Source organism: Sitophilus oryzae, unplaced genomic scaffold, assembly GCF_002938485.1.
Source record: "Sitophilus oryzae breed Bouriz unplaced genomic scaffold, Soryzae_2.0 scaffold_684_pilon_pilon, whole genome shotgun sequence".
NCBI lineage: Eukaryota > Metazoa > Arthropoda > Insecta > Coleoptera > Curculionidae > Sitophilus > Sitophilus oryzae.
The window spans coordinates 3288955-3577312 of NW_022147289.1; the positions used below are offsets into that span (position 1 = coordinate 3288955).

Here is a 288358-nt window from a genome sequence, read left to right on the forward strand (position 1 = left end):
GCATCCAAAACAATGAGCCTGACAACATCAAAAATACCTATCAGATGCAAGATTGTCGTGGATTACAATATTGCAGCAAGAAATGAAATTTAAATATCTCGGTATAGAGTTATCCGGTTATGGCTATATCGAAACAGAGGTAAGACAACAAACAACAAAAGCAATGAGAGTGGCTGGATGTTTCAACGACACCATTTGGAAAAATAAATACATACCTAGGTGTCGATTTCAAATCAACAATATACAAGGCTGACGTCAGACCCATAATGATCTACACAGCAGAAACCAGACCAGATACAGCAAAAACAAAAAGATTCTTCGAAACAGGCGAGATGAAAATCCCCCGCAAAATCACAGGTAAAAGTAGATATGCTAGATAGAGAACGATGCGACAATATAAGGCAAACATGCAAGGTGGATAGCATTAATGAATGGGTTGTGAGCAGAAGATGCGAGTGGAATAAACATGGACCTACACAGCAGAAATCAGACCGGATACAGCAAAAACAAAAAGACTCTTGGAAACAGGCGAGATGAAAATCCTCCGCAAAACCGCAGGTAAAACGCTGCTAGATAGAGAACGAAGCAAAAATATAAGGCAAACATGCAAGGTAGAAAGCATTAATGAATGGGTATTAAGCAGAAGATGCGAATGGAACGAACATATAAGCTGAATGGACGAGGGAAGAATAGTAAAGTCAGCTCGTGACAAATTACCACTGGGAAGAAGAAGTTCGGGAAGGCCAAGAAAAAGATGGTGTAATAACCTTACCATCGATTGAAAAACCGCAGGCATGAGGTGATGAATGAACAGGCAAACTGCCTATTATAGAGTAGGAAGAAGAAGGAGAATATATTTCATAGCCAATTTTACTGTCCTAGCTACAGAAAAAAATGGTATTTAAGATAATTATTACAAAAGACTTATTTTTTAATAGTTTTAACATCCTGTAACTTTAAAACTATGCAATTCCTCACACATGTTTAGAGGAATTTTGTTCATATTTTTTGATGAGATATCAGTGAGTACTTATTCAACACTTTCGCAAGTTAATAATATTAAAAAATTTTAATGTTGCTGTTTGACTTGGATTAAGGCAAATTGATAAAATTGCGTCGCAAAAAAAACTCACGAAGGAGCTAGAAATCGACAAAATATCAAAAGACAACTTTTAATCGGCATTAAACGGTCTACACAATGCTGCTAACAGGAAAAAAAAAACAATGGTGCGCATGTTTTTTAGAAAGAATATTCCAATGATATCCCAGTGATAGTTGCAAAAACGTTATAGCAATTACAAGAAATGTTGAACATATATACCTGGGCATACGAGGTTTTGTGTCTTAAGCTAAACAGTGAAAAAACTAAAATCATGTACACTCCCCCAGAAAATCACAACAATGCTATAAAAATCGGAGAAGAACTATTGGAATATGTAGCGGAATTCAATTACCTCGGCAGTTTGATTTCGGAAAAGGCCAATATCAACTATGAAATTCAGCACAGGATTAGCTGCGCCTCAGGAGCATTCTGGAAATTAAAAGACAGGGTTTTCTACAACCATGACTTGAGCACAAAAACTAAACTTGCAGTGTACCGAACAATAATAATCCCACCATGTTGTATGGGAGCGAAACCTGGATGCCGTACCGCCGACACATGAACGCATTAAACAAGTTGAACAGAGACACCTTAGACAACTCTTAAAAATCAAATGATTCCATCATGTCTCAAAGGTATAGATCCTTGAATGAGCTAACTGCGAGAGTATTGGAGTCATGGTTACAAAATATTGCTTAAGATGGGCTGGTCACGTATGCAGAATGCAAGAAAACGGCATACTAAAATCTCTGTTTTATGGTGAGCTTGTAGACGGTAAGAGGAGGCCGGGTGGACAACTTAAAAGGACATTTTCCTCGAAAAATTAAAGGGGATTAACATGCAGAATGAGTGGAAAGAAGCAGCTCATAATAGAACTCAATGGAGAAGAATTATAAACTCAGTTAACAGCGACAACCAAAAAGTAAAGAGGCAATAAAGCAATGAGATTTTTGAATGTCCGGAGTGCGGTAGACAGATAACATCATGTATCGGACTTTTCAGTCACAGAAAAACTCATGAAAGAAAACGCCTTGCGTGACCATCTTCTTATGCGTGTCAAATACTCGTCAGCGGGTAATGGCAGTATGTAGTATGTGTGTATATACAGGGTGTTTCAAAACAAATGCGAAAAACTTCAGGGGGTGATTCCTTGTTCAAAATAAAGGGGAGTTTGCTTTATAAAGGTTGGGTCAAAAGTCAACCATTAGGGAGATATCGCGGTACAAAGATGGCGGAAAAATAAAGTTTTTATTTTTTATCTTGAAAACGAAAAGAGATAGACTAATGAAATTTTATGGAAGCATTACTGTTATGAAAACAGACTTTCTGGTAATTTTTTCACTTTTTTAAAAAGAGTGGAAGGGGTTGAAATAAACTACCCTTATCATTCTTGTTAACGAAATTTAAAGAAAAATCTTATCAAACACATGCGAAAAAATTAATTTGGATAGTTTAGTTTGTTTAGAAACTTTTTTTATCTCTTGTGTTTTTTGATAAAACTCACCGATTTGAAATTAAAAATAAAATGTAAATTTTTACATGTCAGGACAAAACACATTTTTAGATTAAGAATCTTAGAAAGAAAATAACGATAATAATAATCATCTAGATAATAACGTATTGCGGTAGAGTAATGTCAAATAAAATAATATTAGAAACATCCTAAAAAGTAACAGCGGCCGACTAGATTTTTTCCTAAAAAAATTACAGCAGCCCACCTTCTTTATCAGAAAATGTTTTTTGTCCTGACATGTAATGCTTTACATTTTATTTTTTAATTTCAAATCAGTGAACTTTATCAAAAAATACAAGAGATAAAAAGTTTCTAAAACAAACTAAACTATCAAATTAATTTTTTTGCATGTGTTTGATAAGATTTTTCTTTAAATTTTCGTTAACAAAGAATGATAGGGGTAGTTTATTTCAACCCCTTCCACTCATTTAAAAAAGTGAAAAAATTACCAGAAAGTGTGTTTTTCATAACAGTAATGCTTCCAGAAAAGCTTCATTAGTCTATCTCTTTTCGTTTTCAAGATAAAAAACAAAAACATTATTTTTCCGCCATCTTTGTACCGCGATATCTCCCTAGTGGTTGACTTTTGACCCAACGTTTATGAAGCAAACTACCCTTTATTTTGAACAAGGAACCACCCCCTGAAGTTTTTCGCATTTGTTTTGAAACACCCTGTATAGCATTAAAATATGTAGTACATGTAGTACCTACCTTTTTCCTTAAAAATTTCATTCGAATTACTAAAGACACTTGGAAGAAAATTATAATAATTCGAAAATAAAATTCAGTGTTGAACGCCCTGTAGCAGCAACGCCTGGATACGAAGCAGAATCGGACCTATGTTGATATAAAAAATAAATCACATTTTTAAGTGAGTTTAATCTCTCCATGAGAAATGGTACATGTTTTTTGAAACGCTAAAACGCCCTGTAGAATAAATTTGTAGTTAAAATTGAAGGCTTCCCTCGAATAAGGGGCTATGTTAGAAAAGTAAGTTTTAAGTAAATGAAGAAAAACGATTTTCTACGGTTTGCGTATTGATATTCAAGTGGTACTAACATGAACTTTATTAATCCCCAGATATAAAAAGTTGCACAACACAAATAATAATAAACCAGTATTAGAGATATATTATGTAATAAACTCTTGAGTCCCGGGAATAAGGGTTTATGTGAAATGTAACATAAACCCTTATTGCAGGCAACCAATTTTGATTGCAATCTATTTTTTTTTTTGTGTACAAGTTGTACATTTCTTAACCGTTTGTTTTTAATAGACCTCCATTCCGTTACATTTATTTTTCGTTTTCGAACTTTATTTGATGTTTTGCAAAGCGACGGCGTGACTTGAACGTTCGACATATTTACGATATTGAATAAAATGTGACAACATATACTCTTATTCCATGCTAGAAAAGATGGTGCCGCATGTTGTTCATAGATGACGGGACATTATCGGGTATTTATTACTGTAAAAAGATGAACTTGTCTACATAGACCCTTTTTGTGCAAAAATCCCAATATCTGAAAAATGCAACATAAACCCTTATTCGAGGGAATGCTTCAATTATTTCTGAAAATTACCTGAAAACGAAAGATTCCTTAAGCTCAGTCTTCTTTGGTGCCTTCTGGGCGGTTTGACCGGAGGACATTCTTCTCTGTTGTTGTTGTGCTCGCAAAAATTGTTGTCCAGATCCAGGTTACGGAAATTGTATATCTGCGTGAAACTAGGATATTTCGTGGGCTTGATCACCGAAGTTGAAAGAGAGTTGTCCAATACAGGTTCGTACATGACTGTGTTCAGAACACAACTGGAAAAGAATGGAATGATTTTTTTTATTTAAATAGTTAACCCACAATACGGGTTGTTCACCACATACGAAACGGAGTATTGTAGCTAAACGATTAGATTTTTACAAATTGTAAGATTTGGGTTCGTTGAAGAACTATTAGAGCTGCAATTTAAAAATATTTTACAAGATACAGAGTGTCCCAAATAAGTAAAAAATATTATAGTTTTATTTTTTAAATGGAATACCCTGTATATTATTCTATTTTAGATTCTATGATTGGAATAAGGGCAAATTTGATTAAGGCGTATCACACTTAAATCCGCTTTTGAAATATTTTCAATTTTATGAAATTGCAGTAAAAATTTTAAGGTTCCATTTCTCCAAGGGTATCAAAGTTTTTAATACTAAATATTTACTGAAGTTTATTTATTGATCAGACATTGTAATACAATAATAAACAAAATACTACCGTATACAGAGTGTCTAAATTTGTTTTACTAAATAATTACTAGCTTTAAACGGCAATAATTTGTTTAATTTAAATGGAATACCCTGTATATTTTACGAGAATCAGATGCACAATTTAATTGTCTATCAAATTGTATTATACCTATCTCTTCAAGTTTTCGTAGAAAATGCATTTTCTTATAATTTAGACCTCATTTATTATACCCATGGAATATTGACATTTTAAATAATTACTAGCTTTTACCGACAAAAAAAATACAAAGAATAAAGAAAAAAACTATTTAAAATATTTAAATTCAACTATTCGAGAACACTTTACTTTTTTAAAACAGATACGCTACAAGAAACCGTTGATGTTCTGTTGTCAGTTTTTTTCTTTATTCTTTGTATTTTTTTGCTTCCGACGACGGAAAGAGATAAACTTTCCGAAACGTTAAGCATTTTTTTCTTTATTAGGCAAATTTGTATAACTGTAAACATAACTTTTGACAAGCAGTGTCCGTTTAGGTTTAACGCCAGAAGTGTTTACAAAAAATAACTATTTTATTTTGTAGATTTTCTTGCAGTGCAATGTGCAGTGGCGAAATACCCATAAAGGATTTTTTTGAGAGATGAATCCGCCACATAGGTATAGACATTTTTTATAATACTTTTATTTATAAAACATTCTTTATATTTTAATAATAAATATATAATAACAGAATAAAAATGAAAACATATTCATATGACATCAAAAATACATTAAATAATATTTTTCTACTCTGCCATTAAACCCAAAATCGATTTTTGCTGTTGGGGAATAACATGTTTGTCTTTCTAAAAATACAAGTGGATATAATATAATATTGATACGATATATGAGGACAGAAAAAACTATATATGTTCCTAAATATACCCTCAAAATACGTCTAGGAAGTGTGTATTTTTGGGGGTTCATTGAACAATATTTTTTAGATATAGAATAAAAATAGGCTGAGATATATTTAAGGGTGTTATAACAGTCTGTTTCTATTTTAGTTTTGGTGAAAAAAAAATGAAGTTGTGCTTATACATTATTAAGTTGAACTGGATGTTATTTTAGCTCATATACAAAAGCGTATCTACACTATTTTTGAATTGGAACTTCTTTATGCGCGATGGGCGTATGCAGATTGCAGGCCGTGACACAACCATGACACACGAGATGCGAGAGGAAAAGTTGTAACGAATTTGGAGCGTCGTAACTGGTGCCCTATGTGAGCTAGAGGGCTGAAATACGGAATGTAGAAGGGGCTCGAAGATCCCCATCTTTTCATGATATTTAATTTACGTTTCCTGCACAACGAAACCCCATCATCAATGAATAAAATCAAAAAAATGGTCCGATTTAAATGAAATTTGGTATGTCGATAGATTGGACCAAGGCCAACTTGACCGTGTGCGACACGTGTCACTGAGACAGTTAATTTTGACGTAAGAAACGTCAAAAGTTGATGTCGTCTGATCGCGTCCAAATTTGGTGGGTAGGCTAATCAAAAGATTGTCCGATTTAATTGAAATTTGGTATGTCGATAGTTTGGACCAAGGCCAACTTGACCGTGTGCGACACGTGTCACTGTGACAATTAGTTTTGATGTAAGAAACGTCAAAAGTTGATGTCGCCTGGTCGCAATCAAATTTGGTGGGTAGGGTATGTGTGCTGGATACGACGCGCCACGTTTCGTTTATATCTTCATCAGGGTAGGACTTGGTAGGACTAATGATTTGATATTGAAGAAAAATGTGGGTAGATTTTGAAATAATTGGGGACGGGCTACAGGATGACGCCCTCGACATTTCGAACAGATGCCTCTAAATGGACGAAATCATTAAGATTTTTCTTAATTATGGGTCGATTGGAACCAAACTCGGCACGTGGATAGAGGTACCCGAATGGAGTCCTCGGATGGACATGCGGATATTTTTTCTACAGAAGTAAGAAGAAATTTTTTTTTCATTGCATGGCCTAAATGAAATCGAGTTTTTACATAGAATTCTAATTTGAGCATGGTTAGTACCGAGTGTTCAAATAGCTATGACTAATCTTAAAATAAAAAAAATAAAATTTATTGTCTATCAGTCAATTAAGAAACACTTTTGTCTCTACAAGTTTTTTTTCTCTACCGGGTGAGTCTCAAAACTGGCTTACTCCTATAACTATTTTATTTTATCAGATAAAAAAACGAGATTTAGTATGTTAGTATATGACATAAATTATAATTTATTGATGTATTTAATTCTTTTCGGTCACTTCCTGTTTCACCGGAAATTACTACAACTTTTGATTTCTAAATGGTAACCTCGGTATTTTTTTACTTTATTCGATAGAAAATGACACTCTAAATACAGCAAACTCATATCATATGTCAACTTTTAACATTTTCGGTTAAAACAAAATTGTATTTTAAATTTCAATCTAGAGTGGCATGGCTTTGCTAAAAACACTAATGTTTAATCAAGGAGCCTTGGAAACATATATTTAATTGTCTAATGTTTTTAGTGTCTTGTCCTGGCCAGTTAAAAGATGCCCACATCGTATTTTTAATCATATCTAATTTTTTTCAAATGGAAGGAGGGTAGCTCATTAGCATATTTGAAAAAAGCAATTTTTACGAATAATTTGGTACCACACACTTGGTATTTGGGGTCAAATTGTTATGAATCGCATGTTGCTATTTTAAACCATTTTCGAAAATGTCAAAAGTTGATGATATGTCATTCAGAATTCAGCAACAAAATACCGAGGGTGTCATTTAAAAAAAGAAAGTTGTAGTAATTTCCTTTGAAACAGGAAGTGACTGAAAATAATTGAATACGTCAATCAATCCTAACTTATATCATATACTAACATACCAAATCTCGATTTTTTTATGTAAAAAAATAAAAAAAGTTATAGGAGTGAGCCACTTTTTAGACGCACCCGGTATAGAGCAATCAGAAAGAAAACAAATACAATTTACTTAATACTATTAATAGGCTCACACAAGATAGTTGATTTGGTATGTTAATGACATTACAAGTTTTAAAGTTTTTACTTTATTGAGGATGTGTCATATACAGAGAGTTCAAAGAACTACTTCACTTGCAATACTTTGGTATATATTTTTTTATTCTTCCCTTAATTCTGAAATAAAATATTTCTAGGTCAATTTAGAAACTTTTTTTGTGTAAAACTTGGAAAATAAGTTCGTCATAATAATGCTTTTATTTATTCACTATTCTAATAAACAATATGCATTCCTTCGGAAACTCTCTAATTATTTATCTAGTAATGCTAAAACACTCTATTTTAAAGTCGATTCGAGAAAATAGTATGATTCATTGGCAAGCGATGTAAATATTTGTGATCAGGTAAAATTGTGATGTAAGAGGAGGCTTAGCTTGCCTGCGGCAGGTCAGTAGTAGACTGGCCAGCCGGCTGTTGTGTTGTGTTTTGTCATAGAGCTGATATTTGGGGGTTGAGAGTCTTATGACTATAAACGTTGCAAGTACTGTAAGGCAACGGGTCGTTTGACCAGAAGAAAACCTCTTGTGACGTCTTGCCTTCGAGGTTGGTCTTGAGAGTTTGAGGTTTCCCTTGTATTCTCAATTAGCTTATTCGATTGGGATGCGAATCTGTTTAGCGGCAGAATTGCGTCCGGGGGAAGCCCCTATACTATTTCAGGTGACACTAGCTAGTTGTTTGATTTGATTGATTAACCAATAAACACGAAATTTTGATGCTTTTATTTGGTCGACTGTGCGGCTAGTGCGACACCGTTGCTGACGACCTTGAAAAAAAACTCGAAATTTGGCCCCCATATACGAACATAAACATTTCCAATGTTAAAAATAAATAAATTCCAGTCAGTGTGGGGCCTTATCGCAAAAACTTTTAAAACCAAAGCACGGCTAGAAACGCAAGTAAGACTATATAATACATTAGCGGTACCGATAGTATTATACGGAAGTGAAGCCTGGACTACCACAAAAGTTAAAGAACAAAGACTCAAAACAACGGAGATGACGTTCTTACGAAAAATAAAAGGAATAAGTAGAGAAGATAGAATAAGAAATGTCACAATAAGAAATGAACTAAAAATACAACCATTAGAAGAAAAAGTGAGAGTATATAAAAACAAATGGAAGGAACATGTAGAAAGAATGACAGATGATAGAATTCCACAAAAAATGCTACGATATCAACCTCCAGGAAGGAGAAGTATTGGACGACCAATACAGAGATGGTGAAGCAGAACAGGTTTTTAAATCTAAACCGAAAAATGATACGACGACGACGACTTCTACACCACTACTTACACTATACTGTATCTCCGAAACGAACCATTTATATGAACATTTATATTATTTTTTTATCTGCTGCCGAAGTTTTAAGAATTCAATTCGAACCATCCAGTAGGTATAATAAATTTTTAGCCATTATTAGGAACCAGTCGTTAATGGTGAAGTTTTAAATTACCTATTTAAAGTTATTCTTGCCTTATTCCTATAAAATATCGATTAGCACAAACTCCTTTTAACTTCAGTTTGTAAAGAGTGACAAAGTTTGTTGACCGAGGCCATACCTTCTCTAATGATTTATTCATCGATTTTTTCCTGAATTTATGTCGGGAGCAACGAAATAATTAAGGGACCATTTTTTAATCGATACTCTCTAATCAGCACGGCAAAATACAAATGAAAATGACCAGTCAAAGAGGGCTATTGAATTTTTATTTTGTCGCTCATATTTTATTAACGAGAACAGACATGATTGAACTGATACGACTGACATACCGGGTGTTGCATCGTCGAGCGGGACATAGGAAATCCCATGTAAATTTTAATGGGGTCAATTATTGGCTTCCCTAATTATTTTAGAGAATAATTCTATTTAGGTTTATTGAAGAGCACTAAAACCCACATTCAAAAGAATAACTTTAGATATTTTTGATTAGCCCGTTTACGAGTTATCGCCGATTTCTTTTTAAATATTTCTCCTTTCTTATAGCCCTGTATTTACTTATGAGCACCAGTCAAGGTAAAAGATAACTGTCAAATGAAGTTGCCATTTCAGAAATTTATCTATTTAGTGCTTTATTATTATTATTATTAAAAACTCATACCTACATCGAAAATATTAGCCATGAATTACACTACCGAAGTAAAAGTATTGATGATTAAATGGTATTATCAAGGAAATAGTTATCAAAAGGTGTCGGACATGTTTGCTGCTCTGTATCCGAATAGACCGATACCTGGAAAATCTACAATCGTAAGGAATATCCAGAGATTTGAGACCAAAGGTACCCTAATAAATAACTGCAGATGTGAAGCAAGGCAGGAACAAAGAGAAGATGCAAGAAATGATACCGACTTGGCTTTACTGTGCGTGGAAGAGAACGATGGAAAGATCAGCACAAGGAAACTTGAGGATGAAATAGGAATAGATCTCACTACAGCGTTTCGAATTTAGAAACGACATAAATACTATTCCTTCAAATATGAAAAGCACCAAGAGCTACGAGATGGGGACGAAATACGGCGGCAGGCGTTTTGTTTTGACATGATGGAAAGAGCAAACACAGATAGGGAATTTTTAAAAAACATATGTTTCACCGACGAATGCACGTTTACCTTAAATAATGAACCCAATGTTCAAAATTATCGATATTGGAACAAAGAAAACCAACACAGGTTTGTCGAAACAAGGACGCAATATCCACAGAAAGTAAATGTTTGGGCAGGGATATTCGGACACAATATTATCGGGTCATTATTTCTTACGCGAAATTTAAATGCAGATTATTATTTGGAATTACTCGAAAATCACATTTTACCTGCTTTACATGATGCCGCTAGGGAAAATCAGGAAGTTTGGTACCAAATGGATGGCTGCCCGGCACATAGTACCCTGCATGTACCCTGGCTGTTCGGGAATATTTAGACAATATTTTTAACGGAAACGTTATTGGCCTAAATCATACAGTAAATTGGCGAGCAAGGTCTCCTGATATTTCGCCAAATGATTTCTTTTTATGGGGCCATTTAAAAAACAGGATATACAAGGATAAAAAATACCCAAATCTAGACGAGTTAAAAAATGCTATTTCAGCCGAATGCAATAGACTTTCAGTTTACCAACTAGCGAATGTAAGAAGAGAATTTTATGATCGCCTGGGTTATTGTCTAACAGTCGATGTAGGAATATATGAACATCTTCTTAAATCCTAAAGTTTTAACAATTTAATAGTACTTAAATTAATAAGTTATTGAATATTGTAATAATACTATAATTAACCTTGTAATTGATTACTTTATTTTACTTTAATTCATATTAATTTGTATTTATAAATACATCTTTAAGATTTCCGATGTAGGAATGAGTTTTCAATAATAATAAAGCATTAAATAGGTAAATTTCTGAAATGACAACTTCATTTGACAGTTATTTTTTACCTTGACTGTTGCTCATAAGTAAATACAGGGCCATAAGAAAGGAGAAATATTTGAAAATAAATCGCCGATAACTCGTAAACGAGCTAATCAAAAATATCTAAAGTTATTCTTTTTAATGTGGGTTTTAGTGCTCTTCAATAAACCTAAATAGAATTATTCTCTAAAATAATTAGGTAAGCCAATAATTGAATTAAAATTTACATGGGATTTCCTATGTCCCGTCCGACGATGCAACACCCGGTATAACCCATATATGTGAATAACGCCAGTTAATTAAAGTTTAAAAATTTCTTCTTGAGCTTAAAAATTGCTCTTATGAGTTATTTTGGTTCAATTTTGAAACACCACATGACTTGGCAATTGCACAGTAACATATAATAATAATAGCTCCCGTATATAGCGTTTAACGCCTTGGGAGTAGCAAGGTACAGCTTGCCATACTAGAGCCGTTCGGTATACAAGGAAGGTAATGTGGCTAGCACTACGCTTCAACCGCCTATTCTTACCTCAGGATTGTGAATCCCAAGTACTCATTTAAGGCTGAGTCGACCTAGGTACCCAAACTATTTTTATTTTAATAAAAATAGTCGGCTGATGAAATGCCGGGTGTGGGAATCGAACCCACACCTTGAGATTGGTAGACGAGAGCCTGTACCTCTACGCCACCGGGCACCTATGCACACCTATGTATATTTTTTATACAAGACGATAAAATTGTATTTTATAGATTATGGTATAATCGCGAGTGAATTAATTTCGGGAGACGATAATGCAATTTTATCGTCGTGTATAAAACAATATTGTGTATAATACAATAATTGAATATCGGTATACCTCAAGGCAGTATCATTGGGCCACTACTTTTTATCATCTACTTAAACGATATTAGTCAAACAACAAGAAATGCAAATTTTAGCGTTACATGCTATGCAGATGACACTAATATACTTACTCATGGAACAACACAAGATATTCTGAAGGAGAATGGCAGTAAGGCTTTCATGAGAGTAGAGGAATGGTTTGAGACAAATAGACTAATGCTAAATAAAGAAAAAACTAATACACTAATTTTTCGAACACAACAGAAGAAAATTGAATTAGCGAGCAATTTGAAAATTGGAGAAATGGATGTCAGCCTTGGTGGTGAATGCAAATTTCTTGGTATTTACATAGACGAGCACTTAAAGTGGACCCAACATATTTATAAGCTATGCTTGAGACTTGGCACAATTTCCTACGGTCTGAGAATTGTGTCAAGTTATGTGAAACCCGAGGGGTAAACCGCAGAGGAATTATGGTGTACACTATGAAGGAATTCGACAGGAATTCCAAGAAATTACGAGGAATTCCAAGGAATTACTAGGAATTCCAATGATTTGCGTAAGAATTCCGATGAATTCCAAGGAATTCCTTAGAAATTTAGAGGAATTCCACAGGAATTAAGAGGAATTACAAGCAACTTTATAAAAAATAAACGAACATTAGTAGACCATGAATACTATAATAGGTAGTACTGAATTTAAAGAAAAACGTTTTGCAGGCGATTTTTTACAATCCGTTTTTCGTTTTCGAATCGCTTCCAAAATTTCCCAATATCAAATATCTACAGGTTAGATATTCTTTTAATTTAATATTGTACCCTTCGATTATATATCTAAAATATATTCCAATAGTATGGCCGAACCACCCCCGAGAGATCTACTTATAACGTTCCCTGATTTCGCCATTTTAAAGAAACCCTCATAAGATTTTTTTATTCGGTACTCAGAAAGTGTAAAGTTGTTTTTTTCACTTCCTCGGAATAATACCTAGGTATATACTATAGGGGAATTAATACAACTTTAGGTGCACTTCATCAATGACACCATGCGTAATCTTATGGAATTTATGATGATCGTATTATGACCTGCAACTGAAGTTTTATTAATTTCCTTTCCTATAGATATAACTAGGTACCTATCATTTTCAAAAAATCCCGAGAAAAATTAATTTTAATAAGTAAGTGCCAACATATTTCCATGATCCCCTATTAGTCCTAAAATTTAACTAAAAAACGTAAATCTCGTAATAGTACTTTTTATTGTTAGATCTAGTACTTATAGAGACATTAGACATTTATAAAAATCACGAGAAAATTCATTGCAGAACTGCGAAACCGAGGTGGCAACGCTGGTTCAGACTGAAAGAGTTACCGAGTTCGTACCAAGGAAGACCTTGAATGATTGACCTTGACCTTGAAGACCAAGGAATTCCAAGGAATTCCGAAGGAATTACGAGGAATTCTGAGGAATTATTTGAGTAAAAGGAATTACGGTGTACACTTTTTCCTCTGCGGTTTACCCCTCGGTGAAACCAGACTCAATGAAAACACTATACTGTGGAAATTTTGAGGCACTGCTGAGATATGGAATTATTCTCTAGGGATCAAATTCAGAAACTGCAAAAATTTTTGTGATTCAGAAAAGAATTATAAGACTTATAAAGAAACTTCAGTACAGAGAAAGCTGTCGAGGACACTTTAAATCCTTCGGAATTATGACGCTTCCAGCTCTTTATATATATGAGTGTTTAATATTCATCTTCAAACATAAGTCCCTATTTGAAATGGAAAAATCTCATGAATACCAAACAAGGTCCAGTGATGCCAAGTTCCCCTCACATCGTCTCACCCTGACTGAAAAAAATCCAGTATACATGTGTGTAAAATTTTACAATAGCCTCCCTGAAGACATAAGAGCAATCGAAAGTCAAGAAACCTATAAGAAATCGCTGAAAAAAACTCTTAATTGAATTGGAACCCTACTCAATCAATGAATTCTTAATATAAAAGTCTCTTCACCGCTGACAATATTTCAATATGTCTATATATTTGTAATTTTATTGTACATATTTAGATCATTTTTGAAATAAATATTTTTATTATTATTATTATAATAACTTTTTCCATAGCGAGTTACGTTTTAAAAAATATTCAGAAATTATTATTTGAAGGAATTTATTACGAGTAGAAAAATATTGTGCTGGGTTCGCGTTGGTTTCTATGTAATTTGACAAATAAATAAAGCTGTCTCTTTAGTTGTCAGTTTTGAGTCAATATTTTTTAATTCTCTTTCGTGTCGATTGCTGATTGAATTGGAGCCAGAAACGACTCAAAACGAAATAAATAAATTACCAACAGAGGCAAACGCCATATCCAAACTACTTTCATTTAAATCCCGAATATCTTATGAAAAGGAATACAAACATTTTCAAAAATGGAAGCAATTAAAAAACGTGCGAGAAGAAATAAAGTTTTTAACCTATCCTCGCTGTTAAAGTATCATTTAATCTACCCTTGCGGTTAAAGTACTATTTTATCTACTATTTTTTATATATACAGGGTGTCCCCCTTAAGATGGATACAAGCCAATATCTTGGTTGTTTGTTGAGCAATCTTTTTCATTTTTGACAGGAGGCTATATGGCTATAAGACGTACATTTTGCCCAGGGTAAGAAATGCGATAACTCATAGACGTACGTTTTAATGGGGTTTGATATTTTTCGAGTCAAGAGTAAACTACCCTTAGGACAGTATTTATTTCAAATCTGATAAATTATATTGAATCCTCCTTACCTAAGATACTTAATTTCTAATTTTGATAAATATTGATACAGGGTGTGTCATTAAAATAAGACATTTTTATTTTTATTGTTATTTTTTTAAGTACTTACGACGCCACTGGATAAACAACTGGTTTATTATCAATAACCAATTATAACCAATTATCAATTAATAATCTTTTTTTATGGTGGTTTGGTCGAAGATGTTGACTTTTAGTTCGTTATAGTTTTATAAATCTTTATTTAGAGCATATTTTTCAAAGTTAATAGTGATTGTTTTAAATATCTAACTATTTGAATTTTTTAAAATATTCCTCAATAAAACGAATAAAACTCATATTTCAGATTCCATTGAAAACTGGGTTTTTAAACTCATTTTATTCATTTGTATTAGCAAACTTAAAAAACAATTTTTTAAAGTAAACAAACTAAATAGAAAATACTTAGTTTTTTTTTGTATCGTATATTAATTATTATGGAAGCTATCTGAAAACTTAAATCGATTATTAATTGATAATTGGTTATAATTGGTTATTGATAATAAACCTGTTGTTGATCCAGTGGCGTCGTAAGTACTTAAAAAAATAATAATAAAAACAAAAATGTCTTACTTTAATGATGCAGTCTGTATCAATATCAGAACTTCAAAATTAGAACTTAAGTATCCTAGGTAAGGAGGATTCAATATAATTTATCAGATTTGAAATAATTCCTAAAGGTAGTTTACTCTTTACTCGTAAAATATCAAACCCCATTAAAACGTACGTCTATGAGGTATCGCATTTCTTACTCTGGGCAAAATGTACGTCTTATAGCCATACAGCCTCCTGCCAAAAATGAAAAAGATCGCTCAACAAACAACCAAGATATATTGGCTTGTATCCATCTTAAGTGGGACACCCTGTATATAAAGCAATTTTAACAGTTGCTATGGAAAAAAATAAAGTTTTTTAATTAGAATAGAATATCATATCGTGCAATATACCATCAATATACACATTTTTTACATAAATTCACAAAAAATATTGGTGAATATAAAGATATACAGGGTGGCCCATCGAAAACGTTCCGCAAGGCATAATGGCCAGGGTAATTTTTTTTTTCAGAAAATCCAAAAAAACGTCAATTTTGTTTGTGAAGGGGACAACTTTAGCCCCAAAAATGATTGCAAAATCTTCAACCCTCTAAGCGGGGGTGTCATCCCCCAACTTTTTTCAAATGGGAAGGGGGGTCAAGTGGCACCGCAATGAAAAGAGTTTTCTATTCTCTATATTTCCCCGCTTCGTTTTTGAAAATCGGTCGAGTCATTGAGAAAATATGAAGGATTGAAATTTGAAAAGTTTATTTAAACATTTATCAGACTAAATGATATGGATAAATTCCTTCGACCAATTTGCTGTTTTTTCTTATTATTTCTAGATGTTTACGCATTTTTTCACTTGTCACAAGGTTGGACGATCAGGTGCGGTAGTTGCTAGATAGCTGTTCTGTGACTTGTGCGTTGAAGTTCTTCTCAATATCGTTAAACTTTTTAACAATTATGATGTACTCACTTGCAGAAAAAGTGGATATAATCGAACTTTATTTTAAAAATAATGAATGTGGCAGTCGGTTTGCGCAGATATTCAATGAACGCCATCCTGACAAACACCTTTATGGCAAAATTGTTCGCGATTTAGTAGCAAAATTTCACGAAACTGATTCCGTTATGAATAAAAAGAGGCAGAGGGAAAATTCTGTAGTAAATGAAGCTATGGAGGTATTCGTATTGGGCCAAGTTGCCATGGGTAGTACGCTGAGTACAAGAAAATTAGCCAATGAGACCGCGACCGGCGTGAATCATACAAGTGTCCAAACGATATTAAAAAAACATAAGTTCCACCCGTACAAAATTCAGTTGGTACAAGAACTCAACGAAGACGATTTTGATCGTCGCGGGCTGGTATTTTTGGAAATTCTATTGTAGGTCAGTTTAACGATATTGAGACCGCACCTGATCGTTCAACATTGTGGCAAGTGAAAAAATGCAAAAACAGCAAATTGGTCGAAGGAATTTATCCTTATCATTTAGTCTGATAAATGTTTAAATAAACTTTTCAAATTTCAATCCTTCATATTTTCTCAATGACTCGACCGATTTTCAAAAACGAGGCGGGGAAATATAGAGAATAGAAAGCTCTTTTCATTGCGGCGCCACTTGACCCCCCTTCCTATTTAAAAAAAGTTGGGGGATAACACCCCCGCTTAGAGGGTTGATGATTTTGCAATCATTTTTGGGGCAAAAGTTGTCCCCCTCACAAACAAAATTGACGTGTTTTTGGATTTTTTGAAAAAGAAAATATCTTGGCCGTTATGCCTTGTGGAACGTTTTCGATGGGCCACCCTGTATTATAACATATTTATATACATTCCACAAAATAACCAGACGATTTTATTAACGAGTTGTAAAGCTAAAGAACGAACGGTAAATTTACTACAAAAATCTTTGGCAAGAAATAACCATCAATATTGCTATTAAATTCACAAATTATTTCTTTCAGTGTAATTTGCAGCAAATAAATATGTAAAACAAGTCTAAAACAAATAATAGTGTTTTAAACACTTTTAAAAGTGTTTAAAACGCCACTTTAAACAATATTGTTTAAAACATGCCCTTTACAGACCTACTGTAAACATTCAACTTCGTACAACCACGATTCTTATTTAAGATATTCTGTCATCCACTTACTTATTCAAATCAATGTCTCGTCAATTCCATAATGGCATCAAAAGAAAAATATACACAAGATTGGAGTTTCCCGTTTGTCGGTGAATTGGAAAACCCAGCGACGGGATAAGTGACGTCAGAAAACCGCGAAGCGACCAGACGTTTCGGCGCCAACTTTCTGACTGATTGAACGTGGAAAAACAGCGTGGAAAATAAATCGTGGAAGTTTCCATTTGGAGGTGCGGTGGAGTCCCGCGTAGACTGTCGTGGTAGCAGTGGAGTTTTTGGAATGCCGACCGAAGTTATTAGTTTACAAAAAAAATTCACCACTAGAAAATTAAATGTCAAATTATTATGATTGACGTTTATTAGCCGACCATACCAATAGGTATGGTAGGCTATTAAGATCGGCAAAAAGATAGTTTTTTTAATTTCACTCAAAATGAGTTATTTGTGTCATAAATGACCTAAAATACAAAATATTTTCATGGCGTCTGTCTGTCTGTCCGTCTGTCTGTAACACGATGTCTGTAACACAACTCAAAAACCGCCAAACCGATTTTAACCAAATTTGACACAAAAATACTGTGGCACCCGAGAATCTGGCCATTAGTTTTTGGTGGGGGTGGGGGATTGGTGAGGGGGTATGGGAGGGGGTTAAAATTTTTAAAAAATCGTAACTCGAAAATTACAGTAGCTAGCGAAACGCGGTTTTCAATTTAAGATTAGGAATAATATTTGCAACAAAATTTGTAATAACATCAAAATCAGTCAAAGTCGCAGTTTTTGAGACAAAAAAAATTGGAAAAATTCCTTTACTTTGAAATTAAAGAACGGCCTACCAACTTTTTATTAACATATTTTAGTATAGGCGGCTATACGTGCCTCCCGGCGCCATTTTTTTTTTTTATTAAGTTGTACTGAAGCTGTGGTTGGTTCCTTGTGAAACATCGTTGAAATATTAGTATTTTAATAAAACACGCTTTTAGATGTATCAAAAAACTTTTAATAAGAGTAACTTTAACTCTACGTTACTTACTATGTTTCGGCTTGTTAGGCCTTTTTCAAGTTTTTAGTTATATATATATATATATATATATTTGCTATGGGGGTGGGTTCAGAGAGTTTACAATATTTAAAGAGAAAGATGGGTTACCGATGGGTTCCCCAATTTCACCGTTATTCGCAGAAATATTTATGGCAGATTTTGAAAAGAAGCTATTTAAAAACAAGAGTAGTTTAATATCAAAAATAAATTATTGGGCAAGATATGTAGATGACATTTTTTGTATTTGGTCAGGCACCGAGAGAAATTTAAACAGTTTTTTAACTTTAACATTATTAAATTCAATTAACCCGAGAATACAATTTACTATTGAAAAAGGTATTAATACAATCAATTTTCTTGATGTTACAATTATAAAACAGTCTAATAGATTACAATTTGATATTTACAGAAAATCCACTACCACAGACACTGTAATACATAGTCAATCACACCAATCCTGGCAAATCAAAATGTCACCCTTTCATAGTTTAATTCATAGATTAGTAATGTTTCCACTAGCCCAGAGAATTTTAAAAAAGAGTTAAATATTATTAAACAAATCGCCATCAACAATGGATATAAGTGTTCCCTTATTGATAATATGCTAAAGAAAAAACAAAAGAAAATATTAATGAAAAATTTTTATTCCGCTAATTCTAAAGACAATAACAATTAACGACTTTTAAACTACATTCCTGATTTAACTAACAAAATATCAAATAATCTCAATAAAATAGGATGTAAAACTATTAACGTAAATAAAAGAAATTTAGGTCAAATTTTATTAAATAATAAAGACAAAACTAATGTCAAAAATAAGTCGGGTGTATATAGGGTGGATTGCAATGATTGTGATGCCGTTACATAGGCCAAACAGGTAGAAATTTAGATATAAGGATTAAAGAACATGTAAAGTCTATTAATAATCTCCAGCATAGTTCTGGTCTTGCAACTCATTGTATAGTAAATAATCACAAAATTAATGAAAACTCAATTAAGTTACTACACAGAGAAACAAAAGGTAGACGCTTAAATTACATTGAACAGTTAGAAATACTAAAATCTGTTAAAAACGAAAATAAAAAACGACCAACAAGGATTTCTAAACACATTTTTTATTACCCCTATTGTAAACTCTCTGAACCCACCTCCATAGCAAATATATATATATATATATAGTTACAGTGTAGTTAGATGATTAGTTCTTAAAAAACTCTTGAAAATGGCCTAACAAGCCGAAACATATATGTAGAGTTAAAGTTACTCTTATTAAAAGTTTTTTGATACAGCTAAAAGCGTGTTTTATTAAAATACCAATTTTTCTATTTAATTTATTACACACAGGAAACCGCTAAAATGGATACTTAGCTACTTTCCAAACTAACCAACAATTTTGCAAACTAACTAAAAGAGCTGTTATTTTGAATGTGTGGTAATAGGCACCCATAAGTGAGACCTCCCTTAATTTATTCCACAATAATTTTGAAGTGCTGAATCAAGCTTTAGAACAAACAAAAATTCATTATTTTTACCCGACACGTAACCATTATTAAATTATTATTAATTCTCAAACACCTATTGTAGTAAGAGTTATGCTAAAACTATCAAGTTTTTAAAGAATGACCTACCCTATGTTCGTGGAACTCTAGGGGTGGAGTTTCTTTATTTAGCTGGACTTAACCCTGCCTTATCTGCCTTTTAATTTACCGATTGTCCTGAAAATTCCTACTGAATGAAACTAAGCTTACATTTCGTGTTTTTTTTGGGCCAATAATCAGCTCTATACCACTATTTGGAACAAGACTTATTGCTTGTGATAGATCATTAAAAAGAAAATTTTAAGTTATTTGTAAATATAGTCCATTCATAAAATTGTATTAACAAGCGATTCTTATTTCAACAGTTAAAAAATGTAAGCTTCATCATAAGACTTTTTTGATCCCACTGTTATTTTTAAAGTTTAAAAAATGGCATAAACCATTTGTCAAAAATTAATACTGGGTTTAGAAAAAAGGAAAGAAAGATTTTCAGACAAAAATTACTTTTCCAAAACTAATTTTTACTGATTTAATCTGAAAACCTTTTACTTTTTCTTTATTTAAATGGAACCACAAAAACTAGATATCATCGATTGTCATTTCAAAGGCCACTTTGAAGCATTAGTGCTCTAGTTGCAAGTGCTGCAGAAGTGCTCTAGTTGCGAGAGCACTAGAGCACAGTCATCAACGTATTGAACTGCTCTAGTTGCAAATACGTTACAGCAATTGCAAGAAATGTTGAACACATATACATGGACATACGAGGCCTTGGGACTTAAGCTGAACATCGATAAAACTAAAATTATGTGCCCTCCCCCGGAAGATCACAACAATGCTATAAAAATCGGAGATGAGCTGTTGGAATATGTAGCGGAATTCAATTACCTCGGCAGTTTGATTTCGGAAAAGGCCAATATCGACTCTGAAATTCAGCAAAGGATTAGCAGCGCCTCAAGAGCATTCTGGGAATTAAAAGACAGGGTTTTCTATAATCATGACTTGAGCACAAAAACGAAACTTGCGGTGTACCGAGCGATAATAATTCCCACCATGTTACATGGAAGCGAAACCTAGGTGCCGTACCGCCTACACATGAACGCATTAAACAAGTTGCAACAGAGACATCTTAGACAACTCTTAAGAATAAAATGGTTCCATCATGTCTCAAACGTATCGGTCCTTGAAAAAGCTAACTGTGAGAGTATTGAAGTCATGATTACAAAGTCCCGCTTAAGATGGGCTGGTCACGTATGCAGAATGCAAGAAAACCGCATACCAAAATCTCTGCTGTACGGTGAGCTTGTAGACGGTAAGAGGAGGCCGGGTGGACAACTCAAAAGGTACAAGGACATTTTCCACGAAAACTTAAAGGGGATTAACAAGCAGAATGAGTCGGAAGAGGCAGCTTACAATAGAACGGAATGGAGAAGTATTGTAAAGTCAGTTAAGAGCGACAACCAAAAAGTAAAGAGACAACAAAGCAATGAGATTTTTGAATGTCTGGAGTGCGGTAGACATATAACATCACGTATCGGGCTTTTCAGTCACAGAAAAGCTCATGAAAGAAAACGCCTTGCGTGACCATCTTCTGATGAGTGTCAAATACTCGTCAGCGAGTAATGGCGGTATGTATGTATGTATGTATGTATGTTGAAGCATTTTTCTCGAAGGTATAGTATACAAGGTATGGTAAACAAGGTATGGTACAGATTAACTTTACTCTGTTTTTTTTCTCAGGTAAGATTTCGACAGACGATGACAGAAGAAAAGCAGATGACGTCCCATACCAATCTATTTATTTTACTAAAAAAAGTTTCTAATAATTTTTAAGTTAACTACGGATGGGTTTAAATATAAATTCGTCATGCGCCGTCACTTGTGGTTTTTAACCAGTTTTATTGGTTTATTTCAAAAATGACAGATCGTATTTCAATTTTATTGGTTTGACGGAACGATAAACGACAAACGGACGCCGATGCGTATGAACTCGCCTTTAGATTTTTGACGTTTGTCAAAGTCTTGCTAAATTATAGGTTATAATTTTGTGACAACTTTTGTCAAATACCCTGCGTTTTGGAAGATGATGCATTTTGATTCGTGTTATTACGTGTGTTTTGTGTCTTTTGAAGTGGAGGAAAAATCGAGTGAAAATTAACTGTAGAATCCAGAGCACAGTTTATGGTTAATACTCGCTGCCCAGGCAGAACGTCTTATACAGGTACACCAATAAAGTTACTATCAATAAAGTTTGTATACCATCTCGTCGTAGATAAGTGCATCTCGAATATGGTAGAAGGACCATACTAAACACATACTAAAAACTGGAGTAGCTGTAAAATATCGACATCACACGATAGGTAAATAATGGATTTTAGTACTGCAGAAAAATAATGTCAAAAGGTACTGGTTTAAAAAAATTAAGATTAAAGTTAATTAATAACTTGTGAGGTATAAAATTTGGTAAGTGTTATTATTAATAAAATAGTTTGTTTTATTTATGTTGTTTTATTTATTCCTGCGGAATATTACAAATTTGTATTTGTATATAAGTTATATTGATAAATATAATCATAAATGCGGGAAGTTTCATAAAGCTTGAAAGTAAGAAATAGTTCTTTTTTATATCTTTTGGTATGTGGTGTCTTGTTTTTGTTTGTTTTGTATTAACACATACCGTTTTTTATTAAATAAATTAACTCGATTACATTTTTCAGTTTTATACAGTTTTTTTCACAATATTTTGAAGTTACTTGTCAGTCAAATTTTAAATACATATATTAATTTCCTGCTATGCGTTCCAGTTGTACCAATTTATTTCTTTGTAAAATAAAATAAACTGCTTTGAAATTCAAATGACAGACACATCTATCACTGTCAAGGATCTTCTCGTTGGACAGACTATACTGAACTGAAAACAAGGCGTCTTAAATCACATTATTAAGACTCAAACCTCATTTTAAAGAGAGCAAATACAAAACCGCATCTTACAAAAATTTCAATATTTGCTTACAATTTTAAAAGTCTGGTATCTCGACTCCTGCTGACAAGAATTTCAAGACTTGTATAGTAAAAAGGACTAAAAGATTACGTTTTATTACTTTAATACCACTATAAAAAGATTAAATTTAAAAAGATAACATCAGACACATGTAAAAGTACTTTTTATTATTTTTCATGTGCGATTTTGAAATGTATTTTTATAAATCGTATTCTTTTAGAGCTTGATCTTCCTCATAATCCTCCTAAATCTAAAAAAAAACATATTACGTATATCATGTGAGAAACAAAGCACAAGTAAGATATTAGTCTTCTTTTATTCTTTAATTTAACTATATAGGGTGTCAAAAATGGTGATGGTGTAAATTTCGGTAACAGCCCTGAAAGTGTACTTTTCATTAGGGTAGGGGGTACTACTGGTAGTACAATAATTTCATCCTTATAGAGACAGTAATTTCAACAATGACATAAAAAGCTAGGATTTTTCTACGTAAAATGGTACTCTTTGTTACACTGAACGATTTTCAAGATATTTGTGTTTAAAGGTTACGATGGAAAGGCTCGATTGTAATACGTATAATTAACAAATAATAATTAACGTATAATTTTTTTTTCTTAGAAAACGCTTAATTAATTATACAAAATTGTGACTATTTCTTTTTATATATTCAGGAGATTTACCTCACTCAGACCATCTTATCTATGTAATAATTGTTAAAAGATTAAAGCAAAGGCTCGATTGTAATATTAGCGAAATCATGATATTAATTTTTATTCTAATTTCTTTACATGTCGTCATTTCACCGAAGTTTGATTGACACTATATAAAGATAACATCAGACACATGTAAAAGTACTTTTTTATTATTTTTCATGTGCGATTTTGAAATGTATTTTTATAAATCGTATTCTTTTAGAGCTTGATCTTCATAATCCTCCTAAATCTAAAAAAAAAACATATTACGTATATCATGTGAGAAACAAAGCACAAGTAAGATATTAGTCTTTTATTCTTTAATTTAACTATACAGGGTGTCAAAAATGGTGATGGTGTAAATTTCCGTAACAGCCCTGAAAGTGTACTTTTCATTAGGGTACTACTGGTAGTACAATAATTTTGTCCTTATAGAGACAGTAATTTCAACAATGACATAAAAAGCTAGGATTTTTCTACGTAAAATGGTACTCTTTGTTACACTGAACGATTTTCAAGATATTTGTGTTTAAAGGTTACGATGCAAAGGCTCGATTGTAATACGTATAATTAACAAATAATAATTAACGTATAATTTTTTTTTCTTAGAAAACGCTTAATTAATTATACAAAATTGTGACTATTTCTTTTTATATATTCAGGAGATTTACCTCACTCAGACCATCTTATCTATGTAATAATTGTTAAAAGATTAAAGCAAAGGCTCGATTGTAATATTAGCGAAATCATGATATTAATTTTTATTCTAATTTTTTTACATGTCGTCATTTTGTTACCGTTACAGAAACGAATAAAAAATTTGAAAATATGAATTTTAAAATACGTATTTCTATTCGACTATTGATGATGACTAAAATATTCTGTAATAAGCAGTAACTATGTGAGTAGGTATAATAAATCAAATCATAATCAATAATCATATTGTAAGTAATAATAAACAAAAACACCATAAACTTACCAGATTCATCCTATTTACATCAACAGTCTCCAAAAACTTTTAGTAAGAGAGCCCAAGATGGTAAAATTACTCGATCGTCACTGGGACCGATCGTATTGGGAAAATTAAATGCTCAAAAGAAAAAAAGGTATATCGTGTATGCTTTTTTACTAGCAGAGGGAGCGTGTATCAAAAGTGTAAAAAAAGTTACAAAGAAATACTTGGGCATTTCTGATATTAATAAAGCTTTTTTATTTGTGGTCAGTTGTGAGGTTATCTATTTATTATTATGTTATTATCTTGTCACATGCCTTGTCACTTAAAAAATGAATTAAAAAAAACTCTGCTGTTAAAAATTAAATGTATATGTTACGGCTAAAATGGATACTTGGCTAATTTTAAAACGAGCCAGCTATTTTGCAAACTAACTAAAAGTGCTGTTATTTTGAAAGAATCCGCCTGTTCTTGCAAAATAGCAGACAACCGCAGCTAGTTTATATTTTAACTGGTTAGTATGCAAACTATTTACAAAATCTGGTTAAGATTGGGATTTTACCTCAGTTTACTAAAATAGCTGCTAGTTTACATACTTACCAGATAGTTTACAAAATTTTTTTTAATTGTTTTTTTTGTTAATGTACAGGGTGGGTCAAATTCGACGCTTTTAAATGGAAACACCCTTTTCTATAGGAGATAGACAAAAACTAATATCGGTGTCTGGAGCTCAATTTTCATCAAAAACATGATGGTGAAAACCGCACATCAATATGTGTTACCGTTTCGGAGTTACGGGGTGTTTTTCAAAAATGTGCATTTTTAACAAATCGTTGTAACTTTTTTTCTATGGAAAATTTTGTATTTCTATGAAAACATTTCCAAAGCACCTTTTTACGTAGAATGTAATGGTTTAAGTATAATTTTTTAAAATTAATAATTTAAGAGTTACTTCCCCTAGGAGATGCAAGACCTTGTCGTTGGTGGGGAAGCTCCTGGTCAGGTGCTGGGGGGAATCCCCTCTAGCACTTGGCTTGGTCTAAGAAGCATCTCACTCATCGTCTTGTCCCTGACTGTAGTGTTGTGGCCAGGGAATTGCACCAAGACATATAACGATACCGGGCGGGGCTACGGACAGCCTCAACATTGGGGCACCGGGGGGCACCCCATTGTATTTTACCCCTTACTTCTACATGCGGGGCTCTGTAGAAGTGGACCGACTGTCCCTAGCGACTCATAGGAACACTATGAGATCTGATAATAATAGTAATAAAAACATCATCGGTGAAGCTGTGGAGAAACCCTCTAGCGACACTGGGAACAGTAACAATGAAAGTTCCAAGGGGCCAAACCCAAAGAGAACTACAGGAGAGGTGGCTGACACTTGGGTGAGACCATCCTCCGCAAGTGGCATACAAGCTACCACCTCCTCCAAGGGTCGGGAGCCTACCTTCTACCTCTAAACCCAACAGGCGACACAAGCTACCGTTTCGTCTACCCGGCTTGGGTCGTAGCTCCTCGACTGTGAGGGACACGGGTCTCCGTAGGAAGTCCTGGGACTGTATGATGAGTTATAACTCAAGAAAGAGGGACACAATAGATCTCTAAGGTCGCAGAGATTAACCCCCCTCCCACTTATTCTAATTCTAATTCTAAATTTAAGAGTTATCAACAGAAAAATTGATATTTTATTTGGGACACCCTCTATATTTTTATAATTAACTGAAAAGAATTTAAAATTACCTTTCCAAAAATATAGCACACTTGATATTTTGTTATAATCCCCTTCGAAATACAGAATTTTTAAAAGTTCGCCACTTTTAACTAGTAGGCTTTGGACCCCTTATTGATGATATGCCCTTAATGGAACTCGAAAACATATTTTTCCAGCAAGACGACGCACCGCCTCTGAACGCTGAAGTTATCAGCAAATTTTTGCAGCCAATTTCAAGAATAATTGAATAGCTAACCAAGATCTCAGCCGTTGGCCGTCGAAGCCGCCGGACTTAGTGCCCATGGATCTAATTCTATGGATATATTTGCAAAAGAATAAAGGCTCCTGATTCTTCCGTATAATCTAGACAAGAATTAGAAATACTTAGCAGTTATGAGAGGGTAACTTTCACCCCTACTGAGTTAATGAATTCCGCGAGAAATGTTCAAAAACTGCCCCGTCTGCCCCATAACAGAAGACGGTCGATATAACACCTGTCTAACCTAACATAACTTGTCTACGGACATTTTAAAGCGGTAAACAGCACCTAACTCTATAATAACCTATAATTTTTTTTCTTAGAAAACGCTTAATTAATTATACAAAATTGTGACTATTTCTTTTTATATATTCAGGAGATTTACCTCACTCAGACCATTTTATCTATGTAATAATTGTTAAAGGATTAAATTGTAGATAAAAAGTTTGAAATATTTTTCGGTGCGGTTCAAATTTTGATACGATCAGTCGTATTTCAATGTTTCGCTAAAATGATGATTAACTGGTTTTGTGTAGTTTTCATATTGTGAACGCAGTGTAACAAAGAAACAAAGAAATAATAATTAAAGAAATTATAAGTGAGTGGATTTATATTATTAATTTTTGGCTATTAATATTTTTAAAAGAATATCGGCGGGTTGTATCAATCTTACTTAATCAGTGTCACTGATTCAGTTTTAAGCTTCATTCAGAAACTCGTAATTACTTGAATGAATTAGTGGTTTCAATTAGCACAGAAGTTTGTTCCTCTAATTTCAATGTAAGCAGTCAGAACGTCAGAATTAGTTGTAAAATTTTTCAGTTAGTAAATAAAATTAACAAACTTTTAAGTTTTTACACTAATTATACTTCTAAATTTGGTAGTAATGTCAATTTGGCTTTTGATTATCATTAGTCAAGAGAAATTGTGGTAAAAATTAAAGCTTCATTCCAATAATTCATAATTAAATAAATATAGTTCTGTCATAGATTGGAGTTGTTGGTATAGTAGAATTGTTCGTATAGACTGGTAGCAGAGTTGTTTGTATAGTGTAGAAATTCTAAAAAATACTAATCTTTTAATTAGTCACATATTTTTTGCATCGAAATTTGAGTTAAAGAATTTAAAGAAGCATTACATAGATATACGGGGTGTTCCAGGCTGAGCGTGCATCGGAGATTTTTTGCACATCATTGTTTCACAATGAGATCTATCAATTAAAAGTATTTTCAATATGACGGCACTTCCGAAAATACTGGGTGTTGATAACAACTTTCTTATTTTAAAGGGGTGCCCCCATTTTTTATTACATACTTAAATTCTTTGTAAAATTTTATGAATTTTGATATTAAAGACTCTGTACTTAACATTAACCGTTTTTGAGAAAAAACATATTTAAAATTTTTGGACGAAAAAAACTGTCTGCAAAAATATGTGTACCACAGCCACTGTATTATATTATATATAATATAATATAGCATATTATTTTTGAATGTAGTAGTAAAACACGAGTAGTAGTTCATTCTCTAGTAAAAAGTTGTTTCAAAATTAGTTATTGAACTTTTACTGACGTGGTTTTAGCAAAAAAGTTAATCTGAGAGCTTACTAGTAATTGTTATTGTTACATTTACTAATTCTCTGTCTGGTTTTTACTGTAACATTTACGTAATATATTTTATTTTAAAAACATAATAACATACTTTATATTGTATTTATTGCAATATCTTATAATCATATAATAAGACTAGGTCAATAAAATTTTTATTGTTTTATATCAATATTAAGTGCTTCTCGAATTGATATGAAATATAACATAATAAGTCTACTGTGATACTGTTTGCAAGATGTTTTAAAAATAATTTAGTAATATCAGCAATTATACATTAAATTTCCCTTACCTCATATAGAATATTTACTAATTTATAGATACACATTTGAAGAGTATAAAACCAATTATGTGCGATGCACCTAGGACAGTCGCAAAGATACTTCAAACTACTGGCAGTAGTAGTAGTTTTTACCTTAGTTTTTCTAATTTTTACAAGAAAAAATTTACCTGAAACGTCCCAAAATATTGTTTATAGAGACACCAGAGAAAATTTCATAAATTTGGTGAGTAATTATTTTTTTGTTTTTAATAGTTTTAACAATTTTATTATTACTTACTTACTTACTTCGTTTACACGGAATCCGAACTGCGGTCCTCGGCCATGCATGTCGTTGTCAGTGGTCACGAGATATCACGATCTTATCGGGTCTCGAACCGGCGCTGCGTTAATGAGCAGCGTGTGTCAATAGATTTACACTCTTGCCATGGAACAACAGCACGACAGAGTTTCCAGACGTACCTGTGCAAAGTACAGAGACTGGCATGTATCTGCATCACACGTGCCATGAGAACATGTTCAACAGCAGCAATGGAGGTCATTCTAGAACTAACACCACTGCATATTGTCGTTGGTAGTTATGCCAATGCAACAATGATTAGAACGGCCATTGACGGAAACAGTACTGGGAGAATTTTCAGGTCAGAGGCTTGGAACACCCTCAAAAAGAAAATTTCTCTTCTCCAACTTCCAGTGGATGACACACCAAGAATTTACAACTTTGAGAAACACCTCACTGTAGTATTGAGTAATAAAAAGGATTGGAAGGAAGAAACGCTTACTCAGCATACAAAAGACCATACCATAACGTGGTATACTGATGTTTCCAAAACCAAAGCAAGGACAGAGATATAGGAGTGTTTGGGCCGAAAACTAAATACTCCGAACCAATGGGCACCTACCCCAGTATCCTTCAGGCAGAGAGGTACGCTATCGAAAGATGCGTACAATTTATCTTAAATAGGAACTATCGAAAACAGGAAATTGCCATCCTATCCGATAGTCAAGCAGCACTAAACGCGATCAACTCAGTAACCATCAATTCGAAGTTGGTCAAATAATGCCTAGAGAAGCTCAACAAATTAGGCAAAGAAAATAAAATCCTCCTACACTGGGTGTCTGCTCACCAAGGGATAGAAGGCAATGAAAAGGCAAATGATCTAGCTAGGAAAGGAGCGAACACTCCACTAACTGGACCAGAACCGTTCTGTTTTCCAAACAGGAACCAGCTGAAACCGGAACTAAAGAATCTGGAAAACTCCATCCGTAACTTGTAAACATGTCAATGTAGTATTGAGCAATAAGAATGATTGGAAGAGCGAAACGCTTGCCCAGCAGTTAAAAGACCATACCATAACTTGGTATACTGATGCTTCCAAAACCAATACGGGAACAGGGATCGGAGTGTTTGGGCCGAGAGCTAATTACTCCGAACCAATGGGCACTTACCCTAGTATCCTACAGGCAGAAATCTACGCTATCGAGAGATGCGTACAACTTATCTTAGATAGGAACTATCGGAAACAAGAAATAGCCATCTTATCTGATAGTCAAGCAGCGTTAAAGGCGATCAACTCAGTATCAATCAATTCGAAATTGGTCAAAGAATGCATAGAGAAGCTGAATAAATTAGGCAAAGAAAACAAAGTCCTCCTACACTGGGTGCCTGCTCACCAAGGGATAGAAGGCAATGAAAAAGCAAATAATCTAGCTAGGAAAGGCGCGAACACTCCACTAACTGGACCAGAACCGTTCTGCTTTCCAAGTGGTAACCAACTCAAGGCGGAACTCAAGAACTTGGAAGATTCCATCCGCAACCTGGAATGGAAATCTTGCAATGGTCTAAGACACTCGAAGAAGTTTCTGAGGGCTTATGATCAAGAAAAATCACAGATCTTCCTGGGTCTGAGTAAGAACAATCTTCGGATTGTCACGGGGTTTTTAACAGGACACTGTCTCCTCAATGAACACCTCAGTAGATTGAAACTAAGAAGAAACGGCGAATGCAGATTCTGTGGGGAAGATTGTGAAACACCAGTACACCTCATCACTGAGTGCGCCGAGACGATAACCATTCGTGCCATGAATTTTGGTATGACTGATATTGGAGATGGAGAACTACCCTCTATAAAACCGTCCCAGATACTGGCTTTTGTCAAAGCCCTGGGACTGTATGATGAGTTATGATTCAAGAAAGGGGGACACAATGGATCTGTAAGGTCGAAGTGATTAACCCCCCTCCCACTCATTCTAAATTCTAAAATTCTAAATTCCAGACGTTCGTTCACCCGTCCATCCACTCGCATTGTCTAACGTCGCTTAACTTCGGTGATATATAGGAAACCGGTGTTTCGACGATTCGACGTAACTTGCCAACTTATCAATAAAGTATTGTTATCCAGAAATAGTATCTCTAAATACAGGGTGCTAAAAATTCCAGGTACGAGCATTGGTAACTCGGTAACCGTAATAGATACGAACATGGTTAAATTGGGGCAAAGTTGCGCTTTGGGATGTTCACCAAGATGCCATCAAAAAAGTTTTAAAGATTTTAAGGATTGCTGAGTTTTTTGAAAAAAAAAACGGATATTTTTGAAAATCAATTTTATTTTTTCCTGTCGTTACTTTTTAGAAAATCAAAAAACTAATTGCACATTCTCATAGCTACTTTATTAGGGCTATCTGACAGTATTTTTAGATTTTCAAATCAGCTGATAATTTGTGAGATACAGAGGCCAACTTAATTTTTTAAAATACGGACCTGCATTTTTTATTTCAGATTTTGAAAGAACTCGCTCTCCTGAGTACAATGATATGCCATACTTAATATTTTCTTTTGTTTTGAAAATTTGGACACAATTTATTTAAACTAATTTAAAGTCCGGCTCTGTTTTTTTAATGTTTAATATATTCATCTCGTTACAGTATTGATAAGCTTTCAAACTTAACAGTGACGTGGGTTGAATACGGAAAAAAAAATTCTCCGGATGATGGATTGGAAATGGTAGTGTGACAAAACTTTCAAGACTTTGTCCGTTATCATGGTAGTGTGGCCTTTTTATAATAATTATTATAATTATAATAATTTATTGAGCGGTAGGCAGAACTTGGATTAATGAGAGCACCGTCTTTTCAGAGCGTAAATATGGTTTATCCTTTATATATAAAAAAACAAAATATAACCAGCCAGCTAAAAATAGAAATTAAGGCATCGCACTTTTATGGTAAGGGCTCTTTCTAAATTCAGTTACTATAAACTCTATTGCCACTTACCTTATTTCGTCAACATCCATCAGCAATACATCAACAACAAGAACCTGTCGAAGATATCATTGATCCCCTTGTAGATCTACCTCTTCGGTCTTGGACTCATACTTTGGATTGAACCATTCGACCGGTTATCACAGTGTTCTTTTAAATAACTTAATATTTTAGTGATTAGGTGAAATAAAGAAATAAAATACCGATTTTTCACAACACCTAACTATATTTAATATAAATAAATAAATAAATAAAAAAATAAAGAAAAAGATTTAACAACAAAACATTTATAATTAATGAAAAAGAAAGAAATTGAATCAAAAATAATTAATGACAATTAGAGAATTGAAATTAAAACTCAGAGATAATAAAGTTAAAAAAAAATACAAAATATCCTTCTTATTAGTCCAATTTAAATTATCAACAATTAGCACACACTTTCAAATCACTCTTAGAATTATCGTTGGCAGAAAATTAATATAAAAAAAAATATTCACTGAACAATTAAATTTAAATTAGAATTTAATAAAAAGAATAATTGCAAAATAATCACTTATGCAATGACATCTAAAATTTACTAAAGCCTTTAGAACAAACAGAAAGTCTTAAATCATTAATCAAGAAAAATATTACAGAAAATCCAAAAACAACAATTAAAATACTTAAGCATGAATAGTTTAGAATTTCCTAACTTGAGAATTTATTTGAGAAAATCTTTAGATAGAGAACTTACTAAAACAGTTAAAAAGACCACTGGATAATATAAGATCTACATGGAGTAAATTCGACCGTCTAATTTAAAAGTCAGTACCGAACTAATTTTGAAGATGAAAATACTGATGCTGGTACTATCTCGGAAAGGCGTTACTACATCTTCGGCGCGCCCCTGTTTGAGGAACCTGCGAATACCCATCCAAATGCATATTTTGCACCTTTTTAATTGACCGAAGGGCTCCTTCCCCGAAAGATCCCTAGACTGCTTTCACCCTTGTTTCTGGTCCTTGTTCCGAGAGGGCATCAGCATGTCCTATTTATTATTTATTGTAATTTCCAAACCCTTCCGTGTAAATCTTACTCTTTTACCCATTTGCTGAATAACATTCATAATCTACCTTAACTAATACAAATGATACCGAATCATAGGATTACCTTAAAAAAAACCGCCTAGAAATGAAATCTTTATTTCTTCATTCATTTGTCTATTTCTATTTAACTCTAGGAACGGAAAAAAAGATAATCCTATTTCTATCATTTTCAGACATTCATCTCGTGAACATTTGGATTCTGATTTTAAAACATATATTTAATACTTTTAATTTTCAATTTAAAACCTCCAGCGAGGGGATGATTTAATTTTACTTATTTCGTTAAGCATGCATACGTGCTTTTTCTGCGTTGTTTATTTTGAGATATCCCTAGGGTACACACACAACTGGTACCACTCTGTCAAATAGAGTTTTGATAATAAGGGATGAATGTTTGTTCTACTTTACCCTCGTTTATGTGACTTTAAATTATTTAGAAGATTGTATTATTTGCTTAGTTAGTTTCTCAGGATATATGCGTACTTTTAGAGAGTTTATGTGTCTTGAATATCATTAGATTATTTGCTTAGGCCTTTTAAAATTCGTTTGCCTATGTCAACTGATAACTTCGTAAACTGAAATGGTCCCATCTTAGAATAACAAACCAAAAGATAAAATTTTACCAAGCTTGATATTATTCTATTACAGTAGAGCAGTATAATGGCCAGCGAAAAATAAATTTGTGCAATAGGGAGGGTGGTAAAATAAATAAACCCTTTCGAACATGTAGACTATGTAGAGCATTAGAAACTAGTTTGTAGAAGTTAATTTATTCATAACAACTAAGATTAATATTATGCAAATTATTAGATCGTACACTGAGAATTTCAAATTCACAATAAGAAAAGTTAAAAAAAATATCTTTAAATTGCTGATCTGGATATTATTTATTTGAATTTTTTAATTGGCTCAATTTTCTTTATTCAATGTTAATTAGCACTGATCAATATTGTTGTTCTGAAGAAATTAAAACTAGAATAGGACAGGCGAGAACATTTGTGAAAATGAAAAGAGTGCTCTGTGGCAGCGATCTCAGCTTGGATTTAAAAATCAGAATGGTGCGATGCTATGTTTTGTCGCTCCTGTATTATAGTGTAGAGGCTTGGACTCTGAAGAAACTTGACATAAGGAAACTAGAGGCATTCGAAATATGGTTGTACAGTAGAATACTTAGGGTAAAATGGACCGATAAAGTGACCAACATGGAAATCCTGAAAAGAATAAAAAAGGAAAAAGAAATTATCATAGCGGTAAAAAATCGTAAACTTTAGTACCTTGGAGACGTCATGAGAGGAGAAAAGTACCACGTACTCCAACTGATATTACAAGGAAAAATTCAAGGAAAGAGAAGTGTAGGAAGAAGGCGCCACTCATGGATGAGAAACTTACGTGACTGGTTCGGGTGCACCACAAACCAACTATTTCCGTCGGCTGCAGGGCCATGTAAGTGAAATATTAAAAATGGTTCCAGCAAAAGTTTCCCAATTATGACGGGTAATGGCGCTGATCGTCAAAATTTTTGTACAGGGATTTTGCTTACCGACAATACGACGTTAGCTACGACCGGACCAGGACCAATCAGAATGATCAGTCATTCTTGGACATTTGCCGCGAAAGTGTGTGTTAATTTCTGTTGTGATAAGTGTGGTTGTGTTTGCAGTTTGATTTTTCGGTTTTGATATTATGTTAAAATTAATTTTGAAGTATTGTATCACCTGTTTTTATGTAATAGTACTTTTTTTAGTTCTATGATCTGATATGTAATGATTTGTTAATGTTTGTTTAACAATGTTATACCAAAGAGGTTATACTTAATATATCAATTTGCATAGCCTAACTTTTTTATCAATAAACTTTGTAGATTTTCAGACTATTTAATTCCTTTTGTTTCCGTTTGTAATTTTATTTTTAAGACATATTATGTGATTGTTTCACATAATATGTTTTAAAAATAAAATTGCAAATAGCGAATAAAAATAATTAAAATAAAAGTGTATTTTACAATTCCCCCCGGCCCCGCACCCCTTTGGCTAACCTGTAAATGTCAGCTATGTCGAGAGATGGCGTTACGAAAATGGAATCGATTTATTACAAGGAACTTGGGCTTCTTTTTCGTTAGTATATTCTGTGGTCGGCTGTGTCACGAATACGTATAGCACTGATGATTGTTAACCTTCGCAACGAAGAAGGCATTTGAAGAAGAAGAATATTGTTGGGATGAATATAATCAGATTAAATAATTTCGACGAAATTATTCGAAAAAATTCGTCGAAATTCAATCGACAGAGTCGGACTTGAATCTTTTTTAGATAATAATTAAATAGTTTTGTTGCTGTTAAGGTACCTAAAACAAAGAAAAGTGTAAAGTGTGGCATATCATTATACTCACGAGACTGAGTTCTTTCAAAATCTGAAATAAAAAATGCAGGTCCGTATTTAAAAAAATTAAGTTGGATTCTGTATCTTACAAATTATCAGCTAATTTGAAAATCTAAAAATACTATCAGATAGCCCTAATAAAGTGGCTATGAGAATGTTTAATTAGTTCTTTGATTTTCTAAAAAGTAACGACAGGAAAAAATAAAATTAGTTTTCGAAAAAATACGTTTTATTTCAAAAAACTCAACAATCTTTGAAATTTTTAAAACATTTTTGATGGCATCTTTGTGAACAGCCCAAGGCGCAACTTTGCCCCAATTTAACCATCTCCGTATCTATTACGGTTTCCGAGATACCAATGCTCGTATCTCGAATTTGTAGCACCCTGTATACTAAGGATAGTACTAACGAATTCAAATAAAAAGCAAATCAAATATTTTATCATACCGAGTTCTATGAATGCCATTCATTTTTTTTTCTGAGTAGTGAAATAATATTTACTGTTTATTCATTATCTGATAAGATACGATTCAATCAACTTTCTACAGAAAATTTGTATAATTAAGCATTTTTTGGTACGTATACCGGGTACGTCTAAAAAATGGCTCACCCCTATAACTTTTTTATTTTCTTTTCAGATAAAAAAGCGAGATTTGGAATGTTAGTATATAACATAAATTAGGATTGATGGACGTGTGAAATTGTTTTCGGTCAATTCCTGCTTCACCGGAAATTATGATTTCCACCACAACTTTTGATTTTTAAATGGCACCCTCGCTATTTCGCTACTTTATTTGATAGAAAATGACATTCTGAATAGAATGAGATATCATATGTCAACTTTCGACATTTTCAAATATGGTTTATTTGAAATTGCAATATGCAGTTCATTTTGCGAAAATTTAACTCGAAATACCAAGTGTGTGGTACCAAATTCTTCGTAAAAAAATGCTTTTTCCAAATATGTTTATGAGCAAAGTTTCGAAACTATAGGCGAAAATCTGAAAAAAGTCTAAGAATTTTACCATCCTTTGGTCCTCCTGAGTCGAGCGGCGGTTGAGCAACCGTGCAAAACTAGAATACGACGTATCTTTCATGTCAACTGAACAAATCAAGACCATAATTAGCTTTCCAACACTTTTTTCCAAGTGAACACTCTAATTTGATTGGCCTATTATAAGGGTTGATGTCTATTTACATCATTTGTTTAAATTTATTACTAAAATTAAATTAATTTTGATTAGGTAAACGAACGGCTAGCTAGTCTTAATAGAACTAAGACTAAGGATAAAAATGGATTGGCAATTGATTTAGGAATTGAAGATGTGGATGTACTACAGGAAGATGAATCTCAGTTGAATATAGATGATAGAATGCCCTCAGGTATGCAATAACGATGTATAAATAAGTATATTATATAACGAAAAAAAAAACGAATCTGATACCACCCAAGCACCCATGCGTGAGGCAATTTCTAGCCATATGTAGCCAATATCCAAAATTCGTGAATATAATTTTATTTATATCGATTAATATAGAATGTTTAAAATTTTTAGCTTATCTACGGTTTCACGAACCAGAGACCAACATAAACAAATCATATTGTAAATTTAATTATGACCTTCCTCACGATTTTCAATACAGAAGGTACGACTTTCCACCAAGTGAAAGAAGGAAATCTCCCTACAGGGTACTGTATAATGTTACTGAAGCTTACAACATTGAGGATGTGCCTAAAGTGACATATGCCACTCATGTCACTGCAAATTTTGCGTATTATATCCCAGAGCTCTTAAGGTAAGAACAAATAGTACATTTATTGCGATTTGGTAAAAATATATTGATTTTATGATATAAAAACTAGACCACCATATTATGGAAAATCGGTCGTCATTTCCAAACCCATTTGACGCCATTTTTTAGATCATAGGGTATTTATCTCTTTATGTATATACGTAAAGGTACTGGAATGGATTGATATCTGTGGCAGCCTTTGTTCCCGATTTGGATGCAGCTCTATTCTTGGAACAAATTAATCAGTACTGCTATTGCGAACCAGAAATGTACAGGGTGTCCATACATATCGTCGTTCCTCAGTCCCTGCCAATATCAAAAAAGGATATTTATTTTGACCCACCTGACAGTTGCACTCCAATAGTAAGATTAATAAATCCATTATTTGATTACTATATATCAGTATAATCTACCTATTGAGACCTTTGAATAAGAAGACTAAGGAAGGAGCATAATGCTATCCATGTATTCATGCATGGTGGGCGGAAAAAGTACTCTAGGGTGGGGATCCTTGACAGTTCTGTTTGACGATTCATTTGACACATTTGAATTTGATTTGAAATTTTGTGGATTTGTCAGTCTTTACGGAGCTTATTTTATGTTATTTATTATTTATTCTACTACTGATAGTTGTATAAAGGTAGTAAATCTAGATGGAAATTGTGGCAGAACTTAAATTAACAGTGACACTATCGCGATTTATCGAAAAAGACTCTAAAATAGTTGGTTGTGTAGCGTGCGGTAGATCTCGGCATAAATTGAGTGAAATAAAGGAACAACTTTTCGCTAGTAAGTGACTATATAATATACATACGTGTAGTAAACCGATCATTTATGAAATTCACTTAAATTAACTAAATTATATATTTTTCTTGTATTTTAGCTTTTATTTATTACTTGTCAAAGATTAGATGCCAAAGAACGTTAATTTGACTTACCTGCTTCAGTAGCGTATCGGATGTTTGTATTAATAAATACTTATTATAACTTATCTATTTTTATTAGAATTATATATTTTTATAACAATTTTTATTGTTATACGTCTACCCTACATCATAGTTTTACATTTTTTAAATAAAATTAGAACGACACTGATAAACCGGAATTTAAGTCGGCTATATTTGAGGCCCATCGCGGTGTACCTAAGATTTTTGATATGCTCCTTCCTTAGTCTTCTTATTCAAAGATTGAGACAGTATATGATAGAGACAGTAGTTATTGTCTTTCATTTTATTTAAAAATAAATTGTTCTTTCTGTCAAAATTGTCCCGTCTCTCGATGACTGTAGATGCTTTAGTACCAATATTTGAAGATAATAGTATATTTGACTTTAAGATTATATTAAAAATGAAATAAGATATTTCAAAATTAAAATATGTATATATTTTTTTATAAAATTTCATTTTGTTGAATTGAATAAGAAAGATAATTTTAATAAAAGAATTTAAATGTTTCTTTATTATGAACCCTTCACATTACAATCAAATTATATGTATTTTTAAAATACCTCAAACCTGAAACGCTCTCTAGATTGAGAATAAATCTATTGTATTTGCAAAAAAAAATATTTAAATTCCTAAAAATTATTTTTCTTGAAATATATATGGTTAATTGTATTTAGACCTGTTTATTTTACTAGGATTCTTCAAAGATACAAGTTTATTCGAATTTTGATGACACAACAATCTATCCGATAAATGTATGTCGGAATGTAGCAAGAACATCGTCATTGACAAAATACGTTCTACTTTCTGATGTCCAGCTAATGCCTAGTAAAGGTAAATTATTAAATATTCCTTATTTAATAAATTTTAGCTTTATACAGAAAAATAAAAAGGAGCTTCTTTGGAACAAATATTAATACTCAATATTGAGATATTGCATTATCTCAAAGTATACCTTTGACATTTGAATAAAACAACAGCTCTTAAAAAAATTTGTGTATCATGTGTCATTAAATTATGCATTTAAAATTAATTTGTATTTTAACTCTTTGTCGTTTAATTGAACAGAAACCATGGTTCATTTCTTAATCATAGTTGCTCCATATTTTATATAAACCCTCTGAAATATATTTCATATAAATTTATGTTGCTTCAAAAACAGTTTGTATGTAATATACCATTAGATTATGCATTTAAACACTTTATATTTTAACTATTCATGCAGTACACTGTTTCTAGGAACAAAATGGGCTGATCTTTTAGCCAGCCTGACTAGATTCAATGCGTATAAAGTAAAATAACATATTGCTTTATCTTATAATAAAAATTATTGCATAGATAAATAAAATTTGAATTTAAACCTTTATTGTTATAAAGCAAATTTACCACAATACCCCAAAACATTTTATTTTGTTCTTTGTACATACGTTTTACCAACAATAAATCTTAAAGCATCATCAGCAGACAAGGTTACAAGGGCAATAAAAAGACAGATGAAATGTCTAAACAAAACTTAATAACGCAAAAAAACTTTGAACAAGACACTGGGTAATTAAAAAATCTCTATAAGGGCTAAACAATTTACAAGGGCGCAGACATACGGCACAGTTTACAATAGAACACTCACCATAACCAACAGCATACCATGTAAGCAAAGACAGGAAACTGTCAAAACTATAGTGGGTCTACTAACACGCCATTGCAAGTTCAATACACATATAAAGCTGTTGTGATTGACTGGCAAAATAATATGCAGAGTCCGTAATTTATAAGAATAAATGACAGGACACATTCTAAATCTATATGGTAGGTTTGGCCTCTAAGTTATTAGATTTTTTGAGCAAGATAAGAGTAAAGAATATGATTTAGAGATAGGAGGAGAACGACATACCAAATAAAAAGACGATTGGATAATCCTCAGTTTTAATCATCTGATGATGATGCTAACATAGTAAGACATGCGTCCATGCTTAGTAGGAGTGTTCTGTGGTATGGTGGAAAATTAGTTATAATAATTATACCACATGATAATTTTTCAGATAATATATTTTATTGTTTGTATATTTTTACGATTTCTTTGTATTCAATATCGTCATAAAATTGCCTCTGATTTCATTAATATAGTGTTTGAAAAAGCGTTTTGTTATATTGTCGTTGATATAAATATTATTTTTAGATATGGCAAGTGGTTTTCTTAAGATGATAGAAACATACGACAAAACCGACCCTAAAGAAGTGTTCGTGTTGCCTATCTTCGAAGTGGCCGAAACAGAATTCATACCCGAAACCAAGGAAGATTTGAGAACCCTCATAGCAAATTCTAAAGCTGTCTATTTCCATGGCATGATTTGCAAGCATTGTCAGAAATTTCCTGGTATCGAAGAATGGGTAGATACCATCAATTCTACAGAAATTGAGGTAATTCATACAGGGTTGTTCACCACATACGACACGGAGTATTGTAGCTAAACGATTAGATTTTTACAAATTGTAAGTTTTGGGTTCGTTGAAGGACTATCAGAGCTACAATTTAAAAATATTTTTACAAGATACAGAGTGTCTCAAATAAATAAAAAATATCAAAGTTGTATTTTTTTAAATGGAACACCCTGTATATTATTGCATTTTTAGTTTCTACGATTAAAATAAAGGTAAATTTGATTAAGGTTTGTTACACTTAAACCTTATCGTTTTTAAAATATTTTCAATTTTGCGAAATTGCAGTATAAATTTTAAGGCTTCATTTCTCCGAGGATATCAAAGTTTTTAATACTAAATATTTACTGAAGTTTATATATTGATCAGTTATTGTGTTGCAATAATAAAAATTATACTACCTTATACAGAGTGTCTAAAAATTTATTTTAAATAATTACTAGCGGCAATAACTTATTTACTTCAAATAGAATACCCTGTATATTTTATGAGAATCAGATGTACAATTTAATTGTCTATCAAATTATATATATATTATACCACTTCTTACCTATTCCTTCAAGTTTTCGTAGAAAATGCATTTTCTTATAATTTAGACCTCATTTATCAATATACCCATGGAATATTGACATTTTAGATTGTTTTTAAAACAACAAATGTACAAAATGTACAGGCTAGTAATATTATCGTTTTTAGTAAAACGATAATATTACTAGCTCATTTGTATGCAAAAAGAAAACTATTTAAATCGTTATAAAAGAGTATACCATTAATTAAATATACCACCAGTATTTCCGCCCAAATACTAATTAACTACATACTTAATTGTGTTCGTTAATAAATTATTCTAAATAAATGTGGAAGAAATCAATATAGTAATCAGAAATCAATATAATAAAGTGATGAAAATGAACATCTCTGTTATAAATAAGCATTTGTCAAAAAATTAAATATCATTTTAAAGGTGTTACTTTTTGCCACACTGTCTAATACACATACATAATTCAGTTTTTTAGTATTTGGAGCAATTATTATTAATCAACGCAAACAGTCAATTAATGTAGTTTGAATACTGGAATCATATTAATTGGTCCTCTTTAACAAATATTTAAACAGTTTATTTATTTTTTAATGAAATAAACGAACTATATCGACAATATTAGTATTTGTACTCTTTAAAAATTTGGTACATCTTTAAAAATAATCTATAATGTATTCCATAGGTATATTGATAAATGAGTTCTAAATCAAGTAGTCTTGGAAAAACAGTTTTGATCATCTAATGTTTTTTGTTGTCTTATCCTGGCCGGTTAAAAGATGTCCAAATCGTATTTTTAATTATATAATAATTATATATTCTTTTTAAATGGAACAAGAGTGGCTCATAAGCATATTACTTGGAAAAAGCATTTTTTCCGAATAATTTGGTACTAAACACTGGGTATTTCGAGTCAAATTGTCGTTACGAACTACATGTTACAATTTTAAGTAAACCATTTGCAAAAATGATATGACATTCTATTCAGATTGTCATTTTCTATCGAATAAACTAGAAATATACCGAGGGTGTCATTTAAAAAAGTTGTAGTCATTTCCGGTGGAAGAGGAAGTGATCAAAAACAATTAACATCAGTCAATCCTAATTTACGTAATATACTAACATAGTTTATCTGAAGAAAATGAAAAAATTATAGGGGTGAACGCACTTTCGAGACGCACCCTTTTTTAGAGTACGTGTATATCATATATTACTAGGTTATGTATTTAATATTTTGAAATTATATTTCAGCCTTTTATTACGTTGAAAAGACACTATCCGTACCACAGATGGGAACCTATATTTATTGGTACCAATGCAGAACCTTTGTTTAACGAGCAGTTGTCTTGGGAAGGCCTTCAGGACAAAATGCTTAATGTAAGTAGTGTAATATTACTTTTTATATATTTTGGCTAAAAATAATGTTGGAAATGTGTGGGTTTCGTGCAGTATGTGATAATTTTTAATTAATTAAAAGGTGAGACATACTATACAAGACTGTATTATGTAACATGCTATCACTCGCTTTATAGTCTTTAGATTTTAATTCGTGAGCTGTCGGTGGATAACATTAATTAATGATAAATACCAGTAATAAGAAAAAGTAAAATAGAAAGAGATCTTTGATTTTTTAAGTTTTTAGCATATCATTATAAGGATTATTATTAATTATTATAAACGGTTAATGTTAGATATATCTAACATAAACCGTTTTTGAGAAAAAAAGTATTTTAAAATTTTTGGACGAAAAAAACTGCCTGTCAAAAATATGTGTATAGCATAAACGTCAAATTTAGTGACTACCACAGACACATAACACACAGTGTCATAAAAAAAGGCATGTGGCTATCTCTTTGAATAAGAAGACTAAGGAAGGAACATAATGCTATCCATGTATTCATGCATGGTGGGCGGAAAAAGCACTCTAGGGTGGGGATCCTTGTCAGTTCTGTTTGACGATTCATTTGACACATTTGAATTTGATTTGAAATTTTGTGGATTTGTCAGTCTTTACGGAGCTTATTTTATGTTATTTATTCTTTATTCTACTACTGATAGTTGTATAAAGGTAGTAATTCTAGATGGAAATTGTGGCAGAACTTAAATTAACAGTGACACTATCGCGATTTATCGAAAACGACTAAAACAGTTGGTCGTGTAGCGTGCGGTAGATCTCGGCAAAAATCGAGTTAAATAATGGAACAGCTTTTCGCTAGTAAGTGACTATATAATATACATACGTGTAGTAAACCGATCATTTATGAAATTCACTTAAATTAACTAAATTATATATTTTTCTTGCATTTTAGCTTTTATTTATTACTTGTCAAAGATTAGATGTCAAAGAATTTAGATACGTTAATTTGACTTACCTGCTTCACTAGCGTATCGGATGTTTGTGTTAATAAATACTTATTATAACTTATCTATTTTTATTAGAATTATATATTTTTATAACAATTTTAATAACTACCAACATTTATTCACAACGTAAAATAAAACAACAAATTATTGAGTCTACCCCACGTCTACCCTACATCATAGTTTTACATTTTTTAAATAAAATTAGAACGACACTGATAAACCGGAATTTAAGTCGGCCATATTTGAGGCCCATCGCGGTGTACCTAAGATTTTTGATATGCTCCTTCCTTAGTCTTCTTATTCAAAGGGATATCTATTTCAAAAATTATATTGTTCGAATGTCATATAATAATGGCCGCAGCTGTCATGGAATTGAGCGATTAAAAATTATCATAAATATTTTTTTTCAAATGGAAACCCACTTATTTTATTTCACTAGTGAAAAGGCTTTACAATTCGTTATTTTTTCACTACACATGTTCCTATACTTAAAATAAATCGTTTTTAAGTTATTTAAGATTTAGTTTTAAAGCGTATTTTTGAAATAAATAAACATAAGTTTAATGTGAAGTTAAGGAATAAACTATAAACTTATAGTATTCAATAAACTAAAAATGTTGAATGTACATAACTTTTTCAAATATAGTTCATGCTAATATAGGATCTGCATTTGCCGCACATGAATCGTGCACATTTGATTCATGAGATTTTTGTTTTTTGTCATTTCTTCATTGGCATATGGTTGCCGTACACCACATCTCTTTCTTTTCTGGTATAGATTATTCAATTTTCTCTATTCTATAAGTAAGAGATTCAGAATCGGAGTTATGGTTACTCTTCAGAGAAAAATCAATGTCTCGATGATCTTCATCTCACTTAAGCCTATTTAAGTTCATCCAACCACTCAATTAATGCTTCCTCAAAATTAGCGTCCCAATGAGCCACACTTTTAATGACTACCCACCATCCTAATAATGAAGCATTCCTGGCGTGGTGGTGCCACACAGGCCCTAATGAAACTTTAGCCCCCGCTAGTAGGAACATCACTTGATAAAATCAAGTGCGCCTTTATACGCCAGGGCAATTAGCAAAAATAGGGGAAGTTTTTGCAATCAAGCTGATTTTTTCACAGATGATAGTACTTATTAACAGTACTCTGTAAAAAAAAGTTACACCTCCTAGAGCGCTTGCTTCCTCCGCCATTTTGAATTAAAGATGGCGTCTGATCCTATTCCTTAAAAAATCGTAACTTTCTTATTTATTAACCGATTTTTGTCAAGTAAAAATCATTACCTTTGTTTTGGACTAAAGAATGAAATAAAAATATAAAACTATTTTGACAGGTTGTTTTTCTGTCAAAAATAAAAAAGGGAAAATAATAAAAGAAATCGACTTACTTTTCTTCAATTTTTTTTGAACCATACTCCGTAGCAAAAAAGGTTAAAGAATATGCGCTCTTTTGTTCTGATTTTGAAACAGTCTTTGAGTTTATGATAGGTTGAGTAGTGCGGGAGATATAGTGTATAGTGTATCCTTAAGGATACAAACAAAAATAAAACTTTTGCGAGATATAAAAATACTTTATTTTTTGCTCGATTGACATAAAATAAAAATTATTATTCTTAATAATAGATAATAATAAACACTGAAATTCTTTTTATTCTAACAGAATAGTATATTATATTCAACTTTTAATAGCTTTTAACTACAAATACATAATTATAACTTTTTCACATTTGTATTTACACGTCACCATCATCTATTTCCACTTCTTCATAATCGACTCTGGGTGCATTTAGACAGGCTTGATTGCATTTTTTACACAAAATGCTGCATTTCCGATTATAAGAAGCAAACTGTGTTTTTTGCTGTGCAAAGATCTTTGTATTTGCAAAAAAAAGTTGCCATTAGGTGTTCGGGTCCTGGAGGTTTGGTGTAAGTCACTGAGAAAAGCTCATTGCCACTGGCAAAACACCCCCACTGAAGTGGATCTAACTCGTTTCCTCTCCAGCTTTGTACCTGTAAATATACTCTAAAAACGTGTTGATTATTAGAGTCTTCTATGGGAGGAAGATTTGCAAAATCAAAATTAGATCCCAAACCTTGTGTTCTGAAACTTCAATTTTGGCCTCAAATTTTTCTGGAAAATTTCCTTTTTTGCCCTTTTTTTAGAATATCTCCCATATCTTTCATTTGTCTGTAATTAGTTATACATTGTTGGATAGAGCATAGGTGGTGCTCATTAACGAGATTTTTTTTTACTTTTTAATATTGTACAGAGTGTTGTAGAAATCGATCAAAGTCAAAAATTTGCAAAATCTAAAAATTCTAAATATCTCGAAAGTGATAAATTGTAAAATGATGGTTGATCCCTGTATGGATATAGCTTGTGGAGCCCTACAATTACCCTATTTAAACTGTGTTTCTAAAACGAATAGTTTTTGAGATATTTCGAATAAAAGTTTTCAATTGCCGATTTCCTAAGCCCTTGAAAAAAATGGATTTTTGAATTTTTCAATTTTTTGTACTTTTTTCACCTGAAACGTGTAAAGTGCGTTAAAATATAAATATTAATAGCATTTCTATCTTTTTTGCATTATCATGTATTTTAAAAAATTCCCGAAAATTAAAAAATCGTTTTTTATTTTTTTTTCTCGCCCTGTATACAACTTTTTGACAAACTTTGTTTGTTAATATTGAGTTTGTTTGAGGTAAATTGGTTAAAAAATAAGAAAGTTACAGTATTTAAAAAAATATTGTGTCGGCCATCTTTAATTCAACATGGCGGAAAAAGCAAGCCTCCAAAAGTTGTAACTGTTTTTTACAGAGATTGATGGGTACTATCATCTGTGAAAAAATTAGCTTGATTGTAAAAACTTCTCCTAAAGGCCATTATTTCACCTAATTGCCGTGGCCTATTAACAGTTGCATATTGGTATCCTAACTTAAAGGTACAGTCTGACAAACGGATCTGAAACAACGGGGCAACGGCAAAGGGATCGCAATTTTCTAAATTCATGACCGATTTCATTCATAAAATATCCACGAGCGTGCGGGGTTTCATAAAAATATATCAGGAACTTTTTAATATTTTCCAGTAAAGTTTATAATATTATTTTACTTTAAATGTACCTACATTTTGTTTAGTCATTTGCCAAATATAGTAATATTTGTTAAAACGCGTGTACTAATTAACCCAATACAATAACACCGCCACTGGATTTTTCAATAGTAGTGACTGTTTCTACTATTCCTAGAGAGGGGCATAAAGTTGGGGGTAATGGCAACAAGACGTGCGAGAATCTCGACCAATCAGATTGGTTGAATCCGGGAGGCCATAATGGATTCTGTCAGCGTTGCCAGCTTATCCTAAGCGGACGTTATCTTAAGGAAATACTTTACCTTTTATAATAGGCAGAATAAACGAAATCAGTTAATTAGATAAATATACATTATTACAATAAGAACTACGTCAACATATTAGCATATATATATATATATATATATATATATATATATATATATATATATATATATATATATATATATATATAATTATATATGCTGAAATGAACTAAAATATATTCAATTTATAGGTACAGTCTGTCCAACGAGAAGATCCTTGACAGTGATAGATGTGTCTGTCATTTTAATTTCAAAGTAGTTTATTTTATTTTACAAAGAAATAAGTTGGTACAACTGGAACGCATAGCAGGAAATTAATATATGTATTTAAAATTTGACTGACAAGTAACTTCAAAATATTGTGAAAAAAACTGTAAAAAACTGAAAAAATGTAATCGAGTTATTTTATTTAATAAAAAACGGTATGTGTTAATACAACAACAAAACAAACAAAAACAAGCATTTATGATTATATTTATCAATATAACTTATGTACAAATACAAATTTGTAATATTTCGCAGAAATAAATAATACAATATAAATAAAACAAACTATATTATTAATAATAACACTTACCAAATTTTATACCTCACAGGTTGATTAATTAACTTTAATCTTAATTTTTTTAAACCAGTACCTTTTGACATTATTTTTCTGCAGTACTAAAATCCATTATTTACCTATCGTGTGATGTCGATATTTTACAGCTACTCCAGTTTTTAGTATGTGTTTAGTATGGTCCTTCTACCATATTCGAGATGCAATTATCTACGACGAGATGGTATACGAACTTTATTGATAGTAACTTTACTGGTGTATCTGTATAAGACTTTCTGCCTGGGCAGCGAGTATTAACCATAAACTGTGCTCTGGGTTCTACAGTTAATTTTCACTCGATTTTTCCTCCACCTGACTTCAAAAGACACAAAACACTCGTAATAACACGAATCAAAATGCATCATCTTTCAAAACGCAGGGTATTTGACAAAAGTTGTCACAAAATTATAACCTATAATTTGGCAAGACTTTGACTAACGTCAAAAATCTAAAGGCGAGTTCATACGCATCGGCGTACGTTTGTCGTTCATCGTTCCGTTAAAACAATAAAATTGAAATACGATCTGTCATTTTTGAAATAAACCAATAAAACTTGTTAAAAACAACAAGTGACGACGCATGACGAATTTATATTTAAACCGATCCATAGTTAATTTAAAAATTATTAGAAACTTTTTTTAGTAAAATAAAAAGATTGGTATGGGACGTCATCTGCTTTTCTCCTGTCATCGTCTGTCGAAATCTTACCTGAGAAAAAAAAAAATATATAATAATAATATAGTTGCTAATATCGAGCAACTTTGCTTTTCTATAATTAAACGTGACAACATCGACTTTTTTTGCCCGAATTCCTTCCGCTGTTTTAGATTCGTTTGTCAGATAATAAATGGCGCGGCGAGGCCTAATTATTAAACGTAAACATTTTACAGAGGTTTAAATAGTGCTTGGGGTCCGCTAGACCCCACCACGCCAGTTGAGGTTTTTTTTTAAATATGTGACAACTTGTCTGAAACTTGAAATCTTCTATTTCAGAGTCTGGAAATGTGCGTTCAAGATTACGACTTCACAATTTTGGACAACGCCTTCCTGACACATTGGCCAGGTATAAGAACTGAAAAACTTAAAACAGAGGATTGGAGAACACCGTACATCAACCAGAATATGGCAGTATACAACGTTTCTATTGAAGTTTTAAAAAAGAAATACACTTACATAGAGGGATGCTCGCTAAATTCAACTATGAACTTGCACTACATCAGCAAGAAACATAAAAAAGTGAACAGTGAAAAAGAAATGTGAGACACTTCATCAATTGGGCTTTGGAAGACAATTGGAAATGTTTGTGAAGTTCTGTATAAAAAAACAACGAAAAAACAATTATTATACAAGGTGGTGCCTCTCATACGCCGCGGAGGCTCCAAGGAGAACGACACTTTATATTGAAATGAAATTTTGTGAGCATATGTAGGTTAATTCGGAGCACTTTTTAAAAATATAGAGAGTTCTACAGGGTGTCCCCAAAAAAAGTTAAATATCAAAGTTGTATTTTTTGTGATGGAACATCCTATATAGTAATTGATTTTTGGATTCTGGGAGAAAAATAAAGGTGAGTTTTATAAGAGAAGTATATGACTAAAATGTAAAGTTTTCAACATATTTAACATTTTCTAGAAATAAAAAACAATTTTTAAATTACAATTAAAGCTACCTAAATTGGAATTTACCTGGTATAGCCTAATATGTAGTTAAATTAACTATTGTACTTTAAATCAAATTAAAACTTGATCCAAAAAGTTATACAGGGTGAGACAAAATTAATATTGAACATTGGTCATCTTTAAAAGCATGTTACTCTCTTATTTTAAATGGAACACCCAGTATATTATTCCGATATTCAATGGAGAATTCATGTCTCTTCAAAATACTATTAAAAGTTGCTTACCCTTATTAAAGTTGCCTACCCCTCAAAGATTTTCCTAGATATTTTCATTTACATGATTTGATCTGAGTAGATTTTTATTATTTGATAAAATCTAGGTGGCTGTGATATGTCTGACGTTACTTTAACATAGCTGTCTAATTAACTTTAATAACTAGTTATCATTTTGTGTCAGTTAAAACAAAAAAAATTCTCAGAAATTTGCCGAAAATGCAAACTTATCCTGCATCAGAGAATTGATATGATTCTATTAGTTGGTGAATGCAGTGTGCATTCACGAATTAATAGAATACTTAAACGCTCTTGATTTTATATAGTCTGGGTTGCTTTTATTGAGATATGTTAAAGATAGTGTTTACTAAACTGGACCTACTAGTGTCATTTTTTACAACATGAGAGAAATTATTGTGGCTGCTTTTCGAGGTAGAACTCCACATAAATGCCTTTTAAAATGAAAAGATCATTTTGAAAAGACAATCATTTTATGCAGTTAACAGGAAAGGAAGCATTTTGAGCATTTGATTTTATCTAGCTAATTTTTGACGCATAATTATAGGTTTATATCTAGTTTTAATTCTGTAATAATTAAAATATGTTTTAAACGTGTATCTTTTTAGTACCCTTGAGTATTTTACTCTACAATCTTTATTTTTTGTTAAATTAACAAAAGGTATATCACACAGCCACCTACATTTTTTCAAATAATAAAGATTTACTGACGCAAAATCATAAACATTAAAATATCTGGGAAAATCTTTGTCTCAGGGGTAGGCAACCTTAATAATATTTTGAACATCCCCATTGAACACCGGAAAAATATACTGGGTGTTCCATTTAAAATAAAGGAATAACTTGCTTTTAAAAGTGACTAATGTTCCATAATAATTTTGTCTCACCCTCATGGGCGCCGGAAGAATGAAATGTAGGGGGGGGGGCAAGGTAAAAATGAATAAAAAATTGACATTTTTGGTAATTATTGGTAAAACTGGAAATCGTCCGATTTTCACCAAAATTGGTATACACCCTATTTTGAAGTCGTAGATTACGAATCTGAACTTTTTTCTTGGCGGTCTCTTACCGTTTTTCAGAAAAACGGAAAATAATTTCAATATCGAATTTTTCTTAATTTCTCATATGTTTAAGGTTTTCTAGCACATATTTTGTTAGGTATTCAATAATCAATAATGTTTTTGCTCTTTTCTGTTACTTTTTTAACCAATTCTATGCATAATAGAGGAAAATTTGTTAAAATAAATTTGTAAACAATCTGAAAATGTTAGATTATGGCTTTGTTCGGGTTCTTGTTATTACCGATTCTGAACCGTCCAAGAACTCTGCAGCGCATGCGCAAATGAAGTAATGTCTTCATATTTCCTTCTGCGCATACACATCACAGTTCTAGGACGGTTCAGAATCGGTAATAAGAGAAACCCGAAGTAAGTTTATGTCTTTCTGGCATTTAAAGCAACGTTGCCAATGTTAAACCTAAATTTAGCGTGTTTTTTTCGCTCATTCTGGAATTACGAAAGGCGGTCGCCAGAAGAACGGCTCCTTCCCATAACTGCTATTTTACCAACGAGATCTGACTATTTATACCCACGAAGTTGCACGAAAAAGTTTTGATTGCATTGGTTACAACTTCCATGCAGAGGGTGTTAATCTTTTGTTGTTATATTATTAGATTAACTAAGAAAAGATTAACCTCCTCCGCAAAGAAGTTAAAACCAATGCAATCAAAACTTTTCCGCGTAATTTTGTGGATATTGGTGTATATTTAATTATTGTTGATCTCATAATAGGTAATTTATTTAAATTCCGTAATCACCCGAAAAAATAGAAGATATGGCAACGTTGTAAATTTTCAAATTTCTAGATTAGGTCTAGAATAAATTTGTCTCTCTTATTACATAGGAGAGAGAAAGAAGGATATATCAAATGTCAAACTTCCATCTGGTCTCAATTTTCTTTGCTATTTTGTTAAGAAAAGTGTTTTTCAGTAAAATGTTGGACACTTTTCAATCATCCCCAATCAAGTGTGGCTTTTAGATAAACTATAATATAATGAAAATATAGTGAAATTATTACTTTATAGGGCCGAAATAAAGAAAAATTCAATGTTGAAATAATTTTCCGTTTTTCTGAAAACGGTAAGAGACCGCCAAGAAAAAAGTAGATTCGTAATCTACGACCTCAAAATAGTGTGTATACCAATTTTGGTGAATCGGACGATTTCCAGTTTTCCCAATAATTACCACATTTTTTATTATTTTACAGGTAACACCTAACAATTTCATAATAATGATTATTTTTTTACAGATGGATGTAAGAAGATATAGCTTTTATTTTTATTGTTTCGGTGATCCAGGGGGGGGGGGGCAAATGCCCCCTCTTGCCCCCCCAGTCCGGCGCCCATGCTCACCCTGTATAACTTTTCGGCTCAAATTTCAGTTTGATTTAACATACAATGGTTACTTTAGTTCAATATCAGGCTATACAAGGTCAACTGAAATTTAGATAGCTGTTATCGAAATTTAAAATTTACTCTTTATTTTCACAAAATGTGAAATATGTCAAAATCCTTAGATTTTAGGTATATGTTTCTTTAATAAAACTCACCTTTATTTTTTTCTTAGAATTCGAAAATCAATTAATATATAGGGTATTCCGTTAGAATAAACACAACTTTGATGTGTAACTTTTTTTGGGGACACCCTGTATAATTCTATATAATTTTATAAAATGCTTTCAGTTAACCTACATATGCTGCCAAAATTTAATTTCAATATAAACTACCGTTCTGCTTGGAGCTTCCGCGGCGTATGAGAGGCGCCACCCTGTATACAGTGCGTTTCATCATACAGATTAAGATCAGCGAAGTAAGAAAAAAATAATTTATATTGAATTAAAATAAGATACAACTGAGATTATTTGTCTAAGTATTTAGGTATTTGTAATTTTATTTATAAATAATTGTTTTTAGGAGTTTGTTTATTAGTAGTTAAAAAATAAGTTTAAAATCTTGATTTTTCATGTTGAATTCATTTTCTCATTTTGACAATTTATAATTAATTTATTTTTGTTTCCTAAAATATTTTGATTAAAAGAAAATATGTAAAAGTCGGCAACGCTGTGCCGGTCAAGCTTAATCATGTGACTAAAAGTTTATTTGATATGAACTATACAGGGTGCTACAAATTCGAGGTACGAGCATTGGTATCTCGGAAACCGTAAAAGATGGTTAAATTGGAGCAAAGTTGCGCCTTGAGATGTTCACCAAAATGCCATCTAAAAGTTTTAAAAATTTCAAGGATTGCTGAGTTGATTGATTAGAGCTAATTAATATTGAATAAGGAAAATCGGGCCAATTGACAGATTCAAATAAATATTTTCCAAGTCAGCAATTTAAAGATATTATTTTCAACTTTTTTTTATTGTGAATTTGAAATCTCAGTGTACGATCTAATAATATTCATAATATTATTCGTAGTTATTATAAATAAATCAACTTCTACAAACTAGTTTCTAATGCTCTACAGGTTCGAAAGCCTCCACTATGTGTGGCCTCCAAACTAGTATCTAATGCTCTACAGGTTACCACCCTCCCTAATGCACAAATTTATTTTTTGGTCAATCTTATTTATAGCTCTTTGAACATAACTTCTTGTTATAGTTCCGAAAAATCTAAAGATACTATCAAATACCCCTAATAAAGTGGCAATGAGAATGTGCAATTAGTTTTTTAATTTCCTAACAAGTAACGCCAGGAAAAAAATCGCGCTAGGAAAATTGATTTTCAAAAAAATCTGTTTTTTCTAAAAACTCAGCAATCCTTGAAATTTTTAAAACTTTTTTGATGGCATCTTGGTGAACATCCTAAAGGCGTAACTTTTTCCCAATTTAACCATGTTCGTATCTATTACCGTTACCGAGATACCAATGCTCGTAGCCCCCTGTATATGAAATGGGATTAAAAAAATCACTAGAAAGAAATTCTTTTTTATACACACTATGTATTTTTTTATTATTCTAAGACGTAAAGTGTAATATAAAATATTATATTTTATATCTTTACTTAAAGATAAATAACTATGACTAATAATTTTATTAAGTCTACTTTGGTATTCATATAAACTTTGTATTCTAGTATTCAATTTATACAAATTTTAAATGTCATACTATTTTATTGTTACCTACCTCAATAATAATTATGTTTATGATTGTATACGTTTTTATATATTATGATGTGGCAAGCAATTATTGTATTTTAAATGTAATTTAGTAAGTGAATGTTTATATCAAATAAACATAATTTATATAAAACGTAAGTATAGATTTTATATAGATTTAAATCAATCTAATTGATTAAAAATTGCAAGAGAAAAAATTGTCAGTTAAGTTATTTTATAAGCTGTTTGATTTTTTGTTGCCTAAAATTTATGAAGTGTATTTAATATTTGTATTTATATTAATATAGTGTTTATTAAACAAAAATATTGGAGTATATGGGGGGAGTGTATTCTAGGTAAAGTATTTTTCTATGTTATATGAATTTTTGAATAAAACTTGATTTAATATTTGTTTATTTTTGTGTTCAGGCAGTTTCTTAAAATTTTAATAATTTGTATAGCGATGAAGTAAGTGAAATTTATTATGATTTAGGTAAAGTCTTTTTAATGCTATTTATTTATTTATTGTTAGGTAATTTTTTTTTAATGCTATTAATTTTTTTATTATAATCACATAATTTTAACTACATCTCCACAGTTTCTTGCCAAAATTTTTGTTTCAATAACATCAACATTAACTGATAATCATTTAACATATTTTTTCCTTTTTTCTACTATGAAATACTTTAACGATAAGGGAAAATGTACCCTTTGAAAATGATGTACACATTACAATGATATTTAACAAAAAAAAAATAGATTTAAATTAAATAGGAATATATTGTTAAAAAATATCGTTTATAATGTAGATTTGTAAAAAAATAATTCTTATATTCAGTAATTAATTTTTTATTGCATTTGAAATAATTTTTATATTCTTATTAATTCTTATCCTTAATAAAATTTAATTTATTACAATTGGGATATCGCTGACAATGTGGTAATTGCACTACTTGCAAGATGAATTATTTTTGTTCATCATTTTTTGTTAACGTTCAATTGTATTTCTCTATTGCAATAGCTCGTTCAGCAATATCATAAGAAATGGAATTTATTATGCAACGTCTCCAAGAAACTAGTACAGAATTTGGGCTAAAACTTAATCCTAACAAAACTACTGTCATGATTGTGGACCGACAAAACAACAACCAACCTCACGTGGGAAACATAGCTGGATTTAAGGTGGTTAATAAATACTTATATCTGGGATCGCTAATCGACAACAGCGGCTCATGCGAAGGCGAAATAAGACGTAGAATTGCGCTGGCTAGAACAGCCGTAACTAAATTAACTAAGATATGGAAAGATACAGCCATCACTAAGAACACCAAACTAAGACTGCTGAACTCGCTTGTTTTCCCGATTGCTACGTATGGGGCGGAAACATGGACGCTTAAGAAAAGCGATACCAGGCGAATAGATGCTTTTGAAATATGGGCATATAGACGTCTGCTACGTATACCTTGGACAGCCCATCGTACGAATGAGTCAGTTCTCCAAGAACTAAACTCACAACTCAGCCTCTCAAAAAAAAATAAACCGATGTTTTCTGACATATCCCATACAGCACATCAAATCACATTTACGATGTGTTTACATTATTAGATGTAGACACAGGGTGACACAATTCCCCCGATGTAAATATGATACGTTTACACATTGTAGTTCAACACGTATGCACAAAGGTTAAATGTCCGCCTCACAATGTAGCCACAGTATAGCATTTACGTATACACAAAGTAAGGGATACACAGTGTGCCGTAGGATAGACAGTGCTTGTGTATTACGTTTAAACTCTGTTTACACATTGCAGTTGTGACTACTGCGTGTATACGTATGCATTTTACTTCGTACATACATTTTGTGCTAGATAAAACTACTTCTTATGAACGAATTTAGGAAATAATACAAGTTTTGATGCCTAACTTTTCGTTCTTTTTAAGAAATATTTATTCAATAATACCAATTATATCTTTTTAGAACGAAAATTAGGAAGGCAAAACTTTGTATTTTCCAAAAGTATCTCGATCGTAAGTTCAAAAGAAGTAGCTTACAAATGTTCCATTTTTGTTTTGTATTAAATGTACCATTTTTTTTCCATAAAATGGATTAAGTGGTTAAAAATAAAATTCTTATATTTCTTTATATCATGGAACGCAATAGCGCAAATAACACAATAATAATAATTATTTACACTGCAGAAACCAGAAGTAAGAAAACACTGTAAAAGAACAGAATTTGTATCAAAATGTATTAAAAATCTAAGTACCCAGTATAACAACATACTAAAATGGTAAACACTGGTATATCGCCACGATTTGGTGATTCGTTTAGTCATTTTTTTTCTCTTCTTTTCCCTCCAACCAGATGGTTTGTTAGCAACCATTAGCAACCATCAGCATACTCATTCATCGAGATTAACAATCTCAGATTGACAATCTCACCCTTAAATTTTATATGAAACTGATTATTGAATATTAAACATACCTGTATATTGATCCATCAATAACTTACCGAATATCAGTGTAAGAAGTGTTTAAATCTTTCTTTCTCTGATCCATTTAAATTTTTATTATTTCCAAATTAAAAAAAAATATATTGCAGAGCTAACCTCTTTATCATTATACGAGAATATTTGGAGTTTTCATTCAATGGAGTCAAAGTTTGGTAAATTGGGTAACGATAAGGGAAGAGTCGCTGCTACAATATTAATAATACTCTTAGAAAGGTGTAAGAAGGTAATTAAAAACTTGTGCTTACCTTAAAATCTGTTTTAAACTACACACAAACAGAACATTTATATAGAGCTTCCGAATGATAAAACAATAATGGCTGCTAACACATACCACTCCTAGAAAGGAGAAAGGAGAGAGAACACATAAGATACACTTAGTCGGTGTATCTACGCCAAGGCTGTCCGCGCGTGCGCACACCTTCATTTCATGCTAGAATGTAGACACAACAGTACACTATTACAAAGTGTCTATATAGAAATTTATATTATGTGTATACGTCACATTTTTACAAGGTGTGTACTATAGGCACAACTATGATACGAAGTATCACACATACATATGACATATACATTGTATGTCTCATATACCGACGTCAGATTTCATCATTTTAATAATTATTTGTTACGTTACAAAAAACTCTTTAGAATCTTGAGTGCATACGGTATACAACGAGTAAACACTGTATCACACTATTCTATCAATATAAACCTGCGTGTATCTCATATGTATATGTTAGAACTAGATGAACACTTAGGTTCATTTTAACATATTTGGTTTCTCATGTGTCTCCCTTGTAGAAACGTAATTTTATTTGGACGTGCTGTATGGGATATTGGTCACATTGCTAGAAGAACGGACTCACTGCAGCTGCTAATAGTCGAGGGAAAGGTAGAGGGAAAGCGACCACGAGGAAGATCACCCAAGAGATGGGTTGATCAAACTAAAGACCTAATCGGCCAAGGCCTTCATGAAACCGTCAGCATGGCTCAAAACAGAGCGGACTGGCACAATACGATAAAAACCGCTACAGGAACATCATAGTCACTAATCCCTGTTCAGGGAAACGGACCAAAGAGAGAGATTGCAATAGCTCGTTCAGCAATATCATAAGTACATTTGATGATTTTAACGATTTCGGAACACGATCTATTTATGAATCATGTTCTGCCAAGTGTTCTGGCTCTATATTCAAAATGTCAGTCATATCATCACAGTCCATAAGCATTTTATTTAACTAAACTTTACATATTTAAAATGTGTTAATAATTGTGAAAAAAAAATTGAAAATAAAGCAGACATGAAGTTTTTTAATACAAAAAATATTTTGTTAATTATTATACATTTAAAAATTAATAAATATAATAAAATCAATGTTTTTTGATAAATCTAAATTATAAGCAATACTTTTTAACATTAATCTATTTTTTTAAATCTAGATTTTTTTTGCTAAATATGAAAATTTTTAATCAATCAACACTAAAATTGTATATTTTAATTTCTTTCACTTTTCAAATAGTTTTCAGATAGATTTTTTAGGAAATTTTATGCTCTACAAGAATCCGTGATGTAAATTTTTTTATCGTAAACCGTTTCAAAGTTATGGTACTTTTAATGGAAATTTTTTTTTACGTGTTATTTAAATGGCAAAACTTTGAATGTTCACCGACACCTTTTAAAATTGGGCTAAAAATCCTGCCGTCCGGGGATATTTTTTCTCGGTTATTAGGTTTATTTTAACCCATAAATTCGATAGATTAGTTTTTTGGCTCACCCTACCTCACCCCTTGATCTCCTCAAATAATTAATTAATGGCCACCACCTAAATGGTTTTCGATTCAAAACTTTATCAAAATCTAAATTATATTTTTAAAAGAATCCCTAATAAAAGATGTTGAAATATACAAAAGGGAAGGGTGCTCATTAATGACTAATTACATTTAATCTATATATTAAATTATCTTTATAAATATTAATCTTTATACCTATCTTAATATATTAACAAATAAACTGACGAGTAGCGTATGACTATTTTCGGGTTAAATAATATTTATTCTAGATATTGCGTCATAACTTTTACGATAATGAGTAAAATAAAGATTACTGTTATCGTGTATGTAAATCATAAAAAAAGATCTTATGATTTGTTTTATATGTTATGTTAATTACGGGAAACTATAAGGCCAGCGTCTACACTATGCGGGAAACTCTTCGAAACATGTCAAGTTCGCATTTCGTCGCCGAACATTGACGCATTCCGATTTATTTCCACTCGTCTTGACCCACTTTTGTTTGCTTTGACCTACTTTCGATTCTTAAAAGCGCCTGAAAACTACTCGTGAGGAGGGCGAGGGTGGATTTTTTTGGCGTTTTTTGTTGCCTCGTTCAATTTTGTTTTGTTTTGAGCTGTTTCCAAAACGTGGCGGTATCTGTAGCCGAGGCAAAGGATTTTTTATAGAAATAAGTAAACCTAGACGTTTTTAAAATAGATGTTGTTACGATGGTATTTCGTTAATTACATCTCGTCTTATGTTACATTGATATATATTCCACAGAATTAATATTTGAACAGGCGTTTATTATAAATACGTATAGTAAACATTTAGGAACAAAATTTTTCACTTAAACTGCAGGAATATAATTACAATATTTTTGATTTAAGTTTATTATAATGAATTACGTGAGATATTAGTGCACTCCCGTCAAGAAATGGTAAACCGACACTTTACGACATCGTCTATTGATATTGAAAAAGTTTTGCTTGCCGTATCGGTGAGAACCAGCCCCTGGACAGCCCGCCTGATGAAGAGTAGGTCCAGAAACCGGTTGTGGGAATGGAGCTTGGTTCCCCCCTTTACGACAAGCAAAACAATTTTCTTTTTACTTTTTGTTTTTTTCTCTACTTTCGATTTTTCGAAATTAGAAAAAATACACAGCTAAAAGCAAGAAAATATTATTTATTGGTATATCTATTTACAGTTTGTCCAACGACGTTAAACTGAAAGTGATATTGCAGTGTTTTAAACAGAAAACTGTGTGCTAAAATATATATGTGCAACAATTCTGTTGACAACTGGTATACAGGATGGTTCGAACGGTATTCCGGAAACTTTGGCAGCATATTCTGCAGATAAAAATATTTTTTTTTTCGAAATAATTTTTCAACTAACGTCGATATTTGGATGAAAATTGGTGTCTGGGAGTTTTTTGACCTGAGAAATTTGATTGTGATGTTAATATGATTCCTACTTGTCAGTGGCGCCACCTACATATTTTTTAACTGGTTTAAGGAATAATAACTTTTTGCCCGTACCTGTATAAAACTACGGAGTAAAAAATATACATTTACGACGTTTTCTACGTAAAAAAGGTATCTTGGTAAAAATCGCTACGAGTAACGGTTCTCGAGATATTTAGAATCTAAATTATCTATACCTGTCATCATTAATATAAAATTAAACATGTTGACTAAATAGTTATTAGAACAAAATCATAAATTTAAAATATTTTTGTGCCAAAAGTTCAAAAGAAAAAATTTTATTCAAAGATTATTGAAATTTCGAAGAAAATATATGATTAATTTTAAAAAATATAAAGCTCTCAAATTTATCATTTCAGTCAAATAACTATCTACTCAACATATTTATTTTTTGTCAAAAATGACATGTATTGACTATTTCCATTCTAAATATCTTGAGAACGGTTGAACTTTTACACCCTGTATCTCGGAAACTAAGCATTTTAGGATATATGTACCTTTATACGAACTTTTTTACTTATTTTTAGCTGCAGAACATACTGCCAAAGTTTTCGGAATCCAGTTCAGACCACCCTGTATATTTCGCTTTTCAAAAAGCCATCTCATTTTTCCCAAACACGACAGATCATTAAAAGAAAAAAAATAGTTACTTAATATTCTCCTTCTATATTTGCCAATAATTTTCCTTTAAATCGCCCACTACATTAACGATATAGGTGGGAGTTATTGATTGGCACAAAACTTCTGCATTTAGGACAGATATAGTGTCAATTTTATACACCAGAGAGCGCCAGCTTATGGAGCTTACCGAATCAGAGCTTTCAGTACACTGTCTGAAATGATTTTTTCTTTGTTGTTGAAATAATGTTTTGATAAAGAGAATAATTTTTAGTTTTTTTGTTAAATGTAAAATAATTTGTGATTTACTAGTGCTATATTATACAGGTGATTCAATGTAGTTTTGAAACAGTAAGTAAATCTATTTTTTGTTTAAATAGAGTTGTCCCGAAACCGGTATATTGTTTACTGTTATAATAATTATGTTTTTCAGTTACATTTATCATTTAGAAATCTTGGCCAAAAATAACATCAGCTATTTTTTTTTAATTTGAAGATATTACACGTTTTTAGAAACCAGATAAGTATTTTTTCACTTAAAGAAAGAAATAGGAAATAAAAACATTTATTTTTGTAAACACAAAATATGTATATATTTTAATTTTTCTCTTTTATATTTCTTCTACAAGCAATTAATTGTCTACAAAATTATAGAATGAATAAATATCCAAAAATGAATTTTCAATACATTTTTAAGTATTTTTTTTAATATTTCGTGTTTCTAGATATAGTATACTTTCATATTTATGTTTAGTAATTATATTAACTTACGGTGCTCGGTGGCGTAGAGGTACAGGCTCTCGTCTACCAATCTCAAGGTAGTGGGTTCGAATCCCGACCCGGCATTTCATCAGCCGACTATTTTTATTAAAATAAAAATACTTTGGGTACCTAGGTCGACTCAGCCTTAAATGAGTACTTGGGATTCACAATCCTGAGGTAATAATAGGCGGTTGAAGGGTAGCGCTAGCCACATTACCTTCCTTGTATACCGAACGGCTCTAGTATGGCAAGCTGTACCTTGCTACTCCCAAGGCGTCAAACTCGATATACGGGAGCTATTATTACATTAATTATATTAACTTAAACGTATCATAAAGTGCAATCAAGTATTGATTGAGAAAAGAATGAGTGTATTGTACCTATAATGTGTGTTTAATTATGTTTATTAGCATTATTTTTTTTCTTATACATAAGAAATTTTATTCTAAATATATATTAGCTATAGTATTAACCAGTAATAATAAAGAAAAAGAAAAAAAAATGTTAATAATCTGTGTATCATATTAAGAACTATTATGAATATGTTATTTGATTTTGTTAATATTGTCTTCATACTCGAAAATAAGTGCACATATTTTTACGAGTTGTATATTTCGATCAAAGCAACACGTCTATGAGTTTTCTCACGAAAAAAATGAACATGCAATTTTTGAATTTTTCTTTGAAAATTTATAGTTCAAAACATATTATTTATAATATTTAATCTAGTAAAAATACACCCAATAAAAAATAATTTCATCTTAGTAACAATAAAGATGATTGTTGTATTCTTTTACGATTGAATTGTATTTTAAAGATGTTCGTTAGGATTATTTCTGTTGTAGGTATGGCAAGCTGAAGACTAGCTATGCAAAGAGCAAATAATCGTGTATGTAGTTATGGTTGTCACGCCATTTTACTTTAGGCAGAGACGTGTACAACTACTCTTTACTGTATTAGTAATATTAGCCTTCTTTCTTTTGCTCAATAGTTTCCAAAACCTAAGTTTTACACGACTTTCTGTTAAAGTTCCAGAGGAATATAACGAAAAAGAACCAGGATGTAAGTATATACAGGGTTGTTCACCACATACGACACGGAGTATTGTAGTTAAACAATTAAATTTTTGCAAATTGTAAGTTTTGGATTCGTTGTAAGCTACAATTTAAAAATATTTTTACAAGATATAGAGTCTCCCAAATAAGTAAAAAATATTGTTGTTGTATTTTTTTTAAATGGAATGGTATTAATGGTATATTATTCTATTTTTAGATTCTGGTAAAGGTAAATTTGATTAAGGTTTAACACACATAAACCTTACTAGTGCGTAACCTTATAACGTGCGTACTTAAACCTTAACACAGCGTAAAAAAGCATTTTACCATCTTTTTTTTATTGCAAGAAATTTGCTTTTATACTGCAACAAATTTGTTTTCTATAGTATAAAATATTTTAATTAGTTGAATATGATGACGTGCATTTCTTGATTCTTCTTGTTTAAACATTTCTATTTAAGCACAGTGCTTATTTTTATCCATTATATTTACATTATATTAGTAATTATATAAAAATATAATCAGGTATTTACTTATTCTAGCTTTCGTCAAATATGTCTACCCATTCCCTTCAAATGACAGTTACTGCAGATTCAATTACGCTTTGCCTAAACAGTTCACCTTTGATAAGTGGGACTTAACCGGAACTCCGGAATTTGACATTGACAGCTCATTTGTCGTTCTCTACAATGTTATTCAAAGCACATTTACTGATACGCAGCCCTTTGTTACTTACGCCACACAACTTACAAGAGATTTTGCTGTTTATGTTACAGAGGTAGTCAGGTATGTATATGTTAACGGTGGTAGTTAATAAAATATTATCTGACAAACGAATCTGAAGCAGCAAAAGGAATGCCGACAAAAAGATCGAAAAATAAATATTTAAAATAGACCAGGAATTTTTGATACCCCTGTATACATTTAAGAAAGCAATATTTTTTTAGTAAAGTTTATTTCACTGGCTTCAAAGTCAGCATAAGAATTAACTATGAAAAGTAATTTACAGGGTGTTGACCGAGGTGCTGACAAACTTTTTTACTATAGCATGCATATTTAAATATCTTTAAATATCTCAAAAACCAAAACATTTAAACATATTAAAGCCTTATAATAAATGCCTTATTTTTTGCCCAAGAATCCAAAAATCAAATAAAATACAGGGTGTTCTATAAGAAAAAATATAACTTTGGTATGGATCTTAATTCTGACATACCCTGTATATTTCAAAATAATTTTAAATTATGCATATTGCCTTCCTACATATACTACTTCCTACATAAAATATTTTGTTTCTACATCTTTCCGTTTTCGTATAATCAACCGAGGCGAATGAGGTGCGCCACCCTGTATAATAACCACAATATTTTAGATATTGGGAAGGCCCTATTAGTATAGCAGCGTACATTCCCGATGGAAACCCACAAGCAATCCTTCAGCAATTCCTTCAGTTTTGCTACTGTATACCGGAGATGTCGAAAGTATCCCTGCATCTCGTCTTCAAGAAAGAAATAGAAGACGTGATTAATTCCTTTAATTTTGAGTTGTACGTTCCTCCAGCGAACTGTGATATCCAGAGTTTTGTTAAACTTGTTTCTGGTCAAACTTTAAGCAATAATAATAGTGTTAAGACAAAAAGCTCAGGTAAATATAAAGCTTTTTTTGGTAAAATTTTATTTAGATTATTTTAAAACTGTTTCAGATAATGACAGTTGGTATCCTATAAATGTAGGCCGAAATGTAGCTAGACAGGCAGCTTTTACTGATTATGTTATGGTTTGTGATGTTGAACTGATGCCTAGCCACGGTAGGTATATATCTCTGCAGGGTTGCCAGATGGTATTTTTCAAATTTTTTAGATCGTTGTTCCGAAATTCCCTAAATTTTCCTAATGTACAGTATGTCCCCGGATGCATTTTTCCGTTTCCTATACGGCTAGCGCAACCGGTTGCGTTAATCGCATAGGAAACGGACTCGAGACCTGAAACTCCGTTTACTAAGTGGTTAACGCAACCAATGCAAATTATATTATTATAATGAGTCATAATATTATTATTATGACAGGTGGACCTGCATATAGGTTGTAATGTTTTTAGTTCGTTACATGTCTTTTTTATATATAATATATGATGTCTGGCATATCATATATGATGTCACCCGATTCCGTATCGTTCGGGCCTGATGATTTATTTGACGAATTTTTACGTTCTCTAGTCCACAACCCTGTTTTCGTTTGACACAACCCTGTTATCGCTCTGTGGAGGCGCGCGCTGTCAACGTCGCTTCTGTCAACTCTCTGTGATTTAACTTCACTTTTGGTTAGACTGTTTAGCCCCGTTCTCAGAACTGCGTCCTGTCGACAGCGACACTGATTGACACTTCAAACGACCAATGAGATTTGTACAAAATTCTAACAGCTGTCAATTTTAAATTTAGTACAGCTCCCATTGGTTGTTCGAAGTGCCAATCAGTGTCGCTGGCGACACGACGTCATTCTGAGAACGGGGCTTTAGGCCTGTCAGACGCCATTACTCCCAGTTTTTGAGAAATGGTGATTATTTAAATCTTGCTGTGTAATCTGAATCAGCTGCTATTTCGAAGCTACAGGTAATGATGAGATATTATCCTTTTAGATTCGTTACTATTACTGCGTATTTTTAGGGTAGAGTTGCGGATGCCCCAACCTAACTTGTAATAATTGTATTTTGCTGGCACGTTGGCGTCCCTTTTTTTTGTCCTCCAGAATGTCACATGGAAGAAGGGACATGTTGTTTATTATTTATTGAGCCCTCGGAAGTATTTCGAGGTAGGTTTATTTTGTTTATTAGACCTTGTTTTGGTTTTAAACAAGAGTTTCATATTTTTAGGGTCCTAGGTACGGACTGTGTCCAAGGTACGGACTGTGTCCAAGGTACGGACTGTGTCCAAGGTACGGACTATTTCCAAGGTACGGGTAGTGCCTTATGTACAGACATTATCTTATGTACAGATGTCCTGTGGACGAGTGTCCCCAGTAAGAACGATTTTTTCTTACATCTAAGTGCCACAGCGTGGATGTAGCTTGAGTCCCATGCTGCTTCACTCCCATTTCTAAGCCTAGTCAGTAGCTACGGCTGTAAGGATTCATGGTGTCCTCAATCTGGCCCCTTTTGTTGTTTTTACCAACAGGATCGCCGACAGACAGTACAGAGATGCTAGACCACCTCACGCTGCTACTGTTTGAAGCAAGGTTACATAAAAGAACAGCTAAGTGTATATTTAAGTTCTAAAACATTTTCAGTCTTAAACAATAACGTACATCTTAAGTAATATCGTACAGACTATGTTCAGTGGTTAGATTGTTAAGAACATTCATGTCGATATAATCTTTAAAATATAATTTAGATCTTAGGTTTCATTGCATTACGTCTTGTAATGGTATTACTTTTATAGATATTATTGCACTATTTTAATAGATGGATAATCAAACATAGATTCTAGAATCTACAGGTTGTAACATCTTCGATTTAGCATCATATGGAATATATTAAATTAATTAAAGTAATGCTACATTTCATATTTTCTCTTAAACTTTACATGTCCTGTATTTTATCGTAGTTGTTTTCATTGATATTTAGTACGACTCTTACCACCACTTTCTTTGACATATAACCACCATATATTTACTAGAACTCTACAATGTCATGTATCAGCAAAGAACGTCATGAATAAATATAGTCATTAGTTTTAAGTATTACACAACTGTGTTTTCTTTCTCTGTACATGCCTGGCGCCCAATATCTATATATCTTTTGTTAATTATTACTGATTAATTTTCTCTCTAGTGAAATACCTTATCCACGACTGCTCTCCGATGAAAAGCTGCCGTTCGCAGTGGTAGTGGTTTAAAAAACGCTACAAGGTGTTAAATTTAATAAATTTAAATTAATATCTATATTTTATAATTATATTTAACCATTATTAAGAGTTCTTTAAAAACTAACCGTCTGACTACATTTTAAGAATATATAATATATTTGCTATGGTGGTGGATTTAAGGAGTTTACAATAGAGGTAATAAAAAATGTATTTAGAAGTCCTTGTTGGTGTAAACGATTATTGTCGTTTTTAGCTGATGATTTTAATATTTCTAACTATTCTAGGTGATTTAAGCGTCTACCTTTTGTTTCTCTATCTAATAACTTAATTGAGTTTTCATTAACTGTGTGACTATATAATATCATGAGTTACTAGACCGGAAATTTGCTGGAGATTATTAATATATCTTATATGTTCTTTAATCCTTATATCTAAATTTCTACCTGTTTGACCTATATACATGGCTTTACAACTATCGCAATTCACCCTATATAAATCAATGAATGGAATTATTATGATTTTCATTTTTGGAATAATATTTTTGTAATTTTATTTATTTGATTAATTGTCAAATTAAATTGTTTAAATCTTAATTCTTAGAGTTTTGTTATATAATGTAGTGGTTACAAGTAATATTGAGTGTCCCATTTTGTGCGTCCTAAGTGACTACAAATAGAGCATACCTAGAAAGTTCATTGCAAGCGCTTCTTCGCATGGGTTGCGATGACCACTTAGTAAACGGAGTTACAAACAGGTCTCGAGTCCGTTTCGTTCCTATGCGATTAACGCAATCGGTTGCGCTAGCCGTATAGGAAACGGAAAAATGCTCCCGGGATTGTCTTTACAAGAGGAAAAACTTTTTTATTATTGACATTTTGAGGAAAATAGCTGCTAGAAATAATCAAAAAGCAAAGCGAATTTAAATGCTATAAAATATAGGTAGTTTTTTTTTGTATATTTTAGATTTAGCAAGTCGTTTTATGCAAATGCTTGATGTTGAAAAATGCACATCTACTGAATGTGAAAAACAAGTATATGTAGTGCCAGTTTTCGAAGTGGAAGCATCAGAAACAGTGCCTCGTACTAAAAATCAATTGATTTCCTTACTAAATCAAGAGAAAGCTGTATATTTCCATAGGAAGATTTGTACGCATTGCCAGAAGTTTCCAGGGCTGGAACGTTGGATGGACAGTGATTCTGGAGATGTTATCAGGGTTTGTAAACTAATATATAACTACCGGGTGCGTCTGAAAAGTGGCTCACCTCTATAACTTTTTAATATTTTCAGATAAAAAAACCAGATTTGGTATGTTAGTATCGTATGACATAAATTAGGATTGATTGACTATTCAATTGTTTTCTGTCACTTCCGGTGTAGCCGGAAATGAATAAAACTTTTGATTTTTAAATGGTACTCTCGGTATTTCTTTTTACTTCATTCGATAGAAAATGAAATTCTGAATAAAATGACATATCATATGTCAACTTTTGACATTTTTGCTTAAAACAAAATTGAATTTAAAATTTCAGTCTAGAGTGCCATGGCTGTGTTAGAAACACTAATTTTTATTCGTGTCTTGTCCTGACTGGTTAAAAGATGCCCAAATCGCGTATTTTTAATCATATCTCAATTTTTTTAAATAGAACGAGTGTAGCTCATTAGCATAGTTGGAAAAAACATTTTTTTACGAATAATTTGGTACCACACACTTGTTATTTCGAGTCAAATTGTCGTTATGAATCGCATGATGCAATTTCTAATAAACCATATTCGAAAATGTCAAAGTTGACATATGATATGTCATTCTATTAAGAGTATCCGTTTCTATCGAATAAAACAACAAAAAACCGAGCGTACCATTTAAAAATGAAAAGTTGTAGTCATTTTCGGCGAAACAGGAAGTGACAGAAAACAACTGAATACGTTAATCAATCCTAATTTATGTCATATATTAACATACCAAATCTCAATTTTTTATCTGAAAAAATAAAAAAGTTATAGGGGTGAGCCACTTTTGAGACTCACCCGGTATATCCCGGATTGTCTTTAGAAGAGGAAAAACTTTTTTATTAATAATTTTTTTCAGAAAAATACATTCTTTATAAAAAAAAAATCTTGTTCTAAAATGGTTAATTCCTTTTATACCTCAGATGCAAAAAAAAAAACGCAACGGATTTGTTTTCGTTAAAGTGTTATATTTTTTATTTTTAGGCCTATTTTCATGAAGTTACGCAAACTGTATACTATATCAACTTTAATTCATAAACTCAGTTTTTTTATAAACTTTAATATTTGGCTTATTACACAGGGCTAATTGAACGGTTGTTTTTGTTTTGCCTTAACTTTAAAACACACTGTACAATAATTCCTTGAGCAACTTTTCCTAAAACATTATTTTTTGATCAGGACTATGTCTCCTGAGCATTTTCTTTTTTCTTGACTCATTGAATATGTCTTGGTTAATTTGTAAGAGCGAAATAAACTTGCCACCAACAATTTGCAATTTTTTCAACCGCCGTTACTTTATGAGGTTATTTTTTTATATCACGAGGTGGGCTTTGGATGACTATTGTCATAGTGTCATATCGACACTGATTAGAACTGTATATTAAAATTTAAAAAAGGTTAAAAAGTGAAGATACAAGCTTGGTTTTAATAAATATTAGTAACATTAACTAAGGATATTAAAAAAAATTGTAATAATTAAAGATAAAAACAAACAAAAAACTTATAAAAAGACTCTATTACTTTGTATTGCGTCCTCCGGCTGCTATAACTGTCTGTAGACATCTGTTCATACTCTTAACGAGGCTGCAAATTTATTGTGTCATGTTTTCCCTTTCTTCTTCAAGGACCAAGCGAATATTCATAATTTCGGCCATCTTCAACAAGATCAATGACTTTTGCACAATCTTCGATACTAAGAACCATATTCAATCGTACACAATAATAGTCACCAAAGCCAACTTGTTATTATAAGAATAACATCAAAAAGTAACGATAACTGAAGAAATTCCAAATGTTTGTGGCAAGTTCATTTTGATCTTAAAAATTAACCAAGGCATGTGTTGACATGAATCAAAAAACAAAATATTCAGGAGACATGGTTCTTATCGAAAAATAACGTTTTAGAAAAATTTGTTCACTAATTTATTGCACGGAGTGTTTTAAAGATAAGGTAGAAAACAACTCTTCGATAAACACTGTATAATACTAAAGTCTAGACATTTCGTTTTCATTGAATAAGTGAAAATAGATTCAAAAAAAATAAAAATTCATAATTTTAAAAGGTTTGCATTAATTTAATAACAATATTTCAGCCTTTGTTAGTTACAAAAAGGGAAGCTCCATATCATCGTTGGGAACCCATATATATTGGTACAAAAAACGAACCGTTGTATCACGAAAAACTTTCTTGGGAAGGATTTCAAGATAAAATGTTACAGGTATAAAAAAATAAAAAATACTTATTTATATATGTTTGTCCAACAAAAAACTATATGCGAGAAACAAGTCTTGTCTGTCATCATTCAAAAATAAATTATTGTTATCAATTATTTCTGTCAATTGGTACATGTAGATTATTAGATGTAAATTAGATTTGTAGATCTAACTCGTCCAATTCCTTTGATTGACAGACCATAGCTCACTTTATTAGAGAGAAGTTGGCATTATAGTACCGTACGATCGAAAAAAACGGCGTCAAAAACGGCTAATTAATGACAATCGATGATAATTTTAGGGAGATCAAGCCCTATATGTTATTTATCTGGCCCGTACTCTTCTTTATTTTTTAATTAACTAAAAATGATTTTTAAATTGTGTAATTTAAAATTGCGGAAAACATTTTTTTTTTGGTAATAGATTTGTGTTTCTGGAAATGTTCATCAATGTTCAAATGTTTAAAATCATTTTTTAACTATCTTTTTATAATAAATGTTAATTTACGATAAGTTTTATGTTATTTTTTCAATAGCAACTGTTAAAATTGCCTTATATCTATCAAAAATAGTAGATAAAATAGTACTTTAACCGCAAGGGTACATTAAATGATACTTTAACGGCGAGGATAGGTTAAAATCTTTATTTCTTCTCGCACGTTTTTTAATTGCTTCCATTTTTGAAAATTTTTGTATTCCTTTTCATAAATTATTCGGGATTTAAATGGAAGTAGTTTGGATATGGCGTTTGTCGCCTCAGCCTGAATATCTGTTGGTAATTTACTTATTTCGTTTTGTGCCATTTCTGGCTCCAATTCAAACAGCAATCGACACGAAAGAGAATTAAAAAATATTGACTCAAAACTGAGAACTAAAGAGACAGCTTTATTTATTTGTCAAATTACATAGAAACCAACGCCAACCCAGCACAATATTTTTTCTACTCGTAATAAATTCCTTGAAATAATAATTTCTGAATATTTTTTATAACGTAACTCGCTATGGAAAAGGTATTGTTTTATACACGACGATAAAATTGCATTATCGTCCCCCGAAATTAATTCACTCGCGATTTCATCAATATTTTCGGTGGACCATAAAATACCATTTTATCGTCTTGTATAAAAAATGACTATTTTTAGTATATGATATCTAGAAATTGATTCGATGGTCATTCCCTAGCCGTCTTTGATCTCGCTTTTTCGATCATAGTGTGCGAACACAGTGCAAGCAGGTTTGCCGCTTACTGGTAGTCAGCGTCAATCTGGGCACCTATTCTTGACATCGTTCGCAACTTTGCTTATACGCATCACGTGTATTGTTATAAACAGGGTATCCCAGAAATAAGTGCAAGTATTTTAGGGGGTGGTAGATCTCGATTAGAGGTGGGAATTCTAGTTCCTTGGGAGGAACTAGTTCCTTAGTTCTAGTTCCTCCAGAAAAATAGTTCCTTGAACTAGGTCCTTAGTTCGCAATAGTTCCCGACTAACATTGACATCCCCGTTGCTTGCTAATGGATTTCGTTTTCAGTCAGAACTATTCACCCCCCAGTTTACTATTCAAAATTATACAGATCATTATAATTTTTATAATGTACGAAATATAAGAAGACGTGTAATTGCATATGTTAAAAACATATAGGTAAGTTTTATAGCAGATAAAAAAATTAAAGAAACTCAAATAAGAGTTTAAAAACTATATCACAAATCAATTGGAGGAAATAATACGAAAAATGTACGAAAAAATGTATTTTTCCCCACTTCAAGCTTTTTATTTTCGTCTAAAAATTCAGAATATCTACTTCATTTTATAAGATATTTCTTAATTTTAGGGACCTAAAGTGAAACATTCCCATAAAATATTTAAAAAAATGTGGTAATTACGCCGCGCCGGCTGTGGCAATAGACAAGGCCGAATCCATCGTCGTCGCCTTGTATTATATCGCGGATCTGCCGACTGAATAGATTCCCGTGAACTAGTCTTTTAATAGTTCCTCTAGTCCGGATCCGATAACATACGGCTGGCACTCCCCACGCCTGCCTAGCATCAATCGCGCTGGCTGATCCATACGTAAACTAGTCTTTTATTTAGTTCCTCTAGTTCCTTTAGGTCCGGATCCGATAACATACGGCATACGGCTGGCACTCCCCACTCCTGCCTAGCATCGATCGCGCTGGCCCGATCCGTACGTACGTAAATTAGTCTTTGATTTAGTTTAGTTGCTATTGGTCCGGATCCGATAACGTACGGCTGGCACTCCCCACTCCTGCCTACCATCGGGCTACCCGCGCGAGCTGATCCGGAACAGGTTCTGAGGAACCAGTTCTTTGAGAAACCAGGAACTAGTTCCTTTCATTCCGGGGTCGGAATAGTTCATTGGAACTAGTTCGTTCACGAACAACACACCTCTAATCTCGATAAAAGAAACATATTTTCTCATTATCGTTTTTCAAATAAGTCCAAAATAACGGAGTTATTTTACTTTGAAAATTTCCAAAAAAAATGATTTTTTGCTAAAATTTTGAGAACCACTGGATTTTTTCTGGATTTTCTTTCTTGTAACTTTAATCTTTAAATAAAAACTAAAAAAAAATCCAAAAAAAATTTCAAAAAATTCCGAATTTTCAAAAAAAAATATTTAGAAAAAACTCATTGGCGTGTTTCTGGGGTTGAACTATACTACCAGTTAAGTTAAAACACTTGCACTTATTTCTGGGACACCCTGTATATGGGTACATCGCCTCGAAAATAACGCCTCGCTTATAACCTTGAAAAATTAAAGCGTGTTATCAAATCGGCTAGTTCACAGTGGAAGCAGGCAGGCACCGTCAACCAGCGTTCATCGGCGTTCTCGCTTTTACCGGAACGAAAATTTATTTATTTCTGCTTTTGCACGCGCCGACGGTGCACAGAGGGTATTAAGAACTAGAAGTTGGCCAAAATTATGTTTTATGATTTTTTTGCTAGTAATATTAATTATTAATTAGAGGAGAGGTTGCTAATATGAAACCCCATTTTGTTTTTCCTACACAATATTTTTTCCTCTACTCTGAAACCCTTTCCACCGATCAAATAGGGCCATTCTGTGCAAAACCAAGCAATTGGATGAGGATGCTAGAACATGGCTAGAACAAGAAAGTAATTTGTATATTATAGACGATATTTGAGCGAGGATGGGTGTTATAGGGTAAATACCTTTAAGAATCTACTTAAATCAATGTTTTTTTTGGCAGTGGCAAATATTGGCAAGATTTTTGTACATATTTCAAAGCTGGAGACTTTAAGCATTGAACGGATACTAATTTCCATGCGGAATATTGCCGAATAGTCTTACACCTTATAAAAATGCCTCTGATTTTTTAAATATAAAACATTATAAAGAAATAGAATAGAAGGAAACGTTTCAAAATAAAAATATGGCATAAAACAGGACTTGCCAGCTGGCTCTGTACCCATGATGACAGTTATTATAAACAATTTGCAAAAAAGCACTACAAACAATTCCACTATTTTATAATCTTAGAAATATTCAGAATACACTCAAGATAATTCATACTTATAATTGAAATATATTATTTATTTGATAGTCAACTAACAACTTAAAAAAACTAATAAACGCGCTTACATTTAGTATTTATAGATTTGTATTCAGTTAAGATAAAAAATGAAAATAAAAATATTTCACTTTTGGCCAGGTTTATAGACCAAATACCTCTATGTGCGGCGACGGCGCGGCGGGAGCGGCGTTTGGATATGGTTAGGTTAGTTAATCAGGTAAATTTCCTCTTAATTAACTACTTCCGAACCCTGCTCGCATCTCCGCCATATAACAATACACGGCATATACGCAAAGTTACGCATCAAGTGTATTGTTATATGGCTTTTTCGAAGATGCGAGATGTGAGCGATATGTGGTCAAGAATAGGTCCCCAGAGGCGGCGCTGGTTGCCGGAAAGCAGAAACCTGCCTCCACTATGTTCGTACCCATACGGTATATTATTAGTCAAATGTATTTTATAATTTCAACTTATTTGATTTTATCCTTATTTTCGATTGCTATTATTCTTAAAAATGATAAAATATCTTATACCTACCGTTTCAAGTCCTGTAACTACCTTAGGACGAATCTTAGTGTCAATGTTGGAGTCCATTAAAACTTTTTCAATAATTTTATGTAGTTTTACCACAAATAATAGTGGTTCTACCTACTCAAGTCCTATAAACTATTCTTTTATATCGTATAATCTAAAATTATTTTTAATTTTATATATTCTTTTATTTCCAACGTTATAGATGTTAGAAATGTGTTTGATGAACTACAAACTCGTGGTCCTCGATGGTGCTTTTCTGGTCCACTGGCCCGGAATGAAGAAAGTCAAGGTGAAACACGATAGTTCCAGACAGCGGTTCAAGGACATGAATCAGAGACAATATAATTTGCTGTTGAAGAATATGACAGCAAGATATCCTCCCAATCCGCAATGTAGAATAAAATAAGTTTTTTTTTATTAATAATGTTTGATCTGCAGGTTATTCTTTTTGGAATACCACCCTAAAACAAATTAGGTTTTAAAAACAAAAAGCTCTAGTTGTAATTAGAGATGAGCAAAACTGCGATTGAACTTGAGATATTTTCCAAATATCATTTAAATCAAAATATCGGATCTTAAAGTGTCTTAATTTTTTTTTAATTTGATGCCTTCTAACGGAATAACGAAGCACGTTTGAATAGAGATAAATTGTCAGCAAATATTAAGACATGCTTAACATTTTATTTTACTAATTTGTTAAATATAGTTAGGTTCATTTAAATTTTTCTTTTGGTTTTTATTTTAACAAAAATGTGCTCAAAGAATGATAAAGTTCAATAGGAAAACGAACAAAACTCATGTTTCTGTTGTGATAGAAAATATTTTAAGGGTGATATATGAAAAAGAGCAACTTGTGTGAACTCTGTCAGGATTATACAAACAGTATTTTCGATTTTCCTTAGTTTTAATAGGTCTAATAAAATTTATTCTTTATTTTCATGTAACCTATAGTAAAGTTTAATTTTTTCAAACTTCTCTAACAATTTTATAAAACTTAATTGTTGTTATTAATGTTAATCAATAACTGAAAACGCCTTCATAGTAATAAACTACGTAATAAACAATGCCAAAGATAATCAAAATACCTGTAGAATTGTCATGTTTTTAAAATGTTACTGAGAGAAAGTTCTTGTATAACAATAAAAAAAAAAGTTTTATATGATTTGCGTTTTATTTAATTTTTATAGTGACAAATTTGAAGAAAAATCATATTAGAATTTCTTGACTACTTGTGTTACTTGTGGATGTACTTCAGATTTATTTTCAGCCTACAGATTTAAAAATAACTTATAATTTTCTCTCACACATCTACTGAAAATTATTCAAGAAAATGTCTAGTGAAAAAATTTAAAAAAAAAGTGAATTACGATGGTCTAGTATACCGTATGATCGAAAAAAAATGGCGTCCAGTTGGCTTGGAAATGACGATCGATGACATTTCCCATATGATTTTACATATAAAATGACAGCGATCTTCATTTCATAGCCATCGTTGACGCCGTTTTTATTCGATCATACGGTATTTGATATACAAGTAATTTGAATTTTTTTAAAGTAATACTTACGCTTTTAATTAGAATATTCAAGGCTTGAATAAGGGGGGCTTCAAATAAGATAGTGAAAATATATCCCATTATGACCATAAGAAATAAATCAGAAAATCCAGCATAAATCTGAAATACATATTGTATGTAATCGCAAAACGTTTTCCGATGCACATCAACAATCATATCGACATTGACACTAAAGTCTATAAACCTGACTAAATGAAATTTTTTGGCAAAAATGTTTAAATTTGTTGAATAATTTAAGATACCGAGCAGATCTCCATTTAACTTTATAGAGCAAATTATTGTAACGTGTATTTTATTTAGATTAAAGCTGAAAAAATTAGTTTAAACCGAATTTTATTATCGCTATGTTGGTCACATTGCGCCGTTTTCAGCAACGTTGTTGTTTATTATTTGACAATTATCTTAATGTCAGTCATTATTTTGTATAATATCGTGTTGTTCTTGAATCTTTGTGAGTAATTCTCCTTTTTTTTGTCTATTTTCGTAGTATTTTTTAAAAAAAATTTAAAAACTAAATTTTCGAGTTTTTGTATTGCATTTGGAATTGACAATTACAGTTTCAATTTCACAATATTGAAATTGAGTGTTGAAAATATGCCGAGGCATTTGAACAGTCGAAACGAAGAGCTTGTAGCTTCCCTGATAAACTATTTTGAACGAGAACGTGACAATAAAGGTCTTTTATTACTCTTGACTGCAGTCAGAGAAGTAAGTTTGATTGATAAGCACATTACACCACTTTCAAAGTTATTTCTACGTTAGTTTTTATTAAATTCTGCGATTATTAGATTGTGCATTAATAGCAGCCTCTTACTTGTTATATATATATGGCGTTGTAAGATGTACATCAATAAATAAATAAATAACCCATAATAACGCTTAGAAAAATCTTCATAATGGACTAGTTTTTGCCAATATGTAATAAGTAAAATAAACTATAAAACATATAAATCAATTAATTACTAAAATATTAGTTAATAAATTAAAAATAAAACGCAAAAATCTTTAAAAAATTATATAATAAATATATTGTTTGTCACTTTTAAATTAAGATTCATCTCATAAATCCATCACAATCTGGCAGCGCTGTCGCCATCGCTTGTCACTCAAAGTTGATCACGTGTATCGGAAAATGTTTTGCGATTACCATATTACTGATAATTTTTTAAATATTGTTTTAAGTTAAAACTTATAACTAAACATGCTTTCAATGAATTTAGTTTATCAGTTTTCATAATTTTGCTGATATAAAGAGGACTTACTGATGCAAAGTCAGAAAAATATCCAGGCATCTTAGCTGCTCCACTCATCATGTATTGGACACCCATATGCAACAGGTACATGCCATAACTTATTCTACCGAGCACTTTAAATATGTGTAGGGACAAGACATAGTTAATAGGACCTAAAAAAGATATAAAAGGTTTTTAAAGAATAACAAATAAAACATTTTTACAAGAATTCTGGTCGTCAATTTAAGAATAGGATAAGTAAATTATATATATCATATTATCAGAATCTTCAATCATAATTGGCTTTTTCTACAATCATAATTGTGGCTTATTTTGTTTTCCTCTCTTTTTTGATGATTTGTTTTTAAGGATACTTTTAAGTTAGGTTATGTTGCGGGGGGTTGAGGTACTATTTGAAGTCGGTATCTACACAGGGAGTGTCCACTGTGGCGTTTTGGGTCTGAGAAAATGGCAATTCGACGTCTGGTCCAACGACGTTACTCTAGCCAATTACATGGAGAGTGGTGGAATTCCAGGGTAAGAAATTTGTAATTGTAGTATCAAAACACTCGGAAGCCTTCAGTCCATTGCGATACCCCTGTATTATTGTATAGCAGACCTTTCTCTCACTCTTTATTTGCGTTAAAGTACTTCCATCTCTTTGCAAAGATGTCGCTGATGTTCGCTTCTGCTGATTCCTCTAGTCCCTCCAAAAAACCTTGCTCTAAAGTTTTGTATTGCCGGATTTCCAGTGCCGTACAGCAGGTGCCCCATGGTTTCCTTTTCTGCGCATTCTCTGCAGTAGTCGTCGTTGGAAATCTTCCATCTCACGAGGTTTACCCCGGTGGAACAGTTTCCAGTGACGATACTTACTATTATGCGTATTAGGTTCTTTTTGTCTTCTAGTAGTTGTTTTGTCTTTTTGTTATCTACCATTGGCCACAGTCTTTGAGCTGTAGCGCAGTCCTCACGGTGTTGCCACGTCTCTTGCTGCTTGGCCTTGAAGTTGTTTCTATAACTTCCTTCAGTGTGTTGATCATCATCCGCTGACACATGAACGCACTAAACAAGTTGCACCAGAGACACCTTAGACAACTCAAAAAAATCAAATGGTTCCATCATGTCTCAAACGTATCGGTCCTTGAAGAAGCTAGCTCTAAGAGCGTTGAAGTCATGATTATTAAATCCCGCTGAAAATGAGCTGGTCACGTATGCAGGATGCAAGAAAACCGCCTACCAAAATCTCTTCTTTACGGTGAGCTTGTAGACGGTAAGAGAAAACAGGGTGGACAACTCAAAAGGTACAAGAACATTTTCAACGAAAAAAGGGATAAGCTTGCAGAATCAGTGGGAAGAAGCAACACACAATAGAACGCAATGAAGAAGAATTGTAAACTCAGTTAACAACGACAACCAAAAAGTAAAAAGGCAACAAAGTAATGAGATTTTTGAATGTCCGGAGTGCGGAAGAGAGATAACACCATATATATTTGGCTTTTCAGTCACAGAAAAGCTCATGAAAGAAAACTCCTTGCGTGACCATCTTCTGATGCGTGTCAAATACTCGTCAGCAAGTAATGGCAGTAGTAGTAGTAGTGATCGTCACAGGCGGTGGGTCATCTGCAACGGCTTATTTTGACGGATGGATGGTTAAAAAAGAAACTGTTAACGCATGGTTAAATGTTTATTAGCCATAACGACATTCGTTTTTTATACATATTGCGCGAAAATTATGCAAAAATATCGACAGAACAGATAACAGAGATTATTTTAATATATATTATTAATACTATTTAACTGTTTTATCGATTGATGATAATAAATTGTTATAATTAGAATTAATTATTATTAATAGATAGAATGTGTTTAGGAGGGGAGTTAGTCACCGCGACCTTACAGATCTATTGTGTTATTATTAATAGATAATTAATTTATAATAAAATATTTTCGCACTCGAGATTAGGTGTGAGTTTACATGCCTCCGTCATGCTTTGTTCATCGTTGATTTTATGCAATTTTATTGGTTTATTTCGAAAATTACAAATAATACTTAATTATGATTGGAGTGTCGAATTAATGGCTATACCCGGTAAATTCCAATTTAGGTTGCATTTATTGAAATTTAAAAGCTGTTCTTTACTTTTAGAAAATGTTAAATATGTCAAAAATCTTTCATTTTAGTCATATATTTCTCTAATAAAACTCACCTTTATTTTTCTCCTAGTATCCGAAAATCAATTAATATATAGGGTGTTCCATTACAAAAAACATAACTTTGATGTGTAACTTTTTTTGGGGACACCCTGTAGAACTCTATATATTTTTATAAAATGCTTTCAATTAACCTACATACAGGGTGACAATTTGAAAACGAACAGTATTTAATGTTGCCTCTACCGATGATACTATAAAAATTTGGTGAAACACGTCAATTTACATATCAAGGGGGACAATTTTTGAGGCACCCTCAGGACACCTACCCCTAAAATTTTAAACAGCAACCCCTATTTGTTTTACCATTTTTGTGTTTCTTCTAGAATTCTACATAAACTGCATTATTTTTTGAGAATTTTATAAGGGACACAAAAATGGTAAAGGAAATAAGGGTTGCTATTTAACATTTTAGAGGTAGGTACCCTGGGGGTCAAAGGGTTGAAAGTAACACGACAACAAATGCCTCAAAAATTGTCCCTCTTGATATGTAAATTGGCGTATTTCGCCAAATTTTCAACTATCATCGGTAGAGGTAATATTAAATACTGTTCGTTTTCAAATTGTCACCCTGTATACTCCCAAAACTTCATTTCGATATAAACTACCGTTCTCCTTGGAGCCTACGTGTCGTATGAGAGACTCCACCCTGTATAATAAACACAGTAACAATTGATAAACTAAGATAACAGCTAACAATCAAATACAAAAGAATACAGTCACGCATAATGGAAAATAGAAAAGTTAAGGAACAACCTAAAAGAATATAAAGAATAACCTAAGAATAGATAATAAAGTAATAGAAAATAAAGTTAAAAAACTGAGACAAATTTATACAAAAAGAAAAGTATTAAGTACCGGGTGGCCAATTAATATTTATTCTAAACATTTTTGACGTATTTTTTTTAAGAAAACGCCCGAAATTCGAATGCAAGAAAACTAAACTTAAACGTTTTGATATTTTGACGTAACCAATTTACCTCTTTTTGTTTCCTAGCTTACTACTATAATTTTTAAACCATATAATCCAAAGCGGCAGCCTAACATGATTTGTTCTCTTAATATCTCCGGTTATAGAGAATATAGAATGTTGCGGTTTGCGCCGATATTTTGCTAATTTTGTGCTCTATTTAACTGTGCAAAAAGAAACATAACCTGCTATTTATTTTTTTTATGCAAAAGCGCAATATCTGTTATGATGTCAAACCAGCGCCCTCTAGCTACCACGAAAAATCTATGGAAACAAAATTTATACTGGACATTTAGGAAGAAAAACTCTTTTAAACAGGTCCTAGTTTGTTTAAATCGGCTAACCTAAACCAGAGTTATCCTTATTTTAATAAAAGCAAGTTTAACCTTTCCCCACCACTTTATTTTATGAGATAATATATCAAAAAAATAATACATATACAAATGTCTCTTATGATTGACTTTGGCACTTGATATTGATGATATGCCCTTAATGGAACTCGAAAATATTTTTTTTTCAGCAAGACGACGCACCGCCTCTGAACGCTGAAGCTATCAGCAAATTTTTGCAGCCAATTTTAAGAATAATTGAATAGCTAACCAAGATTCCAGCCGTTGGCCGTCGAGGCCGCCTGACTTAGTGCCCATGGATCTAATCCTATGGATATATTTGCGGAAAAATAAAGGTTCCTTATTCTTCCGTATAATCTAGACAAGAATTAGAAATACTTAGCAATTATGAGAGGGTCTTCAGGAGAGAAATGTTCAAAAACTGCCCCGTCTGTCCATAACATAAGACGGTCGATATGTCGAACACCTGTAGCAAAATCTCATGTCTTGGTTTGCTATTTATTTTTTTTTGTTATTAGATATAGTTTAAATGTGTTGATGTTGGTTAAATGTATTTTAAATTGTTATAAAATTCTGCATCTCTCATAGCAAATATTATTTTCGTTTTAATTGATGCTCACAGCTAGAATTTTTTTGCATTACAGCCCGTGCCGTTCAAAGCCTACTTATTTAAAGCGGGCGAATTTTTATATACTCTATATCTCGAAGAGGAATCGAGCAAAATATCAAGTGTGTGATATTTTTGGAAAGGTAATTTTAAATTCTTTTCGATAAATTAAAAATATACAGGGTGTCCCATATAAAAAAATCAAATTTTCTGTTGATAATTCTTAAATTATTAATTTTAAAAAAAATATACTTAAACCATTAAATTCTACGTAAAAAGGTACTTTGGAAATATTTTCATAAAAAACAAAATTTTCCGTAGCAAAAAAGTTACAGCGATTTATTAAAAATACATATTTTTGAAAAACACCCCGGAACTCCGAAACGGTAACAGATATCGATATGCGGTTTTCACCATCATGTTTTTGACAAAAATTGAGCTCCAGACACCGATATTAGTTTTTGTCTATCTCTTATAGAAAAGGTGTTTCCATTTAAAAGCGTCGAATTTGACCCACCCTGTACAAGTGCTCAACTTAAAGTCTTAACCGAAAGTTAAAATGATTTAAAATCAAAAATAACCTTTCACTATGCCACCAAGAACTTTTCAAATATTCTGTAATATATCCAGTAAATTTACGATATTATTATTCAGAAGTTGATCGACTTGTCAGTTGCAATCCATCCATGGAAAAACTTGAAGTCTCATTTTTGACGAATATTTTTCACTTTATTTCTGTTTGAAATATCCCAAGTCAACTTTTCCATGTCGAACACGTCATACGTCAAGATTTAAATCAATCCTGAACGTTGAGAAATCCCGTGTAGGAGGGAGTTGTTGTTGCTCTAAACCACAGCACTGCATCCTGCCATTCCCCGCTAAAACTAAATTAATATTCACTCTAGCTATGCGTTGTTGAAGAGTGTGGTTCGAGGAAAATTTTATAAAGCTTAAATTTGATAAACGTCAGAACTATCTTAAAATTAGTATAATATATCATACTAAGGGCTGGCAAAGGTTAGTCTTGGGTCAAGATTTCCTTATGTAAGAAGAGTACAATGCGTTTATAATGTACGGAACAAAGAGAGAACAGTAAACACGTTGCCAAACGTACGAAATAAACCGAGAAACTGCGCACATTGCTACGAGACGTGGAAGGGGATATAGCAGATTTGTCGCAGTCCACCGGTCGATTCAATCAGTACCTCTGTCAGTACTTAAAGCTCTAGGGAAAGATGTACATCATGCGTTAAGCTTCACGATTTAATTACGTCTCGTCATACTTTATTTGTTTATTTATTAACGAGTCGTTGTAATTTTTCTCCTAGCTTGAAAATTTTAACGTGCAAGTTAGAAACACTTGCATTTTTGGTAAAAATAAGTGGGATTGAGTTGGTGTTTGACTGTGGTTGCGCTATTAGAACTCTGAATTCGAAATGAATCGATATCTCAAAATCTATTATAAATAATTGATTGTAGTTTTTTCAAAAACTTTCTTAATATTCCTGCTATATTTTCTTCGCAGACAGTATGTGAAATTCTTTATAAATAAAAAAGGTACACGATTGCTGAAAATTGCTACATGCACTAATGCTATGCAATTAATTGCTATGCGAGTTAGTGGATGGGTTGTTTAAAATTTTTTTTTTGAATTTTTGTTTAGAATTTTTTTTATTTAAACATATTGTAAAAGATTTCCGATCTTCAAAATAAAAAAGTTCCAATATCTAAAGTGGTTCTTAAGTTATGGCGTGTTATGTGTTAAAAAGTTGAGTCTAAGTATATGCTTATAATTCCATTTCAGATTACGAAATAATCTATGATTTTATGCAGTTATTGTTTCTAAAAAAGTATTTTTAAAAATAAGCGGTTTGCGATCGTGATTTTACTTACTGAAAGGTGTACCGGCAACGCCGCAACGGAACACCGTCGCATTTCTCTCACTCCGACTTAATTAGATCCCTATGCGTTTTACTTCCCACACATGTAAGTACCGACCCAAAAGTAACAGTTGCCAGCATGGTATATCATAAAATTGAGTCTATTTTTACACGAAAGTAAATAATATATTAAGTGTTCTAATTAACCCACTTTATTATTACCGACTATACTTCCCTGTTGTTGTTTTTACATTGTTGTGCCAGAAACTCTTAATTAAACCCCTATTTATCAACAAATAGTTCGATTTGTTCCGATTAAACTCAATTTCCTAGTTATTCCCCCAGCATGTGTCTAGACGGAAAAATTATCCTCGAGGTGACGTGTCATTTCGCAATAATTAACTCTATTCAGTTTTATTTCTTTTAGAAGTGTCTGTATATTTAGAAAGAGCTGAGATTTATGATTTTTAAAGGTATATACGAATATTTTCTTGCACTGTTGCGATCTCATGGCACCCTCATCAAATATAAAATCGTTCAGCGATCGTTCAACGTTACGTCATCATTATTTGTTAAATACCTAGATCCCTAGATCATATATTATGTACTTACGTGGATAAATCAACGCCATAAGTTTAGCATTAAAAAATATGTCTCCAACATCACGACATGCCATTTTCAAACATTCTTTATTGCACTTATGAAACGTTCAATAGGTTCGTCTTTCTCGAGAACCTTACTTTGCGCATGCGCATTAAAAGTTGCACGTATTTCCAAAATAATCACAATTTTATACGGTTTAGAAAGTACAAATTATACATTGTTATGAAAACCAACTTTTCATTGTCATCATATTATCATAATTTGCCTAGACACTTATATGGTTAAATTTTGATAAAATAATTTAGTATACATACTAAAAACACGGTATGTCGCTAGTGGTAGGAAAAATAATTTTTAGAGGTTACTAGTTTATTTGGTTGCCTGTGATATGCATATACAGGGTGTTTCCTAACTAATCTAAAAAATAAAATATCGTTAGAAAACGGATTAAAGCTTGATTTTCATGCATCCGTTATCCGACGATACGATGATACGATATTAGTTTTATTGGTTGACTGTAAAGACTTCGATTGGTTAGAAACAGTAAACCAATCGAAACTTTTAAATTCAACCAATAAAATCAATATCGTATCGTCGGACAATGGATGCATGAAAATCATGCTTAAGGCGGACTCTTAATAAGTATATTTATTTTTTTCTCGACAACCGTTTGATGAACAAGAAAAACTCAAAAGATCAATTTTGTTGAAAAAGGATGGCCAGTCAAGAAAAAAATATATTTTCTTTAAAAAAGCAATGGTGTACCATTTATGTTAAGCAAAAAAATCAATTTTTAAAATTTTTAACACCCTGTAGATCAGAAAGGAAGTACTTTAGACCCAATGCAACGGTTATATAAAAATTGTTTTAAGAACACATGAGGAATCATACCACAATTTTTTTTAGACTAATTCGAAAACACCCTGTATATTGTCAACTTGACAATGATTGCTGAAAAATCAAATAATACCTTTTCAGTGAAAAAAGCCTGATTTTCGCAGGAAAAATTTTGATTTTTATTGAATTTGGGCCTGCGTCTGCAAATACTGGTTTGTTTTAATTTTCTATCTATCTAAATTTTAAATATCATAGTCAGAAAAAGTTTTATTATTTATTAACTGTAAAAATGGTGTTTTCTTGTTGTGTTGCATCTCGCAAAGAAACTAACAAAACTGCAAAAATGCACGTGTTTCCAAAAGACGATAAGGTATGTATCTTAGATAAAAGAAAAATATATGGTATGTATTCGTTGTTTAATTTTTTTTTCGTTCGCTTTAAAATCTATAAATCTCGGTCTATTCATTAGACAGCCAGTCGACTTACGATCATTTACATGAAACTCTGTAAAATAAATAAAAAATAAACTGTAAAATATATATACTCTTATGTTTTATTAAACTTACTCTAATATACTAATATATCAGTGTAACTTTAAAAATAAATCCTTATTCAAATTCAAATATAAACATAAAAAACATTTATAGTAGAAAAGGCGAAGGCGTTGGGTTAAACTAGTCTCTACTAAAAACACGGAGGGGCGCTTTAACCCAAAATAATTTTACTATTAAGTTTCATATCTATCTTAATAGTAGATTATTTTCTTTTATGTATGGTCATAATCTTGTCATAATCTTATTTCCATTGTGTAAAGACGCTTGTTTCTTAGGTTTATTATTTTAAAAATTGTATTAATTACTCTTTTATCGACTGCTTTTATATAGCCAAGGATGCAAGTGTGTTCAGTGAGAAGTTAATTTTAAGTTTGTGCAACTATATTTCTATTTTTTTTTTCGTTGGACTTTCTAAATACTCGTATAAATGACTAGAAAGTATTTAGTGTGTGAAAGTTCTAATATAAAGGTCCCCGAATTATCTTTTCATAGGCAAGTAAAGTATTCAGTTGTTCTTTTATTTATATTAAGCCACGCATGCATACTTTCTGGTTAGATTTCCTAAGAATATTGATGATCGTACGGAGTGGCTAAATGTATTTTTTATATAATTTAATTTTTGTGGCAGTAAAAATTCAATGTATTGTTCAAATATTAGCATTTTACAAATTAAATTTTTAAAATTAATGTTCAAATTTGGCGCGTGGACGATAGGTCGGATTAGCCAATGACATAATTTACTTGTTCTATTACTTGTATGGAGATCTCAATCTTGTTATTGTCACAAATTATACTAGGAAGTAGTTTATAATGTATTAAAAATTATTATACCTCCATAACCATTAACACATGCCCATATCATCCACACTATTCCCATGGTCCATGACGATCTAGATAAAGTTAGGAATATTGTCGATTCCATCCTGTTATAATCGTGATCTTCTTGAAAAAATATCAAACAACCTGAAAGAATAAAGATATAAACAACAATGCGAATATGTCATACGTAAGAAAAAAAACGGCCTCAGAGTTCATCCTTTACATACCGTACTGGCAACTATTAATTTTGGGTCGGTATTTAGATGTGTGGGAGTAAATCGCATAGGGATCTTATTAAGTCGGAGTGAGAGAAATGCCACGGCGGGCGTGCTGTTGCAGCGTTGCCGGTACGTATTTCCTTATCAAGTACAGTAAAATCACGATCGCAAACCGCTTATTTTTAAACGACTTTTTTTTTCGAAAAGATAACTAGATAAAATCATTAGATATGTTTCTGAGCATTTGAAATGGAATTATAAGGATATCGTTAGGGTATCATTTTTTTTATAACGAGGAAACGTCAGTAATTGCAATAATTTAAAAACTCAACTTTTTAAAACATAACACGCCATAACTGAAAAACCACTTTAGATATTGAAATGTTTTTTTCATTTTGAAGATCGGATCTTTAACAATATGTTTAAATAAGAAAAATTCGATAAGGTTGTTTTTTCCATTCAAAAATTTTAAACAACCCATACATTTACTTTTAGTGCATAGCAATTTTTAGCAATCGTGGGACTTTTTTATTTATAAAGATTTTCACATATTGTCTGCGAGGAAAATATAGCAGAAATATTCAGAAAGTTTTTTAAAAAAAAGCACAATCAATTATTTCTAATGAATTTCGAGATATCGATTTTTGAATTCAGAGTTCTAATAGCGCGACCACTGTCGAACACAAGCTCAATTCTACTTATTTTTACCAAAAGTGCAAGTGTTTCTAATTTGTACTTAAAAATTTACAAGCTATAGGAAAAATTACGGCTCGTTAATAAATAAACAAATAAAGTATCCCGAGACGTAATGAAATCGTGAAGCTGAACGCATAATGTACTAGAATTTTAAGTACTGATATGGTACTAGGTCTGTGACAGGTCGACAGCGACGAATATGCTATATTCCCTTCTACATCTCTTAGCAATGTGCAAAGTTTCTCGGTTTATTTCATACGTTTGGCAACGTTTTTACAGTTCTCTCTTTGTTCAGTACATTATAAACGCATTGTTGTACTCTTCTTACACACGGAAATCTTGACCCAAGACTAATCTTTGTCAGCCCTTAGTATAAATGCATGTTTGAGTTTAAATTGAGAAATTTAGACTCAAACTTAATTTAGTTAATAAGGTTAAAAAGTAAATTGTTTCCGTTATTTCGTAATTCAAAATTAATAATTTCAAGTTTACATCTGACATACCCATTAAAGAAGTCAGCATTGTCAAAATACAAATAATCCAACCAATAAATGCCACACCATTACTTATTTTGAACGTTCTACCTCTCGTTTTATATAGAAAATGACCGAAACCCAAACCAATTATGTACGTGGATGACCTTACGTGGGGGGCTATATAAAAATGTTGGAAATATTTGGTAGAAAAAAGTTGATTTCTACAACCAAAATAAAATAATCAATGTCTTTCCTAACTTTATTGTGTATTTTTATCTGAACTTGTAGCACTGCAACCATTATTAATACAGGTAGGAAACTATATTTTTTGAAATAACAGTTGCTCACCAACTCTGTGTTCCACCAACAATGTCTATTATTTATAAATAAGTGTTCTAACTATTAAGCTTTATTCAGAACCTCGCAATTAGTGGAATAAATTACTGGTTTCGATTACACTATATACTTTTTAGTTTACGATCATTCACAATGTTTAAAAAACACAATTAAAATTAATATCTAGAATATTCCAGCAACAAAATTGAATACTCCGAACCAATGGGCACCTACCCCAGTATCCTTCAGGCAGAAATTTGCGCTATCGAAAGATGCGTACAATTTATCTTAGATAGGAACTATCGAAAACAGGAAATTGCCATCGTATCCGATAGTCAACTCAGTAACCATCAATTCGAAGTTGGTCAAAGAATGCCTGGAGAAGCTCAACAAATTACGCAAAGAAAATAAAGTCCTCCTACTCTGGGTGCCTGCTCACCAAGTGATAGAAGGCAATGAAAAAGCAAATGATCTAGCTAGAAAAGGAGCGAACACTCCACTAACTGGACCAGAACCGTTCTGTTTTTCAAACGGGAACCAACTGAAAGCGGAACTGAAGAATCTGGAAGACTCCATCCGTAACTTGGAATGGGTGTCCTCCAACGGTCTAAGACACTCGAAAAAGTTCCTTAGAACTTATGACCGAGAAAAATCAAAGGTTTTCCTTGATTTAAGTAAAAACAATCTTCGGATTGTCACGGGGTTTCTAACACGACACTGTCTCCTCAACGAACACCTCAGTAGGCTGAAACTGAGAAACAACGGTGAATGCAGATTTTGTGGGGAAAATGGGGAAACACCAGAACACCATTCGTGCCATGAACTGCCATGAACCTTGGTACGTCTGATGTCGAGGATGGAGAGCTGGCTTTTCTTAAAGCCCTGAGACTGTATGATGAGTTATAACTCGTTATAACTCAAGAAAGGGGAACACACAATAGATCTATAAGGTCGCGGTGATTAACTCCCCTCCTAAACATTCTACATTCTACATTCCAGCAACAGCTTGCAGTAGTCAGTTGTATCCACAGAGAAAGCCTAATATTTCTCTAGACGGAAGATAATCAAATGCCAAAATATCATTTCTCGCAAATTTTGAAGCATAATTAGTAGAAAAGTTAAAAGTTTGATAAAGTTTTCTACTAATTGAAAAAGTATACCACTAATTTTGACGTTCTGAATGCTTACATTGAAATTAAAGGAACAAACTTCTACGCTAATTGAAACCACTAATTTATTCCACTAATTTCGAGGTTCTGAATGAAGCTTAAAGGTACATTCAGGCTGAGAGCGTCGAGCGTCGAGCGTCGCGTCGCGTTTGCGTCGCGTCCGCCCCCTTGAACTCGAACCCCGACGCTCAGCGGACGCTAGCGCAACGCCAAACGCGACGCTGTCTGCCTGAACGGTCTAATTTAAATTAAGTGAATTGATTCCATTTCGACACGCGGACGCGACGCTCGACGCTCTCAGCCTGAATGTACCTTAAAGTTTAATAACTTAATATGTAGCTTAAGAATTATAACTTAAACTAACAGAGACTGTTAAATAGTTAAATGCTACAGAAAACTGAAACTTAAGAGTAATACATACGTAACAGGTACTCCACCATTATACTTGTTGATATAAGCAAAATAAAAAGTTACGCCCATAGATACTAAATAAACGGCTATGTAATTTATGTATCCATAAACACTGTCCCCAGTTAGTGGAATCAGTACAATAGGTGAGAAATAATAGTACTGCATGTCACAGGTTAAATACCAAGCTTGAGTCAGGCACTGAAATAGAAAAAAGTACTTTATTTTATTAGAAACATCAGTGAGCAAGGAGAGAAGTGATAACCTAATTTGAATTGAGTAGATTTACAGCTACAATAAACAAATTTCAAATGAACTGGATCAAGTTCTAGAAGATAATTATAAAAAAAATGGGAGTTAAAGTTTTTTAATGTTACTTATAATACGGGATGAAGATCTATTCGTCTAAAACTAAAGTCATGGTATTTGGAAAGAACCAAAATGTACTAATTCCTATTAAAATAGAGGGCAATACCTTAGAACAGGTCTACAGGTTCAAATATCTGGGGTCCTGGATAGTTAACATCTCGAACAACGACGTGGAAATAAAAACCAGAATAGAACAAGCGAGAAATGCATTTTTAAAAATGAAGAACATCTTGCAGAACCCCAGATTGGACCTTGAGTTGAGAACTAGGCTCGTTAAGTGTTATGTTTGTCAATCCTATTATACGGAGCAGAAACATGGATACTGAAAGTTCAAGAGATGAATCGCCTGGAATCGTTCGAAACATGGATATATCGAAGAATGAACCATGGACAGTCCATATCACAAATATCGAAGTATACAACAGAATAGGCAGAGAAAGAGAATTGCTCAATATAATAAAAATAAGAAAAACATCATATTGAGAAATGAAAAATACCACGTCTTACAATTAATAGTTAAAGGTAAAATTGAAGGAAAAAGAGGTCTCGGCAGGAAGAAACTATCTTGGTTGAGAAACATCAGAAACTGGACTCACCTAACTTTTGAAGAACTTATAAGGAAAGCCAAGAATCGTGAAGATTTTGCCAATGTGATCGCCAACCTCCACGAAAGAGACAGCACGTAAAGAAGAAGAAGAATGTTACTTAATTAAAATAAAACAATGTGGAGAAGAAAACTTGACACAATGCTTTATTATTATTTTAAATTGTATAATTGCAAACTAAAGTAAATCAAAATACAACTGTATATTCTGGAACTTCTATATGGAACCATTTTATTTCTGAAAATATTTGGAATTTTAGATATAAATTGGTCCATCGGTACATTCTTCTTCGTCATTAAGGGATTTGTTGACTTCACATTGTTTATTATATAATAGCGTTTTCTCCGATTTTTATTAAAATTATGGTATATAGGCGGGATAAAGGGAAGATCTTTCATGTGTTGCCTTTGCCTTTTAGAGTGTGTTACGTTACGTCTATTTGAAATGATATTAAAATTAAATATTTTTCTTCCTCGTGCAACTTTATTCAGATCAACAAGATGTCAGATATCTAAGTATTTGTAAGAAAAACAGCCTAACTTATTTATTGATGTAGTTATAGTGAAAATAATGAGAAATCAAACTATACTTTCAGAATCGATAGGATCAGAACTTTCAGAAGAGTGATAATCTGATTCGCTTGGTGCAAATGGTTCAGACTTTGTTTCATTGTCATCCATTTTATCAAAAAAATATTTTTTAGCTCTAAACCTAAGCATGTGTGTTAAAATCGCGAATAGCGTTAAATTTTATGGACTTGATCCTGTTGGACTTCTAAAATAAATGAACAAAATATTCAGAAACCAAACGGAAACATGCTACAGCTGCTCAATGCGTGAAGTATGACCTGATTCGTTTCTCTACTGGAAAAAACAATATTTTATAAATGTATAAAGACGATTATCTTAAAATAGTAGAAAATTGGACTTGATCCATTTTAATTCTAACCCCTCCATATATAGAAAATACTTCGAAAAAGTAAACAAAAATAAAGAGAACAACTCAATCATTTCACATCATTCGGACAATCCCTACTACAAGTTTAACAAAAAAGCTGGAAATAATATTAATGTTGCGGACACGTGTGGACTCGGCATAACCTAACTAACTGATATGTCCCGCCCCCATATGACCTTAAATATCGCCTTAAAGAATAGACACCGTAATGATTCATTCGAACGTTCGAGATCAATCGAGTTCCACTGGAATGGATTAGTACATACGAGAACATTCGAAACCTTCTCTATGCACCTAATGATCAATGGATTATTCGAGAACTCTTTAGCTGTGGGTATATAAGCCGACGCGGCTGGGGCCTGAAGAGGACAGACATAAATAGACGAGAGACGTAGTTCTTACTAGATAAATAGTTATAAATCGATTGTAAATAGTTCCTTTAAGTCTTTTAGCGTTATTGTTTTTGTTACTTAGTGTAGAATAAATTGTGTTTAAATAAATTGTGATTTTCTATCCACACGGAACCGACGAAAAACGTAACATTAATATAATATTGTTTCGATTTTTCATAAAATTAAAATAAATCCATCATATAATATAAAACAAACATAACTAACCCTCCATTAGTAAATAATAAGTTACTCTTTATTAAATATAATTACTATAAATTCAAATGTCCAGTCAATTTATTCATGAAAGTATTAATTTTGCTCTTCTATTTTGTCCGATAATAAACGTTTGAATATTTAAAATTATTTTCATACCAAACAGGGTATTAATTTATAATACTTGTTTAAATCACATTATTAATGATGCAGTTAGCTCTTTGACATCAATTATTCTGGCATTAACGTTAATAATATAAAATTATAAAGCATTGATACATTGAAAATAAGCCTATTTTAATTTATAGAGTCTTTTAATCAGTATTTTATATTTCATCGGGGTTATTTTAAATCATATCGTTAATTGGAAAAAATGTAAGCATATTAAATCGAAAATTTATTGTAGATTTTGTTCAGAACAGTAAATAAGAGCGACCAATATAATGGTTGAAATAGTGGAAAGAAAATACATTCTAATACATAACACAGCACTGGAAATAGTAGAAGAATACATATATTTGACAACTAATACACATCTCGGGATCTCTACTACAAGAAATCAACAGAAGAATTAAGTTGGCATGGAGTACTTATGGAAGAAACTCAGTCATATTTAAATCTAAAATGCCACTCTATCTAAAGAAGAAAACATTCGACCAATGTGTACTACCAGTCGTATATGCATGCGAAACCTTAATCATACGGAAACCGAAGGTCGCACAATGCTCAATGGAACGAAATATGCTGGGAATAACCAAGAAAGACCGTAAAAGATAGAGTGGATACGACAAAAAACCCAGGTAATAGATATCATCCACAAAATCAAATCCCCCAAGTGGCAATAGACCTCAAAAATGACTGCATGGTACCCATGCGGAATTAAGAGACCTAGAGGAAGGCCAAACCTGAGATAGGTCCATGAAAATAGGAAATTAGCAGGGATAACTTGGGCCCGCAGAGTCAACAATAGACAACAATATGCTCAACTATAAAGAGGGTATCTGAACATGTGAGGGAGGCTACACCATAATTGGAAATGGTTGAATAAGCTGAGAATGATGATGAGAATGTGTTTGAATATTGAGATTAGTTATTGGTGCTAATGCTAAAGAAAATAATCGATAGAAAATTGAAGTACTTGAAGCCTGGCGCATCCGCCACGACATCAAAAAAAAAATACTTTTTATATTTTTTTAATTAAATGAAAAACGAAAATTCCGGCGACGAGAGTTTTTAGAAGAGCCAATTAGCTTCTTTTAGTAAAAAAAATAGAACTAGAACTAGAACTTTAGAAGAAAACTAAAACTTACTTTCTAGAGCAAGTCGTTACTTCAGTAGACACGACACAGATAAACATTAGCATTTTATATATGTAGATAAAATGGCCCGTATGAATAAAAAGAAAGCAAATGCTCGTGAGTATGAGCAAACGCTCCAAGCAAGAGCTTAGAGTAACAGGTCGGAGTATAAGCATCTACTCGAGTTGATATGAATAATGATTGGCTTATACTCAAGAGTATTTGCTTCAATAAAATGAGCATTTGCGCCTGGTCATTCCTGTCGAAACTATTAAGTTGGCCAAAACACCTTTCAATTATAACCCTTTCTTTCTTAAACAGTCTATTGTAGGCTCTTTCCAATGGATTATTGGGGTTTCTAAATGGAGTCATTAGCCACGGCTTTAGGCCATAACCATCAGCAAGTAGTATTGCACCAGGAAACTGTTGCATAGTTACACGTATATCGCAGTTCCTCCAAATTCTTGCGTCGTGTACAGAACACGGCCAACTAACATCAGCACTAGTAAACATTTCCACTGAGTTACGTGTTGCATGCACATTTAAAGTCGCCAATCCCTTTCTGTTGATGTATTCATCACCGTGTTGATTCGGTTTCAAAATCTGAACGGTGCGTGCAATGAATCACTCCAATAGCACTTGGTAACTGAAATTTTTCTTGACACGCTTGCTGTGCTTCGTTTATTTTGGGTTGGGTTGACGGAAATTTGATCCATAAATGGGACTTTTCAACTATTTTGTTCATTACAAATGAAATTATTTTTGAAACAGTCGACTGAGTGATTCTCAATTCTTCTGCTACAGCTGCTACACCCATCTGAAATCCAGGATTGGCCATATATCGCAAGAAAACCTTCATTTTATGATTTGAAGAGAGAGCTACTCTTCTTTCAAGATTTTCTCCCAAAAAGTACGTTGCCATCCAATTTACATTTTCCTCTTGAAATCTGTAAAGAGATTTAAAATATCGCCAATATATTGCTTCTGTGCACGTAAATTCACGAATTCTGCCATTTTATGACCAGCTTATTGCAAGGTGCATCTCCTACTAACGAGATGCAAAAATTTTGGAGCATATGCTCAACTAAGTAAGCAAAGCATACATTTTATTCATAACAAGTTGAGCAAATACTTAAACGTGAGTAGATGCTCATGCTTCATCTAATACAAGTTTGAGCAAAACCTTTTACTTACATTTTTGTTCATAAACTATATAGCACATGCTTCAAGTTTTGCAAGTAGAAGGTTTATTCAAGAGCGATGAAATCGCGAGTGAATTTTATCGTCGTGTATAAAACAATACCTTTTCCATAGCGAGTTACGTTTTAAAAAATATTCAGAAATTATTATTTCAAGGAATTTATTACGAGTAGAAAAAATATTGTGCTGGGTTGGCGTTGGTTTCTATGTAATTTGACAAATAAATAAAGCTGCCGCTTTAGTTGTCAGTTTTGAGTCAATATTTTTTAATTCTCTTTCGTGTCGATTGCTGATTGAATTGGAGCCAGAAATGGCTCAAAACGAAATAAGTAAATTATCAAGAGATATTCAGGCTGAGGCGACAAACGCCATATCCAAACTACTTCCATTTAAATCCCGAGGAATACAAAAATCTTCAAAAAAGGAAGCAACTAATAAACGTGCGAGAAGAAATAAAGTTTTTAACCTAACCTCACTGTTAAAGTATCATTTAATCTACCCTTGCGGTTAAAGTACTATTTTATCTACTATTTTTGATAGATATAAGGCAATTTTAACAGTTGCTATGGAAAAAAAACTTATTTGTTACCAAAGGATAAGGATGTACATAATTTTGGACATGCATTATAGTTGCAAGCCAGTACTCTTGACATGGTTTTTGTATCACTTCCAACATGTCGTTCCACAGCGGACCAGAACCAAAGTATTGCATAAGCGTTGAATACCTAGAAAAGAAAAATGTTCAACTTTTTAAAGAATAGATCTTTCTGAATTTTTTCAAATTTATTTATTTACTATTAAATTCTTCCTTACCATAGTACTACTATTGCTAATGGTGGTGTAATTCGCATGTACCTGTAGAAATAAAACATGAACCAGTTTATGGGTCCTTTAGATGCTTGTTTGGAGTATCCAATGCTTACTAGTATAGCGCTAACGACAAAGAAAGTGTCGACGCATAGTGTTCCGCCGGTTATAGCAGTACTTCTGTAGTACAAAATCCACTAAAAATAATATTAATATAGTGTACATATTATACAGGGTGATTCAGGGTAAGTTAGACGTTTATAGAGAACCAGTCAAAAGAAATTTTTTGAAAATTTGAATTTTATGACAAAGGCATCTGCTTCAAATTATTTTCAGTGTTACTGTGTTGCCGCTTTATATTAAAAGTAGTAGCATTTTTGTTTTTTTTTTATTATTTTTTATGGTGTTACATCTTTAGAAACAATTTTTATAACTTATAATTTTTCTATTATACTATCTTATACCTATCTCTCATAGATTTTGAAAAAAATGTCATGTGTAAAATTTACAAAAACATGGTCTTGAATAATCTAACTATATCATTGATTAAATCATTACTTCAGCATATTGATAGCTAATGTTTCGTTTTTTAAGTGAAGGAAAGTCGATATCTTCTAAACAACTATCTAAATCAACCGATTGGATATCACAGGGGAGATCCAAAAATATATTTATTTCCGTTTTGTTATAAAATTTGTGACTATTTTTATTTTTTTTTATTTTAAATTTAACCCTGTATATATTATTTAAAGCAGTACGAGGTATAGACTCTCGTCTACCAATCTCAAGGTAGTGGGTTCGAATCCCACACCCGGCATTTCATCAGCCGACTATTTTTAATAAAATAAAAATAGTTTGGGTACCTAGGTCGACTCAGCCTTAAATGAATACTTGGGATTCACAATCCTGAGGTAATAATAGGCGGTTGAAGCGTAGTGTTAGCCACATTACCTTCCTTGTATACCGAACGGCTCTAGTATAGCAAGCTGTACCTTGCTACTCCCAAGGCGTTAAACGCTATACTAAGGGTCGGCATTTCTGGTCTTGGGTGCCGGTTTTCATGTGTACGGTCAACACGGTTAGTAAAATAAGATGTACTGAATAAAGACAGAGGGCGAGTATTTTCCCAAGCGCATGGACTCTAGCGTCAGATTAATCAGTTATGTAATAAATACTTCGTATTTTTGCTCACTCTGGCTTACTAGATTGCCATAACGACTCACTCCTATACATGTAAACGCCGACCTAAAGGTTTGCTTGCCAGCAGGGTATACGGGAGCTATTATTTTATATATATTATTTAAATATTCAAAAGATTAGTAAAACTGCTTTTCGACTATATATCATGTGAGTGAGTTAACAGCATCATTAAAATACGCGTGTGAAAGTTGTGAACTCGCGTGTATTGTACAATATTTTATCTACGTCTAGCTATAAAAATACACAATAAATTTTAAAAATTATTGTACTATTATACCTATCCTAAAAATCAATTACCTTAATACTTTTGTTCAAATAACACTATGCATGTCAATGCATAGTGTTATGACAATTTACACAAGTTAATGACAATGTCAATATGACAGTAAATAATATTGATGTCACTAATTTAAAAAATAAGCGATTCGGAAAGTATTTCCTCTGACATTGAAGAAGAGGCATTCAGAGCCATTTCTGGATTGCTCCCAGCAAGATCGAAATAGAAGTATGAATACATACTCTAAGTATGAAAAATTGTGCACCGAAAAAAAAGTACACAACTATGGAAATGAAAAGTTACTCATAACATATTTTTCCAATTTAGTGCAAAATAAAAAATGTTTTACAAAATATTTTTTTCTCTTTGATAGTCATCTAAACAAGGAGTGCGGTAATAAAAATGCGTGAGTTAAGAGGCTCTTAACTCACTCAAAATGCGTGAGTTAAGTGTTTCTTACCTCACTGACGTAGATAAAGTATATTTTTTAACAGCTAAAAACGCTATATTTTAGTATATATTTTGCTCAAACCATTACAAAGCATAACTTCGATATCTTTTAATAACTTCTGTATCTGTTTGTTTGTCTCTTTAAAGCTCTTTTCATAATTCATTTGGTTATGGTTTCAAACATGTAATAAATCTTAAAAACGAGTTAAGTTGTCACCCCAAAAACTTATTTCCGTCTTTACGAATACTGTAATGTTTCTTATTACAAGAAAGGCGGTAATAGAGAAACGCAAACTGCTTGGAAGGGAATTTTATGTTATGAAATACAACAATCGGGGAATGTTCAGCGTGTGTCTCCAATTATTCCAATTATACGCGGTCTTCGAAATGCTACAGTTCTTGAACTGAACCATTCGGTTAATTTAATAACGGATTTGAAAATTACAAAGGGAATGCGTCTTTGATAAATCCACGACATGGCTAGAATTTACTAGATTCGTAGTTAAATTTATATTTGTAAGAAGTAATAAAAGCGTATACTAATTGTGATATCAGTCCACGTGTTTATCAAAAATAATGATATTTTATACAAATTTTGTGAAATTGATTCCAATTATTACGTGTAAAAAACTATTTGTTACACGAAAAAAACCACTTTTTACGCGTAAGAAAATTATATTTAATTTATTAATTTTTCAACATTTCAAACTCTACACTTTTTCAAACCTGTCATGCTTACTTGAGAATGTTTATTCTATGTTTATAATAAATGTTTATTTTATGGTTTCCGATGTTTCCGACATGTTTCGGTTAATTTCCCCTGAATATTAAAATTAAATTACTTTTGACAATGACAAAATCATAGTTTGTAAACCTAAGGTTTGTCGGTTTTTGACTGGTGTTTGATTGTTACCTGTTTGGTTTTAATATAAAAATAGATGCAACCTTTCTTAAATTACTCAAAATCGGCTGGTCCGAAATTGTTAAAATTTGGCATGTGTATTTACCATACGCAAACCTTAAAAACTCTATTTACGACAGAATACGTAAAATTAATAGGGAGCCAATATTTGAACAGTTTAAAATTTGCATGGGATTTCCTATGTTTCCAACGACGATGCACCAGCCAGTATATTCATTTCACTCACCTCCATAATGTGTAGGCTGTTGATTACAGGAAAGAACATCATCATGAGATATCTGTGGCCAATAATAACGTAGCAAGTGCTCAAGAAGCGTATGCCGTGCACGCAATCTAGGTCTGATGGGCCTGAAAATAGAACGTAATTGAAAGACGTGAAAGAAGCGCTCTAGATAAAAGACGAGCAGAGAAATATTACAGTATGCGGCAAAAAAAGATTGCCCACACATAAAATTTAAGGTTTTCAGAAAATTTTAATTTAAAGAAAACTGATAAATGATTCAAAATTTAGACTTTCTTTTTTATTTTTTATTATAACCCTCGAGCGGCGCGTCCGGAATTTTGTATCGCAATTTTACTAATTTCGTTAGGTTAGGTTAGGTTAGGAATTAGGTATGATTTAGTTTTTGTGAGTTCGCAAAGTTATATTTTTTTTTAATTTGAATATTAAAAATGTTTCGTTTGGTTCTTTTTTTTCTAATACGTTTAAGTTTTTATGTGTTAATAAAGTAAATATATGTATTAATCTATGACAATGTCATCATGACACATTTAACATTGTCATTTGGATGTCATTATGAATTCATAATAACACGCAAATTTTGTAACACGCAGACAGGTGAGTTGAATTTTTAGAAAGTATATTTATTTCCTGAGTGCTTGAACTTGTTGAAGATCCATCATTGCCAGAAATGTTACCCAAAATATTACATGACACTTTTTTCTTATTTTCTTTAGAATTTTATATATAGCTCTCTGCCACTGTGTTAGAGCGCCAACCACCATGTCTTTTAACAGTTAATAAATCCACTCCTGAATCTGCAAGCAACGACGCAGCCGATCTACGGAAACAATGTCCAGTGCATTGTTGTGGATTTGAAAGACTTAGGAACAATGCTATTTTATACGGCATTTTCCCTAAAGTATTAATGCCAACGGGTTGCTTAATACATTTTCCATTTCTGTACCCCACAAAAAATCTAGTATGCTGAGCTATATATCTTCAAACCATTTCCACCATATTTATTCCTTCAACATTTCCTTACGTTATAAAAAAATCTCGTGATATCTTTGTTTTCGTAAATGGAATAATGACATGAATGCATTGTCCTTCATCTTTAACATTTTGCAGCTGCAGAGTTGTCAACTCGATACGCCGGCAGGCTCCCGTAAGTACCACTATCAATGAAACTTTTGTCAGGAAATAAGTTTTATCATCAGCTTCCAACAAAAAACGAGTTATGTCTTCTTTTCTTAAAATTCTCGATTTTTTTGACCGAAATCCTTCCGATTTTTTTTTAAGAAATGCAATTAAATGGACGTACTTACTAATATCTGTATTTTTCTTCACTGATATAACTGAACGTAGCATGGAATAATATACCCAAAGTGATGAAGCCTTCCTATGTTTTGAAAGATGTTCAAAATATGCCAGGAGAACATTTTCGTTACTACTATTTTTGATTCCTTTCCCTTTACACCAATCTTCAAGTTTTACACAGGCTTGCTCGTACGTTTGTCTTGATTTTTCGGGAAGTAGGGAATCGACAACGTTTTGCGCAATGCCTTCAATATCCGAAGGGACACTTTCAGAATCAGAATCACCCATATTAATATTATTCTTTGCTTTTTGCTAAAACTGAACGTTTAACACAAAATTGAACATCAATAATTGAGTTGCCAAAGTCAAAATGGAAACAATCAACAAGCACGATTACCTCGGCGTCGACTAATATGGGCACCTGATAATTTTGAATTTTAATTTTTATGAGGATATCTCTGATATTCGAAATTAAATCAAATCTCTTTGGATCGTCCCTCGTGTCGCGTTGTAGATTAAATTTTGAATGATACACGTTCGATACGAACTTTTTAATGAAACTTGTGTAACTAAGCCACTAACACACGTTTCATTATGATGCTCGTATCGAACTTTTATCATTAATAACTATAAAAATGTTGCTTATTACTGTTTATTATACTAAATTTGACAATAAAATATTTTAAATTACAGAATACTTAAAAAACATAAATGCGGTACGGAGTAGTAGTGGGAACTATCGAATGAATACTATCGAAACATTCGATAGTTGCAATTCATTCGAATAATTCGATAGCTAGTAAGAAAACATTCGTTGAAAACTATTCGAATAAAAATTATCGAATAGATGCGTCATCTGCCTTGAAATATTGTATTCTAGTAATTCGGCAGCAAAAACCATTCATTTATAAGATTCATTCATTTATAAAATTCATTTATTCGTCAGGATCGATTATAATAAAACATTAACTGGATTTTAGTTGTCGCTCGGCATAGGTTTCTTTCCGAGAAACCCGGCAGCGGTCGGTGGCAATGCTATGAAAGAAGCCGGCATCTTTCATTTTTTGCGGAGTCAGATAAAGATAAGGACACATTATTTTTTTTATTGAGGTGTTCGTATTTACACAGAAAATACATTATGAAGGGCGCTGTTGCCATATATTGGTATTAGTTGATATTAGCAAAGAATATTATTGTTTGGCTTTAGTTAGTTAGGGATAGTATGTCTATATATTTTGCATTTTTATTATTAATATTCTGTTGTTACACTTCAATAATACTTGCTATTTTGGATGTAGGAAAATTATTTTTAATGTTTTTAAGCAAAGACTGGTTTAATAAATAATAATAACAGTAATAATTTTTTATACCTATTAACAACAAAATTTAAAATAATTTAATATAAACATTTTTTTAAGTAGTAGCAAAATATAAACAACAAATTAGATGTCAAAATTATTTATATTAGATCCTATTTAAATATAATATAGTCTCTAAATTTTTTGTGTGGCAACGTTGGTTTATTAAATAATACTAATTACAGAACTAATTTGTTATATTAACAACAAATTTTAAAATCATGAAATATAAACATTTATTAATTTTCTAAGCATGCAGTGTAATGGAAGGAAAATATTAATAAAAAATTAGAAATCAAAACTATTTATATTAGGTACTTTATATTATTATTTAAAAATAATATTTACTTTTACTGGCATTTACTTTAAAAATATAAGAGAATTGGCATAAACAAAATACAAACATCGTTATCTTTTTTTTTAAATTGGCACGTGTAAAACTTTCAATTTAATTATCTCACCCCATAGTTTGAGTTCGATAACCCCCCATTTACTTAACCACATTACTTAAATATGATTATTAAGTTCAACTAAGTCATATTATTATAACATCCAAAATACAAATATGTATTTTTAAAATTAATTGTAAGTTCATCTCATCTCTCTTAAAAATTGCTACTTCTCAAAATTTCCCATTAAAAAATAGACCATATATCATATAAAATTAAATAATTGAAAGATTGGGCTACGGAAAATCACACAAATTTTCGGAAAAATTTTGACCACCTGCACACGGCACACAATCGCCAATTTAAAAAAACTACTATTTTAGTATTTTAAATATTTTAATAAACGCAAAAATAGCACAGTATTTATAAGGCGAAGTTATAAGAATTTGGAAGAACTAATAATGCACTGACGCACACAAAAATCAAACGAATACTAAATTTCATTTATCAAAAGCATTCGATAGTCGTGGCTCAACGATAACCATTTAGTCGCACGGCGAGGTTGTCACATATATGCTTTAGTATACAAATGAATGAATGGTTTTATTCGAATAAAACCATTCGATAGTTAAAATCATTCATTCAGTAACCATTCGATAGTCTAATTCATTCGATAGTTCCCATCGCTAGTACGGAGTACCACTACGCGCCCGGTCGTGTAATTCTAGTACGCGCCTGCCAGAGGGTTAAAAAATACACCAAACTAATGCAATATACCGAGTGATCCATCGTTCCGAAACAGCTCTTTATGTGGCTTCTAGTTCATGAATATTTTGAGAATTGGATGATTTTCTAAAAATATTCATGAGCGAGATAAAAATTCCAGAATAAATTTAACCTCATTTTAGTATTCGATGAGAAAATCTTAGACCAAGTTGTGTGTAAAACCATATTAAAATTAAATTTTCTGATTCTTGACCTTGGCAACGTCGGGAAAGTATTTTAAGAAATCTGGCTATTTGATATATCTTTTACTATGCTCTCTAGAACAGCGTGCGGGCCGTCTGACTGCCGAAAAACGTTGCGTTCACTACTGCGCATTGGAAGAAGATCCTATATTTTTTATTAGTCTTTTAAATTCTAGTATTGAATATAAACCGAGCGACTCTCCATAGCCAAGTATTAAATAATTCTGGCGATTTAAAAAAAAAACAAATATTTAATACTTTACTATCAGAATATAAATGAAAATAAAATAAAAAATTCTATACCCCGAGCCGGTCTCGAACTCGGACTCCTCGCTTCATAGGCGGAACCTCTGCGCGCCGCGCTATGCAGACTTGCTCGATTTATATTCAATACTAGAATTTAACGGACTAAATATAAAAAAAAATATATAGGATGTTCTTTCGATGCGCAGTAGTAAACGCAACGTGTATCGGCACGCAGACGGTCCGCATGCTGTTCCAGAGAGCATAGTAAAGCATATATCAAAGGGCCAGCTTTCTTAAAATACTTTCTCGAGAACGTTGCTGGCTTGTAAACTATATGAACAAAGCGTAGAAAGTTTAGTTGACTTGATAATTCAGTTTCCGTGGTAACTAATTAAACATTTAAAAGCTGTCAACTTTGTAGTAAAAATGTTATTAGTTTTGTACATATATAAAGGAAATAAATTTAGATTGGAATGCCTGTCAAAATATAAAATTGTTTTGGCTCGCGACCGTTGTACGCGATCTGGCGCTGCTATAGCGGTTGCTAAGAACAACCGCAAACAAAAACAAGAAATAATTTTCTCTTTTCAAAGTCAGAATGTTCAAAAATTATAAGATTTTTCAAAATTTAAACCGCTCTCATTGAAAAAATACTGAAAAGGGTTTAAAGCGTCCATTTTCAAAGTAATTATTGCTATCTTGAGAATTTAATTTAAATTTTATTCACTCAAAACCGTGGCAATTGTGAAAAAGTGGTATTAAAAACTTAAAAAGCTGTGCTGTGAACTCTAAGCTGCAAAAACCATCCACGATGTTTTCCAAACGTTGGTTTCCAATGTTTCATAAGTATATCATACAAGTTTCATAAGTATATCATACAAGTTTCATAAGTATATCATACAAGTTTCATAAGTATATCATACAAGTTTCATAAGTATATCATACAAGTTTCATAAGTATATCATACAAGTTTCATAAGTATATCATACAAGTTTCATAAGTATATCATACAAGTTTCATAAGTATATCATACAAGTTTCATAAGTATATCATACAAGTTTCATAAGTATATCATACAAGTTCTTATATAAAATAAAGTTTCTTTTATACAATACACTGTATTTTATTTATAAAATTTAAAAAAAATGATAATAAATTTGAATAAATAATATTTGGCGACATAATTCCGGCAAAAGGCGAACCGCTCCAAAATTATCAAAAGCTTTGGGTCGCGACCGTTGCAAGAATAGCACCAAATAGTGTTTACATTGTCCTTATGGACACTTTCCAATTTAAACTTGTTTCATTTATCTATGGTTTCGTAGTTTTTTTTTATATTTTCAAAGCACTAAATCGTTTGGAAAATCATGTAATTTAAATGAAAAATTCTCCGACATAACGACTAATTACCGTACCACGTCATATCTGAACTGGAAGTTCTTTAAAAAGTCTCAAATACATTTTTCTGGTAAATAAAATGAGGAAACTTATTCACACATTTTAAAATTTACATGGGATTTCTATGTTAAATAAATAGAATACAAACCTTTACTGCTTTTAGCGAATATATTTATGGTGTTTCTTCTTGCCGAAAATATCTTAAACAGTTTATTTTCTTCACCTGAAAATCAAAAAATAACATGGAATAAATAAAATGGCTCGTCTGCCAAAATAGGAATATAAATTGGTCGATTTAAAATAAAGCCCCAAAGAGGATTTAGCGCGTAATTGGATATATAGGTGGCTGTGTATTAAAAAGTAGAGTTGGGCGTCGACTTATTCTAGACCTCGACATGCCAGACAGGTCATGCCAAAATAATACCAAGATTGTTACAGGCGCATATTTGAGGTTAGATTTGTCATTAGAAGGGTAATTGTTTATTTCCCCCTGAATGATTAATGATTAGTCATTTCTATGTATATATTTTATATACCGGGTGCCTCTCAAAAGTGGCTCACTCCTATAACATTTATTTGTTCAGGTAAAAAACGGGATTTGGTATGTTAGTATATGACATAAATTAGGATGGACCAGAGAATAGGTACATTAAAGAAATGCTAACTTCATGTTAAAAAATGGAAACAGACGTCACTTGGTGTAGCCTGGCAGCACTAGCTAAATTGAGGGGAATTGGAGAGGCGGGGCTTAAAAGAGAGGAATTTTTTAAAAAATATTTTTATAAGTATCACTGATTTACTGTTTAAAGTTAATAAACATATTTTTTATTACTTTAATATAATTTAAAGTATTAAAAAATAGGTATATTAACTTTACACAGCAAATCAATGATATTATTTAAGACTTATTATTTTCAGAGAAAATTCATAGTAAATAAATTACACATTTAGTAAACAATATCATTTATTTTATAGAGCTGCGATTTATATTACAATAATATTGAAATATATATATTTTTTTAACAATGAAAAAGAATATCCCGGAACCTGAAAAAGAAAGATGATCAATTAATGACTTAAATTAGTTCAAAATACATTTTGCAAATAACTAGTGAATTGGAAAGATAAACATACTATTAAAAATACATTTTAGTAGTATGTTATCATCTATTTACTGATAATACATAAGTATATAATAGGTAAATAACATGCATAAGGCACTATCATACAACTACCTAGTAGTTGTATCATAATAACACACTAATATCACAAAAAATATGTGCTAATTTAAATTCCTTTAATGAACTAATGAAACACTATCTAGCGTCAATGCATGCCATTCCAAAGGCAAAAAAAACTATTATACCAAATAAATATAAGCTGAATAAAACATACACTAAGCCAACGTGCATAAACAACCAAAAAATCCATCAAAAAAATACTTTTATCAGATCATACCCTTGGATATATTATGTATTTTATATATGGCACATCCAGTTCAAAAGTTCACTAACTCAAAATAGAGAATATAGAGAACATTGTCAAGAGAAGTAAAAGAAAATGTAAGTTAAGGAATACGCTCCTTTTTGCATATTAATGGCCAAATAATATAATGTTAATTTAATAAAATTTTGCTGGCATCCTTCTGAGGTATAAATCAGATTAAAAGGACATTGTTGTTGTATTAATTGTTTGTTTTGTAAATATTTTTTGAAGACAATACAGTTTTGAACGGGCTGTGCGATATAAACAAGGATCTTACTATTATATGAGATTAGAAAGTATTTAAATAACATAAAACATAATCAAAATCATTTTTCATCATAAATTATAGAGGTACTTACGTGTTTTGATATTATGATCAGGAAATGATACGTTTAGTTAAACAGGTACGCTACCAGGCAAGTTCTATCGGCGGGTCTTTGCAAAAGTTGAAATCTAAAAATACAAAAATACGTTTATATCTTAGTTGTATTTACGAATAAAGTATTTGTGTGTAATTTCTGACTTACCAGTTAACTGAATAATCGCATTAAATACATCCAAATGGTAATTTAATATTGTAAAAAAGCAAAATTGTTTTAAATCACTTGCCAGGACAGCAGGCCAGCTTCTTTGTTGGCAAAATGGCCGCGGTATCATGATTTAAGCAATGTGAGCGACAAAGAAAGCCAATCCCTGGCAGATGTTGCTTTCTTTGTCGTTTATCCTGGCACGTTTAAATTTGACTGTTGCCTGTTTTCCCATACAAGTGACACCCCCGTGGGATTGACTGACTGTATTCAATTGTTTTCGGTCACTTCCTGCTTCACCGGAAATGACTACAACTTTTGATTTTTAAATGGCACCCTCGGTATTTTTTTACTTTATTCCATAGTAAATGACACTGAATAGAATGACATATCTGTCCGAGATACCAATGCTCGTACCTCGAATTTGTACCACCCTGTATCTATAGTGATTTCTTGCCCATCTCTAATGGAAAGTGTAGAATAATATTTTGGTTGGAGCTGAAGCTCATTAAAAGGGCCATTCCAAACACAGGGGGTTATTAGCGAATTAACCTTTTAGAAGTTTACATTTGCTAAATACAAATTTTTGGGGCGTTGAAATTCAGTGCTAATTGCTAATTTAAGTATACGAGGGAATACTTAATTAGCAATGAAATGTACTGGACGAGCAAGTTTATATTTGTATAAAGTATATTAAAATTTTGAAATTCGAATTAATTTTTGTTTTTAAATATTTACCTTTTTCATCAGCTGAACGAAAATCCAATATGGTCAGTACACTGATTAGTAGAGTGTAGATTAGGAAGCTCCCTCTAAAACGTTAAAAAAATATAGTTCGTATAGAGTTCTAAATAAATGCCTTTATTGTCAAAATTTTTTACAATTTGTAGACAAAGGGAAAGTAAACAAACAAAAGAGAATACAAAACAAGTATACAAATTACATTGTCAGTCTTATTGTTTAAAATAAACATTTATATATGTTTACAATGTCAAAGAATAAAAAAATAAAAATAATATTCAAAAATATTTAGTAAGTTTATAGTAAATAAAGTAATATTAGACCAGTGTTTACAAGATCAAATTCAATTATCAAAATATAAGTCATTTCCGGCGTAGAAAGCCTTGTCTAGTAAATAAGATTTCAATGCTTTGCGGAATGAAGAAAATGATGTTATGGATTTGATTTCAAATGGGCAGGTGATTGTGCATTTTTTTCGAGTTGTATAATATTGAACTTTTAACTAACTCTGAGCGTGGGGTAGGTAGATAAAGATCTCGCTCCGTGTTCCTGAGTGGATAAGTGTGAGATAGCCTTTCTTGAGAAGCCAATACATGCTTACGTATTAGGCAAACGGATTCAAATATAAATAAGGAAGGTAGAGTTAATAATAATTTGTTGTTGTATAATAATAATTGTTAATAATAATTGTTACTTTATTTTATTTAAATATCTGCTGATCAAGATATTTAAATACATATATAGGGTGAGTCTTATAAATATATAAACAGTTATTATTTACATCAACAAAACTCACTTTCTTAACAGCACTTAATAGTCAGAAAGGGCCATTACTACCGCTTTCCAGTTCAAAATGTTGTAATAAAGTTCCTATGAGTTTTTTATGGTATTTACTATATTGTACATTTCGCACTAAAAAAAGGTTCTAAAAAGAACAATGTTCGACTGCAAGGTCTGCTAGTAAACATTTTTAAGCTTAAAGTATCACAACACTATTTATTTAAACCAAAAAGTCGTAATACAAAACTAAAGTATCAAAACGAATGACAATGTCAGAAAATAAATAAAATGCGGTAACTTTGACGTTTTTACAGCAGAGCTACCACCTGAATTCCCAGCGCGAAATTTATATTTCAGTTAGTCAGCCCGTCGCCGAATATATCCATGGTTGGCAACAATGAATTTAAAAATCGTGCCCTCGATTACGTAACTAAAACCTGATTGATATCAAGTATAGATTAAATTTAGACCAAAGACTCGGAAAAAATAGCACTCAAAATTTAAGTATTTTTTCTTAATTTTAAAAGTAAAATAACTGGGCTATTTTTGACTTATTGGAAAAATGATAAAGAAAAATTATGTTTTGTTTAAAAGAATATTATGAAAACATAAATCCGCTACAGAGGTATAGTATAGATATAGATAGTTTTAACTGGTAAAAATAGTAATATGTTCAGGTAGTGATTTCTACATAGTTGTCATCTGGTAGTGACATCTACCAGCCCTGTGAAAATATTTGCACTCACCTATATACACTCAGATGCAAAAAAAGCGCAACGCAGAAATTTTGGGTTAAATTTAAAGTGTTATATTTTTATTATTTTTAGATCTATTTTTATGAATTTTTTAGAAATCTGTACATAATTATATCAACTTCAATTCGTTAACTCAGTTTTTTATAAACTTTAGTATTTGGCATATTATACAGGGTTAATCGAGGGTTTGTTTTCTTACTCTAACTTTAAAACACCCTGTGCAATAATTTCGTGTGTAAATTTTTCTGCAATATAATTTTCGGTCAGAACCATAGCATTTTGTTTTTTGGATTATATCAATACATGCCTTGGTTAATTTTTAAGATCGAGATGAACTTGCCACCAACAATTTGCAGTTTTTTCAATTATCATTTCTTTTTGAAGTTATTTTTCAATATGACAAAGTGGCTTTGGTGATTATTGTGAACTATATACTACTATGAACTGCCCATCATGTTCGACGTTTGGGAAATAGTTGGCAGGAGGTTAGAGGTCGCGAAGCAGTACCAGCTTCATTAATTGACCTTCGCTTGGTCCTTAAAGAAGAATGGGAAAACATAACGCAATGTGATATATGTAGCCTCAATGACAGTATGAACCAATATATACAGGCAGTTATAGCAGCCAAGGGAGGCAATACAAAGTTTTAGGGTATTTTTTACAATTTTTTTCTGTTTGTATACTTCAGTGTTACAGATGTTTTCTTTAATATCGTTAGTTCTGTTATCGTTATTAATGTTTATTAAAACCAGGACTGTATCGTTCTTTAACGTTTTTTATAGCAGCGTAATATGACGTTACGACAATAATCACCAAAACTATCTCGTCATACTAAAAAATTACATAAAAATGTAATGATAATTGAAAAATGCTCAGGAGTAATGGGTGTGACCGTAAAATTAGATTTTAGGAAAATTTACACACGAAATTATTGCATAGGGTGTTTTAAAGTTATGTTCAAAAAACAATCTCTCGATTAACCCTGTACAATATGCCAAATACTAAAGTTTTTGATATATGAAATTTGATATAATTATATACAGATTGCTAAAGCATTCTTGAAAATCGGGCTAAAAATAACAAAAATTTAACACTTCAAATTTGACCAAAAATTTCTCCGTTGCGTTTTGTTTGCTTCTGAGTGTATTTTACGGACAAAGATTGAAAATTAGACTAAGAATTACTTAAATCACTGAAAATTACTTAAATTACACATCGAAACTAAACAGAATAACTTACATAACAGCCACTTCCGTGCCGCTGAAACTAGCGCCAGCCTGATCCACAGCAGTAAGACAGTTAATTTGGCGCAATGCCACCGTTAGGTTGAGGCCTTCCGTCAAAGTTCTAATTAACTTTCGAAAGTGCGGCAGCACGTCGTCTACGTCACAGGAGTCGGGCACGCAAATCGACCAGGCCATGGAGGCGTCCTCCACGAACACCTTCACTTTGTCCCATCGCTGGAACGTACGAACGAAGAGTTTAGTTAGTAGGTAAGTATTCAGTATTAATTGATTTCTAGTTATTATTTACAACTATATTCTGATATTCTGTTTCTGAACCTAGTTTTATCGGGTGTCCCAGAAATAAGTGCAAGTATTTTAACTGGTAGTTAGAGGTCGGCAAAGATTGAACGAGTCACGAGTTAATTGGAATGAGTATTAAAATTGAATAGTGTGATTCGATTCACTGCTTAGAATACGGTTCATTCAATTGAATCGTGACCAGCACGGATCCATAAAATTTGAACGATGACCCGTAAAAAGGATCGTGAGAATTGAATCGGATCACATGCGATCTTTCGGTTCTACGCATACATTCTATGCATACGAAGCGTTTTGGAAAAACTGAGAAGGATAGGAAAACTGTATAACATACGAACATCTTTCAAAACACAAAATACACTTAGATCCATTTTATCACACACTAAACCAATGAATACTGAACAACAAACAAAAAATGTTCCTATAAATTCTAGTATTGAATATAAATCGAACTCGAACTCTGAATCCTTGGTTCGTAGTCGGAAACCCTACGCGCTGCGCTATCGAGACTTGTTCGACTTATATTCAATACTAGAATTTAAAGAACTAAATAAAAAAAATAGGATCTTCTTCCGATGCGCAGTAGTGAATGCAATGGGTATCAGCAGCCAGATGGGGAGCATGCTGTTCCAGAGACCATAGTAAAAGATATATCAAAGAGCCAGCTTTCTTAAAATACTTTCTCGAAAACGTTGCTAGCCGAGGGGCAAACCGCTGCCAAAAATGGTGTACAATAAATACCAATTTTGGGAAAAAAGTACCAAAAATACCAAATTATTTCCAAAAAATACCAAATTAGAACCAAAAATACCAAATTAGTATTATTCTTTGTAGTATCTAAATAATTTAAGGTATTTGGAGCTTTACTTGGCCTATTCATGTCAAACTACGATAATTAGGTCAGAAAAACATTTAAGCTTAATTCGAGTTCCAAAAAAGTACGGTTCTAGAACGGTTTAAAACAATCGCACAGTCTAATTACGACAATCATTCATGTTAAAAGTAGCAAAAAATCATATTGTGCCAGTGTTTTGAACCATTCTAGAACCGTACTTTTTGGGAACTCGAATAAAGCTACTGTCATGACACGTTTAAAAAGTCATTTTAACGGTTCCATTAACATCGATACTTCAAAAATTTATAAAATAAAAACTAGACATAAAAAGTAATTGATTTTTTTGTTATTTGCGCTATTTGTTACTTATAAGCTCAAAAATATAATTATACGCACAAGAAAAATAAGAAATTCTAACGAGATCCATATTATGTTTCCATGATGCGAGTTCTTTAATTTCTTGACAGTATTAAGTAATTGTTATCAGGTAGTAATTGTTAATTTGAAGTTTAACTTGATATAATGCCATTTTAACAGAAAGTCAACTGTTTTTTGTAGACGTATCTGTTTAAAAAAAAAGTGTTCTCGAATAGTTGCATTTAAATATTTTAAATAGCTTTTTCTTTATTCTTTGATTTTTTTTTGCTTCCGACGACGGAAAGAGATAAGTTTCGAAACGTTAAGCATTTTTTTTTGTTTGTGAAGGGGCGTCCAGAACGGATGAGCGAGCAGGAGCGAGCAAGAATTCGGGTATGTTCTATGGGAACGCTTAACTGGTGTGGACGGCTCTGCGAGCGAGCGAATAATTGCTTGCTCGCGCAGCGTCGATGTTCCACGCCGTGTCGGTACATCAAAGAAAATTCGCGCTATTGCACGTTCGGTTTGGACGGGATTTTGTTTACCTCGTTTGCAATCGAATATCAAAAATGGAATGGCCGAATGAAGTTGTTTTAGAACTAATAGAGGAGTACAAAAATCGCCAAGACCCGTAAGATTAAAGCTAGCCTTTCTCTAGGTGAAATTGCTTTTCGGTAATCGGTATCACTTTTCATTATTTTTATGTCAATTAAATCTAATAAGGTACTAAAATCTGTAAGTGACATCCGACAAAAGTTCTTAAATTTTCCAGAATCACCATGAGAAACTTGATTTTTAAAAAGAGTTATGTTCCGCCATCTCCTCTGCAGTCGTTTTCTCTTTTGACGTTTCCACAATTTATAAAATACAATGAATGTCGCACAAGCAATAATTTTTTCCGACATTATGAACATGAAGTGCCACACACCGATCAATGCCGAACATACAAATAATCGCTAGGTCTGGACGGAAGCTGATCATGTGCTCGAGAGCATCAGAAATCACAAGCGAATTTGAATAAATGTTTGCTCGCGCTTGTTACTGCTCGCTCATCTGGTCTGGACGCCCCTTTAGGCAAATTTGTTTATCTGTAAACCTAACTGCTGACAAGTAGTTTCCATTGGATTAACGCAGCAGTGATTACGAAAAATAATGATTTTATTTTGTAAATTTTCTTGCAGTGGCGAAATGCCCATATAGGATTTATTTTTGATGTGATGAATCCGCCACATAGGTATAGACATTTTTTAAAATTATATTCGGGCAATTATTGTCAGAAAATTTGCCCTCGGTAATTAAGATCCTTATAATAGCCTTGATACATAGATAATTATTTTGTTAATGATATAAAAGCCAAGATAGGAAACGGAAAACAGCCTTAATCAAAGGAATACAAACAATATTTTAACTCAACTTAAAAGGAAATATTATCGATTTTCTGTAAGACCTACCTTTTCAGACACATTCCTAAACGTCAATATCTTTTTCAACAGACGCGTGTCAGGGAAAACTTTCAGCGTACAATGTTTTCCTCTCAGCGGTCCATTTTCCACGTCGTCCGTGTAAATGGAGATGCATTGTTTGTAGTTACCGAATTCGAACAAGTTGCTTAACAGCAGGCCCGACTGCAACTTAGACGAGGCGTCAAACACTGTAACATCGTTTATTTATAGCATATATAACTCGTTTGTACTGGTTTGGTTGTCTATTTTTAGGCGGTGCAAGTTTGATTTTGACATACAGTGAACGGGCACGAAAAATGGGTCACTTTAAAATTTTCATGTATTTTAAAGTTCGATATACACACAGATGCAAAAAAAACGCAATTTCTTCAATTTCATCAGCTTTATTTTCATGATTTTTTTAGCAAGCTGTATACAGGGTTGAACCACATACGACGTGGAGTATTGTAGCTAAACGATTAGATTTTTACAAATTGTAAGTTTTGAGTTCGTTGGAGGACTATTAGAGCTACAATTTAAAAATAATTTTACAAGAAACAGAGTGTCCCAAATAAGTAAAAAATATTATAGTTGTATTTTTTTAAATAGAACACCCTGTATATTATTCTATTTTTAGATTCTACGATTGAAATAAAGGTAAATTTGATTAAGGTTTATCATACTTAAACCTTACCGTTTTTGAAATATTTTCAATTTTGTGAAATTACAGTAAAAAATTTAAGGCTTCATTTCTCCAAGGGTATCAACGTTTTTAATAGTAAATACTGAAGATTATTTATTGATCAGATATTGTGTTGCAATAATAAAAATTATACTACCTTTGTAATGAAGTTCATAAATTTTGGGGCTCATTTCTGGGACACCCCGTATACTGTACTTAAATAATAGGGACCTTTTCTGTAAACAAGGTTAGGCAATGTATTTTATTGTTAACTCATTATGGTAATGAACTTCATTAATGTTCTTACTGTTGAATTAAATGCGTTAGATATTTAATGACCATATTGTAATAGAGTTTTGATCGGCGTTACTCGCTATAGTTCGGTACGGCAGCCGAAAAGCTGGCCCTACCAGTACCGGTCGAGTGGAGGGAGGGTCGTTTGAGTATACCCTGGCAGCGAGAGCGCCAGGTAGTCAGTGGTGTGATCGCACTGAACAGTGAAGTTCGAGCCCGGAGTGCCCTGCCAAGTACCCTGCTGCCAGCCGCCGTTGCCGCTCTGAAGAAGGTAAGTCCAGCCGCCAAAGTGATCGAGAGTAGGTCGTTTTCTTTTTATTGTTAATACGGTTTGTTTTACTGCCTAAACGCGTTATAGAATAAGGGAGATAGAGATAGTTAAATTCGCTCCAGGTGTCTCGTGTCCTACTGTAGAAGTAAAAATACGTGCAAGGTAGAGGCATCTTGTTCCGAAACGCGCGTACGTAAAATTTAACCAGACTTGTATCCGCTCAAGGTGTCAACTGTCCTACTATAGAAGTAAAAATACATGCAAGGTTGAGGCATTTTGTCCGGATCCCGTGGACGCGAAGACCGATTTCTTTTGGTTAAAAGGGAGACAGATAGCGGTTAAGGTAGTACAACAAATATACGGGCGCGAATATCCTTGGAGCTAAGGCAGGATCTCGTCCATCCCGAGACTGGTTCTGTAGTTCCCGTATTCTCATCAGGAGCGCCGTGGGATCTCGCCGACATCCCGAGGTGGTCCTGACCGGGCGGTGTGGACTGTGCTTATCCAGACGACTAACCGAGACGCCGTTTCGTTCTACTGGGAACGATCCAGGGCTCGCGTGCGTATCTATCCCACAGGACGCCGTTCCGTTCTACTGCGAACGATTCAGGGCTCGGGTGCGTAATTATCCCACAGGACGCCGTTTCGTTCTACTGCGAACGATCCAGGGCTCGCGTGCGTACCTATCCCACAGGACTCCGTTTCGTTCTACTGCGAACGATCCAGGGCTCGCGTTTGTTTATCCCGGGACGTCTGTAACGACGTCGCCGACGTTTAGAAAGTCGGTTTATAAAAGAGTATGTCGCTCCGGTACGTACATGTCCATATTTACTAGGACGCCGTTAAGTTAGACGCCGGTTAGAACCTCGCGTCGTTTTATTTACTAGAACGTCATGTCAAAAACGCGCTTTGAATTCGCGTGATTAAATCGGACAGTGAGTTGCATATCGAGATTATACGGTCAAAACTCTAGAGGTGCTCGATTGTTGTTGTAAATTTTATTTTACGAGTCTTTAATTATAAATTTTCTTTCACTTTCATTACAATTTAAAGTCGTGAAACTTCCTGGGGTATTTAACATATAGTTAATTAATTAAATAAAGCCTTAATGTTATGTTATAGTTGACTGTGTGTTTTATTTCTTTTCATTTCAACACTCCCTGGTATCTCCACTGTATAAAAGCTACCCGTATTGGCGAAACGTGGTCCTCTTCCACTATAAATAACAGAGGTGGCGCCCGAGAGATTTAAATTTCCTACTGTACGCCAGTAAGGCTATTTATTTTTCACTGAACCAAAGAAAAATAAATTGAGACTCTTACACCTTATACAGATTGTGCAAAAATTTAAATTAAATAATTACTAGCTTTAAACGGCAATAACTTGTATAATTTAAATAGAACATCCTGTACATTTCACGAGAATCAGATGCACAATTTAATTGTCTATCAAATTGTATTATACCACTACTTACCTATCTCTTCAAGTTTTCGTAGAAAATGCATTTTCTTATAGTTTAGACCTCATTTATCACTATACCCATGGAATACTGATATCTATCAGTGCCGTTCTAATTTTTTTCAAACAGTGTAAAAATATAATGTAGGGTAGACGTGGGGTAGACTCAATAATTTGTTGTTTTATTTTACGTTGTGAATAAATTTTGGTAGTTAATAAAATTGTTATAAAAATAGATAAGTTATATTACATCCGATACGCTACTGAAGCACGTCGTAAGTGACGTAAGTCAAATTATTAATTCTTGTATCTAAGTTCTTTGGCATCTAATCTTTGACAAGTAGTAAATAAAAGTAAAAATATATAATAAGTTAATTTTAAGTAAATTTGATAAATATGGGGAAAGAATTGTAGTTTTGTGGGGTCATAAATATGCGCCTTTCGGTTTTTTGAAAAAGTTCCTGGCTTACTAGATATTCCTAAAAAACAAATTTTGGTTATTTTAAAACTTGTCCCTAATTCCATTATAATCTATTTTAGACAAAAAGTTTTCAGATAAAAGTTGTAGATACTCACATACCTAACAAGTTTGTGTTTTCTGATTTTTTCTAAAGGCTGTCAATTTTGACATATGACACAAACATACTTTATACTTACAAATATAATATTATCACCTGTAAACAAACAATCTACTGTTATAGAGATCGATTGTTATATACCTCTAACAGATCGGCCAACCTGACACTCGATCGCCCCGATCGATAACAAATAACAATAGATTTATAGTAAAATTAGAAACATAATAAACATAATAATGACATAAGAAACACAACAATGACATAAAGAACATAAGAAATTCATAATAATACAATAAGCTAGCAATAGGATCATAATACATAGTTAACATAATGATGATACATAATTAACATAACGATGATACATAATATGTTTTTTTTAGCGGAAACCACAGTTGGCCATGACTTCATAAAAATTGCCATTTTTTAAGCTTTTCAGCGATATAAGGTATAATATTTTTTTTTTCGAAATATCACTGAGTTATAGCCAATTCTTATCTTTCTTGACTATTTTCACTTAGTTGGTACGGTATTCTTATTCTATTATGACTTATAACTTATGAAAAGACAGAATATTTATTTAAACGGTTCTTTACAATCACTTACATTACGCAAACTAAAACTTAAAAAAATAATATCACTTTAATTTATTTTAGAAAATGTTCTCCTCTTAATTCATCGAGGAGGCCCATACAATTGGTCCACCTCTTCCGATCCCTGAGTTTACATAATTATGATATAAATAAATTTCTTTTATTATGGGGAGGGCGGTGTCATAATAAAAGTCATGTTGGAATCACTCTATTTAATGCGTGAGTATCTAAATTTAACTTTTCTAACATGTCTTGAAAATCGTTCTCTAAAGAACGTAAGTAACGTTCACCGGTCAACGTATTCTCGAAAATATATGGCCAAGAAAAGTTGAACCAATAATCCTACACGCTTTTCTCCATTAAAAAAAAATCATATTTACAATTTTTATTTATTTTAAATTACAAAGTTTGGATGTGACAGTTTTGCATTTATGAAGGCAAAGACGATTGAACTTGTTTCCATGGCTAACTAAGTAAAATTGTTTTAAAATGATAAGAATTGGCTATAACTCAGTAATTTTTAACAAAAAACACATCATAGCTTATATCGTTGAAAAGCTTAAAAAATTGCGCTTTTTATGATGTCATGGTTAGGTTAAGTTAGGTTAGTCTCACTCGGTTAGTCATATGTCAAGACAGGCTTTAAAAAAAACGCGATCTTATTAAAGATGTGATTATCTACAACTTTTATCTGAAAACTTTTTGTCTAAAATAAAATATAATTGAATTAGGGACAATTTTTAAAATAGCCAAAATTTGTTTTTTTTTCGAAATATCTAGTAAGCCATGAACTTTTTCAAAAATCTGAAAGGCGCATATTTATGACCCCCCAAAAAAAACAATTGCAAAAAACTGCAATTCCTTCTCCATTTAACTGACTCTCTATCTCCAGTAGTTTCCGAGATACCCATAGAGAACATCGTAGGAAACTCACCCTGTATATTTCGTTCTCGTTCTTATTCTCACTCTTGTTTTTAGTTTAGTTCAGTTGATTGAACAGTTTCAATCGACTGACTGAATCATGTAGTTTACATACGAGATTCAATCTTTTAATCTAGTTCAGTCATGAACTACACAGCTCTAATAATAAGCAGGTGTGCAACTGTTAATACTTTTTCTTTTTTCATAATCGTCAAAAATTCTATATTTTAGTAAACTTACTGTCTAAGGCCCACGATTCAAACCTCCTCATACCCATACTAAATTCTATAGAGTGATTTCTACACAATTCATTGCTAGCATCAGTCAACGAGTAAGTATCTAAAATCTGGTTCATAGCCAAACCTTGTTTTAAATTCAATTTCACCGGTTCTTTCTTCTTTATCGTAGTTGTCTCTTCTGGTTTCTCAGTTGTAAAAGAAAAATCAATATCTTCAGCTGTAAAAATTTCATTAACTTCATCTTGGCCATGTTGCTCGTTTGCATAAACAGCGAGAATGGCTGATTTTGTCAGAAAAACTAATAGAGAAACTCGAAGACAACCTCTCATGTTGATGAATATTCGACTGAAACTGGGAAGTTTTCAAAACTGTTTGACCTTTGCTAGTTTTCATTTTATTAAAATTTTGGCAAATTGCAGCCTGTCAGTTTAGTAGTTTAAAAGTTTGTTAAAATTGATGGTTTCCCATGTTTTTTTTTGCGAAACTTTAAAGCCGCTGTTTAACTTTTGAGTATTTGATAAAATAATTTACTTTAGTTTGGACGTTTTGCTAAAAAGTGTTCGATTTTGGTTAGGATAAAAAAAGGGGTTGTTTATTGTTATATATTAAGGGTTGTCTATGGTTATTAACAGTCAACAGTTAAATATTTTCAAAGTTATTTGAAAATAAATAATTGTATATGATTTTTTTTAGGAAATCAATAGGAGAGGAAGATATGCAAGGTGTGAATAATTAAGTGCAAAATATTGAGGTAGTAAGTGCCAAAAAATAAACATTTTTATGTTAGTTTTTCATTTATGTATTAAATTATAATAAACTAAAAATAATATACTAAAAAAACTTAAAATAATTAACTGTCATAAATAAATCTGGTTGTCAAACTGAATTTTGAAAGTCAAAATCTGACAAATTTGACTTTTAAGTTACAAGCATAGGTTTCAAGTTATGATATTATGAATTAATTACTGATATAATAGAAACAAAGAAAGATAACAAAGAAATGAGTATCATATAATACAAAATTATGATTTTTAATCATAAATGTGGAGAAACTAGAAGACTATAGATTATTTATTTTAACTTACAGAACGTTTAGCTCAAATGTGTTACTATTGAATCCTTATTTGCCACATTCAAATAAAATGATAATGAGTGGCTCACGTAGTTCGTATAGTTAAAAATTTAAAGTTATTTTTTTTAAATAACATTATACAGGGTAGCGCACCTCATTCGCCTATACGAAAACGAAAAGATGTAGAAACAAAATATTTTATGGCTATATGTGGGAAGAAAATGTGCATAATTTAAAATTATTTTGAAATGTACAGGGTATGTCAGAATTAAGATCCACACCAAAGTTATATTTTTTCTTATACCCGGTATACACCCGGTATTTTATTTCATATTTGGACCCGTGGATACAAAATAAGGCATTTATTAAAAGGGCTAAATATGTTTACAAGCTTTGGTTCACGTAATATTTAAGATATTTATATATACATGCTATAATAAAAAAGATCAACACCATGTGCATTGATTTTCAAAATTAATTCATGTGTTGACTTTTAAGCAAAAGAAATAAACTTTGCTTGCTTCATCCACGTTACCGTAGATGGAGCTAAGAAGGCTTAGGTAGGGTATATATAAATAAACAAAATACGAGTAACGGAAAAAGGGGCCAAAAATCCTACATATATGCTTATTCTCTGCATTAAGTTCATCAGACCGAAGGGAACAGCCATTCGACGACCGGTTTCAGAGATTTTTCTCCATCGTCAGGCCGACTTTGCTGTAACCCTCGATCTTTACTGAAAAATTTGATTGCTTCGTTTAATGTACACAGGGGTTTCAAAAATTGCTGGTCCATTTTAAGTATCACTAGAAAATTTTAATGGCGACACACCAGCCATCTTGATTACGATTTTATTGAAAAATCGCTTTTAATTCAAAATCTAAACTAGATAGGTATAGGAAACCCTAATATAATAACACAGATTATACAGATTATAATCTTTGTTTTTTCTTTATTGTTTTTCGTGGTTCCAATTTTCGGAATCGGGCACTAGTTAGGTGACTAGTTTGCGCACATAGCACGCCCACTTATGGCCTCTAAAATTGTGCACAGCGCCTGACCGGCACAGTTATTAGAGAGATATCGGAAAACCGAATAGCGTCATCCGGTATTTACGCGTACCTTATCATGGTTACAATATGCGCGAGTCAACGTAACACCCGCTAATAACGTTACCGCCTGACGTAATTTGCGGATCAATTACACCAAGAGCTCTTTCTAAATAACCTCTGATAACGTTTAAAAATTGCTTAAATGGGTATGTGCGGGTATTTGACAACCGGAGCCGGCCGGCGAGATCTTTTATTTTAGGTTATGTTTGAATTGTTTTGAATTATTGCTTTAGTTTTATTAGGTAATTTGATATTTAATGATGGATTTCACCTCTTCCAATATTAAAGAACCTATAAAGAGGCTTAGGTTTACAGCAGATGACGACTTAGCCCTTCTAAGAGAATTTGTTGCTTGTTGCCCTAAACCCATTGGCAGACGTTGAATAATAAAGCACTGGAAATAAGCACTTTAGCCCTTTAGTTTTAAAATATCTAGTAAACAAAACAATTTCAAAGTTTTAAATTCAAAGTTAGGTTAAGTTTAAATAGCGGACGCGAGGCGATCAGAATTATTTCCGATCCGATAACTATAAATGAAGAGAGTTAATACCACCTCACGTAAAGGAAATAACACCTGGCCTTATTAACGTCCATGCACGCTATTCGGTTTAGCGATATCTCTCTATTACGCTGTTTATTGTTATTTTACGCGAGTTTATTTTTGCGCACAAGGAAATTTGACTCGTTTTAAAAAATATAGGGTATTGTATTATTTGAAATAACGAAGTTTTTATATAAAATAAATCCTTAAAATAAATCAGCAATTTTTGGTATCCCTGTATAAATTTAAGGAAGCAATAACATTTTTCAATAAAGTTTATTTTTCCACCTTTAAACTCGGCACAAGAATTAATTCTGAAAAATAATGTACAGGGTGTTATATCTATTCTATTGTAGCATGCATATTTAAATATTTTTAAATATCTCAAAAACCAAAGATTTTAAACAATTTAACCCTTATAATATATGCCCTTTTTGAGCCCAAGAATACAAAAATGAAGTTAACTACCGGGTGTTCCATAAGAAAAAATATAACTTTAGTATGGATCTAGGTTCTGAAACACCCTGTATATTTCAAAATAATTTTAAATTGCGCACATTGCCTCCCCCCCATATACCCCATAAAATATTTTGTTTCTACATCTTTCCGATTTCGTATAATCAACCGAGATGAATGAGACTAAGAAAATATAAATCAAAATAAATAAGTTTATTTAATTTATTTACTAAAATAAATATTTTTTTATGCAAAATCACACCCACATTTTTATAACCAAATTTTTAACCAAGTCCTTGTTAAAACCTTTCTTGTTATACTGAACTATTTAGATTTTCCACAAACACAAGTGCGCAACACGTAGAATGCCTTAGAATTTTATTTGACAAGTGTTCTTTCCGCACTTCTAGTTAAAGTGCTTTCTGAAATATGTAGAAACCTTATATATGGCACGATAAAATATAACCGCTTGAATAAAAATATTGTAGATATATACTAGGTTTACTGTAAAAGAAATCGTAAGAGATATATTATCATTGACTTTAGACATTATCTATACTAATATATAAAATCCTTAAGTAACTGACATACTGATTAATCACGATCCTGCTCAAACCACTCAACGTAAGAAGCTCAATTTTGGCATACAGGTTGATTCTAGGGTGTAGAGGTTCGATAAGAAGTGATTTTTTGAAATTCCAGTTCCAAGAGGGTGAAACCACCCCTCAAATAATACAATATTTTTTATTTAAAAAACGGTCGAGTTTCCGAAAAAACGCTTAAACACGTATATTTTATTATGTTTTTTTACATATTTTAAGATTTTTTAAAAATATATACAGGGTGTTTCGAAAAATCTGGTCATTGATTAATCACGATCCTGCATAAAGCGCTTGACGTAAAAAGCTGATTTTTGGAAAACAGATTTACTTTAGCGTATAGAGTTCCGATAAGAAGGGATTTTTCGAAACTCGAATTCTAAGGGGGTGAAACTATCCCTCAAATATTAAAATATTTTTTATTTAAAAACCGGTGAGTTTTTCGGAAAAACTCTTACACACGTATATTTTATTTTGTTGTTTTATATATTATAATTTTTTTTATAAATTTATACAGGGTGTTCCATAAAATCTGACCATTGAGTAATCACGATTCTGCTTAAACTGCTTGACGTTTGGGTAAACGGATTGACTGTGGGGTGTAGAGGTTCGATAAGGAGGGATTTCTCGAATCTCAAATTCCAAGAGGGTGAAAACGCCCCTCAAATATTACAATATTTGTTATTTAAAAAACGGTTAGTCTTTCGGGAAAAAGCTTGGACAAGCATAATTTATTTGGTTTTTTTACATATTTTGAAATTTTTTAAAAAATCATACAGGGTGTTCCAAAAAGTTGGGTAATTTCTTAAACTGCTTGACGTAAAAAGCTTATATTTGACAAACGGATTTTTCGAAAGTCAAATTCCAACGAGATGAAACTATCCCTCAAATATTACCAAGTTATATAATAATATCGCCCTATTGTTTTTTCTCATGCTGACATAAATGTGAGAACATTTTATCCAGTTTGTATGTTAATGGAAATTCTTGCTTTGCTTTATCATCACCATTAGAACGAAGTCGCTGGTACACGCTAGTTTTATATAGTAGTATAGATAAAAATAAAATTAAAAAAAAAACAGTTTTTTTTAAAAATCTCGAAAACCGTTTGAGTTAAAGAGCTAAAAATTTAGGTGAGTTATTTTGATTCGACACCATATCGATCCCCTGAGTGCGAGTCAAAAAAGCCGCGGGGCAGATTTCCTAAATTAATTTTAATTATATATTAGAAATTTGGTAATAGTTTTAACATCCTTAATGACGTACATCCTAACTTTTACTAATTTCTCTATAGCAAACAATATGTTAAAACCACTTTCTATCATAACTGATGAACCAGGGTTATCTGATTTATTGACTTAACAAATAATGTTTCTTCTCAACAAAGTACTTAAGCAAACAACTTTTTTTATTCGAGGAAAGTCAAACTTGACGTCACCGCAAGTCTCGAAGTTAAACAAAACTATTTAGAGAACGCCCTTTTCCCGGCCTTAAGGAGAACAAGGGCTCCGTAATATATTACGCCTTATCAACTGTCAGCCGTAAAAGAGGTTTATCGCTGTCAAATCAATGCCATCACGATGCCTGGCGCGATTTTCGAAAGACTATAAATCAAGTCAGATCATGTTCGGGTCTTTTATTTAGATGTGTATCTAATTTAAAGTTGTGGAAAAGTAGCAAGTTATGTCACAATATGGCAAATCTATTATAACTTTCTTCTACAGAGATTTCCCATCAAAAAGTTATATTCTCAACGAAAAGTTACAAAACAATAACCCCCCCTATGTTAGTATATGACATAAATTAGGATTGATTGACGTATTCAGTTGTTGTCGGTCACTTCCTGTTTCACTGGAAATGACTACAACTTTTGATTTTTAAATGGTACCCTCGGTATTTTTTTTTGTTTATGCGATAGAAAATGACATTCTGAATATAATGACATATCATATGTCAACTTTGACATTTTCGCTTTAAAAAAAAATTGTATTTTAAATTTCAATCTAGAGTGTCATGGCTGTGATAAAAACATTAATTTTTAATCAATGAGCGGTGGAAAAATGGATTTGATCGTCTAATGTTTTTCGTGTCTTGTCCTGGCCAGTTAAAAGATATCCAAATCGTATGGAAAAATGTATGCGAAAATGTCAAAAGTTGACATGTCATACGTCATTCTATTAAAAGTGTCATTTTCTATCGAATAAAGTAAAAAAAATATTTAGGGTGCTATTTAAAAATCAAAAGTTGTAGTCATTTCCGGTGAAACAGGAAGTGACCGACAACAATTGAATACGTCAATCAATCGTAATTTATGTCATATACTAGCATACCAAATCTCGTTTTTTTATCTGATAAAATAAAAAAGTTATACGGGTGAGCCATTTATGCAACGCAGCCGGTATAAAATTATATGGAGAATGTCATCGATCGTCATTTCCAAGCCAACTGAATGCCGTTTTTTTTTCGATGATACAGTATTTTTTATCTTCTTCTAACGCGCGCCAGTTCAATAAACATAAAACTAAATTAAGCGGGCTTTAAACCTGTAATTAATGGACTTAAGGTCGGAGCTGATCAAATTAATTTTGGTAAGTTTTCGGCGGAACTGAATTAGATTGCGGAAGACGCGGGCTCCCAATTAAAACCACTTAACCGGCTGATTTCGCCCTAGATTTATCATCTGGAGAATAGGAATATAACTGGAAATGAAGAAGTCAAGTTTGGGGCTTGAAATTCCAGAATAAAAACAACAAAATAATTAAGGTCCGACCGAAGTTGAATTTTTAGTCTCGGCCGAGACCGAGACCGAGACCGAGACCGAGACCGAGACCGAGACCGAGACCGAGACCGAGACCGAGACAGAGCCAGAGCCAGAGCCAGAGCCAGAGCCAGAGCCAGAGCCAGAGCCAGAGCCAGAGCCAGAGACAGAGACAGAGACAGAGACAGAGACAGAGACAGAGACAGAGACAGAGACAGAGACAGAGACAGAGACAGAGACAGAGACAGAGACAGAGACAGAGACAGAGACAGAGACAGAGACAGAGACAGAGACAGAGACAGAGACAGAGACAGAGACAGAGACAGAGACAGAGACAGACAGAGACAGAGACAGAGACAGAGACAGAGACAGAGACAGAGACAGAGACAGAGACAGAGACAGAGACAGAGACAGAGACAGAGACAGAGACAGAGACAGAGACAGAGACAGAGACAGAGACAGAGACAGAGACAGAGACAGAGACAGAGACAGAGACAGAGACCGAGACCGAGACCGAGACCGAGACCGAGACCGAGACCGAGACCGAGACCGAGACCGAGACCGAGACCGAGACCGAGACCGAGACCGAGACCGAGACCGAGACTGAGACCGAGACCGAGAGACCGAGACCGAGACCGAGACCGAGACCGAGACCGAGACCGAGACAGAGACAGAGACAGAGACAGAGCCAGAGCCAGAGACAGAGACAGAGACAGAGCCAGAGCCAGAGCCAGAGCCAGAGCCAGAGACAGAGACAGAGACAGAGACAGAGACAGAGCCAGAGCCAGAGCCAGAGCCAGAGCCAGAGCCAGAGCCAGAGCCAGAGACAGAGACAGAGACAGAGACAGAGACAGAGACAGAGACAGAGACAGAGACAGAGACAGAGACAGAGACAGAGACAGAGACAGAGACAGAGACAGAGACAGAGACAGAGACAGAGACAGAGACAGAGAGAAAAAGAAATTCTCGGCCGAGAACGAGACCGAGACCGAGACACAATGCAATATTTATGCAATAGTTTATTATATGAAAAAACGTCTGGTAATAATGTAATAAAAACGTTATTTTCACGCAGAAACGGTTTTAGTGAGATAATGCTATAAAATTGCTAATACTAATAAAATTACTTTTTTAGTCATGTTATAGCGAGTGTTATAGGGTAAAAAAGTATTTTTTTAGCATTGCTGCCTTTCAAATTATGTAGTGTTTCATCATATTCTTTCTAAATAGTTGTTTGCTAGAGACGCTTGTTGGAGGTGCAGACTAGAAATGTATAAGCTGCTGGTTTCATTTTGTTAAATTTATAACTTATTAAGACATTAACATATAACATTTCGTTCATTGTTTACGCATACAAATACGAAGGCGATTCTTCAACCGTCCGGGAAATTCGCTTCGAGATTCGATCAGATCATATATGGATATTCAGATATGATCCATTTTTTTTCGACTTCGGACGAGTATTTCATTCATCCACGCATCAATAGGTGAAGCGATACACTCAAAAATAAGCTAATTTGACGATCGCGAGCAGTCTCAACCGTGGCCGACATTCTCGGCCTTCTTATGCCGAGAACGAGGCCGAGATCTCGGCCTGACTTTTAGCCGAGAATGACTGTAACCGAGACCGAGACCGAGATCTCGGTTAAACAACCCATCCATTTACTTTTAGTGAATAACAATTTTCAGCCATCGTGTAACTTTTTATTTATAAAGATTTTCACATACTGTCTGCGAAGAAAATATAGCAGAAATGTTACGAAAGTTTATGAAAAAACTACAGTCAATTATTTCTAATAGATTTTGAGATATCGAATTTTGAATTTACAGTTCTAATAGCGCGACCACTGTCGAACACCAACTCAATTCCACTTATTTTTACCAAAAATGCAAGTGTTTCTAACTAGCACTTAAAAATTTTCAAGCTATAGGGAAAATTACAACGACTCGTTAATAAGTTCTTAAGGCGCACTCTCACGACTCGTCTACTTGGCAAGTACGCCAATATTTGCGTAAACAACATCGGCAAGTGTGGCGCTCACACGATGTGTCCACCAGGAAAATTGGTATCTGGGAGTTTTTTGACATGAGAAATTTGATTTTGAGGTCAATATGACTTCTATTTGTAGGGGGCGCCACCTACATAAGTTTTAACTGTTTTGAAGAGTAATAACTTTTTGTTCGTACCTATATAAAAATACTGAGTGAAAAAATATACATTTCCGTGACTTTTTATGTAAAAAATGTCTCTTGGTAAAAATCGCTACGAGTAACCGTTCTCAAGATATTTAGAATGGAAGAAGTCAATACATGTCATTATGGACGAAAAATAAACACGTTGAGTAGATTAAGTAGATGAACCGAAGTTTCCCGAATACAGTTCGGTTCGAACCATATAGGACTTGTTCATTGATGGCTTTTAAATGAAATTAGAAGATACTTTTAATTGAAATAGAGAAATTATTATAATTCAATTTACCCCTTTTCGCTTCCCGACCCCGTAAGATTGTGGGGTTACTTATAGATAACCCGCATTTTTTTTCAGTCAGACAATGTCATTATAAGTGTCCCCTTTCTTATTTCTGTATAGAAAATCCAAGAAATCCGACATACCTAAATCGTTCAAGACCCGATAGTATCTTACATTTTCGAATATTGTTTTCCGAGTGGTTTTCATTAAAAAAATTGCCGCCCTAGGCATCTGTCTTTCTTGCTTAATGGGTTTCATTTCCAAAACTCGCGTGGGTTTCACTATCATCCCATTTAACTCAGTAATCATATAATTTCAAACAAACTTATTCTGCACAATTTATAACACAGACCAACCAAAACCCAAAAGAACTTGTTCTATAGTTAACAGCTCGAACCATATGGTATTACACGTACGTGCGGACTCCCAAAACCCGCGTGGGTGCCCTTCAACACCCCCCACCACTTTTTCCTCCGTCGCGGCGCGCGTATATTCCCTCCGACGCCCGGCGCCGCTCGCTCACTCGACTGCCGTCGCGACGCCATACCACTCAGTGCTCTCCGTGGCGTCCCACAAGACGAACCAGCCGACGACGACCTGCGGGAAGAGATGAAGACTGGCCGGCCCAAGCTGTTGCTGCTGGCGCTGGCGGCCGTTTGCGTGGTGGCGTTGGCCGTCGCCGAGGCCGCCGTGCCGCCGTACTTCGACGACGGTAAGTAGGACCGGCTTGGTGGCGCGTGTGGGGCTCGCTTTAGCTAGTTTTAAAGTCATTAAAAGTTGCTTTGGGATGGGTAGTTTTTATGGGTGGTTTTTAGTAGGGTTGTCCGTTACTAACTTTTCTTCATATCAGAATATACAGAGTGTTTTAAAAAACATGTGCCATCTTTCGTGGATATATTCCTCACTTAAAAATAAGATTTATTTTTTATATCAACGTAGGTTCGATTCTGCTTTGTTTCGTAGCTACTGGGTTTAAAATCTTAATTTTTTTCGATTTATTATAATTTTCTTCTAATCGCTTTTAGTAATTCGAATGAAATTTTGAGGTTAAAAATTACTATAAATGCGGCATATGGATTATCACTAAAATATTTTTCGAAATAAAAACATGTACGCCACTGACTTTTCTTCTTAAAAAATGAATTGTATAGGCCGTTTAATGCCAATTAAAAGTCGTATCTTGACATTTTGTCGATTTCGATCTCCTTGATGAGATAAACGCAATTTTATTAATCACAAATTAAATTAAAAATAAAATTAATAAATTATTTATTTTCTCTAATTTATGATTAAATATTATTATTATTACTTGTAATTACTGTTAGTCCAACCTACAGCAAATTCAAATAAAAAATAATGGAATTTAAGATAATTCCAAAAGACCTAATTTTAAAGTTTCAAAATTCTGTAATAATTTTAAAAAACTATGCATTTCCATACCCATGTTTATAGGAACTTTTTTTCATATTTTTTGATGAGAAATCAATGAGTACTTATTTAAAAATTTCGTAAATTAATGGTATTAAAATTTTTTAAAGTTGCTATTACACTTGGATCAAAGCAAATTAATAAAATTGCGTTTATCTCATCAAGGAGACCGAAATTGACAAAATATCAACTTTTAAACGGCATTAACCAGTGAATTAGAAAAACAAGACAAAAAAGTCAGTGGCGTACATGCTTTTTTTATAAAAATATTCCTGTGATAACCCATATACACGTCTCTGGTGATTATGGCGACACTTTATTAGCATTAAAATATGTAATTTATATAGTAACTTTTACCCTCAAAATTTCATTGGAATCGCTAAAAGTACTTGGAAGAAAATTATAATAAATCTAAAAAAAATATGATTTTAACACCCTGTAGCCACGAAACAAAGCAGAATCGGACCTATGTTGATATGAAAAATAAATCTTATTTTTACGTGAGGAATCTCCCCACGAGAGATGACACATGTTTTTTGAAACACCCTGTATTTATGAACAAATTCAAGGTCAAGACCAATACTCTATTAGTCTTAGTCTTACTGCAACATCTTTAAATAAATTGTATTTTAAATAATTTAATTCAAATGGCACTTCAAAGTTTTTATTTTTTAATGCATATTAGTTAAATTGTTTCCTTTAAAATGCTATGTAAAGATTTGGAAAACACTATTTCCAATAAATAAAATTAAAACACTAATTTTAAGCAAATAAGTAACTTTTTTGTCATATTCTTTTATTTGAATGGTTGAAAAAACACGAGCGCTTCAACTAACATAGAAATACCATAAATCACATGCTGGCAATGGTTTCGGAAAAACCATTTTTAGTATTATAGTGGGTTGGGATGAGTAAATTATTATCTATAAAATATGAAATGTAAATTAAAAAAACGTTCAAAAAATGCAAGACCGCAAGAGTCTTGCATAGTGTGTCTTGGTCTTGCAGATCTAACGCTAGCCCTGGTTTTTCTTCAACGAAGTTTTCAAAAATCGTAATATAACCGGCTTGGTGTTACGTGTGGGGATTGCTTTAGCTATTTTTAAAGACGGTAAAAGTTGGTTTGGAATGGATATATTTTATGGTTGGTTTAGTAGGGCTATCTAACTTTTTTTTAAGTATATTCAGAATCACCCAAGGAGTTTTTATAAGTAGAAAACATGAAACGGCCATTTAAGTATAAGGTTTTTAGATTCATCAATTAGAGATAGTAAAAACTTTAAATGTAGAGGTTCCGAGGTTTAGCCCGAACCACCAAAAAGTGAAATCGAAATAAACAAAAAAAAACGATGAAAAAAGTGAACTTATAACTTCCCTTTGATGGAATATCTTTTTCGTCCGATTTCTAACATACAGGGTGTTTTAAGAAATATGTGCCATCTCTCGTGGGATGGTTCATCACGTGTAAATAAGATTTATTTTTTATATCAACGCAGGTCTAATTCTGCTTTGTTTCGTAACTATAAGAGGTTAAAGTCCTATTTTTTCCATTTATTATAATTTTCTTCCAAGTGCTTTTAGCAATTGGAATGTAATTTTGAGAGTAAAAGTTATTTTAAGTGCGACACATTTTAATGCTAAAAAAGTGTCACTAGATTTACCAGGAACGTGCATAAGAAGCATAAGCAGAAAACATGAAACGGTCGTTTAGGTATAGAGTTTTCAGATTCATCTATTAGAGATATTAAAAACTTTAAATGTAGAAGTTGCGAGGTTTAGCCCGAACCACCAAAAAGTGAAATCGAAATAAACAAAAAAAAAACGATGAAAAAAGTTAACTTATAACTTCCCTTTGATGGAATATCTTTTTCGTCCGATTTCTAACATACAGGGTGTTTTAAAAAATATGTGCCATCTCTCGTGGGAAAGTTCATCACGTGCAAAATACCGGAAGTTACCGGGAATACCGGAAGTTGACAGCATCTTTTTTTAATTTAAAATAAGGACCCCCACTTTATATTACATACTTAAATAATTTTTAGGTAGCCACATCTGTTCTCCTTATGTCACGTGACTTAAAATTTAGTGATTATAAATTTGAGTTTAGACCATACAATGTTTTTGACAGGCAGTTCTTCCAGAATGTTTGATATCAAAATTCATAAAAAAAGTAAAGAATCTCCCCATGAGAAATGACACACGTTTTTCGAAACACCCTGTATATCAAGAACAATATTTTTATAATGTGACTGATAATTTAAAAATAAACGAAAATTTCAAACTTGATATAAAGTTTTTCGGGAAGGGTGTTTTACAGTGTATAAATATAATATTTGTATTTATAATTTTATTTTATTATTTAGTTTATGAGTTATTTTTAATGTGTCTTTTAGTAGATATTATTTTTTACTTATGATATATATGTTCAGTACAGAAAATTATTATTAATAAATAAATATATTTTATAAAGATTTACTTACTTCTTTAACATTACTATACAAGTTTTAAGTTTTGTGCTATACAGGGTGGGCCACTGAAAACTTACAATGGCTATAATTTCTAAACCAAAAAAGATGTCAAAAAAATAAAAAATACCGTTTCTATACTATCGAGGGGGAATACATATGACGTATTTTTTGAACCACCCCGACCTACCCCTAAGGCGGCACACTACTCACTTGAAAATCTTAAATGGCAACACCCCACTTGTGGCGTCTTTTTGGAAAGCTCATGAAAAATGCTAAACGATGATCATAAAGTTTTAAGGGTGAAATTGAAAAACTACCCCTACACGAAAAATTAGGTGGACATTAATGAGAAAAGTGATTTTTTCAGCATAAGTTACAAATTGGGACCCAGCTAAATGAGGTTTTTTTCAAACTACCCCGACCCACCCCTACTTGTGATACCTCTTTGGAAAGCGTATAAAAAATGCTGAACGACTGTCATAAAAAAGAACTAAAAATAAAACAAAAAAGTCAAAACGTGTCAAAATCAATAGAATGAATTATTTTTGTATCGATGAACCATTGCGAGAAAAAAAAAGCTGGTACAAAGATATTTATTATAACTCTTAATGAAGACCACATAACTTTCAGCAAGATGGAGCCCCTTCGCATTATTCTATTGTCACAAGGCGGTGGTTGGATAAATATTATCCAAGGAAATCGATTGGCAGAAGGGGTCTAATCCAGTGGCCGCCAAGGTCACCTGATCTCACTCCTTTAGACTTTTCTCTGTGGGGTTACACTAAATCCATAGTCTACAACACAAAACCAGGTTCGTTGCAAGAATTGCGGCAGAGGAGAACTGAAGCATGTCGAAATATTCCGAGAGAGATTTTCCAAAAAGTGAGAGAAGAATTTGAAAATCGTTTGTATTTTTGTATGGAACAAAACGGCTGTCATTTTGAGCAATTATTAAAATAAATTTTCATTTTAAATTTCTTTCAAATTGTCACACCTACATTTCTTGTCACTAACCAGTAATTAAGTTGAAGTCTGTATGACCATCGTTTAGCAATTTCAATTAACTTTCCAAAGAAGTGTCACAAGTGGGGTATCGCTATCTTGAGATTAAAAGTGAGGGGGTGCCACCTAGGGGTGGGTTGAGGTGGTTTAAAAAATACTTCATTTGCGTCATTTAGCTGGGTCCCAATTTGATGGGACAAACCTAATTGTTCGTGTAAGGGTAGTTTTTCAATTTCACCCTAAAAACTTTATGATCATCATTTAGCATTTTTCATGAGCTTTCCAAAAAGACGCCACAAGTAGGGTGTTGCCAATTAAGATTTTCAAGTGAGTAGGGATGCCTAAGGGGTAGGTCGGGGTGGTTCAAAAAATATGTTATATGCATTCCCCCTCGATATTATAGAAACGGTATTTTTTATTTTTTTATATCTTTTTTGGTTTAAAAATTATAGCCATTGTAAATTTTCAGCGGCCCACCCTGTATAATATTTTTTCCCACATTATTTTTTTATTTAGAAACATAATATAATTTAATATTGAAAAAAAGTTCAAATTAGGCAACAGACAAATAATATTTGAACTTCACAGTTATTCTTTATGCTGTTCAGCTATTATACAAACATTTAACTGAAACGTACATGCCATTTCAATTTTGATCACAATAGATTCCCTCTTCAGGATTGTGTTTACATTTTATTTTGTGACTAAAATATAATTTTCTATACACGACACCACTAGAATGGAGAATACTTTTATGGATACATAATATAGAATATTTTCATGGAAAAATATTCTGTTAGCACCTTTAGGTACATTTATACTTTGGCTTACGATTTTATGTATATAGAAAAGAACTATTTTTGAAAGAAGTTACAGTCATGATATACAGAAGTGTGAAAGAAAATCAAAAAGTTAAAGTCTATAAATAAAGATTTCAGAGTTTTGAGTTTTATATTATGATAAATAACATAGTTTTTGATCCAGAGTTATACTGCACTGCGGGTCCAACATTTGGGTATTCCTAATACTAGCTGTAGACCATGATAGGATTTTGATGATTATTGCCAATTTTGTTATTTCTTCGATTGTATGGTTTATATATGTATCCGATCTATTTTGTGGTCCTCTTCTGATCCTTAGATTACATTCTTCAGTCCTATCCTTTTCACAAAGTTTAGCAACTTGGAGACTGAACCCCCCATGTAGCTCCTTGGGAATGGCCTATCATTGCCTATTACCGAGAACCGCACATTTACCAGGCTGTCGCACCGACATAACATGTCCCAAGCAGCATTTGGACGTCGGGACAACGTTGTGTCAAGCGACCAAAGGTCGGGGCGCAACGTCGGCACAACCTCGTGCCAACCCTAGTCTGCACTAATTTGGAGTACCGAGTGTTTTTTAGGGTCAAATACTTCAAGTTAATGTATTCAAAAAGCAGGAATTTCTATTTTAGGAACGAAACATTTTCTTATTTAACAACATGGCGGCTTTCACTTTGTTGTTTTGGAGATTAAGATGGAGTAGTTCGAGTAGTCGCATACTGGACTAATAAAGTCGCAGTTCGGCCTTAACAGGTAGTATACCAGTCGCAAGATTGCCTAATTTAGTCATCCTAGAGTCTAGCTTGTGCTGCCCTCTATAATCTAAATAAACGAGGGTGTGGATAAACTATCGGTAATATATGTCGATGTATATATAAATTTAGTTTTATATGTACCTTTCTTATGTCCCATTTTAATTAAGTTTTTTTTTATAAAAACAAAAACAGCACTGAACTGTCTGACTGAACAGAACAATGAAGTGAAAATTTAAGATTTAGGGTTATGGTTCAATACAGTTGCAAAAAGGTAGTGACTCGACGTCCTACCAACGTAAGAATAAGGAAATCTAAACAACGTTGGAATTAGTAAAACAGACGACGTTTGCATAACGTTGGAATAGGTCCTGAAACTGACGCCGGAAAACTCTATATTGTCCAACGTTGTAACTACGTTGTCCGAATCACCTAAAGATCACTTAAGCAAAAAAGGTTACAAGACAACGTTTATTCGACGTCGCAGAAGCTTCTACTTTGCTGTAGTACTAGTCCAACGTCGGCACAACGTTATAAAAACGTTTAAATTTATTTTAATACCCAAGGTAGGGAGCTAACTATTTTTTGTAACTAATCCAACGTTGTGTTTAGTAAACATGTGGTCGCAAGTCGTGAAAATGCTACTTGGGGTGTTCTGTCGTTTCTCTTCAGATTGGCAGAACCAGATGCCTATTTAGTTTACAATGCGCTGTTAGTAGATCTACTATAGCTTCGACTGTCTTTCTGTCCTTGTTTATCAGGTCTACCGTGAATTTTGGCGAATATTCTACAATGAACCTTTTGGCCTGTCTCTGCCCTGGTGAGTTTCTCCACCATTCTAGAGATTTGTTGGCCACCCGTCGTTCCGTGGCCATTCTCGTGACCGCCTTTGCAACGCCGCAGAAGGGTTCTGGGTCTATGAATGGCATTGATGGGCCTTGCTTGGTCCTTTCATCTGCCTTTTTGTTTGAGTATTCCATGTAAGCCTTTGATCAAAAAATATCCCAAGGTACTTTGTTTCTTTGGCAAATGAAATCGTCGTTTCTTCTAGCACTGGTGGTTTTAAGCCTTTTGGTCCTATCTTTTTTGTAAAATTGACAATTTGTGTTTTCTGAGCATTGACTGTCAGTCTCTCTTGTTTGCACCACTTGTCTACTTTGTTTAGTGCTGTCTGCATTCTATATATACGGCAGTAAGTAGACGAAACAAGATAGGAATAATCTTCTTATTCTATTTTTAGATTTTTTTAGAGAAATCTAAAAATACTCTACTAAGTCGGTTGTAAAATACCATCAAATTGCTATGCATATTTGACTACGTTTAGTTTATACTTGACTGAGCAGAAATAAAGTTAATTTTGTGATTTCTGTTCGGAAGACATTTTTTTTATTTACTTTCTTTCTATTTTTCTTAAATAATACTTCCTTCATTTTTGAAAAGGAAATTAAAGTCATAAAAACCAGCCAACCGAAGCTTAAAAGTAATAAAATAGATACACATTATTTGCAAAGAGAATCACTATGAGCAAGAAACAATAAATTCTGTCAAAATTAGAAATACAGCACTAATAAATATCATCAAAAATAAATAAAAAATGTTACTTTATTCAAGTTTAATTGGAGAATTTATAATGCGTTAATGAAAAGTGTTAATTTCAGTTGAAAATTAAATATCAATTAATATACAGGGTGGTCCGAACTGTATTCCGGAAACTTCGGCAGCATATTCTGCAGATTAAAATAAATAAAAAAGTTCGTATCAATGTGTGTCCTAAAATGCTTAGCATCGGAGATACAGGGTGTAGAAATTTCATTTTTATTTCGATTTTTTCCAAATAATTTAAGAAGTAACGTCAATATTTGATTTCTTTAATTTCATCCTTCGCTGACCCCAAACAATCCGTTTTAAAACAATTTTACTAGATGTTTTTTTTTCTGTTGGAAAATTAGAATTTTGTGTAAAATGTTGGGAGAATTAAGATGAATAGTTATTATCTGAATTCCAATTTAGTTTTTTAATTCTTAAAAATAGAGAAGAAAATTAAATTACTTTTCGGTTATGTTAGTTTATTTTTTTATAATACTTTAAAGAGTTATAGTATGGTCAGAGCTATTATAAATACAGGGTGGTCCGAACTGTATTCCGGAAACTTCGGCAGTATATTCTGCAGATAAAACTAAGTATTAAATTTCGTATAAATGTCCTAAAATGCTTAGCTTCGGAGGTACAGGGTGTAGAAATTTCATTTTTATTTCGAGATTTTTTCCAAATAATTTAAGAAGTAACGTCAATATTTGGATGAAAATTGGTGTCTGGGAGTTTTTGAACATGAGAAATTTGATTTTAATGTCAATATGACTCCGACTTGTAGAGGGCGCCACCTACATATTTTTTAACTGGTTTGAAGAGTAATAACTTTTCATCCATAGCTGTATAAAACTACTGAGTAAAAAAATATACATTTACAACTTTTTTTAAATAAAAAAGGTTTCTTGGTAAAAATCGCTCCGAGTAACGGTTCTGGAGATATTTGAAATTGAAATTATCAATACCTGTCATCATTGACAAATTAAACATGTTGACCAAATAGTTATTCGACTGAAATTTTAAATTTGACATCTTTTTGTGGCAAAAGGTCAACAGAAACTGTTAATCATCATTTTTTTCGCAGAAAAATTTGAAAAAATGATTAATGAAAAATGATTAATTTAAAAAAACAAAAAATTATTATTTCAGTCAAATAACTCTATTCAACGTGTGCTTATTTTTTGTCAATAATGACATGTATTGACTATTTCCATTTTAAATATCTTGAGAACGGTCGCTCGTAGCGATTTTTACCAAGAGACATTTTTTACGTATAAAGTTATGGAAATGTATATTTTTTAAGTCAGTAGTTTTATACAGGTACCGTCGAAAAGTTATTACTGTTCAAAACAGTCAAAACGCATGTGGGTGGCGCCTCCTACAAATAGGAGTCATTTTGACATCAAAATCAAATTTCTCGTGTCACAAAACTCCCAGATATCAATTTTCATCCTTAGATCTTATAAACTTCGTGGATAAAGCTATGCCATATGTATATTACACACGACTTTGTTTACGGGACTTTCACATGCATTTTTCTATTTATTTCTTTCTAGAACAAGATTATCGTATAAATCTATCCTTCTCTCTGCGTACGCTACTGAGCATACGCAGAACGATATTAGACGTAAATGCTAACTTGGAGCGTTTTTTTCGCTGCGTTGACAACAATTACTAAAAATATAGACCACTAAAATTTTTCAATCAAGATATAACTGATACGTGTATTTATTATTTTGAAAATATCTGTCATATTATTTCCAATATACTTTTTATATATATTTTAAACAAAAATTAAATCCTATTATAACGGTAAATTCTTTTTTAAAAATGTTTTAAAATACTACTTTGAAAAATAGCTATGATGAATGGGCAACACATAGAAATCAATAACTAGGGAAACGTAAAAATATTTTGACTTTGAAAAGTCAAAACATATTTTAATAAAATAATTTAATTAATGTCACATTTTGTGCTTTTTGTATACTGTTTGACTCGTGATAATAAAGAGTTAATTTGGAATTCCGACGAGAGAGATATTTTAGATTTGTGTTCTTTTTGAAAGTTTGTTTTTATAGTGCGATAAAGTTAGTGGATAAATAGACATTATATTATGACTGATAAAAGTGTTATATGTGAAGCTGCCCGCAATAGGAAAAATCTTATCCTTAAAAGAACTCCACAACACTATAAAAGTATGAAAACCTCTGAAGTATGTTCCATATTTTTAAAAAACAAGATATATATTATTTAAAATCTCTTCGTTTCTTCAACTCACTTTTATTCAGCGAAATACATATTTATGTTAGGTAACTTAATCACTTTAAATACTATTAGGTAATTTACGTTAAATTAACTATTTAACGTTTCGTTAAATAGTTAATATACTAGTAAATATTATCCAATAAATAATTAATATCCCGAATAACAATATTATTTTCTCAAATTTATATATTTACATTTTCTATTTTATGACATAAAAATGACATATACACAAAACAAAGACAAAGGTCAATCAGTGTCAAAGACAAAGATAATCAGATAGTCGAATGTCGCTGATGTGTCTTCAACAAAAATTAAGCGAATTTACTTATCCACGAAGTTTATAAGATCTAAGTTTTCATCCAAATATTGACGTTACTTCAGAAATTATTTAGAAAAAATCGAAGTAAAAATAAAACTCCTACACCCTGTATCTCCGAAACTAAGTATTTTAGGACATACATTCATACGAACTTTTTACTTTTTTTATCTGCAGAATATGCTGCCGAAGTTTTCGGAATACAGTTCGGACCACCCTGTATATAATTTATATTTAATATTTCTTTAATCTTTAATTTATGATAATTAAAAAAATGTACTTCCAAATAAAAAAAGTTAATAATTTAGCCCACTATACAAAGGAACTAATTTGCCCCCTGATACAAATTTATTTGTTAAAGATTGCACTTACAATCAGCATCTTGCGAAACTTTCTCGAACTTTCTCAAATATCAACAGGGCTCAAGTCACGTCAACAAGCACCATACTGTTCTAAAACTTAATTAAATTAAACTTTAAGTTTAACTTTGCCAGTAGAAAGTTTCAAAATAACTATATAAAGCAAGGACATGTTGTCTCTTGTCGCCCGATTACAAAAATTACGTGGTTAAGAGGAAACTTAAATTGGAAATTTTCGATGGCAAGGATTTTATAATCTTACATACTTGAATATTTACAATTATTATAAGGAACCCACGAATTCTCCAGGAAGAGAGTACTTTTTCTTCTTCTTCCTTCTTCATACTAGGCGAATCGCCTGTTTGGTTTCGTCGTCTCTACCGGTCAGACTGACAAGTTGTCGCTCCATCGTTTTCGTGGACGTCCTAAGCTTCTGCGACCTAGCGGTGATTTGTCGCGTGCAACTCTCACTATCCTTCTGTTGTCCATTCTGCTGATATGCTCGTTCCATTCTTCCATTCTGCTGAGTACCCACTCATTTACATTTTCCACCTTGTACGCTCTTTTTATGCTTTCATTTCTCTCCCTGTCCAGCCGTTCTCATTTTCAGCTACCAATACGGCGTCATCGGCATAGCATAGAATAGTAATTTCCTGGTCGCCCATACTGTATCCCTTCAGTAAACGTACATTTCCTATTATTTCGTCCATAATGATGTTGAAAAGAAGAGGGCTCAGGGAGTCACCTTGTCGGATACCACAGCCTACATTTATTGGTTCGGTCAGGACCCCGTTAATTTTAGCTTGAATTTGGTTCGCTTCATATATGTTTTGTATGGTTTTAACGAGGTTGTGTGGGATTTGCCTATTGTAAAGAAGGTGTACAACGTCTCTTAGCTGCACACGGTCGAACGCTTTTTCTAAATCAATAAAACACATATACGCTGGTTTGTTATATTCGATTGATTTTTCTGTTATCTGTCTTATGACAAAAACCGCGTCTGTGCATGATCTGCCCGATCTGAAACCTTGCTGTTCATCTGCTAAGCATGTTAAGTCGTTTATTTTGGTTGTTATCACTTTTGTCGTAAGTTTTAGTGTGGTGCTTAGAAGATTTATGCCTCTATAGTTTGAGGGCAGCTTCTTATCTCCTCTTTTAAACATCAAGATAGTGGTGCTGGTTCGCCATTCATCGGGTATCCTGTGTTGGTAAAGAATTTTTTGAATCAGGGATGTTAGCTGCTGTAGGAGACTTTTGCCGCCATATTTAAGTAATTCGTTTGGGATATCATCTTGCCCTGGGCTCTTCCTATTCTTTAGCTTTCGAAGGGATGTAATTATATCGGCTGCCTCAATCTGTACGTTGTCGTTGGTCATTATTTCGGGTGTATTTAGTTCAACCTCTATTTCTTCTGATTTGTATAGTTCTGACAAGTAATCAATGAAGAGAGTACAACCCCGTTAACTCTTAATCATCATCATCATTTAGCTTATACCGTCCACTGCTGAACAAAAGCCTCCCTTAACTCTAGCCATTTCCTTCTATTTTGTGCCACTTGAATCCAGTTTCCAGCCACCCTCTTAATGCCATCTGTCCATCGACTAGGAGGTCACCCCCTGCTTCTATAGGCCTCGTGTCTCGGTCTCCATTCCACAAGTGTTTGTCCACCGTCCGTCTGTCGTCCTAACCACATGTCCTGCCCAATTCCATTTAAGATGTAAGACAGATATCACCGCATCTCTTACTCCTGTTCGATTTCGTATTGTATGATTGGGTATTTTATCTCCGAGTGTAACTCCCAACATGGACCTTTCGATTTTCCGTTGCATGACCTGTATTCTATGTATGTTCTTTTTTGTCAAAGTAAGCGTTTCAGCTCCATACGTGAGGACAGGCAAGACACACTGGTTAAAGATCTTTCTTAGTTTGCCAAATGCCGCCCAAGACAAACCTATTCATCGTAGAATTTCGTGGGTCTGATTATTCCTTCTAATACCGATCTCATGCCCTAAGTATTTATATATATGCACTTGTTCCAAAGGTATGTTATTAATGTTTAAATTTCCACTTAGTACTACGTTTGTCATGTATTGTGTCTTTGACAAGTTAATTTTCAAACCGAGTTTTTCCGAAGCATCATTCAGCATATCCAGCATATTCTGTACCTCCGGCATGTTATTAAAATAATGTCATCTGCAAAACATAGATGATTTATCAATTTGCCATCGATGTTAATTCCTGTTGAATCCCCAGTTTATCATTTTTAACATACTTTCTAGTACAGCCTTGTCTTACCCCTCGATCAATATTGAATTTGTCTGTGCATTGATTTGTCGATATTCTGACGTTTGCCGTGGCATTATCATATATATGTATTATGATTGAGGAGTAATATAACCATACACCCAGGGACAAAACACCACTTATTTGAACTCATTTTACTTCTTCAAAACACCAAAACAATGAAAATAAACAATGTACCTTCGCGAACGTCTGCAAAAACAATACAGCAAGGGCACGGTCGTAAGGACGCCACACAGTGGTTTCGGCAATGGAAAAAAAAAACAAAAAAGGGAGTGTTAAATCGGGTTTAAATTATCCTATCATACATCGAGTTAGTTCAAAGACAATATAATAATATTACTTTTTTAATTTAATTACTAGTTTTGAATTTACAACACCTCCTTGAAACGCGCAAAAATAAAGCGAAAACAAGTAATATTTTACAGCCCTTCTTTTTATTCCTAAAAATCGGTATAACCCAGGAACTGTTTCGTTTATCCATGGGTATTAAAAGTAAAAATCATTTTGCCAAAATATACCGTGCCTTTGATGCAGTTTAGTTTGAATCTATTTCTAATAAAATTACTTTACTTCTTATTTTAATCAGACTAGAGCAAAAAAGCTTTAGCGAGCTTTGGTCTCGGATTAATTTGACTAAAAAAAGCAACTGTTAAAGTAGTGACTCTATAAATTTTATTGCCACATTTGGCCACGTTTGTTAAAAATTTAAAATAAAAGATAAATAGTGTGGAAAAAAATGAAAACTACATTCTTCATTTTTGCGGATGCCGATGAATTCATTTAATATAATTTACTTTTTTTGCCACTTAAAATTATATAAATATCATTATATTGTATAAGATTTAAATGTTATAAATTATAATAATTTGTACCACAGTGTGTAACTAAACTGAGCATCAATTGAAGCGTAAGGTGCAAATTTTTGCATTAAGTTTAACTTCTTGTATTTTTTAAACTTTTGAAGGAATTTTGAATTTGCCAGCCAGATTCTAAAACATTGTTTTATCGACTATCGAACCGTTCTTTGTAGTTTTTTTCAATTATTGGTCAGGACCCATAATACAGGGTAAAACAAAAATGCGCGCATTTTTAACAACATTTTAAGTGAGCCTCATTTTGTGGAGGGATGGAGGAGATCCATTTTTTGTGGATAGTTTGAAGGAGGTGTTTTATACCTCAGGACGTTTATGAGTTTTTTTGGCTATCGCTCCCCATTGCGATGTTTTCGATATTCTTATGATTGTCGGTAGAGTTTTAATACTAATAATTTTATCTCATTGTGAAATGAAGATATCGTATTATTAAGCATTATGCATTTTAATGTATAATTAAATAAAGCAAACAAATAATTTTTTAAAACTAAAAAGTGTTACAGTTATACAGGGCGTTAAAAATTTATCTAGCTGGTATATTTAAATTATATCAACAGGTTTTATTATGTATCTTGGCATAACAAAAGAATCAATCAACACTTTTTCATTAACGATACAGTATAATCACTTAGTATAATCATTAGTTAATACGCATAATACTCAAAAATACAATATATTAATTTCATAATGAGATAAATTTATTAAAATTAAAACCTTACCGAAAATCATAAAAAAAAGAAAACATCGCAATGGAGAGCGATACCCCAAAAAAACTCAAAAACGTCCCGAGATATAAAACAGCTCTTTTAAAATACCCACAAATAATGGAAATCCTCTACACACCCAATAAAATTTTGTAAAAAATACATGCATTTTTGTTATACCCTGTATTATGGGTATTGGCCAATAATTCGATAAAAAAAGCGTTTCAGAATCTGGCTAGCAATTCAAAACGCCTTCAATAGTTCAGAAAATACAAGAAGTTCAACTTGATGCAAAAATTTTCATGTTACGTTTCAATTGGTGCTCAATTTACTTTTAAATAAATTTATTAAACCATGTTATTTGATGTATTTTATTAAGCTGAATCGAATAAAATCCGTCCCAATGCGATTGGATTAACGGTTTAGGAAATATAGGGTTTTTTCGTTATATTGTCAGTTTCACACCACTGTGCGCCATCGATCGATCAAAGCAGTGACGTCAAAAACAGGTAGCCTCGAGCCGGGTACGTTTTCTAGCCTTGTTGCATTTCTCAATTTTGTTTTGCGTCTATGTGAGAAAAGTATAGTTTTTAAGAAAAATTTTGAGTGCCATAGTGCCATGTTTTTTTACTCATATGTAGCTATCGAAATTCATTGAAATTAGAAATTAGTGAACAAGTCTATTGCGAGGTTCTGAATAAAGCTTTAAATATAAATAAATTATAATTGAAACCACTAATTTAATCTAAGAATTTCTAGGTTTTCAATAAGGCTATATTAGAAGTGTCCTGTATTATATCTCGGTTTCCCCTCTATGTGTAAATTTGTTTTTTTCACGCGATACAAATAACTGGTCGACCCAGATCAAAACATGTTTTCCCTCTCCAGTTTTTCCAATTCGTTCCAATAACTTTTGTCAACACAGGTTTTCCTTATTATATTTTTGCCGTTCGATTTGTCCTCGATTTTTCACATCCATCGCGATCATATATTTTACATCGCAAGCGGGAAAATTGTTTCGCGCACAAAAATGTAATCCAATCAGCTGCTTGGGAAATTTTATCCGGCACACTGGCGAATTTTCTTGAAAATCTGTCCAAAACCCCTAAAATGAATTATATTATCTTCTAACCAGAGCTGCAAGCTCACAAAAACTTAAGTCTTTTTTTGGCTTAAATCATTTTAATGACTTGAATCATTTCATTATATAAGTCATATTTCGAAAGTTGACTTAAGATTTAAAATTTAAGTAATTTTCAAAATGACTTGCGATTTAAGTCTTTATTTCGAAATAGAAAAAGATTTAAGTCATTAAAAAAAGATTTAAGTCTTTTAAAAGATTTAAGTCTTTTTAGAAAAGATGTAAGTCATTAAGAAAAATTTAAATCTTTTTAGTATTGAAAATACTTCTGGCTGCGTTTATATGGGACCCGTCTTTGAAAAAACGACATGCAGGGTTCAATAACTTGCCTGTCAACACGTAAGTCGATAGAGCCGGCGTTGATGAACGAATAGGGCAAGGACGTTCGATAGCCGAAATGAGGTCTTATCAGTGTGGGCCAACTAATTTATGGATATGGATGTTTAGTCTAGGCCGGCGGATGAAGAAAGCGATATTATTTAAAAAGAAAATGTGTACGGCGAATTTAAATTTATGGACCCTCCATAAATTTACACCGTAAGTTCGAATATTAGTTAAACCTAGGAATACCCAGGTAATAGCCGGAAATATGCAAAAGAAGGGGTGAGTTTAGGTTAGATTAGAATTATGTTTTAGTTGGTTTTGAATTAATAAAAATATAGACCTAATCTAAACTTAACCTAAACTGACCCCCTTTTTTGCATATTTCGAGCTCGTGGGCAACTCTACGTTTAACCAATATTCCAACATTCTGATTGGTTTAATCTGGCTCCATAACGAAACTGTGGGTTCGAGGTGCCATTGCAAATTAATGCAATTAATTCGATGTATACACTTTCTCAAAAAGCCATCACGATAAAAATTAAATATCAAAATTATTTCACGTTGCGAACGTTTCACTTGTTCACTATACGTATCTGGAATATATTTGCGAATGGCGATCAGCGATACGATCGATGGTGCGTCCAGACCTGGCGAGAGGAGCGCGAGACATTCGAAATTCGCTGTGTGGACGAGTCTCGCGAGACCCTCGCGAGTCAACCTACGGAGCCTCGTTGCTATCCGTCCCCTGTCGGTTTTTCAACGGCCGATCAAAGAAAGCTCGAAAGTCTGGACGTGTTTTTGGTAGGCTCGCCCGACTGCGATTAGCTCTGATTTATAAATTTCGACTATTTGAAATTAAGTAATCTCAAATTTTTAAATCGTACACCGTATATATTATCATTTTTTCTGATAGAATTTACAAATTTTCACTTCACTGATAATTTTTACCCTACCGAAATCCAATATTTCTTTAAACAAATTGAATTATTACAACATCAATTAATTTTAGATATGTAATATCAAAAAATGCAAAAAAAAGTTACCGAATTGTACGTATAACCCAATAATAAAATAAAAAATAGGGTATTCCCATTAAAAAATATGTTATATCCGCAACACTTTTTTGAAGTACCCTGTACACTCTATAGTAATATTAAAATGTGCTTCTTAACCTTCCCAACAACTTTTCTATATAACATTTTGTTCTAAAAACGTTAAAAAAAGTATTATGTAAAAAACGTCGTGTAAGGGATAAAGGGGAAAACAGCCAAAAGGGGGAAAGCCGACGATGAATACCATGTTAAAGACCGAATACTATGTTAAAGATACAAAAATGTATTACTGTATGCGTTATTATTTGGCCATCGTTTGTTATATTCAATTACAATTTAATATGTGTTTGGCTTCCTTTCACTATGATCCCACTCGGCTTATTTCGTGGCAGGTTTGCGTAAAAAAATGGATAGAAAATGTCTCGCTCTCGTCTTGCTCTTGTCTCGCCCACGTCTCGCGCTCGGCTCGTCAGGTCGACGCACCATAGACTGCCGGAGTGCTGACGTCACGAATGTCATTGCTTTCCAAACAAGGTTTAGTTCTTTTATATTTCTATTGAGCTCTTCCAAATGACGTCAGAAGTTAATATAAAATGTAAAAAAAAACAGATGATTGCCGACAACGACCGACTTGTGTCTGGTATTTTCAATACGCCTATGATGGTTGCGCATGTTGCAAAATCTTTGAATTTTTTTTATTGACTTAAGTCATTTTACAAATGATTTAAATATTTTAAAAGATTTAAGTCTTTTATGAGATTTAAGTCTATTTAGAAAATATTTAAGTCTTTTTATCATAAATATTTAACAGCGGCATCAAATATGTGTTTTTAGCATCTTTAGTTTCATAAAAAAGTAGCAACTGTGGAAACCGTATCTTTGTACCGCTGCTCATAAACGAGAAACTCTATAAAACATACAAAAATGGGACAACCTGTACAAAGTACCAAGAAATGTAATTTTATTTAAGTTGTTGATGTTTTTATATGTGTGTTTTTATATCCTTGATGCGTTTATTATTTTATTATTTATTATAGTTGTTTATATAATATTTTATTCTAATCTGTATCTACAATAAATTAATATAGATAATAAAAATATCGGTAATGGGTAATACAAGAAAATTAATATTAATATTTAAAAAAAAAATATTTATTTTAAAAAAGGTATTTAAATTGAATTCTAGTTGTCTTGACTTGAGAGAAATCATATTGATTTAAGTAAAAAAAAGACTTAAGTCAAAAAATACTTAAATAATGTTATATCTTTATAAAAATGACTTGACTTGAAAGTAGACTTAAAAGGTAAAAGCTGGAAATTATGATGATAATGATGGTTGGGGAAATTAAAAAAAAATAAAAGGCACATAAGTTGCTTTAATAATGTTTAAGATATTTATATGAAAAATGCGCAATTTAAATACCTACTGATTTATAAGAACATCGTCACAAAATATGTATACGTATATAAATATACTGATAATAAACCTTCGTTATAATAACACAATAGCTACGCCAGTTTAAGTACGAAATTTGTTACAATAACAAGTTGAAGCAAAATGAACTACTTTGTGTTTTACATTTATCAGCAAATGGTCAGTATACAAGAGTATAGCAAGGGCTTCGTACTTAAAATAAATATTACTACTGTGTTTCTTACTGCTTCACTAGCTAAACTGTACTAACATTTTGTTAACTTGGCATCGAAAATTTATGACAGAGCTCTATCAGGTAAAACAGAAACAATATACCGTGTAATAGTATTCTGTGAAATGCGAAAATTTGGCAACATAGGATGATTCAAAGTTTAAAAACTATAAAGAATAATTTAAGTCCATGATCGCCGCTTCATAACTTTCAATGATTAACTTTTTGCTTTACGATGCAAAAAGTAAAGACAAAATAAAAAATTAAATATTTTTGATTTTGTCTTTAATGACAAATTTTCTATTAAATTACGACACAGGTTGTTCTTAAACAAGTCCTACATCCAGCAATAATTTCTCTATTAAATCAGTTTGATAAATAAATTTGAAAGTCATTCAAAAAACAGGAAATACATATTAATAAATGATCTTTATTTATAGAATAGAAAATTACTCCACAAATTGCTCTTTAAGAACTATTTAACTATAAAGTAATATTATAGTTTTACAAATAATTCTTAAAAAAATTAGTTATTATGATGATGTACCTTCATAAGCAAACAATAAAAAAACGACGAAACAATAACAATAAACATAAATGAGATAGATTAAAAGAAACCCCACTTGCATATTTTAGGTTTAGGCCAGGAAATTTGAACAATTGTACACTGTTTGTGAAGGAAAATTAAGAAAGACAGCTTTTTCTTTTATTTGGAGGGGATTGGCTTAAGGAGTTTGTAATTGAATTTTGTTCCAGTAGAAACTGGTTTGTTGGAGTGAAGTGTAACATTAACAGAGAATTGAAACATATAATAGAGCTATTAGAACTCTTAAAATGTCTTACTTTCTTCCAAAAATACAGAAATAAAGTACGAAATCTTTTTTCTAACTATGTATATCTAAATTTTAAATTAAATGAAGTAATCTTCAAGAAAATATGTATGTTACGGCTAAAATGGATACTTGACTAGTTTAAAAACTAACCAGCTATTTTGCAAACTACCTAAAAGCTATGTTATTTTGAAGGAATCCGCCTATTCTTGCAAAATAGCAGACAACCGCAGCTAGTTTATATTTTAACTGGTTAGTATGGAGACTATTTACAAAATCTGGTTAGGATGGAGATTTTACCTCAGTTTACTAAAATAGCTGCTAGTTTACATACTTACCAGATAGTTTACAAAATTTATTTTAATTGTTTTTGTTTGTTAATGTACGGTGTTAGGCTGGATATGATAAAATAATAAATTTAATTTTCATTTAAAAAATTTATTTATTAAAAATAAATTTTAATAAATTTTAGAGAGAGTATAATAATAAGAGTTTTTAACCTATAAATACTTTCAGGATTTGGATTTATTTTATTGCATAATTTCAATATGAATAGACAAGTACATTGCCTTTGAATAAATAAGTACATTGTAAATACTAAAATTATTATAAACAACTACTAAACTGAAAACTAAATGTTATCAAATGCTCATATCATTGCTCAGTAAATGTATATTTATTATTTTATTTGGCTGTTTGAATGCTCCCATATTAGAACTAATCATTTCTTCTTTTTTATATTTATTTTGCTACTTGAACCCACCTTAATTTGAAGTCACATAAATACGCGCATAAACACAGAAACACACGTAAGCTCTTCAACATGAAGAATATACAGGGTGGCCCATCGAAAACGTTCCGCAAGGCATAACGGCCAGGGTATTTTTGTTTTCAAAAAATCCAAAAACACGTCAATTTTGTTTGTGAGGGGGACAACTTTTGCCCCAAAAATGATTGCAAAATCTTCAACCCTCTAAGCGGGGGTGTCATCCCCCAACTTTTTTCAAATGATAAGAGGGGTCAAGTGGCACCACAATGAAAAGAGCTTTCTATTCTCTATATTTCCCCGCTTCGTTTTTGAAAATCGGTCGAGTCATTGAGAAAATATGAAGGATTGAAATTTGAAAAGTTTATTTAAACATTTATCAGAGTAAATGATAAGGACCAATTCGAGGGTTTTTTCTTATTATTTCTAGATGTTTACGCATTTTTTCCACTTGCCACAAGGCTGAACGATCAGGTGCGGTAGTTGCTAAATAGCTGTTCTGTGACTTGTGCGTTGAAGTTCTTCTCAATATCGTTAAACTGACCTACAATAGAATTTCCAAAAATACCAGCCTACACGTTCAATTTCTGAGGATTTTGTGTGTGCACCTCGTGAAAAACCCTGGGGTTGTCCTCAGCCCAGTACCGACAGTTGTGCCGATTAACGACACCGTTCAAAAAGAAAGTACACTCATCCGAAAAACACACATTAAATAGGAAATTATTATCATTCGCCACTCGTTCACTCATAGTTTCACAAAATTGCAAGCGACGATCAAAATCGTCTTCGTTGAGTTCTCGAACCAACTGAAATTTGTACGGGTGGAACTTGTGTTTTTTTTATTATCCTTTAGACACTTGTACGATTCAGGGCGTCTCATTGGCTAATTTTCTTGTACTCAGCGTACTATCCATTACAACTTGGCCCAATACCTCCATAGCTTCATTTACTACAGGATTTTCTCTCTGCTTCTTTTTATTCATAATGGAACCAGTTTCGCGAAATTTTTCTACTAACTCGTGAACAATTTTGCCATAAAGGTGTTTGTCAGGATGGCGTTCATTGAATATCTGCGCAACCCGATTGCCACATTCATTATTTTTAAAATAAAGATAGATTATTTCCACTTATTATGCATAATTGTTAATAGTTTAACGATGTTGAGAAGAACTTCAACGCATAAGTCGAAGAACAGCTATCTAGCAACTACCACACCTGATCGTTCAAACTTGTGGTAAGTGAAAAAATGCGTAAACATCTAGAAATAATAAGAAAAAAACAGCAAATTGGTCGAAGAATTTATCTTTATGATTTACTCTGGTAAATGTTTAAATAAACTTTTCAAATTTCAATCCTTCATATTTTTTCAATGACTCGATCGATTTTCAAAACCGAAGCGGGAATATATAGAGAATAGAAAGCCCTTTTCACTGCGGTACCACTTGCCCCCCTTCCCATTTGAAAAAAAATTGGGGGATGACACCCCCGCTTAGAGGGTTGAAGATTTTGCAATCATTTTTGGGGCAAAAGTTGTCCCCCGCACAAACAAAATTGACGTGTTTTTGGATTTTCTGCAAAAAAAATTACCCTGGCCGTTATGCCTTGCGGAACGTTTTCGATGGGCCACCCTGTATAGGCATAAGCTTACTCTTAAATTGCAAGGATTTTAGTTCGTAAACTAGCCAAGAACCTTGCTATTTTGGGTGACTAAAACTAATGGAGTTATCATATTAGCCAAAATTATAAATGATTATTATACAAACGAACTAAAATAACTGGTTAATATGAAAACAAAAATATAAAATGATGACATTATCCAATACCAATATTATAGTTTACAAACTAACCAGCTAGTTTGTAAACTCTGCCTGCTATTTTGCAAGAATGAGTGGATTCCTTCAAAATAATAGCGCTTTTAGTTAGTTTGCAAAATAGCTGGCTAGATTTAAAACTAGCCAAGTATCCATTTTAGCCACAACATGTATAATTCTATCTTGTACTCACTTACGCTATAAAAGAGGCTCTTAAAAGAACAATGTTGACTGCAAGGTCTTATAGTAAACATTTTTAAGCTTAAAATATCACAACACAATTCATTTAAATCAAAAACATGTAATACAAAACTAAAGTGTCAAGATGAATGACAATGTCAGGAAATAAATAAATAAATGGCAAATTACCCAAGTAGCATTTTCACGACTTGCGACCACATGTTTACACATGTTATAAATAAATTTCAACGTTTTTATAACGTTGTGCCGACGTTGGACTAGTACTACAGCAAAGTAAAAGCTTCTACGACGTCGAATAAACGTTGTCTTGTAACCTTTTTTGCTTAAGTGATCTTTAGGTGATTCGGACAACGTAGTTATAACGTTGGACAATATAGAGTTTTCCGAAGTCAGTTTCAGGACCTATTCCAACGTTATGCAAACGTCATCTGTTTTACTAATTCCAACGTTGTTTAGATTTCCTTATTCTTACGTCGGTAGGACGTCGAGTCACTACCTTTTTGCAACTGTATTGAACCATAACCTTAAATCTTACATTTTCACTTCATTGTTCTGTTCAGTCAGACAGTTCAGTGCTGTTTTTGTTTTTATAAAAAAAACTTAATTAAAATGGGACATAAGAAAGGTACATATAAAACTAAATTTAAATATACATCGACATATATTACCGATGTTTATCCACTCCCTCGTTTATTTAGATTATAGAGGGCGGCACAAGCTAGACTCTAGGATGACTAAATTAGGCAATCTTGCGACTAGTATACTACCTGTTAAAGCCGAACTGCGACTTTATGAGTCCAGTATGCGACTACTCGAACTACTCCATCTTAATCTCCAAAACAACAAAGTGAAAGCCGCCATGTTGTTAAATAAGAAAATGTTTCGTTCCTAAAATAGCAATTCCTGCTTTTTGAATATACTAACTTGAAATATTTGACCCTAAAAACACACGCGGAAACAATTTTTTCGACTGCGAATAAATTATTCTTATTTTACTAAAAAAATTCAAGAAAATTTTTAAAACTTCTTTAATTTTAAGGCCCATTAGCATTTTTCAAAGTAGAAACAATACATTTATCAATAAAGTTGTTTGCGTTTAACTTTTTTGCCTTGGGTAACGAGTTACAGAGTCGGTTAAAGTGTTTCAATAATTATGATCTTCAAACATCCTCCACACTTAAATACTTTTGTTTTGTTTTCCTTCACTGCCATCTGACATATGTCTCTAACTAAATCATAAAAATAATATTTTTACTATAATTATCCCAATTTAGGATAAAAAGCGACTTAGACGCCATATTAGTTTTGTATTTCTGTGAATTAGGATTTTAAACAACGTTGCAGTTTGTACTAAATTAGGCTTCTAACCAACGTCGGTATCCAACGTCGGTCGTTTCGACCCAAAAATTATTCTCCAAACTAGTGCAGACTAGGGTTGGCACGAGGTTGTGCCGACGTTGCGTCCCGACGTTTGGTCGCGTGACACAACGTTGTCCCGACGTCCAAATGCTGCTTGGGTAACGTTTTTTACAGCAGTGCTACCACCTGAATACCCAGCAAGAAATTTAAATTCCTGGTAAAGTCCATGGTTGGCAACAATGAATTTAAAAATTGCGCCCTCGATTACGTAACTAAAAGTTTAATTGGTATCTATAAATAAATAAATAAATAAATCAACATTATGAACCAGACAATAGAGTTCAACAATACTGGAAATAGAGATAAAAAAACTTGAAATAGCAAAATAAAACAGCCATTTTCCTAAAAGTTTCCGATAACTAGAATAATTCCGGAAATAAAGCTTTCTTCCTTAAAAGATATTTCGATTTATTTTCTTTTATTGGAAAGATAAGTTAACAAATATACCATACGAATGGGATGTAGTAAACTGGGAATTGTTCTTTTTTACTACAATAATCTAGAAATATATTGTTGTCTATTAACTACACTGAGAACGCTTTATATCTGATTTTATATAAAAACATAAATTTCGAGCTTGAAAAAATTACTCAAATAGCGTGGTTGTTGGTTCCATATAAGTAATTTTTTATATGAAACTCTATATAAATTTAGTATGTAATAATATATAGTACAAGTCGTCTGCCCAAGTCTGGTGAAATATGAAAACGTATTTAAGAATTAGGCGTTTTTATCGATGTTTTGCCAGCTGATATTCGTTGTTCTTTAGATATTAAGTTAATGTTGTAATATACCATACCATACCATACTGCCATTACTCACTGACGAGTATTTGATACGCATCAGAAGATGGTCACGCAAGGCGCTTTCCTTCATGAGCTTTTCTGTGACTGAAAAGTCCGATACGTGATGTTATCTGCCTACCGCACTCCGGACATTCAAAAATCTCATTGCTTTGTTGCCTCTTTACTTTTTGGTTGTCGCTGTTAACTGAGTTTAAAACTCTTCTCCATTGAGTTCTATTGTGCGCTGCTTCTTGCTACTCATTCTGCATGTTAATCCCCTTTAAGTTTTCGTGGAAAATGTCCTTGTACCTTTTCAGTTGTCCACCCGGCCTCCTCTTACCCTCTACAAGCTCTCAGATTTTGGTATGCGGTTTTTTTGCATTCTGCATACGTGACCAGCCCATCTTAAGCGGGATTTTTTAACCATGACTTCAATACTCTCGCAGTTAGCTTTTTCAAGAACCGATACGTTTGAGACATGATGGAACTATTTGATTCCAACTCAGGGTCGTTAAACAAAGTTGAAGAGGTAAAATTTTGGCCAACTGTATAACAAACAATTTAAATGAAATAAAGTTAGTTACTACGTTGTGTTAAAAATATTTTTTATTGTGATTATCTTGGGTGCAATCACAGAAACAATATTTTGGGAAATTTGAGGAGAATAGGTTATGTAAATCAAACGCTAAATTTGTAAATAGCCCAATTTATTTTATTAAATCAAATGAAAAAAATGCCTCTGATTACTCTGTCTGAAATTTACAACTAAAAGAGCACGGCAGAGAACCTTGATCATTATTCCAAAGAATTTACCTATGCTGTTCTGAACTTTAATAAAAGAGAAATAATAATAATACAAAAACTGTTCTCATACCATAGTTTGTAGTTTAATACATTCAAAACTGAAGAGGTTTTTGTTAGTTTAGCAAGTCCCCACCCTGGGTTGCAAAACTCGAAGCTAAAGTTGCAGAGGTTATCACTGGAATAATTTAAAAAAAAAAATAACATGTGCGCCACTGACTCTTCTTTTGATATTAAAATTGTGTACGCCGTTTAATGCCAATTAAAAGTTATCTCTTGATAGTTTGTCGGATTCGGCCTCCTTGATGAGATAAACGCAATTTTATTAATCACAATTAATAAAATTATAATAAAAATAAAATGAATAAATTATATATTTTACCTAATTTATTAATAATAATTAGTTATTTTTATTATTACTCCAACCTACAGCAATTTCAAAAAAAATAAAATAATGGTATTTAAGATAATTATTACAAAAAACCTAATTTTAAAAAGTTTTAACAGGTAACTCTAAAACTATGCATTTCCATACCTATATGTTTATAGGAACTTGTTTTCATATTTTTTGATGAGGAATCAATGAGTACCTTTTTAAAACTTTTGCAAGTTAATGATATTAAACTTTTTAAAAGGTTGCTATTAGACTTGGATCAAGGCAAATTAATAAAATTGCGTTTATCTCATCAAGGAGGCCGAAATCGACAAAATATCAAGAGACAACTTTTAATCGGCATTAAACTGCTAACACTATTTCCCTAACAAGAGAAAAAAGTCAGTGACGTACATGCTTTTTTTTTTGAAAAATATTCCAGTGATAGCCCATATGTACGTTCCTGGTGAATATATCGATACTATTTACAGTAATTTTTACCCTCAAGATTTCATGCGTATACTAACAGTGCTTGGAAGAAAATTATAAGAAATCGAAATATTACTAAGATTTTAACACCCTGTAGCTACGAAACAAAGCTGAATCGCACCTATGTTGATATGAAAATTAAATATTATTTTTATGTGAGGAACCTCCCCACGAAAGATGACACATGTTTTTTGAAACACCCTGTATATGTTTAGCTATATGACTGGCCACTATATTTCAATTTATAGTTTATTCATATCAAAGTAAAAGACAACATAAAATAAATTTAATTTTACGTTTCGGGATTTTTAAAGAACTATTTTAAGTTTATCTATACCAAACCCTCGCATACTTCTTATCTCCCACCCACACATCAAGAAAATAAACCAAAACTGCCTTAAAAGAAATACTCTATTTCATTTCTACATTATTACAGTTATTGCAACCTTTAGGCGAGTGGCTTTTTATATTGTTGGCCTCAGTTTTTCCTGTTTTCCAGCATTTCCAGCCCTTTTCCCGAACAAGATATTTTGTGGCCTGTGGTCTTGATTTACCGGCGTAATTTCGTCGTCAGGCGGACGACCGACGAAACGAGGTTTGGAGAGATGCCAAAACTTGTTGAACGTTACTCTGGGGAATGACGATAATTTGAAGCTTGTTTAAGAGCGGTGTGTCGTTATTTTAAGGTCGGTGTTGATCGGAATGTAAATTGCGATAAAAATGTAATGATTCTGTTGTATATGTTACAGTAAAAGTTGGAAATCAGTGATTCTTAACGATTACTGTGCGCTAAATCGAGTTTTCCGTGTGTTAAACTGTATTTTCTAGGCTAGTCGTAGAAAAAACTATTTTTTTTTTCATAATAAATATGCACTAATACATAAAACAGTACAAAATATATATTATCTGGAAATATATATTAGACTTGATTGATATGATAACAATTAATACATTTTCGGATTTGTAGTGTTATAATTATTATTCATGGATAAAAACGGAACTTATCCAGACAATATATTTACTAAATGATAAGCTAAAATATTTGCTTTGTGATAATTAGTACTTTCACCCGAGACAAAATAATCATCTAATATGCTTAACAAGATAAATCATTTTTTTCTATATGTAATTTTTCGTTAAACTCTATTGATGTGATTGATTGATATACAGGGTGTTTCAGAAAACATGGGCCATCTCTCGTGGGGAGATTCCTCACGTAAAAATAGGATTTATTTTTCATATCAACATAGGTCCGATTCTGCTTTGTTTCGAAGCTACAGGGTGTGTACAAAGTCTACGAGAAGTAGTACGAAGTACGCGAGGAATCTCTTTAAGAGAGATGGCACATTTCTTTAAACACCTTGTATACAGGGTGATACGAAAACGGAAAGATGTAGAAACAAAATATTTTATGAGTATATGTGAGAAGGCCATGTGCATAATTTAAAATTATTTTGAAATGTACAGGGCGTGTCAGAACTAAGATCCATACCAAAGTTATATTTTTTGTTATGGAACACCCGGTATTTTATTTCATTTTTGGATTCTTCGACATAAAATAAGGCATTTATTATAAGTGTTTAATATGTTTAAAAGCTATGGTTTTTGAGATATTTAAAGATATTTAAATACGCATTCTATAATAAAAAAGTTTGTCAACACCTTGTACATTACTTTTCAGAATTAATTTTTGCGCCGACTTTCAAGCCAGAGAAATAAACTTTACTAAAAAATTGGATTGCTTCCTTAAATATATACAGGGGTATCAAAAATTGCTGGTGTATCTTAAACATTATTTTACATAAAAACTTTGTTATTTCAAATACAACACTATGTATTTTTTTAAATAAGTTGAAGCAGCTTTCAATGCTCTTTCAAACTATATTAGGGTTTCCTATACCTATCTGGCTCAGATTTTGAATAAAAAGCGATTTTTCAATAAAATTGTAATCAATATGGCTGGTGTCAAAATCGACATTAGTGTATGGACTTTATTTAAATTTATAACAGAAGAAAAACATGTATGAAATATATATATAAACATATGAAATGTATATGAAACACATATTAGGCAGAAACCCGTCGTTGGAAGTGAAGAAAATGAATTTGCCTTAATTGGTTCTTTTATAGAAAGTCCAATATATCTACTAGTCATCGTAATATAAATCAAAAAGAACTACATTTTTATTTTTCTTGATAAAATAACACAAACTTACTTATTAAACTATTGTAGGTAAATTAAGTAAAAGTACATTGTTATAAATTTAAATAAAGTACATAAACTACTGTCGATTTTGTAAATAACTACTAACTGTCACTAGACACCAGCCATCTTGATTGTCATTTTATTGAAAAATTGCTTTTTATTCAAAATTCAAAAGCCAGATAGGTATAGGAAACCCTAATATAGTTTGAAAGAGCACTTAAATCTGCTTCGACTTATTTAAAAAAAATATATAGTGTTCCATTTGAAATAACAAAGTTTTTATGTAAAATAAATATTTAAACTAGACCAGCAATTTTTGATACCCCTGTATACATTTAAGGAAGCAATAAAAAAATTTTAGTAAAGTTTATTTCTCTGGCTTCAAAGTCAGCACAAGAATTAATTCTGAAAAGCAATGTACAGGGTGTTGACAATATTTTTTATTATGGCATGCATATTTAAATATCTTTAAATATCTTTAAATATCTCAAAAACCAAAGGATTTAAACATATTAAACCCTTATAATAAATGCCTTATTTTATGCCCAAGAATCCAAAAATGAAATAAAATACCAGGTGTGTTCCATAAGAAAAAATACAACTTTGGTATGGATCTTAGTTCTAACGCACCCTGTACATTTAAAAATAATTTTAAATTATGTACATTGCCTCTCTACATAGACCCATAAAAAAAGTTGTTTCTACGTCTTTCCGTTTTCGTATATTCAACCGAGGCGAATGAGGTGCGCCACCCTGTATGAAAAAATATCTCAGGCAGATTCTACAGTGTGCGAGTGTTTTGGTTTGGTTTGGTCATTTTTTTTTTTGATAATTTCAATAATAAATTTTTTTTATTTATTTTCACTCAATTTTCGAGGGCTTTGCAGAATTATTTAACAGTAAATGCACAGTGGCAGTCAACAGGTTAAAAAAGAGCGGGAGATAAATGATCTGAGGTTAGACGCCAGATTCATTTTGTTTTATCCAAGCCAAAGTTCTTTTATTCATAAGTTTGTCGAACGAAAAAGAAACTTGAGGAACAAACAGTAAATTGAATTAAACTTTGACTCTACTTTATATTTTTTTTTATTTCTTTAAAGTTGTATAAATGCCTGTATATATTTCCATATAAGGAATTTACTTCAATGTAGAAATCTAAATAATATATCTATGTTATTAATATAATATCAATAAATATGGCTAAATAGAGAGTTATTAAATACAAATATACCGAGTGCTTCTCAAAAGGGGTTCATCCCTATCACTTATTTATTTTTTCAGATAAGAAAAACAAGGTTTGGTATGTTAGTATAATAAATAAAATTAGGATTGATTGACGTATGCATTTGTTTTTGGTCACATCCTGTTTTACCGGAAATTACTACAATTTTTTATTTTTAAATTGACACCTTCGGTATTTTTTTTACTTTATTCTTTATTTACTTTATTCGATAGAAAATGACAATCATTCTCGCATATGGTTTATTAAACTCATAACTCATTTCATAACGACCTGTATAGGGTGATTGCGTCGCGTTACATTAATAGGGAGTTTCAACATATAATAGGGGGCCTCACATTAATAGGAGGCAATATTAGGGGGTTTCGCTTCCGCCCCGTTGATCTCGAACCCCGACGCTCAGCGGACGCTAGCGCAACGCCAAACGCCACGCTGTCTGCCTGAACGGTCTAATTTAAGTTAAGTGAATTGATTCCATTTCGACACGCAGACGCGACGCATACACGACGCGACGCTCGACGCTCTCAGCCTGAGTGTACAGCTGGTTCCAAAAAAAATGAATACGACTTTTTACACATTTTTTTCGAATATTTGAGCAGTGTATATTTATGTGTCAAGTATTTTGACATGTTAAGGTTATCGTGACATTGAATAAAACAACTTTATTTTTGACAAAGTGGCAAATACATTTTTCAGAATGTCAGCATGACATGAATAGAGAAGTGGGGGACTGGTATCATAGAATATACCACCTGAAATAATAAAACTATGTTTTAAATCGTATTCAATTTTATTGGAACCAGCTGTACGTTTTTAATACAGCTATGGCACTCTAGATTGAAATCAAGAACTTATACAGTACGTCTGTCCGTTCTGTAGCTACGGGGTATCCGTGAGAGGGGAAACGATATTCTCTCGATGTTTTTCGTAAAAAAATAGACGACGCGTCCCATCAATAAAAATTCGACAAATTTGCAAGTAGCCAATAAAATGAGTGGGCGGAGCGATTTGCGGTGACGCACTCGTCAAATCGACGTATAAAATATATTGCTGTTTATTTAAATGTTTTTTGTCCGCATTCCTTTCATAGACACAGATCCAGCAGACGTACTGTACCTAAATGGTGTAACAAATCGGGCTTTCTTTAATTTATATAGATATAAGTTAAAAACCAAAAATATAACTAAAATTGAATAATTCATATTTGGGATTAATCTTATAAAAATACAGTTACTGTACTATACAGATTATACAACTAAATGTTGCCTTCCCAGTCTCAATCGCCAGCCATCTCTGTCGTACACGAAATCTTCTTCGATATTCCGATCTCTCATCGCCTGAAAACACGTTTTTGCCATCTTGTATCCTCCATCCTCATTAGATGAGCAAACCATCTCAAACCTCTTTTCTCTATTCGTTGAATTACTGTTTCTTGTGCCGATGTTCTGTTTCTGATTTCCTCGTTTCTCACTCTTTGTAATCCGGACACTCTAGCGCTTCTGCGTAAGTAATCCATCTCTACAGCCAATACTCCCCGTTTATCTTCTTCTCTTAGGGCCCATATCTCACTCCCATAGCATAAGACCGACTCTACCATTGTTTAGCCAATATGTTTTTTATTCTTTATATTAATATGTTTGTCCCACCAGATTGAGTTGAGTGCCCCTACCACTCTCCTCGCGTTCTGAATTCTCTGTCGTATCTCTGTACCACCGATTCCATTTTTATCAACTATAGCTCTATAAAATTGAATAATAAGTGTTGTAAAATCCACTTCAATGTGTGTGTCTGCGTCTCTTTATAAAAATTGTGACGACTATATCGAGATGTTTTATGTTATGTGTGTTGGGTTATCAATATTGGATTATCTTCTACAATAAGAATGAAAATGGCTAAAATGATAAAACGAAAACAATAAAAATTAAGCTAAAAACTGAAAAAATGCGCCGAAATTTACTTTCAAGCAATAAATAAATAGACAGAATAAAAAGACCCTACCAGGTCGAAACGTCAATGTAATATACAAAAAAAACGTTTGTTCTTTGTTTACCTGACCTAAAGCCAAGAAAAAATTAGATAAAAACATACAAGGTAGTCCATACTGCATTCCGGAAACTTCGGAAAATCACGGAAATGTATATTTTTCCACTCAGCAGTTTTATACAAGTAAGGACGAAAAGTTATTACACTTTAAAAGAGTTGAAACATATGTAGGTGGCGCCCCTTACAAATAGGAGTCATATTGACATCAAAATCAAATTTCTAAAGTCAAAAAACTCCCAGACACCAATTTTCATCCAAATATTGATGTTATTTCAAAAATTATTTGGAAAAAATCGAAATAAACTTCTACACCCTGTATCTCCGAAACTAAGCATTTTAGGACATACATTTATACGAACTTTTTTACTTATTTTTATCTGCAGAATGTGCTGCCGAAGTTATCGGAATACAGTTTGGACCACCCTGTATACCGGGTGCGTCTCAAAAGTGACTCACCCCTATAACTTTTTTATTTTTTTTAGATAAAAAAACGAGATTTGGTATGTTGTTAGTATATGACATAAATTAGGATTGATTGACGTATTCAATTGTTTTTGGTCGTTTCCTGTTTTACCGGAAATGACTACAACTTTTGATTTTTAAATGGCACCCTTGGTATTTTTTTACTTTATTTGCTAGGAAATGACATTCTGAATAGAATGACATATCATATGTCAACTTTTGACATTCTCGCTTAATAAAAAATCGTATTTTAAATTTCAATCTAAAGTAGGCTATGTTAAAAACGCTAATTTTTAATCAAGGAGCCTTGAAAAAATAGATTTGATCGTCTAATGCTTTTAGTGTCTTGTCCTGGCCGGTTAGAAGATGTCCAAATCGTATTTTTAATCATATCTTAATTTTTTCAAATGGAACGAGAGTGGCTCGTTAGCATATTTGAAAAAAGCATTTTTTTACGAATAATTTGATACCATACACTTGGTATTTCGAATCAAATTTTCGTTATGAACGGCATGTTATAATTTTAAATAAAACATATGTGAAAATGTCAAAAGTTGACATATGACAATATGTCATTCTATTCAGAGTATTATTTTCTATCGAATAAAGTAAAAAATACCGAGGGTGCCATTTAAAAATCAAAAGTTGTAGTAATTTCCGGTGAAACAGGAAGTGACCCAAAACAATTGAATACGTCAATCAATCCTAATTTTTGTCATATACTAACATACCAAATTTCGTTTATTTACCTGAAAAATAAAAGAGTTTTAGGTGTGAGCCACTTTTGAGACAGACCCGGTATTGAGAGGTCAAAGAAAAGAATAAAAAAAACATAAATTGAATAATTATATATTAGAATTAGTTATGGTAAAAATAAATATTTTTTCTTTAAGACTTCAAGCTATAACAAAGCACTTGCAGACTAAATACAAACATAGCCAAGTCAAAGAAACCTTATACTGTCAATTTGAAGAAAACACTGCGTAACCGCTTTGACAGTTCCACGCCTTGTTTTAGTTTATTACAGTAATGAACTCATAATTGTTTTGTTGTAATTAGTTTTAGACATAAGACAGCGTCTAGACAAACACGCCAGCCCCTTTGAACAAATTTACTTGGTTAAGGAGTAGAAAACAAAGCAAAAAGAATTAGGTAGATATATTTTAAATTACTTGACTTGAAATAATATTCTAAATATACAGGGTGAGTTTTCTACGATTTCCTCTATGGGTATCTCGAAAAGTACTGGAGATAGAGAGTCGCTTAAATGGGGAAAGAATTGAAGTTTTGTGGGGTCATAAATATGCGCCTTTCAGATTTTTGAAAAAGTTCATCCCAAGTAGCATTTTCACGACTTGCAACCACATGTTTACTAAACACAACGTTGGATTAGTTACAAAAAATAGTTAGCTCCGTACCTTGGGTATTAAAATAAATGTAAACGTTGTTGTAACGTTGTGCCGACGTTGAACTAGTACTACAACAAAGTAAAAGCTTTTGCGACATCGAATAAACGTTGTGTTGTAACCTTTTTTGCTTAAGTGATCTTTAGGTGATTCGGACAACGTAGTTACAATGTTGGGCAATAAAGAGTTTTCCGACGTCACTTTCAGGACCCATTCCAACGTTATGCAAACGTCGTCTGTTTTACTAATTCCAACGTTGTTTAGATTTCCTTATTCTTACGTTGGTAGGACGTCGAGCCACTACCTTTTTGCAACAGTATTGAACCATAACCTCAAATCTTAAATTTTCACTTCATTGTTCTGTTCAATCAGACAGTTCAGTGCTGTTTTTGTTTTTATAAAAAAAAACTTAATTAAAATGGGACATAAGAAAGGTACATATAAAACTAAATTTAAATATACATCGGCATATTACCGATACTTTATCCACTCCCTCGTTTATTTAGAATATAGAGGGCGGCACAAGCTAGACTCTAGGATGACTGAATTAGGCAATCTTGCGACTAGTATACTACCTGTTAAGGCAGAACTGCGACTTTATTAGTCCAGTATGCGACTACTCGAACTACTCCATCTTAATCTCCAAAACAACAAAGTGAAAGCCGCCATGTTGTTGAATAAGAAAATGTTTCGTTCCAAACATAGCAATTCCTGCTTTTTGAATACATTAACTTGAAATATTTGACCCTAAACAACACGCGGAAACAATTTTTTCGACTGCGAATAAATTATTTACATTTTACTAAAAAAAATAAATTCAAGAAATTTTTTAAAACTTCTTTAATTTTATGGCCCATTAGTATTTTTCAAGTAGAAACAATACATTTATCAATAAAGTTGTCTGCGTTTAACTTTTTTTGCCTTGGGTAACGAGTTACAGAGTCGGTTAAAGTGTTTCAATAATTATGATCTTCAAACATCCTCCACACTTAAATACTTTTGTTTTGTTTTTCTTTACTGCCATCTGGTATATGTCTCCAACTAAATCATAGAAATAATATTTTTACTATAATTATACCAATTTAGGATAAAATGCGACTTAGACGCCATATTATTATAGTTTTGTGAATTAGGATATTTAAACAACGTTGCAGTTTGTACGTTTGTACTAAATTAGGCTGCTCGCCAACGTCGGTATCCAACGTCGTTTCGACCCAAAAATTATTCTCCAAACTAGTGCAGACTAGGGTTGGCACGAGGTTGTGCCGACGTTGCGCCCCGACGTTTGGTCGCGTGACACAACGTGGTCCCGACGCGACGTCCAAATGCTGCTTGGGATGACTTACTAGATATTTCGAAAAAAAACGAATTTCGGCTATTTTAAAAATGGCCCCTAATTCCGTTATAATCAATTTTAGACAAAAAATTTTCAGATAAAAGTTATAGATAATCATATCCTTAATGAGACTGTCTTTTCCGTTCTTTTTTAAAGCCTGTCATTTTTGACATATGACACAATCTTTTTTTTTAAATGGAAACCATGATTGGCCATGGCTTCATAAGAAGCGTCATTTTCTAAGCTTTTCAGCGATATAAGCTACATGTTTTTTTCGAAAAATTACTGAGTTATAGCTAATTCATATCATTTTAAAACAATTTCACTTAGTTAGCCATGGAAACAAGTTCAATCGTCGTTGCCCTCAGAAATGCCAAACTGTCACATCCAAACTTGTAAATTAAAATAACCAAAAATTGTAAATATGAATTTTTCAAATGAAGAAAAGTGTGTTCGTGGCCATACATTGTTCGAGAATACGTTACATGCCTTCTAGAGAACGGTTTTTAAGACATGTTAGAAAAGTTAAATTTAGAGACTCGTGCATCAATAGAGTGGTTCCAACATGACTTTCATTATGACACTCCCCCCCTAATGAAAGAAATGTTAAAAATTATTTATATCATAATTATTCAAACTCGGTGTAGGAAGAGGTGAACCAATTTCATGGGCCCCCTCGTTCACTTGATCTATCCATTTTAGATTTTTTTATGACGTATATTTTTTGAACATTTTCTAAAATAACTTAAAGTGTATAGTGATATTATTTCTTTAACTTTTAGTTTGTGTAATGTAAATTGTAAACAACCGTTTAATAAAATATTCTGTCTTTGTATAAGTTATAAACTATAATAATTAAATAAATAACAGAATAAGAATACCATGCCAACTAAATGAAATTAGTCAAAAAAGATAAGAATTCGCTAGTAATTTTTAGAAGAAAAAAAAAAACATATCATAGCTTATATCGCTGAAAAGCTTAAAAATGGCACTTTTTATGAATTTTATGAAGTCATGACCAACTGTGGTTTCCATTAAAAAAACATAAGTTTGTGTCATATGTCAAAAATGACAGGCTTTAGAAAAAAAAACGGAGAACGCAATCTCATTAAGGATGTGATTATCTACAACTTTTATCTGAATTTTTTTTGTCTAAAATAGATTATAATGGAATTAGGGACCATTTTTAAAATAGCCTAAATTTGTTTTTTTGGAAATATCTAGTAAGATATGAACTTTTTCAAAAATCTGAATGGTGCATATTTATGACCCCACAAAACTGCAATTCTTTTCCCATTTAATTGTCTCTCTATCTCCAGCAGTTTCCGAGATACCCATAGAGAACATCGTAGAAAACACCCTGTATAATATTATCAAGTATACAGGGTGAGTCTTAAATAAGTGCAAGTATTTTCAGGCCTGGTAGATCTCGATAAAGAAAGCATATTTTTTCAGATATTTTACTTTGATTTTTGCTTAAATTTTGAAAACCACTGGATCTTTCCTGGATTTTCTTTCTTGGAAATTTAATCTACTATATATGTTGTCATATTACCAAGATATTATGTATTTTAAGTAAAAATTAAAAAAATATCCAAAAAAAAATAGAAAACAAATCCTGACTAATTTCGTCGTACCACGTTTTCATTGAATTAAACACTTGTCCTAGTATTCAGGCTTACACTTATGTTGCAGGAAGCCAGGTATAAGTGCGGCAAATTAAAATTTAAAGAAATTAAAATGATTAATCTTAATCTAAGAAACTACATAAAAAGAAAATAATCTTTTATAAAATATTAACTTTCCTTAACAGCACCTTAAAAATGGTAAAAAAATGTTTGGACGTCTTTTTAATATCATGTTTAAAACCTTAAAATAAAAATATCGATTAAGGAGGTCTTTGACAGTAAAAACCTCAAAAAAATATTAATGGTTTCAAAAATAGTCTTTAATTAGTTTTTCTACTGACCTTTAGAATTTTATTGAAAAATAAAATCTAACAAGGTTTTTATCCCTTACAAAATGAGTTTTTTTGTGGCAAAATTGCGGGATAATAAAAGGAACGCTGGTTATTATCTGACATCCTAATTTTGTAGTTCAATTTATCACCGAAAGGCGGAAAATAATAAGAAAAAAAACATGTTTTCGTACAAGAGAGGGATTATATTCTTTAGGCCAAGAGCTAAATAGGAGATTAAAAAGGATTAAGAAGAAAAACTGTGTATTATGCTTGTATTTTGTTATGTTTACACGAAATTAAATTCCATTGAAAATCTGTGTCGGTTGCTTTTTAATGAGATATTCTTGTAATATGAATGTAGATAGAAATGAATAAAAAAAGAGAAAAATGAGAGTATGTAATTTTTTAATTAGATTCATATATAGTCTCAAAACCCACACACATACAGAATAGCAAACAAAAAATTGCCGGATATCGTGTACTTTGATACGAATACAAAGATATTTAATCTAAATAAATAAAACAAGTCGGCTGAGTTATATCATTTATATTCTGGACTCGAAGCTTCCATGGAAAAGGAACACGGAGGAAAGGATGAAAAAGGGAATAAATGGAAGTTTGGAAGAAGATGAGGTCTGCAACCGTACATTATAGGTACACTGGATTTACATTGCTATAATTAGACCAATTATCACTAATGAAGCACTAGTATTGTTGGCAGCGGTACTTAAAGATACTAATAGAAAAAGCCTCACAAAAGTACAGCGATTAGCAGCTCTAGGTACAACTGGAGCAAGAAACAATACAGCGCAAGCTGCGCTAGAAGCAATTCTGGACTTGCCATCAATCGACTGGCTCTTGAAAGATCTGACCGCTAAGGGTGCCCTAAGATTAATGGAATCCAATCTGTGAAACCAGACCAACTACGGTTACTCGAGGATATTGCCAGTGATAGGGAAAATCATAGCCAACACGAGTCCACATCTGCTAGACCAGAAACGGACTATATGCTCACCACATATGTTTCTGGAGTAAAGATAAGGATTGGCATCCCGACAAGAGAAGAATGGGAAAGCAACCGAGTAATGAACACTCAAGAGATAGCAGTCTACACAGATGCTTCCGTAACTTCAGGATACATAGGTATAGCATCTTTTCAAAGGAACTAGACATCTGACGATCTTTAAGGCTGTAGGATGGCTGTAATGTTCTACAAGCAGATGTTTACGACATAAAAGAAGCCGCTAGTTGTATACGAAAGAAAATTTCTGATAGACCAATAGGGGATATTGTGATATACTCTGACAGCTGGGGCGTTTTAAGAAGCATTACCATGCAGTGAGATCGAAAACTGTGATAGACTACCGAGAAGCTACTCTCTGCTGGGTGCCAGGCCACAGCAATATGGTGAATAATCTGTAACGTTTTTAGTTCATTACATGTCTTTGATTATGATATATAATGTCTGGCGTATCATCACCGGATTCCCTGTCGTTCCAGCCGGATAATTTATTTGACGAATTTTTACGTTCTCTAGTCCACAACCCTGTTATCGTTTGACACAACCCTGTTATCGCTCTGTGGAGGCTCTGTCAACATCGCTTCTGTCAACTCTCTGTGCTGTCGACTGACTTTTGCTTTTAGCGCTCTGTAGCCTAACCCAGAGCCTAACCTAACCATCCCGGCTTCTAGAAATGGTGATTATTTAAATCTTGCTGTATAATTTGAATCAGCTGCTATTTCAAACCAATAGGTAAAGACGAGATATTATCCTTTTCGATTCGATATTATTACTGCATATTTTTAGGGTAGAGTTTTGGATGTGAACTGAACCAACTTAACTTGTATTTGTATTTTGCTGGCACGTTGGCGTCCCTTTTCTTTTGTCCTCCAGAGTGTTACATGAAAGAAAGGACAGTTTCTTTGTTTTTTATTGAGCCCTCGGAAGTAATTCGAGGTAGGTTTATTTTGTTTATTAGATTTTGTTTGATTTTAAACAAGAGTTTCATATTTTTAGGGTCCAAGGTACGGACTATTTACAAGGTACGGGCATTATCCAAGGTCCTATTAGTGTTCCAAGGTACGGGTAGTGTTCCATTGTACCATTATCCTATGTGCGGATGTCCTGTGGACGAGTGTCCCCAGTAGGAATGATTTTTCTTACATATGAAGTGCCCCAGCGTGGATGTAGCTTGAGCCCCATGCTGCTTCTTTCCTATCTATAAGCTAGTTAGTAGTTACGGCTGTTCCAATTCATGGTGTCCTCATTCTGGCCCCCTTTTGTGGTATTGGATGGCCGAGTACAGAGATGCGAGCCCACCTCACGCTGTTACTGTTCGAAGCAAGATTACATAAAGAACAGCTAAGTTTAGATTTAAGTTTTAGCTTACATTTAACATTTAACACATTTTCAATCTTAAACAGTAACGTACATTTTAAATAATATCGTACAGACTATATTTAGTGGTTAGATTATTAAGAACATTTATGTCGATTTAATAGTTACAATGTGATTTAGATTTTAGGTTTCACTATATTACGCCTTGTAATAGTATTACTTTTTTATAGATATTATTATTGCACTAACATCATATAAAATATATCAAATTAATTAAAGTAATGCTACATTTCATATATTCTCTTAAACTTTACATGTCTTGTATTTTATCATAGTTGTTTTCATAGATATTTAGTACAATTATTAACACCACTTTCGTTGACATATAACCACTATAATAATTATTAAAATTGTACAATGCTATTTACCATCACAGTCCATCATGAATAAATATAGTCATTAGTTTAGATGTGTGAGCTGAGATAACTCAGTTTAAACAATACATGTTAAACTATTACCCTGGTGTTGTTCTCTACTAACTCAATATCTATAAAATCCTTAATAAAACCCTTTTTACTGCCATTAGTTCTATTTAATCAGGAAACGCCTTTAGAATAATGAATTTAAAAGTTTTTTTACGTAAATGCGGTGAAAAAAGGTTATTCATCAAACATATGTTTTTATGGACATAAATTGTGAACAAAAATTTCTCTTTAATTTCATCCTTCGCTGACCCCAAACAATCCGTTTTAAAACAATTAATTTTACTAGATGTTTTTTTTTCTGTTGGAAAATTAGAATTTTGTGTAAAATGCTGGGAGGATTAAGATGAATAGTTATTATCTGAATTCCAATTTAGTTTTTTAATTCTTAAAAATAGAGAAGAAAATTAAATTACTTTTCGGTTATGTTAGTTTATTTTTTTATAATACTTTAAAGAGTTATAGTATACTCAGAGCTATTATAAATACAGGGTGGTCCGAACTGAATTCCGGAAACTTCGGCAGCATATTCTGCAAATAAAACTAAGTAAAGTTTTTATATATATAGTTCGTATAAATGTATGTCCTACAATGCTTAGTTTCGGATATACAGGATGTAGAAGTTTAATTTTTATTTTGATTTTTTCCTAATAATTTATGAAGTAACGTCAATATTTGGACGAAAATTGGTGTCTGGGAGTTTTTTGACATGAGAAATTTGATTTTCATGTCAATATGACTCCTATTTGTAGAGGACGCCACCTACATGTGTTTTAGTTGTTTTGAAGAATAATAACTTTTTGTGCGAAGCTGTATAAAACTAGTGAATGAAAAAATATACATTTACGACGTTTTTTACATAACAAAAGTCTCTTGGTAAAAATCTCTACGAGTTATGGTTATCGAGATATTTGGAATCTAAATTATCAATATCTATCATCTTTGACATAAATTAAACATGTTGACTAAATAGTTTTTAGACTGAAATCATAAATTTGAAAGGTTCTTGTGCCAAAAGTTCAACAGAAACTGTTTTATCATCATTTTTGTGAAGAAAAATTTATGATTAATTTAAAAAATAAAAATTTCGCCAATTTATTATTTTTTTAGTCAAATAACTATCTACTCAACGTGTTAATTTTTTTCAATAATGATATGTATTGACTATTTCCATTCTATATATCTTGAGAACGGTTACTCGTAGCGATTTTTATCAAGAGATATTTTTTACGAAAAAAATCACGGAAATATACATTTTTTCACTCAGTAGTTTTATACAGGTACGGACAAAAAGTTATTACTCTTTAAAACAGTTAAATCACATGTAGGGGGGCCTCTTACAAATAGGAGTCATGTTGACATCAAAATCAAATTTCTCATGTCAAAAAACTCCCAGAGACCAATTTTCATCCAAATATTGACGTTACTTCAGAAATTATTTGGGAAAAATCGAAATAAAAATGAAACTTCTACACCGTGTATCTCCGAAACGAGGCATTTTTGGATATACATTTATACGAACTTTTTTACTTATTTTTATCTGCGTGATATGTTGCTAAAGTTTCCGGAATACAGTTCGGACCACCCTGTATATTTTATTTAATATTTTACAAAGAAATACTAACAAACAATATTAAGAATAAAAAATAACTAATTGTATTACGTTTTTATAAACAAAAGAGAATCGTGGATATATAAATTGTGCTGATTAATAATAAAAGTACAATCTGTCTAAAGATTCGGGAAAAAATTCGACAGACGAAGTACAAAAAATTACAAAAAATACATTTTACTATATTTTTCATAAACGTATATGCTTATTGTAAAATACTCGGTGGTTGAGTGGAAATCAAACTTTATATATATTTTAATAATACTATATTTTAATAATGTTTAAAATAGCCAGTATAACTCTACAATGAAACTGCGTCTTAATATCTAAATAATATTTTATATATCGCAGAACTAGGATAAATCAACATTTTTTTAATTCTATGTACCTACAAACATGATGTAATAATATGTATATATTACAGGGTACATAATATCCTTGTATATATATTTTTAAAGTAGATCAACCTAAGACGTTTATGGACTAAGACTACTAGATGGTAGGACCGGTTTCCCTACAGAAAAATATTTTTTGTTACTCTGAATTTTGAAGCTACCAATCAAAAAAGAGAAAATAAAAATCGATAATTTTCGGACTGTGCCAATTGGTTACTAATTGACCAGATACTTTTTGTCTATTAGATATTATGCTATAAAAGCTGGCAATTATACAATTCGACCATTGTAAATACCCGACAAATTCTTCAAGGCCGACAAGGCCGATGCTTCTCACTGATAAGAAATAAAAATTTTGTTTAGATAATTTTCGAGGTATTTTTTCTTTCTGAATGCACATTTTAAAGTATTTTATATTCTTTGTCCCCTTGACCTATTATCCTGGTTGCACGTATGGAAGTTCTGTTTCTTCTAGTTTTAGAAAATGTTCATATTTCTTTTTTCTTTGTAGGTGTAGTGTAAAATTAGAGTAATTTATTAAGTTTAATTATAGTGTTTAGTGTAGCATGTTACTGTAGTCTACCAAAAATAGTTTAGTAGTGTTTTTATAGTTTATTTTGTAGTTAAGTAGTAGGTGAAGGGATAATTTTGTTATTTTTTCTTTTTGTTTGATAAATTAGTAAGTTTGATAATTTGTTCAGTGTAGAATACAAGAATAAGTAGTTGTGTAGTGTTTTTAAGAGATTATATTCGTTTATTTTGTAGTTGAGTAGTAGGTGAAGGGGTATTTGGGTATTTCTTCTTTTTGTTTTTCTTGTAATCATTGTAGTAGTTCTATTAAGTATTGTGATAGATACACTATATCTTCCTTCAACTTCGTTGAAAAGTGCGTTATAGAGTTAGGTATAATACGAAAAAAAATCTGATCAAATTTATTCGAAATTAAATTAATCTAGCCTTATTAATCAAATTAAACTAGTCAAATAATAATATTAGTTAGTTTCAAAATACTATACAGGGTGAGTTTCCTACGATGTTCTCTATGGGCATCTCGGAAACTACTGGAGATAGAGAGTCGGTTAAAGGGGAAAGAATTGCAGTTTTGGGGTCATAAATATGCGCCTGCGCGGATTTTTCGGAGAAGTTCAAGGCTTATTAGATATTTCGAAAAAAACAAATTTTGGCTATTTTAAAACTTGTCTCTAATTCCATTATAAGTGAAGTTCGCTGTCATTTTATATGTAAAATTATATGGGAAATATCATTGATTGTCATTTCATAGCCATCGCTGACGCCGTTTTTATTCGATCATACGGTACTTTAGACAAAAAGTTTTCAGATAAAAGTTGTAGATAATCACATACCTAATGAGTTTGTGTTTTCTGTTTTTTTTTTCTAAAGTCTGTCATTTTTGACATATGACACAAACATAGGTTTTTTTAGTAAACCATAGTTGGCCATGACTTCATAAAAAGCGCCATTTTTTAAGCTTTTCAGCGATAGGTATAATATGTTTTTTCGAAAAATTACAAGTTATAGCCAATTCTTTTCTTTCTTGGCTAATTTCCACACCAATAATACCATGCCAATTAGCTAGCATCAAAAATGTAAAAAGTTTTATGTTTTCAAAAAAATATCGTAAAATTCGTAAAGCACTCAATTTAGAATAAAATAATCTAAGAATGAAATGCTTCTTTTATAAACCTGCATTAAATAAAATTAAAATAGGTATGTAACTTTTTGTTAAATATTAATTAACAGCCAATTAGCATTATCATAAATTATAAATAATGTACCAACATATCGAAATAATAATTTCTTTGTTAATACGGTTTAGAATTCTTGAAATAACAGGCAAAAATAATCCACAATTTACAATAAAATAAAAGTTTCGTTTAAATTTCTTAATCAGCTGATCACTATTAAAGTTCGCAGAAACCCGGGGCTATATTATTACATTACTCTGAGGAAAATAACGAAAATAATCGATATTTTTGACTCCGCCCCGAAAGGTTCACGATTTGTCCTCCAGTTAGCAGCACATTTTTTCTAGTCGATTGAGCAACTTTGAGAATATATAAAGAAGGATAATATGTATATATTATACAGGGTGTTAATTTATTAGTACTTATAGAAGAAACTCAATAGTATTCAAATCTAGAAAGCTACTTTATCTAAAGAAAAATATCGACCAATGTGTACTACCATGCATGCGAATCCTGGACACTTAAAATGGACATTATAAGAAAATTACAGGTCTCACAACGCTCAATGGAACGAAATATGCAGGGAATACCCCAAAAAGAGCCTAAAAGAATAAAGTGGATACGACAAAAGACCTAGATAATAGATGTCATCCACAGAATCAAATCCTTCAAGTGACAATAAGCAGGACACCTGGCAAGAACGACGGACAACAGATGAACCACAAAAATTACAGCATGGTACCCACGAGCAATTAAGAACTCTAGAAGAAGAACCTGATAAGGGACCATGATATTAGGAAATTAGCAGGGATAACTTGGGCCAACGTAGCCAACAATGGACAATAATGGGTCCAAATACAAACATATAATGTGTTCTTTTTTTATAAATTGGATTAGGATCGAAAGAAATCAACAGAAGTCCTTTTTTTTTAAATTTGTCGACGTTTCGCAAAATTTATTTGCATCTTCAGGACACTACAAAGTTAAGAGAGCAAAAATTACAATCAAATAAAAGTTTTTTTTTCAAAAAATTTAACAAACAACTTAAAATACATATCAGTGGAATTCCACACATATACAATTGGTAAAACTACCCTAATGTTAACAATTAAATAAAATATATGTATATGTTACTCACATTTAAATCTGGACTTTCTTAGTCATATCCATTAATACACGGATGGTATAGAGGGGAGTGGTATATATCCCTTTTTTCCTTTTAAAACACATAACACACTTACATAAAAAAAAACATATAACACAATTATGTATAGAGAAATATCACGAAAATCTTTTCCTTTCACAGACAAGCAGTGCAGATGTACCTACGTTGACCGTATACAGAGAGCAACTAATTCTAGTTGATAAAATACTAATATAATTTTTACCTGGAGATAAAGAACAGTTGAAAAAAGAAACATATAAAAATATTATTTGGATTTAAACCATTATTTTGAAGTTATATTATTTAATTTTTGAAAGAATATTAAAATATGCTGTACTCAGGTTTTCTACGTCTGTTCTTTTATTAACGCAATTTTTGTTTTTTTGGATTTCTATCATCTCTGCAAATAATCTTTTCTTATAATTAGATTGTGTTTGTAAAATAGTGGTATTGTCAAAATCGAAGTTATGGCCTGTCTCTATTTTGTGTTCTACTAATGCGGTAGGATTAGATTTCAAAAGAAAGTTCCTTTGATCATTTTTATGTTCATTCAATCTTTGTTTTAAATATCTACCGGTCTGCCCAACATAGCTTTTAGGACATTGAGTACAAGGAATGTTATATATTATGCCGGATTTCAGTTCTTTTTTATTCTTTGATTTTGTTTTTGAAAAGAACCGTCTCTTTATGGTGTTATGACTCCTTGTTGTAATTTTTATTTTTCCTGTTTTTTGTAGTATGACCCTTAAATGTGTTTTTAATTTGTTCTGACAGACAGTCGATATAAGGTATTTTACAATAAACTTCTCTATCATTTTGGTTAGTAGATTTTACAACGGTTTTCTTGTTAAGAATTTTTTTTAATCATAGATATTGGATAATTATTTTTAATCAACATGCTTTCGATATATTTTAAATTTTTATTATGAAAATTAATTGATGATAGTGATGTAGCTCTGATTTTCAGGTTATTAATAACATTAATTTTTTGTTTCAAAGAATGTTCGGAGGAATAATTGAGAAATCTCTCAGAGAATGTCGGCTTGTGATACCAATCTGTCTCTATTAATTGATTGTGTCTAATTAGTCTCACGTCAAGGAATGCTATGCTGTTGTTTATTTCTTTCTCCAATGTAAATTGTAAACAAACATAGTATCTAAATATGTGAGGAAGGCTACACCATAATTGGAAATGGTTGAATAAGCCGAAAATGATGAATTTATTGATCGGGACAATGTGAGATAAGTGATTCTATATAAGTGATTCTATATACAATATAAGATAAGTGATTCTCTCAAGTTTATTAGTTTAAATATCTTCATAACTATCATTTTTATAAAACCTATCATCAAGTTCAAAAAAAACGTTACATCACATTCATCATTTTGTTGAAATTTTGTATTTTTTATTTTAGTTTTAGCAAAAATATTCAATATATTTTCTTGCAATACTTAAGAATTATCCTACACGAGTTAAAATAATTAAAAGTAAATTCCAATTAAATTAAAAACCTTTTAACCTAATTAAATGTCTTATATTGCACCTTTAAAATGAGTGCACTTTCTCAAGAGAAAATAGTTTTATGTATTTAGACCTTAACCTACTTCGGAAAACTCTCATTTTCCTAATGCAGAATGCACATGAATGATGAGTAGCTAAGACTAATAAGATGCATCACAAATATTTCGCAACTTTGTTTTCACAAACTCGATTATAAAGATAGGATATCATTTAGCTTTATAAAACAATGTATAATATAATAGATATTTACGATACAAGTGAGTTAATTCGCGTGTATTGTACAATACTTTATCTACGTCTAACTATAAAAACACACAATGAATTTTAAAAATTATTGTACTTAACTATATACCTTTCCTAAAAATCAATTACCTTAATACCCATAGACAAACAAATAAAAAGAGACTGACAAATCCCATGGTAAAGAGTGGGACCGCGTTCCCGTAGCGCAACTCAGAATAACAATTTTGAAACCAATTAGCAGGACCATGGCAGGACATACGTCTTTATTGCTACCTTTCTTTATTATGTGTACTTTATATGAAAAAGAAAGAGATAGGTATAAAACGTATCGTAAGACATTATCGCACATTCTGGCTGGCGGAAAATTTAAATTAGCCATTATTAGTAGTATTCTTTCATTCTGAAACTGAAAATTTTCATTTGAACTGATTTATATTCCCTATACCACGTAAAGAGAACGTGGTGTAGGGAATAAATCAGTTTAAGTGAAAATTTGCAGTTTCTTTCAGAACGAAAGAATACTACTATTATAAGGGAAATTATAAAAAAAAGCAAAAATTGTACTGTTTTATAAACATATTTATTTATACATAAAAATAAATAAACTTTTTATAATATAATAACAAAAAATAACAGCGTTTATTCCACCCACCTACCAATTTTAAATGCAGAAGAAGACTGTTGCAGGAAACGATCGGGCAATTTTTTTAAAGGGCATTAAAAATCTCATTTTCGAAAAAACTGCCCAATTGCAATAACAAAGTGAATATCCAAGCAAAGAAGACTTTACGAGAATCATGATCCTGAACCATATTCAAGTCCAGTTTTAATCCTAAAACAAAAGTAAAATAGGTATATTAACACAGATATTAATAAAGTTTCTGGTTACTATAAACCAGCTATAAATTACCTACCCAAAAAATGAAAAAAATTAATTGTATTAATTTGTTATGTTAAGAGAGGTTCGAAATATTTTTGACACTACTACTTTTACTTTTTTCTTAATAAGATGATAAATATAACTATATACTTACTTTTATTTTACCGGGGGTCTTTAAAATATCTATCAGAGAAAGGGGGCACCAATACATATAGAAAATAGATGATAACTGGCTCCTGCAGCAAATAAAATAACAAATAGTATAACCTAAAATTATAAGTAACAAAATATAAATACCTATATGGAACAAAGGAATTTGTTCCCTATCCATATTCATAAGTCAATAAAATGGAGAGTTTAGAAAAAAAAAGTAAATCACCAAAAGAAAAATTAACAAACATGACGAATTGTCATGATGTCATCTTGGTTGTCATGATGACGAAAACGAAAGGAGATTGTTCTAATTTCTATTTAGAAACTACGTTTTATATGGCTGCTTCTTTCTCTCTTGTTATATTAGAATGAGATAGTGGGCCCAATAGAAACAATGAGCAGATCAACATAAATAGAACGAAATTTTGCATTCTGAGTTGCGCTATGGGAACGTTGTCCCACTCTTTGCCATTTAATTTGCCAGTCTCTTTTTATTTGTTTGTCTATGTTAATACCTTTGTTCAAATAACACCATGCATGGCAATGTCAATATGACAGTAATATTGATGTTACTAGTTTAAAAAATGAGCGATTCGGAAAGTGTTCCCTCTCACATTGAAGAAGAGACATTAAGGGCCATTTCTGGATTGCTTCCAGCAAGATCGAAACAGAAGTATGAATATACATACTCTTAAGTATGAAAAATGGTACACCGAAAAAAAAGTACACAACTATGGAAATGAAAAGGTACTCATAACATATTTTTCCAATTTATCCGCTACTTATGGGCCTTCGTCTCTTCTATTCAATTTTTATATTTTTATATTCGTCTCTTCTATTCAATCTCTTCTATTCAAATTTCTTTTATTCTTCGGCTTTCTATTCAATGATACGTACTCTGATATCTATTAAAATGAATATACAGGGTGTTTCAAAACAAATGCGAAAAATTTCAGGGGGTGATTCATTGTTCAAAATAAAGGGTAGTTTGCTTTATAAATGTTGGGTCAAAAGTCAACCATTAGGGAGATATCGCGGTACAAAGATGGCGGAAAAATAATGTTGTTATTTTTTATCTTGAAAACGAAAAGCGATAGACTAATGAAATTTTATGGAAGCATTGCTGTTATGAAAACACACTTTTTGGCAATTTTCTCACTTTTTTAAAATGAGTGGAAGGGGTTGAAATAAACTACCCTATCATTCTTGTTAACGAAATTAAAAAAAATCTTATCAAACACATGCAAAAAAATTAATTTGGATAGTTTACTTTGTTTAGAAACTTTTTAATGTCTTGTGATTTTTTTATAGAACTCGCCGATTTGAAATTAAAAAATAAAATGTAAAGCATTACATGTCAGGACAAAAAACATTTTTAGATAAAGAATCTAGTTTTCTTTAAATTTCGTTAACAAGAATGATAGGGGTAGTTTATTTCATCCCCTTCCACTCATTTTAAAAAAGTAAAAAAATTACCACAAAGTGTGTTTTCATAACAGTAAAGCTTCCATAAAATTTCATTAGTCTATCGCTTTTCGTTTTCAAGATAAAAAATAAAAACATTATTTTTCCGCCATCTTTGTACCGCAATATCTCCCTAATGGTTGACTTTTGACCCAACGTTTATGAAGCAAACTACCCTTTATTTTGAACAAGGAATCACCCCCTGAAGTTTTTCGCATTTGTTTCGAAACACCCTGTATATGCTTCATCAGGCATTTACTTGAAATATTGTTCAAACTGTATCATTAACATTTATAATCAAGTTTTCATGTTTTTATAATTATTATCAATAGAACAGTTTATTTGTATTTAATATGTATTTAGTGCAAAATAAATGGTTTACAATTTTTTTTTTCTCTTTGGTAGTCATCTAAACAAGGAGTGCGGCAATAAAAATGCGTGACTTAAGAGCTTCTTAACTCACTGACGTAGATAAATTTGTTATATTTTATTTTCGAAAATGTACTTTTTAAGATTTCTTAATATATTACATTTTTATGAGTATCCTGTAATATAAAGTTAGTAGGTAGTCTATGAATAAAAAAATTCAGGGAAGAGCATTTAGAATTTTTTAGAATTTAGAATGAGTGGGAGGGGGGTTAATCACTGCGACCTTACAGATCCATTGTCCCCCTTTCTTGAGTCATAACTCATCATACAGTCCCAGGGCTTTGACAAAAGCTAGTATCTGGGCCGGTTTTATAGAGGGTAGTTCTCCATCTCCAATATCAATCGTACCAAAATTCATGGCACGAATGGTTGTCGTCTCGGCGCACTCAGTGATGAGGTGTACTGGTACAATCTACTGAGGTGTTTATTGAGGAGACAATGTCCTGTTAAAAACCCCGTGACAATCCGAAGATTGTTCTTACTTAAACCCAGGAAGATCTGTGATTTTTCTTGATCATAAGCCCTCAGAAACTTCTTCGAGTGTCTTAGACCGTTGCAAGATTTCCATTCCAGGTTGCGGATGGAATCTTCCAAGTTCTTGAGTTCCGCCTTGAGTTGGTTACCACTTGGAAAGCAGAACGGTTCTGGTCCAGTTAGTGGAGTGTTAGCTCCTTTCCTAGCTAGATTATTTGCTTTTTCATTGCCTTCTATCCCTTGGTGAGCAGGCACCCAGAGTAGGAGGACTTTGTTTTCTTTGCCTAATTTATTCAGCTTCTCTATGCATTCTTTGACCAATTTCGAATTGATTGATACTGAGTTGATCGCTTTTACCGCTGCTTGACTATCAGACAAGATGGCTATTTCTTGTTTCCGATAGTTCCTATCTAAGATAAGTTGTACGCATCTTTCGATAGCGTAGATTTCTGCCTGTAGGATACTAGGGTAAGTGCCCATTGGTTCGGAAGTATTTAGCTCTCGGCCCAAACACTCCGATCCCTGTTCCCGTATTGGTTTTGGAAGCATCAGTATACCAAGTTATGGTATGGTCTTTTAACTGCTGGGCAAGCGTTTCGCTAAGGGAAGAGCATGCTGACTTATGTGTTGAATACACATGCCATATTTGAACAATTTTGGACAAGCCGAGTTTAAGTAAAAGTTGGTTAATTAACTTTACTATTATTTTTTTTAAACCAGTATCTTTTGACATTATCTATCTGCAGTACTGGAATGTATTATTTACCTATCGTGTGATGTTACTTTACAGATACTCCAGTTTTTGGTACCATATACGAGATGGTATACAAACTTTATTTGTGGCCAATACACTCTGGCCACAGTGACGGGTCAAATAGAAATGATAAATACACGGATAAATATTTTAAATTTTGCATTTCGGACTCTGTTGTTATTTGAGTTTGGTGTTTTATTTTAAATTAAGTGGAGGAAAACTCGAGGGAAAATCAAGTGTGTCCAACCTAACCGCCAGAGACACTGTGTGGCGGCGGCGGCGGTCTCTGGGTTACGAGTATTAACTGCAAACTATGGTCTGGGTCAACATAATTTAACACAAAATTATAACCTATAATTTGGAAAGAGTTTGAAAGTTGGGTTCATACCTAGATTGGAAAGCCCGTCAAAATTTTAGGTCGCAAAATTATTTTGGGTCGCGACCATTGTACGAGATCTAGGGCTGCTATGGCGGTTGCTAAGAACAACCGCAAGCAAAAACTGAAATAATTTTCTCTTGTCAAAGTCAGAATCTTCAAAAATTATAAAATCTTTCAAAATCTAAAACGCTCTTATTGAAAAAAATTCCGAAAAGTTTTTATAGCGTCCATTTTCAAAGTAATTATTGCTATCTTGTGAGTTTAATTTAAGTTTTATTTACTTCAACCCGTGATAATTGTGAAAAAGTGGCATTAAAACTTAAAAAGCTGTGCTGTAAACTGTGAACTGCAAAAACCATCGTGGATCGTGGCATAACGTCGGTTTCCAATGTTTCATAGGTATTTCATACATGTCCTTATATAAAATAAAGTTTCTTGTATGCAACACACTGTATTTTATTTATAAAATTAAAAGAAAATAATAATAAATTCGATTAAATAATATTTGGCGATGTAATTCCGGAAAAAGCCGAACCGCTCCGAAATTTTCAAACGCTTTGGGTCGCGACCGTTGCAAGAATAGCGCCAAATAGTATTTATATTGGCCTTATGGGCACATTCCAATCTAAACTTGTTTCATTTATCTATGTTTCTATTTGACATAATTTGACACAAAATAATAACCTATAATTTGGCAACAGTTTGACAACTCAAAAATCTTAAGTAGAGTTCATACGCAACAGCGTCCGTTTGTCGCTCATCGTTTCGTCAAACCAGTAAAATTGAAATATGATCTGTAATTTTTGAAATAAACCAATAAAACTGGTTAAAAACAACAAAAGACGATGCATGACGGATTTATACAGGGTGTTTCAAAACAAATGCGAAAAACTTCAGGGGGTGATTCCTTGTTAAAATAAAGGGTAGTTTGCTTTATAAACGTTGGGTTAAAAGTCAACCATTAGGGAGATATCGCGGTACAAAGATGGCGGAAAAGTAATGTTTTTATTTTATATCTTGAAAACGAAACGCGATGATTCAAAATGAGTGGAAGGGGTTGAAATAAACTACCCCTATCATTCTTGTAAACGAAATTTAAAGAAAAATCTTATCAAATCTTATCATGCGAAAAAATTAATTAATTAATTTTCATTTTAAAAAAGTGAAAAAATTACCAGAAAGTGTGTTTTCATAACAGTAATGCTTCCATAAAATTTCATTAGTCTATCTCTTTTCGTTTTCAAGATAAAAAATAAAAACTTTATTTTTCCGCCATCTTTGTACCGCGATATCTCCCTAATGGTTGACTTTTGACCCCACGTTTATGAAGGAAACTACCCTTTATTTTAAACAAGGAATCACCCCCTGAAGTTTTTCGCATTTGTTTTGAAACACCTTGTATATAAACCGATCTACAGGGTCCGGCAATAGTGCGTCGGGCATCTGTAGCTCATAGAATAAAATATTTGAGAATTTTGTTTTAGTGCAAACCTAAAGTATGTACCAGGATGTATTTCAGGAAAATATTTTAACTTCTATAGGGTGGCTCAAAAAAGTGTGGGTGGACGTGGATGATTTTTTTAAATGGAACACCCTGTATATCTTGCATTTTTGGATTCCTTTCAGATCACTTTACATACACCTAAGATATAAATAAATATATTTCGATAGTTTCAGAGATATTAAAAAATAAATCAAAAATATATATTTTTCAGCCCTTCTTAAAAAAATTATTAAAAATACAAGAACTGTTCTGAAATCAAAATTATATTAGGTATTTACTTTAGATAGTCTGTACTTACTTTGCTATAAATATGAATATTGTAAATTATACAGGATGTTCAAAATTCTACGCCAAACTGTCTAAAATATAAAATAATTTTTCTTCGTTTTTTTATACGGAACACCCTGTATATTATTTTTTTATTAGATGGAGAGTTTAAAAATGAACATTTTTTATATTTAGAGTATTTCAAAATTCTTAACGGTTTCGCAGATACACGCAGTATTATTTCATATGGCGCTTTCAATGGTAAAATACGCGAGAAAAATCATTGGGTGGCTTTGATAAAAATTTACTGTGGAAAATGCCATATGAAATATAAAACCGCAAATATCTGCGAAACCGTTAAAAATTTTGAAATACTGTAAATACAAAAAATGTTCATTTTTAATTCTCCGTCTATTGAAAAAGTAATATACAGGGTATTCCATTTAAAAAAAACGAAGAAAAATTATTTTATATTTTAGAAAGTTTGGCGTAGAATTTTGAACATCCTGTATAATTTACGATAATCATATTTCTAGCAAAGTAAGTACAGACTATCTAAAGTAAATACCTAATATAGTTTTCATTTCAGAACGGTTCTTGTATTTTTAATAATTTTTTTACGAAGGGCTGAAAAATATATATTTTTGATTTAATTTTTAATATCTCTGAAACTATCGAAATGTATTTATTCATATCTTAGAGTTATGTAAAGTGATCGGAAAGAAAGCCAAAAATGCAAAAATATATAGGGTGTTCCATTTAAAAAAAATCATCTAGGTCCACTCACACTTTTTTGAGCCACCCTATAGAAGTTAAAATATTTTCCTGAAATACATCCTGGTACATACTTTAGGTTTGCACTTAAACAAAATTCCCAAGTTTTTTATTCTAGGAGCTACAGATGCCCGACGCACTATTGCCGGACCCTGTATAGTTAACTTAAAAATATTAGAAACTTTTTTGAGTTAAATCTTTAGTTAAATAAATAGATTGGTATGGACGTCATCTGCTTTTTTCTGCCATCGTCTGTCAAAATCTTACCTGAGAAAAAAAAAACAGAGTATCTCGTAGAGGGTAGATATTCCTCCTTTACTTGCCACAAATAAAACATCAATAGTAGATTTTGATTTTCTTTCACTCTTTTTCTTTTCACATTGTAGTCTCCTGATAGAGAAAATTTTAGGAAACGTCAAAAAGCAAATTAGATGCTAAGATACTACTTATAATAACTATTAATAATGATTTGTAAGTCAAACTTTTATGACTGTTTTGTTTCACAACTACAAACTTTCTTAACAATCTTTAGAAAACATTTTAGATTTTATTCCCTGCTGCAAACGAACAAAAATAAATTATTCCAACTATATTTACTCTAATGTCGCAAATAGGCGACTGTATTTTCTCAAGCCGGGCTTAATTTGGATGCAACCGTCTACAGTAAAAGTACTTCAAAGTTGAAATTAAATACGTGACTCGATCAGTTCGACAGCATTTCGCTTCGTTTCCGAATTAAATTACGCCGGAAGTTTTATTTCTAGTCTAAGGAACCGGACAAATATAAAAAAAATATATTGTATGTTCCTAACCGTATTATATACAGGGTCCGGCAATAGTGCGTCGGGCATCTGTAGCTCCTAGAATAAAAAACTTGGGAATTTTGTTTAAGTGTAAACCTAAAGTATGTACACAGATGTATTTCAGGAAAATATTTTAACTTCTATGGGGTGGCTCAAAAAAGTGTGAGTGGCTCGAGATGATTTTTTTAAAATGGAACACCCTGTATATTATTGCATTTTTGGCTTCCTTTCAGATCACTTTACACAATCCTAAGATATGAATAAATATATTTCGATAGTTTCAGAGATATTAATAAATAAATAAAAAAAATTATATTTTTCAACCTTCATAAAAAAAAATATTACAAATACAAGAACTGTCCTCAAATCAAAACAATATTAGATATTTACTTTAGATGGTATATACTTAACTTTGCTATAGATATCGTAATCTTAAATCGTACAGGATGTTCAAAATTCTGCGCCAAACTTTCTAAAATATAAAATAATTTTTCTTTGTTTTTTTTAATTACAACACACTGTATATTATTTTTTTATTAGATGGAGAATTAAAAATGAACATTTTTTGTATTTAAAGTATTTTAACATTTTTAATGGTTTTGCAGATATACGTAGTATTATTTCATATGGCTTTCTCAACGGTAGAATATGAGAGAAAAATCATTGGGTGGCTTTGATAAAAACTTACTATGGCCATATGAAATATAAAACTGCGAATATCAGCGAAACCATTGAAAATTTTGAAATACTCTAGGTACAAAAAATGTCCATTTTTTAATTCTCCATCTATTGAAAAAATAATATACGAGGTGTTCCATTAAAAAAAACGAAGAAAAATTATTTTTATATTTTAGAAAGTTTGGCGTAAAATTTTCATCATCCTGTATGATATATGATTATTATGTTTATAGCAAAGTAAGTACAGACCATCTAAAGTAAATGTCTAATATGGTTTGAATTTCAGGACAATTTTTGTATTTTTAATATTTTTTTAAGAAAGGCTAAAAAACATATAATTTTTATTTATTTAATAATATCTCTGAAACTATCGAAATATATTTACTCATATCTTAGGATTGTGTAAAGTGATCTGAAAGGAAGCCAAAAATGCAATAATATACAGGGTGTTCCATTTAAAAAAAATCATCCCGATCCACTAACACTTTTTTGAGCCAACCTATAGAAGTTAAAATATTTTCCTAGAATACATCCTAGAAAATACTTTAGATTTGCACTTAAACAAAATTTTTATGTTTTTTTATTTTGGGAGCTACCGAGGGAGCTACAGATGCCCGACGCACTATTGCCGGACCCTGTACATATAAATAAATACTTCTTTTTTATTGGGTATTCGTCAATAAATAAACTATATTTTATATAAAAATATCGAAGCAAAAGAACAAGCTCGGTTTAGGGCTGGTAGATCTACCATTAACCACCTCAATTGTGTTTCACAACTCATAGAAAAGAAAGCTGCGGTGAATCAGGAAGTTCATTTGCTATTCGTAGACCTTAAAAAAGTAAACGACAGCGTACCTATCAAGAAGCTCTGGTTAGCTTTAGAGAGAACCAACATCAAAAAATGGGTTAATCAAGGCCATCAAGGAAATGTACGAGAACAATGTCACAGAAGTAAAGGTGGGACAAAGAACATCGAATGGATTTGTTGACATTTTCGCATATGGTTTAATTGCAATTATAACATGCGTTTCGTAACGAAAATTTGACTGGAAATACCAAGTGTGTGGTATCAAATTATTCGTAAAAAAATGCTTTTTCCAAATATGCTAATGAGCCACCATCGTTCTATTTGAATAAAATTGAGATATGATTAAAAATACGATTTGAGCATTTTCTAACTGGCCAGGACAAGACACTAAAAACATTAGACGTTCAAATCTATTTTTCCAAGGCTCCCTGATTAAGAAGTAGTGTTTTTAACAAGGCATTTGCATTTTAAAATACGATTTTTTATTAAGCGAGAATGTCAAAAGTTGACATATGATATGTCATTCTATTCAGAATGTCATTTTCTATCGAATAAAGTAAAAAAATATCGAGGGTGCCATTTAAGAATCAAAAGTTGTAGTCATTTCCGGTGAAACAGGAAGTGACCAAAAACAATTGAATACGTCAATCAATCCTAATTTATGTCATATACTAACATAACAAATCTCATTTTTTTATCTGAAAAAATAAAAAAGTTATAGGGGGTGAGCCACTTTTGAGATGCACCCGGTATATTTTATGTAACGATTGGCGTATTATCACTATGATCATAACAACAATCTGACTCGAAATGCAAAGTGTGTGGTACCAAATTATTCGTAAAAAAATGTTTTATTCCAAATATGCAAATAAGCCACTCTTGTTCTATTTTACAAAATTGAGATTTGATTCTGAGATTGAGATCAGTCATTTTCTATCAAAAGTCATTTTCTATCAAATAAAGTAAAGAAAAATATGGAGGGTACTGTTTAAAAATCAAAAGTTATAGTCAATTGGGAAACAGGAATTGACCGATACTCATTGAATACGTCAATCAACCCAGATTTTTGTTATATACTAGCATACCAAATCTCGATTTTTTATTTGCAAAAATAAAAATTTACATGGATGAGCAACGTTTTTTTACAGGGATTAGCAACATCCGGTATGCTAAGAAAAATGTAAATGTTCGATATTATTTGGGAAGATTTTTAATTTTTCTGTTTACCAAAGAAGTTTGGTTATAAAATAACTCCATAAATGTTCTGAACTGCAATTTTGAAATTTTCATTCCGTTAATAAATTATAAATTGCACGTGACGTTCGAAATATAATCAACGTCTTGCATAGTAAACATTAAGATCAAACACATTTTAAAATTATTTCTTCGGGCAAAATTTTATGTAAAACATTTTGTATCATTAATCTCTGTTAAGATTGGGTAAAATTAATTAGAAAACTAATTTGTAAAAGTTAATTATTTTTGACTATCCTTTTTAAGTTTATTGAGAAATTTTAATTTAATAGATAAAGTAAAACCAATATATTTATTTACTTTTTTCCATAGCAACTGTTAAAATTACCTAATATCTATCAAAAATAATTAAATGATACTTTAACAGCGAGGATAGGTTAAAAACTTTATTTCTTCTCGCACGTTTTTTAATTGCTTCCATTTTTGAAAATATTTGTATTCCTTTTCATAAGTTATTCGGGATTTGAATTGAAGTAGTTTGGATATGGCGTTTGTCGCCTCAGCCTGAATATCTGTTGGTAATTTACTTATTTCGTTTTGAGCCATTTCCGGCTCCGATTCAATCAGCAATCGACACGAAAGAGAATTAAAAAATATTGACTCAAAACTGCCAACTAAAGAGACAGCTTTATTTATTTGTCAAATTACATAGAAACCAACGCCAACCCAGCACAATATTTTTTCTACTCGTAATAAATTCCTTGAAATAATAATTTCCGAATATTTTTTAAAACGTAACTCGCTATGGAAAATATCGTTTTATACACGACGATAAAATTGCATTATCGTCTCCCGAAATCTTTTCGGTCGACAATAAAATACCATTTTATCGTCTTGTATAAAAAATAACTATTTTTAAATACCATTTTAGACTTAATTAATTAAAACAGTTTAAAAATTAATTGAAATGCTGTAGTATAATTTGTTTTTTTTGGAAAATATTCTCAATAAAGTTGTTAATAAAGAGTCAGCTAATTAACTGAATCAACCTGCTAATGGACCGCTTTTAGATTTGTAAAAAGGTTACCAGTGCAGCTAAAAATAAATTAATTAACTTCTTTTTCTAACAAATATTTTGCCATTCACCATGAAGAATTCGGCTAATTTTATGTCCAGTCCCTTTGAATTTGATATTGACAGAGATCAACACTTTAAAAAAAAGTAAATTTTTCTAAAATCCCGATATTTTATATTTTTATAAGATTTTTTTATACATTGTTTCAAAATAGATGAAATTCAGTTAAGCTTTACAAAAAATTCATAACTTGGGTATATATGATTGCCATTTTCTTTTATTCATGTTTGATTCAGTAAATTTAATTCTTAATATAAAAAGACAATTTATGTTTTGTTAAGAATAGATTGGCAAATCAACAAATTCATTTTTGGTTCAATTTTTTCCTGCAAGATACCGTAGCTCATACCCTCCATGATTTCTCATTATTTTACCCAGATATAAGAGCTTCTGGTATTTTTCACAATGTTGACTAGTTCTGGGATTGTATTGAATTATCTTACCACTTCGTTATTAGTGATCTTAATAGTCCATGAAATCTTCAGGATCCTTCTCTATAGTCACATTTCCAAAACTTGCAGTTTTCGATTCATTTTGTATCTAGGATAAGGCCATAACTCTAAAAACACACAAAAGTTGATAAACACGGCGCAACAACCCTATTAAACATAATTAATTATTCATAGTAAAAACATCGTAAATACCATAGAAACCAAACTGTCTTCCTGAAGCAATGTTGTCACAGTTAATTTCGCTAATAAATTTCAATTTAATTTGATTCGAAAACTAAAATCAATTTTAAATGTAGAATTTATGTATATTAACTAAAATGATATACCTACACATATATTTAGGATGCCGTTGTACGCGATCTGGCGCTGCTATAGCAGTTGCTAAGAACAACCGCCAAACAATAACAGAAATAATTTTCTCTTGTCAAAGTCAGAATCTTCAAAAATTATAAAATCTTTCAAAATTTAAACCGCCCTCATTGCAAAAATACCGAAAAGTGTTTAAAGCGTCCATTCACAAAGTAATTATTGCTATCTTGTAAGTTTAATTTAAATTTTACTTACTCAAACCCGTGATAATTGTGAAAAAGTGGCATTAAAAACTAATAATTTGTGTTCTGAACTGTGACCTGCAAAAACCATCGTGGATCGTGGCATTACTTCAGTTTCCAATGTTTCATAGGTATTTCACATATATGTCCTTATATAAAATAAAATTTCTTTTATGCGACACACTGTATTTTATTTATAAAATTAAGAGAAATTAATAGATTTGAATAAATAATATTTGGCGACATAATTCCGAAAAAAGCCGAACCGATCCGAAATTATAAAAAGCGTTGGGTCGCGACCGTTGCAAGAATAGCGCCAAATAGTGTTTACATTGTACTTTTGGGCACTTTCCAATCTAAACTTGTTGCATTTATCTATGATGTAATTATATATCAAGAAACTATGGTTACGTACTTTGAATTTGACACTTTATGTCAGTTTTTCAATTTTGAATCTCTGAAGCATATTAAAAACTTTTTCGCAAAAGTACGAAATCGTAGAGCTGCCATCGCATCATTGAAAAATCCTAATTTATGTCATATACTAACATAACAAATCTGTTTTTATCTGAAAAAATAAAAAAGTTATAGGGGGTGAACCACTTTTGAGATGCACCCGGTATATTTTATGTAACGATTGGCGTATTATCACTATGATCATAACAACAATCTGACTCGAAATGCAAAGTGTGTGGTACCAAATTATTCGTAAAAAAATGTTTTATTCCAAATATGCAAATAAGCCACTCTTGTTCTATTTTAAAAAATTGAGATTTGATTCTGAGATTGAGATCAGTTATTTTCTATCAAAAGTCATTTTCTATCAAATAAAGTAAAGAAAAATATGGAGGGTACTGTTTAAAAATCAAAAGTTATAGTCTATTGGGCAACAGGAATTGACCGATACTCATTGAATACGTCAATCAACCCAGATTTTTGTTATATACTAGCATACCAAATCTCGATTTTTTATTTGCAAAAATAAAAATTTACATGGATGAACAACGTTTTTTTACAGGGATTAGCAACACCCGGTATGCTAAGAAAAATGTAAATGTTCGATATAATATGGGAAGATTTTTAATTTTTCTGTTTACCAAAGAAGTATGGTTCTAAAATAACTCCATAAATGTTCTGAACTGCAATTTTGAAATTTTCATTCCGTTAATAAATTATAAATTGCAACTGACGTTCGAAATATAATCAACATCTTGCATAGTAAACATTAAGATTAAACACGTTTTAAAATTATTTCTTCTCGCAAAATTTTATGTAAAACATTTTGTATCATTAATCTCTGTTAAGATTGTGTAAAATTAATTAGAAAACTAATTTGTAAAAGTTAATTATTTTTGACTATCCTTTTTAAGTTTATTGAGAAATTTTAATTTAATAGATTAAGTAAAACCAATATATTTATTTACTTTTTTCCAGAGCAACTGTTAAAATTGCCTAATATCTATCAAAACTAATTAAATGATATTTTAACAGCGAGGATAGGTTAAAAACTTTATTTCTTCTCGCACGTTTTTTAATTGCTTCCATTTTAAAAAAATTTTGTATTCCTTTTCATAAGTTATTCGGGATTTAAATTGAAGTAATTTGGATATGGCGTTTGTCGCCTCAGCCTGAATATCTGTTGGTAATTTACTTATTTCGTTTTGAGCCATTTCCGGCTCTGATTCAATCAGCAATCGACACGAAAGAGAATTAAAAAATATTGACTCAAAACTGACAACTAAAGAGACAGCTTTATTTATTTGTCAAATTACATAGAAACCAACGCCAACCCAGCACAATATTTTTTCTACTCGTAATAAATTCCTTGAAATAATAATTTCCGAATATTTTTTAAAACGTAACTCGCTATGGAAAAAATATCGTTTTATACACGACGATAAAATTGCATTATCGTCTCCCGAAATCTTTTCGGTCGACAATAAAATACCATTTTATCGTCTTGTATAAAAAATAACTATTTTTAAATACCATTTTAGACTTAATTAATTAAAACAGTTTAAAAATTAATTGAAATGCTGTAGTATAATTTGTTTTTTTTTGGAAAATATTCTCAATAAAGTTGTTAATAAAGAGTCAGCTAATTAACTGAATCAACCTGCTAATGGACCGCTTTTAGATTTGTAAAAAGGTTACCAGTGCAGCTAAAAATAAATTAATTAACTTCTTTTTCTAACAAATATTTTGCCATTCACCATGAAGAATTCGGCTAATTTTATGTCCAGTCCCTTTGAATTTGATATTGACAGAGATCAACACTTTAAAAAAAAGTAAATTTTTCTAAAATCCCGATATTTTATATTTTTATAAGATTTTTTCGTACATTGTTTCAAAATAGATCAAATTCAGCTAAGCTTTACAAAAAATTCATAACTTGGGTATATATGATTGACATTTTCTTTTATTCATGTTTGATTCAGTAAATTTAATTCTTAATATAAAAAGACAATTTATGTTTTGTTAAGAATAGATTGGCAAATCAACAAATTCATTTTTGGTTCAATTTTTTCCTGCAAGATACCGTAGCTCATACCCTCCATGATTTCTCATTATTTTACCCAGATATGAAAGCTTCTGATATTTTTCACAATGTTGACTAGTTCTGGGATTGTATTGAATTATCTTAACACTTCGTTATTAATGATCTTAATAGTCCATGCAATCTTCAGGATCCTTCTCTATAGTCACATTTCCAAAACTTGCAGTTTTCGATTCATTTTGTATCTAGGATAAGACCATAACTCTAAAAACACACAAAAGTTGATAAACACGGCGCAACAACCCTATTAAACATAATTTGAATAAATCCTACTATTCATAGTAAAAACATCGTAAATACCATAGAAACCAAACTGTCTTCCTGAAGCAATGTTGTTACAGTTAATTTCGCTAATAAATTTCAATTTAATTTGATTCGAAAACTAAAATCAATTTTAAATGTAGAATTTACGTATATTACATAGGATGCCGTTGTACGCGATCTGGCGCTGCTATAGCAGTTGCTAAGAACAACCGCCAAACAATAACAGAAATAATTTTCTCTTGTCAAAGTCAGAATCTTCAAAAATTATAAAATCTTTCAAAATTTAAACCGCCCTCATTGGAAAAATACCGAAAAGTGTTTAAAGCGTCCATTCACAAAGTAATTATTGCTATCTTGTAAGTTTAATTTAAATTTTACTTACTCAAACCCGTGATAATTGTGAAAAAGTGGCATTAAAAACTAAAAAACTGTGTTGTGAACTATGACCTGCAAAAACCATCGTGGATTGTGGCATTACTTCGGTTTCCAATGTTTTATAGGTATTTCACATATATGTCCTTATATAAAATAAAATTTCTTTTATTCGACACACTGTATTTTATTTATAAAATTAAAAGAAATTAATAGATTTGAATAAATAATATTTGGCGACATAATTCCGAAAAAAGCCGAACCGATCCGAAATTATAAAAAGCTTTGGGTCGCGACCGTTGCAAGAATAGCGCCAAATAGTGTTTTCTTCCAATCTAAACTTTCCAATCTAAACTTGTTGCATTTATCTATGATGTAATTATATATCAAGAAACTATGGTTACGTACTTTGAATTTGACACTTTATGTCAGTTTTTCAATTTTGAATCTCTGAAGCATATTAAAAACTTTTTCGCAAAAGTACGAAATCGTAGAGCTGCCATCGCATCATTGAAAAATATTTTTAGCAAAGTTTAAATTTTTTCTGTAAATTTACACTTTTTCTGTAAATTTACAGAGTTTCTGTAAATTCACACTTTTTCTGTTAATTTCAGCGTTAGTGGCAACAGTGGTGCGTTATTCTATGAGTAGTTCCCATTGAATCGAACGATTGATAATAATTGATTTTATTTACGTTTTTATATTAAGAGTATATATACTTTAGACTAAGAGCTGATGATATATTTAGAGAACATATTTTAGGCAAGTTAGAATAACAAAAATTTATCGTTTATTAACTGGTGAACCCGGAACCCTAAGTCTGGCAGAGGGTTTGAGGTTATTTCGCTACTGCGCTAACCAATGACATTTAAAAAACAATCCAAAAAATATCCTTTAGGCAACTTGAAATTTGTTTATTCTTAAATTTTAATATCTATTTAACCCAGAAATGTATGCCAGATTATTTTTTGGTTATAAAGTGTAACTAGACCATTCTAAATATATTTAATAATTATACCTGGAAAATATACTGTAGGCAATTTAAAATTTTTATAGCGTGTTTATTAGATAATATTAAAAAATATGTGTTAATCGCCAGACGAATTCAAGGGTTTTAAGTACTTGCCAGACGCGAATAAAGATTTTAAATGAGCGCAACAAAAAAGTCTTATGAGTATCTATAAGCGCGAGAAAGATAGTTTATTGAGACCTGTCGGTAGCCGACGCCACTGATTTGAAAATAAGTTTTAATGTATTCGTCCATCATCTCTGGTTAAGTTGCACAATGGTACCTTAACCAGCGGAAAACAAGGCTTACTTGTAACTATTGAGTAACGAACAGAGGCCGAGACGTCGCGTCGTCCTGTTGGGTAGTAAATTTCGCATGCAATTTACAGAAAATCTGTAAATTTACAGGAAATGTGTAAATTTACAAAAAATCTGTATATTTACAGGAAATGTGTAAATTTACAGAAAAAGTGTAAATTTTGCTAAACTTATTTTTCAATGATGCGATGGTAGCTCTACGCTTTCGTACAAAAGAATCACGTTTGAAAACATTTCATTACATTAACGCCTCTCTAGCATCAAAATGTTCTTTTTCCCAGCAAATTCCTTTATTTTTCTGTTTTTATATCGGCCTCTTCTCGTGGCGATGACGCAATCGACGGCCAAAGAAAATCTATTTGTCCCTCGTGTTACATTAAGGCAATTTGTGCATCGGATTACCGCTGTTCCCGCTTTAATCTCGTATAAAAAAACACTAATTGGAGTTAACGAACCAAATTGATATCTTGGGAGAGCCGCAAATACCGATCGGAGAAATATGGAGAGAAATATTATGTGGAGTTTTCCACCAAGCCGTGTTGGTTTCCTTATAACGACTGGATTGTGGGTGCTAAATTTAATTAAAGAGATGTTTGTTTCGAGAAAGTAAACCAGAAAAAATAGACAAACCTTAGTGTACAGGGTGGTCGAAATTAGTCTGTTTTAACATAGAAAACCTACTTCCTGACTAGTGAATTTACTGACTGAATTTATTTTAAATTAAATTAATCGAGTCTTATTAATCAAATTAATCTAGTCAAATAAAAATAATAGTTAGTTTCTAAATACTATACAGGATGAGTTTCCTACGATGTTCTCTATGGATATCTCGGAAACTACTGGAGATAGAGAGTCGGTTAAATGGGGAAAGAATTGCAGTTTTGTGGGGTCATAAATATGCGCCTTTCGGATTTTTCGGAGAAGTTCAAGGCTTACTAGATATTTCGAAAAACACAAATTTTGGCTATTTTAAAACTTGTCTCTAATTCCATTATAATCTACCGTATGATCGAATAAACACGGCGTCAACGATGGCTATGAAATGAACATCGTTGTCATTTTATATGTAAAATTATATGGGAAATATCATCGATCGTCATTTCATAGCCATCATTGACGCCGTTTTTATTCGATCATATGGTATTTTCGATAAAAAGTTTTCAGATAAAAGTTGTAGATAATCACATACCTAATGAGTTTGTGTTGTCTGTTTTTTTTTCTAAAGCCTGTCATTTTTGACATATGACACAAACATTACGTTTTTTTTAAATGGAAATCCTAGTTGGCCATGACTTAATAAAAAGCGCCATTCTTTAAGCTTTTCAGCGATATAGGTATAATATGTTTTATTTCGAAAAATTACAAGTTATAGCCAATTCTTTTCTTTCTTGGCTAATTCCCATACCAATAATACCATGCCAATTAGTTGGCATCAAAAATGAAAAAAATTTTATGTTTTCAAAAAAAAAATATCGTAAAATTCGTAAAGCACTCAATTTAGAATAAAATAATCTAAGAATGGAATGATTCTTTTATAAACCTGCATTAAATCAAATTAAAATAGGTATGTAACTTTTTTTTTTAATTATTAATTAACAGCAATTAGCATTATCATAAATTATAGATAATGTACCAACATATCGAAATAATAATTTCTTTGTTAATACGGTTTAGAATTCTTAAAATAACGGGCAAAAATAATCCACAATTTAAAATAAAATAAAAGTTTCGTTTAAATTTCTTAATCAGCTGATCATTATTAAAGTTCGCAGAAACCCGGGATATATTATTACATTATTCTGAGGAAAATAACGAAAATAATCGATATTTTTGACTCCGCCCCGAAAGGTTCACGATTTGTCCTCCAGTTGGCGGCACATTTTGTCTAGTCGGTTGAACAACTTTAAGAATATATAAACAAGGCTTATATATAAGGTTATTTAATTTCCCCCATAAAAAAGTCAAAAGGAGTTAAATCACAGAACCTAGCAGGCCAAAATATGTGTTCCTTGTTCCAACCCAATTCTCTCTAAATTCAGTTGCAACCCTGGCGTTTTAATTGTAATTGGTAATACTAATATAGAATGTTGATTTACCTTTTCAAAAGTTTTTAATTATGCAGATAAATAATAATACAGAATATTAAATTGTGATAAAAAATAATTAGGCAACTAGGTCAACACAAAATCAAGGTCCGCTTCGATACAAAGATAAAAACGTAATATTTTTCTCATTCTTAGAAATAAATACACATAACTTCATATCGTTGGAAAGGGATAAACGCCAGCATTTTTCTAAGTTCATAGCCAACTAGGATTTCCATTTAAAAAATTATATTTTTTATTATTTCTGACAAAAAGAGCAAGTATAGAAAAAAACTGACTAAGCCACTGGATTCTACTTAAAAAAGTGCCTTAAGAACGTTTTTACAGCATTTTATTATATTATATATTAATCTCTTATGTTTAAAAACAAAATGAATATAATCTATTTTTTTTCATATGAATAATTAGAACAAATTAAAATTCATTAACTCGAACTTAAAATATTTTTCAATGGCAAACTTTCAGCACGAAAGACTCAAAAACAGATTTTCAAATTAAAATTACGCTTTGTATACTTCTATCCAAAAAATTACCGATGCAGATTTGCTTTCATTAATTTTTAGCATGAAATTAATAAAGCAAATCAGACAACAGTAAGCTTGAAATTTTTTAATAGAACTGTCAATTCCCGTAATAACTTCAAACAAAATGCCAGTCAGTCATTTTTAAATTATAACTACAAAGGAATCATACAAGTACTTTGAAATCTGTTGCTTTTTTTCCTGAAATGTTTAATAACTTTAGTATAATTAACCTTATTTCTGTATTTTCAGCGAAAAGGATTATGAAAGCACATTTGGATCTGGCACATAATTACGATTTTTTTTTAAATTTTAATCTTAAATTAAAATTGAATTCTAAACAACTCTTTTTGATATTTTTTTAATCCTTTACTTGTTCTCACATGGTATTCTTTTAATTGGTCTTGAAATGTGACTTGAATCATGATATACAGGGTATTTTAACAAATGCAAAAACTTTAAGGAATTAATTCTTATCAGGAATAAAAGATGTTTTTTGTATGAAAGTTAAAGTCAAAATCTTAAATATATAGAATAGTTATTTATGATATAAGTGCTAAAAGTGGTATTTTATTTTGTGAGAAGGGAAGCTTGGTTAGGTTAGGTTGTGATCCCTTCGAACAAAATAAAATCACTTTTAGCACACATATCATACACTATTTTTTCTACAAACAAGTTTATGCTCGTATATATCAAGGTATTATTACTTTTTACGTTAATGAATAATTCATAATATGTTATTCTGAAATTAAATTAATTATGAAGTTTATGGTTGCTAGGGTAATTGAAAGATTCCAAACATTCGATCATTTGTTGTCTTCTTCTTCTTCAAATGCCTTCTTCATTGCGAAGGTTGGCAATCATCAGTGCTATACGTATTCGTGACACAGCCGACCGAAATAGTTGGTTTGTGGTGCACCCGAACCAGTCACGTAAGTTTCTCATCCATGAGTGGCGCCTTCTTGCTACACTTCTCTTTCCTTGAATTTTTCCTTGTAATATCAGTTGGAGTAGGTGGTACTTTTCTCCTCTCATGACGTGTCCAAGGTACTGAAGTTTACGCCTTTTTACCGTTATGATAATTCTTTTTCCTTTTTTATTCCTTTCAGGATTTCCATGTTGGTCACTTTATCGGTCCATTTTACCCTAAGCATTCTACGGTACAGCCACATCTCGAATGCCTCTAGTTTCCCTATGTCAAGTTTATTCAGAGTCCAAGTCTCTACACCATAATACAGCACCGACAAAACATAGCATCGCACCATTCTGATTTTTAAATCCAAGCTGAGATCGCTGCCACAGAGCACTCTTTTCATTTTCACAAATGTTGTTCTCGCCTGTCCTATTCTAGTTTTAATTTCTTCAGAACAGTCGTTATTTTTATTTACAATTATACCTAAGTATTTATAACTGTCAACTTTTTCTATGGTGTGGTTATTTATATGAATTTGTGAATTGTTTGGTGTTGTTTTGGTTATTATCATAAATTTTGTCTTTTTTACATTTAGTGACAGTCCGAGCTCTTCACTCGATGTATTAACTTTATCTACTAATATCTATAAATCGTTTAGGTTGGCAGCCATCAGGATCGTATCATCCGCATATCTTATATTGTTGATAGGCACTCCGTTAATTTTTAGTCCTTTCGTTTCATCGTCCAATGCTCGTTTCATTATTTCCTCTGAATAGAGGTTAAATAACATCGGTGATGTTATTAGCACGCACTCCTGCCTAACGCCTCGACGGATTTCTATTTCTTCGGTGTTATTCCCTTCTATTTTTACCACTGCTTTTGATTAAAATAAAGATTCGTAATAATTTTTATATCTCTGGTGTCTAAGTTCTTTTCTTTCAGAAGCTGGATAAGTTGTTCGTGTCTGACCCTATCGAAGGCTTTGTTGTAATCAATGAAACATATATAGAGATCCTGATTCATATCCATACATCGTTGGGCGAGAACGTTCAAAGCAAATAGTGCTTCTCTTGTGCCTAAGCCATCTCGGAAACCGAATTGAGTCTCGCTGTTATCCTGTTCTAATGTTTTGTAAATCCTGTGATGTATCACCTTCAGAAGTATTTTTATCGTATGACTCATTAGACTGATTGTTCGAAAGTCCGTGCATTGCCTTGCATTATGTTTTTTCGGGATAGTGACGAACGCTGATAGCAACCATTCCCTGGGTATAATACCTGTTCTGTATATGGTGTTGAACAGATCTGTTAGACTGTGTATGTTTTCCTCTTCTATCAACTTGAGAATTTCAGAGGGTAACTCATCAGGCCCTGCGGCTTTTCCATCTTTTGTGATTTTTATAGCATGGATGACCTCTTCTTTAGTTATTTCCGGTCCGCTGTTTTCTTGTTCTGTTACTATTCTGTTTATATCTCTCTCATCATCGAACAATTCTATTATGTAATTCTTCCACGTTCTTAGTTTTTCTTCCATTTCCATAATGATTTTGCCATTCTGGTCAGTGAGTATTTGTTGTCAACTAATGTCAAATTTGTGCCTCAACTCTTGTAAAATGATGGAAAGGGATCAAGAAACTAAGTGTTTCCCAGCAGAAATTGAAGAAGCGACTAGTAGAATTACGTTTGATTTATCCCAGCAAGTCCAAGGATCAGTACGAGTTTTCATATAATTGATTTTTGAGATTGTGTGACCTAAAAAATGTTAGTGGCACTGGCAAGTTCAGTAAAAAAGTACTTTTGGCATACTTCGAAGTAAAGTCCAAAATATGGAAATCGTCAACGCTTTGGTCAAATTATTCCATGGTCAAGGCGATGATAAAGATTATCAATCAGGACATAAGCAAATATTACAAGTTTATTGCTTTTTTGAAGCAAAAAGGTGAGGGATATCGTCCAAAAAAGCCGAAAATATTGACCAGAGAACAGATCGACAATTTTTTTGCAGAGGCGTCGGATGAAATATACCTTATGAAAAAATTTGCCGTAATTTTCGGCATATTTGGAGCGTGCCGTCATAAAGAACTATGCAACTTGACATTAAATAATATCGAGGATGTAGGAACTTCATTAATCATGCATATTCCAGATACAAAAACTAATGTGGAACGAACATTTGTTATTACTGGTACATTATATTTGAATTATTACAAAAAGTACATAGATTTCCGTCCAGCGACCATCAACCATTCAAGAATACTTATAAAATATATTAAGAATAAATGTGCCACGACTCCAGTTGGAATCAACACATTTGGTAAGAGGCCTGCCAATATTGCTAAATTTCTCAATTTGCCCGATTTTCATACTGGACATTGCTTCCAAAGATCCTCGGTTAGTTTTCTGGCAGATTCTGGGGCTAATCTTAATACAATTAAGCTAACACGGTGGATGGAAGTCCAGTACCGTAGCGGAGGGTTATATAGAAGACTCTTTACAAAATAAAATGAGTATTGCAGGTCAAATTTTATCCAGAACCTCAGCGGATACTACCATTGCTTCTAATCTTGGTACAAGATTCACGTCAGAGATAACTTCTACTTGTACTAAAGCTATAAATGAAATTGGCCATGGAATAACTTATTCCAATTTTTATTTCAATAATTGTACATTTAATTTGAGTAAATAATGATTTTACGTTAACTTAATTTTAATAATGATTTTACGAAAACTAATTTTTCTTAGTTTTTTTTTAATTATCGCTTCAGTATTAAAAGTAAATCACGTGACTTACTTTTAGCACCAGTGCTAATAGTAAATGACTTTTACCATCAGTGACATAATGTCACATTCTAAGCACTGACAGCATACGTTATTGCTCTGAGGAGGCGCTGTCAACATCGCTTCTGTCAACTCTCTCCGTGCTTAACCTCACTTTGTTTTGACGCTCTGTTGTATCCCAGCTTTTAGAAATGGTGATTATTTAAATCTTGCTGTATAATCTGAATCAGCTGCTATTTCGAGGCTACAGGTAAAGATGAGTTATTACCTTTTATAGATTCGATATTATTATTAAATATTTTTAGGGTAGAGTTACGGATGTCCCAACTTGTATTTGTGTTTTGCTGGCACGTTGGCGTCCCTTTTCTTTTGTCCTCCAGAATGTCACATGGAAGAAAGGACATGTTGTTTATTATTTATTGAGCCCTCGGAAGTAGTTCGAGGTAGGTTTATTTTGTTTATTAGACCTTGTTTGGTTTTAAACAAGAGTTTCATATTTTTAGGGTCCAAGATACGGACTGTGTCCAAGATACGGACTGTGTCCAAGGTACGGACTGTGTCCAAGGTACGGGTAGTGTCTTATGTACGGACATTATCTTATGTACGGATGTCCTGTGGACGAGTGTCCCCAGTAAGAACGATTTTTTTTATATATAAGTGCCACAGCGTGGATGTAGCTTGAGTTCCATGCTGCTTCGTTCCCATTTCTAAGCCTAGTCAGTAGCTACGGCTGTAAGGATTCATTGTGTCCTCAATCTGGCCCCTTTTGTTGTTTTGACCAACAGGATCGCCGACAGACAGTACAGAGATGCTAGACCACCTCACGCTGCTACTGTTTGAAGCAAGGTTACATAAAAGAACAGCTAAGTGTATATTTAAGTTCTAGTTTTACATTTAACATCTAAAACATTTTCAGTCTAAAACAATAACGTACATCTTAAGTAATATCGTACAGACTATGTTCAGTGGTTAGATTGTTAAGAACATTCATGTCGATATAATCTTTAAAATATAATTTAGATCTTAGGTTTCACTGCATTACGTCTTGTAATGGTATTACTTTTATAGATATTATTGCACTATTTTAATAGATGGATAATCAAACATAGATTCTAGAATCTACAGGTTGCAACACATCAGATTTAACACCGCATAAAATTTAACAATTTAAATAAAGTAATGCTACTTTTCTTATATTTTCAATAACGTTACACGCATTGTATTTTTTCATAGTCTTTTCATAGAACATATTTAATATTATTTACATACATAGTTTTACTCAACAAATAATTACTATAATAATTATTAAAATTGTACAAAGCTATTTACCATCAGAATTCATCATGAATAAATATAGTCATTAGTTTTAAGTATTATACAATTGTGTTTTCTTTCTCTGTACACGCCTGGCGCCCAATATCTATATATCTTTTGTTAATTATTACTGATTAATTTTCTCTTTAGTGAAATACTTTATCCACGACTGCTCTCCGATGAAAAGCTGCCGTTCGCAGTAGTAGTGGTTTAAAAAAAACGCTACAACATTTAATTTGAGTAAATAATGATTTTACGTTAACTTAATTTTAATAATGATTTTACGAAAACTAATTTTTCTTAGTTTTTTTTTAATTATCGCTTCAGTATTAAAAGTAAATCACGTGACTTACTTTTAGCACCAGTGCTAATAGTAAATGACTTTTACCATCAGTGACATAATGTCACATTCTAAGCACTGACAGCATACGTTACAAATTTACATTTTTACTGACGTTTGTAGAAAAATATAATTTTATAATTATAGATACCATGTTATAAAGATATTTTATATATTTTGTGTAAGATAACAATACTATTAATGCGTTCTCACAACATAGTGTGCAACTCTATATAACATAAAGGTCTCGACACAAAAGACACCACCATTAGTTACAGTAAAGTGGCTCATCTACTCGAAACGGACATTAAATGGCCATATTATTGGACGGGACATGTCCTTTAATGAGGTGGGCGTGGGATTAAATGTAAACCAAGAACTGACAAGGTCAAGCGAAAATAATAAACGAATAAATGCTTTTTCCTTTAAAAGACTAGAAACTACGACTTAAAATTCTTTTATATTATTATAAAATCAATATGAAAAATATAGACAAAGGCACGAAACTAACTTTATTGAAGTGAAACTTATTTGCATAAACTTAAAAAATACAACTTATGTGAAAATTTCACAGTTTATATGGTTTTTTGATAATTTAAAAACTTTGATATGATTCCCGGTGGCGTAGAGGTACAGCCTCTCGTCTACCAATCTCAAGGTTGTGGGTTCGAATCCTACACCCGGCATTTTATCAGCCGACTATTTTTATTAAAATAAAAGTAGTTTGGGTACCTAGGTTGACTCAGCCTTAAATCAGTACTTGGGATTCACAATCCTGAGGTAATAATAGGCGGTTGAAGCGTAGTGCTAGCCACATTACCTTGCTTGTATACCGAACGGCTCTAGCATGGCAATCTGTACCTTGCTACTCCTAAGGCGTTAAACGCTATATACGGGAGCTATTATTATTATTAAAAATTTTGATAATTTAAACTAACAAACCGAACCAATATTTAAGAAGATATTTAAGTTATTGGTTAAAATATATATGAACACCCTGTACATATAGGAAGAAGGACGAGTAAATTATTCCCTTAATTGAAAATTAGTGGTAGCTATGAAATATATATATATATATATATATATATATATATATATATATATATATATATATGATTATGCATAAAGTTCTTAAAGTAAATTGAAAATAAACTTTATTCTTTTCACAATGCCGCTGGTTACGATTCTCAAATTCTTACAAACTTATACCTAACCTGAACATCTGCAGATATTATATAGATCTTTTTACATTAAAGCAAACTATATGGAAAGGCAACCGTAAAAGTGTTTATGATGTTGTTTACCTTTGTTACATCTACGTTTTATGGTTAATGAAGGAAGTATACCTTGTAATAAGTTCTAGAAACCTACGGTAATAGGTAAGGCATAAGACCGTGGAAATGGGTTATTACGTGTTGAAAACTTACTGACACAATACTAATATTTTTCACGGCTTCCTTGAAATATTGTTTGTATATTGAATATCGAATAAAAAGATTAAAGAAGGAACAATTGAAGAAATTTAGGTGGAGAATAAAAAATAAGAATAATTTGTTGGTTTTTTATTTCACGATGTCAATTAATGTTATTATTTATTAAATAAAAAATATTCCTAATAAAATAGATAAGTTGTATTACTTATTTAACCTGTCGGTGACCCTACGGGGTATTTTAGATACCCCAGATGCGTTTTTTTAATAACTTTTAAAATTTTTATTGTTTTAAAGTTCTGACACAATATCCGTCTAAATTGACCATCTATAAACAAACATAAATATAATAAATAAATAACATAAACTAACCGCAAAAAATTACAAAAAAAACGCAAATTTTATAACCAAATTCAAATGTGTCAATTGAAACGTGATATAAAACAAATTTATTATTGTTTTTATACTATAAAAACGGGTTAAAATATATTACCATAGTATGTCTATTTTTTAAATATATAAATTTAAACTGTGTATATGTTACAGTAAAAGTTGGAAGTTGGATTGTTAACAATTACTAGTAAAAGCTCACATTCACTGATTTGCTAACACTACGCCAGTAAAGGTTCGACAGCTATTTTTGAAACCAACATTTACTAGTCAACGCTAGCATTCCCTGGACGATAGCAGTGAGTTTGAAAGACTCAGTTAGCGCGGTTGCCACATGTTGTAAAATATATGAATAAATAAAGATAAGTTGAATAATAGGCAATATAAGGATAACATTAATTATTGAGCTAAACGTTGGCAACGTTGACAGACATCTGGTGTAAATTCGCTTTGTTTTTTGTGGTTATGTATAATTGTTTTGTTATAGTTGTAAAAAGTGCTGTGCGGTATTTTCCCTATGGACGAAATTTTCTGTGAAAAATTAAGGTAAACTAGGCACTCGCAAGAATCTAACAATGCTTGTTTTTCATTTTTGCAATTTTTCGTTACTGAAGTCATAGCAAAAGTTAAGCGTGCAAGAGAAAATGAGTTGTTCCTAAGTATGAGTATATAAGTTCCTAAATGAGTTGTTATTAAGGAACCTAGTGACTATGAACTTATTACACATTTTGATATGCTTGAAGTAGCGTGTAATAACTCCCGTTGAAGAAAATTCGGGCTTACCTTTATTTTGTCCACGGTGAAGAACTTTATTAAAAAACCTTGTACCAATAAGTAATCTTATGTTTACGAATGTTTTTTTAATTGTTTTGTACGCTTTAAAATGTTTACTATGGTTTCCCTTTTAATATTTAGAAGGTTATGTCGTTATTTTCTATAATTTTTAATAAATATACTAAAGAAGTAGATTGTAATTTTAAGATATGTGGATCAGCTTGAATCTTGAGGTGATCCAATATTCTTAAAAGTTTTACTTGTTCTAACTTCCACCAACATTTTTCCTCTCCGCACTCGTCCTGTGCAATAGAATAACTTTTACTGGAGACCTTTAGTAAATGTTACTTTCAATAGTGAATATTAAAAATTACTAGGAAAAGTCGACAAATCTCTTTAAAAAACAATATTCACTAGTCCAATGCGTAATTGCTAGCATTTCCTAGTGAATGTTAACAATCACTGAATTTCCGACTTTCACTGTAACATATATATAACATCTTTTTGATTTTCTAAACCTATTGATCACTTACATTTTGGAATTAGTAATAAAAGACTTAGTTTTTCATAAAAATATTTAAAGAAAATGTATTAAATATTTGAGGTCAAGCTTTATTTCATAAATGTTCATTTTTAATTCTAGCGATTGACAGATACCAATAAATTTTATGAAGTAAGCGTAAGAGTATACGAAGGAAACCTAATATAATATTGAAGGTATTAATATCCATCAATCTTATTGCCTACACATATGTCGGTCACTGTGAAATATTGATATCATCACCTAGTTTATATATTACGCATTATTTTTTTCGTAAAGCTCAATAGAAGAAGATGGCATAGAAAAAAAAGCAATACTATGAAACAAATTTCGAGAGAAAGAAGATTAAATAATATTAGACACATCTATTTTTGCAAGTATTTAGTGTTACATTTATCTATTCTAAATAAATCTATAGTTAATATAAATGTAGGATACTTTATTTTATAATCCATAATTGTCTATAAACAAATGTGAGAAATAATCTAAATCGTAAAACTTCTGAGCATATACAGGGTGTCCCACGCTGATCGTGCATTAGAAGCTTCTATAGAACTACAACATCTAGCTCGGAGATTTTTTGCATATCATAGTTTCACAACGAGATCTATCGATTAAAAATATTTTCAATATGGCGGCACTTCCGGAAATACCGGAAGTTGACAGCAACTTTTTTATTTTAAATGGGCGCCTCCATTTTTTATTATGTACCTAAGTTCTCTGCAAAATTTTATGAATTTTGATATTAAATACTCTATATCTAACATTAAAAAAAAGTATTTAAAATTTTTGAACGAAAAAAACGTTTTAAAGCGTATATTTTTCTTGATTTTAACTAGTAGCCTATGACTTTAAACGTCAAGTGATGTAAACTAGACCTAACACTAGATCTGACCATGACATATTTTGACGCTTTGTTCAAAAAGCAGCATCATTTTCGAGCCAACTTTGCCCTGTTTTTTTTTCGATCATACGGAATATTAATTATATCAGCTATTAGATATCACTAAATAGCGAAAATACTAGATATATTTTTATAAATACACTTTTTAGACTCTTAAGGTAGGCAGTATTATTTGTACTATAGGAAATACAAATAATTCGTTTTCTGACAGATGGAAATAAATTGTCTGACCGTTTGATACTTAATGTCGAAGGAAACTTATATAGATAAAATCAAGGAAAATATACGTTTTCTACCTCAATCTTAAATAACTTAAAAACGATTTATTTTAGGTATAGGAACATGTATAGTTAAAAAGTAACAAATTGAAAACCCGTTTCATTAGTCGAATAAAAAAACTGGGTTTCCATTTGAAAAAAATGATTTATGATAATTTTTTTATCACTCAATTCCATGACAGCTACCGCCATTATTATATAACATTTGAACAAGTTAATCTTTGAAATAGATAGCCACATGTCTTCTCTTTATGTCACAGTGGCTGTGGTAATCACTAAATTTGATTTTTAGATTATACAAATTTTCTTGACAGGTAGTTTTTTTCGTCCAAAAATTTTAAATAATTTTTTTCTCAAAAACGGTTAATGTTAGATATAGAGTGTTTAATATCAATATTCATAGAATTTTACAGAGAATTTAAGTACAAAATAAAAAATGGGGGCACCCATTTAAAATAAGAAAGTTCACAACTTCCGGTATTTCCGGAAGTGCCGCCATATTGAAAATATTTTTAATCGATAGATCTACTAGTTGTAAAACAATGATGTGCAAAAAATCTCCGATCTAGATATTGTGGTTCTCTAGAACCTTCTAATGCACGCTCAGCCTGGGATACGCTGTATACTAGAATAAGATATTTACCCGTGCAGGAGATATGTGCAGTGAAGCATGAGGTTGTCCACCGAGGACACGAGCATTGAAGAAGGCTGTCATAAACTCATCATACAGTCTCAGGGCTTTGACAAAAGCCAGAGGTCTTTTCTCTTCCAGAGGTCAGTCCTCCATCTCCGATATCAGTCTATTCTATATTCGATATCAGTTTATGGCACGAATTGTTGTCGTCTCGGCGCACTCAGTGATGAAATGTTCTGTTGTTGAGAATCTGCATCCGATGCATCGGTGCTCTGTTGTTTAATAGAAGGACTACTTTAAGAAGCATCTTAATGAAATCAAAATTATTTATTAAAAAAAAGTGATTTTTTTGCACTAATTTTTATTACTTTATATACTGACTTATAATTGACTATTTTGTCACAGTAAAAAGGGGCTGTGTATATTTATTTTACATATAAATTTTATTCTGGCAAATTTATTCCGTTCTCTAGAGTTTGTGCAACAATCAATCGATATCAAATCCGGATTTCTACTGTTTACATTTCGAATACATGTCATATTTATGAAGGTCTAGTTTTTAAGGTTGAAAAGGCACCTTTCTTTTTGAAAATTAAAGGCACACATCTCCTTTACAGATCCATGTCGAAAGGTAATCCGTTTACTTTAGATTACGTGATAGCATATACAGGGTGACAATTTTAAAAGACGCAACCGGGGACATCTTTTAGACCAAAAATATTATCATTTATAAAATATAAGATTTCAAGTATATCAGAGAGGAGAGGAAACCCAAATGAGATACCTTATGATGAAAAAAAAACGGCTTTAAAGACAGCTGGGGAATGACAATCGATGATAATTTTGGCGAGGTCAATCTCTAGACAACATTTACTATAGAATGAAATAAAACTTGACACTAATTAATTAAAATAAATTTATCTCTCCAAAAAAATCCTTTATGGGTATTTCGCCACTGCACTGCAAGAAAATCTACAAAATAAAATAGTTATTTTTTGTAAACACTTCTGCGTTAAACCTAAACGGACACTGCTTGTCAGAAGTTATGTTTACAGTTATACAAATTTGCCTAACAAAGAAAAAAATGCTTAACAGTTTCGGAAAGTTTATCTCTTTCCGTCGTCGGAAGCAAAAAAAATACAAAGAATAAAGAAAAAAACTGTTTAAAATATTTAAATTCAATTATTCGAGAACACTACTTTTTTAAAACAGATACGTCTACAAGAAACCGTTGACGTTAGAACGTCAACGGTTTTTTTTGCTTCCGACGACGGACAGAGATAAACTTTCCGAAACTGTTAAGCATTTTTTTCTTTGTTAGGCAAATTTGTATAACTGTAAACATAACTTCTGACAAGCAGTGTCCATTTAGGTTTAACGCAGAAGTGTTTACAAAAAATATCTTTTTTATTTTGTAGATTTTCTTGCAGTGCAGTGGCAAAATACCCATAAAGGATTTTTTTTAGATGAATCCGCCACATAGGTATAGACAGTTTTTAAAATAAATTTAATTTTGACAAGTTTTATGTCAATTTTTAGTAAATGAACCATTATGTGTGCTTAAAATTATAAATTTAAATACAATAAATTAACAAAATATGAACGCGCTTAACTACTACTAATTTCGGAACGCCCTTGAAATTTTTTGAAATATGTATGTGAATTGATCTCAGACACACCTCATAGTGGATAATAACTAAATATTGATGACGTAACATTGAAAGTTCATTGTACAGTTGTCCAAAAAAATCCTATATGGGTATATTTTGCCACTGCAAGATAATCTACAAAATAAAATAGTTATTTTTTGTAAACACTGCTGCGTTAATCCAATGGAAACTACCTGTCAGCAGTTAGGTTTATAGAAAAACAAATTTGCCTAACGAACAAAAAAATGCTTAACGTCTCGGAAAGTTTATCTCTTTCCGTCGTCGAAAGCAAAAAAATACAAAGAATAAAGGAAAAACTATTTAAAATATTTAAACGTAACTATTCAAGAACACTTTAGTATTTTTTTAAACAGATACGTTTACAATAACCGTAGACGTTCTGTTAAAATGACATTTTATCAAGTTAAATTTCAAAATTAACAATTATTACCTGATAACCATTACTTAATAAAGTAAAACCAAAAAGCCTCAAACTTTCTGTATGATTATTTTTAATTTGTTTTTAATTTTTACGTACGTTATGCTTGTTTATGTTATGTTCTTTAAAATTAAAGAAGCGATTGCTATTACTAACCTCTACAGATGAGGCTATCCCTTCTTTCATTATAATTTTGGCGTTGTTTTTGTTGTTCATTTTACAGGTTATAACTATTTAATAATGCAGTTATAAATATTGTATTAATGATGTATAATTGATCGAAAAACAACGGCATCAGCGATGGCTATGAAATGAAGATCGCTGTCATTTTTTATATGTAAATTATATGGGAAAAATGTCATCGATCGTCATTTCCAGGTTAATTTTGAGTTTTTAATATTAAAATTTACGTTTTTTTTAATATAAAACCATCAAAATATTATTTATTATGAAACTTTTTTAATAAATTTGATATATAAATAAAATAACTTTTTTAAAAGTCTGCTTGTTTTAATATTAGAATTAATTTAAAAGTATAATCTAATTTTTACCGTACAACTTGCTTAAAATATATACCGTTTTCTCATATTGGTAGGAAATAATAATTCCTTTTAGAAGCAAGGAAACCATTTTATTACTAATTTAAAATTTACTCATAAAAGTTTGGAGATAAAAATACATTGAGACTTTTTAGGACACTATTCATATTTTTGCTGATTTTCTTATACACAGGGTGAGTCTTAAATAATTGCAAATATTTTGGTTGGTAGATCTAGATAAAAGAAACATATTCTCATTTTACTGTTTTTCAAATAAGTCCAAAATAAACGAGTTATTTTACTATGAAAATTTCCAAAAAAATTAATTTTTTGTTTAAATTTTGAGAACCACTGGACCTTTCCTGGGTTTTCTTTCTTGTAAATTTAATTTACTATCAATGGTGCCATATTATCAAGAAATTATGTTTTTTAATTAAAAACTAAAAAAAAATCCAAGAAATTCCAATATTTTTTTTGGCGAAGAAAAAAACTCATAATCGTGTTATTTATCGTGTGTGTCCTTATTTAAGACCCCTGTATAACTCTGAATTATATGCTAAAGAGAGGACTGATTGCCCTTGTGTAAAAATTTTTATATTATTGTGTAAGATTATATAATTTTTTTTATTTATTGATATAACATTTTGTTATTGATATAATTTTACTTTTATTTTCAGAAGGCTATCCAGCTTCAGAAGATGATTATTCCGAAAACTCTATTGACAGATTTCTGCAACCAGCGCAAAAGTAAGAGCATAAAGGTGTACATGTTAATGTAATTTATGTTTTCCTGTACATAAGAACACCTAAACTGTATCAAATAAAGCATTAATATGTAGTAATTTCATATATTTATCTTAAATATTATAATGTCCCAGGCTGAGCGAGCATTAGATGTTTTTAGAGAACTACAATATCTAGATCGGAGATTTTTTGCACATCATTGTTTCACAATGAGGTCTGTCAATTAAAAAAATGTTTTCAATATAGCGGCACTTCTGGAAATACCGGGAGTGGACAAAAGCTTTCTTATTTTAAAAGGGTACCCTTTGTTTTATTACATACTTAAATTCTCTGTAAAATTTATTAATTTTTTCAATATCTAAAATATTATAGAGAAAATGCTAATCATAAGCAATTAAGTTATGAAAAAAAATTATATTTTTTTCTCAAACATGAAATATATTTTGCTCAAATTTTTGATCAAACATTCTATACCTAACATTAAAAAACGTTTTTGGGAAAAAAATATTTAAAATTATTGGGGGAAAAACAAAAATGCATTGAAAGTGTTATGATAAAATCTTAGGACACTATTCATATTTTGCTAATTATCTTACATACAGGGTGAGTTTTAAATAATTGCCAATATTTTCAGGGTTGGTAGATCTCGATAAAAAAAACATATTTTCATTTTACTGTTTTTCAAACAGTTCCAAAATAACCGAGTTAAAATAAAATTGTATAGCCGAAACGTCAAATTTAGTGAATCAAAGTGCCACAGTCCCTGTGATATAAAGAGAAAACATGTGGCTATCTATTTCAAAAATTGAATTGTTTGAATGTCATATTATATTGGCCGTAGCTGTCATGGAAGTGAAAGATTAAAAAATATAATTTTTTCCATCGCAACTATTAAAATTCCCTTATATCTTATCTTTGTTATAGATAAAATAGTACTTTAACTGCAAGGCTTACTGCAAATGATACTTTAACAGCGAGGAGAGGTTAAAAACTTTATTTCTATTCACACGTTTTTTACTTGCTTCCATTTTTGAAAAATTTTGTATTCCTTTTCATAAGTTATTAGGGATTTAAATGGAACTAGTTTGGATATGGCGTTTGTCGCCTCAGCCTGAATATCTGTTGGTAATTTACTTATTTCGTTTTGAGCCATTTCTGGCTCCAATTCAATCAGCAATCGACACGAAAGAGAATTAAAAAATATTGACTCAAAACTGACAACTAAAGAGACAGCTTTATTTATTTGTCAAATTACATAGAAACCAACGCCAACCCGGCACAATATTTTTTCTAATCGTAATAAATTCCTTGAAATAATAATTTCTGAATATTTTTTAAAACGTACTTGCTATGGAAAAAAATATTATTTTATACAAGACGATAAAATTGCATTATCGTATAAAATACCATTTTATCGTCTTGTATACAAAATAACTAAAATTATTTTTTTCAAATGGAAACACAGTTTTTTTTTATTAATTAGATATCATTGTGAAACAATCATGTGCAAAAGAATCTCCGATCTAGATATCGTCATCAACTTTCATAGAACTATTGTAAAACAAGAAATATATGAAACTATTTAGAAGAGAGCACATTTTTTAAATACAGTAACTGAAAACACAGTTTTTTGTGTGATCTTTAGCTTCATTAATATAGAAATATATAAAAAATGTGCTTTAATAATTTTGTTCTTCTTTATTTCAACAAACCACCTTTCATATTTCGTTACGCTTATATTATCACATTTATATTTTTAATATACTGTCTCTAAGAAATTGGAGTCTGTTATAACCACATCACCATTAATATTGTGTGCTTCATTAGATAAATGAGTGTCAACAATACATAAAAAAACGAAAAAATCTGAAGAACAAAAAAAGCACATTTAAATTTTCTATTTATACTAAATTGTGTCTGTTTCAAAGATTTTTTCGTTAGAAAAATCTACAAATTCATATAACCTAGTACATATTATGCCTACATCAGAATGACTTGAATTAATGTTAATATTATCCTAAAAGTTTTAATTAGAACTTTACTGAAATGTACATTAATTATAGCTCCCAAGGTCCAAATTTTCTTTTAGTTTGGGGAGAGATAAAGTTTGAAAGCATTATTAATTAGACCCTTTTTTGAGTTAATTGTATATTAAATTAAATTACTTAACAATTAGCCAGAAAAAAAATTGGTTAAACAATTTGAAACGGTTAGGCTTAAAGCTTTATTCATAACCTCGCAATTAGTGGAATATATTAGTGGTTTCAATTACACTTTATACTTTTTAGTTTACGATTATTTACTATATCTAATAAACACAATTAAAATTAATATAATATCCTGTCAACAGCTAGCGTCAGTCAATTGTATCCATAGAGAAAGCCTAATATATAGCTTATAAAACAATCAACATTTGATTTCTAACCACAATTTCTCTTGACGGAAGATAATCAAAAGTCAAAATGACATTTCTCGCAAATTTTGAAGTATAATTAGTAGAAAAGTTAAAAGTTTGATAACTTTTTCTACTACTTGAAAAAGTCTACCATTAATTTTGACGTTCTGAATGATTACATTCAAATTAAAAGAACAAACTTGCTAATCGAAACAACTAATTTATTCCACTAATTGCAAGGTTCTGAATGAAGCTTTACTTCTAATAATTAATAAAATTCTAAATATTAAATGTAAATTGATAAAAGTATCAATAAAAATAATTTTAGGTAATTCATTTAAATAATATTTAAAATAAATTTACACATGTAATATTACGTTGTAAAAGTAGGTTTGTATGAATTTGTAATTTATGTAGGGCATTAGTGTTACGTGTGGTAGAAATTTAACCTCGTCCAATTAGCAAATTAAGTGTACAAATAATCTAATATTACCATCAATATACACGTATAAAAATATCATTCCGTTCTGTTTAATGTAGACTTTGTAAGCTTATCTCCTTGTATAAAATATATTTCATGTTTGAGAAAAAAATATAAATTTTTATCATAACTTAATTGCTTATGATTAGCATTTTCTCTATAATATTTTAGATATTGAAAAATAATATGTTTTTGAAAAGGCTCACTTAATGGAATATAGGGCTGTTGGATGAAGTTAACAGTAGAATGTGTTTTGATGATTTCAAAATTATCTTATGTTTTTTTCTTTAAAATAAAATCTTTTTGGAAGGTTTCGAAATCAAAACTGAGCTGAGCGTTTCTTTAATATTATAACAAAATATAATTAATGGTAGACTCCTATAAGTCAATTATATTAATAGAATCTTTGACTAATTTAGATATTACAATATTAGACATTTATACACTCAAATGCAACAAAAACGCGACGGAGACATTTTTGGCGAATTTAAAGTGTTATATGTTTGCTATTTTTAGCCCTATTTTTATGAATTTCTTAGCAAGCTGTATATAATTATATAGTAAACGCCACGAATGTTTGGGAGTGATTCATCGGTCGCTACCATGTGAACTAATCTGTTCAAGGTCACATAAAACTTAATTCCAGTGCCGTGGTGTTTCAAGTCATATAATAATCAATATATAATCTGTTGTAATTTGTTGTTTTAACTGTCAAAGTCTTGTCAAAACATATATTTGGTTATATGTAAATATAAACTGGAATGCTTCATTGGTCGCACTGCAAGCACACCAATGGACTGACGCACAAAAACGAATCAATCAAAGAAACGCGATATAGTATCGTCTTTGTCAATCACGCTAACATTTTAGAATAAGTAGGAGGAGCGCAGGCATATGATTAGACCGGGCCTTTAAAAACCTACGTCTGCGGTAAAAATTTACGTTTTTAATGTAAAAATGGTAGCGCGCGTGTCGATTCTAACTTCATCAAGCGATGAATCACTCCCAAACATTCATGGCGTTTACTATATCAACTTTAATTCGTAAACTCAGTTTTTTATAAACTATAAATATTTGGTATTACAGGGTTAAACGATGGGTTGTTTTTTTACCTTAATTTTAAAACACCCTGTGCAATAATTTCGTTTGTAAATTTTCTTAAAATATAATTTTATGGTCAGAACCATGTCTTCTGAGCATTTTATTTTTTGGATCGTGTCAATACATGCCTTGGTTAATTTTTAAGAGCGAAATGAACTTGCCGCCAACAAATTGCAATTTTTTCAATTATCGTTTCTTCTTGAAGTTGTTTTTCAATATGACAAGGCGGCTTTAGTAATTATTGTGAACTATATACTACTATGAACTGCCCATCATGTTCGACGTTTGGGAAATGCTTGGCAGGAGGGTTAAAGGCCGCGAAGCGGTACCAACCTCATTAAATGAACTTCGCTTAGTCCTTAAAGAAGAATGGAAAAACATAACGCAACATGATATATACAGCGTCAATGACAGTATGAACGGACGTATAAAGGCAGTAATAGCAGCCAAGGGAGGTAATACAAGGTATTAGGGTATTTTTACATTTTTTTGTTTGTATACTTGAGTAGGTATTACAGATTTTTTCTTTAATGTCGTTAGTTCTGTTATCGTTATTAATGTTTATTAAAATCCGGACTGTATCGTAAGTCTTTAACGTTTTTTTTTAATTTAGTATAGATTGTCCAATGCAGCGTAATATGACGTTGCTGCAATACTAACCAAAATCATCCCGTCATATTAAAAAATTACACCAAAAATTAACAATAATTGAAAGAACTGCAAATTTACCGTTATTAATTCATTTCGCTCTTAAAATTAACCAAAGCATGTTTTGACATGAATCAAAAAACAAAATGCTGAGGATTCAAGGTTCTGACGGTAAAATTATATTTTAGAAAAACTTACAAACGAACTTATTGCACGAAGTGTTTTAAAGTGAAGGTAAAAACAACTCTTCGATTAACCCATTTAGTTTTTTAGTAATTGTCATATTATGCCAATTACTAAAGTTCGTAAAAAACTGAGTTTACGTATTAAAGTTGATATAATACATATAAGTTGATATAAATCATATACAGCTTGCTAAATAATTCGTTAAAATAGAGCTAAAGATAACAAATATATAACACTTTAAATTTGACTGAAAATTATCCTTTGCTTTTTTTTGAATCTGAGTGTAGCTTCGAAACCTACCAAAAAATAAGTACCTAATACAAAAAACATTTTAAAAGTAAAGCAACAAAAATATGAGATAATCCTGAAATCGTTGACCAATCAGCCTCAGTTAGATGTGGTTGTAAGTGACATCTAATTTCCGTTTTGCAGACGTCAGACCTCTTCAATAATTTACCTTTTCAGACGCGCATGTGTCAGGAGAGGGGGTAATTGCGACCACAGGCCCAACGACTGTTGCTATAACAGCTCGTGCAGGTGCAACTTATGGGGGGCCAACTGTAGATGTCAACGGATGGGCCTCTTCCAAAAATGGGGTTAACACCAAGCCCCTAAGCCAAACGAAATAATAGCCTAATAGAGCTTCCTTAAATGCTTTAAAATATGTTTGTTTTCCGATCATTTAACGCTTGCTTAACAGTACAAAACAGTTATACAATGGATAGTGTTAGATTTCTTTGCTATTAGGCTGTTAGAGACATGATTTCAAAATCGGGACAAAAGCTTTGAGCGCTCGCTCAGTGACGGTTCTTTATTTTTATCGAGATTATTTCCGAAGACTGACTTTTTGGACTTTTTCGAAAATGTCACTGTGCGAGTGGACTCGAAGCTTTTGTCCCAGACCCACTGCACTGAACAATGGCTGACGATTTACTATTTAACTATATCAGTATTTAGCATACATATTTTATTTATATATAACTATATCGTTGTGTCAAAAACTATTAAACAAAGATAAATATCTTGAATAAGGTGTTTTTTGGTTTCGATTAATAATTGTCCTTTGGTAAATAAATATCGAAGCAAAGCTGTTTATGAAACTTTTCTGTATCTTAATATCGAAACTAGAAAAAATCGAATTGTCTACTATTTTTTCTAGTTTCCAAACTAGCTAGCTGCCTCTCTACTAAAAGTTTATCCAGCCACACCTTTAGTAGATTTGGCATGACTATCTAAAACAATATATAGAAATAAAGCAGGACCTTCCAAAATATTTTAGCTTCTACAGGCTATATTTCTATATATGCATCGAGACAAATATTTAAAGAAAAGAATAACAAAACATATAACCAGAAATGTAATTTATCTAAATAAATGTATAATAGACTTTAGGAGAATTCTATTGTGGTTAATTGAGGTGATAAAAAAGCCTAATGGTTAATCAGTAGAGAACAAAAATATATAAATTTATCCTTAAATAAAGCAACTGTAATTCTAACGTACATATATATTGAGACTTAAAATTATTTATATATGTGAAAAGGGTACAACGTTCAGGATTCTGTCAATACAAATATATCAATTGGCCTAAAAATTTACTGTGTTTTATTTGCCTTTTCCAAAATAGTCCTATTCGTTCATTCCATCAGCAAACCAGTGATAAAATATGGTATTTTCTGAGTAAGTAGTCTGAAACAATTTGGGGAAAAATTATTATTCAGTTCTGTTTAAAGTGTATTTGCCATAATTTATTAGGGTATGAGTAGCATCTTTTTGTACTTTTTTCAACCTTTTAATTATAAAGTCAATTCTAGATATCAATAAATGGTGCTCTTTCAGAAAAGGGATTCACTTCGGCTTGCTTAGCCAAACATAATAATAGTCCATTCAAAGCTTCCTTAAGAAAAGATGCCTTCAAAATACACGTTAGAGCTTCCTTAAATGCTTTAAGATATGTTTGTTTTCGGATCATTTAACGCTTGCTTAACAGTACAAAACAGTTATGTAATGGGTAGTGTTAGACTTCTTTGCTATTAGGCTGTTAGAGACATCTAAATAAATGTATAATAGACTTTAGGAGAATTCTATTGTGGTTAATTAAGGTGATAAAAAAGCCTGATTGTTAATCAGTAGAGAACAAAAATATATAAATTTATCCTTAAATAAAGAAACTGTAATTCTAACGTACATATATTGAGACTTAAAAATTATTTATATATGTGAAAAGGGTAAAACGTTCAGGATTCTGTCAATACAAATATATCAATTAGCCTAAAAATTTACTGTGTTTTATTTACCATTTCCAAAATAGTCCTATTCGTTCCTTCCATCAGCAAACCAGAGATAAAATATGGTATTTTCCGAGTAAGTAAGGAGTCTGAAATAATTTCGGGGAAAAATATTATTCAGTTCTGTTTAAAGTGTATTTGCCATAACTTATTAGGGTATGACTAGCATATTTTCGTACTTTTTTCAATCTTTTAATTATAAAGTCAATTCTAGATATCAACAAATGGTGCTCTTTCAGAAAAGTGATTCACTCCGGATTGCTGGGCCAAACATAATAATTGTCCAATAAAGCTTCCTTAAGAAAATATGCCTTCAAAATACTCGTTAAAGTTTCCTTAAATGCTTTAAAATATGTTTGTTTTCGGATCATTTAACGCTTGCTTAACAGTACAAAACAGCTAAACAATGGGTAGTGCTAGATTTCTTTGCTATTAGGCTGTTAAAGACATGATTTCATAATCGGGAGCGCTCGCTCAGTCACGGTTGTTTATTTTTGCCGAGTTTATTTTCGAAGACAGTCCGTTTTTGACTTTTTCGAAAATGTCACTGTGCGAGTGGACTCGAAGTTTTTGTTACTTATTTTTATGTGCAGAATATGCTCTGCTGAAGTTTCCGAAATACAGTTGGGGCTACCCTGTACACTAAGTATTGGTTATAATTATTTAAAATCGGGACAAAGCTTTGAGCTCTCTCTCAGTGACGGTTTTTTATTTTTTCGAGTTTATTTCCAAAGACGGACGTTTTGGGCTTTTTTGAAAATGTCACTGTGCGAGTGGACTCGAAGCTTTTGTCCCAGACTTACTGCAGTGAATAATAGCTGATTGGTACAAAGCAACTTACATAGAAAAAAATATATTTTTTTGATGATATATGTCATAATTTATTAGCCCATGAGTGGCATTTTTTGGACTATTTACGGGATTGAAACTGGTTTAGCTATTTGTAAGCCAAAAAAATATACATAAAAAAATTCTAACGTATATATCAATTGAGACTTAAGAATTATTTTATGCATGTGAAAAGGGTACGACGTTCAGGATTGTGTCAATACAAATATATCAATTGGCCTAAAAAAACTGACTTTTATTTACCTTTCCCCGATATGATCCAATTCATTCCTTCAACCAATAAACCATCAGAAGCAAATATGACATTTCCTAAGTAAATTAAAACATCTTCAGTGGTAAAGTTTCAGATTATTTAATGAATAAATGTACATATTATGTTTAAAGAAGCGTATATTTTATATATACGCGTATTTCTACTACTAACTACTAAATTTTGTTTTACGGAATTAAAATTAAAAGTTTTATTTTAGCTTTTAGGAACTTTTATAACTGTAACTCAATTTTAATAGTGTTTCAATATTTTAATCCATTTATAAACTGCTATTACAGATATACATATTTAATATTTTGTAAATTTAAAACTTATTTAACAAATGTTTGGCGAGAAAATCTCTATAATTTAATAAAATTCTACAGGGTTGTTCACCACATACGACACGGAGTATTGTAGCTAAAAGATTAAATTTTTACAAATTGTAAGTTTTGGGTTCGTTGAAGGGCTATTACAGCTACAATTTAAAAATATTTTTACAAGATACAGAGTGTCCCAAATAAGTAAAAAATATCAAAGTTTTATTTTTTTAAATAGAACACCCTGTATATTATTACATTTTTAATTTCTACGGTTAAAATAAAGGTACATTTGATTAAGGTTTATTATACTTAAACCTTACCGTTTTTGAAATATTTTCAATTTTGTGAAATTGCAGTAAAAATTTTCAAGCTTTATTTCTCCAAGGGTATCAAAGTTTTTAACACTAAATATTTGCTGAAGATTATTTATTGATCAGTTATTGTGTTGCAATAATAAAAATAATATTACCTGATACAGAGTGTCTGAAAATTTATTTTAAATAATTTCTAGCTTTAAACACCAATAACTTGTTTAATTTAAACGGCATACCCTGTATATTTTAGGATAATCAGATGCACAATTTAATTGTCTATCAAACTGTATTATACCATTTTTTGCCTATCTCTTCAAGTTTTCGTAGAAAATGCATTTTCTTATAATTTAGACCTCATTTATCACTATACCCATGGAATATTGACATTTTAGATTATTTTAAAGCAACATATGTACAAAATGTACAGGTGGTAAAAATATTAATATTGCAAGCTCATTTGTTTACAAAAACAAAACTACTTTTTGTTAAAGAGGACCAATTAATATGATTCCAGTATTCAAACTACATTAATTGACGGTTTACGTTGATTAATAATAATTGCTCTAAATACTAAAAACTGAATTTTGTATTTGTATTAGAGAGTGTGGTAAAAAGTAACACCTTATAAATTTGATTTCATTTTTTGACTAATGCTTATTTATAACAGAGACGTTCATTTTCATAACTTATTATTGTTTTGATTTCTGAGTCAAATCCACATTTATTTAGAATAATTTATTAATTTAAACAATTAAGTATGTAATTAATTTGGGCGGAAATAATGATGGTATATTAATAATTATTAGTAATAATTGGTATACTCTTTTAGAAAGATTTAAGTAGTTTTATTTTTGTAAACAAATGGGCTTGCAATATTAATATTTTTACCACCTGTACATTTTGTACATATGTTGCTATAAAAAAATCTAAAATGTCAATATTTCATGGGTATAGTGATAAATGAGGTCTAAATTATAAGAAAATGCATTTTCTACAAATCTTGAAGAGATAGGTAAAAAATAGTATAATACAATTTGATAGACAATTAGACAATTAAATTGTGCATCTGATTCACGTAAAATATACAGGGTGTTCTATTTAAATTAAACAAGTTATTGCCGTTTAAAACTAGTAATTATTTAACATAACTTTTTGGACACTCTATATAACGTAGTATAATTGTTATTATTGCAACACAATATCTGATCAATAAATAAACTTTAGCAAATATTTAGTGTTAAAAACTTTGATATCGTTGGAGAAATGAAGCTTAAAAATTTTTACTGCAATTTCACAAAATTGAAAATATTTCAAAAACGGTAAGGTTTAAGTGTGATAAATCTTAATCAAATCTACCTTTATTTCAACCCTAGAATCTAAAAATAAAATAATATACAGGGTGTTCCATTTACAAAAATAAAACTCTAATATTTTTTACTGGGACACTCTGTATCTTGTAAAATTATTTTTAAATTGTACCTTTAATAGTCCTTCAACGAACCCAAAACTTACAATTTGTAAAAATCTAATCGTTTAGCTACAAATACTCTGAATAATATACAATAACTCCGTGTCGTATGTGGTGAACAACCCTGTATAATCGTTATTATAAAATTGTTAAAAATGAATGTTTATATAGTGATTGAGTATTTCATTATTATAATAATTAATATCGATCTTTGTTAATAAACTTATTAATAAATAAGTAGCAACAAATAATTATTCTGATTTCGTCTGGTTTATTTGTATGTTTACTTTAAAGTTAGGAAATATACAGAAAATTAAATATAAGTAACATTAATACCTACTATTTGTAAAAATATTTTTTTTTATTTCTGCCTGCCAAAATATGTAACTTTACAGGCAACAATATTGTAAGAATCTTTCCCAGAATGCGTTATGTATTCGTAGACAGAAACTTTCGCAATATATTGTCTGTTAGCGTCTGATTACTTTCAAATATATGGATAGTTTCAGTTTCCAATTGGAATTTCAAAAATTTTCAACTTTGATAAAACTTGTATGTGAAGTATGTCGCTTATGAGGGCACTTAATATTTCGTAGGCATAGTTTAGTATCTATTTTTAGGACATCTATATTTAAAGGACAGTATATAATATACTGTTTATTATAATAATGTATAATTCAGGATCTTACTACCTATACCTGTCTTCAAATTTAGTTTACTAAGTAGAATAATTTCCTAGTTTTAATCTGAATCCACAATCCAGCTATATTTTAATAAAAGAGAAATAATAATAATAATATAGAAACTGAATTCATACCAAGGTTTGTAGTTTCATACATTCAAAATATTGCCGCATTTATGTCATTCAAAACCGAAGGGTTTTTGATAGGCCCAGACCGAGGGGTGTCTCACTATTGGAATTACATGTACATTTTCTTGGCAGTCGCTGGCAGTCATTGGCAGTCTTATGGCAGTCGCCTATAATAATTACATGGCAGTCATAGGCAGTCTGCTTCATATTCATTGGCAGTCGCTTAGCAGTGGAAGGATATTTTGGCAGTACGTGTACATTTTTTAGCCGAGTGAGACACCCCTCGGCCAAGACAGAGTCGTTAAAGAGTCAAAACTGAACAACAAGACTACCTTGTGTGCAAATTTGCTGGAATAAATCCCAATGCTCATCCAGAGCTACAAAGAGAACTTCTGGCAGATACAAGTGTGAACGTTTCAGTTGAAACCATAAGAAAAAGGCTTCGTGCACGAGGGTTTTACAGTAGGAGAGAGTTACGGATCCCACAGTTATCTCGGCAAAATAAAATTGACCTAATTGCTAAATTGATGCCTTCAACATCAAAACTGGACAACTGAAAATTGACAAAATGTTTTTTTTTCGGATGAGACCAGAATTGGCCTGAGATCAGATAACCATCAAATTCGGGTTCTCAGAGCTCCAGGAAGACGAGCGAGACTTCAGGCTTCCATCTCATACAGCACATCAAATCACATTTACGATGTGTTTACATTATTAGATGTAGACACAGGGTAACACAATTCCCCCGATATAAATATGATACGTTTATACATTGCACAAAGGTTAAACGTCCGCCTCACAATGTAGCCACAGTATAGCATTTCCGTATACACAAAGTAAGGGATACACAGTGTGCCGTAGGATACACAGTGCTTGTATATTACGTTTAAACTCTGTTTACACATTGCAGTTGTGACTACTGCGTGTATACGTATGTATTTTGTTTCGTATATACATCTTGTGCTAGATAAAACTACTTTTTATGAACGAATTTAAGAAATAATACAAGTTTTGATGCCTAACTTTTCGTTCTTTTTAAGAAATATTTATTCAATGATACCAATTATATCTTTTTAGAACGAAAATTAGGAAAGCAAAACTTTGTATTTTCCAAAAGTATCTCGATCGTAAGTTTAAGGGAAGTAGCCTTAAAATTGTTCCATTTTTGTTTTGTATAATTTTCTTTTTGTTTTTGCTTTTTGGCCATTAAAAACTTAAATCTTAATTTCGTTTTAGAAAACAAAAAAATACCATTTTGTTTATTTTGGGAACTGATTAATTTTTTTTTATTTCTATATGGATTATTTTTCCTTAAAAGTCATTGGTAAGGACTGAGTTTTATAAATAAACACAAAATTTTCATACGTCTCAAAAATTATAAAAAATAATAGATGATTCCATATAAGTTTGGTTGTGTGTAAGTGATCTAGGGTTATTAAAACCTAATCCTATGTTATTATTATAAGCCATTCCTGAATGATTTCTATTTAAAACATGTCCATTTTATCTACCACGTAGGTGCATTATCATATTTATATGATGTCCGTCGACATTAAAACCTCAGCGACAGGAAACCTCAAAATTCCATACGAGCACACACGTCAAAATGAAGATTCGATATCCGTTTGGGATTAATAATGTCATATTCGTCCGCTCTTTAACAATCCATCTAATTGAAAATGACGGCCCATGTAAAATTAGTTTTATATTAAATTTATGCGTAGGCTGGCATTAATTGAAATATGTAGTTCGTTCGAGAATGCGAACTTTAATTGTTTTTAGTCCGGTCAAATTAGACAAATCGGAGGAAAAAATCATACAGTTTGAAAATGGTTTTAATTGATTCCTCTAGACTTGGGCTGATATGTGTCAAAAGTCCCCGAAGATAGACGATGAGCTAAAGGAGGGGGGAGGGGTTAAATGTCACTTTTATGACTTTTTAGCTTATATCTCGGAATACACCTACAAAAATATACCCTATATAGAAAATTGAAAGAAAATTCTGTACAAAATTGGTTGAATGCATTTTTTTCATAGGTCTAACCCTTTAAGAGTAATAATTAAGGGTTGACAAAATTAACACTATTTCTCATATTGTAGTTTCGGATTTAAAATCGAATTAAAGTCTCTAAATTTAACCTTTCATATTAATAATGGTAATATTAAAGGGTCCTTATGTTATCTTTCAAGTCTTCATTGCATCCTGACTTTTTATCTTCTATTGGCGAGCACTAGCGCACATACAACTTAACAATAACTGCAAGTTAAAGATTAATGCATGCCTGCCTTACGGTAAAAAAGTACACCACAGCATTTAGCGCAGCTGCAAATTTTGCAGAAAGTATACCAAAACCAAGAATCATGATTCGTAGTCCATGATGGCTCAGAGTTGAAGATTTCTATCCTCGCCTGCAGTAGATTTTTCTAATGTCAAAAAGCACTAAGCATTTAAGGCATTAACATTTGAGGTCTGCTTCCCTGAGGTTGTATATTGTGATGATATTCTACACGATTCCTTTTCCTGTAGTGTTAATATTTACGTATCTACACTACGAATCCATTTTACTAATTGGAAAATGATGCGCGTATGAAAGTGTGATTTCTGAAACTTTTCAACCTACAACCTATCCAAGTACATAACAATTTACTTTATCTAAGGATATCTGGGTCATCATGACTCCCAATACTTTAAAATTATCTATAGTATTCCATATTATCCATTTTAGACAAGTAATTTGTATTTAATTAAAAAAGTGATTTTAATTCACTATTTTTTAATTCAGTAATTCTTTCTATTTCTTTTTTTGTACAATATCGTATAATATATTACGAAATTTAAATTACAAAAAATCTATGTTACTAAAAATAATATGCTCTAATTTTCATTAGGTTCTTAGGATTAATATTTTTCAATTGAAGAGTTTTATGAATAATTTTATATACCGGGTGTTGCATCGTCAAGCGGGACACAGGAAATCCCATGTAAATTTTAATGGGGTCAATTATTGGCTTCCCTAATTATTTTAGAGAATAATTCTATTTAGGTTTATCGAAGAGCACTAAAACCCACATTCAAAAGAATAACTTTAGATAGTTTTGATTAGCCCGTTACTTATGAGCACCAGTCAAGGTAAAAGATAACTGTCAAATGAAGTTGTCATTTCAGAAATTTTTCTATTTAGTGCTTTATTATTATTATTAAAAACTCATACCTACATCGAAAATATTAGCCATGAATTAAACTACCGAAGAAAAAGTATTGATGATTAAATGGTATTATCAAGGAAATAGGTGTCGGAAAACAAAAGGTGTCGGACATGTTTGCTGCTCTGTCGGCGATAACTCGTAAAAGAGCTAATCAAAAATATCTAAAGTTATTCTTTTGAATGTGGGTTTTAGTGCTCTTCAATAAACCTAAATAGAATTATTGTCTAAAATAATTAGGGAAGCCAGTAATTGACCCCATTAAAATTTACATGGGATTTCCTATGTCCCGTCCGACGATGCAACACTCGGTATACGATCATATTATAACAGAAAAATCCCTTAAAACTATATGAAAAATATAGAGGTGTACTCTACATATATAGAAAATAATAAACTCTACGAAGGAAAGAATACACAAGAGATGTGATAAAGTTAGATGTTGTTTGTACGTGTCCAGCTTGGGTAAAAATAAAAACTTCCTGTTCCACGTGTGAACTAATAAGATTTCCGGTAACGTAAAACTTTGCACTTTATTTTGTTTTATTCTTTCGGATAAGAATTACTATCTTCCTCTGATATTGAAAATATTCTTTTAGTAGTCCTGTGTATGCTAACAAAATAATGAGCAGAACATAATATGTAAAAAAAATGGTCAAGTGCGAGTCAGACTCGCGCACGAAGGGTTTCGTACCATTCGTTATCTATACATACACATACATACAGCCGTTACTCGCTGACGAGTATTCGACACACATAAGGAAGTTGGTCACGCAAGGCGTTTTCTTTCATGAGCTTTTCTGTGACTGAAAAGCCCGATACGTGATGTTACCTGCCTACCGCACTCCGGACATTCAAAAATCTCATTGCTTTGTTGCCTCTTTACTTTTTGGTTGCCGCTGTTAACTGAGTTTACAACCCTTCTCCATTGAGTTCTATTGTGAGCTGCTTTTTCCCACTCATTCTGCATGTTAATTCCCTTTAAATTTTCGTGGAAAATGTCCTTGTACCTTTTCAGTTGTCCACCCGGCTTCCTCTTACCGTCTATAAGCTCACCGTAAAACAGAGATTTTGGCATGCGGTTTTCTTGCATTCTGCATACGTGACCAGCCCATCTTAAGCGGAATTTTGTGACCATGACTTCAATACTCTCGCAGTTAGCTTTTTCAAGGACCGATACGTTTGAGACATGATGGAACCATCGGACTCTTAGGAGTTGTCTAAGGAGTCTCTGTTGCAACTTGTTTAATGCGTTCATGTGTCGGCGGTACGCCACCCAGGTTTAGCTCCCATATAACATGGTGGGGATTATAATTGCTCGGTACACTGCAAGTTTTGTTTTTGTACTCAAGTCATGATTGTAGAAAACCCTGTCTTTCAATTTCCAGAATGCTGTTGATTCGCTACTAATCCTGTGTTGAATTTCAGAGTCAATATTGGCCCTTTCCGAAATCAAACTGCCAAGATAATTGAATTCCACCACATATTCCAATAGTACTTCTCCGATTTTTATAGCATTGTTGTGATCTTCCGTGGGAGTGCACATGCTTTTAGTTTTGTCGATGTTTAGCTTAAGGCCCAAAGCTTCGTATGCCCAGGTGTATGTGTTCAACATTTCTTGTAATTGTTGTACCGTGTTTGCAACTAGAGCGCAGTCATCAGCGTATTGAAGTTCTGTGATAAATTTTGTACGTGTTTTTGCCCTGAGTCTTTTTATGTTGAACAGACCGCCGGCGCCGTCATATCTGTATTTAATGCCCAAACCTCTCTCCTGCAGTTTGCTGTCCACTATAATGGAGAGCGCTGTCATGAATATGTTGAATAGGAAAGGCGCTAAGACACATCCCTGCCTAACTCCTGTATTTGTTAGGAATGGGTCGCTCAGTGATCCATGATGTGACACTCTTGACTTGTGGAGGCTTTTACACACTGTAAGAAATTTGTTGGGTACTCCGAACTTTTTCATAATTGCCCAAAGCGCATCTCTGTTCACAGAGTCGAAGACTTTTGTTAGATCGATGAATGCAACATAAAGTTTAGACTGCTGCTCTTTTACTTTTTCCTGTAGTTGACGGATGGAAAATATGGAATCGACGGTGCCGCGGTTGGTACGAAACCCTGTTTGTGATTCTGGAAGGATTTTTTCTATATATGGGTGCAGACGGTTTGACATTATTTTTGCAACAATTTTTCCACCGATAGCCAATAGCGAAATTCCCCGGTAATTTCCGCAGTCTAATGCACTTCCTTTGTTATTAAATATATTCACATATTCACTATGTTCGCGTTGCGAAAGTCCTGAGGTAGCAGAGACCCCGTACGTTCAATCTGGTCATGTTGTTTTGCTTTTTACAGTGTGGATGTTTGGGTTTTAACTGGATTTTCATTTTTGAAATTAAAAGTTGGTGGTCAGTGCCGCATTCGGCATCCATTCTGGCTTTTGTGAGCCTAACATCTTTTAGATGCGTCCTTCGAACGATTATGTGGTCCAATTAATGCCAGTGGCCTGATCTAGGATTTTTCCAGGTACCTTTAAATTTGTCCTTCAACATGAACCACGTATTAGTGATGCAAAGATTCTACTCTGCGCATGTTGTTAATAAGCGTTCACCATTGCTATTTACGTTTCCTATTCCATGTTTTCCCAATACGTCAGGCCATATTCCCTGTTGTTTGCCTACACGGGCATTAAAGTCACCTAGCAAGATTATTCGTTTGTGCTTTGGACTTCGTTGAAGAGCTTGGTAAAATCATTATCAAATATTGGTAAAAATATTGGGCTTGGTAAAATCATTATAAAATCATTATGTAAAGCTTGGTAAAATCATTATCTATACAACATTAGACACTATATTATTATAAACCTTTTTTCCGATTTAGCTGACATTTTGAATGCGCGTATTAGTAATTAAAAAAAATGAAGAAACACATTACTAAAAATTCTATTAATCAATAATAAATATGAAAAAAGTAAAAATAAATATAAAAAATATGTAAAAAAATAAAAAAAAACGATTAAAAAAAGTCGCCTTGACTAGGATTCGAACCTGCCTTACTACGGTTCCAACGTCATAGCAGCGTAAAGTCCTAACGCTTTAACCACGCGGCCACCGAGGACTTGAAAGATCTAAAATTCTTACTTAAAAGATAATGTTTAGTGAAAGTACTTTTTTATTTATAAACATTTATTTAATTCTGTTTTTAGTATTTGTTCTTATAGCGGCAACATAGATACATTATCTGTAAAAATTTCAACTGTCTAGCTCTAACGGTTCATAAGATAGACCTTTGTGACAAACGGACGGACGGACGGACGGACGGACAGCGAAGTAATAGTAATAGGGTTCCCGTTTTTACCCATTAGGTACGGAACCCTAAAAAACAAATTCACAAAAAAAAATAAGCCAAAGAAGGAACCTTGAACCAGGGACATATTTAATTTAATTTTTTATTTAAAAATTTAGAAAAAAAAATGATTAATTACGTATATTTAAAAAAGTGTCTGCATTATTGACGATACTTCATAAATAAGTAATTCATTTTTCATTTTTCTTTAATATACAATTATTTAAAAGGTATCATTTAAAATTAATTAATATATATGATACAATCGAAAAAAAAACCGGCGTCAGAATTGGCTAAGAAATAAAGATCGCTGTAATTTTATATGTATAATTATATAGCAAAGTCATCAATCGTCTTTTAAAAAAAAAACAAAGTTTTTATATTGTAGGAGCTACAAATGCCCTACGCATTATTGCCGAACCCTTTATATTGTTTATCTTCATATACAAATTTTCTTATAATGTATTCCCTGTGACTGTATATTTCTTTTTTTCTCAGAATAAGCGTATTTGGCTTCTATTCTATTTCTTATTTCCTCTAATAATTCAATAATACCTTTATAACAAAATTGAACAAAATCCATCTAAGATGGGATCTGTACCTTTTGCTACAATAAGCTGGCTGAAGCTTACAGATCTTTTCGAAGGGATCAAAAAGATAATATTATTACAGAAAAGGTCAGCAGTTTTCTGTGTGTCTGTTTAAAGGAATTTTATTGGATAATTGAGGATAAGGATTGTAATATTTATTTGTTTTTGGAAGAATATTTGTCTTACTAACAAAAATTGTCTATCGATTTATGTTTGTTTAAAAACGGATAAAATATTATCTTATTTATAAAACTGTTAATATACCTACATCCTAGATCATATACAGGGTGAGTCTTAAATAAGTGCAAATATTTTCAGGGCTGGTATATTTCGACCCCAGGAACACGTCTATGAGGTTCTTTTACGCAAAAAAAAAGATGTTGAAAATCGTGCATTTTCTTTTAAATTTCCCTGTATATTTTTCGAAAACTTTTCAGAACTGCCTGTTCACCGCAAATTTTCCCACGGTATAATTTCTTAATCTCTGATATTACCATAGTTTAAGGAAAAGAGTAGTTGCACTCTCGCAAATATTTTCTGCCAATTTTTGCAAGCTGTCGAATATCTGCACTTTTTTATACAGAATTTAATGGTTTAAGTATAATTTTTTTAAAATTAATAATTTAAGAATTATCAACAGAAAATTTGATTTTTTATATGGGACACCCTGTGTATTTTTAATTTACTCAAAATAATTTAAAATTACCTATTCAAAAATATAACACACTTGATATTTTGCTCGATTCGTCTTCGAGATATAGAGTATATAAAAATTCGCCCGCTTTAAATAAGTAGGCTTTGAACTGCACTGGCTGTAATGCAAAAAAATTCTAGCTGTGAGCGAGCATCAATTAAAAGGAAAATAATATTTGCTATGAGAGATACAGAGTTTTATAACAATTTAAAATATATTTAACCAACATCAACCCATTTAAAATATATCTAATAATAAAAATAAATAGCAAACCAAGACATGAGATTTTGCTGTTCGACATATCGACCGTCTTCTGTTATGGACAGATGGGGCAGATTTTAAACATTTCTCGCGGAATTCTTTAACTCAGTGGGGGTGAAAGATACCCTCTCATAACTGCTAAGTATTTCTAATTCTTGTGTAGATTATACGGAAGAATAAGGAACCTTTATTCTTCCGCAAATATATCCATAGGATTAGATCCATCGGCACTAAGTCAGACGGCCTCGACGGCCAACGGCTGCGATCTTGGTTAGCTATTCAATTATTCTTGAAATTGGCTGCAAAAATTGCTGATAACTTCAGCGTTCTTAGGCGGCGCGTCGTCTTGCTGAAAAAATATGTTTCCAGTTCCATTACGGGCATATCATCAATAGGGTGTCCAAAGCCTACTAGTTAAAAGTGGCGAACTTTTAAAAATTCTGTATTTCGAAGGGGTTTTTCCAAACCAAACCAAAACAAAATATTAAGTGTGCTATATTTTTGGAAAGGTAATTTTAAATTCTTTTCAGTTAATTAAAAATATAGAGGGTGTCCCAAATAAAAAATCAATTTTTGTGTTGATAACTCATAAATTATTAATTTTAAAAAAATTATACTTAAACCATTAAATTCTACGTAAAAAGGGGCTTTGGAAATGTTTTCATAGAAATATAAAATTTTCCATAGCAAAAAAGTTACAGCGATTTGTTAAAAATGCACATTTTTGAAAAACACCCCGTAATTCCGAAACGGTAACAGATATTGATGTGCGGTTTTCATCATCATGTTTTTGATAAAAATTGAGCTCCAGACACCGATATTAGTTTTCCTTTATCTCCTATAGAGAAGGGTGTTTCCATTTAAAAGCGTCGAATTTGACCCACCCTGTACACTAAATTATTTTATCAAAATTTCACCATATAAGTTTCCAGGCAATGGTTTAGACTTGGTTTAGAAAGTACAAATTACATATTGTCATGGAAACCAACTTTTCATTGTCATCATATTGTCATAATCATATGTCATAATCTTATTTCCATTGTGTAACGACGCTTGTTTTTTGCATTTTTTAATTCAGAAATTGTATTAATTACTCTTTAATCGACCGCTTTTATATAGCCAAGGATGCAAGTGCGTTCAGGGAGAAGTCAATATTAAGTTTGTGCAACTATATTTCTATTTTTTTTTTCGTTGGACTTTCTAAATACTCGTATAAATGACTAGAAAGTATTTAGTGTGTGAAAGTTCTAATATAAAGGTCCCCGAATTATCTTTTCATAGGCAATTGCTCAGTCATTAGCTTTGTTCGGGTTCCTGTTATTACCGATTCTGAACCGTCCTAGAACTCTGCTGCGCATGCGCAAATGAAATAATGTCTTCATATTTCCTTCTGCGCATACGCATCACAGTTCTAGGACGGTTCAGAATCGGTAATAAGAGAAACCCGAAGTAAGCCATTATAATTATTACAGAAATAAAGATGACTAATATTGATACTAACAATTTGTAACAAAATTGTTGAATATATGCTTAAAGAGAAACTAAATAAAATAAACTGACTTTTGGTTTTACATCAGATCTCACAACTTTTTATAGTGGAATAATTGTGTTGCAAGACTTGGTATTTTTTACATTCTCTGTTCTTGATGGGATTTGGTTTTACAATGATTTAGTTAGATTAAAGTATTATATAGGAAAGCAGGGAATTATAAGTTCTTTCGTTATTTCATCTTCGAGATATTATTACAGTTCTTAAGTAACTTAACTTCTTTATGAGTTATACGAAATAATACCAGCGAAAACCGCAATTGCGAAAGAGAAGTAGATACCTTACAAGTTTCAACTCAACTTTACAGATTAAGGAGAAGCCAATCTAAAGTAAAACTTTTATTAACTAAATATTGATTAGTCTGAACAAAATAAAGAATCTCTCGATGCTCACAGATGGATACAAAGTTTGGCAAAGTACCTACTTTTTGTTGGATTCTTCCTTCCTGTAGCTAAAACAAATAATATAAACAAACAAACCTTAGTATACAGGGATGTTTAGTGCAATACTTGCAGGTTTATTTATTGGAAGTTAAATAAATAAATATAAATAAATAAAAAAATGCCTTTATTGTCAAAAAAATTTACAATTTGTAGACAAAGGTAAAGTAAACAAACAAAAGAGAATACAAAACAAGTATACAAATTACATTGTCAGTCTTATTGTGTGAAATAAACATTTATAAATGTTTACAATGTCAAAGAATAAAAAAGTAAAAATAATATTCAAAAATACTTAGTAAGTTTATAGTAAATATAGTAATAGCAAATATTAGACCAGTGTTTACACGATCAAATTCGATTATCAAAATATAAGTTATTTACGGCGTAGAAAGCCTTGTCTAGTAAATAAGATTTCAATGCTTTGCGAAATGAAGAAAATGATGTTATGGATTTGATTGTGCATTTTTTTCGAGTTGTATAATATTGAACTTTTAACTAACTCTGAGCATGGGGTAGGTAGATAAAGATCTTGCTCCCAGTTCCTGAGTGGATAAGTGTGAGATGGCCTTTCTTGAGAAGCTGATACATGCCTACGTATTAGGCAAACGGATTCAAATATAGATAAGGAAGGAAAAGTTAATATTTTTAATTTTTTAAAAAAATCCTGGCAATGAGTTCTGCTGTTTAGTAGTGAATATCGAACAGCTCTCTTCTGGAGCGGTCAAATTGAGTCGCACAACACGTACCCCAGAATGGAAGGGCATATCTGAGGTACGACTCAAAAAATGCATAATAAACAGTTCTAGCCACTGACAAGTTAAGCTCCTTAGAAACAGATCTTAATGCAAAACAGAGCTTAATTTTTTCAACAAAGCGTCGATATGCATGTCCGATTTTAGAGAATTGTCTACAACAAGCCCTAAGAATTTTACAGATTTTACGACGTCAATGCTGGTGTTGTTAAGTACAAAAGGCTGCAGCGAGTTTTTATACTCCAAAGCTTTAGTTTTAGAAATGTTGAGACTCAGCAGGTTCGCCACCAGTTGTTTTACATGATCCGCTAGAATGTCAAATAGAAATAAAGATTAATAGTCTATTACCCTCTACTGTTCGGGTCGCTCTCAGGGGTCGGGTAAGCAATGGGTAATCCATCGTTTCCATTTTTGGCTAATTTATTCATGAGCAGGTTTGAAGTGGAGGCTAAGAATCAGTTTGAGTATTTTCCAAGAGTATGGTTTAGGTATGTGGATGATATTTTTGCTGTTTTTGACACACATTCAGACACCATAGATAAGTTTATTTCTAAGTTAAATAATCGTTTTCCTTCCATTAAATTTACGCATGAAATTGAGAACAACGACAGATTACCATTTCTAGATGTATTAGTTATTAGAAATGCTAATAATTGCCTGGAATTTGATATCTATAGGAAAAATACGACCACACGCAGATATATTCCTAATGAATCACATCATAGTCTTGAACATAAAATGGCTAATTTAAATTTCTTAGTTCATAGATTACTTAGTTTCCCACTTTCCAACGAAAGATATGAAATAGAAAGAGATTACATTAGGAATGTAGCTGAGTGTAATGGATATTCTCCTTCACTAGTTGATAAATTAATTAGAAAACGTAGGTATAGGTTAATGATTTCTGAAAATTCGACTTTTCAAGTAGAGAAAGATATGTCTAAATATTTTTCGATACCGTTTGATAGAGAGTTATCCCGTGGTCTAAAAAGAATTTTTAAGAATGTCAATTATAAACTTGTGTATAGTGCTAATAATAAATTACAACAATTATTAGGTAATCCAAAAGAAAAAACACCTCCACTGGAAAGGTCGGGTATTTATGAAATTTCTTGTAAAGATTGTAATCAGAAATATGTTGGGCAAACTAGAAGATCAATATTAACTAGATTTAAAGAACATTTAGCTCAGATAAGATATGGTAGACCGGATAAACCTTGCGTTGCCGAACATATTGTTGATAAAGAACATTGTATAGATCTTAATAATTTAAAATTAATTAAACAAGTCTCAAATTACAGGCAATTAGATGCATATGAAAGCCTCAGAATTAATAAATGTAAAGATAGTATGAACAGAGACAACGGTCCAATTCCTTCAAGTTCTTTGTTCCTACTACTAGTGGCGGAAATCTAACTGTTACGCTCAGTTGGCTCTGACTCGCTTGGCTAGATTTTGCCACGCCCACTCGGTGCCCACTGGGCGAGTATATAAACGCTCAACTTGTAGATTGTACTTTAGTTTATAATTATCTGCTGATGATGCTAACATGGTTAGCGAAACGCGCGTCCAGTGTAAAAGTAAAAGTGTTTTGGTGTATTGTGGTGATTCACTATAATCACGAAACTTCAATCTATTTCCGTAATTTAACGGAATTTTAAATTAAGTCTTCATTTTCGAAAAAAATTAGTTCAAACATAAAGAATATTTTCGTGATGTTTGACCATCAAAATCTTAAAAATAAAGAATTTGTCTAAAAATGTGGTACAATACGAATATAGTATAATCCTTTATCTTTAATTTCCTTCTTCATTTGTGTAAAAATACCTAGCCAGTTTTACATAAAACGTTAAATGCCGAACGCTTATTTTGGTTGCTCTGTTTATCTGGCTTCTCAGATCTTTCTCTGGATCATGGTAGTGCGACATATCTATTCCTAGGTATCTGAACTGTGATACTGGCTCAATAATTTTGTTTTCTACTACCAGTTTGCATCTTATCGGCTCTTTAGAGAAAGTTAAGCATTTAGTTTTTTTTTCTGTGGAGATAATAATATTTAATTCTCGGCTTACTCGATAGAATTTATGAATCTGTCTCTGCATATCGTCCTCTGTCTTCGCGATAATGGCTGCATCATCATCATATATAGATTTTCATCATATAAAGTAAAAAAAATCGCACCGGGAGGCATGTATAGCCGCCCATGCTAAAATATGTTAATAAAAAGTTGGTAGGCAGTTCTTTTAGTTTCAAAGTAAAGGAAATTTTCCAATTTTGGTCGGCGGTTATTTCCCCTATCCGCAACCTGGGGTCGCGTCCGATGGGAGTTTGGAGTTCTCCACACGGAATATCTCAAAAACTGCGGCTTTGACTGATTTTTGTTGTTGAAATTTTGTTGCAAATATTATTCCTAATCTTAAATTGAAAACCGGGGTTCGCTAGCGACTGTAATTTTGGAGTTACGATTTTTTAAAATTTTTAATCCCCACCCCCACCAAAAACTAATGGCCAGATTCTCGGATGCCACAATATTTTTGTGCCAAATTTGGTTAAAATAGGTTTAGCAGTTTTTGAGTTATCGTGTTACAGACAGACGGACAGACAGACACCATGAAAATATTTTGTATTTAGGTTATTTATGACCCAAATAACTCATTTTGAGTGAAATTAAAAAAAAAAAATTGCCGATCTTAATAACCTACCATACCTGTTGGTATGGTCTGCTAAAAAACTGAAAAAATCTAATAGAGTTATTATAATTAAAAAAAATCATGGTATGGGTTAATACAAAACAAACAAGTGTGTATTTTAAACAAAACACCACATACCAAAAAATATAAAAAATAACTATTTCTTATATAGTTTTAAGGTTTAAGAAACTTCCTGAATTTATTATTATATTGACCAATATAACTTGTACAAATATTTTTTTTAATATTGCACAGGAATAAATAAAACACGACATAAATAAAACAAAATGTTTTATTAATAATATAATAGCTCTGGGTCTACAGTTAATTTTCAAAAGAAAGAAACTTTAAACATTTAGAAACATCGTCTGTCGAAACCTTACCTGAGAAAAACAGACAATATTAAATAGGGACCAAACAAACAGAATTTTATTACTGCAACATTGCCAAAACTTCGCGAAGCAGGGTAGCTTAGTCTTCCTCCCAGTAACATTGCAGTGCAATGTTGAAAAAGAAATGTTGATGCAAGGTTATTTGACATGTTTTAGAAATATTGTTCATTTTACGGCAATATAATATTGCTAAAATTTAAAATTATATTGTCAAAATTATATTTCAAAACTTATTATCCTCTGGACCCTTTTAATTTAAAATTTTAATTTATTTTTAATTTTTGAAATTGTCAGAATCTTTTTCAAGAAATGAACATGAATCTTCAATAAAGGTAGAGACATTATTGAATGTGCTTATAATTATTTGGTATATAAATTAGATGATAAAAACAGCCTTTGACATTTTTTATAACATTAAACGAGTAAAAAATATGTTAATTAAATTAATCTACGACAATGTCATTATGACACATTTAACATAGTCATTTGGATGTCATTATGGCTTTCATAATCTCGCACTAGTGCTATTATGAATTCATAATAACACGCAAATTTTAATATAAAAAATAAGCCAAAAATGATACCTAATAGCTATTTATGTAACTAGTACCTAAAATGATGTTTTTTAGGACGAATCATTACTGTTTGCGGACGAGGCGTTAGCCGAGTCCGAAATAGTAGATGAGTCCTAAAAAACATAATTTAGGTACGTGTTACATACACTATTTTTTGTCATACGCTTTTTACAGTTTTTTAGAACTGCTTCAACTTGTTGAAGACCCATCATTGCCAGAAATGTTACCCAAAATATTACATGACACATTTGCTTTGGAATTTTCTATATAGCTTTCTGCCACTGTGTTAGAGCGCCAACCACAATGTCTTTTAACAGTTAATAAATCCACTCCTGAATAAGTTTTACATAGGTTTGCTCGTAAGTTTGGCTTGATTTTTCGGGAAGTAGGCAATCGACAACGTTTTGCGCAATGCCTTCAATATCCGAAGGGACACTTTCAGAATCAGAATCAGAATCACCCATATTAATATTATTTTTTGCTTTTTGCTAAAACTGAACGTTTAACACAAAATTGAACATCAATAATTGAATTGTCAAAGTCAAAATGGAAACAATCAACAAGCACTGTTACCACGGCGTCGACTAATATGGGCACCTGATAATTTTGAATTTTAATTTTTATGAGGATATCTCTAATATTTTAAATTAAATCAAATCTATTTGGATCGTCCCTCCTGTCGCATCGTATATTAAATTTTGAATGGATACACGCACGTGCGATACGAACTTTTTAATGAAACTTGTGTAACGAACCCGTTTACAGGCGTTTCATTATGATGTTCGTATCGAACTTGTATCATTAATAACTATTTCATATACTAACATACCAAATCTCATTTTTTATCTAAAAAAATAAAAAAGTTATGGAGATGAGCCACTTTTGAAAAAAACTCGGTATATTAAATTAATGACTCCTTCGAATTAAATACAACCGAATTCTGCAGGCCCTTCCCCAACTCATCCTTGTTTTCGTTCATATTTCACGGGTCACGAACCGACTCACGAACCGTACGCACGCAACCAAACCATTGTACGACCCAACAACTTTGCCGGTCCGTCCGCCATACCTTTACCTTTAACCATTACCATTCCCCCACCATCGTCCCACCTCGACACACCTTTCAAGGTAGCACAGAAACGACGTCGACTTTTGCCGCCGCTCAGTTCGAAACGGACTTTAATTTTGGTACAGTCACGTCCGGTCGACTTGCTACCGACCGAAAAATCGCAAAAATCCGGGTGAAAAGCGCGATCTGATCGGTACGAGGCGCATCGGATACCGGCGAGGGTGCTTGGGAGTCGATAGAAATTTCAAGTTTGGGCGTGCGCGATTTTTGACAAAATTAAGGCCGGTTTACAGTGCGACGTGTAATTTATGCGTGTTGGCGGGAGTGACACCTGTTTGCCTAGCGTCTGGACATCTTTTAAAAGTGCCGTTGTTATTGTTTGCGTAGTGCGAAATTTAAGCTTGAACCGCTTCATTCTGGTTTGGTTTTACATGTACCTGGGATTATACTGATGTTTAAATAAAGTGTAGGTTTTTAGATTCTTAGAAACTACTTAATAGTTATTTTTTATACAAGACGATAAAATGGTATTTTATCGTCAACCGAAAAGATTAAATTAATTTCGGAACACGATAATGCAATTTTATGGTCATGTATAAAACAATGTATGTTTTTCCGTAGCGAGTTACGTTTTAAAAAATATTCAGAAATTATTATTTCAAGGAATTATTACGATTTTAGAAAAAAATATTGTGCTGGGTTGGCGTTGATTTCTATGCAATTTGACAAATAAATAAAGCTGTCTCTCTAGTTGTCAGTTTTAAGTCAATATTTTTTAATTCTCTTTCGTGTCGATTGCTGATTGAATTGGAGTCAGAAATGGCTCAAAACGAAATAAGCAAATTACCAACAGATATTCAGGCTGAGGCGACAAACGCCATATCCAAACTACTTCCATTTAAATCCCGAATAACTTATGAAAAAAAATACAAAAAATTTCAAAAATGGAAGCAACTAAAAAACGTGCGAGAAGAAATAAATTTTTTAACCTATCCTCGCTGTTAAAGTATCATTTAATCTACCCTTGCGGTTTAAGTACTATTTATTTTTATCTACTATTTTTGATAGATGTAAGGCAATTTTAACAGTTGCTATGGAAAAAAATGTATTTTTTTCGTACTGACAAGCTTTTTGAGCCATATGTTATAGTGGGTAATTCTGTATTCTGTAATAATCTTATTAGTAAGGGAGCATCTTGGATATGCTAAATAAATAGGGACCCAACAAACAGAATTTTATTACTGCAACATTGCCAAAACTTCGCAAAGCACGGTGTAACATTGCTTTTTTCATTGTAGGGATGTATATGCAAGGAAGCAGGTTAGCTTAACCTTCCTCCCAGTAACATTGCAGTGCAAGGTTTAAAAAGAAACCTTGATGCAAGGTTATTTAAGACGTTTTAGTAATATTGTTCATTTTACGTCAATACAATATTGAAAAGAAGTAGAAAAAAGACTCAAAGTCTCGGTGTCAACGTTGAAACTTTGAGTCTTTACTTCTTTTTGATTTGAACCAGGTCTCTTTGAGAAGAATGGACGCCTTCCTTAAATACAATATTGGTAAAATTATATTGTATCTATATTTCAAAACTTATTATTTCAGTAATTCGCAGAACAATATTACCATTAACAATAACACTATAAACAAATATATTTTTTTAGTCAAGATATAACATAGTGTGTCCAACGACAAAATCCTTGACAGTGATAGATGGGTCTGTCATTTTAATTTCAAAGCAGTTTATTTTATTCTACAAAGAAATAAGTTGGTACAATTGGAACGCATAGCAGGATTTAAAATTTGAGTGACAAGTGATTAGTTCAAAATATTTTGAAAAAAAAACTGAATAAAACTAAAGAAATCTATCGAATTATTTTATTTAAAAAAATATGGTATGGGTTAATACAAAGCAAACAAGGGTGTATTTTAAACAAAGCACCACATACCAAAAAATATAAAAAAGGACTAAAAGAAACTTCGTGCATTTATTATTATATTGTCCAATATAACTTATATACAAATATTTTTTTTAATATTGCACAGGAATAAATAAAACAAAGTATTTTATTAATAATAACACTTGCTGAATTGTATATCTTAAGCTGATTAACTAACTTTAATGTTTTTAACCAGTACCTTTTGACGTTATCTTTCTGAAGTACTAAAATCTATTATTTACCTATCGTGTGATGTCGTTATTTTACAGCTAGTCCCGTTTTTAGTACCAAATACGCGATGGTATACGAACTTTACTGATGGTAACTTTATTGATGTATACAACTCTCTGTCTGGGTACCAAATATTAACTATAAGCTGTGCTCTGGGTCTACAGTTCATTTTCCCTCGATTTTTCCTCCACTTAACTTCAAAAGACACAAAACGCAGGTAATACCACGAACCAAAATGCAAAACCAATTAGCAAATGTTAATAATCTTCTAAAAGGCAGGTTATTTGACATAATTTGACACAAATTTATAACCTATAATCTGGCAAGAGTTTGACAATCATCAAAAATCTTAAGGCGAGTTCATACGCTTCAGCGTCCATGCATCGTTTGTCGTTACGTTACTCCAATAATATTGAAATTCGCATCCATGGTTAACTTAAACATTTTTAGAAACTTTTTTTAGTAAAATAACTAGATTGGTATGGACATCATCTGCCTTTTTCTGTCATCGTCTGCCAAAATCTTACCTGAGAAAAAAAAACAGAGTATACTAAATAGGGACCCAACAAACAGAATTTTATTACTGCAACATTGCCAAAACTTCGCGAAGCAATGTTACACCTTGCTAAGTCCATTATCTCATTTGTTTCCAGATTTACAAAAAAATGTTAAATATAAAAGTTATAGGGAAGATTAAGATACACATTTAAAAAATTGTCACTGGTACCATTGTTTCTGAAGTTGGAATACCAAAATTTGGTATGAGAGTTCTATAGAGATTAAAAAGAAGATATATGTTAAGATATTTTAGTTAAATGCTACAGGGTGTTCAAAATATATTTCTAAATTTCAACTACTTAAAATTAAAAAATCTAAATTTTTTTAAATGGTACACCCTATATATTTTGATTTTTTCTGATAGATTTTGCAAAGCTCTTCAACTTTTACTAAGTATGTCATATACCTATTCTTAATAATTTGCGATTTATTCCAATTTTTTCTATTTTTACCCATATCTTTAATACAATTACGCCATAACATCATAGTTTCCATGACAAAAAATAATAATAATTATCAAAATTTCATATGTCTGTTAAGCAAGTTAAGAATAAAAGGTGAATTTTAGTTTAATTTGTTGTAATAAGTATAAATGGTAGAGGTAGAGGTAATAATTTCAGATTTTCATGAAAATGGATTAGTCAATGTGACTGATATACACGAACAAGCCAAAATAAACATATTTTTTGGTTCAGTACTCTATATTATATAGTACTTTGCTAAGTACTATAAGAATAGATGTAGATTATCTAGAAAACATTTTCATATTATAATATTTTCAGTGTGTAATGGGACGGTTTTGTTGCAGTAGTAATATTGGCTTTACGAAATGAATTATAAACCAAAATTATTACGAGAAAAGAACTTTACTGTATGTCGGAGAAAATTTCATTATCAGTAGTCGTCAACAATTAGGTAATCTAGTTAGTATTACCCTAATCTGTGGCTATTCAGCCCGACGGAAAATCCAAATGTCATCTTTCATAATACAGAAATACACCAAGAAATTCACAACTACGATTTTAGTTTTTTTGAGTAAAGTTAGTTAATTTTGACTAATAATAACAATTGTAACTAATTATTAAAATACTTGTTAAAAATAGGTAATAAATATGTTTGTTTTGTCACGGCAACTATGATGTTATAGCGTAGTTGTATTAAAAATTAGGGTAAAAATAGAAAAAATTGGAATAAATCGCAAATTATTAAGAATAGGTATATGACATACTTAATAAAAGTTGAAGAGCTTTGCAAAATCTATCAGAAAAAATCAAAATATATAGGGTGTACCATTTAAAAAAAATTAGATTTTTTAATTTTAAGTAGTTGAAATTTAGAAATATATTTTGAACACCCTGTAGCATTTAACTAAAATATCTTAACATATATCTTCTTTTTAATCTCTATAGAACTCTCATACCAAATTTTGGTATTCCAACTTCAGAAACAATGGTACCACTGACAATTTTTTACCACACTGCAATTTAACATTTGTTTAAACAAATTTAAATATTACAAAAACTATTAATTTTACGTATATAACATTATATATAAAAAAGTTATAGAATTTTACGCAGAATCTAAGAATAAAGTAAAAAATAGGGTGAACACATTTTTGAAGGATCCTGTATACTCTATAATAATTTTAAAATGTGTATCTTAACCTTCCCTATAACTTTTGTATTTAACATTTTTTTGTAAACCTCGAAACAAATGAGATAATGGACTTTACTCTATCGTTGACTCACCTTGTACATGCAAGAAAAAGCAGGGTATAGGGACATTAAAATAACTTTGGTTGCATCATAATACGACCACCACCAAGCTCCATAAGACGACGCATGGTGTCATTGATGACGTGCACCCAAAGTTGTTTTAATTTCCCTATAGCATAATCTTCCTCCCAGTAACATTGCAGTGCACGGCTGAAAAAGAAATGTTGATGCAAGGTTATTTGAGATACATATTTTAGAAATATTGTTAATATTGGTAAAATTATATTGTATCTATATTTCAAAACTTATTATCCTCTGGATCCTTATTTTAATTTTAAATCACATTTAAATTTTTTAAATTGTCAGGATTTTTTTCAAGAAATGAACATCAATCTTCAATAAAGGTAGAGACATTATTGAATGTGCTTATAATTATTTGGTATAAAAATTAGATGATAAAAACCGAGATAAAAACATATATCCAAATTTTACTAAAATATGCCTTTGACATTTTTTATAACATTAAACGAGTGAAAAATATGTTAATTAAATTAACAGCATTGAACTTGATAAATATGTTGCTGTGGTTTTTAGAACAAAAAACGTCACTACCTTTTTGAAAATTTAGTAACAAACATATTAAATGTATAAAAATAAACAAAATAAATTCCTCTTAATTTAGAATAACGTATATCTACCTCTATTTTTCGACATAGGTAATTATAAACAAATTTAACTTTTGCGTCAATATAGTAACAATATATTGAGTATATTGTGTTCTGTATTTAATTATTTAAATAGGTTGTTATTAAATGTTTCCAAAAATAAAATAAATTGCTACCTTCTCTAAATTTATAATGGCCGACTATGATTTTAAATATCTACAATGACATTTTCCATTTACACTATAAACAACTATAATATTATTTAACTATAAAATACAACTAAACAAACACTTTTAAAGGAAATTTTATGTATAAACTTACATAGGTAATACTCAAAATTAGCATAACCGTTTCAAATGATTGGAGATTGGTTGGAAAGTTGTTGAATATAATATATAATATATCGAGTGTTCTGACATATTCAGTAAAACTCATTTAACTGTAAATAATTGTGAAATACACTTCAGATATGAACATGTATTTTTCCACGTTCTGTTTTCAGATACAAAACTAGCTTTTAGAAGGCTAACTTTGTTGTCACCTGTTATGTTATTTGTAACATTAATGATAGCTTATTTAAAAGTATCAAGAGTATCAAGTATCAAGAGTATCAAGAGTATCAAGTATCAAGTTTTAATGTGGTAGCTTTATGCATTAATTTATTTTATGATATTATTTGCATATAGTAAATAGTTATCGACAACTGAAAATATACAAGGTGGTCCAAACTGTATTCCGGAAACTCCGGTAGCATATTCTGCAGATAAAAATAAATTTAAAAGTTTGTATAAATGTATGTCCTAAAATGTTTAGTTTTGGAGATACAGAGTGAAGAAGTTTCATTTTTATTGGGATTTTTTCCAAATAATTTCTGAAATAACGGCAATATTTGGATGAAAATTGGTGTCTGGGAGTTTTTTCACATGAGAAATTTGATTTTGATGTGAATATAACTCCTATTTGTAGGGGGCGCCACCTACATGTGTTTAATTGTTTTGAAGAGTGATAACTTTTCGTCCGTACCTGTATAAAACTACTGAGTAAAAAAATATACATTCCCATGACTTTCTACGTAAAAAATATATCTTGGTAAAAATCGCTACGAGCAACCGTTCTCAAGATATTTAGAATGGAAATAGTTAATGCCATGTCGTTATTGACAAGAAATACACACGTTGAGTAGATATAACAGTTATTTGATTGAAATACCTAATAAATTTGGGAACTTTTATTTTTTTAAATTACTTAATCATAATTTTTTCTGCGAAACAACGACGATAATATAGTTTCTGTTAAACTTTTGCCACAAAATCATTTCAAATTTATTATTTCAGTCTAATAACTATTTAGTCAACATGAATTATTTATTTCAACGATGGCAGGTATTGATAATTTCGATTCCGGTAACAAAAATCTCTTCAACTAATTTTTTTCATCTATTCATTTTGTTTTGAAAACAGTTTATATTAAACGTCATACAATGGGTATAATCTGCCATAACTATTTTAAAAGGGGTAATAAAGAAATTTTAATTACAGTTAGCCACCTTCAACAAAAAAAAATACATTGATAACATTATCTAGAACTTGGTTAAGAATAGCATTGAAATATATGCGCTATCTTCCACATCAAAATGTACCGTTATCGTCAACAAGCTGAAAAGAGAATGGCTTTCCTGGTACACCGGCAAAAATATTCTCTTGAATTTAAGAGCATGATACTCTTAAGTTATTCCTTCCTTCTTCCAAGAGAATAACTTTGAAGGAAATAACCAAGTTCTTGTTACAAGAATATCATACTTTGTATAATATATGAGTAAATGTGCAATGTAAACTAGAATGGTATATCTACATTTCTTTTTCTCTAGGAATTTAATATTAAATATTTAATTGATAATACTATATACAGGGTGTCCCAGAAATAAGTGCAAATATTTTAAGGGGTGGTAGGTCTCGATAAAAGAAACATATTTTCTCTTTATCGTTTTTCAAATAAGTCCAAAATAACGGAGTTATTTTACTTCGAAAATTTCCAAAAAAAAATATTTTTTGCTAAAATTCTGCGAACCACTGGATCTTCTCTGTATTTTCTTTCTTGTAAATTTAATCTAATACCTATTGTTGCCATATTATCAAGAAATTATATTTTTTAATTAATAACTAAAAAAAAATTCCAAAAAATTTCGAATTTTCAAAATTTCTTTTTCGCGAAAAAAACCTCATAGGGGCGTGTTTCTGGGGTTGAACTATAGTACCAGTTAAAATACTTGCACTTATTTCTGGGACACTCTGTATATATAGATAAGGATATTATATTCTGGGTGAAGTATAGATAAGTATTTATAAAATTTAAAAACTTAAATGTAAACTATTTTTCAACTCCATACCAAATTGCTTATGTACTCTTGCTATCTTTGGACGTTACACATTTCTGTAATGTCTCTCTAATGTGGTATTTTCTCTATTTAAAATATATTAGTTATGCTATTATTTTAAAACGTAGGTATGCTTTCCTTGATATTATCAAATGATTTTTGTAAATTATCAAAAAGTGTCAAATAATGTTATCTTGTTAAATTTTTACAATTTTGATGATATAGATTTATGAACTTATGATTAATTTACAAGAAAGTACAGTGTTATAAAAAAATTTGTGGAAATTTTATAAAATGTCATTTCAATTGTACATATTTCTAAAGAAACTTTGTGCAATACCATAACTGTACACATCAGTTGAATTACTCCAGAGAATTATACTACACTTAAGATCAGAATGATACAAAATGAAAAACAATAGCTGCATACGATCCAAAAATTTCAGCAATTATTTTAAAAGCATAGCTTCAGCTAGAACATTTGTGAAACCAACACATTTAACAATATACTATACATTAGGGTGTCCGTTATTTACCAAGTTGATAATTTCTCTCACGACGCCCTCTATATTTTTAACTATTGTCTAAAAAAAATAACAGACCATTGTAAACCCTTAATATTCACAATAAAACTTGCCCCAAAAACGATTCATTTCCCATTAAAATTACATGGGAATTTGCTACTTTTTGCAAATGTTTTTTTTCTCTCGATTTTGTTCTGTCGCCGCCATGGCAATTACATATTCTTATACAGAATTAAACGCTCTTCAAAAAAGGTCTCTTACAGTTTTTCAATAAACCTACTCCTTCAAAAGTTATTCACGATTAAATTTAACCACTCGGTAAATTCCTAATTTTTTCAACTTTTTTGACAAAATTATGATTATTTTTGAAAAATTTAATCGATTATTTGAAAAAAAAGCAATTTTCGTGATACCATGAGAAACAATTTTGAATCATAAAAAACAATTGAATACACGAAAGGTAGTTAATTCTAATACTTATTATAGTATCAGGTCGAAAATGGCTGGAGCTTTAAAAGTGAATAATGACGAAGAGTTAGATATTTCTAACCCCTGCATTTTTAATCAAGATGATTTTAAATGGTTTATAAATAAAAACCTTGATTATTTCCTAAATTCAAATTCCTTACAATTTTTTTATACGGTTTAATATTGATCCAAGTTTTCTGCAGTTAGACGGAATGGTTAAAGGATCCTGGATACATGAGAGAAATTGTCAAAAATTTGAGAGTAATTAATGATACTGCAGAAGAGCTGTTAAATTATCAAAAGAATACATTAATATGTTATCTAGAAGTGAAGATGAAAAACAATATGTGATTCAGACTGTAAAGCTGAGGCCGCAGTGCAAGCAAGTTACCTGGAGGGTAGTGGGTATTGAGGCGCCAAGCGACCCTCCAAGTAACCCGCGAGGTATGTTTCCGTAACATGCGATTTTAACCAAATCAGACGCAGTGCAATCTCCCACCAACTTAAGCCACAAAGCAACTCGCCAAGCGAGCCACTTGAGGATCAGTCGTGTTCGATATTTTCAGCCAGGCGTAGTTTTGGTCTAAAAATGGAAGAAAAATTGTAATGCACAAGCGTTGTTCTGCAGAAATTGCTTCTCTGAAGTTTGTAGACGTCCTTTCTAATTTGTCTTGAACTTTATTAAGTAGAAAATCAAACGATTTTACACTCATACGTGCATAATTAAAAAAATTGACAGAGTAATTTCGCATTTTCTTGTAAACTCGCAAAAATTCTCCATCATGGTCTCTATGCAAGTTATACTCATGCACCCACATCTTATTTTCCATATTTACAAAGTTCACATAAGAATTGTCACAGAGCAGAAGCCTTCTGGCAAATTTCGAAAGGGGCATGATACTAAAGACACTCACGGGAGCTACAATTTGCAACTGAACTTGATTAGATTGGTTATTGTTTTAATAATTTACCGTCCACTACTGCATACAAGGTATATTTACCCTCTACCCATTAACCTTCACCTTCTACCCGACAAGCTTCCCTCCACCCGTCTATAGTGCGGGCTTGGCTTAAGCGAGTGTAAGAAGAAATATCAAAATCCAACTAAAGAATGTTTATCAAAAAATAAATCAGCTCTACTTAAATGGTTTAAACTTTACAAGACTTGAAGATTTCTTAATTTTAGGCTTTTAGCCCAACCTTAACACTATCAGAATTGTATATTTTCACAGTAATAGATTAAATTTTTCAAAAAAAAATCATAATTTTGTTAAAAAAAGTTGAAAAAATTAGGAATTTACGGAGTGGTTAAATTTAATCGTCAATAACTTTTAAAGGAGTAGGGTTGTCGAAAAATTGTAAGAGACCTTTTTTGTAGAGCGTTTAATTCTGTAGAAGAATATATGATTGTCATGGCTGAGAGAGAACAAGATCGAGAGAAAAACAATTATTTGCAAAAAGTGGCGTATAGATTAGATGTATTTCATTGAACCCTTATTTTTCCCATTTAGGTGACATCAAATTCAAGGGGTTATTCAAATGGAAAGAATCATTCCCCCTCCATAGTTCTGCCCGAGGTTCTGCCCTACGCAACAAGAGGATCTTTGACAGTGACAGTAGTATCTGTCACTTTAATTGATAGGCAAATTGTATTTTCTGTCATTTTTTGGATGCCATCTGTCGAAATCTTTTTCGACTCGATGAACATACTTTAACCACTTTTGGAAATAAGATCTTTTTTATTCCTGTGTATATTTTATCTGTCGATATAGTATGAAATATGTACCGGCGACCGTAACAAACATCTCGAATAGCCAGTCCGTGATATTAGCGCGCGGATCGCGATCAGTATTCAAGATAGATGTACTACCGAGAACTTCCAGTACTCCGGTACTGCAACAAGAAAAAGAGCCGGCTGGCGGTCGAGATGGAATTTTCAAACGGTTTTGTAATCGTGACAAGCGCAGGCGTTTTGTATAGATTTTTAACAGTACTCGATTATTTCTTTTGTGTCTTTGGATTGAGGTTTCCGGCGTAGAAATAACAGGATTTCTACTTTTCTTTTTAATTAAAAAAAAAAGAAAACTTAAATTCGTTGTGTAATGTTGTGACTTTATACTGACTGGTTAGCTATACAGGGCGTCAAAAATTCGATGGTACCCATTGGGATCTCGAAAATTACAAGATAAAAATTATATTAGGTATTTACTTTAGATGGTCTATATGTACTTTGGTATAAATATCGTTATCCTAAATTATACAGGATGTTCAAGATTCTACGCCAACTTTCTAAAATATATCATAATTTTAAAATATAAAATAATTTTTCTTTATTTTTTTTAAGTGGGCACCCTGTATATTATTTTTTTAGATTTAAAAAATTAATATTTTTTTGTATTTAGAGTACCTATTTCAAAATATTTAACGGTTTCACAGATACTCGCGGTTTTATTTCATATAACGAGGAGAAAATCATTGGGCGGCTTTGATAAAAATTTACTATGGAAAATGTCACATGAAATATAAAACCACATATATCTGCAAAACTGTTATAAATTTTAAAACACTCTAAATAGAAAAAAATGTTAATTTTTTAGTTCTACATAACAGAAAAATAATGTTTTAGAAAGTTTCGCGTAGAATTTTTACACCCTGTATGATTTAAAATTACAATATTTATACCAAACTAAATATAGACCATCTAAAGAAAATCTATATTAATATGTATATAAAATCCTTAAGTGACTGACATACTGATTAATCACGATCCTGTTCAAACCACTCAACGTAAGAAGCTCAATTTTGGCATACAGGTTGATTCTAGGGTATAGAGGTTCGATAAGATGTGATTTTTCGAAATTCCAGTTCCAAGAGGGTGAAACCACCCCTCAAATATTACAATATTTTTTATTTAAAAAACGGTCAAGTTTCCGGAAAAACGCTTAAACACGTATATTTTATTTTGTTTTTTATATATTTTAAGATTTTTTAAAAATTTATACAGGGTGTTTCGAAAAATCTGGTCAATGATTAATCACGATCCTGCTTAAAGCGCTTGACGTGAAAAGCTGATTTTTGGTTTGGTTTGGTTTTTATTTATTTTTTTTTATTCTAGAAGCTACAGATACACTATTGTCGCACCCTGTATATCTTACATTGAAAAGCCAGATAATTTTAATTAATGTCACATTTTCCGGGATAAAATTTTAGTACAGATAATTTACATGTACCTACAGGGTGGTCGAAATTGGTCTGTTTTAACAGAGACAATCTATTTCCTGACTAGACAGAGCAAAACCAACCATAAAAAAAAGATAAATTTCTGAGACACGTTTAATGGCGTAAACCGCTTGTTGATATTTTCACTGCCAACTGAGATAGGGGATCAAGAATTTTTAAAAATTGCCCAAAACCTATATTTCGCGAAATAATAAAGTTCTGTAACAACGTTCTTAAGGCACTTTTTTAAGCATAACCCAGTTTTTTTTATATTTGCTCTTTTTGTCAAAAATAATAAAAAATATAATTTTTTAAATGGAAATCATAGTTTGGCTATGAGTTTGAAAAAATGCTGGCGTTTAACCCTTTCCAACGATATTAAGTTATTGGTATTTATTTCTAGGAATAAGAGAAATATTAGGGTTTCTTATTTTTGTATCGAAGCGGGCCTTGATTTTGTGCTGATCTAGTTGCCTAATTATTTTTTATTACAATTTAACGCGCGTTCTATATTATTATTTATCTGCATATTAAAGACTTTTTTAATGGTAAATCAACAATAATTATTAGTATTACCAATTAAAATTAAAACGCCAGGGTTACAACTGAACTATTAAATTGAGAATTGAGAGAAAATTGGATTGGAGGGGTCCCATATCTTGGCCTGCTAGATCCTGTGATTTAACTTCTTTCGACTTTATAATGGGAGAGATTAAAAGACCTTATCCTCTTTGATGAACCTCTTGACATTATCCTTTGTACTTACTACACCAGTTCGCCTAATAAATCGCTGTAACTCTGTTAGAAGGTGCTTAGTTTGTATATATTTGATGATTTCTGTTTAGAAAAGAAATCATCATATTCACTCAAAAAATGCGTTTTTTTTGTTGTTCTTTGTATAATGTATCGATTTGAATTGTAATTACTAATACTAATATAGAATGTTAATTTACTTTTTCAAAAGTCTTTAATTATAAAAATTATAAATTATGTAGATAAATAATAATATAGAATATTAAATTGTTATAAAAATTAGGTAAATACGTCAACACAAAATCAAAGCCAGCTTCGATATAAAGATAAAAAACCTCTAATATTTCTCTCATTCTTAGAAATAGATACCCCTATAACTTTATATCGTGGGAAAGGGTTAAACGTCAGCATTTTTTTTAAACTCAATGCCAACTATGATTTCCATTTAAAAAATTATACTTTTTATTATTTCTGACAAAAAGAGCAAGCATAGAAAAAATCTGACTATGCCGCTGGATTGTGCTTAAAAAATGCCTTAAGAAGGTTTTTACAGAATTTTATTATTCCGCGAAATAAAAAAGTTATAGGCAATTTTCAAAATGGTAAAAAATTAAAAAGACCCTGTATCTCAGTGGACAGTGAAAATATCAACAGACGGTTTATGCCATTAAACGTGTCTCAGAAATCGAGCCCATTACATCTATGTCAGTTTTTCTCTATCTAGTCAGGAAATAGGTTTTTTCTGTTAAAATAGACCAATTTCGACCACCCTACTGTACAGGGTGAGTCAACGATAGAGTAAAGTCCATTATCTCATTTGTTTCGAGGTTTACAAAAAAAATTTAAACATAAAAGTTATACGGAAGGTTAAGATACACATTTTAAAATTATTCTAGAGTATACAAGGTGCTTCAAAAAAGTGTGGCGAATATAACATATGCTTTTTTAAATGCAATGTCCTATTTTTTATTTTATTTTTAGATTCTGCGTAAAATTTCATAACTTTTTTATATATAATGTTATATACCTAAAATTAATACTTTTTGTAATAGTTCATTTGTTTAAACAAATGTTACATTGCAGTGTGGTAAAAAATTGTCAGTGGTGCCATTGTTTCTGAAGTTGGAGGACCAAAATTTGGTAGGAGAGTTTTATAGAGATGAAAAAAAAGATATATGTAATTTTAGTTAATTCATACAGGGTGTTCAAAATATATTTATGAATTTCAACTATTTAAAATTAAAAAATCTCAAATTTTTTAAATGGGACACCCCATATATTATTATTTTTTCTGATAGATTTTACAAAACTCTTCAACTTTTATTAAGTATGTCATATACCTATTTTTAATAGTTCGCGATTTATTCCAATTTTTTCTATTTTTAATACAATTATCCTATAAAATCATAGTTGCCATGATAAAACAAACTATTTATTACTTATCTTTAACAAGTACCTTAAGAATTAGTTATAATTACTGGTATTTGTTAAAATTCATTAATTTACTCAAATAAATTAAAATCGCAGTCGTGAATTGCTTGGTATATTTCTATATTATGAAAGATGACACTTGGATTTTCCGTCGGGGCGAATAGCCACAGATTAAGGCAATACTAAACTTAATTGTTGAAGACTATACTGATATAGGAATTTTCTTTGACATACAGTAAAGATTTTTTCTCGTAGTAATGCTGGTTTATAATTCATTTGGTAAAGCCAATATTACTACTGCCGCGAAACCGTCCCATTACACCTGAAGATGTTTTTTAGATAATCTACATCTATTCTTATACTACTTAGCAAAGTACTATATAATATATAGTACTGAACCAAAAAATATGTTTTTCTTGGCTTGTTCGTGTGTCACATTGACTAATTCATTTCAGGAAAATCTGTAACTATTACCATTTATACTTATTACAACAAATTAAACTAAAATTTAAATTTTGTTCTTAACTTGCTTAACAGACAAGAAATTTTGATAATTATTACTTTTCGTCATGGTAACTATGATGTTATAGCGTAACTGTATTAAAAATATGGGTAAAAATAGAAAAAATTGGAATAAATCGGAAACTATTGAAACAAAACAAAAAAACAAAACACCCTGTAGTATCTAACTAAAATAGCTTTACATAGGTCTTTTTCTATATCTCTATTAAATTCTCCTACCAAATTTTAGTTGTCCCACTTCAGAAACAATGCCATCCATAGACTTAAAATAAAATATAGACTACACTATTTACATCTCAACGCGGTCAAACAATCTTTTTTGTATACATGTTTACTTCTGGGTACAGTCGACCGAGCCTTCCTCATCCAGCCTATGTTGTCACGTCTTTAATATTATCAATATTTTTTTTCTTGTTACACACATATATTGAGATGCGAAATAAAAAAGTTATAGGCAATTTTCAAAATGAAAAAAAAAAAATAAAAAGACCCCCTATCTCAGTTGGTAGTGAAAATATCAACAGACGGTTTATGCCATTAAACGTGTCTCAGAAATCGAGCCCATGACATCTATGTCAGTTTTTCTCTATCTAGTCAGGAAATAGGTTTTCTCTGTTAAAATAGACCAGTTTCGACCACCATGTTCACAAAAGAAAGACAGGTGATTGGTAAGTCGTCAAAGGTAATGACAATCAGATCAAGACAATCCCTGATGTATCTTCAATAAAAATTAAGCAAATTTACATATATCCACGAAGTTCTAAGACTATAACTGACTTATTTTCTATTTTATACAAGACTAATTTTAAATCGTTCCTTTTTTTCTAGGTCCAGCCCTCGGACTACAACCACCGACCTAATTCAGCCCATCGCAAAGGCCACCTCTACCACCTGACCGATTCAGACACACCTGTTTTCTTTCGCGTGTCCCGTCCGTCGTAAGGCTTTCCCCGATCGATAGTTAGAAAAATAATTTTTCCTTGTGAACCGGACATTAGTACACACACGACCAAAAAAACATGCGCTCTTCTGCCTAATCCGTCAGCGCGTTGTTATTGGTTTGCTTTGTTGTTGTTGTTGTTTGTTTATACATGTGACTGGTTTCAATGTGAGCGAAATATAGTGCTAGTGAATACGTAGTGATATGTTATTGTGGTGAAAAGATGGCGGCCAGCGAGGTGAAGCCTTTGTACTCGACGTGCGTCGCTGTCTTGGGCTTCATTTGTTTCGTGGTGGGTGCCACGGCTGTTGGGATACCCATGTGGGGATACTTTGATCCGCCTCCTTACCGTAAGTGTCTTTTTTTTGTTGCTTTATTTTGTAACCTACTTCTGTTTTTTTTGTTTTTAACCTTTTGTTGGTGCGCTTTATTTTTTACATGATAAGCGTTGCTAGTGGTATAACATAAAACAACATAAAACACAAAAAAAAAACAGATTAATAAACATTATTCAAAAACAAAAATAATTAATAATAATGAAAAAATCAATCCGTATAACAGTGATTACAGAATATTTGTGTGTGCTCAAAACAAGCTCAAAACATACGAAATTGTGACACTGCAAAAGAATAACGAGTTGGTCTGTTTTTCCGCCTATCACAATCCTGTAGTGCCGATTCTCTGGTAATACTGTATTCACTGCTTCAGAATCTGAAATTTATTTTTCTGTATCAGAATTTATTTTTGGCCCTTGCCCCTTTCTATAATATCCACTCCTCGTTCTCCCTTTTCATGTTCCCGTCATGTTCAGTAGTTAATTCGTCATCTTCGTTCAAACAGTCTTGCATGAGCTGTTGCAGTCTTTCTTGCAGGGTACTGTAGCGTTTTTTAAACAACTACCACTGCGAACGGCAGCTTTTCATCGGAGAGCAGTCGTGGATAAGGTATTTCACTAGAGAGAAAATTAATCAATAATAATAAACAAAAGATATATAGATATTGGGCGCCAGGCATGTACAGAGAAAGAAAACACAGTTGTATAATACTTAAAACTAATGACTATATTTATTCGTGATGAATTCTGATGGTAAATAGCATTGTACAATTAATATAATTATTATAGTGGTTACTTGTTGAGTAAAACTATATATGTAAATAATATTAAATACGTTCTATGAAAAGACTATAAAGAAAATACAATGCGTGTAACGTTATAGAAAATATAGGAAAAGTAGCATTACTTTATTTAAATTGTTAAATTTATACGGTGTTAAATCAGATGTGTTGCAACCTGTAGATTCTAGAATCTATCTCGTTATTCATCTGTTAGTATAGCGTAATAATAATGTCTATAGAAAGTAATACTATTACAATGCGTGATATTATGAAATCTAAAATCTAAATCACACTTTTACTACTGCATCGACATAAATATCCTTAATAATCTAACCACTAAATATAGTCTGTACGCTATTGTTTAAAATGTACGTTACTGTTTAAGACTGAAAACATTTTAGATGTTAAATGCAAAACTAGAACTTAAATATACACTTAGCTGTTCTTTTATGTAACCCTGCTTCAAACAGTGCAGCGCGAGGAGGTCTAGCATCTCTGTACTGTCTGTCGGCGATCCAGGCTTAGAAATGGGGGTGAAGCAGCACGGGGCTCAAGCCACATCCACGCTGGGGCACTCTATGTGTAAGACAAATCAATCCTACTGGGGACACTTGTCCATGGGACATCCGTCCATAAGATAGTGGCACAAGAGAACACTACTAGGACCTTGAAAAATAGTCCATACCTTGGACACTTGTCCGTAAGACAATGTCCGTCCGTAAGACCCTAAGAACACGAAACTCTTGTTTAAAATCAAACACCGTCTAATAAACAAAATGAACCTACCTCGAAATACTTCCGAGGGCTCAATAAATAATAAACAATCTGTCCTTTCTTCCAAATGACATTCTGGAGGACAAAAGCAAAGGGACGCCAACGTGCCAGCCAAATACAAATACAAGTTGGGACATCCGTAACTCTACCCTAAAAATATTCACTAATAATATCGAATCTAAAAGGAAAATAACTCAGCTTTACCTGTAGCTTCGAAATGGCAGCTGATTCAGATAATACCGCCAGATTTAAATGACCACCATTTCTCAACACTGGGACTAATGGCGTCTAAGAGGCCAAACGGTCCAACCAAAAGTGAAGTTAGATCACAGAGAATTGACAGAAGCGATGTTGACAGCGCGCGCTCCCACAGAGCGATACCAGGGTTGTGTCAAACAATAACAGGGTTGTGCCAAACAATAACAGGATTGTGCCCAGACATCATATATCATAATCAAAGACATGTAACGAACTAAAAACGTTACAGTACCTACATCTAAAAAAATAATACTTATTTAATAAAAAAAGTCGATTGTTCTCTTTTTTTATCACAATTTGCTCATTTTCCATTAAAACAAATCAGTTAAATAACTTACCTTGTTCGCCATTATAAAATTATTGATGTAAAAATAGTAACACACGGTCGCGCGCGGACTGACACTCCGCATATGAGTATAAAAAGATACTAACTACCCTAAATTATCTAACGATTAAAATAATTTAATTTACTTTATATATGATTCATAAATAAATAATTGTAAATCTTCTGTAATTCTTGAGATGTTGCGGATTAAGTATATGGTATTTTTGAATCTAGTTTTGATCACACTTTTATTGGCACCATATATTTATCTAACTATTTTCATTAACAACTATCTGCGGGTGACGTTTCTTTATTTTGACTCTATAATAAATATAAAGTAGTGATGTTAATTATTAAAATTACGTTGATGACAAAAATTACGTACGTTAGCAAATACAGAAATCCAATTATTTATGTGTTTCAATAGCATTTTTTAATTTAAAGGCCCTATAGCCAGATAAACAGAATAGTTATCCTAGCTTGTCTAGCTCTATATTCTATGTTGTCTGTTAAGTCAAAATGTATCAAATTAAACCTTAACGTAACAAATTATTATCAACCCAAGTAGCATTTTCACGACTTGCGATCACATGTTTACTAAACACAACGTTGGATTAGTTACAAAAAATAGTTAGCTTCGTACCTTGAGTATTAAAATAAATGTAAACGTTTTTGTAACGTTGTGCCGACGTTGAACTAATACTACAACAAAGTAAAAGCTTCTGCGACGTCGAATAAACGTTGTCTTTTATATACCTTTTTTGCTTAAGTGATCTTTAGGTGATTCGGACAACGTAGTTACAATGTTGGGAAATAAAGAGTTTTCCGACGTCACTTTCAGGACCTATTCCAACGTTATAAAAACAACGTTTGTTTTACTAATTCCAACGTTGTTTAGATTTCCTTATTCTTACGTTGGTAGGACCAAGCCACTACCTTTTTGCAACTGTATTGAACTATAATCTTAAATTTTTACTTCATTGTTCTGTTCAGTCAGACAGTTCAGTGCTGTTTTTGTTTTATAAAAAAAACTTAATTAAAATGGGACGTAAGAAAGGCACGTATAAAACTAAATTTAAATATACACCGACATATTACCGATACTTTATCCACTCCCTCCTTTATTGTCTAGACTCTAGGATGACTAAATTAGGCAATCTTGCGACTAGTATACTACCTGTTAAGGCCTTAACTGCATGCGACTTTATTAGTCCAGTATGCGACTACTCGAACTACTCCATCTTAATCTCCAAAACAAACAAGTGAAAGCCGCCATGTTGTGGAATAAGAAAATGTTTCGTTCCTAAAATAGCAATTCCTGCTTTTTGAATACATTAACTTGAAATATTTGACCCTAAACAACACGCGGAAACAATTTTTTTTCGACTGCGAATAAATTATTCTCATTTTACTAAAAAAAAAAATTCAAGAATTCTTTTAAAATTTCTTTAATTTTAAGGCCCATTAGTATTTTTTTCAAAGTAGAAACAATACATTTATCAATAAAGTTGTTTGTGTTTAACTTTTTTGCGAGTTACAGAAAAAGTTACAGTTGGCTAAAGTGTTTCAATAATTATAATCTTCAAACATCCTCCACACATATACTTTTGTTTTGTTTTCGTTTACTGCCATCTGGCATCTGTTTCTAACTAAATCATAACAATAATATGTTTACTATAATTATCCCAATTTAGGATAAAACGCGACTTAGATAGACGCCATATTATTATAGTTTTGTATTTCTGTGAACAACGTTGCAGTTTGTGCTAAATTAGGCTGCTAGCCAACGTAGGTATCCAACGTCCGTCGTTTCGACCCAAAAATTATTCTCTAGAATATATAAAAAATAAACTGTTAAGCAACAGTAGTCACAAAGGTAAATTTTTCCTTTCTCCTTTCCACTACAAGCAGCATGGGCCCACTTTGAGCAGGAATTACAGCAACACCAGACCTCGTTTTCCCTTCCAAACTCTCCGCAAATTAAACAGATGTCATCTTCATGGATTGGGAAAGGATCAACTTCGTCTAAGTCATCATCAACACAAATTGAATTGAAATTCCATGAAATAAATTTGCCAATTTGAGAGCATGTTCAGCTAATGCTTTCTCCTGATCCTCAGTAAATATAACATTATGGCCCAATTTGCTGACGTTATTGTTTTTTTATTTAATTCTGCCTCTCAGGGTAGATTCAGGGATGTTAAATGATTTTCCTACTTCTCAACAAGTCCTACCTGATTCTACGGCTTTAATGGCAAAAGTACTTACATTTTATTGGTGATCGCTTGCGATAACACTTATAGGTGCACTGGTAAGTGGAAATAAAATCAAGCTGCTTTTAATAATCACTGGAACTACTATTTATCAACCGATTAAATTGCCGAAAAGATAGATGAAAAACCCATCTAGCACTAAAATGTTCGTTATTGATTAACGCCTGCAGGCAATTATTCCAAACTTTTGGAGCAAACTTCATATGGCTTATGCAACACTTCCAGCCTCACACCTGTATATTACTAGTTGCAGTTTTTTATACAGCGGCGTGCGGGATATTCCCCCGTGCGCGGGATTCCCCCGGTTTCCCCTAAATTATGTCATTGGCTAATCCGACGCCATTTTTTTCTCAATCATACGGTATATTTTTTGAACGTGATTGTATGCCGGCTGCCATATTTTTGCACGTGATACTATAATATATATCTTATAGGCTTGGTGCATTTTAATTGATTTTAAAAATTCCGACCGCAGCGCTTCAACGGCAGAAATCAGGTATGAGGTTTGTGTGATGTTACGCCATTTCGGGTAGTAAAAATTAAGTAAAAAAGTGCCCCAATTGGGTCGCTTTGTGTCATGACATTTTCAGATGTTAATAAAATTGCCGCAACAATGTTAACACGTAAAGGAGGGCGTAATTACGTGGTTGTTAGGTGCAATGTCATTCAATAACAGAACTTTCTCGGATATTCAACTCTCCCGAAACAACATTAATAGTGATGGGATAACTCGAGCGAGAAAATTCGCTCTATTACCCGATTATTGAAATAACCGATATCGCTCGATTATAAACGAGCGATGCAAGCGATGAGTGACGAGCGAAACCAGCGCAGACTAGGATTGGCACGAGGTTGTGCCGACGTTGCGCCCCGACGTTTGGTCGCGTGACACAACGTTGTCCCGACGTCCAAATGCTGCTTGGGATGTATAGCCAACAATGGGCCCAATTACTAAGAGATATCTAAATATGTGAGGGAAACTACATCATAATTTGAAATGGTTGAATACGCTGAAAATGATAATGATGTCATAAACGTAAACTCTTTAAGACATCCTGAAAGAAGAAATAGCTCTATTTCTTTTGTTTTCAAAGTTCAGTCTAAATGACTGTAAATTGACCGGCTGGTACTGAATAGTCTGTGCTCACAGCTGCCACCAAGTTTTGTTAATATCCGATAAGACTATTATATAGCTGAAACTCAGTTTTATTAAAATCACTATTACAGCGTTCATCCAGCGATATTGACGTAAGGTGTTATTTATTAGTTTGGCGAGTCGTTAGGAAGCGAACCCAAAATGGCTCTATAATGACGGCCTTAAAGGAGAGCAAAGGTTGTAAAACAACGGCCCAGCGCGGTTTCCTGTTAAGCGTTCTTTATTACCGCCCGTGGAACTAGGAAGAAAAAGAAATTAACAAGCCCAGGTATCTAGTATAAAGATGCTTGCTTTAAGAATATATTAGAAGTTATGTGTACGGCACGACTGCATAAAGAATAACGGTTAACTAGGGAGAGGTGGTAAAATATCTGACTGCGTAAGGAGATTCTCGTGTTATTTCGCTTAGAAAAATAGTTTAGATTAAAAAAAGTGTATACGTAACATTTGGTTATAAAGTCGATATTTTACAGCTACTCCAGTTTTTAGTATGTGTTTAGTATGGTCCTTCTACCATATTCGAGATGCACTTATCTATGACGAGCTGGTATACGAACTTTATTGATGGTAACTTTATTGGTGTATAAGACTTTCTGCCTGGGCAGCGAGTATTAACCATAAACTGTGCACTGGGTCTACAGTTAATTTTCACTCGATTTTTCCTCCACTTGACTCAAGACACAAAACACACGTAATAACACGAATCAAAATGCATCATCTTCCAAAACGCAGGGTATTTGACAAAAGTTGACACAAAATTATAACCTATAATTTGGCAAGACTTTGACAAGCGTCAAAAATCTAAAGGCGAGTTCATACCAAACCAATAAAATTGAAATACGATCTGTCATTTTTGAAATAAACCAATAAAACTGTTTAAAAACAACAAGAGACGATGCATGACGGATTTATATTTAAACCCATCCATAGCTAACTTAAAAATTATTAGAAACTTTTTTTAGTAAAATAAATAGATTGGTATGGGACGTCATCTGCTTTTCTTCTGTCATCGTCTGTCGAAATCTTACCTGAGAAAAAAAAACAGAGTATAGACATTTTCAATTAGTATATAGAAAAAGTTATCAAACTTTTAACTTTTCCACTAATTATACTTCAAAATTTGCGAGAAATGTCATTTTGGCATTTGATTATCTTCCGTCAAGAGAAATTGTGGTTAGAAATCAAAAGGTGATTGTTTTATAAGCTAAATATTGTCAAGGTGTATTACTGGTTGCATAACTGCATACTGCTAAAAAGTCGCGGCGTGCATTGAGGAACCTGGCGCCTTCGCCAGAAAGTAAAGAAAATTATAGAATTCTTTAGAAAAATCTAGAAACAACCGCCAGGGGGTATATAAGGCCCGCGCTTTGACAGTTGGACAAGTTTGAAGTTTGAAGTTTGAAGTTTGAAGTCTAAAGTCTGAAGTTTGAAAATACCGCGAAATACCGTTAGGGTAATAGTAGTTGCATAAGTTGTGTTGTAAATAGTATAAGTTGTGTGTACAGAGTGAAACAAATAAATTCGTTAAGTATTTTATCGTGAGTTTAAATAGTGGACCCACGGAATCCGTAACAATTGGTGTCGGAAGTGCGATTCAAGAGGATTTTAAGAAGAAATTAAGTGGATTGGAAGATTTTTAGACCGAATCAGAGTATTTTTATGGTTGGTACAAGGGAGCAAGCTAAGAAAATGGAGGAAGTAAGCAAATTATTGGGCGATTTTATGGAGAAATTAGAAAGAGAAAGGAAGAGGAAAAATTACGACGTCAACAAGAACAGGACCGGCTTGAGAACATTTTCGAAGATTTGAAAATTCAACGACAACAAGATAAACAAGAAGAACAGGACCGGCTTGAGAAAATTTTAGGCAATTTAGAAATCCGTCAGAAGAATGAATGGAGGGAAATTTTAGAAGATATAGAGACGCACCGCCAGAAAGAAAGACAAGAAGATCAAAACCGTCTTAAGAAGAACTTTGAAGAACTAGAAAGAAGGCAAGAAATCCACCTTCAAGAAGCCGTAGAAGATCTGGAGGAACGCCTTCAGCAGAAAATGGAAAAATTAGAGATGGACCTACACAAGACCAAGGTACAAGTAAGAACACCTGGCGTTCATGGAACTGCGAACCTCAAGGCCCCGACCTACGATGGACAAACCACCTGGACGATGTACCACCGCCAGTTTGAAGCAGCGGCTGCTGCCAATGGATGGGCTGACCAGGAGAAAGCAACGGCACTTGTCATCGCGCTGCGTGGCCCTGCCCTGGAACTCCTGCAAACTATTCCTGCAGCCCAACAGCAGGAATACCAAACTTTGGTCGCTGCACTGGACAGAAGATATGGCGACCAACATCGACGCCAACTTTACCAGGCCTAGATCAAGACACGCCTGCAGAGGTCCGGAGAGAGTCTGCAGGAATTTGAAGCAGACTTACGTCGGCTGGTACACCTAGCGTATCCTGAAGCACCGGAAGGATTTAGGGAGGAACTCGCTGCTCAGTGCTTTATCAGCGGACTGAGGGACAACGAATTACAGAGGGCGCTGCAAATATCCCGATTTTCTACCAGCAGCGAAGCACTGGTCAGGGCGCTGGAAATTGAAGCTGCTTTTAGCGCCATCCCTAGACCGAAGATAAGATCGGTAACGGTAGAGGAACAGCCCGAGAGTAATCACAGAAGTTTGGAGGAGATATGTAGAAAATTCGACAAACTATGTGAGCTACTAATAAACAAGGGAGTCAACAATAACCAGATAGAGAACCAGAGAAGATCCCAGGACATAAGGTGCTATAGATGTGGCAGGAATGGCCACATCAAACGGGATTGCCGCGTCCAAATGCGATTCCGTTTACCATCGAGAGAACATAGGCACCAGGAAATCAACACTAATGAGCGAGTATTGGCTGAAGAAAACAGAGCCCCTAGGATGTTTTCCGTTAGGAGTCTAGGAAAAACCGGTGCAAGTTTGGTGATCAACGGGAAGGTCAATGGTAGAAGAATTCGAATGACTGTGGACACAGGCGCTATGGTATCGTTGGTGCGGACTAACTCAGTGCAAGGATTGAAGATGATGCCTCTTAGAAGAAGAGTGTACTTACGTACAGTTACGGGGGAAATGGCCGTTGTACGGGGAGAGGCTTTCATGGAATTGGAGTTAGGGAATTTGAAGTTTCGGCATAGCGTTTTAGTGGCAGACATTGAAGATGATTTTATCATGGGTATGGATGTGATCAGTCAACATGGTTTTTCGTTTGATCACCATAGAAACATCCTGAAAATCGGAAATGAGGAATTTTCTTTATCTAAAGAGAAGAGACCAGGAAATATGGAAGAAAGATCATCGAAAATTGTGATGATACCTGGTGATACCAAGAAGACTGTGTTCGGGAAACTAGAGAAAACCGCTGGGTGCCGTGTAGGACGGGTACAAATTATCAACAACGACCTAGATCGACGACGAGCTAACTTGGACAAGAAAATGAAACATCGCGAAAGCACTATCAGAATAAGGAGTTTTAAGCTTGGAGCTGATGAACAGTGGACGACGACACAATTGAGGAAAGACCAAATGGAAGATCCAGACATCGGGGCAATACTACGGCTCAAGGAAGGTAACGGCGAGAGACTACCGTGGCAGGATACTCTCTGGGCTCAGTGGAATTCACTGGTTATTGAGAATGGATTGTTAAAGCGCACATGGGAAAGTGCGGATGGCAGCACAGTAACAACTCAGTTACTGGTACCAAGGAAGAAAGTTACCCAGGTATTGGAAGAAATTCACGGTGGTAAAACTGGAGCCCATCTTGGGGTAAACAAGACCTTGCGCAAGCTGAGAGATCGCTTTTACTGGGTGGATTATTGCGAAGATGTCAAGAAATGGTGTCGACAATGTAAAATTTGTGCAGCCAGCCAAGGACCAAGCACTCGATCTAGGGGAAAAATGAAACAATATAACGTTGGACTGCCATTCGAAAGAATCGCTGTTGACATTGCAGGCCCATTCCCTGAAACGCACAAGGGCAACAAGTACGTTTTAGTGGCGATGGATTATTTCAGTAAATGGCCAGAAGTTTTTGCCATTCCAAACCAAGAAGCATCGACTGTAGCTGAAGTATTGGTCAATAATGTCTTCAGTAGATTTGGAATTCCCTTAGAGCTTCACACTGACCAAGGAAGGAACTTCGAGTCAAGACTGTTCCAGAAGATGTGTGATCTGCTTGGTATTCACAAGACTAGGACAACAGCTTTACATCCGCAGTCTGATGGGATGGTCGAAAGATTCAATAAGACCATTGAAGAACACCTCTCGAAAATGGTGGCCGAACATCAAAGAGATTGGGATCAACACATACCGCTGTTCCTAATGGCGTATAGAAGTGCAGTTCACAACACCACCGGACTTTCACCATCGAAGATTTTATTTGGTCGAGAATTACGGTTGCCTTGTGACTTGGTGTTCGGATCACCAGACGACGGCACCACAAATGTAGAGGACTACGCGGATGAACTGAAGGAAAGGTTAATGGAAATTCATAAGGCCGTAAGAAGTAAGATTACGCTAGCCAGTGACCGGATGAAAGCTCGTTACGACCTCAGAGCTAATTCTACGGGATTTCAACAAGACGATAGGGTATGGTTGTATAACCTACAGCGCAAGAAAGGAAGGTCCCCAAAGTTAACACCAGCATGGGAAGGTCCTTATACAGTCATCAAGAGGATAAATGATGTGTACCGGATTCAACGCAGCCCTAGAAGTAAGATGAAAGTAGTTCATCTGGATCGATTGAAGAGATACCAGACAGGAAACCTTGATCGGGACGATCAAATTTGAAAAGGGGGCAATGTCAAGGTGTATTACTGGTTGCATAACTGCATACTGCTAAAAAGTCGCGGCGTGCATTGAGAAACCTGGCGCCTTCGCCAGAAAGTAAAGAAAATTATAGAATTCTTTAGAAAAATCTAGAAACAACCGCCAGGGGGTATATAAGGCCCGCGCTTTGACAGTTGGACAAGTTTGAAGTCTAAAGTCTGAAGTTTGAAAATACCGCGAAATACCGTTAGAGTAATAGTAGTTGCATAAGTTGTGTTGTAAATAGTATAAGTTGTGTATACAGAGTGAAACAAATAAATTCGTTAAGTATTTTATCGTGAGTTTAAATAGTGGACCCACGGAATCCGTATACAACTGACTAATGCAAGCTGTTGCTAATTTAACCTATTAATTTTAGTTGTGTTTTTTAAACATTGTAAATGAGCGTAAACCAAAAAGTATAAAGTGTAATTGAAACCACTAATTTATTAAATTTTATTATTAAATTAAATACACTAATTGCGAGGTTCTGCTTCATTCAGAACCTTTAACGTTTTTATATTTAAATATAGACATCAGTATGACATTACAAAAATGGTCACAAAAGCCATCTCTTCATATTGAAAAATATCATCGAAGAGTAATGATAATTGAAAAAACTTCAAATTGTTACTGGCAAATTCATTTCGCTCTTAAAAATTAACCAATACATGTGTTAATATTCGCAAATTATTCAACGATTGTCATTCCTCAGCCGCCTTTAACATAATTGTTTTTATCATACGGTAATTGTATTCAAGGACCTGTGGTTATTTTATTAGTAACAACTCAGACGTTCCTAGTCTGCCGGTTAAAAAAGAGAAAAAAATAAAAAAATCGAAAGTGATTTAACGTGATATCTATGCAAAAACTAATCCTCTACACGCATTGTTGCACTGTTTCAATGGGGCACACGAAACGTGGGAGTATACATTACAGGACGTAAAAAAGTGTTTTAAATACAATGAGAGACATACATTTGCAGCACAGGCTGATTACATTCCGTACTTTCACCTATACGAACGGACAGGCCAGACATTTCATACGAACGGTTATATTGGGATCGTTTAACGCCATAGACTTAAAATATTTTAAGTTTATGGAGGAATAAATTAGTGGTTTCAATTAGCGTAGAAGTTTGTTCCTGTAATTCAAATTTATTAATTGTGTGTGTGAATTATATATTATTATAATTACACGAAAAAGACACCTATTAATATTAGTATTAAGAGCTCAAACTGTGGCAGATTTTTTTCCATCATCCTGAAAGATATTATTTTCGCGGTAACTAAAAAGAAAAATATATTTTTTTGGTGCACCCTAAATTATCCAGACTATATTTTTGTGTTTAAATTGTCATTATGAACTGCACCAATACAATAATCCAAAAAAAAAATAACAACAGTTATATTTCTAAGTTTCATAGTAATCTCTTTGTCCAGAAATTCCCTGAGATATCGAAGTTTTTATTTCTCTAAAATTAAATTGTTATTAATTTTATATCTATTCCAATTTTCTAGCAATAAATTTAGAAATAATGACTACTGTTAATATTCACATTAATCATACTCATATTATTATTATTAATATTTTCAGATACAACCGCGCATAGTCGTATTATACAGACTGCTACTCCACAGATATAATTTACTTAATTACAGCATTGGCAAATTTCAAGTAATTCTCTTTAATAACCCACTCCATTTAATAATAGTACTTAAAGGTAATGAACTTGGTTCTGAAGAAAATTCCAATTTATGAAAACAATTTTAACAGTCACAAGTAGGCAATGTTTTTGTTCATTCAAGGAGGCATTGGAATTGAGTTGTTAAATATAATAGTCTAGAAAAGTCATACGTGGTTTTCCATTTATTTATGTTTTTAACTAGATAATATGTATATTCAATACTAATTAAACTTTTAGTTACGTAATCGAGGGCGTTATTTTTAAATTCATTATTGCCAACCATGGAAATATTCGGCACCAGGCTGACTAACTGGAATTTAAATTTCCCGCTGGGGATTTAGGTGGTAGCTCTGCTGTAAGGAAGGCCAAATTGCCACAACACGATAACTCAAAAACCGCAAAACCGATTTTAACCAAATTTGGTACAAAAATACTGTGGCACCCGAGAATCTGGCCATTAGTTTTTGGTGGGGGTGGGGGCTTGGTAAGGGGGTATGGGAGGGGGTTAAATATTTAAAAAAATCGTAACTCCAAAATTACAGTAGCTACCGAAACGCGGTTTTCAATTTAAGATTAGGAATAATATTTGCAACAAAATTTGTAATAACATCAAAATCAGTCAAAGTCGCAGTTTTTGGAAAAATTGGAAAAAAAATTAGAAAAATTCCTTTACTTTGAAACTAAAAGAACTGCCTACCAACTTTTATTAACATATTTTAGTATGGGCGGCTGTACGTGCCTCCCGGCACCAATTTTTTTTAGAACCTATTTTAGTGCGAAGTGTACAAGATAGCTTAATGCCGTAAAAAACTCATCGCAACTTTATTAGCATAGTTTGAACGGGAAAGCGGTAATAATGGCCCTTTATGTCTCTTAAGCGCTCTTATAAATTTTTGAGTTATAAATAGTTAATAGTTGAGTTATAAATCGTGTAACTAGCCGAACTTTGTTTAATATAATTTATAGATATACATATAATGGAAAATAAATTTCTTACAGTTTTTAGGTATATAATAAAATTATATAAGAGTTTCTTGCCTTGAACTGCTAATATAGAAATTAATTTTACACTGTGTTCGACATAATGTGGATCAACCCGCTCTCACTACCGGTTTCGGGGCTCTACCCCATCATCAGGTGAGCTCGGGTCGTTTCCACAATATGTCGAGCACAGCGCAGAGTACATAAATACGACTTGTCGTAAAGTAGCGGTGCGATATTAAGTCCCGCATCGCGAGATAGCGGCCTGCGTGCAATGGTAGTACTTTCGTACCACCGAGGCACAACTATCGATAGTAAATAAAGGCTTTTTTCCGCTAGCCCAAATTATATAATGGAAAATAAATTTCTTGCAGTTTTTAGGTGGGTATATAATAAAATTATATAAGAGTTTCTTGCCTTGAACTGCTAATATAGAAATTAATTCCACACTGTGTTCGACATAATGTTAAGCAGTTCAAGGCAAGAAACTCTTATATAATTTTATTATATACCTAAAAACTGCAAGAAATTCATTTTCCATTATATAATTTGGGCTAGCCGAAAAAAGTCTTTATTTACTATCGATAGTTGTGCCTCGGTGGTACGAAAGTACTACCATTGCACGCAGGCCGCTATCTCGCGATGCGGGACTTAATATCTTACCGCTACTTTACGACAAGTCGTTTTTATATACTCTGCGCTGTGCTCGACATATTGTGGAAACGACCCGAGCTCACCTGATGACCTGATGATGGGGTAGCATTCCACATTATGTCGAAAACAGTGTGGAATTAATTTCTATATTAGCAGTTCAAGACAAGAAACTCTTGTATAATTTTATGATATACATATATAGATATACTATTAATATGTTTAAACTTCATTCCCATAGCCTCTAATTAATTTTTCATTTGCTAAACTTTGCAATTTACTAATTCCAGTTGAATTTAATATTGTATTAAAGGTAGTAAATAATTTTAAATTACCAAACATTACGGCAAACAATAAACGATTTTAATAATAAAAATAAAATAAAACATGACGTTTGTACAATACCTATACTACTGAACAATACAGAATTCGTGCATTGAATCGGAAAATTATATATGAATATACATATACAGTTCTGTGAGTATACGTGCAATTATAAAAGCGGGAAAGTCACATTCTGTACGTTTTTGCTATTAAATGGCGATTGACTCGTTTTTTCAAGGTCTATGTTAAAATTATGCATGTGCGGTTATTGTAAATAAAAACAACTATAGACTGCAATAGTTCTGTAAGTTAAAAGAATTATTTTACTCATTTAATTTCAAGGAAATACCGTATGATCGAAAAAAAACTTGAGGAAGTCCTTTGATACTTTCTAGCGGTCGAAATCAAACTCTTCTAAATAAGTAATAATGCTATTTCTTATTGTTTTTGCTTCTTTTCTCTTTTGAAGTTCCTATAATATTTATTATGTTATGTTTGAAGAGATATTTGCATTTTTAATTCAATATTTTAGGGCTTTTGTCTCAAATTCAGTTAAGTTTATGTTGTTTGATGTGAAATTTAAGTTACCTATGTTTTTCGCTTTACTTGTGTTCATGTTAATTTTTTTCATGATTAATTACTTAATTATTTGATATTATTTTCATTAAAAAACTCAATTTTTTATCCATTTTACTTTGAAAATTGATTTTCATTGATTGATGAACTTCACCACCATTGAACAAAAATTAGTCAGTACCGAAAGTACCGAAAAAAAAACGGCAAATCCCGGTTTCTAAGACCAGCGGTGCCGAAATTCCCGGTTCCAAAAAAACAGCTCCGGTTCCGGACACCCTTTTTTTTATACATTTTGCGGTACTTTCAAATTCAGAAGATCGTCGTATAATACGTTCCATAATGTGGGACCCAAAACCGATCCCTGGGGCACTCCTCCAGAGACAGCTTTTTCTACTTCTTTTGCCACGATTATAGTTCTATTATTTAGGTACGACTTAATGATGTTTAATATATACTTCGCTATTTCTTCATATTTTCCAGCTTCTTGTGTATTATTCCCCAGGAAGCTGTGTTAAAGGCTGTTAAAAAAAACTGTGTTAAAGGGTTCCTGAAACCCTACTTCGTACACATGAAGATAGGCGACCTTGATGCCGACCCTGTATATCGTGAAATCGGGAGATTTTTAGACTATATACCTTCGTAGATAACGGTGGAAGGATATTATTTTATTCTAATCTTGTTAGTTTAACGTATGGCGAGGATCGATATTTCAATATTTGCAATCCATCAAACTCTTGTACGCTCTTGTACGAAATAACGGCACATATTGTATTCTGTTTCAAGCAAACCCGTGAGCAATCCACTCAAACAATTTACATAACATAAAGTATGCAATGAACAAATTGAAATACATTGTCTCTTTTTATTTGAAGTATTATGGGAAGGTTTTCATATTAACAAAAGGTTCTACATTCTTATCAAATAGAAATACCGAAAAACTCTTAAAATCGGTAATAAAAAATTCAGAGCCGTGTTTAAAAGAGAATAGATAGCTGCTCAAAAAAGTAACATCGGTTTGGAATAAAAAATGCAATGCGAATGTGAAATTCATTTTGTTATATCAATTGAAATATAGACAAAAAGGAAATGAAATAATGAATATTCGGGTTTCTACAAAAATCTTAGGAAGTATTTAGGTCTCTTTGATGAGCATCAAATTGTGCCATTTCACCGAATATGTATCTCATCAACAACTTCACAAACACTCCAGAACTTGTAAAAAATCACCAAATTTCGTGTATTTTACCTATTTTATAATTAGTAGAAAATTTTAAAAACTTACTTTTTATTAACAAAAATAACACTATCAAAAATGCTGTTTTAGATACTCTACAGTAGTATTCTAAATTAGGTTTTAAAAAATTAATTGTTGAGAATGACTGCTTGAACTGAGAATAATTATTAATCGTGCAAAACGCCATAATCAGCTGACTTATTACACAAGGTGGTCCGAACTGTATTCCGTAAACTTTGACAGCATATTCTGCAGATAAAAATAAGCAAAAAAGTTCGTATAAATGTATGTCCTAAAATGCTTAATTTTAGAGATACAGGGTGTAGAAATATCATTTTTATTTCGGTTTTTTTCCAAATAATTTCGGAAGTAACGTCAATATTTGGTTGAAAATTGGTGTCTGGGAGTTTTTTGACATGAAAAATTTGGTTTTGATGTCAATATGACTCCTACCAGTGGAGGGCGCCACCTACATATTTTTTACCTGGTTTGAAGAGTAATAACTTTTCGTCCATACCTGTATAAAACTACTGAGTAAAAAAATACACATTTACGACGTTTTTTACGTGAAAAGGGTCTCTTGGTAAAAATCGCTATGAGTAGTGGTTTTCGAGATATTTGGAATGGAAATTATCAATACCTGTTACAATTGACATAAATTAAACATATATGTTGACTAAATAGTTATTACACTAAAATCATAAATTTGAAATGTTTTTGTGCCAAAAGATCAACAGAAACTGTTTTATCGTCATTTTTGACAGAAAAATTTATCCTTAATTTAAAAAAATAAAAATTTCCCAAATTTATTATTTCAGTGAAATATAACCACTCAACGTGTTTATTTTTCGTCAATAATGACATGTATTGTCTATTTCCATTCTAAATATCTTAAGAACGATTGCTCGTAGCGATTTACAAAGAGATATTTTTTTACGTAAAAAGTCACAGAGATGTATATTTTTTCACTCGGTAGTTTTATACAGGGACGGACAAAAAGTTATTACGCTTCAAAACAGTTAAAACACATGTAGGTGGCGCCCTCTACTAGTAGGAGTGATATTGATACCAAAATCAAATTTCTCATGTCAAAAAACTACCAGACACTAATTTTCATCCAAATATTGATGTTACTTCAGAAGTTATTTAGAAAAAATCGAAATAAAAATGAAACTTCTACACCCTGTATCTCTGAAACTAAGCATTTTAGGACATACATTTATACGAACTTTTTTACTTATATTTATCTGCAAAATATGCTGCTGAAGTTTCCGAAATACAGTTCGGACCACCCTGTATATCAAAATATTAGTATACAAGGTTGTTCACCACATACGATACGGAGTATTGTAGCTAAACGATGAGATTTTTACAAATTGTAAGTTTGGGGTTCGTTGAAGGACTATTAGAGCTACAATTTAAAAATATTTTTACAAGATACAGAATGTCCCAAATAAATAAAAAATATCAAAGTTGTATTTTTTTAAATGGAACACCCTGTATATTATTACATTTTTAGTTTCTACGATTAAAATAAAGGTAAATTTGATTAAGGTTTATTATACTTAAACATTACGTTTTTGAAATATTTTCAATTTTGTGAAATTGCAGTAAAAATTTTAAAGCTTTATTTCTCCAAGGGTATCAATGTTTTTAATACTAAATATTTAATGAAGTTTATTTATTGATCAGTTATTGTGTTGCAATAATAAAAATAATACTACTTTATAGAGAGTGTCTAAAAATTTACTTTAAATAATTATTAACTTCAAACGGCAACAACTTCTTTAATTTAAATAGAATGCCCTGTATATTTTAGGAGAATCAGATGCACAATTAAATTGTCTATTAAATTGTATTATACCATTTTTTACCTATCCCTTCAAGTTTTCGTAGAAAATGCATTTTCTTATAATTTAGACCTCATTTATCAATATATCCATGGAATATTGACATTTTAGATTGTTTTTAAAGCAACAAATGTACAAAATGTACAGACTAGTAATATTATCGTTTTTAGCAAAATTATATACATACAAATGCCCATTTGTATGCAAAAAGAAAACTATTTGAATCTTTATAAAAGAGTATACCATTAATTAACTATAACACCATTATTTCCGCCCATATACTAATTAATGGTATACTTAATTGTGTTCGTTAATAAATTATTATAAATAAATGTGGATTTTTGAGTCAGAAATCAATATAATAATAAGTTATCAAATTAAAGTCTTTGTTGTTATAAATAAGCATTTATTAAAAAATGAAATATCATTTTTAAGGTGTTACTTTTTATCACACTGTCTAATGCCCATACAAAATTCAGTATTTTAGTATTTGGAGCAATTATTATTAATCAACGCAAACACTCAGTTAATGTAGTTTGAATACTGGAATCATATTAATTGGACCTCTTTAACAAATATTTAAACAGTTTTTTTTTATTTTTTAATGAAATAAACGAATTATATCGACAATATTAGTATCTGTACTCTTTTAAAAATTTGGTACATCTTTAAAAATAATCTAAAATATCAATAGTCCATGGGTATATTGATAAATAAGTTCTAAATTACAAGAAAATGCATTTTCTACGGAAACTTAAAGAGATAGGTAAAAAATGGTATAATATAATTCGATAGACAATTAAATTGTGCATCTGATTCTCGTAAAATATACAGGATGTTCCATTTAAATTAAACAAGTTATTGCCGTTTGAAGCTAATAATTATTTAAAATAAATTTTTAGACACTCTGTATAAGGTAGTAGTATTTTTATTATTGCAACACAATAACTGATCAGTAAATAAACTTCAGTAAATATTTAGTATTAAAAACTTTGATACCCTTGGAGAAATGAAGCCTTAAAATTTTTACTGCAATTTCACAAAATTGAAAATATTTCAAAAACGGTAAGGTTTAAGTATAATAAATCTTAATCAAATTTACCTTTATTTTAATCGTAGAAACAAAAAAAAATGTAATAATATACAGGGTGTTCCATTTAAAAAAAATCAACTTTGATATTTTTTACTTATTTGGGGCACTCTGTATCTTGTAAAATTACTTTTTAAATTGTACCTCTAATAGTCCTTCATCGAACCCAAAACTTACAATTTGTAAAAATCTCATCGTTTAGCTACAATACTCCGTGTCGTATGTGGTGAACAACCCTGTATAATTTATGAGCAAAAAAGTTTTACATTACAAAGCAAAGATTTGGATCCTCTAAACAAAACCAATTTCAAAATAAATAACAAAGGACATAAAATAAGCTCAGAAAAGCACAGAAAATCTGAAAAATTTCAAATCAAGTTTAAGTGTGTCAATTGAAACGTCGAACAGAACTGTCAAAGATGGAGGCTCATGACGTCGACTCCCTTTCTATAATGCATTAATACACATACATACATAGTATATTATTATACTTCTTCCTTAACAACGGTTCAAAGATATATGGACTAATATTTTAGAATTTCTCCGTGTTTATTTAATTATCTGAGGTAGGAATGATCTATCTATTCGACCACTGCGTTTAATGGAGACCACAGCGCAACTTGTTCAATTAAATTACTCGCTGTATCGAAACGTACTAAAGCAAAACCAAGATAACTACAAAAATATCTCGTAATAAATTACTCCTCGCTGCATGCATTAATCGCGCCTAGCAATAAATAGATACGGGTAATATTGTCAATAATCTGTTTGGCTGTCATTCGATAGGCAACTTAAGTCGCCTGTGACGACATTTAATTAAGCCCGATTAGTCGTCGTCGACTGCCGGAACTTACCGATTTAGTAATGCCGGAGCGTCCTTTCTGAATGAGCCCTTTGTTCAAAGGACGCGTATAATAAGCTAATTGATTGATAGGCTTACGGTTCAGTTGAGCTTCGACGTGTTCTGTTACGTCATAAGGGAGTGTTGAAGAGTTATACGCATTATTAAAATCGATTTTTTTATGCCAATAATTACAAAAATTTTAGAATTTCAAGTCGTCGTATTAAAAAATTCAAAATGTGACCAAAACTTATAATTTTAATAATTTATTTGCATTACTTTGATTAATCGTGATGTAACATTTTTTTGTAATTTGTAGAGTGATGAACCACCCCAAAAAATACCAAGGAGTGAAGAAGGAGAATTAACTACTGTCGAGGAAAATAATATCACTTTACTTACTACAGACCAGGAAAACCTAAATTTTTCAGAAAATAATATACTTCGTAATATACCGGTATATGATGTATAGACTTCTCTTAGATTAAAATAAATTTTAGTTTTAAGTCTTCGCTATTGGTTTAAGAAAAGTGTCTCTGTAATCAAGAAATGTCCCTTTTCAATCAAGAATTTTTGCATGAATCAAAAAGACTATTGTTCTTGTAGCAAGAACTTCTTTGCATATTAATTTTGGGTCAAGAGTGAAATACTTTGGACAGATAGATTCTTCTATTCTCTAAAGTAATTTTTTAAAGCTTATGAAAAGATAATTAATGTTTTGGACAAAGAAACGTCGTTCTTGGCTCTATTGAAAGCGCCAATCTTTTGGGTCAAAGTCATATTCATTTCGACTGAGAGATCCTTTTTTTCAATGTAGCGGCAGCGTTGCCACAGCTACCCCATTTGGGGTAGATTTACCTCCTTGTAAAACAATTTAACCCTGCTATCTCGTGATAATCTACGCTAAAAAATAAGCTTGTGGCTGGTAACTGGATAACGATCTGTGTCTTACGCGGCTAAGAAAATTACTATAATAAATTTGATATTGTACCAACTTTGTGTGCTAGGAAGCATATTATTATCGATAGGTTTGTAGAATCTAGACCATTCTAGACACCAATCTGCTTTATCTAGACCACATAGAATGAGTAAGGGGGGTTAATCACTGCGAACTTAAAGATCTATTATGCCACCCTTCCTTGAGTCATCACACAATCTATAACCCATCGTACCCCTGTTGTAGGGGGGACAGGGTATTTCCCATCCTCCTCTGACAACAGTTCTTCCTCCGAGGGTACAACCCTTCCACGGTTTGAGTTTGGCCCTCCGTGCCGCTCTTCACAGTCGAGGAGCTTGCCTCCGGCTGAAGAACCCGTGAGGTGGAGGCTGGAGGATCTGTCTCCATTTTCTCCACCTCTTTAACTTGGTCTCCCCTTAGACCTGATACCGGTGTTGTCCCGTATCTATAATAAAGGATATGTCCCTCTTTCTCTATTGCCTCCTTGGATTTGAGGTCAATTCCTATCGTGAGGACCTATATAAAGCTGTATAAACCTGACCATAACCCTCCTCCCTCGAGTTGATGACTCGCCAACTCGATGTCCTTACATTGAAGTTCTGACCTTGCATAAGGCTCAGCAGGTAGGTGGTGTCTTTCCCCTTGCTCCTTTTTTTTTAATAATAATAATAATATTTATTGTTCCAAACAAAAAAAAACACTTTACAGTAACAATCGTAAAATCATCTGCAGGAGCAAAAGCTGTGTACAGATGGTCTGACATCATTCACATATGTTTCAACAAATCTAAATATTAAATTAATTTCTATAATAATCATATTCAAATATCCTAATCACTAAAACATTTACTATAGGCAACAAAACAGCCTATTAAAATACTTAAACCATAATAAGAATTTTATATAAAAAAAAACCCTATAATATATACCGTATGATCGAAAAAAAACAGCGTCCAGTTGGCTTGGAAATGACGATCGATGACATTTCCCATATAATTTTACATATAAAATGACAGCGATCTTCATTTCATAGCCATCGTTGACGCCGTTTTTATTCGATCATACGGTACTTTACAAAATATTTCTATACATTTTTTTAAATCAACACAGTAACACAACAAACAATGAACTAGACCAAACATTTAATTATGAACATTCACGAGTCTATCAATTATTGTTTCTCTATTGGATCTGGAATTCGAAGTTATTAGAATATTTTTTAAATCCTGGGGTAAAAAATTATATGCTCTCGACAGAAGATAGCAAGAACTCCTTTGACCAATCCTCGGCAGAAAGACCGTTATGGCCACCCCTTTAGGGATGTTTTCTCCCTTCACTGCAACCAGTTCCGGCCCTTGCCAATTTTTAAGCTTATGTGCGATTTCCACCAACCAATTCGCCGATTCTTGAGATACACATGCATATGACACATACATATGAGGATCATGCCCACCCGAAAGTGTATCCCCGCAAAACGCAGCTGACCCACATTTTGTAGATCATTGTGTTGCGATCCTACTGCCACTACTTCGTCCAGTATAGCCTCTTCTAAAGACGTTTGCTGGTCGGTGGTCAGAGCAACCATTTTCACTTGGGCAGCACCGCCATTTTCACTTGTCCAGCAATAGCGACAAAGCTGCTTGCCTCCCGGTGTTGGACGGCTTTCCATCCTGGCTTTTTTCTCTGCCGGAGAAGAGGTGAGAGGTTCTCGCTCCCTCTCTTGTCCTTTGATGGAGATGAGTCAGGTTGTTTCTTGGTTTCTTTACGGAAACACTCCTCCCCTTTTCGGAGGAGTGTTTTCGCTTTTGCTTCCTCTGGAGCAAGTCCTTCGTGGAGTAGTCGGAGGTATCTCCGTGCTTCTGCTCCGCTAAGACCTACTCTCAGAGGATCGTCTAGCCCGCCTGGTTGACCCAGGCCGGGTAGACGAAATGGTAGCTTATGTTGCTTATTGGATCTAGAGGTAGGCTCCCGACCTTTGCTGGAGAAAGTGGTAGCTTGGGTGCCACTTGTGAAGGATGATCCCAAGCAAGTGTCAGCCGCGCCTCCTGTAGTTTCCATTGGATTTGGTCTCTTGGAACTTTTTCATTTGTAATGTTCTCAGTGTCGCTAGGGGGCTTCCCCACAGCTTCACCGGTGGTGTTTTTAATACTAGATCTCATAGTGTTCCTACGAGTCGCTAGGGATAGTCGGACCACTTCTACAGAGCCCCTCATGCAGAAGTAAGGGGTAAATACAATGGGGTGCCCCCTGATGTTCTAGGGTTGAGGCCAGTAATGGCTAGTCCTCATTAGCTAGTCCTAGTTGTCATTTGCATAAAAGTGTGTATTTTGGGTGGGACTCAAATTTTGCAGGCTATTGAGTAAACAGAAAATGTACAGATTACAGAATAAATTGAAAATAATATTTATATTAAAACAACATTACCTATAAGTCACTTTTTCAAACATGTCTTTGAAATCCTTGGTGCACACACAATTTTTTTTAAAGTAAAGGTAGCAAAAAAAAATTAGTGCCAAATTCGCCCTTATAAATTAATAGCTAAAATTACGAGTACATAATTACAGCAATTTGCTAGCTAAAATTACGATATTGTAGTCATTTTAAATTAGTTTCGTGTTCTATAGGGAAATTTGTTATCGAAGTTTTAAGCCACGAATGCGTTACAGAAAAGATTATTTATTGCTAGATTTTGCGGAAATTGTAGTCGGCTCTCGTGATATATTATTTTAGCAATATGTTACACTTAAATTTTAAAAGGCTCCGACTTGTTTTGTTTTAGCGACATTTATATTAATCAATAGGATTTTAATATATATTTTTAAGGAAAAACCTGCTATGCTTATGATTGCCATGCAAATTTGCAGACATAGATTGGATATAGGAAAGGAAATAAGGAAACTGGATGTTATTTCTTTCCAACGCATTTTACACGAATGAAGCTTGTTGTTCATGTATTAATCACTTATTAGGAATTAGGAATGATTGACGTATTCAATTGCTTTCGGTCACTTCGTGTTTTAACGGATTTTTTTTAACTACAACTTTTGATTTTTAAATGGCACACTAGGTATTTTTTATTTTATTCGATAGAAAATAACACTCTGAGTAGAATGACATACATATGTTGATTTTTGACATTTTCGCATATATTTTATTTAACATTATAACTTGCGGTTCGTAACGAAAATTTGACTCGAAATACCAAGTGTGGTTTCAAATTATTCGTAAAAAAATACTTTTTCGAAATATTCTAATGAGCCACCCTCGTTCTATTTGAAAAAATTGAGATATGATTAAAAATACTATTTGAGCATTTTCTAACTGCTCAGAACAAGACACTAAAAAGATTAGGCTGTCCAGTATATTTTTTCAAGGCGCCTTAATTGAGAATTAGTGTTTTTAACATAACCATGGCACTCATTGAAATTTAAAATACAATTTTTTATTAACCGAGAATGTCAAAAGTTGACATGTGATATGTCATTCTATTCAGAATGTCATTTTCTATCGAATAAAGTAAAAAAATATCGAGGGTGCCATTTAAAAATCGAAAGTTGTAGTCATTTCCGGTGAAACAGGAAGTGACCAAAAATAATTGAATACGTCAATCAATCCTGATTTATGTCATATACTAACGTACCAAGTCTCGTTATTTTTTCTGAGAAAGAGAAAGAGAAAGAGAAAGAGAAAGAGAAAGAGAAAGAGAAAGAGACAAAATAAAAAAGTAAAGTATTAAATAACAGTTGACTGTAGTATTTACACGGGCACCTCAAAATTTTGATGTATTTTAAAGTTTAATATATTTTGTTCTAGTGGGCCGATTTTGATGATTTTTTAAGAAATTTGTAGCTAAATTGTTCGACTTTTTAGTATTTCTTTATAAATTAAAATTGAAAGTTTCCATCTGTCAATTATAGGAGGTAAAACAAATTGTTGATATTTTGGTGAAAGTTGCTTCAAACACCCTATGGAACATGTTAACAAAGCAAGGAATTTAAAAATAGGTACGTCTTTTCTTGCTAGTTTTTTTTATTCCGCAGTTCATATTTCCGCAGTTCAAACCATCTCCTCAAATCTTTTAGCCATGAGTTCTGGAGTCTCCCTACTGATCTTTTCCCTTATTATGAGGCGCAGTATTTTGTATCTACCACCTCTCATCACATGATCCCGGTATTGCATTTTTCTTTCCTTGATAGTGTTCAGTATCTCTTTTTGTTTCTGCATGCGCTGGAGTACTTCATCGTTGGTGATCCTTTGTACCCATGAGATTCGCAACATCCGTCTGTATACATACATTTCGAAGGCTTCTGTTCTCTTATAGGTTTGTGAATCCAGTATTCAGCTCTCACATCCATAGAGTAACACAGAGAAGACGTAGCATCTGGCCATTCGAGTTCTGAGTTCCGCACTGAGGTCTTGTCTTGTAAAAAATGATTTCATTCTCTCGAAGATTTTTCTCGCTTGCTCAATTCTTGAAAATATTTCTCTTTTCGGGTCGCACTGGACTATTGATGTTAGCTCCTAAATACTTTATTGAGGTCACTTGTTCGATTGTTTGTCCCTCGACACGCAGGTGTGCATTTATTGGAGTCTTAGAAAAGACCAATAGTTTGGTTGGTCTTGTAGACATTTAGATGCAGTCCAAACATCTCACTATAGTGGACTACGGAATCTATAATGCTTTGCAGTTCTTGTATATCGTTGGCTATTATAACCGTATCATCGGCATATCTGATATTGTTTATTGGGATTCCATTGAATTTGATTCCGCCCTGGATTTGATCCAGTGCTTTTCTAAATATAGTCTCCGAGTACAGGTTAAACAGGAGCGGAGACAAGATGCAGAACACTGATTGTATCTGTCTGATTTGTATATCTTCCGATGTTGACTGCTTCATCTCAACTACCGCCGTTTGATGCCAATAAAGTTCTGATATGATATATGAAACGTAGGTCTTGTTCGTCAACTCCGGTTGTTCTTAGAATTTTGATCATCTTCTGATGATTATCACAGTCGAACGCATTACGACAGTCTATGAAGCATGCAAATACATTCACATTCATGTCTCTACACCTCTGTGTCATTACATTTAGGGAGAAGAGTGCTTCACGGGTTCCGAGTCCGTTTCTGAAGCTAAACTGGGTGTTGTCCATCTGATTTTCGCACTTCTTGTAGATTCGCGTGTGGATGATTCTAAGAAAGGTTTTGAGGACATGGGACATGAGACTTATCATCCGATAGTCATCACATTGTGAGACGTTGGGTTTCTTTATCAGGGTTACGAATGTTGGACCAAAAACGAAGGCATGGTTTTAACGTAAAATATATACGAAAAAATGTGTTGTCTTCTTCAAACGCGAATATCTCCAAGAAAAATAAAGCTATTGAGATGAATCAAAAAACAAACTGTTGATAAAAGAAACAACTAGATGATAAAGAGATTTTTAACTCGCTTGCTTTATTAACGTACTCCACAGGGTGTTTCAAACTTTCACCATAATATCAACATTTTGTTTTCCCTCGTATAATTTACAGATGACCAGTTTCATTTTTAATTTAGTAAGAAACTAAAAATTCAAATAATTTAGCTACAAATTGCTTAAAAACCATTAAAATTCGTCGACTAGAACACAATATTTATGTTGTTTTTCGTGCCGGTGACTGAATATATACAGACAAAAACGTAAAAAAAAAACTTTATAATTTTAATGGGCAAAAATTTAAAGGGTATATACTCGTACTCGAAAGGGTCGACTGTTAAAGCGCAACAAATACATTTAGGGCACTGATTAAAAACGGTTGCAAAGAGAGATTTAGCAACTGCGGCGGAAACTCTAACGAAATTATAATTGTTTTTGTCTTTCCATAAACGCGTTTTATCTAAACACGCGTTGGCTTAAAATTTTGTCACAAAATAAGCTTTCTTCCGCCTGTTATGATTACAAAAAATAAAAATAAATATATGTTTGCTTTCTCATTTTAATTAATTTTACTCTATTTTTTTTGGTTTTTACTCATGTTGCTTGTGTTGTATGGCTCTCTTCGATGTCATATGGGAAAGCGGAGAGGTGCCTCAAGACTTTTGAAAGCAAATATAGTGAATATATTTAAGAACGAGTGCATCAAACTGCGGAGACTACCGGGGAATTTTACTACTGGCCATCGGAGGAAAAAATCCTGCAAAAATTATGTCAAATCTCCTGCACCCATATGTGGAAAAAATCCTCCCAGACTCACAAACGGATTTTCGCACCAACCACGGCACCGTCGATTCCATATTTTCCATCCGCCAATTACAGGAAAAAGTAAGAGTACCAACCCTAACAACTATATGTTGGGATAAGGTCATATTTTGGAATTATTGTTTTATTTTTTTCAAAATGACTGAAAATTATATGTTTAATTTTTTAAATATAAACATAGCCATATATCCTAAACAACTTGACAATATTTTTATGAATTTGTAAATCAATCGATATTTACAGTAGCGGATTTTGTTCATAAAAGGACAAATTTGCTGACAACTAAATATTGGGACAACTATTTTTAAATAATTAATATCATTATAGGCGGCTTTGCGATAAACGTCACAAATGTTGCAAACTGTTTCAGCATTGACAGCTTGTAAGTGACTCGATACTTTGAGTAGTGAGATTTACTGTAAGTAATTTTAATTTTTTTAATTTCCAATTTTGTTAATTTATTTCAAAGTAATGGTCCGTGGAAAAGCTACAAATCAAAAACTACGCGAAATTTATCATTCGTCAATACAGTACGGGAAAAACAATTGGAAAAATTTCTGATGATTTAAGTATTCCAAAAACCACGGTCTTTAATATAATAAAAAAATACGGCGAATCTGCCAATGTAGACGTTAGAGGTAAAAGTTCGGGAGGGCCAAAAGTTGTATCTCAGAGAGATTTACGAAATTTAGTAAAAATTTGCAAGTCTGCGAGAAGAAGTACTCTTCGCGAAGTAACAGTTAAATGGAATACTGTAACTGGATTAAATATATCAAGAGAATGTTGCCGAAAACATATCCATAAATGCGGTCTGGGGTTTTACAAGGTAAACTTTATTTTGTGTGGATAATCAATTACCTGAAGATTATTGATACAAATTCTTATTTAGGCCAAAGAAAAACCGCTACTGACAGAAATGCAAAAGAAAAATCGCTACAATTGGGCAAAATCTAAATTATCGTGGACACAAAATGATTGGAATTAGGTCATATTTAGCGATGAGTCTAAATTTGATGTTTGCGTTGGAGATCATCGAAAACGAAAAATACGAAATAAAGCAGAAGCCTTTCATAAAGATTGCTTAAAGAGGGTTGTTAAATTTCCTAAGGGGATTATGGTTCGGGGTTGCATGTCAGCAAGAGGTTTGGGCAAATTAAATTTTACAGATGGCACTGTTAACGCCCAAAAATATCAACATATACTTGATACCTCACTTTTGCCTAGTGCTCAAGAATTGTTTCCAAACGAAGACTATATTTTCCAACAAGATGGAGCATCGTGCCATTCAGCAAAATCCACTAAAAATTAGTTCGGTAATAATAATATAAAAGTCCCCCCCCTAACCCATCCTGCAAGTAGTCCGGACCTCAATGTTATAGAAACTGTGTGGCATAAAATGAAGCAATATTTAAGAAACCACACTCAACGAACAATTTTGCGGACAAAACTGCATGAAATTTGGGATAATTTTTCTCCTTAAATGTGCCAATCTTTGGTAAATACAATGCCATTAAGAGTTCAGGCAGTTGTTAAGGCGAAAGGTGATTTAACTCCGTATTAAACAAATTTCTCGTTGTGCTGTCCCAATATATGTATAGTTGTCAGCAAATTTCGCTTGATTTTGGTTTGGCTATTATCAAAAGTGATTATTAATCAAAAATAAGCTATTATCAAAAGTGATTTGTTTGCAAAGTTATAAAAATATAGTAAAATTGTCTAGATCATATTGTAATGTTTGAATTTAGAATAATAAACAAAATAAATTGAGTCGTTTTAACAAATTACTATTTTTATTACAAAAAAAGACCTTGTCCCAACATATAGTTGTTATGGCTCGTAGCAGTGTAAACTTTATGTTGCATTCATCGACCTAACAAAAGCCTTCAATTCTGTGAACAGAGATGCACTTTGGGCAATTATGAAAAAGTTCGGAGTACCCAACATTTCTTACAGTGTATCCAAAGCCTCCATAACAACAAGTGAATAGTGTCACCATCATGGATCACTGACAGTATACAGGAGTTAGGCAGGGATGTGTCTTAACGCCTCTCCTATTCAACATATTCATGGCAGCGCTCTCTATTATAGTGGACAGCAAACTACAGGAGAGAGGGTTGCGCATTAGATACAGATACGATGGCGGTCTGTTCAACATAAAAAGACCCAGGGCAAAATCACGTACAAAATTCATCACAGAACTTCAATACGCTGATGACTGCGCTCTAATTGCAAAAACGTTACAGCAATTACAAGAAATGTTGAACACATATACCTGGGCATACGAGGCTTTGGGCCTTAAGCTGAACATGTTGTGCGCTCCCCCGGAAGATCATAACAATGCTATAAAAAATGGAGAAGAACTATTGGAATATGTAGCGGAATTCCATTACCTAGGGAGTTTGATTTCGAAAAATACCAGTATCGACTCAGATATTGTATATCAAATTCAGTACAGGATAAACAGGGCCTCAAGAGCATTGTTGAATTTAAAATACGGTTTTCTACAATCATGACTTGAGCACTTGCAGTGTACCGAGCAATAATAACGTTATATGGAAGCGAAACCTGGGTGCCGTACTGCCGATACATGAACGCATTAAACAAGTTGCAACAGAGACACCTCAAACAACTCTTAAGAATCAAACGGTTCCATCGTGTTGTCTCAAACGTATCGTTTATTGAAAAAGTTGATTGCGAGAGTTTTGAAGACATGATTACAAAATCCCGCTTAAAATTGGCTGGTCACGTATGCAGAATGCAAGAAAACCGCATACATCTCTGTTTTACAGTGAGCTTGTAGACGGTCAGAGGAGGCCGGGTGGACAACTCAAAAGGCACAAGGATATTTTCCACGAAAACTTAAAGGGGATAAACATGCAGAATGAGTGGGGAGAAGCAGCGTACAATAGAACCTAATGGAGAAGAATTGTAAACTCAGTTAAGAGCGACAACCAAAAAGTAAAGAGGCAACAAAGCAATGAGATTTTTGAATATCCGGAGTACGGTAGACAGATAACATCACGTATTGAGCTTTTCAGCCACAGAAAAGCTCATGAAAGAAAACGCCTTGCGTGACCATCTTCTGATGCGTGTTGTAACGTTTTTAGTTCGTTACATGTCTTTTTTATATATAATATATGATGTCTGGCCTATCATCACCGGATTCCCTCTCGTTCAGGCCGGATAGATTATTTGACGCGTAATTTTTACGTTCCCTGGTCGCCAACCCTGTGATCGTTCGACACAACCCTGTTACTATTCTGTGAAGGCGCGCGCTGTCAACATCGCTTCTAGCAACTCTCCGTGCTTAACCTCACTTCGTTTTGACGCTCTGTTTTATCCCAGCTTTTAGAAATGGTGATTATTTAAATCTTGCTGTATAATCTGAATCAGCTGCTATTTCAAAGCAACAGGGTAGAGTTACGGATGTCCCAACTTGTATTTGTGTTTTGCTGACACGTTGGCGTCCCTTTTCTTTTGTCCTCCATAATGTCACATGGAAGAAAGGACATGTTGTTTATTATTTATTGAGCCCTCGGAAGTATTTCGAGGGTCCAAGTACGGACTGTGTCCAAGGTACGGACTATTTCCAAGGTACGGACTGTGTCCAAGTACGGACTGTATCCAAGGTACGGACTATTCCAAGTTACGGACTGTGTCCAAGATGTCCTGTGGACGAGTGTCCCCAGTAAGAACGATTTTTTTTACATCTAAGTGCCACAGCGTGGATATAGCTTGAGTCCCATGCTGCTTCACTCCCATTTCTAAGCCTAGTCAGTAGTTACGGCTGTACCAATTTATGGTGTCTCATTCTGGCCCCTTTGGTTGTGTTGGATGGCTGAGTACAGAGATGCGAGACCACCTCACGCTGCTACTGTTTGAAGCAAGATTACATAAAGAACAGCTAAGTGTAGATTTACGTTCTAGTTTTTATGTTTTAGATTTTCTATATTTTCAGTCTTAAACAGTAACGTAATTTTAAATAATATCGTACGGACTATATTTAGTGGTTAGATTATTAAGAACATTTATGTCGATGCAGTAGTTGCAATGTGATTTAGATTTTAGGTTTCATTATATTACGCCTTGTAATAGTATTACTTTCTATAGATATTATTATTGCGCTATATTAACAGATGAATAACGAGACATAGATTCTAGAATCTACAGGTTGCAACACATCAGATTTAACACCGCATAAAATTTAACAATTTAAATAAAGTAATGCTACTTTTCTTATATTTTCTATAACGTTACACGCATTGTATTTTTTCATAGTCTTTTCATAGAACATATTTAATATTATTTACATACATAGTTTTACTCAGCAAATAACCACAATAATAATTATTAAAATTGTACAATGCTATTTACCATCAGAATTCATCATGAATAAATATAGTCATTAGTTTTAAGTATTATACAACTGTGTTTTCTTTCTCTGTACATGCCTGGCGCCCAATATCTATATATCTTTTGTTAATTATTACTGATTAATTTTCTCTCTAGTGAAATACCTTATCCACGACTGCTCTCCGATGAAAAGCTGCCGTTCGCAGTGGTAGTGGTTTAAAAAACGCTACAGTGTCCAATACTCGTATACTCGTCAGCGAGTAATGGCAGTATGTATGTGTATGGGACTATATGATGAGTTATTATATAGTTCTCCTCCCCCCTACCATTCTATATTCTACTCGACGTTTTGTTGCAGGACGTCGTATGCACATTCATATTTTCCATGGCGTTTTGTTAATAAAATCACGAAAATTACCCAGTAATAGAAAGTGGCATGATACTGCCAGTTCTCTTATTAATTTTATGATCAAAAAAATAAATAAAGCTGTTACGGTAGGTTATGAATCCGATTTTATGGTGGTTATTTAGATTCGAAAACCGGACCCGCGGGTGTTGCGAAACGTTTTCAGATGTTTACTTCCAAAGATAAAACAGGTTTTACAACTCGCTTCGGCGAGGTATTTAAATCTTCTTCTAACGAATTTTTCAAGAAATTCCTTCTTCAAATTTTGTAATTTTTATCACACACGTGCTGGTTATAGCATTTAAACTTTTAATTTTTCCTCTGTTTGATTAATATACGCATCTGATTGCTTTTAATATAATTTTGATTTTAAAACTGAATACTTTACATCAAATTTTTATGTTTAACAAAGGTACACTGCCAAATCATTACTGCTACGAGTCGCACGTATTCAGAAGTGCCTAATCGCTACCAGTAACTCTCTATCCAGTCGACACAAAGACGCACGAATAATTTTGCTCGGATTTTTCATTTGGCATTTGCGCAGACCCCAATTTGACTCGACTAAACCAATTTGACATTACAATAAAAACATATATAATAATTAAAAAATTATAAATTATTATTAATAAATTAATATATAATATATGTTATACATGTTCACTTATAATAAAGGAAAGTACCTAATTTTATATTGTTTTTGAACTCTCTGGATCTTTTAATACAGAGTGGTCCAAACTGTATTTCGTAAGCATCGGCATCACATTCTGCAGATAAAAATAAGTAAAAAAGTTCGTATAAATGAATGTCCTAAAATGCCCACTGTCGGAGATACAGGGTGTAGAAATTTCATTTTTATTTCGATTTTTTTTTTAAATAATTTCTGAAGTAACATCAAAATTTGGATGAAAATTGGTGTCTGGGAGTTTTTTCGACATGAGAAATTTGATTCTGGTGTCAATATGACTCCTACTAGTAAAGGGCGCCACCTACATGCGTTTTAATTGTTTTGAAGAGTAATAAGTTTTCGTCCTTACCTGTATAAAACTACTGAGTGAAAAATATACATTTTCCTGATGTTTTAGGTAAAAAATGTCTCTTGGTAAAAACCGCTACGGGCAAATGTTCTCAAGATATTTAGAATGGGAATAGTCAATACAAATGTCATTATCGATAAAAAATAAATATGTTGAGTAGATTATTATTTGGACTGAAATTGCAAATTTGGGAGCTTTTTATTTTTTTTATTTTTTCGAAAAAAAATTATGATAAAACAGTTTCCGTTGAACTTTTGGCACAAAAACATTTCAAATTTATGATTTCAGTCTAATAATTATGTAGTCAACATGTCAATGATGACAGGTATTGATAATTTCAATTCCAAATATCTCCAGTACCATTACTTGCAGCGATATTTACCAAGAGACCTTTTTTATGTAAAAGAAAACGTCGAAAATGTATATTTTGTTACTTAGTGGTTTTATACAGGTACGGACGAGAGAAAAGCTATTACTCTTCAAAACAATTAAAACACATGTAGGTGGCGCCCTCTACAAGTAGGCATATTGTCATCAAAATAAAATTTCTCATGTCAAAAAATTCCCAGACACCAATTTCCATCCAAATACTGACATTACTTCAAAAATTATTTGGAAAAAGTCGAAATAAAAATGACATTTATACGAAGTTTTTTACTTATCTTTACCTGAAGAATATGTATGCTGCCAAAATTTCCGGAATACAGCTCGGACCACCCTGTATATCAGAGTATTATAGTGTAGAGTCCAAAATATATTTATTTTCTCTTAAAATGTATAAGGACAAAGTACAGAGCACATCGGTAATTACATGACGACATGTTTTGTTTTGTTTATCATACATTTTTTCTGTGTTTTCGTGAATGTAAAATTAATGAGTATTCGTTGTTTTTTAGTAGGTAATTATTTCCATTCAATGCATATATCAACAAATTTTTTGCACTCTTCATATTTTTTACTTTTATCTAAACAGCATAGCATAGACATATTGTTTTATTTTTCGAATGATAATAAACTTCGATTTTTTAAAAAAGCATTTTTTGGGAAATTTGTAATAGCTGCACATATTTAGCAAAATCATTTCCTATTTTATAAATAGTTTGGAAAAAATTGCACAATTTTCAGTCCTAAAACTGCCTAGTACAAAAAATATTACCATCCTAATATCAAAGCGTCTAAACGCTATATACAGGGTTTCTTAGTGATATGCTATGCGTCTTTTAGGTAAAAACAAGTCCCTTGGTACAAATTACGACGAGAAATCGTTCTCAAGATATTTGGAATCGAAATAGTCAATGGAGGTCATCATTCATCAACATAAAATTATCCAAAATTTGATAACTGATTAGATTATTTTCAAACTCAAAATAGTTCATTTTTTTAAATGAGACACCCTGTATATTTTTCGATAGTTGGATGCAGAATTCAATTCTGCATCCATTTGCTATAACTTTTCCTATACCCATTTTCAACGGTTTTCTTGTTAATCCGTATTTTTTACTTTAATTCAATTTTTGGCAGAATCGACAATATCGTTTGTGTTTTTTAAAAAAAAATAATTATGTTTAAGTAAAGAAATTGAATGTAATAAGAACATCCGAACAAAACAGGAACAAAACAAAAGTGAAAACGTATAAAATATAACATAACATAACATAACAAAACAAACGTATTTTCAACAGTAACGGTGAGGCATTAATTATTAATACTAGACGTTAGTGTATCCCTACAATAATAAAAAAAAGTTAACTCAATAATTACAAAAATTTTCGTTCATAGCGGCCACTTCGAACAATAATTTTTGTAATTATTGTGTTTACTTTTTTTTATTATGGTAGCGATACACTAACGTCTAGTGTTAATAATTAATGCCTCACCGTTACTGTTATACGTTTGTTTTGTTATGTTATGTTATATTTTATACATTTTCACTTTCGTTTTGTTCGTATGTTCTAATTACTTTCAATTTCATTACTTTAACATAATTATTTTATTTTAAAAAACACAAATTCGATTCTGCCAAAAATTGAATTAAAGTAAAATATACGGATTAAAAAGAAAACCGTTGAAAATGGGTATAGGGAAAGTTATAGCAAATCGATGCAGAATTGAATTCTGCATCCAACTATCGAAAAATATATAGGGTGTCTCATTTGAAAAAATGGACGTTTTTGAGTTTGAAAATAATCTAATCAGTTATCGAATTTTGGACACCCTGTATGAGATAAATTAGTTGTCAATATGGACTTCGAAAGTATTGGTCTTCTGCTCCAGTTTACCGCAGAAGCGTTTATTACCAATTCAAAATGAGTAAAAGACCCACTGTTAAAAATAGGGGTAAAAATGTAAAAATTTTCAAATAAATCAAGATATCTGAGAAACAGTTGAAAATAGGTATAGGGAAATCTAATAAAACTCATCATAAAATTTTCTGAGAAATCCAAAAATTAAATAATATACAGGGTGTTCCATTTGAAATAAGGAAGTTAATGGCGACTTCCGGTGTAACCGGAAGTGGTATGACCTTGAAAATAAAATATTTTTAAATGAAAGGAAATTTTAAATAACCCTAAGTCTCAAAATTTCAAACTTCTAAGTTTTTCCTAACCTCAAAAACTTCTAACGAACGGCTACGGTGAGAAACCCTGTATACTTTGTATATGCATATGCTTTTTGTATATACAAGAGACTATTATTATAACTGTATTTTGTTGTATGATTCTTTTGTTACCAAGATTTAGTTAAAATTGTAAAATCCATTAAATTATACAATCTATACCAAATTATGTAGCTGGCATTCAAGACAAACTACATAAAATACAAATATAAATGAGGTTATTAAATATTTTAAGGTATTACGCCTTCCGCCTTTCTCCAAGATATCCAGAATTTTGCCATAAAGTGCTCTTGATGGAATAATGGAGCACAAACGCTATTGCGCTTGGGAGTCTGGAAATTTAATACAATTATTAACCGTTACGACAAATTTCCTAATAAAATTATAAGCCGTAAAATAATTATTACTATTAAACTAAGTTTTATAGGTTATAAACCAAACGGTGTAAAAATTTATAGATTTTCTATTAAGGAGTGTTGTTCGGGAAGGTCAGTCTTTCTTAATACTTAAGAAAGACTGATATATTTAGTCTATCGGTGTCCATTTTTAAATATCGAAAAAAAACATTTTCAAAATTTCACATATATCTGTTGAGTGAAAGATGTTATCCACACATTGTTATTCACACATTGGCGATTACTACTACTACTGCTACCATTACTCGCTGACGAGTATTTGACACCCTCAGAAGATCGTTACGCAAAGCGTTTTCTTTCATGAGCTTTTCTGTGACTGAAAAGCCCGATACGTGATGTTATCTCTCTTCCGCACTTCGGACATTCAAAAATCTCATTACTTTGTTGTCTCTTTACTTTTTGGTTGTCGTTGTTAACTGAGTTTACAATTTTTTTCCATTGCGATCTATTGTGCGCTGTTTCCTCCCACTGATTCTGCATGTTTATCCCCTTTAAGTTTTCATGGAAAATATCCTTTTACCTTTTGAGTTATCCACCCGGTTTCCTCTTACCGTCTACAAACTCACCGTAAAGAAGAGATTTCGGTGGACGGTTTTCTTGCATTCTGCATACGTGACCAGCCCATTTTAAGCGGAATTTAGTAACCGTGACATCAGTGCTCTTGCAGCTAGCTTTTTCAAGAACCGATACGTTTGAGACCTAGTGGTACTATTTGATTCTTAACAGTTGTCTAAAGCTGCGTATAAATATGTCGAGACGAGTGCGAGAGACACCCGAGACGAGTCAACCTCAACCGGATTTGAGGTTGACTCGTCATATTGGGACGGGGTCTGAGCTTCGAGCCGAGCCTATGCCCAGCCGGACGGCGTTGTCTCCGTTTTTTCCGGAGCCTTTGGCGAACCATCAAAAGGATTGGGGCGTCTATTTAACCAGTGGCGTATACACCGCGGCTCCACGGAACAATTGCCACGAGTCTCAAGGGGCTCGGATTCCACATCCCATTTTTATATAAAAATAAATATTCTTTCCTTTATTTGTAATAATGTTAATAATGCATCCTAACTAGAAAGATGCAATTTTGTCTTCTCTAAAATAGTATAGGTAAGTTAGCCAAAGTAGGTAAATCTCATATACAAAGATTTATTAGTGATTTCTTTTATAAAAACATGAAAATTTTATGAAAAATGAATAAACGTAATGAACTTTTCGTCGAGTTATTAACGGCTCAAACGTAAATTATGCGCTATTTCTGCTGAACGGAATTAAAGATGTAAAACAAGCTTCTTTACATATAGGATACATAGAAGATAAGAGAGGCAAATCGAGTGTGTTGAAAAAGGTGGCCATGCTCTCAGAAGTTCCTTACGGTACTCTCATAAATAAAGGGAATCGACAAAGAAAGGAACGATTCGATATAGAAAAATCCAGAAATTTGAACTATCCAGACTACTAAGAAACTTAATTTATGGCAAATATGAAAATAATAAAGTTCCCGCCATAGAAATAATTAAAAAAAAACTCTCCGAGCTTTAAAAAAACCCTGTTCAGAAAGCACATTACGGCGAAGGTTTAAAAAACTGGGAATTAGATTTAAAATTATATACATAATAATATTTTAAAAATTATTAATAAGCGTGCTGCAATGATGGAAAGCCATAGAATAATAATGTGGCGAATTGAATACCTTGAAAAAATATACAACTTTAGAAATGAAGAAATGCAGATATATTATTTACAATATATGTTCCAGGTTAGTTATTGGCATTTAAATGTAGATTTTTAAATTAATAATTTAAATCTTAATTACTTAAATTTCTAATTTTTTAAATAAATAAAGTCGAATTAGGTCTTATCTTACAGCGCTTTCAGATGGAACGGAGCGTCCGCGACGGACCGTCCGCGACTTCGAGCAAGTACCATGAGCCTTTGCATGAGCTTATATGAACAATTTCACCTGGGTCGCGTATGCTCCGTCCGGATGAGCTATCTTGAAAAAACATCCGTGCGGACGCTCTCCGCGTACGGTCCGCTCCATCTGAAAGCGCTGTTACTCTATTTAAAAATTTTATAGATATACAAACCACATACAAAATATATTATTGAATAAAATAATTAAAGACTCAAAAAAACGGCACTTGCAGAAGGCTCCGCCGCCGCCGCTGCCGTGCCGTTATCTCCAGGTATCTCAGTCGGCGTTCTCCAGTTTTTTTTTAATGTAAACAGTCCCAATATAATTTAAATTTATCATGAATTCCTTTAATTTATCTAGCTTGTTTTTTTACCTATTTTGAAATTAAACAAACATATACAGGGTGTTTCAAAAACATGTTCCATCTCTCGTGGGGAAGTTCCTCACGTAAAAATAAGATTTATTTTTATATCAACCAATCCAATTCTGCTTTAATTCGTAGCTACAGGGGGTTTAAATAGGGTTCCCAACCGTCCTCTATTCCAGAAACAGTCCTCTTTTTGATCTGATTGTCCTCTTTTCTCTCACGTATTGAAAACTTTGTTACATACCAACTTCAAAATCTAAAAAATATTCGTTTATCGCCTCAATGCTTTAAAGAATTGTTAATCTGTGTCTTTTATGTAATTTTATGTTTACTTACTCTTAGTTTATGTCATGAAAAAAAGTTTTGTTGACAATGGTTTGCTTTATTTTAATAAGTTTTGAGTATAAATATTTTTGTTTATTTTAAATATTTATCGCATACCGTTTATATAACTTTTTGGTAAATTCTCGACATTTGAGCGACGTTTCAAAATGTTTCGCCTGTGCCTCTTTTTATCCTCTCTTCCCTATTTTTTATTTTCAAAGTTGCCAACCCTAGGTTAAGTGTTAGTTTTTTTCCATGCATTTATTATAATTTTCTTCCAAGTGCTTTTAGTAATTTGAGATCGTTTGATGACAGTGCCACCATCCTCGATTTTTTTTGTTTAATGCGAATAAGAAAATATCCTGATTATATCCTGGCCTTATCCCTTATTATTTTTATTTACAAGCAATCTTAAATTTATAACATATACATATATTTTATTTAATTGTTAACATTAGGGTAGTTTTACCAATTGTGTATGTGTGGAATTCCACTGATATGTGTTTTAAGTTGTTTGTTAAATTTTTAAAATTTTTTGATTGTATTTTGCTCTCTTAACTTTGTAGTGTCCTGAAGATGCAAATACATTTTGCGAAACGTCGACAAATTTAAAACAAAGGACTTCTGTTGATTTTTTCGATCCTAATCCAATTAAAAACACAGTATACTTAAATTTATTAATTAATTTTTTAAAATATTGAATGGTATCGAATAATACTTTAATATATTTATCAATATTTTAAAGTATCGATACTTTATATTCAATACAACCGATACCAAAATATCAATACTGCCTCAGTATCGCATAGCCCTATGAAGAATTTTGTGGGTTCGCCAAAGGCTCCACTGAAAATGGATAGCCGCGAGACAACGCCGTTCGACTGGGCAGGGACTCTGCTGGAGGCTAAATCGCTCGGCTCGAGGCTATAATATGACGAATTCCGCTTGAGGTTGACTCGCCTCGTCCTCGTCTCGGCATATTAGTACGCCTTTTGGAAAGAATTTGCTATAGCCTCGTTTCATACTCGTTTCGGGTTTGTCTCGTACTTGCCTCGGCATATTTATACGCGGCTTAAGGTGTCTCTCTTGCAGCTTGTTTAATGCGTTCATGTGCCGCCGGTACGGCACCCAGGTTTCGCTTCCATATAACATGGTGGGGATTATTATTGCTCGGTACACTGAAAGTTTCGTTTTGCTCAAGTCATGATTGTAGAAAACTCTGTCTTTTAATTTGCAGAATGCTCTTGAGGCGCTGCTAATTCTGTGCTGAAATTCAGTCGATATTGGCCTTGAGTCGATATTGGCCTTTTTCGAAATCAAACTGCCGAGGAGTAGAGGGAGATGGGGGTTTCTGCATCAGGAGCCGGAACCGGAACCGGAACCGGAGCAGTAGCAGTAGCAGTGGCAGAAGCAGGAAGTGACGTAACCTATCACCTGATACGGCTCCACAGAGGCCAGCTCTCCATCCTCGACATCAGCCGTACCAAAGTTCATAGCACGAACGGTCTCGGCGCGTTCAGTGATAAGGTGTTCTGGTGTTTCCCCAGTTTCCCCACAGAATCTTTTTTTTTTTTTGGAGGTGTAAAATACCTTTACGTACGGAGTGTGGGACTCAATCTCTCCTTAAGCTGCCTGGACACTACCCACTAAACGTCACCCCCTCGCCCCTGCCACGTCTACCTGGACCCGCTGGACGCATCTCCTCAAGTAGACGCCGGACTGTTCCTTTTTTGTCATTACCCCTGCTCTTCGCTGTATTTTGCCTCTAGTATATTTTGGGCCAGTTTTGAGATGGCTTCAAAATTTTCTCTTCTTTCTGTTACCGATTTTAAGAAGGTATCTGCGGAGATGTTGCCACCAATCGTCATGCGTGCCTCACATCTTTCCTGTTCCCATCTTGGACAAGCAAACATTGTGTGTTCTGGAGTATCATTGGGTTCAGCACAGTATCGGCATTCCGCGACTTCCCTCTTTCCAATTTTACTTTTCAAAATTTCCGTGGCCACTCAATATTTGAGTAAGATAGAAGTTTACCTCTCCATGCTTTCTTTTAATCCACATATTTATATTTTGGATGAGCTTATATGTCCATCTTCCTTTTTGTGATACTTCTCATTCTGCCTGCCACTGCTGCACTGTGCGGTTTCTCTCCATCTCTCTGCTTGCCCTGGTTTGTACTTCATCCTTGAGAAAGAGACGTTCTCTTTCTCTTGAGAGAAGATGCAAGGGCACCAGACCCGATATCACCAAGGCTGCCTCAGTTGAAGTTGTCCGATACGCCGAGCAGACCCTCAAAGCCATGACTCTCTGTGCACCTTCACGTCTATTTTTATTTACGTGCATATTGGTTGCTTC

General features: G+C 32.2%; 4 protein-coding genes across 5 annotated transcripts; 3 read left to right on the forward strand and 1 right to left on the reverse strand.

Moving 5' to 3' along the window:
* The first annotated feature begins 27339 nt into the window (after positions 1-27339).
* On the forward strand, positions 27340-48912 carry LOC115888148 (beta-1,4-glucuronyltransferase 1-like). Its single transcript, XM_030907743.1, has 9 exons — positions 27340-27437; positions 28766-28951; positions 36695-36833; positions 37007-37247; positions 37412-37607; positions 38884-39022; positions 40365-40606; positions 42414-42539; positions 48523-48912. The coding sequence occupies exons 2-9, from the start codon at positions 28802-28804 to the stop codon at positions 48787-48789; spliced, it is 1500 nt and encodes a 499-aa protein (XP_030763603.1). The 5' UTR covers positions 27340-27437; positions 28766-28801; the 3' UTR covers positions 48790-48912.
* Positions 48913-53424: 4512 nt separating this feature from the next.
* LOC115888138 (beta-1,4-glucuronyltransferase 1-like) lies at positions 53425-74351 on the forward strand. 2 transcript variants are annotated; one of them, XM_030907729.1, is made up of 8 exons: positions 53425-53750; positions 61593-61809; positions 62345-62588; positions 63175-63446; positions 63505-63609; positions 66624-66874; positions 68982-69107; positions 73395-74351. In XM_030907729.1, exons 2-8 carry the CDS (start codon positions 61647-61649, stop codon positions 73596-73598), a joined length of 1365 nt encoding a protein of 454 aa, XP_030763589.1. In that variant the 5' UTR covers positions 53425-53750; positions 61593-61646; the 3' UTR covers positions 73599-74351. The 2 variants fall into 2 exon arrangements, with proteins under 2 accessions (XP_030763589.1, XP_030763588.1); XM_030907728.1 differs by lacking the exon at positions 53425-53750 and adding an exon at positions 60160-60336.
* Positions 74352-74356: 5 nt separating this feature from the next.
* LOC115888128 (nose resistant to fluoxetine protein 6-like) lies at positions 74357-116549 on the reverse strand. The gene is made up of 14 exons (XM_030907713.1): positions 116222-116549; positions 111197-111396; positions 108249-108469; positions 105472-105545; positions 102870-102944; positions 97049-97170; positions 93980-94170; positions 93756-93891; positions 88146-88333; positions 86247-86440; positions 84842-84973; positions 76029-76171; positions 74758-74865; positions 74357-74460 (listed from the first exon to the last, which is right to left on the reverse strand). Exons 1-14 carry the CDS (start codon positions 116547-116549, stop codon positions 74404-74406), a joined length of 2169 nt encoding a protein of 722 aa, XP_030763573.1. The 3' UTR covers positions 74357-74403.
* A 9197-nt stretch (positions 116550-125746) lies between these two features.
* On the forward strand, positions 125747-211790 carry LOC115888140 (U8-agatoxin-Ao1a-like). The gene is made up of 3 exons (XM_030907732.1): positions 125747-125940; positions 205310-205379; positions 210653-211790. Exons 1-3 carry the CDS (start codon positions 125838-125840, stop codon positions 210786-210788), a joined length of 309 nt encoding a protein of 102 aa, XP_030763592.1. The 5' UTR covers positions 125747-125837; the 3' UTR covers positions 210789-211790.
* The last annotated feature ends 76568 nt before the right edge of the window (positions 211791-288358 follow it).

Excerpts from the sequence above, each read along its gene's own strand:
- LOC115888148 (XM_030907743.1), top strand. The coding sequence starts at position 28,802 with ATGCACCTAGGACAGTCGCAAAGATACTTCAAACTACTGGCAGTAGTA. Across the intron at positions 28,952-36,694 it reads GAGAAAATTTCATAAATTTG|GTAAACGAACGGCTAGCTAG; the intron begins GTGAGTAATTAT and ends AATTTTGATTAG. Across the intron at positions 40,607-42,413 it reads TCAATTCTACAGAAATTGAG|CCTTTTATTACGTTGAAAAG; the intron begins GTAATTCATACA and ends ATTATATTTCAG.
- LOC115888128 (XM_030907713.1), bottom strand. The coding sequence starts at position 116,549 with ATGAGAGGTTGTCTTCGAGTTTCTCTATTAGTTTTTCTGACAAAATCA. Across the intron at positions 105,546-108,248 it reads GGCACGGAAGTGGCTGTTAT|AGGGAGCTTCCTAATCTACA; the intron begins GTAAGTTATTCT and ends TTAACGTTTTAG. Across the intron at positions 86,441-88,145 it reads AATGGTGGAGTACCTGTTAC|AAATCAACTTTTTTCTACCA; the intron begins GTATGTATTACT and ends TTTTGGTTGTAG.
- LOC115888138 (XM_030907729.1), top strand. The coding sequence starts at position 61,647 with ATGGTTGTCACGCCATTTTACTTTAGGCAGAGACGTGTACAACTACTC. Across the intron at positions 63,447-63,504 it reads TGTTAAGACAAAAAGCTCAG|ATAATGACAGTTGGTATCCT; the intron begins GTAAATATAAAG and ends AAACTGTTTCAG. Across the intron at positions 69,108-73,394 it reads TTCAAGATAAAATGTTACAG|ATGTTAGAAATGTGTTTGAT; the intron begins GTATAAAAAAAT and ends CCAACGTTATAG.
- LOC115888140 (XM_030907732.1), top strand. The coding sequence starts at position 125,838 with ATGAAGACTGGCCGGCCCAAGCTGTTGCTGCTGGCGCTGGCGGCCGTT. Across the intron at positions 125,941-205,309 it reads GCCGCCGTACTTCGACGACG|AAGGCTATCCAGCTTCAGAA; the intron begins GTAAGTAGGACC and ends TTTTATTTTCAG. Across the intron at positions 205,380-210,652 it reads TTTCTGCAACCAGCGCAAAA|ACGCGCATGTGTCAGGAGAG; the intron begins GTAAGAGCATAA and ends TTACCTTTTCAG.